The 262368-nt window shown below is 41.4% G+C and overlaps 5 protein-coding genes, 4 long non-coding RNA genes and 3 pseudogenes across 10 annotated transcripts; 8 read left to right on the top strand and 4 right to left on the bottom strand.

The window, feature by feature from the left end:
• The first annotated feature begins 11649 nt into the window (after positions 1-11649).
• On the top strand, positions 11650-16191 carry LOC132486816 (protein FAM170A-like). Its single transcript, XM_060094382.1, has 4 exons — positions 11650-11734; positions 14039-14179; positions 14960-15638; positions 16182-16191. The coding sequence occupies exons 1-4, from the start codon at positions 11665-11667 to the stop codon at positions 16189-16191; spliced, it is 900 nt and encodes a 299-aa protein (XP_059950365.1). The 5' UTR covers positions 11650-11664.
• Positions 16192-24909: 8718 nt separating this feature from the next.
• On the top strand, positions 24910-25955 carry LOC132485361 (COP9 signalosome complex subunit 8). Its single transcript, XM_060091876.1, has 2 exons — positions 24910-25301; positions 25415-25955. Exons 1-2 carry the CDS (start codon positions 24973-24975, stop codon positions 25713-25715), a joined length of 630 nt encoding a protein of 209 aa, XP_059947859.1. The 5' UTR covers positions 24910-24972; the 3' UTR covers positions 25716-25955.
• Positions 25956-28372: 2417 nt separating this feature from the next.
• On the bottom strand, positions 28373-64637 carry LOC132485360 (uncharacterized). The gene is made up of 3 exons (XR_009531405.1): positions 64522-64637; positions 60158-60251; positions 28373-28525 (listed from the first exon to the last, which is right to left on the bottom strand). It is a non-coding gene; the product is annotated as an uncharacterized LOC132485360 (long non-coding RNA).
• A 16110-nt stretch (positions 64638-80747) lies between these two features.
• On the bottom strand, positions 80748-131089 carry LOC132485359 (uncharacterized). The gene is made up of 4 exons (XR_009531404.1): positions 130990-131089; positions 126955-127092; positions 97773-97900; positions 80748-81092 (listed from the first exon to the last, which is right to left on the bottom strand). It is a non-coding gene; the product is annotated as an uncharacterized LOC132485359 (long non-coding RNA).
• Positions 131090-131253: 164 nt separating this feature from the next.
• LOC132486291 (dmX-like protein 1) lies at positions 131254-190357 on the top strand. Its single transcript, XM_060093280.1, is given in 13 exon segments — positions 131254-131823; positions 153137-153262; positions 156133-156204; positions 159019-159097; positions 170205-170337; positions 175538-175604; positions 176886-177064; positions 181393-181582; positions 182878-183046; positions 186225-186249; positions 186251-186435; positions 189050-189303; positions 189656-190357. Coding segments are annotated over 13 exon segments (1767 nt in total). The 5' UTR covers positions 131254-131736; the 3' UTR covers positions 189857-190357.
• Positions 190306-196807, top strand: LOC132486815 (protein FAM170A-like). The gene is made up of 3 exons (XM_060094381.1): positions 190306-190340; positions 194343-194497; positions 195282-196807. The coding sequence occupies exons 1-3, from the start codon at positions 190306-190308 to the stop codon at positions 196079-196081; spliced, it is 990 nt and encodes a 329-aa protein (XP_059950364.1). The 3' UTR covers positions 196082-196807.
• Positions 196808-202775: 5968 nt separating this feature from the next.
• Positions 202776-208607, top strand: LOC132486293 (protein FAM170A-like; annotated as a pseudogene).
• A 5967-nt stretch (positions 208608-214574) lies between these two features.
• Positions 214575-220406, top strand: LOC132486295 (protein FAM170A-like; annotated as a pseudogene).
• A 6135-nt stretch (positions 220407-226541) lies between these two features.
• LOC132486297 (uncharacterized) lies at positions 226542-237712 on the bottom strand. 2 transcript variants are annotated; one of them, XR_009531468.1, is made up of 6 exons: positions 237425-237712; positions 234248-234344; positions 233540-233605; positions 232679-232795; positions 230981-232116; positions 226542-226750 (listed from the first exon to the last, which is right to left on the bottom strand). It is a non-coding gene; the product is annotated as an uncharacterized LOC132486297 (long non-coding RNA). The 2 variants fall into 2 exon arrangements; XR_009531467.1 differs by having other exon boundaries at positions 226542-232116.
• Positions 237713-240231: 2519 nt separating this feature from the next.
• On the top strand, positions 240232-243280 carry LOC132486813 (protein FAM170A-like; the record flags this gene model as incomplete). The annotated part of the gene is made up of 3 exons (XM_060094380.1): positions 240232-240241; positions 241593-241733; positions 242517-243280. Coding segments are annotated over exons 1-3 (915 nt in total), but the record flags the coding sequence as incomplete, so codon positions are not given.
• A 7727-nt stretch (positions 243281-251007) lies between these two features.
• Positions 251008-257685, top strand: LOC132486812 (protein FAM170A-like; annotated as a pseudogene).
• A 207-nt stretch (positions 257686-257892) lies between these two features.
• Positions 257893-260295, bottom strand: LOC132486300 (uncharacterized). Its single transcript, XR_009531473.1, has 2 exons — positions 260079-260295; positions 257893-257989 (listed from the first exon to the last, which is right to left on the bottom strand). It is a non-coding gene; the product is annotated as an uncharacterized LOC132486300 (long non-coding RNA).
• Between the last annotated feature and the right edge of the window lie 2073 nt (positions 260296-262368).

Below are 262368 nucleotides of genomic sequence, written 5' to 3'. Positions count from 1 at the left end.
GTAAAGTGAAATCTTGGATATAGCATGATGAAATACGGTAACATGATTAAGTTTTATTTATTCACCTCCTGTTCCCTATGGCACCCTCCACTCCCTTCTCTACCCCGTAAGCTACCATTCTAATTTGTTTGATGTGTTTTCTTTTGGGTGTGTTCTTGTGCAAAATGTGCACTTGTGTATATTTTCAATTTATATAAATAATATTGTGTCATAAAATTCATTCTGGTGTTTATTTCCTTCATTCAGGAGTATATTTTTAAGATTCACCCATCCGGGCTTCCCTGGTGGCACAGTGGTTGAGAGTCTGCCTGCCGATGCAGGGGACGTGGGTTCATGCCCCAGTCTGGGAAAATCCCACATGCCGTGGAGCGGCTGGGCCCGTGAGCCATGGCTGCTGAGCCTGCACGTCCGGAGCCTGTGCTCCGCAGCGGGAGAGGCCACAACAGTGAGAGGCCCACGTACCGCAGAAAAACAAACAAAACAAACAAAACATTCACCCATCCATCTAATTTGTTTCATAGAGTTCCATTTTCTGCACCCACATTTTACCTGTACTCTTCCAACTGCCATGCCAATGATAATAAAATAAACGTCTTCTTACATTTGTTTATAGACGTATCTGAGAATTTCTTTGGAGTACATACCCTAGTGAAGTTATTTCATAGCAAATGTGTATACTTTAATAATATAGCCAGATTGACTTCCTGAATGGCTACACCAGTCCAGATTACCAAAGAGTTGCACGTCAGGTTTTTGTGCAACCACTTACCTTCATTTGGACGACTCATCACCATTTTGCTAGTGTATTAAATGTATAGTAGTATCTTGTTTTAGTTAAATTTCTCTGATTTCTAATAGGTTTGATCTTTTTTTCAAATGCTTGGTAGCTTCATCTATAAATGTCTACTTAAAACTTTTGCCCCATTTTCTAATGTGGATGCTATCTTTTTCTTCCTCATTTCTATTACATATTCTGATTATTAATACCTTTTCAGTTTTACCAATTACAAGTATCCTTTCCTAATTGGGCACGTGTTTCTAAAATTTTTCTATTGTGTTCTTCATGGAATAGAAATCTTTAATTATAAGATAATAAACCAATAATTTCTTAATATCTGTGCTTCTGAAACTCCTCAGGTGAAAAAATATATTTCTACCTTTTAAAAATTAACTTTCTAGACTTATCTTTCACATGTAGGTCCTTTAAATATTTTGGAGTCTATTTATGTACATTTTATTACATGGGATCCACTTTTATTTTTCTCCAAGAGAAATTCTTAAAAATAGTGATATTCATGGCTTGAAGATTCAATATTACAAAGATATCAGTAATCCTCAAAATGATCTATAGGCTCAATCAAACCCCAATAAAAACATCAGCATTTTTCCCCTTGGAAATTGATGAGATGTTTACAAATATTATGTGGGAAAGCAAAGAGCTACAAGAAGAGCTGGGGGCTTCCCTGGTGGCGCAGTGGTTGAGAATCTGCCTGCTAATGCAGGGGACACGGGTTTGAGCCCTGGTCTGGGAAGATCCCACATGCCACGGAGCAACTAGGCCTGTGAGCCACATAGTGAGCCTGTGTGTCTGGAGCCTGTGCTCCCCAACAAGAGGCCGTGATAGTGAGGCCCACGCACCACGCTGAAGAGTGGCCCCCGCTTGCCACAACTAAAGAAAGCCCTCGCACAGAAACGAAGACCCAACACAGCAAAAATAAATAAATAAACTCCTACCCCCAACATCTAAAGAAACATAAAAATAAAAAATAAAAGAAGAGCTGGGACAATCTGAAAGAAGAATGAAAAGAAAGATATTAGTCACATTAAATCTTACTATAAATCTACAATATAAGATAGTCTGGTGTTTGCTCAAGGATAGACAAGATAATAGACATCAAAATCCATGTTGAAACAGACATTATAACAACGTGTAAAAAGAAAACACTGCAGGGAGTTCCCTGGTGGTCTAGTGGTAAGGATTTGGCGCTTTCACTGTGGTGACCCTGGTTCAATCCCTGGTCAGGGAACTGAGATCCTGCAAGCCACGCAGCACAGCCAAAAGAAAAAAGAAAGAAAAGAAAACACTGCAGCAGAGAGGGGAAAGAACTCTTGTTAATACAGTTGATCCTTGAACTAGGGTTCAAGGGGGTTAGGGGTGCCAACCCGCTGCTAAGTTGAAAATCCAAGTATAACTTATAGCCAGTCCTCTGGACGTACATGGTTTCTCCATAATCGGCAATTCTGCATCTGAGGATTGAACCAACCTTGGATCGTGTAGTAGTGCAGTATTTACTATTAAAAAAAATCCTCGGGGGCCTCCCTGGTGGCGCAAGTGGTTGAGAGTCCGCCTGCCGATGCAGGGGATACGGGTTCGTGCCCCGGTCTGGGAGGATTCCATATGCCGCGGAGAGGCTTGGCCCGTGAGCCATGGCCGCTGAGCCTGCGCGTCCGGAGGCTGTGCTCCGCAACGGGAGAGGCCACAGCAGTGAGAGTCCCGCATACCGCAAAAAAAAAAAAAAATCCTCGGGCTTCCCTGGTGGCGCAGTGGTTGAGAGTCCGCCTGCCGATGCAGGGGATACGGGTTCGTGCCCCGGTCTGGGAAGATCCCACATGCCGCGGAGAGGCTGGGCCCGTGAGCCATGGCCTCTGGGCCTGTGCGTATGGAGCCTGTGCTCCGCAATGGGGGAGGCCACAACAGTGAGAGGCCCGCATACAGCAAAAAAAAAAAAAAAAAAAAAAAAAAAAAAATCCTCGTATAAGTGCACTTGTGTAGTTTAAACCCATGTTGTCCAAGGGTCAACTATTGGTTCTCAGTCAGCTGGATATCCATATGGGAAAAATATTAATCATTACTGCATAGGATATAAAAATATAAATTCCAGAAGATCTGCAGACTTAAATTTGAAAAGTAAACAATGATGCTTTAGGAAAGAAACGTAAGATAACAGCCTTTTTGCCCTGGAGTAGGAAGAATTTCTTAAGACCAAAAAAATCACCAACTGTGAAAGAAAAAATTGAAAAATTGGACTATTTTAAAGTTAAGAAACACTGTAAATCCAAACGCAGCACTCTTGGGCCAAAAGTGAGAGATATTTTAAAAACATCTATGGAATAAAAGACTCAGATGCATCCCTCATGCCCATGCATTCTTCAAGGGTCAACTGTATCTACCAAAGTTGAACATATACCCTATAACCCTTTGGTTCCACCCATAGAAATATCCCTCAAACAAGTGCACAAGGCACATTCTAGATTGCTCACATCACCACTAACTGTGATAGCCAAGAATGGGGAAGTACCAATACCCACCAATAATGGGGTTAATAAATAGATTTTGATATGTTTACACACTGCAATAATATCCACCAATGAAAATGAATCAAAGGTATCCACTCCCAACAATATGGATAAATGTCATGGATATACTGTGGAGCAAATGAAGCCAACACAAAATAGCACCTATTACATGACTCCATTTATATAAAGTACAAAATAGGCTAAGTGAATCTACACCATTACAAATTAGTGGCTACCATATGGAAAGGAAGGTTACTGGAAAGAGCCAAAAAGGGATGCTTCTAGGGTTTGGGGTTTGTCCTGGTCCTCCAAGAACTAGACGGCAAAGTGCTGAGAAAGACTTTAATGAACAAATATTTCATTAGGGGAAACATCAGAGAGAAAATGGCAGGGAGCTCTGGAAGGCTGGCAGAACTATCAGCTCATAGTGCAAGTCTGACCCTGAGTGAAGATTTGGAAGAAAGATTTGGTAAATCATCCGAGACTGCCTTGTAATCTACGTAAAATCCTTCAAGGCTGTCAGAGTCCTTGAAAAAAGGTCACTGGACAGAGGAATCCTGGTCTCCAAGAAATGGCCTGCCTTAGGATCCCTGCTGTGCTGACTAGGAGCAATCAGGGGCAAGGCCGGCCTCCAGGCAAACGTGGTGATGGATTTAAGAGCAGCAGCTGGGACCTTTGGCCAGTTATGCTCCCTGTGGTCATAACTGTGAAACAGGAGACTCTCAACGTGGATGCTTCCTTGTGATAAGATCTGGTTGTTTATTTCTGTCAGTAATAATACTGAAGCAACGTTGCGTCCTTCTCAGGATATCATACCCCAGAGATCTAAAACGTTTGTTTGTTCTGTTATTGATAATGTTCATCTCTTGGCTAAGGTAGTGTTCACCAAATTTACACCTACTGTATTTCTTGTTGTGATTAATACTTTGTGGAGAGATATTTTGGGTTTTGTAGCATCCTGCTCCTTGTAAACTTTCAACCAGTAGTTTTATAATTCATTGATTACTCTTGCCAGAACCTATCATTACTATGATGGTTGTAAATAATGATTTTTACATTACATCATTCCTTCTATATATTTATGGTTTGGCATTCTATTATGAGAGCCCTTCCTTCCCTCCCTTCCTCTTTTTTTATTCATATTCTGTATGATAATTATTTATTTTATGGTCAAATTGCTCAGATTTACCCAGTGTGAGTCTCTTCAAGCTGGATCTTTTTACACGTCCCACCACTCTTTCCTACTTTCTGGCACAGTAAGTTTTCTCCAGGATCATTCTACACTTTCCTTGCTCCAGCCCTGAAATAGAAACATGGATATACGTGCTTATATACATCACATACACATGTGTGTGTTTGTATATCCTCACACTTCCATATCTACTTCTGTAAATACCTAGCACGTGCACTCACTCCCTCTCTCTCTCTCCAGATGGGTGGACGGATGGATGGATGGATAGACAGATCTGTATAAATAACTTATGGTCAGACTTCCATATCCGTGGTTCCTCTGTATCTGCAATTCTGCAACCATGGGTTCAACCAACCACAGATCATGTAGTAGTGTAGTAATTACTATTAAAAAAAACCCTGCATATAAGTGGGCCTGCCCAGTTCAAACCCATATTGTTCAAGGGTCAACTGTAACTTGCTAAATAAAGCCCTTTAACCAACTATATTAAAAATACCACCATTGGTCTGCATATGGAATGCCATCCAAACCTGCTTTGTCCTTACTGGTTCCACATCCAGAGGGTCCTCTGCTATTATGCTCAGTTCTCTCCTCATGTGCATCTTTTCAACAAGAGAAACTTTTTTTTTTTAAACCTCCACAATGTAGGTATATCCACTTTTGTTTCTAGCTCCAGGATTTTCCCTCTCCCTATTATGGATCTGTAGTTAAAGCACAGCATAAATAATAAAGCTTCAATTGTTGAAACTCATGAATTTTTCTGTGTACGCAAAATAATCTGAGAACTGTTTTGATTTTGAAATTGGCTTCCAGAGTTCATACCATAATTTTGATCTTATATGCCTTATGACAATATAGAACAATCATATGAGGTCTTAACTGCAAGGGGTAATTATTTAATACTTTTTCAAATTCTATTAAAATAATTTCCTGCTTTGGCAATATCCACTATTCAATGAAAAAAATATAACATGAAGTTATAAAATGGAAAAATATCACAAAATGCTCCTTGCCTAGGAAAACCACTCTGGAAGAGTATCCCTTTACACATGATCTTATGCATGTACACATACATGTGTGCACATGCACACATACACAAACACTAACAAAGATTTATGGTTGATTATACTATGAAGGCTACAATCTGTGACCTCTCAAAGCCCATATTGTGTATCTCCTGCGATTATGATATGTCATAAATTTTTAAAATAAATTTATTTATTTAATTTATTTATCTTTGGCTGCATTGGGTCTTCGTTGCTGCGTGCGGGCTTTCTCTAGTTGCAGTGAGTGTGGGCTACTCTTCGTTGCGGTGCGCGGGCTTCTCATTGCAGTGGCTTCTCTTGTTGCGGAGCACAGGCTCTAAGCACGTAGGCTTCAGTAGTTGTGGCACACAGCCTCAGTAGTTGTGGCACACGGGCGTAGTTGCTCCACGGCATGTGGGATCTTCCTGGACCAGGGCTCAAACCCGTGTCCCCTGCATTGGCAGGCGAATTCTTAGCCACTGTACCACCAGGGAAGTCCCTGTCATCATTTTACCAGCTTCAGATTAATAGAGGAATCTATCAAAACTCAAATTCTTACAGCTGTACACTAATTTCCATTAAAAAATTTAGTGACATCATTGATGTGGTGTTCATCTTTTTGGTATTTTAATCTCATACTCAATAACTTCCAATTATATGATTTCTAAATCAAAGAGATCTAATATATTCTGATATATATACTCCTTTCCTGAAACCATGCTTCACTGCAACCAATAGGGAAAAGCACATAAGTGTCAGTCTTGTCTCAATAATACATTGGATAATTTTATCAAATTCCTACAAGTTTTCTGGGTATTTGCCTCATGGATGTGGGGGGAGAATATGGCATAGCCCCTACCTGAGAAGTTTAGAAGAAATGCTACAATAATTAGAAGGCAAACATTTCAAAGTCTGGATGAAAATGCAGAGAATTAGAAATCAGTAAGTTCAAGGTCAACTAAAAATTTTTTTTTCTAGGGACAAACAATTTTTGTGACACTTTCAAAGTGTTACAGTAAACCCTGCCTTAATATTGACAGACAAAAAAATCAATTGTATACTATGCAGTTACTGTTGTTGCAAAGTTAATCATGTTTTTTCACTCTGTACCATCAGAAAAAAAAAATCACAAGATAGTTCAATTTCTACTGAACACAGTCCTTGGAAAACTAGACGGGGTCTCAAATAACCACCCAACTTGAGAACAGAGGATGCGGGAGGCAAGGAGCCAGTTGCGATAGGCTAATAGCATATTAATATTGAAGATTGGGGGGGCTTCCCTTCCCTGGTGGCGTAGTGGTTAAGAATCTGCCTGCCAATGCAGGGGACACGGGTTTGAGCCCTGGTCCAGGAAGATCCCACATGCTGCACAGCAACTCAGCCGCGTGCCACAACTACTGAAGCCTGCACACCTAGAGCCCGTGCTCCACAAAGAGAAGCCACTGCAATGAGAAGCCCACACACTGCAATGAAGAGTAGCCCCCACTCACTGCAACTAGAGAAAGCCTGCGTGCAGCAATAAAGACCCAACGCAGCCAAAAATAAATTTAAAAAATATATATTGCAGATTGGTTTTCTGCAGTGGTTTTCAGTATTTCAACAAAAGTTCATGTCCTGAATTAATTTTATTTTGCAGGTTTCCCCATCTGGATACAACTTTCATATATTATACATTTCCCCCTTTTGGTTTATTTAAAACACACGTACTGAGCACACCTAAAAGCACTAGTCAATGATAAGGTTGTGTAGATTCAGCAGCCAAGTCCCTGCCCTCATGGAGCGCACATTCTCATGGACATCAATTTTGACTAGCTCATCCTTACACTTTTGTTAAAGCCCAGACCAAACTCTTTTCCTTTCTAAGTGCTATCTCCTAAGTGACATCTGATAAATGTCAAAGTTCTGAATGCAGCCCTTACTGCACCACTCAGAAGGGATCTCTGCTGTGTGGTCTGCTGAACACTAGGATCTGTTTAGCTACTGCTTCAACACCAACTAATTTAAAATACTTTCTCTCCTATGAGACCTGACGCTTGCAAGAATGCACGTTGCACGTGAGTTTTTTGAAAACATCATTTTGTAGAACTTCTTTCCTCTGACAGTTCCTTGATGTTCTTACCACAGTCGCTGCTTTCATAAAATGTATCCCCAGTATGCATTTTGTGATGACTTATAAGATTGGAGCGTCAACTGAAGCTTTCACCACACGTCTCACACTGGTAAGGTTTCTCCCCTGTATGAACTCGCCTGTGATACTGAAGCTCTGAAGACCAACTAAAGACTTTACCACACACATCACATCTGTACGGCTTCTCGCCAGTGTGGATGCTCTGATGAAGCTGAAGACTTGAGGCCTGACTGAAGTGCTTCCCACACTCCCCACACTTGTATGGTTTCTCTCCTGTGTGGACCTACTGATGCATGTCGAGGTTCAGGCTCCACTGGAAGCCCTTCCCAGTGTCTTGGCCACTGTATTTATTTCTACTTGTCTACACTTATCTGTCACTTGGGGGTTATAATTGTACCTGGTCCATGGATACGTTGTACAAAAGATCTGTAAAGTAGTTACAAGGAACTGACACAGAGTAAGCACTCCACAGACATTGGCTATTAGCTATTGGACATATTTCTCCATGAAACAGATTACTTTATCAGTGGATGACTCGGTGGGAGACAGTGAATCACAGCATCACAGCATGTTGAAAGTGACCTAGTTCACACTCTTATGTGAAAAAAAGAAAAGTGTGCATGCGTAGAAAATGTCTGAAAGTTTACATAACGAATAGTTCATCATGTTAACTTTGAGGATTAGAATAAATCAGGAAAGGAGGAAAGAAAAACTTGAGTGTCATTCAATTTCTACATCATTTGTGTTTCTATACTGAGACTCTGAATACACTGGAAGTGCCATTTTTTTGAATGTGGCGGGATAAAGGTTTTCAAGTTCTCCTGATACATCCGTATTATTATTTCAGAATTGCCGGCATTTCTTGCCATCTTCGGATCTACACCCATTTGAGTCAGGGGGCCATTCTGGACGGAGGAGATAATACAGCAGAAGTGAAGTGAGAGAAAAGGAGAGAAAAGATTTTCTCTTTTCTCTTCAAAGAGAAAAGGTCTTTGGAATGGGAACAACTCACAACCAAACTTTGGGAAAAGGATGTGATGGAAAACGAGACAAACATCCTACCCCTGTGATGAGAAGGATTCCCTGGGCTGGATGGAGCGAGGTCACAGGTGGCTGGACAAGGAAACCAACTACGGAGAAACACACACAAGTGCAGAGCAAACACCCCGAGGCCACTCAGCCTGACCCCATGCAAACATGTGTCCAGCAGCCAGCCCTTCACCTGTGGCTCCCCAGCAAGACAGGTACCTCGGGGGTGCCAACTCATTCTGAGTCCATTATGCCTGGCCATTCATAAACCGCTGTCTAACTTGTGAGGAATAAACTCTAACTGTTTATGAGGAAGTTGGGGAAGGAGATTGAAAGGTTACTTAAATGGAAAAAAAAGAAGTTCAGGAACGCACAATGGTAGAGCGACAAGAAAAGGACCTTAAAAGATGGAAAGGATTTGCCAAAGAAGAGAAAGAAAAAGAAATGATTCCAAATGGGTTAACCTGCACCTAGGAAGTTAAGGAAGATTACTGATGTGTGAAGACTATGGAATAAAGAGAATAAAATTTATCAGAAGTTGCTGAGAATATGGTAAGCAGCATGATTATCAAATTATGAATTGGCTGCAATGGCATTCTAGGGGGACACTAGGAAGGGGAAGCAAATGTTCATGAGATGACAGTGGCAGGTGGAAAGTTGTTTCAGGGGAACATCAGTCTTGCAGAGTGTGTATCAGAGGAGGGCAAGTGTGAGCAAGCAAGGAAATACTAAGTGTATACGGTTCCTTCACTGAGTGCACCCAGCCCCGTGGTCAGCCTTGAGAACAAGCAGGACTTCAGGTACTGGAGCTACATTTCATTCATCAAGACTTGAGAAGACACCCTTAACTCAGGTCTTCTCTTCAAACTCCATCTTTCCTTCTTGACCTTCATTTGGCCTCTTCCCTTACCCTCAAGCTGTGGACTGAGGCCACAGAGCAAGATGGGTCACTAGTGTCCTCCATCCCCTGGCGACTGTGGTTCACATCAGTGGAGCACCAAAGGCAATAACCAAGTAACAGACACAAGAGTGTAGGAAGAGGAAGAGATTCTGATAAGGCTTTCTGTGACAGTGTGGGCCAAGTCGGCTCTATATGGCTGGTACCACCTGAATTATGAGCAGCCTTAGGGGAGAAGTTCTCAGAAGGCAGAGCCTGGCTCTCTAGAGGCTCTGTGTCCTCACAGCCCACTCCAAGACCTCAGTTACAGCTTCGGCCCCCAAACTCTCTCCCTCTGCCTACTCAGGGTTTTTGAAGTCTTCTTTCCTCCACATTTCTCTTGAGAGGTGGAGGAGGAAGATGAGCTTCAGGCCAGCTCATATTCCCCTGGGATCCCAGCAGGATGCCTATCATGAACCTCCCACCTTCTAGGAATCTCCTAACATCTCCACATTTGGGGAATTTTCATTTCAGGTATGCTTCAATTGCTGGCTGGAGATGGCCTGTTGGAAGGTGGCTAAAGGCAAGTAGGAATCCTTCGGGCAGCCTGGCCCTTCTCGACTGTCAGACATCTTCAGGGATATTCTAGGAAACGTTGTTTGTTCTAGAGAAGGGAGGGAAACACTCCAATTGTCCAATAATGCTTGAATGGAAAATAAATGATGCTATACGCATGTGATGAAATAATATCAAACAGTCAAAAATCAAAGACCTAGATCTATATGGACTGATGTGGATAAATCTTGAAAAGATAATATTGATTGAAAGAAAATAAGATAAAGAATTTTAGATTATGATAACAGGTGTGTAAGTATTTAAATATTTAAATAAATTCAACATATTGCTTCTATATATATAGATGCAAGAAAATAAACTTTATCCAAAGAACACATTATTTACATTTAATATGTTCATTTATCTAGGAAACCCAAAAGAACCCACAGATAAACTAGCAGGAACTAATAAGACGGTTCAACAAGGCACACACATACAAGATCAATACATTTTAAAAATCAATCAGGCTCCTCTACACTGGCGATAATAAATTAGAAACTGTAAAAGAAAATAAGAAAAAAAGAAGATCTAAAACTAGTCACAAGAGCCATATAAATTATTTAGAGCTAAGCATACGTAAAAGTAAATATAATTAACAAACTGAGTACGACCACTTAAACTCCGCCCAACCCAAGGATTAAAAAACGCCTCTTCTTACTTTATGAGAACAGGCCCTCTTCTTAAGTAGCAGATCAGTACGTGAGAGTGAATCAAAGAAACACAGCATTTGAAAAGTCAGCTAGGCCAAGCCTCTCGATCGCACAGACAGAAGCTATAGCCCAGACAGGTTGAGTTACTTGGTAAAGGGCCCAATGTCCTGACTCAAGGACTAGCATTTTTCACTCATTCGTAAGATACAATCAAATTCAGTACCTTGGAAAGAGATGGGAAAAAATGAAGAAATCAATTATATAGTTACTCATCTTTAAGTACAGAAATAGCCGTGACAAAATTACACGTATTGAGGGAAAATTGAAGCGCAGAGTTTAAAATGTCAATAATCCACAGGGAAACTGGAGACCATTTAAAATATTCATATTAAATCTCTATATAAGACATTAAAAGATCTCCAATCAAAATGTTCATTTTATAATAGATATGGTATGATACAATTTATAATAGATGTGGTATGAACCTTTCCCTTTCATGGGAAAGGTTCAGCTGAGAAACAGGAATTGTTCTTGAAAACGGGGCCTGTGCTATTGCAGAGACTGTGCTGTACCTAGGTCCACCGAATGCTCTGATGTCATTATTGAGGTCACAGAATTCCGCTGTGCGCCTGGCAACCTTGCAAACATAACAGCCCTGGTGAGCACTAGGCAGCACTGCTGGTTCACTAAGTGGTACAAGGTTTTCAGCCATTTAGGAGACTTGACTATTTTGATTTGTATTGAATCCTTTCAACGGATTGCCCAAGAGCCAACAAGGGCCAACCTGTAGCGAAGAGGAGGAGTTGGACATCTCTTGAGGCATCTTCTAAGGGAGACTTCTAGTTGGTACGATGAAACGGCGACAAAAGAGGAAACATCTGGAAAATGAAGAGTCCCAGGAAACTGCCGAGAAGGGAGGAGGTATGTGGGGGGCAACTTGTCTGGGGCACATGGGTTTTTGCCAAACTGAACCTTCTCTAGGAAGAGGGGGACTGAGAACGTGTCACCTGTGAAGCAGGGAGCGAGAGACCTTGTCTCACTGATGCTGCCGTATCCATCCAGAGCGTCCCTGTGGTGTGAGATGGCACAGAACGGCCAGATGCCCCCTGGGAGATGGGAGGCCAGCTCCGCTGGTCTGAGGACTCTCTCCTGGGGCTGCCGGGCCTGGAGCTTTGTCGGACTCACAGCAGGCTGCATCCTGCTTGCACAGACCTAGAGGTGCAGCTTTTCTCAGTCCCCGATTTCTCTCTTATTCTCTTGGATCTTTCGCTGGGGTCATGAGGTGGGGGATGTGAAGGATGCAAGGATGCTGAGAGAGACCCATGACTTGCTTGGCCTCTTTTACCAAAGTGGAAAGAGAAGCCCCATGAGTTGAAGACCCTGTTGAAAAATATCTTGACAAGTGGAATGCAGTTTGAAAGACGATTGTTTGCCTAGGGATGGTGTCATATTGAAAGCAAGGAGGTTTTATTCCTTCAACAGGAACAATTTCCCAAAGGTGACCAAGGGAAGGGAAGGGCTTTCCAGAGACTGAGACCGCGTGGGCAAGGGTGAGAAATGTCCTCAGGGTCCTGCGGGGAGCTCTGAGAGCCACGGGCCACGTGGTGCCTGTGTGCATTAAATGTAGGCGAGTAGCTTGCCCTGGGAGGGGGTGGTCACCCCAGAGATCCAGCTAGAGGTCTCTGCCCCAGATTAGAGCCCAGTAGCTCCTACCAGGCCCAGGGCCCTGGAGACTGTAGGATGGGCCCTGGGAATGGAGCTCTAGACAGCAGGCAGATTTTCAGGCAGTGGCTGGGACAGGCTGGGGAAGGCAATGACTGCCCCTGACCATTCAGAATATTTTTCTCTATGTTCCTGTGGGGGGGGGAGGGGGTAGTGCAGAGAAGAGCAGGATGAATGGGGGTAGAGTGCTTATCAGATATAAACTCTGCGTGGTACAGTTCTTGTCACCCTGCCTGGACCTGGCTGACACTCGGTGTACGTAAGAGTGTATACAGAACTCTTGTTAGGGGTGTTTTATGAGACAGTAACTCATACACCCATGGACACTCTAATACAGCAAAAATATCACACACCCCACATATAACTTCCTTATTAAACCACACACAGCACATGGAGGTATATACACGCATCCCTCCTGTACTACGTTCTCATACAACCCACCTGGATCACAATCCTCTCCTCCAACACCAAACGCTGGAGATGAGATATGTATATAGACACACACACTATATATATAGGACACACACACACACACACTATATATATATATGTATCTCAACTCTCGCACAAACACAGCTAACTTCAGCCATCTCTAAATACCTCTATAAGAACCAGTCACGTGTCATACACACCACACTTGTAACACATTCTTGAGTAATGCCAGACCCGCTTTGTACAAACCACAGTAAACCACAGTCTCACTAACTCATGTCAGGGTTGCCGGATAAAATATGGGCTATCCAGTTCAATTTGAATTCCAGATAAACAACAAGTAATTTTTCAGTATCAGTATGTACCAAATTTGTATGGGCCATACTTACACTAAAAATAAGTAAGACCAAATACTGCATGGGAATGCTTACACTACAAAATTATTCTGGGTTTATCTGAAACTGAAATTTAACTGGGTGCCCTGTATTTTTCTTCGCTTAGTCTGGCAACCCTTATATACTTACCACCAGCTCAGGTATTATATATTTATTGTATTTTTGTTTAGTGTGTGTCTTCCTCTACTAGAATGTGCAGCGTTACCAGAGACTACAACAATGCAAGAGGGCCGGATACACAGGAGTAGCTGCTTACTGAATCTTGGTGAATCAATGAATGAACACACACCATAAATACAAGCCATACCATGTAATGAGGAAAAGTTACATGTCCCAGAATTCCTGACTTGTGAACAGAAACCATGCACACAAAGGCCACAGACACAGATAAGACACATCTCCACCGTGCTCCCCATGCCAACCCCACACTTACCACAGACTTAACTGATACACATCACTCACTCTTCCCACATACTCACAGTCACCACCGAGGCCTACATTACCAACAAGACAGTGACAGAGTAAGTACTGATTTGAATTAAACACTGGAGTATCCACTGGGAACCACACTCTCAACTGTGTGTATTCACTGCACCTGACACGTGCCAGACACTCGGTAAGTATTTGTGGACAGAGGACTGATGAACCCACCCTGAGCCTTTCATTCCTCCCTCAGGAATCTCGAAGTCACAAGAGGATCTCCCTCAACTTGGATCCACTGTGGTGGCCAAAGGCTGCAGCCCAGGGGCAGGGGAGGTCTCCTCTGCCTCTACATACTTCTCCTGTGCTTCTTCTCCGCACAAGCTCATCTACGCTGGTAAGGGCGCGGGGCTCCTCAGGTGAGGGGGTGTTTGGCTGTGAGGCAGGAGGCACACAGATCCCAGGGAGGCTGAGAGGAAACCCAGGGTCATCAGAGGTGATGAGGGCTCTGTGGAGGAGCCTGGGCAGGATGGCTGAGCTGTCACGAGGGCGTGGATCCCAGCTGAGTCTGGGGGTGTGTGTGAATCCTGGTACTACCATGGTGGGGAAGTCAAGGAGCAGGGGCTGGAAAGGTCTGGGCTTGAGGTGGAGGGAAGAGGGACCAGATTCAGCATCTTCAGAGGAAAATGTAGGCTTTGTCTTTGCCTTTGCTTCCAGAGAAGCACAGAGTTCTGCATCATACACCTCCAGCCTGAGAGCAGGACCCTCCAGCTCAGGTCCACACAGCTCACACATACATCCGCCCTCCAGGCTCAGCCCTTCTCAGTGCACACAGAAACCCCAAGCACCACAGCCCCATTCCACAAGGAATGCACCACCGATATTCCCAAACTCACACTCCTCGTCGTACACGCATCCAGCCGCATCCCTCACATACCACAGCCCTCACCACCATACTCCACACCCCTGTATACAGACACCGCTCCAGTATCCCCCCACACGCACAAGAAAAGCCCACAGATGACACCAGATACACCGCTCCGTCCTACGGCCAACAGACACCAAGCTCACGACATAGCTACGTCATGCAAATGTCCCTCTCTCGTCTACCACACCTGCTCCCTCAGCTTCTGGCACGGCCCATGCATGTTATAATGGTTTTAATTTCCTTTTTCAGGAATCCGGAAATCATATCGAGACACTGCCCAGCCTACAGCACCCCTAGCCCAGGATCAGGAAGAAGGAGAGACCGCTCCCCCATCACACTGTGTCTCCTCCTCACCCTCTTCACCCTGTAAGAACAATCTGCACCCAGACAAAGAGGAAAGGGGCATGAAAATATACTACATGCAGGTACAAGTGAACAAGGGTGTAGCTGTCTCCTGGAAGACAAAGAAACCCTTGGAGTTGCCTGAAAAGCAGCTGACGATAGAAGAAGTGACCCTTCCTGAGGATGTGTGCACAGTAGCCACTGACCCCTCTTCTGATGTGTCCACCGAAAGCCTCCTGTCTGACAGTGAGCCCACTGGGGAGGAGAAAGAGTATGAGGAAAGGGCAGAGCCAGGCAGCCCATCAGGGTCACCTACAATCCAGGAGACACCCAGGGCCAAGACACCGGACTGGATGGTGACCATGGAGACCGGCTTCAGGTGCATGGCCTGCTGCCGGGTCTTCCCCACCTTGGAGATCCTCCAGCAGCACGTGAAGTTCGGCGTCCTGGAGGGCTTCAGCTGCCGTGTCTTTCATCTCACCATGGCCCAGTGGATGGGCAATGTGGAATCTGAGAGCACCCCTGAGGAGGAGGGCAGTGTGGAACCCAAGACCACCTCTGAGGACGAGGAGGACGAGGAGGACGAGGAGGACGAGGAGGACGAGGAGGATGGGGAGGACGAGGAAGAGAAGCTAGAAGGCCCCAGCCCGAAGAGACCCCGCAGGCAGGGTCTTTTCTCTCTTTTGAGTTCCACACAGCAACTGAGATTCATGGGACAGAAGATCCTGGAGACGGTGTGGCCTTGGAAGAGGTAAGGCTTGAGGCTGGCACTCTTCTGAGCCTATGTCACGAGGGCCCAGAGGAGTCTAAGGGAAGGGGCCGCACACATGTGCTGGTTTACCTAATGGCTCTGCAGTTGCATCAACTTGGGACACACCCAGCACTTCCAAAGGAACTGAGCTCTGCTGACTTCAACAAGAAGGTGGAGCCTTTTCCTAGGAGTTTTTTCAGGGTCTGCACGATGGACCTCAACTCTTAGAGGACGTACCACCAGCAGCTCCTTGTCGGCAGAGAGAGCCAGGAGTGGTCTGAAGAGAGGACAGGGGCCCTTGCAGGACCAGAACTTTGAATTAAGAGGTCTGAGAGCCTTTGGCCTGAGCTGAGATCTCACCTGGACCACTGTACCTAGCCTTCTGTGACAAAGGGGAATATGAAAGAGAGTCAGGTGGAAATGAGGTCCCCCGAGATATGGAAGTGTTCCAGAACCTTCGTTGCGTGGTAGTTGATCTGGAGCCAAGCTCACTGTGGTGTGTCTGGATCTGAGCATTAAGGCAACGCTGGAGGGTAACCCTGACCAGCAGAGCTTGGAGTGCTGCTTGTCTCTTCCTGTTCTACCTCAGTTGTTTTATCCCTTCCAGGGAGAAGAAAGGACCCTCGGGAGAGTAGCAGACAGAATGCCGTGGTATGAAGGAGGATGAAGGGACCGGCACTCAGTCTAACATCATATGACAATAGGAACGTCCTATGCAATAAAGGGCATTTTCCAAACCTTTCCTGGAGGTTTGAGTTAACTACATTTTTCTATCTATGCATCTATCTATCAGTCATCTACATCTGCATCTTTCAAGGTTTGTGAACAAGCTTTCACATAAGCACTAGAGACGTCCGCCAGCATTTTCCAGAAGGAGGCCTGGAAATTGCTGGGGACTTCTCACAAATAGGGAATGGCCACAACCCCTGCCACACAGACTATGCGCGTGGCCCTCCTGACTTACTCCCACTCTCTCTCTGAATTTCCCAACGTCTGAGATGAGGGTGCTGGCTGGAGGCAATGATCGCGTGCAGGCTGAATCTTCTCCAGATTCTGATTCTCTTCCTGGGCCTATCGTCCTCAAGCACAGTCTCCATGTCCCTGGTCACACTGATCTCTCTCCTTCAGTCCTTCCCTCCCTCCCTCTCCTGCCTCCCAGTGCAGAGAATTCTTTTTTACATTTGAGACGAGATTTATTTTTTGTGCACAGAATTCTCACCTGTTCTACTGTGGCCTCTGTTTTGAACATTCCAAAGCTGAGAATTTTCTTTTTTTCTCCCTCATTTCGGCTGAGTCTTTACCTTCCTAATGCAGTGAACTCAGAGTGCCTAGCTGACTGGAGGGGGAAAAAAATCCAGGGAGAAAAGAGAAATAATACAAGAATATATCAGTTAATTTTTCATAGTGTTATCCAACTACATATTTTTTAAATTTTGGAATAATATTAGGAATATTCTCAGTATAAAAAACAATTCAGTTTTTGGGCTTCCCTGGTGGTGCAGTCGTTAAGAATATGCCTGCGAATGCAGGGGACATGGGTTCGAGCCCTGTTCTGGGAAGATCCCACGTGCCACGGAGTAACTAAGCCCGCGCACCACAACTACTGAGCCTGCGCTCTAGAGCCCGTGTGTCACAACTACTGAGCCCACGTGCCACAACTACGGAAGCCTGCGTGCCTAGAGCCCGTGCTCCGCAACAAGAGAAGCCACTGCAATGAGAAGCCCATGCACCACAGCCAAGAGTAGCCCCCGCTCACTGCAACTAGAGAACGCCCGCTAGCAGCAACAAAGACCCAATGCAGCCCAAAATAAATTAATTAATTTTTAAAAATTGAATTATTTTCAAGGGGACAATGTATAAAAGTACAATAAAAGTCCCCCTTCATAACCCCCCAACCCCACTCTCAAGATGGAATAGATATGGTGTGATACAATTTATAGTCGTACTACTACTACTCCTCCCACCGCAGCCGAAATCCTCTGAGCCCGGTGCAGCAGCTTCCTTTCACAATGCTAGGACCGGCCACAAAACAGATGATAATCCCTTTGGACATTTCAAGGAGCAGCACCAAGGGAACAGTACCTGGGAAATGCCACTGACAGCTCAGAATATCCATGGCATTTCTAGAGCCTCGGCACTGCTCTTGCTCTGGGAATGAAGGTCCAAAAAGCACGTCAGAGAATGTTCGTAATTGTAAACAAGCTCCACCTTTGAAACACAATCTACATAGAACCAAATATACAAGCCTGCACAATGGATGAAGCCAACGTCTCCTCCATGATTGCCCTTCTGACAACTTTATTGTCTCCTCAACCATAAAAGGTGAACTTGAAACTCACGACCTTGCCTTGTCACCAGAAACATCCAAGCTTGGATCAGTCTTTCTAAGACCAGATATTTGCTCTGTGAACTATTAGAGACTTGTCACATACACAGAAGTAGAACAGGATTATTTCTATCTACCTGGCGACCTGGAGTCTTTCACATTGCTCCTGTTAAAACTCTCAGAACACCAAAACTTCACCTACAAAGGGTTCAAGCTATGACACTCCCAATTCTCACAAACCTCCTCATCTCTTGTGAGTCACATGCAGCCAATTCCAGGAATTGGAAACATGGTTGTGAGGATGAAACTGACTTTGGGGCTCCCCTTGGATATGGTCTTCCAGACTTACCAAAAGGCCATTAAGAGGACGGTTTACCCCACCTCAGGGAAACCTAAGGCAGTATTTGCAGTCAAGGGCTGGCCATGGCTTCTGAGCTACATCCAAAAAGAATTTCATACTGTACCTGGATCTGCTGAAGCCATTTCTGACTGTCCGAGAGCCAGCATGTACCGCTCCTGAACTGCCTCCATTGTGGATCATCAGTAGGGCTGTCAGATTTACTAAACAAAAATACAGGATACCCAGTTAAACTTGAACTTCACATGAATAATAAGTCATCACTTTTAGTATAAGTAGATCCTATGTACTATTTGGGGCATACTTATCTTCAAAATGTACTCGTTGTTTTTCTGACATTCATATTTAACTGAACAGCCTATATTTTATCTGTCAACCCTACTCAGCAGAAATGATGGAGGCTTATAGAGATCCAAGAGATGCCTCAGAGCATCCTCAGCTTTTATTTCTATGTCCTGGACAGTGAGCCCGAACCTCCCACTCCCATTAATTGGCTATAATGGAGTATATTCTCCATTTTAGAGCTTTTGCTACTTGTCATTGTTATTATCTTCCTCTCACAGCAGTGAGAGGCCCGCATATTGCAAAACAAACTAACAAAAAGGAATAAGCTTGAATAATTCCTCCAAATCTCGGTGGTTTACAACAACAAAGGTTCATTTCCTGCTCCTTGTACATGCCCATCATGGGCTGCCTAGGAGTTCTGCTCTTCATTTTCCTTATTCTTGCCCCCAGCTTGACAAAGCCACCTCTCTCAGTCATCTTTGTAGAGAGAAAGAATTCTGGAGCCTCACACTGGCAGTGTGAGTTCTGGCCCAAAAGTAACACACATCACTTCCACCCAAAATTGTTGACCACAATCTTATTTTTAGGGAAACCACTGCCCAAAACTGCCTGCCCTGACCAGGCCCGATAGTAACCACTTGCACGAGTCATCTTAAAACAGGAGGTCCTGGTAAGGAACGCGGAACTAACCAACTACCACCAACCGGAAGAATACGGGAAAGGTCAAAAGGAGAGAGGAGACTCCTGTCCATATGTCCTACCAACCTCCCAGAATCCTTCTCGCTGGAACCTATCTTAGCTGAGCAATGTGTGCACCACCAGAAAGGGTCCTGAGTCAGAATGACTGGCCGGAGACAACCCAGAAACGAACCCCATCACCATAACACCTGAGCCTGCGAGCCACGTGGCAGGGCAGTTCTCCTGGCTTCCCTTCCCCTGCTGCTCTGCACCCGGACACCCCTTCCCAACAAAGTCTGATGCTTTGTCAGCACGTGTGTCTCCTCAGACAATTCTTTTCTGAGTGGTAGACAAGAGCCCACCCTTGGGCCCTGGACGAGGTCCCTCTTCCTGCAACATTATCATGTGTCTCTCCATTTTCTAAACTCCTTAGGCAAAAGTAATTGTGAACACTACTGCTGAATAGTACAGAAACCATACAGGAAAATTCGAATCCCTCCCTGTTAAATAGGAGACTTGACAAAACCACCAAGCTATGCATTCACAAAACTGGGTCTAGAACTCACATCTCTTAGGTCATGATTCAGAACCTTTTCCCACTATGCTATATGTTAGGATTTTTACACCAAGACAATGTAGTTGGGTTAATAATGCCTTTCCTTCATTTTTTGTTTTTGTTTTTTTTTTTCATAAATTGATTCAGGAGGGAGGCTTTGGAAGCCCCTAAAACACTTGCCTTAAACTGAAAAGCAACTGGAAAATAATCCCACTGCCTTTTGAAATGTTTGACCTAGTAAAGATTAGATGTCTGGGAGGCTTTTATGTTCTGAATAGAAGGAATAAAAAGGAATCAATCTTCCTAAGACTTTAGGAAACAGGTGGAAAAACTCTTGACTCCCACTTTGCTATTTTGATTAGCTCGTTGACACTTCAGTTCTTTGACTAATAGCAGTGGCAACAGCTGGAGTTTAGCCAAGATAAAAGTATATATAATAGGGTGGCGGGCCCTGCAGAACCACATACCACTGTAAATGCTTTAGCTCAATCCTATTTGCTCATAGGTCTGTGCAAAGTAACAAATGGTTCTGAAACATTTATTCCAAATAGCTTTCTTATTACTTTAAAGATAACTTGGCTGCCAAATACTTGCTCCCTGGTGAAAAAGAATGCATATATGGGAGGAGGATTTATGTACCAAGATATGCTGCTTATTTCCCTCTTGCTGATACAATGCACATCTAATGAATTAGAGATAATCTTTCTCTCTTCCCCAAATTGTAGATAAATGAGTATGTTGTTTCTCCCTCCCTTCAATTCATCCTGGTCATAGTTATTTTCTTTAAGAATATTATTCCCCTGCTTAAATCTTAAATGGCTTCCCAATGCGAGAAGAAGAAAACCGAAAATAGTCAACCGAACGTTCAAAGCCCCGTAGGGTTGAAGGCCCTGCCGAGTTTTCCAGACTAAGCGTAACACTCACCTTCCCGCCTCCACTCAACTAGGCCAGACTTCCCTCCCTCCATCAGAGGACAGGCACTTGCTCAACTCATCTCTTTCAAGAGTATAATTTTTCAAAGTACAAATTGTTTTTAAGTTCAATTAAAATCCCACTTTCTACAGGAAGCCCTTCCAGATATCCCAGTGAGAATGGACCACACATTTTCCCAGCATGTTAGTTGTACCTCTGTGATAACTCTTTTCACATCCTTCAATCGGGCAGACTCTTAATCAATGTGTCTGATTTCCCCTACAACATAGAGTAGGAGCCCTTGGAAAGTAGAGGCCATGATTCCTTATCTCTGGATTTTCCACATCTCCTTGCACTGAGTATGATCCCTAGCAGGACCCTGTGGGCTCCTGGGCACAAAGCCTGTATCGGTGTCCCCCATTTCTTGATTACAGGAAATAGGCTTCATTCAGCCTCCATGACCTTCCCTGAGTTCCAAGGAGCAGGTTCAAACAGTTGCTAATTAGAGAAGGGAGGAGATGCGAGACAAGGGAGGAATAGTCAAAAGAAACACTAGTGCAGCCTTGGGGCAGGGTCTTGGTTCCCCCTTAAGGGATACACATAACAATATCTTTGAGCTGTTTTGCAGATACTGAAACCCCCACTAGGTGGGAGAAGTTAATGGTGTGCTACCTACAAACACGCAGACCCCAGAACCAGTTGGAACCGTAAGGTTGATGATGCTGACACCCACTTACCTCACCACCAACCAATCAGAGAAATGTCCATGAGCTGATCATGCTCTCCTCTTTGAACGATTACTATAAAACTCCTCACTACCCTCTCCAGGTCAGGGACACAGAGTTTTGAGGGCAATCACCTGCTCTAGCCCCCTTTGCCTGGCAAAGCAATAAAGCTATTCTTTTCTACTTCACCCACAACTCTGTCTTGAGATTTAATTCAGTGTCAGGGTACGGAGGCCGGATTCGGCTTCAAGTATGAGCTCCCCTACTTGCTCCTCTATCCCGCAAAAAAAAAACAAAAGCTTAAATAAATCACCAAAGTACTGGATCTTCTTCCTCCCTAGGCAAAACAATGTCCTGACCAGTGGCCTCTCTTCCTTTTCCCCATACCAGCACAGGAATGCCATCTCTGCATTTATGCTTGCCTGTCACCATGTTCATGTAACTGAACAAAAGTGACAGCCCTCGGGCTTCCCTGGTGGCGCAGTGGTTGGGAGTCCGCCTGCCGATGCAGGGGACACGGGTTCGTGCCCCGGTCCGGGAGCATCCCACATGCCGCGGAGCCGCTGGGCCCGTGAGCCATGGCCGCTGGGCCTGCACGTCCGGAGCCTGTGCTCTGCAACGGGAGAGGCCACAACAGTGAGAGGCCCGCGTACCGCAAAAAAAAAAAAAAAAAAAAAAAGTGACAGCCCTGGGCCTCCCTGGAGGCGCAGTGGTTAAGAGTCTGCCTGCCGATGCTGGGGATACGGGTTCGTGCCCCGGTCTGGGAGGATCCCATATGCCGCGGAGCGGCTGGGCCCGTGAGCCATGGCCGCTGGGCCTGCGCATCCGGAGCCTGTGCTCCGCAACGGGAGAGGCCACAACAGTGAGAGGCCCGCATACCGCAAAAAGGAAAAAAAAAAAAAAAAAAAAGTGACAGCCCTGTTCATCCCATGTCCTGTGTAATCCACCCAACTCCCTTCGTCTCCATCTAAAACTATTTTTTACACTGCCTAAAATTTAACCATAGAGAATCAGGACTTTGAATGTTTACCCTTCCAAGATTTTTATTAAAATACAAGTAACCTCATGAGAAGTGGTGCCTTAACTTAAACCATCATCAGCCACTGTTTTAGCAAGGACTAGGGGAAAACAGGCTGAGAATTGGGCCATTTTTTAATGGCATTGGAAATCTAGAGACAGGAAGAAGAAGAAATGGTATCTGATCAGGAGGCAGATGTTGGGGAGGTGGTGAAAAAGTACCAAAAATAAATATTCAACTTCCTCATAAATTTGCAACAGACAAAATCCTCCTGAGCTGGTGCCCCTGTGTGAAGCAATGTATTAAGGACATAAGACATAGAGATCCACTGCAAATTAATCATGTTAATAAACTGAGCTGAGACTCACAGAGTTCAAATAACTAGGGTTGAGAAGAATATTCGAAGTTTATTTTTAAAGGAGCCCAGAGATTGAGGTAAAACCCACAACTGTAAAGAACACCTTTGCATCAAGGACTTAGCTTCTATGTATGAATCGTAAGTAAGGGAAGCAGCCTTAGAAAGCAGAATCAGATGATTACTGGTGCCTAGGAAAACCTCTGGCCTAAAGAAGTCATCTGAAGTTAGCCCCATCTTCCTCTAAACCCATTCGGTAGGGTTTTGAAAATCTCCTCCATGAACATAATACACTTGACATGAATTCATGGAAGTAAATGAGGTTAACAGGATCTGACCAACACCTTAGTGTCTCTCCCAAAGGATGGGCAGTGTATCCATAATGAGGAAAGGGATATGAAATGCTCACAAATCCCATGATGAAAATGCCTCTTGGTCTATAAATCATGTTTCCCTGCTGTTCATAGCTCTGAAAAGGATTAGAGAGAAACCTACTCCTGGGTGTGACAACTGGGGTCACTGAAGATTAGATGTTGCCATGAGCCCACAGAGTCTGCCCTGCAGAAAGCAGTAAAATGATCAAACCCCCACTCCTTCTGCTGGAATATTTACTGTTGACACAAGAGTTCAGCTGTAGACTATGAGCAAAAACCTTCTGTCAATCACTTTCAGCCCTTAATTGGATAAAAAGAGCTAGAGATCTTTCAAAACAGTTGAAGATTGCTACCTGACAGGGAGCTGGGAGTGGTGCAACTGGCATATGGGTAATTTTTAAGGCTACTTTTAAGTGTGAAGCCCTTTGACTGGTTCTCTGTCTCATGGGTGTCCCAAAATTTCCATCTCACTGAAATTTGGAAAAGAATTCAGGTTCTGTCTTTCCCCAGAGAGGGGAGGCAGCCACAAGCTTTACAAACCTAGAGTTTGTACATACAGCGAAGTTAGATTCGCTTACTATTGGAGCCTGACAATACTTGATACCTGATAAAAATCACTGTCAAATAACATTTATAAGAACCCAATTGCATGAGATGGGGTACGATGTTGAGGATCACAAGCAGTTACAGCAAAGGCCTCCAGGTGCCCAGAGTTTAGGGCAAGCAAATGAGTATATAGGAAAGGCAAAATTTAAAAATGGCAGACCAAATTTGAATGGACCAAGTAACTGCTTTGCCATTGTACATTCTTCCTATTCCCCGTCACCCATCCATCTATCCATCCCCCCAAAACATACCCCAACCCTAGTGACAAAGGTGGAGGCAAAGCCTGGAAGGACAGTCCACAGGTACTGAGATGCTCAGGGTTGGGAAGGACTTTGATGCTTGTGAAATCCAATCCATGGTACCTTTGAATTTCCTCTGCCATGGCTCCACCAAGTAATTACTTGGCACATATCCTAGGACCTTCAGGGACTGGGAATCCACCACTTTCTAAAACAACAACAACAAAAAACTCAACATATTTAGGCAGATAGAACAAAAAATTCTTCCGTGTAAGGACAAATCCACTTCCCCAGAGCCTGTGGCTTCTGGTTGCATCTTTTAGGGCCACAGAGAAAAAAAAATCAACATTCCTCTTCCACAAGACAATCCTTCTAATATTTGAAGACTGTTATCTCAGCCCTTCAAGTCTTTTCTGCAGCTGCACAGCCCTATTTCCCTAAACGTCCAGATTTCATTTCCACATTGTGATCCAAACTTTCTCCTGAATGTGTGTCCTAGTTGCTTTATATTTATCTTAGTCTACAGTCCCCAGAACTTAACACAGTATTCCAACTAAGGTCTGACCAAGGCAAAGCAGAGTGGGGTTCTTACCTCCCCCACCAGAGATACTTCTCTTAAGACTGGCTTTTTGGTAGCCACATCAAACTGCTAACTCCTAATCGCGGGCGCGATGCCCCGAGGGACAGTCTGAGGTCCGGCTCGGCGGGGAGGTTCAGTGGCGGGACCGGCCGGGAAAATGCCAGTGGCGGTGATGGCGGAAAGTTCCTTTAGTTTCAGAAAGTTGCTGGATCAGTGCGAGAACCAGGAGCTCGAGGCTCCAGGAGGAATTGCTACACCCCCAGTGTATGGTCAGCTTCTAGCTTTATATCTACTTTATAATGACATGAATAATGCAAGATATCTTTGGAAAAGAATACCACCTGCTATAAAATCTGCAAATTCTGAACTTGGGGGAATTTGGTCGGTAGGACAAAGAATCTGGCAGAGAGATTTCCCCGGGATCTATACCACCATCAGCGCTCACCCGTGGTCTGAGACGGTCCAGCCAATCATGGAGGCACTTAGAGATTTTTTGACCGAAGAGGAAGTATAAGAAATGCATGTGTTTATTCAGCAATATTGGAGCCCCTCTTACATGTTAGGCGCCTCCAGCTGCACCTGGAAACGCAGAGACCTTTAGATGCCACCCGGAGGCGAGCCTTCGCCCTGGTCTCTCAGGCATATACCTCCATCATCGCCGACGATTTCGCAGCCTTTGTTGGACTTCCCGTGGAAGAGGCTGTGAAAGGTATCCTAGAACAAGGATGGCAGGCCGACTCCACCACAAGGATGGTCATGCCCAAAAAGCCAGTTGCAGGGGCCCTGGATGTTTCCTTTAACAGGTTTATTCCCTTTTCAGAGCCTGCCCCTGTTCCACCTATCCCCAATGAACAGCAGTTAGCCAGACTCACCGATTATGTGGCTTTCCTCGAAAACTGACTTATCATTCTGAGTTCAAGATCCACCTTCAGCATCCTGAATACTGACAGAAAAATGTAAAATTTTTATTTTCAACTTTATTGGGTGGATTAAGCACCTCAGCATTCCTTACTGAGTATGTGATAAAATACGTATATAATATAAAGTATATTATATATATTTTGTCCTTGAACATGCTGAATGGTTGTTGAAACAATTCTCATTTTGTAACATTGGACAGTTTGAATGGAGCCCGTCAGCGTTAGGCAGTCCGTTTATACTTCCTAGTGACTCATAAAAGACAGCTCTCCTGCCTCATGTAGAACCGTGGTTGTCAGCTGTTTCTTCTGCCCCAGCACACCGCACACTCCCATCTCTACCACAGGTTGATAGTTACAGTGATGCATCTGGGGTTTGAGGAGGACTGTCCCCAGGGGCAGTATCTGAAGTGCTGGGGACTCTAATTCACCCCCTTTGGAGAATATGCTCTTTTCCTCTCCCCTCCTGAGAATCACACATATAAAATGCTGAGATAGAGCTGAGGAACAGAGACCATCTCCCTAGTAAACCAGCTTGTTAACTTTAGGTTTTTTTCTGAGAGTGTGAGTGCATCCATTGCTGGCAGTGGAGGGCTTGCCGTGAACCTGCGACGTATTAAAGACATTCATGAGAAGTACTAAGTTGTCATATTTCCTTTCAGAAGAAGGGAAACGTGAGTGTGGGAGGCACTGTTTGGGGAAGAAGCGATTAAGTGATACACTGTGTACCACTGTCCTGCAGCCCCTTGGTTGCTCCTATTTGGCCATTGGGTCAAGTTCTGCCCTTTGGAGAAATACCGAACAAGTCTTTCATTGTTTGTGTGACAGCCCTCTGAATATTTGAAGTTGTTTCTTGTATCTCCAGGTTAAAACCACCCCCTAGTTCATTTATTCTGCATTTGTTCAATAAATATTTCATTGAATTTAAAAAAAAAAAAAAAACAAAACTGCTAACTCCTACTGAGCTGATACAGCCACTTTAAAGTAGCCAAGTCATACTTCAAAACCATTATTTCTCACCAAGTAATGGAGCTATCTGGGTTATCCAGACCTCTTCTATCCCTCACCCAAAGACCATCCATAAGCCTCACCCCACCAACATAAAAGCACAAGAAATGGGTAAAGTTTTCTGTTTTGTACATTCCTTGGAAAAAGCTGAAAATTATTTGATTCGCCCAAGACTCCTCAAAATACCCCAGGTCAGGGGCTTCCCCGGTGGCGCAGTGGTTGAGAGTACGCCTGCCGATGCAGGGGACACGGGTTCGTGCCCCGGTCCGGGAAGATCCCACATGCCGCGGAGCAGCTGGGCCCGTGAGCCATGGCCGCTGAGCCTGCGCGTCCGGAGCCTGTGCTCCGCAACGGGAGAGGCCACAACAGTGAGAGGCCCGCGTACCGCAAAAAAAAAAAAAAAAAAAAGAAAAAAAAAAAAAAAAACCCAGGTCAAAAATTGTCATCTCAAAACGTTATGCAACTCGGTGAGCTAATTTCGTGAATCTTTAAATCCCATGAAGGATACCTAATGCGTTAGACCATTAAGTGGATCCTGCCTAATTAACAGTCAATCCTAGGGGAAAGAGTGCAGGTCTGTCATTAGAGTCACCTGAGTCTGAATCTCAGCCATATGCATAAAGTGCTGTTGGCCCAGGACAACTTCTTCTGAGTCTTGCTTTCCTCCCCTAGAAATGGGGCTAATACATCCATCTTGCCATGGCCTTGTATAAAGTACTTGACACAATGCCTGGCCTGTGGCGGATGGGCAGTAAATGCTATGTTTCCCCTCCCAGCACAGGTTATTACAGCTTACACCCCATTTCCCTTAGTAGATTCCTAGCTCTTAGACAAAGGGCCCGGGACTTGCTTGTCTTCACATCCCCCAGACCCTCAACACCAGCGTTAAGTAGACACACATTCCTCTTGAATATAAATGTGAGCATTTGGCTTTAAATTCAGTTGTGTATCATATAGAAATAATTACATTTCTGCTCTGGCCTCTCAGTTTCAAAGGGGTATTTTTTAATTCCCAGGGAATAGCTAAGATTACCTATTATTAGAAAGAAAAAAGATAGACTCTACTCAAGTCTCGGGCAATCGTGTTCAAATGGTGCTCTAAGTCTCGGAGAACAGGTTGACATTGACATTTCTAATATTCTTAATGTTGACCCAATTTTAAGCTCTATTCCTCTCCTCAGGTAACCGCGTTTCAAGACACAGCCAGAAACAGGAGGGGCAAGACGAGGCTCTGACGGGGAAAGCCAACCTCTGATATATCCAATTTCTGACCTATGGCTCAGTCAGCTCAAGGAAACTTTTGTGGGTCCCCAGTGTCTTCCCAGGGCAACAGACACTCCCACACGGCCTCAACCAGGCTGAGGTAATTGTTACTGTTATGGCTTTAACGATGTGAGTGGGAGAACATGAGAATTCTGAAAGAGATTTATTTACTGCAAAGCATCCCAAATATCTCATTAATCTGCTTTTCATTTGGCAAACTCTTCCTTCGTTAAAAGTGCCACGCTCTGCTCTGCGGTTTATGACAAAGCAAAAATGTCTCTGGGAGGCAAAGCAGCAAAATGGAAAGAATGGGGGCTCTGGAACAAATCAGACGTGAGTTTGATTTCCAAGTGTGCTACTTACTTGTTCTGTGACTGTGGGCAGTTTTCCTTAGCCTGTTAGAACCCCATCTTCCTCATCTGTCAAGAGAAGATGATTGTCCTGTCCTGGTTTATGAATATTGAGATCAGCCCTAGGCCCTAGGGCACTATGTTTGTTTCTCCTTTAAGGTTCAGTGGTCACCTGCAAAAGGAAGATCATTATATTAGCAACTTCATACACTTCGTGATGAGGATTTAAATGGGTGAATGTATGTAAACTAATTAGAACAGAGTCTGGCACAGAGGAAGTTCTATACAAGTGTGTGTTATCATCATTAAGGATTAAATGACACACATAAAGGACGCTTTGAATGGTGACTTGCACCTGTTACATATGAGGTGCTCAATACATGTACGGGAAAACATCTCCCCTCCCAACTAGAGACTTCTCCTCGGGGTCTGAAGAAACTCCTTGGGTGGGAGGAGCTTTTCAAAATTATATACTCAGGGCTTCCCTGGTGGCGCAGTGGTTGAGAGTCCGCCTGCCGATGCAGGGGACACGGGTTCGTGCCCCGGTCCGGGAGGATCCCGCATGCCGCGCAGCAGCTGGGCCCGTGAGCCGTGGCTGCTGAGTCTGCGCGTCCGGAGCCTGTGCTCCATAACGGGAGAGGCCACAACAGTGAGAGGCCCGCGTACCGAAAAAAAAAAAAAAAAATTATATACTCAGAACTTTAGAGAAGGAGGAATCACGTAGATAAAAACTGTTTACAAAGAAACAGACTGACGGAGGTAGAGGGGGAGAGCAGGGATGAGAGGTAGGAGAAGGGAGCTTCCCTGGTAAGGTGGCACAGTTGTCAGAAAAGAAAATTCCAGGTCTCCTGATACCCAGATGACTACATTCTTTTCCCCGGGTCATGCTGCCTTTTAAGTGTTGTCTTGATTGAGAAACACCTTCCTACAAACAGAGTTCAAATTGTCAGGTGATCTCTGATCTTCTTTGAGGTTCTAATAAAATGAGAATAAGGAAAAGACATGGACTCAGGATGGTTTAGGAAGATACTGGGAACGTAAAGGGAGAGAACGGCTCCCCCCAAAACTCCCAATTCAGAGCAGGGACTATTTACCTCACTCTGGACAGTAAAATAGGGGCAGTGCACCCGGGTACTTGCCACCCCCAAATCCAAATCCAGGAAGCTCTGCCTCCCTTGGTTAATTTTAAACGCTGCTTTCATATCGCAGTTTAGATTTGTTTTGTTTTGTATGTACAGTATCAGTGAGCTCCAGATTCCTTATTCCTTAGCTCTAGGAATGAGAGCCCTTTCCAGCTGATTTGGTGTCACTCACCACTGAGGGAGGTAGAATATTCCTCTTCTGATTGGAAATACTCACTTTATTTCAGTGAGTCTCCTTCATTTCTTTCCCTTCAATCAGGGAGATAGATCTCACCTAGGGCGTTCTGCCTTTCAAAGCAGCTTTCACTTCAATAACTAAGATTTTTAAAATTTTTTCAAGTAACCAAAGAAACAGAAGCCAAGAGTACAAGAAAGAGAGCACAGAAAAATAGAAGGGAAAAAAAATCAGCCCCAGGGTGAACACAAATATTGATATATGGGGTCCCCTAAGCTTGAGTCTAGGCTCTATTTTGTGCTTAAATCCTGGGCTCCTCTGGCAGCTAATAGGTATTAATGTCTGCCAAAAAACACTAATAAGTATTTTCATGAGGAACCAAGAGGAGGATAAGGTGATGGTCTTAATATAGTTTTAATGTTCCCCAGCTCTGTCCATGGCCTACCTACCCTCATGGACTCAGTGCTAAAAAGAGAAGGCTGTCCATCTAAAAATAAAGAGAAGGCATACTAACAATCCTGCCCTGCTATGAGATCCATGCATATCCCAAAAGGGAGAGGACTGCATGTCCTGCTTCTGCCTGGCTCACATCAAGAACTCCAAGAAGGGCTTCCCTGGTGGCGCAGTGGTTGAGAGTCCGCCTGCCGGTGCAGGGGACACGGGTTCGTGCCCTGGTGTGGGAAGATCCCACATGCCGCGGAGTGGCTGGGCCTGTGAGCCAGGGCCCTGAACCTGCGCGTCCGGAGCCTGTGCTCCGCAACGGGAGAGGCCACAACAGTGAGAGGCCCGTGTACCGCAAAAAAAAAAAAAAAGAACTCCAAGAAAGAAATCAGAGGCAGAGGCAAGAACGGTACCAGGGAAGGCTGCCAACTGAGAGCAAAATCTGTGTCCCCTATGAGGGCAACCAGCCTACCACCACGGGGGCTGAAGTGGAGGAGGAAGGAAACGTATCCCGGAACCCACAGGAGGTGGACAGAACGGGAGCACATGTAGGAGACAACCCCTGGGACTCTGCTGGGGCTGGGTGGGGAGGACATGGAGATTTGTAATAGCCAAAGAGATAAAAAGCTAAAACTACGGGTTATTACCATTGCTGTGACCCCTTTTAAAACTCCAGGCTAGCGTGGCCTGAGAAAATGGGTTGACATTGGTAATATCACCTCCTTCTGTTATTTCTCTACAGTTTAATCTGCACACAGTGTTGTAACGAGGATCCCTAGTGGGCTGTATTCATCCAGACTAAATCTCTTCTGGTGCAGGTGTTCCCAGTAAAAGAAATACGATTCTTGATTCTTAGAATTTAATTATGTGCTGCTCTTTGTATATTAAAGTAATTCAAACTACTGTACCACTGGGGTATATAATTTGTATTACTTTTCTTGTAAGTGGAATGGGCTGGTAAAGAATCATGCATTTTCTCACGAAGGTTCCCTTGCAACTAATCACACACGTTTGAGAAATAGCAGGTCAGGACTAGAGTCACCGTGTGTGTCCATGAGACAATTTCTCTGCAAAGAAGCAATAATAATATAAAGAACAGTTAAATCAATTAAACAAGGAGACCATTAGACTGAGGCAGATCTAATACATTAGCAGCCTACGGTAAGCAAACCAAAACCTAAGCCTGTAATGCCTCAAGGTTAAGAAAGTGAAACGTAAGGACAACCAATCGCAGACAGCCAATTCAGCTTTTCCAAATAATGCAAATGCTTCAGCCAGTCAGATAATTCCCTCGCTTTGCTCTCCCTGCATCTTCTCTACAGAAGTCTTTCTCCCAGCTCCTGTATGGGGAGCATCCTAACCGTTTCCCATTCGGTGCTGCTCGATTCAAATCAATTTTTGCTGAAATAAACTCTTAAAATTTGAATATGCCTCAGTTTATCTTTTAACAGAACTAAGCAACACCAGTCCAGAAGATACACTGAAAAGCATTTTTATTAGCTAGAGCCTAGCCTTAACCTGTCTGGGTCTCAGTTTCCTCATGAGTTAAAAAAAAATTTGCAGTTAAAAAGATTGCATATGCCTCCCCTTGGAGTTCTTGTGAGGGCCAAAAGAGAGTATTTGAAACATTTTCTAACCTGTAAATTACTATAAAAATAAGGGGCCACCTAGTCCACTGGAGTAATGGAACTTTGTTTCCAGGTAAGTTAAAATACCAGCTTCAGCAAAGAAAAAGACCAAATCCCCTTCAATCACAGTATCTGGGCAGTTCTGGCTCATATTAGAAATCTCTGTATGATGTTACATTCTAACATCCGATATTAAGCTTTCTTTCAGAGAATAAAGAAAATATGTGCTAATATTAAGTTATTCTTGCCATTGTTGTCTTAAATGAATGTGGGTGTCTTCTTAAGGCACTTTATACAAATCAATATGCCACCAACCTAGTGAAATGTGGCCACACACACCAAAAGTACGACTAGAGAGAAACATCCATCCCATGAAAAAAACTAGTGACTTTTAGTGAACAGAATAAGGAAGAACTTAAATTGGAGTCTGTGGGTGGTGACAGCAGAAGAAGTGGGTCATCCTTTTAAACCTCATTTCCTCCGAAGTTTTATGTTAATAGAGGCCCAACCACCAAAAAGTGAGTTTCCATATTGCCTAGGGAAAATATTTGAATATTTTTCAAATAACTTTCCTTAATACCCTATGCAACTGAGAAATCCCACAGGCCTGTAAATCTTAACAAAGCCATTGTTTCCAGGTCTAAACCCTGCCTTTGGGTTTGGCTTTCTCCCCTTCTTTATGGACGAATAACATTTTCAATCAAGTTGTTTTTCTTCTTACTCTGGGAACCAAGCTCATTTTGCATAAACATAATCCTCTCTGGCATAAAGCCAGAGATTTTCAGGCTCTCTGGCTTTACCTTCCCTTTCTCATCACTACTAGAACATGAAAGTCACACTCCAGGAATCTCAGGGGGTGCAGGAGAGATGCTGTGCAGTGGGATGCAAGTTGCTTCTGAAATCTTAAGAGCAGGGTCACCTCAGAGAAGATGCTTCACACCCAAGTCAGGTTCTCAATTGTAAACCATGTATAATAGTGACACTGGTAAGAATCAGATAAGACTTCACTCAATGACTGCTCTTCTATGAATGCTCTCCTGTCCACTTTCCCCCTCCCTTAATGAGAATGGGCCACTCGCCACCTTTGCCTCCACAACTAAGGTATATACAAGCTTCTATGACACAACGTTTCCGTCATTTACTTGCTTTTTGGGGGGCCGTGCGCCTTGTGGGGATCAGTTCCCCGACCAGGGATGGAACCTGGGCCCCCTGAAGTGGAAGCACAGAGTCCTAACCACTGGACCAGCAGGGAATTCTCTCATTTACTTGTCTATATTTCTGTCTACCCTCACCAGACTGAAGACTTTTACAGGGCAGTACCTTTGTCTTATTTATTTCAGAAATCCCCAAACCACGCTTGCCAATGTTTGTTATGTAATAGGCTCTAAAGAAATGTCTGTTGAAGGATTAATTTGTTAATTGACTGACTAGTTGATTGATTGAATGAATGCCACAGATGAAAGCACCTTAGAAACCTCCTATCGCTAGACAAATGTAAGTCATTATTATGTGGAATTCCATAAATTAGCTTTGAACGTGAGGTAATTAGGCAATTGTTCAAAGTCAAGAGGTAATGGACCTTTTAAATGTTCTTATTTCATATCATCCTTTGTTTTTGTTTATTTATTTAATCCAGACAGCTGCCAAGAATTTACACATCTTAAGGTAATAACACACTAAAAAAAAAACAAAAAACACCCCCTGCCACAGAAATACTGAGAAATATTCTGCTGGCTAAATTAGAACTGACTCTTAGAGACACAATGATGAAATTACAGACTTTAAGTTCTTCCTCGAGTACAAACTGGTGTCCTGGGGAGACCATTAATGCTAATGCCAACACAGAACAATGAGGGGACTGTCCTCAGATGCCCATTTTGTTTTTACCAGTTGCTCTCGGTATGAGAGTACTTACAGGAAGTAGCTGGGTGTTTGGGTTTTTTTTTTTCACTATTCACTTCATAAATATTGGACACTAGCTGTGTGTTGGCTAAATATAAGAGATGCAAACAAGGATTTCAAGGTGGCACGCAGGTTGCATGAAAGGTTCTTGACAAGATTACATATACCATAACCAAGGCAGAATGAAATGCCATAAGACAAACAGAAATACAAAACTCCCCAGTGCAGTAACAGGCCCCTGGAGAAGATCAGAAAAGACTCCATGGAGGAGGTGATAACTGTGATGAAAGTTAGGCTTTGGACAATACGTCAATCCACATAGACAAGGAGAACAGCATGGTGGGACTGGGGAAGAGTGGGGATTCCAAGGAGGAATGATGCTATACAGAAATTACAGAAGGGAGTGCCAGCTCCCATGGCTGTTTTTAGTCTTCATTTCCAGAAGTTTCCATTCCATCTGCTCCTGGTATGCTAATTTGACTCTGGTAATAACCAATTTGACATTAGTGTATTTAATGTAAAATAACACTGATATCATTACTATAAATCTCTCTCTTTTCACAGCAGCAATAAATAGTATCTTGAAGCAATAGATCAAATACTACATTTATATAATATCCCTAGAGAAATTATTCAAAATTGAAGCACATTTTGAGCATATTGTAATTATATTTTCTTTAATTTTCCTTGGAATTCAAAACAAATACTTCTCAGCATTTTCTGAAAATGATCTGTGCTTAACATGGAAAAACCTTTTAATTACTATAGCATAACATCTTGCCAACTTCTACATCATTTAATCCTTGCCAGATTCTGATTCTAGCATTAGAATTAGCTTCTCTGGAATATTTTTACGAGCTGGGAATGGACATGTTTAACTGTATAACATTTCTTAACTTCATCAAATTCTAGAACAGCCCCTTCAATCTGTGATAGAAATAAAGAATCAGTTTAATGGTATATCTCTCAAACTAATGTTCTGAAGGATATTAACAGGTGTTTCATTAAAAAATGAGAAATGTTAATGGAACAAAGTAAATATTTCCACACTTATGTGTGGAATCTAAAACATTCAACAAACTAGTGAATAAAACAAAAAGCAGGCAGACTAGCAGATATAGAGAATGGACTGGTGGTTGCCAGTGAGGAGAGGGAGGGGGGAGGGGCATTATAGGGGGAGGGGATTAAATATGGGGTTCTTATCAGATTATATGAAATCATGTGTATGAAACTTTTGAAAATTGTAAAGCATTGTAGAATTTAAAGAATCTTTCATTCAATAAAACTAACAGTTAAAATTTTTTTAATTTTAAAAAATATTCACTTAGATTTGAATAGGGAAGATTACCTGAATATATATTTGGACTGCTCATAGAGTAGGTGATTCAATACCTGACAAAATAAAGGGTACACCTTTTCCAACTAGACGCCTCAGGAGTCTATAACTTTACTCCAACAATATCGCCTTTATTCAAAATATTTCTGAACACCTCTTTTAAATTTTCTTTTAGTTTATGACATAGACTCAGTGGTGACAACTTTTCATCATTTATGGGTAGATTTGATTTGGAGAACAGACAAAGACATTCAGTGCCAGATCTGGAAAATAAGGTAAATGGCCTTTGGATCACCTGGAATCTTCCTATGAAGTAATGACACCAACTTTCTTGTGTAACTTATGAAGTGGTTACAAAACCAGTAAGATAGGAAGAATTCCAAAGTGTTTTAAATAATGGTAGCATCATTAGAAAAGATATCTTTCTCCAAAAAGAATGTGACAAATTAAACTTTTTGTATGAACATTTAGATATGGTTGTTCAAAATAGTTCTCAATCCTTTTTTTCTCATTTTGTTCAAAAGTAACTTGTCAACTTAAGGCAAATTCCTAAAGATACCTACCTACCTACCAAATGGGTTATTTCCCTTTCAAGGATTGTTTGAAAGGAGAAGTGAGACTTACTCTGTCAGTTCTGGCTCCCTCCCCTTTACAGGGTAGAAAAAAACCTGAGAGGAGAAAAAGACAAGACAAGATTGGGGGTGGGGATATGGGAGGTAGTCAGCAGATATTATTAATGGCCTGGAAGTCAATCAAATTCACAAGGCAAAAGGATTGTTTCAGAATCTCCCAATACCTCTCAAAGCAACTAGGCAAACCTCTGATGGTTTCCAGTCCTAATAGGTACATTACATGGATTTTAAATAACCTCAAAGCGATGGTCCTTTTGGCACTGAGCAATACAGCAATGGGCATTTAAGACACCTGGCTTCCAACATCCATCCTGCCCCTGCTGGTGGGGCCTTAGCACCTGAGGTAGAGAACTCTGTTTTGTTCATTAATGAATCCCAAGCATTTACAATATATACTCGTAGGTGCTCAATAAACACTTCAAGTAAGAAGGCTTACTCTCACTAGGCCTCAATTTCCTTATGTGTTAAAGAAGGATATTAGCTTAGACCAAGAGATTCCTATCATAATCATGAACTTACTAATGGAGACTCATCATTTTTTCTTTCCTCTGCTTTCCAGTGGCACAAACCTTTCCCCAAACTATACCAAAGAGCCAATGGTCAGCTGTCTCTTCCTCATGCCTGACTACCATCTATATTATCAACAGACATTTTGCTTTCATCAACTCAAGATTTTCCAGAAATGAGGAGGTGTAGCTAAGATGATGGAGTAGGAAGAGGTGAGCTCACCCTGAGCTCACCTCCTCCCATGGGCACACCAATACTACAACTATTTACAGAGCCACGATTGATGAGAATGATCTGAAGACTAGCAGAAAAGATTTCCCAACTAAAAATATAAAGAAGCACAGTGAAGACTTCCCTGGTGGCGCAGTAGTTAAGAATCCGCCTGCCAATGTAGGGGACACGGGTTCGATCCCTGCTCTGGGCAGATCCCACATGCGGCAGAGCAACTAAGCCCATGAGCCACAGCTACTGAGACTGCGCTCTAGAGCCTGTGAGCCACCAACTACTGAAGCCCACGTGCCACAACTACTGATGCCTGCGTGCCTAGAGCCTGTGCTCTGCAACAAGAGAAGCCACCACAGTGAGAAGCCCGTGCACCACAACAAAGAGTAGCCTCCGCTCACCGCAGCTAGAGAAAGCCCGCACGCAGCAATGAAGACCCAACACAGCCAAAAATAAATAAGTTAAAAAAAAAAAAGAATCACAATGAGATGGGTAGGAGGAGTGGATATGTAGTAAACTCAGGAGCCACACCCCTGGGGTAGGTGACCCACAACTGGAAGGATAACCACAACTACAGAGGTTCTCTCCAAGGAGCAAGAGCTCCAAACCCCACATTGGGCTCCCCAGCCAGGGGGTCCTGCACTGGGAAGATGAGGCCCCAGAACAACTGGCTTTGCAGGCCAGCAGAACTTGTATATGGGAGAGCCAGAGGGCTCTGGGAAATAGCTTAAAGGGCACATGCAAAATTTCACATACTCCAAATCCCTGTGCAGAAGCAGTAATTTGAAAGGAATTTGGGTCAGACCCACTTGCTGATCTTGGAGAGCCTCCCAAAGAGGCAAGAGGCTAATGGGACTCCCCCTGGGGACATAAACACTGGTGCCAGCCATTTTGGGGAGCTCGTTCTACCATGAGGACACTGGAACTGGTAAGCACCACTTTGGAGTCCATCTGCTAGCTTATTAGTGCCAGGGGCTTACCGGCCCACCCAGTGCCAGCCCCGAGCCTCCCCAGCCCCACAGCCAGCCTAGTAGGGACCCAGCCCTGACCATCAGAGAGCCAACACTGGCCCCAGGACCCACAAGGCCACACAGCCAGCCATGCTGAGACTTATCCCCACCCACCAGCAGGTCAGCATCCACTTCACAAGGTAAGCCTGGCAGCCAACCTGGCTGGGAGGTGTGGCAGTCAAACCCTGTCTACTAGCACACCCACAATAGTCAGCCCCACCATAAAGAAGGGCCCACACAGCCCACATAAGAGTACTCCTAAAGCATATATCTCTGAAGACCAGAGGGGAACGTGCTGCTAGGCCCCATAGTATGTCTCTAATATGGCCACTTCTCCAAGATTGGGAAGCATAACCAATCTACTGAATACATAGAAATAAACAGAGAATTAGGCAAAATGAGGAGACAGAGAAATATATGCCAAATGAATAAACAAGGCAAACATCAGAAAAAGAACTAAATGAAGTGGAGATAAGCAGTCTACCCAATAAAAAGTTCGAGGTAATGATCATAAAGATGCTTAATGAACTCAGGTGAAGAATAGAGAAACATAGTGATAAATTTAACAAAAAGTTAGAAAATATGAAGAAAAACCAAAGAGAGCTAAAGAATACAATAACTGAAATAAAAATACACTAGAAGGAATCAACAGTAGATCAGATGATACAGAGGAACAGCTCAGTGAATTGGAGGACAGAGTAGTGGAAATCACTGAAGGTGAACAGAAAAAAAAATTTTTTTTAAATGAGGATAGTTTAAGACACCTCTGGGACAACATCAAGAGTACGAACATTCACATTATAAGCGTCCTAGAAGTAGGAGAGAGAAAGGAACAGAGACTTTATCTGAAGAAATAATAGCTGAAAACTTTCCTAACCTGAGTGAAGGAAACAGACATCCAGTTCCAAGAAGCACAGGGAGTCCCAAACAGGATTAACCCAAAGAGGTCCACACCAAGATACACTGTAATTTAAATGGCAAAAATTAAAGATAAAGAGAGAGTCTTAAAAGCAGCAAGAGGAAAGCAGCTAGTTACACACAAGGGAACTCCCATATGACTATCAGCTGACTTTTCAGCAGAAATTTTGCAGGCCAGAAGGGAGTAGCATGATATATTCAAAGTGATGATAGGAGGGAGTTCCTTGGCAGTCCAGTGGCTGGGACTCCATGCTCTTGCTGCCGAGAGACTGGGTTCAATCCCTGGTCGGGGAACTAAGACCCCACAAACCACATGTCACAGCCAAAAAAAAAAAAAAGTGATGAAGGAAAAAACACAACCAAGAATACTCTACCTGTCAAAGTTGTCATTTGGATATAAAGGAAAGATAAAGAGTTTTACAGACAAACAGAAGCTAAAAGAGCTCAGCACCACTAAACTCACCTTACAAGAAATGTCAAAGGGACTTCTCTAAGCAGAAAAGACCAGAATTAGAAATATAAAAATTATAAAAGGAAAAATTCCATTGGTAAAGGCAAACAGACAGTAAAGGTAGGAGATCAATTACTTATTAAGCTAGTAGGAAGGTTGAAGACAAAAGTAGTAAAAATCATCTTTATCCACAATAAGTAATTAAGGGATACATAAAAAGATGTAAAATATGATGTCAAGAACATTAAGCATGCACAGGGCAACAGAGGGTGAGTAAAAATGCAGGGTTGTAAGAATGCATTCAACCTTAAAAGATCATAAACTTAAAATAAACATATATATATATATATATATATATATATATATATATGGTCACCACAAACAAAAACCCATAACAGATACAAAAATAGAGAAAAAGGAGTCCAAACACAGTATAAAGGTAGCCATGAAATCACAAGAGAAGGCAGCAAAAGAAGAAAGGAAAAAAAAGAACTACAAAAACCACCCCAAAACAATTAAGAAAATGGCAAAAAGTACATACCTATCAATTCTTACTTAAAATATAAATGGACTAGATGTTCTAGTCAAAAGACATAAGGTACCTGAATGGATTAGACAAAACAAGACCCATATATATGCTGCCTACAAGGAACTCACTTCAGATCTAATGACACACAGAATAAATGTGTGGGGATGGAAAAAGGTATTACACGTAAATGGAAATTGAAAGAAAGCCAAAATACAATACTTAAATCTGACAAAATAGACTTTAAAATAAAGACTGTTAAAAATCCACAAACAATAAATGCTGAACAGGGTGTGGAGAGAAGGGAACCTGTTGGTGGGAATGTAAATTGGTGCAGCCACTATGGAGAACAGTTTGAAGGTTCCTTAAGAAACTAAAAAGAGACCTAGCATGTGATTCTGCAATCCTACTCCTGGGAATATACCTGGAGAAAAACATGGTTCAAAAGGATACAATGTTCATTGCAGTGCTGTTTACAATAGTCAAGACATGGAAGCAACCTAAATGTCCACCGACAGAAGAATGGATAAAAAAGACGTGGTACATATATACAATGGAATATTACTCAGCCATTAAAAAGAATAAAATAATGCCACTTGCAGCAACATGGACGGACCTAGAGATCAACATACTGAGTGAAGTAAGTCAGACAGAGAAAGAGAAATATCGTATGATATTGCTTATATGCGAAATCTTAAAAAATGATACAAATGAACTTATTTACAAAACAGAAACAGATTCACAAACTTAGAGAATGAATTTATGGTTACCAGGGGAGAAGGGTGGCAGGAGGGATATTAGAGAGTTTGGGATTGACATGTACACACTGCTATATTTAAAATGGATAACCAACAAGGACCTACTGTATAGCACAAGGAACTCTGCTTAATATTCTATAACAATCTAATTGCGAAAAGAATTTGAAAAAGAATAGATACATGTATATGTATAACTGAATCACTTTGCTGTACACCTGAAAGTAACACAACATTGTTAATCAACTATACTCCAATATAAAATAAAAAGTTAAAAAATAAAATAAAGACTGTTACAAGAGACAAAGAAGGACACTACAAAATGATCATCAATCAATCCAAGAAGAAGATATAACAATTGTAAATATATATGCACCCAAAATAGGAGCGCCTCAATATATAAGGCGAATATTAACAGACATAAAGGGAGAAATCAACAATAACACAATAATAGTAGGGGACTTTAACACCCCACATACATCAATGGACAGATCATCCAGACAGAAAAATCAATAAACACTCGCCTTAAATCACACATTAGACCTCATGGACTTAATAGATATCTATAGAACACTTCATGCAAAAGCAGGAGAATACACAATCTTTTCAAGTTCACGTGGAACATTCTCCAGGATAGATCACATGCTAGGCATAGAACAAGTCTCAACAAGTTTACAAATACTGAAATCATATCAAGCATTTTTTCTGACCACAATGCTATGAGACTAGAAATCAACTACAAGAAAAAAACTACAAAAAAACACAAACATGTGGAGGCTAAGCAATAGGCTACTAAACAACCAATGGGTCACTGAAGAAATCAAAGAGGCAATCAAAAAATACCTAGAGGCAAATGAAAATGGAAACAATGATCCAAAATCTATGGGACACAGCAAAAGCAGTTCAAAGAGGGAAGTTTATAGCAATACAAGCCTACCTCAGTAAACAAGAAAAATCTCAAGTAAACAACCTAACTTTACCTAAAGGAACTAAAAAAGGATAAAACAAAGCCAAAATTAATAGAAGGAAAAAAATCATAAAGCTCAGAGCAGAAATAAATGAAATATAGAGACTAAAAAACCAAAAGATCAATGAAACTAAGAGCTGGTCTTTGACAAGATGAACAAAGTTGATAAACCTTTAGCTAGATTAACCAAGAAAAAAAGATAGGGCCCAAGTGACTAAAATCAGAAAGGAAAGAAAAGTTACAACAAACATCACCAAAATAAAAAGGATCATAAGAGATTACTATAAACAATTATATGCTAAAAATATGGACAACCTAGAAGAAATGGATAAATTCCTAGAAACACACAATCCTCCAAGACTGAATCAGGAAGAAATAAAAAATATGAGCAGACCAATTACCAGGAATAAAATTGAATCAGTAATAAACAAACAAACAAACAAAACTCCAAACAAAGAACAGTCCAGGAACAGATGGCTTCACAGGAGAATTCTACCAAACATTTAGAGAAGAGTTAACACTTATCCTTCTCAAACTATTCCCTAAAACTGCAGAGGAAGGTACTCATTGTGAGGCCAGCATTACCCTGATACCAAAACCAGGTACCAAAGACACCACAAAAAAACAAAACTGCAAGCCAATATCACTGATGAATATAGAAGCAAAAATCCTCAACAAAATATTAGCAAACCAAATTCAACAATACATTAAAAGGATCATCCACCATGATCAAGTGGGATTTATTCCAGGGTTTCAAGGATGGATCCATATCCACAAATCAATAAGGTGAACACCACACTAACAAACTGAAGAACAAAAACTATATAATTATCTCAATAGATGTAGAAAAGGCTTTTGATAAAACTCAACATCCACTTAGGGTAAAAACTCTCCAGAAAGTAGGTAGAGAGGGAATATCCTCAATATAATAAAGTCCAAATATCACAAGCCTACAGCCAACACCATACTCAACAGTGAAAAGCTAAAACCATTTCCTCTATCAGGAACAAGACCAGGATGCCCACTCTCACCACTTTTATTCAACATAGTATTGGAAACACTAGCTACAGAAATCAGACAAGAAAAAGAAATAAAAGGAATCCAAAATGGAAAGAAAGAAGTAAAACTATCACTGTTTGCAGATGACATAATACTATATATAGAAGATCGTAAAGATGCCACCAAAAAAAATCAGAACTAATAAATAAATTCAGTAAAGTTGCAGGATACAAAATTAATATACAGAAATCTGTTGTGCTTCTATACACTAACAATGAACTATCAAAAAGAGAAATTAAGAAAACAATCCCATCTACAATTGCATCAAAAGAATAAATACCCAGGAATAAATCTAACCAAAGAGGTAAAAGACTTGTACTTGGAAAACTGTAAAACCTTGATGAAAGAAACTGAAGACAACACGAACAAATGGAACAATATACTATGCTTATAGATTGGAAGAATGAATATTATTAAATTGACCATACTCCCCAAGGCAATCTACAGATTCAATGCAATATCTATCAAAATACCAGTGGCATTTTTCACAGAACTAGCACAAATAATTCTAAAATTTGTATGAAAGCACAAAAGACCCTAAATAGCCAGAACAATCTTGAGAAAGAAGAACAAAACCGGAGGTATCATGCTCCCTTATTCCAAGCCATACTACAAAACTATAGTAATGGAAACAGTCTAGTACTGCCACAAAAACAGACACATACATCAGTGGAACTGAATGGAGAGCCCAGAAATGAACCTACATGTATATGAACAATTATTCTACAATAAAGGAGGCAAGAAAAGATGATGGGAAACGATAGCCTCTTAAATAAATGGTGCCGGGAAAGCTGGACAACTGCATGCAACAAGAATTAAACTGGACTACTTTCTCACACCATATACAAAAATAACCTCAAAATGGATTCATGCCTTAAATGGAAGACCTGAAACCATAAAACTCCTAAAACCATGAAAACATAGACAATATGCTCTTCGACACTGATCTTATCAATAATTTTTTGGTTATGCCTCCAAAGGCAAGGGAAACAAAGACAAAAATAAATAAAAAACAAATGGGACTACATCAAACTAGAAAGCTTTTGCACAGCAAAGAAAACTATCAACAAAACAAAAATGCAGCCTACTGAATAGGAAAATATATTTGCAAACAATATATCTGACAAGGGGTTAATATCCAAAATATACAGAGAACTCATGCAACTCAACATCAAAAAAACAAAGAACCCAATTTAAAAAATGGGCAGAGCACCTGAATAGACATTTTCCCAAAGGAGAGAAACAGATGGCCAACAGACACATGAAAAGATGCTCAACACCACTTATCATCAGGGAAATGCAAATCAAAACCACAACCCAATACCACCTCATACCTGTCAGAATGGCTATCATCAAAAAGATAACAAATAACATGTAACGGCAAGGATATAGAAAGGGAATCCTCACGCCTCATTGGTGGGACTGTAAATTGGTGTAGCCACTATGGAAAACAGTATGGAGGTTCCTAAAGAAATTAAAAATAGAACTACCATACAATCCAGCAATTGCACTTCTGGGTATTTATCCAAAGAAAACAAAAACACTGATTTGAAAAGATATATGCACTCCAATGTTTATTGCAGCATTATTTAAAATAGCCAAGGTATGGAAGCAACCTAAGATAGACATAGACAACTGTATAAAGAAGATGTGGAATATTACAAAATTATAATGGAATATTCCTCAGCCATAAAAAATTAAATCTTGTCATTTGCAACAGCATGGATGGACCTAGAAGGTATTATATTAAGTGAAATAAGTGAGAAAGAGAAAGACAAAAACCACCTGATCTCACTTATATGTGGAATCTAAAAAACAAAAACAAACAAAACAAAATGAAAACAGAATCATACACACAGAGAACAAACAGGTGGTTGCCAGAAGGAGGGGTGGGGAGGTGAAGCAGGTGTAGAAGATAAGAGGTACAAACCTCCAGTTATATAATATATAAGCCACAGGAATATAATATACAGCATAAGGAATATGGTAAGTAATATTGTAAAAAGTTTGTACATGGAAAGATGGTTACTAGAGTTATGGTGATCATTTTATAATGTATGCAAATGTCAAATTATTATGTAGTAACCTGAAACTAACATAATAGCATACATCAACTATGTTTCAATTTTAAAAAAACGTTTTCCAGAAATGAAAATAAAGTGGGGCAAAAACTACTTGTTGCCTACAAAATACCTATTCTTTTCTTCTTTCTCAGTAGCAGAATTCAATTTTGTTGGGACTGTGATATGTTCAGCTAAAACAAAAAACATTTCCCCACCTCCCTTGTGGTTGCTATAGTTATACGACACAGTTCTGGCCTAAGAAATGAAAGCGGTAAAATTTCCTAACAGAAGAACAGAATCAGTTGGTAGTGCTGCATTCTGCTGAAGCATGGGCACAGTGCTGAGATGCTGGAGGTGGGAGCACCATTCTACAACCTCAAGTAAATAGAAGGTAAGGGCCATTTGCAACAACATGGATGGATTTGGATCCATGTTATGCTAAGTGAAATAAGTCAGACAGAGAAAGACAATACTGTATGATATCACTTATATGTGGAGGAACCTAAAAAATACAACGAACTAGTGAATATAACAAAAAAGCAACAGATTCACAAATACAGAGAACAAACTAGTGGTTACCACTGGGGAAAGGGAAGGGGGAGGGGCAATATAGGGGTAGGGGACAAAGGGGTACAAACTGTTATGTATAAAATAAGCTACAAGGACCTAGATATAATCATACTAAGTGAAGTAAGTCAGACAGAGGAAGACAAATATCATATGATATCACTTATATGTGGAATCTAAAAAAAATGATACAAATGAACTTATTTACAAAACAGAAACAGACTCATAGACTTTGAAAACAAACTTATGGTTACCAAAGGGGAAAGGACGGGGAGGGATAAATTAGGAGGTTGAGGTTAACATATATACACTACTGTATATAAAATAATCAACAAGGACCTACTGTATCTGGAACTCTACTCAATATTCTGCAATAACCTAAATGGGAAAAGAATCTGAAAAAGAATAGATACATGTAGACATATAACTGAATCACTCTGCTGTACACCTGAAACTAACACAAAATTGTAAATCAACTATACTCCAATATAAATTTTTTTTTTAATTTTTGGACTTCCCTGGTGGCGCAGTGGTTAGGAATCCGCCTGCCAGTGCAGGGGACACGGGTTTGAGCCCTGGCACAGGAAGATCCCACATGCTGTGGAGCAACAAAACCCGTGCACCACAACTACTGAGCCTGCATTCTAGAGCCTACGAGCCACAACTACTGAGCCCGTGTGCCACAACTACTGAAGCCTGTGTGCCTAGAGCCCGTGCTCTGCAACAAGAGAAGCCACCGCAATGAGAAGTCCGTGCACCACAGCAAGGAGTAGCCCCCGCTCACTGCAACTAGAGAAAGCCCGTGCACAGCAACAAAGACCCAATGCAGCCAAAAATTAAATAAATTTATTTAAAAAAATTTTTAATGAAAAAATAAAATAAGCTACAAGGATACAACATAGGGAATATAGCCAATATATCATAATAACTATAAATGGAGTATGACCCTTAAAAATTGTGAACCACTATATTGTACAGCTGTAACTTATATAATGTTATACATCAGCTATATTTAATTTAAAAAAATAGTAGGGAAGGGCCAAGAGAAGCGCTGTCAGGACCTCCAGGAAGCAGACACTGAATCAGAGTTAGGAGTGCAACTCTGGCATTATTGGGAGGGTAAAGACCAAAAGTGGTATTGGAGGAGGGTAGGGGATTGGGCCACAAAGGCCTTCAGATTTTCTGACTTGAAAATCTGACCACGCTTTTGAGAGGAAAGGGGCAAGAAGGCAGTTTTGAACAAGAGGAGCCTTGAATTAAGATGCAAATCTCACAAAATTTCAGCAAAGCCAACAGGAGCCTCCAGAGCAGAGACTGTCCATTTGATGAATCCTATATCAGAGAGAATGGCCATGCCCAAGTGTCTTCTGGTATGCTCAGTCATTACTTGGGGGCTGCCTGGGAAAAGTGTGGCCCTCCATCAAAAGCTGAGGCAGATCCTGAAAGCGTTGCATTTGGAGTCTCTCAAGACGGCAAAGTCTTCCTTGAAGAAAGATCTAAGCAGTAGACCTGCACGGCCACCACCACAGTGAAGGTCTCAGCCCCGACATCGTTAAGCTGGGATTACTGCCGGCACCTCCCCATTTCTGGCTTCTCATTGTGTCAGGGAAATGAAACCACTAATTTATTTAGTCCTGTGTTTGGGGGTTTCGGTTCTCTGTGTTTCTATAAATTATCAACTCAGATTCCACTGGGCGAGTCTCTAGTTAACAGTAAATTAGGTGCCTGGGGAGATACATTCACCACCATTCCAGGCTATGAGAGCTCTAGTCAATGAAACAACAGCCTGGGTGCAATGCTGTTCACCAGGCAAATATGAGCACCAGTTTCCCGGGAGAATTTTAGTGACAACAACTTGAATAATTGTTTGCAAAAAACAGAAATAATAGGCTTAATGAGTGTCTGCTTGGGGGGCTGATGTTTGGGCATTAGTGTAAGAATTTTCAGATAGATACTCACATCAAAGAAATTACTGTTTTCTTACTTCTGGATTCTTAACCGCATTGTCAGTGCTTGAAATGCTAGAAGTTTGACTTCCAGATAGCCTTAGGAAGCACACTTTTATCTCTCTGGACTTCAAATTCCTCTTTACAAAATGAGGAGGTTGATTATGTACCACTGCAAGTATTTAAAACAGAGGGGATTGAAGGCACGGAATGGGTAACACAGGTGATGGAGAAGCTGAGAGTTGAACAGGTGATGATGTCATAACCCAGATATTAGCAACAACAGGAAGCCAATACCACCTTTAGGGTGGAGAACAAAGAGAAGAGGTGGTACTGCTGGAACTCAGGACGGTCCATAAGCCAACAAAGCCTGAAGCATGGAGAGCCTGTACAGTGGGAGCTGGAGCCACGTGATAAATTCACCTGCTGCCAGAGCATCAGCCCAAGGCCGAGGGAGGAGGGAAAACACCCTGGCTTCTCCCAACCTCCCTTGGGGCTCTCACCAGTGCCTCCGCTGGCTAAAGTCAGTGAGAAGCTAGCAAACACAAGACTTTGGTAAACCACAGCCTTCGTGGGTCAGCCCCTCCGTGATAGAGAACACAGCAGCAGAAGCACAAAAAAAAAAGGAACTCAGGCAGAGCAGGTCCAAGACCATCATAGTCTAGATCAAAGGCATCTACATTGTTTTCAGAAGTAGGTCACAAGAAAATAACATAATTGGGAAGACTGTTTGAACTGTTGATAATGGTAGCTAGAGAAGATCAATGATTATCATATAAACATGGACTTTACTCAGAAATAAGGCAAATGTATACCAAGGCATTATTCATACTCATGATCTCTTTTTTTTTTTTTTTTTTTTTTTTTTTTGCGGTACGCGGACCTCTCACTGTTGTGGCCTCTCCCTCTGCGGAGTACAGGCGCCGGATGCGCAGGCTCAGCAGCCATGGCTCACGGGCCTAGCCGCGCCGCGGCATGTGGGATCTTCCCAGACCAGGGCACGAACCCGTGTCCCCTGCATCGGCAGGCGGACTCTCAACCACTGCACCACCAGGGAAGCCCCCATACTCATGATCTCTTGATTCATCAGATGGGTCTGGTGTAACTAGCTGAATTCAGATAGTTCAAAATTATATAATTAATAAAACTCATTTCCATCATATCTGCTAACATGATTCCTGTTAGCTGCCACCCATTCAGCATGAGCTAATTTGTGTGTGTGATTTTGTTTCATCATTTTTTTGTGTGTGTGTGTGGTACGCGGGCCTCTCACTGTTGTGGCCTCTCCCGTTGCGGAGCACAGGCTCCGGACGTGCAGGCTCAGCGGCCATGGCTCACGGGCCTAGCTGCTCTGCGGCACGTGGGATCTTCCCAGACCAGGGCATGAACCCATGTCCCCTGCATCGGCAGGCGGACTCTCAACCACTGTGCCACCAGGGAAGCCCCTGGTCATTTATTTTAAGTTAACCAAAAGCTCCAGGTAGCCAGGACCCAGAGCGGGGGTAGCTGCACTGCTCTGAGGACCTCTTACTGGATGCTGGGCCAAGACACCTCAATTCCTCCTAATTTAATAGTCCCTATTTCTCCAGGGTAAGAGCACCTTCCACTGAGGAAAGGCTCCCAAAAGCTTTAAGGAGGTGGTGCATCTGTCACATGGTCATGCCAACATTGTCAGCCTCCACCAGGCCCAGGGGTACTGACTCTTGCCTAGGAACTTCTTTAAGCCTAGTTCTTACAGTCACACAAATGATTCATAAGGGAGCTCAGAACCGCTGAGAACTTCCTGGAGCCATAAACACTTATCCATCTCTAGACCTTTGGGGCACCAAACTTCTAAAATGAAATCTTTGGATGTCAAATAAAGCTAAGCCAAAAGTGAAACTCCTCAACCCCATCATCCTGGTTTGTCCTCTAGAATAGGGGTCCCCAACTGGTCCACGCCCTGTTCGGAAATGAGCCGCACAGCAGGAGGTGAGCGCTGGGCCAGCGAGCAAAGCTTCATCTGTCGCTCCCCATCGCTCGCGTTACCGCCTGAACCATTCCTGCCCACCCCCCGCCACCGGTCCGTAGAAAAATTGTCTTCCACGAAACTGGTCCCTGGTGCCAAAATGGTTGGGACCGCTGCTCTAGAAGCCTGCTGGGCACTGCATGTCAGCCAGCTATGCTGAAGGCACACAGTTGAAGCCTAGCACTTCTGTGTTTCATGAGCAGCACTTTAATGTCCCCCCAAAAAGGATATGAGTTAAAAATGACCAACATAAACACGAGCTTGTGCTTTTCTCTATTCTCTTAAGGAAAGGGTATAATTCCATAACTACAAAGCCCCTGTTACCATCCTTCAGATTCTCCTCCTCTGAATCCAGAGTTCCAGCCAAGGGTGACGTAGTAACTTTGGTTCCAGGAGGGCAATGAGATGGCTGAGTGGAGAGCATCGCATTTCAGCCTTAGCTCAATAAAGCCGACCCAGCAAAAACAGAAGCACTTATCAGTGAGGTAACAGACAAACAAAATTTTCTTTGTGGCTTAAAAACTATACTCCCATGCACCCCATTTTAAGAATTTAGGAAAGAGTGAAGCAACCTAAATGTCCATAGACAGATGAATGGATAAAGAAATGTGGTACATATATACAATGTACAATGGAATATTACTCAGCCATAAAGAAGAATGAAATAATGCCATCTGCAGCCACATGAATGGACCTAGAGATTATCATACTAAGTGAAGCAAGCCAGAGAGGGAAAGACAAATATCATATGATTTATATGTGCCATCTAAAAAAAAAAGATACAAATCAACTTATTTATAAAATAGAAATAGACCCACAGACATAGAAAGCAAACTTATGGTTACCAAAGGGGATGGGGGGGATAAATTAGGAGTCTGGGATTAACATGTACACACTACTATATATAAAATAGATAGCGGCTTCCCTGGTGGCACAGTGGTTAGGAATCCGCCTGCCAATGCAGGGGACACGGGTTTGAGCATTGGTACGGGAAGATCCCACAAGCTGAGGAGCAACAAAACCCGTGCGCCACAACTACTGAGCCTGCACTCTAGAGCCTGCGAGCCACAACTACTGACACTGCATGCCACAACTACTGAAGTCCGCGTACCTACAGCCCGTGCTCTGCAACAAGAGAAGCCACTGCAACGAGAAGCCCATGCACCGCAACGAAGAGTAGCCCCCGCTCGCCGCAACTAGAGAAAGACTGGGTGCAGCAACGAAGACCCAATGCAGCCAAAAATATAGAAATTTAGTTTTAAAAATAAACAAAATTTTAAAAAATAGATAACCAACAAGGACCTACTGTACAGCACAGGGAGCTATACTCAATATTTTGTAATAACCTATAAGGGAAAAGAATCTGAAAAAATAGAGAGCTGAATCACTGTGCTGTACATCTGAAACTAACACAACATTGTAAATCAACTATACTTCAATTTAAAAAAAAAGAATTTAGGGAGGAGTAAATATGGCCAACTGTCAGGTTAAGGAAAGAAATCCATGAAACTAGGTGGGAAAATTTATCTGAGAGGAAATTTTTTAAAGGAAGGTATTTAAGGCAATATAAAGGTTTATCTTGTTTAAATTTAACATTTAATGGTTGGAAGGTTAAAGTTTGGGAACAAGAATTGCTGCTATTCGCCGAGAAGCAAATGATTATATTTTAAAGAACTTTACCCTCTCAAAGGTCTTTGAGGAGACCTGTCATAATGTCAAGCCCTGATCTTTTTCTTGAAAGGAGGCAAGAGACATAAGAATTAACTCTATAGAATGGCACTGAGTCACAGTGCTCTCAGGGCAGCTAAAAAGAAGGAAAGAGCAGACAGCAAGTCTGAAAAGGACAGAGGGGAAGGGGCCTCTCAGATTTCAAGATAAGTTCACTTGACAGAAAAACAGGATGTTGACTCTGTGATGAGGGGACTTCAGGTCATTACCTCTATTACAGGCTGGGGTCCTGCAGTTGATTTCTCTCCCTCTCCCTCTCTCTCTCTCTGTCTCTCTGTCTCTCTGTCTCTCTGTCTCTCTCTCTCTCTCTCTGTCTCTGTCTCTCTGTCTCTCTGTCTGTCTCTCTCTCTCTCCCCTTATGCCCTTCCTCCACCCAACCTCATTTTTCTCTGCAGGAAGGAGATAATTAACAAGCGCCCCTAAATGGAGGCCCCTGTAATCATTCCTTAATGCATTTTCCAACGAAGTTACCAAGAATCTGGGACTTTCTAAACCAGTTCAACATATGGGCCCAAAAAAGAAAATTTACACTTACGGCTACTGTCAATGGCCTTTCCACAGTTAAATGTGTTTTCTTCAATCTTGTGCTACTATTTAAAAGAGCCAGTTCTACAGAAAACTGTCCCTCTGGAGAAAGTGCTGTGATTTCCAGTGTGAGAGGGCAACAGCGCACTTTAAGGCAATTGATCTCAAAGGGAGCAAAACACACCAACACCCAAGAGGAAGAGCGGCCACAGGAGAGGCAGCCACCTGCCTTCCACAAAGATGTTCTGGGTGGACACAGGGGAGAGCTTAGCTGAAAGAAAACATGGGGAGGAAAAGGAGTTCAGCATCAAAAAGCACCTAAGCACCGACTTGATACCAAATAGGAAGTTAATATCATCATTTCCAAGATGAAAGGAAGAGTTTTAAGTTGTCAGACCCAACTTTCTTAACTTTAATTTTTTTTCTACAGTAGACTCTCTCAGCTCTGGGGGCACATTGGAATCACCTGGGGAGTTTTAAGCTTTAAATCTGAGGTCTGCTCCCATGTCGAACCAATTAAAGAAGACTAAATGAGGGAAAGGCACAAGCACAGGGAGCTTTAAACAACTCCCCAGGTGATTCTAATGTGACAGGAGGGTCGAGATCCACGAGACTCCACCATCCTCGCCTTGATCAAGCAGCCACACTTGGAACATCTCCACTGACAAGGAATTCACTACCCTCCATGGAAACCCATTCCATGTTAAGACCATTCTGATTTTTCAAAGTTTTTCCTACGTTGAAGTTAAACCTGCATTTTGTACCATCCCTCAATTTGTCCTTGTTCTGCCCAGAAGCACCATGGAAATCTACCCAATCCGTATATCAAATTCTGGAATGATACAAACCCGGAGAGCTTCTTTGATAGCACAGTTGACAGGCTGAGGGCAAACTGAACAAAATGAAATCCAACAGGTATCCACAACCTTTTTTCCTTGGGGCTAAGAAAGTATAGCACAAGGAGAGGATGGGAGAGAAAGGGCGTTAGCAGCAGGAGTTACATGATGGATTTCTGGGGTAGGGATGGAGGGCTGGGGGGCAATAACTCCACCTGAGTCATCAGGGTGATGTGGCTGCCGAAACCCCTCGTGCTCTCCCAGGCTGCATCCATAGACATGAGATCTCCAGAAGAGGGTTAATGAGGAGACACACCGGTAGGAGAGAATAGGTGACCACGCTTCAAAAGCGATAGAGAAATACAGAGAGAAATGAACCCAACAGTGAAAGATTTTTGAAGGTTCAAATAAAGAACTGGTAGGGGGAAGGCCGATGAAAAAGAAAGCATTAAAGTGAGGAAGAGGAAACTAGCATTTGAGTATATACTCTGTGCCAGCTGCCCTACATACATCGCTTCAGATAATCATCAAGACAGCCTCTGATACATATAACTGATTCACTTTGTTATACAGCAGAAACTAACACAACATTGTAAAGCAATTAAACTCCAATAAAGATGTTAAAAAAAAAAAAAAGACAGCCTCTGAAGTTACCTAATTAATGAGAAGATATTTACAGAGCCTCAAGGGATAAAACTAGAAAGAAGGGGTGGGTTTGGAGCTCTAAAAAAGACAGGTATCTTCAATTTTTTTGCTTTCCTTTTCTTTTTGGGGCTCCTTCAAAGACTGAGATGATTACACGCCTCAGTTGGTGGGACTCAGTTTATTGGTCCACACAGACTCCTCTCTTATTTATTCATTAACTCCTTTGTCTCTTCACATGTATATTTGTAAATCCCCATGGCCCACCAGCATTTCTCTGCCTCTTCGTAAACAATGTATATTCTTTTATTTGCATATGTTCTTGTAAAATTTTGTATGTATTCTGTAAATTTTCTCTTCCCATACTTCACCATTTTCCACTAGAGTTTGTACCTCTTTCTTGTTAATTTGCCATAGTTTTCAGATATCAGTCCCTTGTTGGCATTAGCACTTTATTTATAATGTCTGTTAACATTCTAATCTTTGTATCAACAATAACATTGCCCAGGTGGAATCGAAAACAACTTTTTTTTTTAAAGATTTCACATTTGAGGATTTAGTTAATAAATCCTTCCCCACCTTAAGATCACAAAGAAATTGTACATTTTCTTCTAATAACTGTATAGTTTAAACTTTCACATTTAGGTCTTTCATTCTTCTGGAATCTGCCTTTGTATATGGTGTTACAACAAGGTCAATCTTATTCTGTTCTGTATAATATGCCGGTTCATCCAGTAGTATACTACACAATCCTTCCTTTCCCCATTGACTTGTGGTGCCACCTTTACGATATATTAATTTCCAATCAATATACAAATCACACTGAGCTCTCTATTCTGTTCCATTGCTCAATTTGTCTGTCCTTGTACCAATATCACACTGTTTTCCTTACTATGGCTTTGTAGCATGTCTTAATATCTGCCAGGGAATGTTATTCCGTTTACTTTTCTTTTGCAAGATTGGCTTACAATGAAAAAGTGCGGGAGATCGGCTGTACGACATTCTGCTTATAGTTAGCAATACTGCACCGTACATTTGTTAGGAGCATAGATCTCATGTGTTTACAATTTTTAAAAAGATATTGGTTTACTATTTGTGGACTTTCATTATTCTGTATAAATGTTCAAGTAAAGGCTATCAAATTCATCAAAAAATCCAAATAGAATTTTTATCAGGATTGAATTGAAATTATAGATAATTTAGGGAAAATTGCCATCTTCATTATATTATTAGTCATTTCATCCAAGAGCATGAAATGTTTCTCCATTTATTCAGATCATCTTCTATGCCTTTTCTTTACATTTTAATTTTTTCCCCACAGAGCATGTGCATAGTCTTGGATAAATTAACTCCTAGATACAGTCTGTCTTGCAGAAATTCCTACATATGCACCGATAGACAAATGATATCAGTATAACAGAGAAGCCTCTGGCTAATATGGGATTTTCCCAACACCGTTCATATCCTATGCTATCCAGCCACAGCAGCTGTATGCTAAACAGCTAACCCAGCTGCCTTTGGCTCCTCCAGTCAAGACCCTTCACTATCTTGGTCTGTCCTTCATCTGCTTCAGGTCCCCAGTGTGTGGTAGCCAGTACCTCCCTAGACCTCAGTCTTTAACCCTAGCACCACAGATAGGTCAGAAGACCCTGTTTCTTCCCAGCCAGTTGTTTACCTTCCCAGTTGAGCGGTTCAAGCAGGTCCTGTTCTCAGGGAGTGCCCCAGGGAAGCAGATTTCAACTCAGACCAAGGAAGGGCTTTCTCACCCAACTGCCCTAGGAGGGAGCGGTACAGTCCCTTCTCTCTGCCTCAGTTTCCTCTAACCGGGAGGTCCTGGTATGGCATTGAGTCTCCACATACCAGCCGAGGTCTCCAATCCTGAGTACACAGAGCTCTCGTCTGCTGGGGAGGTTGAGGAAGAAGGGAGCGGGAAGAACCTGGCACCTTGGTGACACACCTTTGGACTCAGTAGGCAAAGGCCAGGCTCCAATGTCTGCCCACTGCTGAGGGAGCCGCCCCTCCTGGCAGAGGGTGCGCTCATAGACACACTGTGAAGCTTAGTTCTTAACTCTGGATCCATAAAATGAGTCAGGCAGTTTTTATTCTCTTCCATTGTCTGGAATATCCAGTGTAGGTTAGAAAACAACTGTTTCTTGAAAGTTTCTTAGAATTTACCTGTAAAACAATCTAAGCTTGGGGTTCCAGGGAGGGGAAGTTGTTAAATGCCATTGCAATTTATTTCATATGTATGATTCTATTTCAGTTTTCTATATTTGTGCTAGTTGTGACATTTTATATTTTTCAAGGAATGTATCCATTTCATCTACATTTTGAGTTCACTCACATACAGTCATTCACAGTAGAGAAAAAGCCACAATTGGATAAGTAGAATGCAAACGTTAGAAATCAGCCATGTAAATGAAGAGGTGTTTAATTGTGAGACTAAACGAAATGTCCAGGACGAGCTTCTATAACCATGGACGGAGAGTTGCAGAGTTGCACAGTTCAAATTCATCCTGGCTAGCTGCATTGTGATGCCATCTAGTGGTAATTGTCCACTAGGGCTTCATTATAGATGGTAACAATGCTAGGACTCAGGCTAGCCAAAACTTCCAGGTCACTGGCAGAAATGCTAGGAATTTCCCAGTTCGCTGGTTGCCCATTGTTGCAGATTTGGCCGAATGGGACTTCTCCCTTTGAGGCCCCTTCAAAGATTGCTGTTGCCCCCCAACCCTACCCTCACACCCCCAACATGGTCCTCCCAGAAAAGATAAAACCTTAAGCCCACAGCCATTTGAGAACATGGGCAGGATACATCATCAATACTGATATATCAAGCTCATACTATTGTGAGATGTTTCTGTAATCTTTTATTACTATTTTTTAATATTCCTGTTGTATCTGTATTTATCTGACCATTCTCTTTCTGTATCATATTTAATTTTATCAACCTTCTTTTTCCTCGACACTTTTGTTAGAGTTTGTCAATCTCATTTATCTAGTCAAAGAAACAGCCTTTGATTTTGTTAATTTTTCTATTGCTTTATTGAGCTATAAAGGGTTTTTTAATTAGTATATAATTCTTATACCAACAAACTCATCCTTTTTAAAGTGTACAATTCACTGGTCTTTTAGTATATTTACAAGAATGTGCAACTATTATCACTATTTAATTTCAGAACATTTTTGTTACCCCAAGAGAGCACCCATACACATTAGTCAGCAGTTTCCATTTCCTTCTTTTGCTCACTGATCTGCTTTATGTCTCCATAAATTTCCTATCCTGGATCAATCACATAAATGGAATCATGCAATATGTAGTCTTTTATGGCTGGCTTCTTTCACTCAGCGTAATGTTATAAAGGTTCACCCATGTTGTAGCAGATATCAGTGCCTCTTCCTTTTTATGGTGGACTATTATTCCATTGCATGCATATAGCATATTTTGTTCATCCATTCATTAGTTGATGGACATTTGAGTTTCTGCTTTTGGGCTATTATGAATTATACTGCTACAAACATTCATGTACAAGTTTTTGTGTGGACATAGGTTCTCAGTTCTTCTGAGTATATAACTAGGAGTCAAATGGTTGGGTCATGTGATAAATCTATGTTTAACTATTTGAGGAACTGCCTAACTTTTCCACAGTGGCAAAACCATTTTACATCCCCATCAGCAAAATGAATAAGGGTTTCAATTTCTCCACATCCTAGTGGCTATGAAGAGGTATCTCATTATGGTTTTGATTTGAATTTCCCTAATGACAAATGATGTTGAGCATCTTTTCACATGCTTATTGGCATTTGTATATCTTCTTTGGATAATGGTCTATTCAAATTCTTTGCCCGTTTTTATTTGGGTTATTTGTCTCTTTATTGTTGATTTGTAAGAGTTACTTATATATTCTGGATACTGGACTTTTATCCACTTCCTTTGAACAATTTCTTTGGCCAAGATTTTATGAGTAAACTCAGGGAATAGCAGCATTTAGAGGAGGCAGTAAATGAGGAATAGTGCCAGTCAGCTTACGTATGTTTTTATCAACTGTTTACCCCATCAGGGCTCTGGCATTGCCTGGATTTTACCATCCCAGCACCGAAGATTTGGGTCTTCGATAAGATTTCTGCAATAAACCCCTATTTTTAGTCCATGATCTTGAGGATATTCCTGATCCATCCGTACTTCATCCGTAAAATGGAGATATTATCCTTGATGCTTCTTTTGAGGACTATATGATATAATGCACTCGGCTTATAGTTGAAATAATAGATCCTCCTCCTCTCATTTTAATGTTTATTCCCACATTCTGCCTTCCAAATTCTTAATCTCACATATTCTCACTGTTTAAATATAATGAAGGTTTTCTTCCCATACTGACTTTGTTTGGCCTGCCATGGGAAGAAGTACTTTTGCCTAGTTAGATATGTATGTTGGATATATAAATATTATGTATGTATGTAGTTATCTATCACCAGCCTTCTAGCATGACTTTATGTCCCACAAAGTTAAAAACCAGCCCTAAGTTAAAAGCTAGCCTTCTTTTCTGATTGCATTTCTGAATATGGCCTGTGGCTTATCATTTATTTCCCAGACATTGCTGAATGAACTTTTATCCTGAAGCTTCATTTGTTTAAAAGAATATTAACATAAAAGAATCCTCACTAGAGCTCTGAGGAAGATATATTACTCCATTTTTTTCTAGACATCTAGTAGCAGAAAGCACATATTTTATTAAAAAGATTCAAAAGACTATTGTTTACAAAAATGACTCACGAGGGCTTCCCTGGTGGCGCAGTGGTTGAGAGTCCGCCTGCCGATGCAGGTGACACAGGTTCATGCCCCGGTCCAGGAAGATCCCACATGCCGCAGAGCGGCTGGGCCCGTGAGCCATGGCCGCTGAGCCTGCGCGTCCGGAGCCTGTGCTCCGCGGCGGGAGAGGCCACAACAGTGAGAGGCCCGTGTACTGCAAAAAAAAAAAAAAAAAAAAAAAGACTCACAGAAACCTGATTCAAAATTGATTTCTAAAACATTATAGTGGGAAGAATAAGTCATAGAGTGGACATATGAGGAACTGGGGAATCCTTTTTTAGTCAGTGTCTGATATACCCAATCTTCTAAAAATCAATTTCAGTCTTGACCATTCTGGGATAGTTTGATAGGGAAGCTATTCAGCCAAAAAGGATGCTCAATAAGGAATCGTTAGCTCAGCATATAATATCCACACAAGGGAAGGGGTAATTTTCGAAAATTAAGAGCCCCGTATCTCAAAGGTAAGGCATTCCTAAGGTGATATTTTTAGTTTTGTATATGGTTTCTCTTTTATGCATATAAGGCTTCTCATTTTCAAAAGCCTTGGTTTGGCTTGAGGTAAAATTCGGTTACTTTTAATTTTGTATCTTTTCCATAGCGGTGTAACTCTGTGGTCAAAAAATCTTATTCACCCTTCATATGAATGTGGCTGACTCTTTTTTTTTTTTTTTTGAATTTTTGAATTTTATTTTACTTATTTTTTATACAGCTTTTTCTTATTAGTTATCTATTTTATACATATTAGTGTATATATATCAATCCCAATCTCCCAATTCATCCCACCACCACCACCCCCGAATGTGGCTGACTCTTCCTAACATTGTTTGGAGGAGGGCTGAGAACACTATTACTATTCTGTCCACATGGTAGCCACCTAAATTCTGGTTACACTGATGAAAGAAAATATTCATAAAATTCCATATTCCAAGGAATTCCTTATACTATCAAATGAATTGACCTTAACGTGAAGAACATGTTACACATATAATGATTTGCTAGAGGGCCTTCATATCTACTCTTTATACCATTTGATTCTCATCACAAACATGCTATATAACTGATCCAAGGCTAAAAATGACTAAAACTCCCATGACTCTTCCTGCTGATGGTTTCTCTGAGCTGGTACAGAGTTAAAAATGTAATTTCTACAAATGAAAAATTGCCTTTACTGAAATTCAACAATTTCATGGTAATTATCCATCCATATTTCCTTGTTATTTGCTTTCATTTGGATAAAATTTCATTTAGTATCATCAAATAAGTTTTCTTTGGGGCACAGTGATTTTCACATTGTCAACCAATAACCAGTCAGGTGTGTGTCTTGGTGTTTCCCAGAATCACCCTTTTTTCCTTTTCCTTTTCAAGTCAGTACTTTCCTTCTTAGCTTCAGGAATATTTTATACTGAAGAGGCAAAATATCTCCAAGAGTTTTAGAAAAAGAAATTTTGTTCTTAAATCTGTGGCCAACTTTAGCTGCCAAAACTCAACCTCCTATTTACTCATTCACTACAGGAGAGCTTACAAACCAAGCTCTAATCTCACCAATTTACAAAGAGTTCTGGAAATCCCACATACCTGTGGGTGGGACCCACTGAAAGGAGGTAGACAGGTGGCTCTCCTACTTAAGCAGGCATCAGAATCACCTGGTAACTTGTTAAAACAAACTGCTGATTCAGTAGGTCTGATCTGGGCCCAAGAATTTGCATTTCTAGCAATTTCCTGGATGATGCTGATGCTGCTGATTCCATGACCATGATCTGAAAACCGCTGCATAAATCCCTGTGCATTAACCTCCAATCTGGAAAGATACTGACTTTTCTCAACACACACCAACTTTAAGGTTAAAAAGATTAGAAAAACAGCGAAAACCCTCAAGAATTCGTTTGCAGCCCTCACCTACTCTAGAGATCCTGGATTCCATAATCACTTGCTAAAGTCACTGCTACTGATTCTATGGCCTTCTGGATTCTGGATCCTTTTCCCTTGCCAAGATTTTCAGAATTTTTCACATTCCCTCTGCTTCATTACTAGACCACTGTTGCCCTTGTCTCAGTATCACATTACTGTTACTGATCTTCTGATTCGGATAAAAGCCCAGTGAAGGAAAAACTTAGCTCCTTTTCTGAAGGCAGATGCAAACTGCTCACCAGGTCATGATTTCTCTAAAGCACTTTTAAGAGTTCAACACTTATTAGCAAGTCAGTAAGTCCCTCTTCATTTTAAAATCTCTCCATACTCAGAGGGAGGGGGCAATCTGGTATTAGCCTCTCTGGTTGCAAACACTTTAATAGCTTGTGAACAATTCTGAGAGGTAAAAACACATCCTCAGTAGACTAACGACTGCAATAGAGACAGCATAAGGGCAGGAAAGGTGGGAATGTGGCTGGACTCACATCCCCTTACAGTCATCTTAATTTATTCCTCTGCACTCCAAGCCATTTACAATACACTTAAAACATAGCTTAGGGGCCTCCCTGGTGGCGCAAGTGGTTGAGAGTCCGCCTGCCGATGCAGGGGATACGGGTTCGTGCCCCGGTCTGGGAGGATCCCATATGCCGCGGAGCGGCTGGGCCCGTGAGCCATGGCCGCTGAGTCTGCGCGTCCAGAGCCTGTGCTCCGCAACGGGGGAGGCCACAACAGTGAGAGGCCCGCATACCGCAAAAAAAAAAAAAAAAAAAACATAGCTTAGGCTCTATTAGAGTCCCTGGCACAAAGCAGGTTTGCACAAAGCACTGTTTTTTTGGTCATGGAGCAAAATCATGTACTCATTACCTTATGTCTAATACTGTATGTGAGATAGTTCAGGGAGCAGTCATGAGTAATCGTTATCAAAGCAAAAAAACAAAAAACAAACCCTTTCTGAATGATCTTCTCACAGCTAACACAATGATTTAAGACAATGACAAAGCATATTAACAACTACAATTAATTTATGGTAAAAAGCAAGGATTTAAAAGCACCTTGTTAATACAAGGTAAAAACACACTGTGTTAGATATCAGAGATCACCTGTTTCACTTGTGCAGCCCAGTCTCCATGTAACAGAGTCCGCGAGGAAAACGCAGTTGTTACAATATCCAAAACGATGTGGCCATCCTAGCGCCTAAGGAGACGGAGAACACGTGTCAGCCATGCTTGCTATTGTCTGGTTTTAGCTCCCTAATTTACACTTGCCATCTCTGAACCTCTAAGGCCTCTTCCCCTGTCACATTTGGAAAAAAGAAAACCTCATCCTGTAGAGCAATGAAATTGATTTCCATTGGCCAAATATAACAGGAAGCCTTCTTGCTTCAAAAGCTCACCTCGGGGTTTCCCTCAGGGTCTTCCCTACCTCAGGCACCAGAGGCCACAGAAGCAAGAAAGGCCTTTGTCAGTCCACACACAGACCAGAATGAGTCAGGAGCGGCCTCTTCCGCTTTCCTCACCACCTTCTTCCCCTCTCGTTAGGAAAAGCTCTCATTTCAACACTTAACACTTGTTGACTGATGAGACCTCAGGGTAAATGAATGCCAATGCTTCATCTCAACCAGGTGTTTACTTTTATATAGCTTATCATGGGTTAGAGATTGAAATGCTTTCTCGCCTTACGGGGATTTTAGCCATCAGCAAGTAGATGGAGTTTGTAGGGAGCACCTAAGAACCACTTTCTGGAAATGGAGGGGAATGTGATGGGTAGGAGGCAAGAGCCACAGGACAGCAGTGCCCCAGAAACACAGCCTCAGGGACTGGAGCCCTTCTTTCCCCAGCACGAATATCTCGTGCAGTCTCAGCCTGAGTGCAGAGGGTTTCCTTTCCTTTCCCACCCTTTGACCCCACCCAGCCCTGCACCAAGTACTCAGATGCCAGCCTCCTAGGCTCATTTGGACACATGGGGGTGTTTCTGGTTGTCACAAGGACTGCGGAGTAACCCTAGCATTTTCTAGACTTCCTTGCTCATCTTTCCAAACTGGGCAGAGGGGGTCGGGATCACTCTATGTGTGCGGATCAAAGGCGGTAGCTTTGCATTATGGCGTGCATGTGTATGAGGGGGCTAATTTTATTTTCCTTCCAATGTTATTGAGATATAATTGACATATAGCACTATCTAAGTTTAAGGTGTACAGCGTAAAGATCTGCCTCTTCTACATCATGAAATTATTACCACAATAAGTTTAGTGACAACCATCGCCTCATATAGATAGAAAATAAAAGAAACATTTTTTTCCCTGTGATGAGAACTCTTAGGGTTTACTTTAACAACTTTCATATATAACATACAGCAGTGTTAATCATATGTATCATGTTGAACATTACATCCCTAGCACTTATTTATTTTATAACTGGAAGTTGGTACCTTGTTACCACCTTCAGATGCCCCCTCTCCCTACCCCCGCCTCTGGTAACCACAAATCTGATCTCTTGTTCTATGAGCTTGTTTGGGTTTGAAGTATTATTGACCTACGACACTATGTTAGTTCCCATTACACAACATAGTGATTCAATATTTCTATACGTTCAAAATGATCACCACAATAAGTCTAGTTGCCATCTGTCACCATACAAAGATATTACATTGCTACTGACTATATTCCCCACATTGAACATTTCATACTTGTGACTCATTTATTTTGTAACTGGAAGTTCATACTTCTTAATCTCCTTCTTTCTCTCATCCCCCTTCTTCCTTCCTCTCTGGCAACCACCCATTTGTTCTCTGTATCTATGATTCTGTTCCTGTTTTGCTATGTTTGTTCATTTGTTTTGTTTTTTAGGTTTCACATAAAGGGAAATCATACAGTATTTGTCTTTCTCTGTCGGACTTTTTTCACTTAGCATAATACCCTCTAGGTCCATCCATGTTGTCACAAATAGCAAGATTTCATTCTTTTTTATGGCTGAGTAATATTCCATTGTGTGTGTGTGTGTGTGTCTGTGTGTGTGTGTGTGTGTGTGTGTATATCACATATTCTTTATCCATTCATCTATTCATGGGCACTTAGGTTGCTTCCATAACTTGGCTATTGTATATAATGCTACAATGAACAGTGAAGTACATACATCTTTTTGAACTAATTTTTCATTTTCTTTGAATAACTACCTAGAAGTGGAAATGCTGGATCATACAGTATTTTTATTTTTATTTTTCTGAGGAAACTCCATACTCTTTTCCATAGTGGCTGCACCGATTTCCATCCCCACCAACAGTGCACAAGGATTCACTTTGCTCCACATCCTCGCCAACAGTTTTTATTTGTTGTTTTTTTGATAGCCATTCTGGCAGGTGTGAGGTGGTGGTATCTCATTGTGGCTTTGATTTACATTTCCTTGGTGATTAGTGACGTTGAGCATCTTTTCATGTGTCTGTTGGCCATCTATTTGTCTTCTTTGGAAAAATTTCTGTTCAGGTCCTCGCCCCTTTTTTAATTGGGTGGTTTGTTTTTTAGATATTGAATTGTATGAATTCTTTGTATATTTTGGATATTAACCCCTTATTGGATCTATCGTTTGCAAATATCTTCTCCCATTCAATAGGCAGTCTTTTCATTTTATTGATAGTTTCCTTCACTGTACAAAAGCTTTTTAGTTTGATGTAGTCCCGTTTGTTTATTTCTGCTTTTGTTTCCCTGGCCTGAGGAGACATATCCAAAGAAATATTGCTAAGACCAATGTCAAAGAACATATACCTAAGTTTTCTTCTAGGAGCTCTATTGTTTTAGGTCTTACGTTTAAGTTTTTAATCCATTTTGAGTTTATTTTTGTATAAGGTGTGAGAAAGTAGTCCAGTTTTCCCAACACCATTTATTGAAGAGGCTGTCTTTTTCCCCTTTCTATCTTCTTGCCTCTTTTGTCATAGATTAATTGCCCATATAAGTGTGAGTTCATTTCTGGGTTCTCCATTCTGTTCCATTCATCTATGTGCCTGTGTTTGTGCCAGCGCAGTACTGTTTTCATAACTAAAGCTTTGTAGTTTAGCTTGAACTCAGGGAGCATGATACCTCTTGTTTTGTTCTTTTTTTCTTAAGATTGTTTTGGCTATTCAGGGTCTTTTGTGTTTCTATACAAAATTTAGAATTATTTATTCCAGTCATGTGAAAAATGCCAGTGGTGTTTTAATAGGGATTTCATCAAATCTGTAGATTACCTTGGATAGTATGGTCATTTTAACAATATTAATTCCTCCAATCCATGAGCTTTTTATCATGAAAATGTTCAAATATGCACAAAAGAATAGTATAATCAACTAGCATATCACTTCAGTCCTACATGATTCAGTGTGCATTTCTATAACGTAAGAACATTTTCTTACATAAGCACAACACCACTGCTACCCTTGATAAAATTCCTTGATATCATCTAACATCCAGTCCATATTCAATCCTGAACTGGAGAGAAATATTTTTATTTTGTATGGATAGCAGGAAAACTAATGATATAGGAAAAATGATTATAGTAATATGATTATAGATACTGAACAACTATCAAAGGGAAATGAAACTTAAAAACATTTGGTTTGTTTAGCTGTATTAAAACAATACTAATTAAGGCAATTTATTCAACTGCTTGATATTTATCCCCAGTGACAACAGATCATCATAACAATTATGCATGTCATTAAATGTGCCCAGGATTACAGCTGGAATCAAATGGAATGCACACAAGTAGTACAGGAATCTGCTTGCAACTTGAAAGATGTTTACTTCGAAAGAAATAGAATTGACCTGGATAATCTGCGTTCAGACCCAGGGAAGTGTAGTTGATACCAAGAGTACAAAAAAAATTTTGAACTTCATCAAACTCCTGACAACCTTCTCTCATTACCTTTGCAATGATACATTATACTCTTAGCTAGGCGAGAAAAACGCTGATATGAAACTACAGCACCAGTACGAAAATGCAATTGTTCTGGGACCTCTGAGGAAGAACTCTTTTCATATGAAAATCTTGGAGCCTGGAGGACCAGTTTCGCACACTGTAGTTGTTTAATAACTCCTCTTCCTTCTCCTTCTCCCTATGCCCACCTCAGTTTGCAGGACTGCACAGGTGAGGGTTTAGAAAACCGACCTGGAGCAAATTCCTTCTCATGACACAGTCTGTCATTTGGAAAACACTGACGGTTACATCAAAAGGCTTTCTGCAATGTTACTGCACTACCTTCACAGCAAATTTGCACAGTCCTTTCTAAATTTAGATTTAAAAAGCATGTACTTATTTCAAAGGAAAAAGGATTAAACAGAAGGTGAGGGGGAGCTCCAGGCACTTAAGTCTCCTTCCCCTCTGGCAGTGAGTGTTTGCCATTAAGGCAGCCTCAGACTCTTGTTCTCATCCTCTCCAGGCCTTGTGTCCACTTGGTTCTTTGGACACAGAATCTAGTGAACTCAGGGACGCCAACTTACCCCAGTGGTCAACCAAGACTGTCTTAGAATCCTTCTGGCAAAAGTAACCTCGGAAATGTTGACCTCAACTCATTACTGAGGTTGTAAGCATAACTGAGCAGCTGTTGTTAAGTTCACATTAGCCACAGCCTTCTGCAAAAAGGGGAAGAAAGAAAGAAGGAGTGAGGGAGGGAGGAAAGGAGAGAGGGAAGGGAGGGCTGAGCTTGGAAATGGACTCTCTGAAACCAAAATACTGGTGAACTTGTTAAAGACTTTTAAGTCTGACAGGCCAGCTTTCCCAAACCATGGCAGCTGTAAAGGGAATATAATTATACTTAGCAGAAGCCACCAGAATTTTGAGGTTACCCTAAATTTAAAGCTTCTGGGAGACTTAATTAAATTTAATGAAAACCATAGCTGCTAAACAAAGATGTTGTAGCTCCCACTTAGTTATTCCTGAGAAAATTAAGTAGCAATCATGAAGACATACCTCAGCTTTCACATTTAAGCCACTAGGTAGTAATGCCCAAAGTCTATAAATAAGGTAATGCTCTCTTCTTTTCATTAGCTAGTAGTCAAACTACTCATCTGTTCCTGTAAGAAAGAACATCAGAACTAGAACAGAAGGAAAAAATAAGAGGAGAGAAAAAGGAAGTACAGGGAAGTTATCCTGAGTGTGATATAGGGTGATATCCTAGCCGACTTCAAACACTTGAGCTCCTCCACCATCCCCACCACTCCCTCCTGTGGCATTTCTTTTGTTTTTTAAAAAATTGTATGTTGTCTGCCATTGCAGAATTAGTACCCAGTTAGTTCAGGTCAGGATGGATATCTGTAAATCACAGCACCAGAATATGTGGCTCGTTATGCTCCCATGGTAATCTTACTTAACCTGGACTATTTATATGTAGAAATAATCATGATGCTTTTGATGGATTTGAGCAACAGGATGGTAGAGATAGAGTGAAACCTGACCCCAGGCAGAAATTCTACTCTCGGACTAGTACAGGGAGGAGGGGGAGATGAAGTGGCCTAATCTGCCTTCACGGAGGCCAACCAGACAGTCCAGGACGGGGTGAGCAAACAGTAATGTGCATCAGAATCCCCTGGAGGGAGATTGCGAGACCCTATCCTGAGAGTTTCCGATACAGTAGGTCTGAAGTTGGGCCCCAAAACTTGCCTCTCTAACAAATTCCCAGGAGACACTAATACTGCTGGTCCAGAGACCATATTTTGTTTTTATTTTTTTTACTTTTAGTTTTTTTGTTTGTTTTTTTGTTTGTTTTTAATTGGGGTATAGTTGTTTTACAATGTTGTGTTAGTTTCTACTGTACAACGAAGTGGAGTTCCCTGTGCTATACAGCAGGTTCTCATTAGTTACCTATTTCATACATATTTGTGTATATATGTCAATCCCAATCTCCCAATTCATCCCACCACCCCCATTTCCCCCTTGGGGTCCATACATTTGTTCTCTACATCTGTGTCTTTATTTCTGCCTTGCAAACCAGTTCATCTGTACCATTTTTCTAGATTCCACATATATACGTCAATATACGATATTTGTTTTTCTCTTTCTGACTTACTTCACTCTGTATGACAGTCTCTAGGTCCATCCACATCTCTACAAATGACCCAATTTTGTTCCTTTTTATGGCTGAGTAATATTCCATTGTATATATGTACCACATCTTTATCCATTTGTCTGTCAATGGGCATTTAGGTTGCTTCCATGACCTGGCTATTGTAAACAGAGCTGCAATGAACATTGTGGTACATGACTCTTTTTGAATTATGGTTTTCTCAGGGTATATGCCCAGTAATGGGGTTGCTGGGTCACATGGTAATTCTATTTTTAGTTTTTTGAGGAAGCTCCATACTGTTCTCCATAGTGGATGTATCAATTTACATTCCCACCAACAGTGCAAAAGGGTTCCCTTTTCTCCACACCCTCTCCAGGATTTGTTGTTTCTAGATTTTCTGATGATGCTCATTCTAACTGGTGTGAGGTGATACCTCATTGTAGTTTTGATTTGCATTTCTCTAATGATTAGTGATGTTGAGCATCTTTTCATGCATTTGTTGGCCATCTGTATGTCTTCTTTGGAGAAATGTCTATTTAGGTCTTCTGCCCATTTTTGGATTGGGTTGTTTGTTTTTTTGATATTGAGCTGCATGAGCTGTTTGTATATTTTGGAGATTAATCCCTTGTCGGTTGCTTAGTTAGCAAATATTTTCTCCCATTCTGAGGGCTGTCTTGTTTATGGTTTCCTTTGCTGTGCAAAAGCTTTTACATTTCATTAAGTCGCATTTGTTCATTTTTGTTTTTATTTCCATTACTCTAGGAGGTGGGTCAAAAACATCTTGCTGTGATTTATGTCAAAGAGTGTTCTTCCTGTTTTCCTCTAAGAGTTTTATAGTATCCGGTTTTACATTTAGGTCTTTAATGCATTTTGAGTTTATTTTTGTGTACGGTGTTAGGGAGTGTTCTAATTTCATTCTTTTACATGTAGCTGTCCAGTTTTCCCAGCACCACTTATTGAAGAGCCTGCAGAGACCATATTTTGAAAACCACAGGTCTAAGACATACTGTCTCAGAAGTTTAGAAAACAGAGGCATGTTTGGGAAATGGTTGGTATTAGGTGAATCCAACCCGAAACATAGAAGATACAGTTGAGACAACTAAGCTAGCAATGATAGAAAGCGGATGGGTAATGGGTGAGTCCCAGAAATCTGCCCCATAAGGGCAGGCCCTTCACCATCAGATGAGGAGTAAAGTCTCACCCTAGGAAAAGTGAACAGAGCCGGGTAGGGTCCCATAGCCATGATAAACCTGCTGAAATCAGATCAGGACCTCAGCCCTCAAGGGAACCAGCCAATATGTTGTAGGAGGTCCCCAGGGGCTGATGGAATGAATCTGGGACAGAGAGCTTCAGGGAAGGGAAGCTGGGAGCATCTCCTACCCGAAAGAAAGATCTGACCCGTCTGCAGGTAGACTGGAACACATGCTCCCTTTCCTGGCATCAGATCTTTGATAACCAGGACCCACCCCACACCCCACACAGACAAACTCTTGCCTGCAAGTGCTCCAGGCCCTGACAACCCCTGTATAAGTAAGCAAAGCGCCTGCATCACTGAACTCTACACTCATCTGACTACATTTAGAGCATTGTCTCTCCCAATTTAATGACTCATAAAGCACAGAACTATAAAGTGGTCTTATTAAAACATATTTCACAGTTAGCTAGTGGGAAGCAGCAGCATAGCATAGGGAGATCAGCTTGGTACATTGCCATGACCTAGAGGGGTGGGATAGGGAGGGTGGGAGGGAGGCTCAAGAGGAAGGGGATATGGGAACATATGTATGCATATGGCTGATTCATTTTGGTGTACAACAGAAACTAACACAGTATTGTGAAGCAATTATACTCCAATAAAGATCTATTTTAAAAAACGTATTTCATACTCATTTTCATCTAACTCTTAAAACAACCCCAAGAGATGCACCAAGGAAACGGTCAAGAGGAGGGATGCTCAGGAATCACAGGACTGGCTCTCAGACCCACCATTGTGTGAAATTGGGATTGGCCTCCTGACCCCAAGGCTAACATTGTTCCCCTTAGTTCATGTTCCCTCCCTTTTGAAAGGATTTGTTTGTGGGGGGTTTTTGGGGGGAGGTGGCTTGATTTTATGTATTTATGTATGTATTTTTATTAGTTCTTGTGAAATTTTTTTTTAATTTTTACATTTTTATACAATTTTTAAAGGTTACTTTCTATTTACAGTTACTACAAAATACTGGTTATATTCTCTGTGTTGTACAATGTATCTTTTTTTTTCAATTGAAATATAGTTAATTTACAATGTTGTATTGGTTTCAGGTGTACAGCACAGTGATTCAGTTACACATACATATATATCTATTTTTTTTTCAGATTCTTTTTCCCTTATAAGTTATTACAAAATATTGAGTATAGTTCCCTGTGCTATACAGTAGGTCCTTGTTGGTTATCTATTTTATATATAGTGGGGTGTATATGTTCATCCCAACCTCCTAATTTATGCCTCTCCCCCACACCCCTTTCCCGTTCAGTAACCATAAGTTTGTTGAAAACAATTTGAACCAACTCTACAGGAGAAATTTAATCTCTCCTGCTTCATTAAGCAAAAACAAAAATCAACAGATTATACCAGAAAACATATTTCATCATTACACTCAATTATGTGACACTTAGCACAGCCTGTTTTCCTAAGGAAGTCCCTCCCTGCCTTAGGAAAAACAGAGTTCTCTATCACTAGAGGTAACCTAGAAAAGGCCGCACAAACACCCGCCAGGTACATCAAAGAAGGAATTCAAGCATCCAGTGGGATGGATATTGACTGATGTTTCGTTTTATTGATTTTAAATTCTCTTCATTTCTCTATTAAGCTCGTTTTTAAAAACAGACTCAACATCCCTACTACCATTTCCATAATTTTTATGTGTAAAATGTTTCTGTGGGCACAGTCATTTTAAAAGACAATGAAAATTCAGTATTTTCACTGCAATGTTTAACATAAATGACTGCATATCTTCATACTTGCCAGTTCGCTTATTTTTGACAAGTTGAAGTACCCGGTAAAATGTTTCTTACCAGAATCCATGGGTTTGGAATTCCAAAATTAGAACAATACCCATACCTGACAATCCTAAGTGTGTGTATTTCTTGCCCAATGGTATTTTTACTATCTGAAAGTCTTTTCTTTAATCTTCTTTGATGCACTTTCTCCTATTCTTTCTATTGCTCACACTGTAACCTTGAAAATAAATGTCCTTAGGCATCAACTCTGTGATGTTTACTATAAAACCTGGCAAAATTTTAATGGGATCATTATAAATTCTCCTTGTCAAACCCAAGGAAAAGTATAGGTATATCAATATTTTAAATGGAAAGCCCATCAAGGCAACATGCCACACAGACTTAGGAGATTAGTGACGTGAGCTGGGTTTGATTCCTGGCGCCACTAAATCCTAACTCTGTGACTTTGGGAAAGTTTACTCTTTGGAAAAAATGATGAAAAGTGCACATAACTCACAGGAATAGAATGCAATCATGTACGTGGGGCACCAGCAAAATGGATAAGGCAGCAGCGTTTCATAGTGATTTACAAAGGTTGCCTGTATCCAAATCCCAGATCTGCCACTTAGCTATATACTGTTGAGCAAGTTATTGAACCTCCCCAAACCTGTCTCCTTGTCTTTATAATAGGGATGATGATATTATCTACTTCGTAGGCTTGTCATGATGATTAGCTGGGATAATACTTGTAAAACCCTTGGCACTGGGTCCTGCAGCTGGTGGGCAACTCAGAGGTGTTAGTTCCCTTTCCCAGCATCCTCTTCCCAAGCTGCCTCCAAGTTTCCCTACTCACTTCTCCCTAACTTGCCATCCTACTTTGCCCCAAAGGAAAAAATACTTGTAAGGGAGAGGCAGAATTCCTTTTAGAGAAAGAATTATCTTTGTTTAGGCATATACGCTGAAATCCTCCCTAGCTGTGAAAAGAGCTCCAATGGCCTGGTTGAGAAACAAAGCTAAACTGCTAGGTATATTTGCTTTATTAAGCATGGAGATGTGGGAGGTAAGGAAGGCAGATGTGAGAGGAGTCAGCCTATTTGGGGCTTTTCAACAGTGGGAGTGGCAAAGGCACTACTAAGAACCAGAGCGTCTAGTATATTCCACAAGTAGCCTACTGGGCTAAGCTGTGAGGTAAACCCTCTGTGTTAATTCTAATGCTTCAGTCCTGGTCTAGTACACATAACTACCTTGTGTAAATGGTTTGGGATAAAATATGAGCAAAAATGAATGCTGTTCCGCATTTAGATTCAATGCAATGATAAAAGAAGGGAATAACTGAATAAGGAGAGATGAGAGACTGCTAATTCAATGGAGTCAGAAAATTATATCAAAAGATGACTAGAAAAACTGTTAACCACTGCTCCCCTCCCCAAGAATACTTGGACATGTTGGTAGGGGCATGGGAGTTCGCATTGTAAGCAGGATGGAGACTCTTTGAATTAAATATTAAATGAAAGGTGACCAAAGAGGCTGAAAAACCTGGGCCCCCACCACTTTTTTTCCACCAAGGCTGCTGACATTTTGACTAGGCCAATTCTCTTTTTTCATCACTGGTTTTCATTGGACATCTATATACAGTATTATTCCTACTTGATATAGTGAAATAACTGGTTTCAAAGGAAGATTGGAACTTTAATGTTTATAGACTCCTAAAATCTTGAAACCAGAAGACCTTCTGGTGACGACCTAGTTCAAGCTCTTAACAACTAGGAAACCAGCCTAGAGAAAGCTTGCCCGGTTTTCATGCAAGTTACCAGCAGCAAATGAACTTGAGTTTTCAGCCAAGGGCAACTACTCCCTTTCTTATCATTGGCTGTTTCAAGTCAGAAAGGGAATAAAATTAAGCCTAGGTATGTAAGGGGGCTCATAAAACTAGGGAGCTATTACTAGTTGCCTGCATATATTCCTGAGTTGTGATGTTAGTTAACCCATTTTAGCAACAGATAATCTCTTTATTTCAACTACACCAATCAATGCATTATTACATCAGATAACTTTCTAACGTTCTCCTTAGAATAAAGTATCATGATGAAACTCAATCTTTGACATATAAAAGTGAAATTGAGTATGAAAGCAGACCCATTTGATTATCATAATTTCTGAAGTTTTTCATAGAGAACAGACTTGTGGTAGCCAAGGGGAAGGTGGGGCGGGGAGGGATGGATTGGGAGTTTGGGATTAGTAGATGCAAGCTAGTATATATGGGATGGATAAACAACAAGGTCCTACTGTATAGCACAGGGAAGGATATTCAGTACCCTGTGATAAACCATAATGGGAAAGAATATGAAAAAGAACGTATATATATGAATAACTGAATCACTTTGCTATACAGCAGAAATTAACACAACATTGTAAATCAACTATACTTCAATAAAGTAAATTTTTAAAAACTTCTGAAGTTTTCATTTGCTTTCCTATGTCCCGAACTGATTTTCAGGTGAGTTAAAGTGAACACAATTTACAAAATTCAATGCCTTTACAAAGAATATGAAATTTCAATATTTTCTGTTGTAGTCTAATTATTGAATAAGCAATTAAGCTAATTTTCACTGAATTTATGAAATGAAAATCAACTAAACACTTTAATTAACTTAATTTTGGAGATTTGTAACTTGGGATTTTTTTTTAAATGGCTGTGTGATAAAGTCATAGTTCTACAGCAATTCAGTATGTTTACAATAGTAATAATTTTACTTTTAAGATATACAAAGAAGATAAAGATGAGCTACTGTATAGAAATTGGAGTTAACAGACCATGTCTTAGGCCTCTAAGTATTATTCTTTTATAATAGTTATAGATGTAAGCCTAATTAATTCAAGAAAGAACTTGATTTTGTCAACTACAAGATTTTATCAGAAAAATACAAAGAATATTGGTTTGGATATTGGAGGAGGGGTGGAGGTCCAGAAGAGATGAGTCTCTAAGGTTCTGTAAAAAGGCACTTAGGGAATGAAACTTTAATACACAAAGAAAGGAGGTATAAGTGAGAAGCATATTTTCAACTCTGCAAGAATTAGAAATAAAAAATGCCAAAGATTGGCCTCTCTGGTCCAATTAATTATACAATACCCAGCCTTCTCTTATGTCACCCTTAGTTAGAGAATTTTCTATAATTCCAAAGTTACAGAGCAAAGTACTGCTAGCTTTATAGACACAGCACTTCTCAGAGCCCCAATCTCCTTAATTAAGGAGTCTATTTTAAGACAAATCATATTACCTTAAAAGATAGGATGGAAAGATATGTTTAGAGATACTGCTTGGAATGCATAGTAGAACAAACACAAACTAGGAGATGGTGAGTTTGTTTCTTGGTCTGACTCTTACATCTGTCCCAGTATGACCTGGGACAACTCATCAACTTCTCGGAGTTTCACTGCCATCTGTCAAATGTATTTTTTTTTTTTTTTCGATTGTCAACTCTAAATAATAGAAACTGACAATTCACACGTGGAGAAATACACACTCCTTAAACAACTGATGGGAAAATGTTCATTCTCTAATTAATTTAAAAACACAATTTAAATCAAACCAGAGAAACCACTGAACATCTGCTAAAGAGTAAGAATTCCTTTTAATAATAATCCTTAAGAAGTAACGATAAAATTGGATTCACTCATGCAATGAGCTGCTTAAGATCAGATATTCTCTCTTCCTTATTCCCATCTAAATCTTTAATGCCCGGTGCACACTAGGAGTTCAATAAACAGTCATTAACTGACTATCCATTGGTGGGCTTGAAAATTGTTATTTGGGAATCAGTACGGTTACATGTAGCAAAAACCATGTACCTGGAATAGCTCACACATTAGGCTGAAAGGTGAAGAGTGAGGGGAAATGGTTTATTCCAATCTGTCTTAACTCACCTCCACAGGCCAATAAACTTCAGTACTCTTTACCAGGCAGAGGAAAAAGAAGACAGGTCTATTTTTGCAGGGGACAGTGGGCCAGAAGGTAGTGTTACCAAAAGCCCCTCTCTCTAATCTCCCAATCGGAAATCTAAGGTGAAATACTATTACTGCCCAGGTGTCCTCCCTTGGGACATGGGCCAAAGTGATGGCTCACTCTGGACTGAGGCTTGGTTGCCACGGAACCCCAATTTCAGTTGATTATTCAGAAAGGCAAAAGAGTCAGATCGTTGAAACACACAGTACTACCCACCTTCTTGTGATACAGTCTGTGAACAGGACTGTATCTTCGGATGATGACGGGTTCCCAATCAGACGCAGGGGCCTGCTTCTCCTGGTCCAGCACCTGCACACAGCAGTACGCACTTCCTGCCTACTTTACTTCCACAGACACCTCATTTGAATCAGAGGTCTAAGTCATATTGCTTCAATTGCTTTCTCTTGCTAGGCGATACGAGATTTAGTCACATTGGGAACTGAGGGACTGTTGCAGTCCGCAGGCATTGACTTGTATAAGGCTTTTTGTATAAGACTTTTGTTTTTTATGACAGAACTCGCCATTCATAAATGTGCTGACGTGTTTGCTCTCCTCTCCTCACCTCCCAAAGTGGGATAAGCACAAATGAAACTTCTTGGCTGTATAGGACTGTCACAAGCTGCTCTCACCCTCTGACCCAATAATCCTACCCCTAAAAGCTTTGTCTAAGAAAACAGTTCAGAAGAATTGAAATGTCTAAAACAGTAATGTTTAAATAGAGGGTAGCGGTTCGTGAATGTTGATGGAGGTGAAAAGGGAAGATCAAGGGGATACTGGAGCTGCTGGTTTGGAAAACTGAGTGGATGTTGGTGCCACTCGCCAACACAGGGAATGCATCATGTGGCTGGTAGGGGCACAGCCAGTGCATGTGCTGTGTGGTTCTACCTGCCTGGGTGTGGGAGTGGGAGAGGGCCTTTCACACTTTCATAATTCATATGAATTCCTATTTTCATAACTGTTCAAAGCAAATAAAGGTGACAGTTCAATATTTCGTTTTCTAAACTGGCACTCTCAGCACCTATGCCTGAAGGCCATATCCACCGCCCCCGCCCCCTGCAACCCTGGCCTGTTTTTGGACAGGTTTTTACATTTTTTTTACAAAGCTGTTTTAAGAAAAAGAAGATGCTACAGAGACCATATGTGGCCTACAAAGCCTAGAATACTACTCTCTAGCCCTTTACAGCAAATGTTTGCTGACAGCTGCTTTAACCCATCATTGTTCTTTACTGACATGCTTGTAACTTCAAAAGAGACTAAGGAAGACAGAGCTGTTCAATCTCCCTTCACATAAAACTCACTTGAAGTGATTATGTCTTCTTTCATGCTGCCTTCAAAAACTTCCCCTGGGGCTTCCCTGGTGGCGCAGTGGTTGAGAGTCCGCCTGCCGATGCAGGGGACGCGGGTTTGTGCCCCAGTCTGGGAGGATCCCACATGCTGCAGAGCAGCTGGGCCCGTGAGCCATGGCCGCTGAGCCTGCGCGTCTGGTGTGCTCCGCAACGGAGAGGCCACAACAGTGAGAGGCCCGCGTACCACAAAAACAAAAACAAAAGCAAACAAACAAACAAACAGCACTTTCCCTGCCCAACACTGCCCCAACTCGCGGTGCTTTCTACTTCTCTGTTTTCTGACTCTTAATCAGCTGTGGACTCAAAAGTTACGCAACCAAACGGTCTAAAAGACGGGGATTCTGGATGAGGCCATCAACAGCTCTCCCATGAGCAAATTTTGAATTTAGTGCCTCAACATTTTACCTCCTCAGATATCTTTTTATTTTTTTAAGCTAAGATAACCCTGATAGCTGGATGTCACTTACTAGGCAACTTCAGCCAATATACTGCAGACACATGTAATATACATCTAGGTTTTTAGTCGACACTTGCAGTTTTTCCATTTTGCCTATTTATGGGGTTTTAAATGGGTTATTGTCTTTCCTCTCCCCTCTTAAACAGCTTAGTCCACACTGACCTAAAACCTTCTGCTCTTCAGAAAATCACTTTCCTTAACTTTGAGCAGAATTTCTTCATGGCATTGGATTATCGTTTAGTTTTGCTGCAATAGTTGTTGACTTAAAGGATAAAGTTAATGTTGGAGTAGTATTCTTATTAAATAGATTATTACTCAAATCTATTTCTCTCCAACATAGAATTCAGCTTTCTCATTTGGTTTGCTTTAAAATACACACACAGAGCCCTGTGAGGAGCAAACAGAGGCTGTTCTACCAGTGTGGGTTACGAAGAGCTTCGCACAGGGAACACACTGGGGAGGCTTAAGGATACGGAGGACTTTGCCAGGTGATGCGGTGAAAAGGCAAAGAAACCTTAGGGTAGACTGTTGAGATTTGGCTCTCCATACTCTAAATTTCCTCTGGTATCATACCTGATTCACCCTCAGGCCTTGTGGTCTGGCTGGGGCTGATCCTATCAGTGCAGAAGAGTTACCATGTCAGGCCTGAGACTGCTGTCCTTAGAAAGGTTCGCCTGCAAGGCTGGCCCTTCGCTGACATGTGGGAACTTAAAATTTTGAGAAGTTTCCCAATGTTCCCTCACTGAGAAGAGTGGTTCCCGGTGCACAAACTGCACAAACAATGTGGTTGATGCTAAATACCCTCTTTCCTTTTAGAAGTCTGGAATTTTGGTATGCACTCTGGCAGGAAGACACCTATGTGACCAGCCTCCTGATGAAAACCTCAGACACTGAGTCTTGGTAGACATTTCACATGCCGTCATGATTTGATGCTGGGAAAATTAGGCATGTCCTGCATGACTCCACAGGGAAAGAACTCTTGGAAGCTTTTACCTGATTTCCTCTGGACTTATTCATGCACGCTTTTGCCTTTTCTGATTTTGCTTTGTATATTTTGATATAATAAATCAAAGTCATAAGTCGTAAGTATGACTATATGGTGAGTTCTGTGGTCCTCCTGACAAATCACCAAATCCGGGGAAAGCCTTGGGGGTCCCCAACACACTATCCTTTGCTACATGTACAGACCCTGATAGATGCAGGCCACTCAGCACACCCACAATCTCTAGCTACAGTGATGAGTTCAGGGAGTGGCTTATAATCAATAACAGCTAGTGAGACCAGATAAGGTCTTCACTGGGGCTTTTGGGAGAACCCAGTGGTCTCTCTTCTGCTGGTTGATTTGAGATGCGACTATGCGGCTGTACCTCTTGGCTGCCATCTTGTGACCACAATGAGAATAACTTGGAGCTGCCAGGGTTGTTACCACATGGAGCCTGTGGATAAAGCGGGCAGAGAGATGGCCTGGATAACACTGACTCTTTCAATGATTCCCCTTCAAAGCCAGTCCTACCCATCTAGATTTTTTTCCGTTATATGAAAAAGTTTTATGCCAAATTGGTTTTATTACTTGCCACTGAAAGAATCCCAAATGATGCAAACTTGAACCATGCTAAACAGTCTGACAGTAAGATGACCAAGTAGGAATCATCGCAGGTTTCTAAGTTGGGAAGTCACATGTTCAGATGTGTTAACCTCTGGAGGCTGCAGGGAAGTGGGTGGCAAGGGGGTGGTAATGAAAGACTGGAAAGCAGTTGGAAAGCCATTAAAATGAGCTATCAGGTATGAGGTACTAGGGTACAAGTACTTGGGTAGGAGTGGCATAGAGTAAAATCCTTAAATATTCAGGAAATAGAAGTGATAAGAGTTGGTGAAGGACTGGATATGGGGTGTGAGGAAGAGAAAAGTCAAGGATAACTCTGGTTTCTTAGTTTAACTCAGCAAAAGGTGATGTTCTTAACTAAGACAAAATAAGAAAAATGCACATTTAGGAGTGGAGAGGAAGATCACATGTTTATTTTAAACATGTATCTGCAGTAACTACACTTGACCCTTGAACAATGGGAATAAGGGGGTTAAGGGCACCAACCCTCCATGCATTCAAAAATTCGTATATAACTTTACAGTGGGCCCTCAGCCCTCCATATCTGTGGTTCCATATCTGTGGGTTCAACTAACTATACAAATGGTATAGTACTGTAGTATGCATTTATTGAAAAAAAACCCAAGTATGGGTGGAGCCATGCAGTTCAAACCCACATTGTTCAAGGGTCAACTATATATGACAACAGTCTAGTAATCGTTTGGCACTGTGCATGGAACTATGGAATTATGGCAAGATCAGAGTTGAAGATAATAGACTCACAGTTATGAATACTCAGGTGATGGTTGAAGATAAGGCAGTAAATGAAATCACCCAGTAAGAAAACACCTACCAAAAAGTGGAGAGGGCTGAAACCTCAATCAAAAATTCTGTAAAGACAGGTAGACAGAGGAAATTACCAAAGAGACAAGCAGAAGTCAGGGAGATTAACTCATAGGTTCATTTAAGAAGGTAAAATATTTCTCACTGGAGAATAAAAGGGAAATAAAGAATTAAAAAGGATGGAGCAGGCTTCCCTGGTGGCAGAGTGGTTGAGGGTCCACCTGCTGATGCAGGGGACACGGGTTCGTGCCCCGGTCCGGGAAGATCCCACATGTCGCGGAGTGGCTGGGCCCGTGAGCCGTGGCCGCTGAGCCTGCGCGTCTGGAGCCTGTGCTCCACAACGGGAGAGGCCACAACAGTGAGAGGCCCGCGTACCACACACACACAAAAAAGATGGTGTACTCAACATGATGGTACACAACATGGTGTAATATTAAATATTACAGAAAGGTTAAGGAGCATGAGGACTAACAGGAAGCTATTAAATCTGGACACCAGTAGCTCTCTGACCATTAAGATTGACAGAGATGGGTTAGTAAGGTAATTAAAAGGTCACTTTCTTAATATGCTTTAAGCATCTAGGGTATATATTCAACAACTTCATTCATTAATATGTAGTGGCATTTGATTAACTTTACTATGCTATTTCTATTTGGAAGGACACTAAGCTGTTCCAAGCACAATTATAAAAGACAAACATTAAAAGACTGCCATTTGTTTTTTTTTAAATTCAACTGGCATAACAATGAATCACCCTAAATTAAATTTATGCGATGCAGTAAAAGTAGTTCTTAAAGGGACATTCATAGAAATAAATGCCCATCTTAAGAAACAAGAAAAGTCTCAAACAACATAATTTCACACCTTGAGGAACTAGAAAAGGAAGAACAAATGAAGTCCAAAGTTAGTAGAAGAGAGAAAATAGCAAGTGTTAGAGCAAATGTAATTTCACACCTCGAGGAACTAGAAAAAGAAGAACAAATGAAGTCTAAAGTTAGTAGAAGAGAGAAAATAGCAAATGTTAGAGCAGAGATAAAGGAAACAGAGACTAAAAAATCTACAGAAAAGATCAATGAAACTAAGAGCTGGTTCTTTAAAAAACCTTTACCTAGATTGACCAAGAAAAAAAGAGAGAAAACACAAACAAATAAAATCTGAAATGAAAGAGGAAATGTTACAATTGATATCACAGAAATTAAAAGGATCACAAGAGACTACTATGAATACCACCAATAAATAGGATAACCTAGAAGAAATGAATAAATTCCTAGAAATGCACAATGTCCCAAGACTGAATAATGAAGAAATAGAAAACCTGAAGAGACCAATTACTGGTAAGGAGACTGAATTAGTAATATCCCAACAAACAAAAGTCCAGGACCAGACAGCTTCACAGGTGAATTCTACCAAACATTCAAAGAAGAATTAATACCAATCCTTCTCAAACTCTTCCAAAATCAGAAGAGGAGGAAACTTTTCCAAACTCATTTTACAAGGCCGATATTACCCTGATACCAAAACCAGACAAGAATGGCACAGGAAAATTACAGGCCAATATCACTGATGAACATAGATGTAAAAATTCTCAACAAGGGCCTCCCTGGTGGCGCAAGTGGTTAAGAGTCCACCTGCCGATGCAGGGGATACGGGTTCGTGCCCCGGTCTGGGAGGATCCCATATGCCACGGAGCGGCTGGGCCCGTGAGCCATGGCTGCTGGGCCTGCGCATCCGGAGCCTGTGCTCCGCAACGGGAGAGGCCACAACAGTGAGAGGCCCACATACCGCAAAAAGAAAAAAAAAAAAAAAATTCTCAACAAAATATTAGCAAACCAAATGTAACGATACATAAAAGGATTATAACCATGATTGAGTGGCATTTATCCCAGGGATTCAAGGATGGTTCAACATCTGCAAATCAGTCAATGTGACACACCAAACGTTAACAAAATGTATGGATAAAAATCATATGATCATTTCAATAGATGCAGAAAAGCATTCGACAAAATTCAACATCCATTTATGATAAAAACTCCATTTATGATAAAAGCAAAAATAAAAAAACGGGACCTAATCAAACTTACATGCTTTTGCACAGCAAAGGAAACCATAAACAAAATGAAAAGACAACCTACAGACTGTGAGAAAATATTTGCAAATGATGTGACGGACAAGGGCTTAATTTCCGAAATATACAAACAGCTCTTACGGCTCAACAACACAAAAACAAACAACCCAATCGAAAAATGGGCAGAAGACCTAAAGAGACAGCTCTCCAAAGAAGAAATACAGATGGCTAATAAGCACACGAAAAGATGCTCAACATCACTAGTTATTAGAGAAATGCAAGTTAAAACTACAATGAGGTATCACTTCACACCAGTCAGAATGGCCATCATCAAAAAGTCTACAAACAATAAATGCTGGAGAGGGTGTGGAGAAAAGGGAACCCTTGTAAACGGATGGTTAGAATGTAAATTGGTGCAGCCACTATGGAAAACAGTATGGAGGTTCCTTATAAAACCAAAACTAGAGTTACCATATGATCCAGCAATCCCATTCCTGGGCATATATCCAGAAAAGATGAAAACTCTAACTGGAAAAGATACATGCACCCTAATGTTCACAGCAGCACTATTCACAATAGCCAAGACATGGAAACAACCTAAATGTCCGTCGACAGATCAACGGACAAAGAAGATGTGAATATATATACAATGAAATACTACTCAGCCATAAAAAGGAATGAAATATTGCCATTTGCAGCAACATGGATGGACCTAGCAATTATCATACCAAGAGAAGTAAGTCAGACAGAGAAAGACAATATTATACAATATCACTTATACGCAGAATCTAAAAAAATAATACAAATCAACTTATTTATAAAACAGAAACAGACTCACAGACATAGAAAATAAACTTATGGTTACCAAAGGGGAAAGGGGAGAGAGAGGGATAAATTAGGAGCACAGGGTTAACATATACATATCACTATATATGAAACAGATAAACAACAAGGATTTACTGTATAGCACAGGGAACTACATTCAATATCTTGTAATAACCTGTAAGGGAAAAGAATCTGAAGCTGTATGCCTGAAACTAACATAATATTGTAAATCAACTACAGTTAAATTTTTAAGAAAAGAAAGTTATATATTTGGTAGATTTCCAAGCATTATATGAAAGTAAAGAATTTCCAGCAAAAGGGCAGGGAGAAGAAAGAAAACTATTTGAAAACACAAAGACCTTTATCTTGCCTTAAAGCAGAACACTATCTCTCATAGCAAAGTATGAAAATGAATAAATAGATGAAAATTCATGTTAAAATTGGGATATCAATAAAGAGAAGAGAAAATAACAAAACAAACTGTAAAAGGCATCAAAGTGGCCTCTACTCATTTCATTTTCCTTACAATTTATAAATGCCATCACAATTCTAAAGAGATTGGACTTGAGTGAAACTTTTTTATTGTGAAGACATAGGTCTAAGAACAGAAGGATAATCATGTGCCAGCTTACAGTTCCTTGTAAAAGTAATAACATGAAAAATTAGTAGAAAATGAACATCTAAAAAGTTATCTGTAATCTGAAAATGTTAAGCAATTTCCCCTGTATCTTAATTTTGACCATTTTTGCTGAATCACTTCTGCATATTTAGTTGAAGAGAGTATTTAATTTTTCTATTGTAATTAATAACATAGTATATCCTTCAGAGCTTGGCATATTCTTTAAGAATCATCTGAAGCTTCTGGCTCAACATGATGTTCCCTCTGGCCTTCAGTCTGCCACTAAAGAATGCCTGGAAAGGAGAAAGGGAAAGACAGAACCAACCTTTACCATGTCACATTGTATTTCTTTTTTAAAAAGATCATTGCTTAGACTGAATACAATTGAGTTAATAACTCTGGACAACAAAGGCAACTTTTATCTAGCAATGATAGTTTAATGATTATAGATAACACCCATATTTTTAGATATCTAAGAAAAAATAAAGACTCCTTGTGTATTTTAGAAAACCATAGAATAATTTATCTGAATTGAAAGATCTGGGAATTCTGCTTCAACTTTTGCTTCTGGCTTTAGCCTATATTCTTTTTTTTTTTTTTTTTTTTTTTGCAGATTACTGTAATTTCCCATTATTAGGGAATTATTATCAATAAATATTGTGATAATTGGTACAAGACAGTAAACCATATAATTTTCTTCTGTGTTAAGCTTTTTTTTTTTTTTATTTTACAAATTTTATCAGTTATACATATACATATGTTCCCATATCCCCTCCCTTTTGCATCTCCCTCCCACCCTCCCTATCCCACCCCTCCAGGCGGTCACAAAGAACCGAGCTGATCTCCCTGTGCTATGCAGCTGCTTCCCACTAGCTATCTACCTTACGTTTGGTAGTGTATATATGTCCATGCCGCTCTTCCACTTTGTCACAGCTTACCCTTCCCCCTCCCCATATCCTCAAGTCCATGCTCTAGTAGGTCTGTGTCTTTATTCCTGTCTTACCCCTATGTTCTTGATGACATTTTTTTCTTAAATTCCATATATATGTGTCAGCATACAGTATTTGTCTTTCTCTTTCTGACTTACTTCACTCTGTATGACAGACTCTAGGTCCATCCACCTCATTACAAATAGCTCAATTTCATTTCTTTTTATGGCTGAGTAATATTCCATTGTATATATGTGCCACATCTTCTTTATCCATTCATCCGATGATGGACACTTAGGTTGTTTCCATCTCCGGGCTATTGTAAATAGGGCTGCTATGAACATTTTGGTACATGTCTCTTTTTGAATTATGGTTTTCTCAGGGTATATGCCCAGTAGTGGGATTGCTGGGTCATATGGTAGTTCTATTTGTAGTTTTTTAATGAACCTCCATACCGTTCTCCATAGCGGCTGTACCAATTCACATTCCCACCAGCAGTGCAAGAGTGTTCCCTTTTTTCCACACCCTCTCCAGCATTTATTGTTTCTAGATTTTTTGATGATGGCCATTCTGACTGGTGTGACATGATATCTCATTGTAGTTTTTTTTTTTTTTTTTTTTTTTTTTTTTTTTGCTGTACGCGGGCCTCTCACTGCTGTGGCCTCTCCCGTTGCGGAGCACAGGCTCCGGACACACAGGCTCCGCGGCCATGGCTCGCGGGCCCAGCCGCTCCGCGGCATGTGGGATCTTCCGGGATCGGGGCACGAACCCGTGTCCCCTGCATCGGCAGGCGGACTCTCAACCACTGCGCCACCATGGAAGCCCTCATTGTAGTTTTGATTTGCATTTCTCTAATGAGTAAAGATGTTGAGCATCCTTTCATGTGTTTGTTGGCTGTCTGTATATCTTTTGTGGAGAAATGTCTATTTAGGTCTTCTGCCCATTTTTGGATTGGGTTGTTTGTTTTTTTGCTATTGAGCTGCATGAGCTGCTTATAAATTTTGGAGATTAATCCTTTGTCAGTTGCTTCATTTGCAAATATTTTCTCCCATTCTGAGGGTTGTCTTTTCCTCTTGTTTATGGTTTCCTTTGCTGTGCAAAAGCTTTGAAGTTTCATTAGGTCCCATGTGTTTATTTTTGTCTTTATTTCCATTTCTCTAGGAGGTGGGTAAAAAAGGATCTTGCTGTGATTTATGTCATAGAGTGTTCTGCCTATGTTTTCCTCTAGGAGTTTGATAGTGTCTGGCCTTACATTTAGGTCTTTAATCCTTTTTTTTTTTTTTTTTGCCTTTTTTTTTTTTTTTTTTTTTTTACAAATTTAATCAGTTATACATATACATATGTTCCCATATCCCCTCCCTTTTGCGTCTCCCTCCCACCCTCCCTATCCCACCCCTCCAGGCGGTCACAAAGAACCGAGCTGATCTCCCTGTGCTATGCGGCTGCTTCCCACTAGCTATCTACCTTACATTTGGTAGTGTATATATGTCCATGCCGCTCTTTCACTTTGTCACAGCTTACCCTTCCCCCTCCCCATATCCTCAAGTCCATGCTCTAGTAGGTCTGTGTCTTTATTCCTGTCTTACCCCTATGTTCTTGATGACATTTTTTTCTTAAATTCCATATATATGTGTCAGCATACAGTATTTGTCTTTCTCTTTCTGACTTACTTCACTCTGTATGACAGACTCTAGGTCCATCCACCTCATTACAAATAGCTCAATTTCATTTCTTTTTATGGCTGAGTAATATTCCATTGTATATATGTGCCACATCTTCTTTATCCATTCATCCGATGATGGACACTTAGGTTGTTTCCATCTCCGGGCTATTGTAAATAGGGCTGCTATGAACATTTTGGTACATGTCTCTTTTTGAATTATGGTTTTCTCAGGGTATATGCCCAGTAGTGGGATTGCTGGGTCATATGGTAGTTCTATTTGTAGTTTTTTAAGGAACCTCCATACTGTTCTCCATAGTGGCTGTACCAATTCACATTCCCACCAGCAGTGCAAGAGTGTTCCCTTTTTTCCACACCCTCTCCAGCATTTATTGTTTCTAGATTTTTTGATGATGGCCATTCTGACTGGTGTGAGATGATATCTCATTGTAGTTTTGATTTGCATTTCTCTAATGAGTAAAGATGTTGAGCATCCTTTCATGTGTTTGTTGGCTGTCTGTATATCTTCTGTGGAGAAATGTCTATTTAGGTCTTCTGCCCATTTTTGGATTGGGTTGTTTGTTTTTTTGCTATTGAGCTGCATGAGCTGCTTATAAATTTTGGAGATTAATCCTTTGTCAGTTGCTTCATTTGCAAATATTTTCTCCCATTCTGAGGGTTGTCTTTTGGTCTTGTTTATGCTTTCCTTTGCTGTGCAAAAGCTTTGAAGTTTCATTAGGTCCTATGTGTTTATTTTTGTCTTTATTTCCATTTCTCTAGGAGGTGGGTCAAAAAGGATCTTGCTGTGATTTATGTCATAGAGTGTTCTGCCTATGTTTTCCTCTAGGAGTTTGATAGTGTCTGGCCTTACATTTAGGTCTTTAATCCATTTTGAGCTTATTTTTGTGTATGGTGTTAGGGAGTGATCTAATCTCATACTTTTACATGTCCCTGTCCAGTTTTCCCAGCACCACTTATTGAAGAGACTGTCCTTTCTCCACTGTACATTCCTGCCTCCTTTATCAAAGATAAGGTGACCATATGTCCGTGGGTTTATCTCTGGGCTTTCTATCCTGTTCCATTGATCTATCTTTCTGTTTTTGTGCCAGTACCATACTGTCTTGATTACTGTAGCTTTGTAGTATAGTCTGAAGTCAGGGAGCCTGATTCCTCCAGCTCCATTTTTCATTCTCAAGATTGCTTTGGCTATTCGGGGTCTTTTGTGTTTCCATACAAATTGTGAAATTTTTTGTTCTAGTTCTGTGAAAAATGCCAGTGGTAGTTTGATAGGGATTGCATTGAATCTGTAGATTGCTTTGGGTAGTAGAGTCATTTTCACAATGTTGATTCTTCCAATCCAAGAACATGGTACATCTCTCCATCTATTTGTATCATCTTTAATTTCTTTCATCAGTGTCTTATAATTTTCTGCATACAGGTCTTTTGTCTCCTTAGGTAGGTTTATTCCTAGATATTTTATTCTTTTTGTTGCAATGGTAAATGGGAGTGTTTCCTTGATTTCACTTTCAGATTTTTCATCATTAGTATATAGGAATGCCAGAGATTTCTGTGCGTTAATTTTGTATCCTGCAACTTTACCAAATTCATTGATTAGCTCTAGTAGTTTTCTGGTAGCATCTTTAGGATTCTCTATGTATAGTATCATGTCATCTGCAAACAGTGACAGCTTTACTTCTTCTTTTCCCATTTGGATTCCTTTTATTTCCTTTTCTTCTCTGATTGCTGTGGCTAAAACTTCCAAAACTAGGTTGAATAAGAGTGGTGAGAGTGGGCAACCTTGTCTTGTTCCTGATCTTAGTGGAAATGGTTTCAGTTTTTCACCATTGAGGACGATGCTGGCTGTGGGTTTGTCATATATGGCCTTTATTATGTTGAGGAAAGTTCCCTCTATGCCTACTTTCTGCAGGGTTTTTATCATAAATGGGTGTTGAATTTTGTCAAAAGCTTTCTCTGCATCTATTGAGATGATCATATGGTTTTTCTCCTTCAGTTTGTTAATATGGTGTATCACATTGATTGATTTGCGTATATTGAAGAATCCTTGCATTCCTGGAATAAACCCCACTTGATCATGGTGTATGATCCTTTTAATGTGCTGTTGGATTCTGTTTGCTAGTATTTTGTTGAGGATTTTTGCATCTATGTTCATCAGTGATATTGGCCTGTAGTTTTCTTTCTTTGTGACATCCTTGTCTGGTTTTGGTATCAAGGTGATGGTGGCCTCGTAGAATGAGTTTGGGAGTGTTCCTCCCTCTGCTATATTTTGGAAGAGTTTCAGAAGGATAGGTGTTAGCTCTTCTCTAAATGCTTGATAGAATTCGCCTGTGAAGCCATCTGGTCCTGGGCTTTTGTTTGTTGGAAGATTTTTAATCACAGTTTCAATTTCAGTGCTTGTGATTGGTCTGTTCATATTTTCTATTTCTTCCTGATTCAGTCTTGGCAGGTTGTGCATTTCTAAGAATTTGTCCATTTCTTCCAGGTTGTCCATTTTATTGGCATAGAGTTGCTTATAGTAATCTCTCATGATCTTTTGTATTTCTGCAGTGTCAGTTGTTACTTCTCCTTTTTCATTTCTAATTCTATTGATTTGAGTCTTCTCCCTTTTTTTCTTGATGAGTCTGGCTAATGGTTTATCAATTTTGTTTATCTTCTCAAAGAACCAGCTTTTACTTTTATTGATCTTTGCTATCGTTTCCTTCATTTCTTTTTCATTTATTTCTGATCTGATTTTTATGATTTCTTTCCTTCTGCTAACTTTGGGATGTTTTTGTTCTTCTTTCTCTAATTGCTTTAGGTGCAAGGTTAGGTTGTTTATTCGAGATATTTCCTGTTTCTTAAGGTGGGATTGTATTGCCATAAACTTCCCTCTTAGAACTGCTTTTGCTGCATCCCATAGGTTTTGGGTCGTCGTGTCTCCATTGTCATTTGTTTCTAGCTATTTTTTAATTTCCTCTTTGATTTCTTCAGTGATCACTTCGTTATTAAGTAGTGTATTGTTTAGCCTCCATGTGTTTGTATGTTTTACAGCTCTTTTCCTGTAATTGATATCTAGTCTCATAGCATTGTGGTCGGAAAAGATACTTGATACAATTTCAATTTTCTTAAATTTACCAAGGCTTGATCTGTGACCCAAGATAGGATCTATCCTGGAGAATGTTCCATGAGCACTTGAGAAAAATGTGTATTCTGTTGTTTTTGGATGGAATGTCCTATAAATATCAATTAAGTCCATCTTGTTTAATGTATCATTTAAAGCTTGTGTTTCCTTATTTATTTTCATTTTGGATGACCTGTCCATTGGTGAAAGTGGGGTGTTAAAGTCCCCTACTATGATTGTGTTACTGTCGATTTCTCCTTTTATGGCTGTTAATATTTCCCTTATGTATTGAGGTGCTCCTATGTTGGGTGCATAAATATTTACAATTGTTATATCTTCTTCTTGGATTGATCCCTTGATCATTATGTAGTGTCCTTCTTTGTCTCTTCTAGTAGTCTTTATTTTAAAGTCTATTTTGTCTGATATGAGAATTGCTACTCCAGCTTTCTTTTGGTTTCCATTTGCATGGAATATCTTTTTCCATCCCCTTACTTTCAGTCTGTATGTATCTCTAGGTCTGAAGTGGGTCTCTTGTAGACAGCATATATATGGGTCTTGTTTTTGTATCCATTCAGCCAGTCTGTATCTTTTGGTGGGAGCATTTAGTCCATTTACATTTAAGGTAATTATTGATATGTATGTTCCTATTCCCATTTTCTTAATTGTTTTGGGTTCGTTATTGTAGTTCTTTTCCTTCTGTTGTGTTTCTTGCCTAGAGAAGTTCCTTTAGCATTTGTTGTAAAGCTGGTTTGGTGGTGCTGAACTCTCTCAGCTTTTGCTTGTCTGTAAAGGTTTTAATTTCTCCATCAAATCTGAATGAGATCCTTGCTGGGTAGAGTAATCTTGGTTGCAGGTTTTTCTCCTTCATCACTTTAAGTATGTCCTGCCACTCCCTTCTGGCTTGTAGAGTTTCTGCTGAGAGATCAGCTGTTATCCTGATGGGGATTCCCTTGTGTGTTATTTGTTGTTTTTGCCTTGCTGCTTTTAATATGATTTCTTTGTGTTTAATTTTTGACAGTTTGATTAATATGTGTCTTGGTGTATTTCTCCTTGGATTTATTCTGTATGGGACTCTCTGTGCCTCCTGGACTTGATTAACTATTTCCTTTCCCATACTAGGGAAGTTTTCAACTATAATCTCTTCAAATATTTTCTCAGTCCCTTTCTTTTTCTCTTCTTCTTCTGGAACCCCTATAATTCGAATGTTGGTGCGTTTAATGTTGTCCCAGAGGTCTCGGAGACTGTCCTCTGTTCTTTTCATTCTTTTTTCTTTATTTTGCTGTGCAGCAGTTATTTCCACTATTTTATCTTCCACCTCACTTATCCGTTCTTCTGCCTCAGTTATTCTGCTATTGATCCCATCTAGAGTATTTTTTATTTCATTTATTGTGTTTTTAATCGATGCTTGATTCGTCTTTAGTTCTTCTAGGTCCTTGTTAACTGTTTCTTGCATTTTGTCTATTCTATTTCCAAGATTTTGGATCATCTTTACCATCATTATTCTGAATTCTTTTTCAGATAGACTGCCTATTACCTCTTCATTTGTTAGGTCTGGTGGGTTTTTATCTTGCTCCTTCTCCTGCTGTGTGTTTTTCTGTCTTCTCATTTTGCTTATGTTACTGTGTTTGGGGTCTCCTCTTTGCAGGCTGCAGGTTCGTAGTTCCCGTTGTTTTTGGTGTCTGTCCCCAGTGGCTAAGGTTGGTTTAGTGGGTTGTGTAGGCTTCTTGGTGGAGGGGACTACTGCCTGTGTTCTGGTGGATGAGGCTGGATCTTGTCTTTCTGGTGGGCAGGTCCACGTCTGGTGGTGTGTTTTGGGGTGTTTGCGGACTTTTTATGATTTGAGGCAGCCTCTCTGCTAATGGGTGGCGTTGTGTTCCTGTCTTGCTAGTTGTTTGGCATAGGGTGTCCAGCACTGTAGCTTGCTGGTCGTTGAGTGAAGCTGGGTGCTGGTGTTGAGATGGAGATCTCTGGAAGATTTTCGCCGTTTGATATTATGTGGAGCTGGGAGGTCTCTTGTGGACCAGTGTCCTGAAGTTCGCTCTCCCCCCTCAGAGGCACAGCACTGACTCCTGGTTCCTCAATTTGGGATGATTTGTTGTCTATTCATGTATTCCACAGATGCAGGGTACATCAAGTTGATTGTGGAGCTTTAATCCGCTGCTTCTGAGGCTGCTGGGAGAGGTTTCCCTTTCTCTTCTTTGTTCTCACAGCTCCTGGGTCTCAGCTTTGGATTTGGCCCCGCCTCTGCGTGTAGGTCGCCGGAGGGCATCTGTTCTTCACTCAGACAGGACAGGGTTAAAGGAGCAGCCTCTTCGGGGACTCTGGCTCACTCAGGCCGGGCGGGAGGGAGGGGCACGGAGTGCGGGGCGAGCCTGCAGCGGCAGAGGTCGGCGTGATGTTGCACCAGCCCGAGGCGCGCCGTGCGTTCTCCCAGGGAAGCCGCCCCTGGATCCCGGGACCCCAGCAGTGGCAGGCTGCACAGGCTCCCGGAAGGGCGGTGTGGACAGTGACCTGCGCTCGCACACAGGCTTCTTGGCGGCGGCAGCAGCAGCCCCAGCGTCCCACGCCTGTCTCTGGGCTCCGCGCTTTCAGCCGCGACTCGCGCCTGTCTCTGGAGCTCCTTTACGCTGCGCTCTTAATCCCCTCTCCTCGCGCACCAGGAAACCAAGAGGGAAGAAAAAGTCTCCTGCCTCTTCGGCAGCTCCAGAGTTTTCCTGGACTCCCTCCCGGCTAGCTGTGGCACATTAGCCCCCTTCAGGCTGAGTTCTCGCTGCCAGCCCCAGTCCTCTCCCTGCGCTCTGACCGAAGCCCGAGCCTCAGCTCCAGCGCCGCCCGCCCCGGCGGGGGAGCAGACAAGCCTCTCGGGCTGGTGAGTGCCGCTCGGCACCGCTCCTCTGTGCGGGAATCTCTCTGCTTTGCCCTACCCAGGTATGTGGGGAGTTTCTTGCCTTTTGGGAGGTCTGGGGTCTTCTGCCAGCGTTCAGTAGGTGTTCTGTAGGAGTTGTTCCACGTGTAGCTGTATTTCTGGTGTATCTGTGGGGAGGAAGGTGATCTCCGCGTCTTACTCTTCCGACATCTTACCCGGAAGTCCAGCTTTGTTATGTCTAGCCTATATTCTTAAATGTGAATTTGAGACCATATGAATACAAGGCTTTACTGTATTACTAACAATAAAAACACTGAGTTCAGAACTTTCAAAAGTAGATTTAAAATATTTATTATATCTTCATGAAACAGAAGGCCATATAATGGCAAAATAAGATAGTGTAACAAAGTAGTGAATAGATCCTGGGCTGTAGCATCAGAATGCCTGGGTTAAAATCTAGGCTCTGCCACTAAATAAATGCAAGGTGAGCTTGGACAAACTACTTAACCTCTCTGAGCTCTGGCCTCCTTATCTATAAAGGGCATGACAACAGCACCTAAATAGCAGCTTTGTTGTATGAGTTAAATGAAACAGTGTGAAAAGTGCTTAGCTTAGCATTTAACATGTGGAAGGAGCTATTAAGCTCATTATTACCAAGCAAAAGACTATAATGTCAAAACACTAAGAGCTCCTGTACCACTTTTTTTCTGACCCGACAATAGAAACTTGTGCAAGTTCTCCCCCCGTGTCAAGTTCCCTATCAGTAAAATAAAAATGATAAAACACAATATAGCTTACTGAGAAAATAACATACGGAATATGAAGTGAAAAAGAAGTCTCTAGATTGTTAGCTAGATTGAAAAAATAGTAATATCTATGTACATGTAACATTACAAAGCAGCCTCACAAATAAAATATCACTTGAGAAGCACAGACATCAACCTGAAGTGGGCATATCAGCAAAAAAGAAATTCAAAAGCTTAAAAACCTACTCAAGGCCACAGAGCCAACAAAAAGTGGGCCAGGACTAAACACGGGTGTTCTCTGCTTAATAATGTCTCCTGCTTATTAACTAGCAGCAACTTAATTTCAGAAGTGAATCCTTACCAACTGGAGGAAAAGCAAAAACTGCTTAAACTTTTTATCCCAAAAATAATGCAGGAGAATTTCATTCAATCAGGTTCAAGTGCTAAGCATTCAAACTAGAGACTGGAATTTTAAAACTAAGACAGTTTTCACTGTGCAGTTACAGAAATGATGGTCTGCGACTCCTGCAGAGTCAGTTCTTAGACGGGCTTGCCAGGTGCTACAGTCTGAGAGGGACTTACAACCTAAAATAAAAACACCAACTTCCTTGAAGTAAATATACCAATATTTGATGGTTGTTATTTGAGTGGAAGAATTGTGTACATAAATCTTTGTTCCTATCTAACTGTTTTCTTAGGATAGATTCCTAGAAGAAGAATTACTAAATCATGGCATTTCTTAAATAAGTTTCTTGACCATGCTTCCATATCACCACAGTTTTCAAACTGTGCACCTCAGTGCACTGGGGCACCACACCAAACTCCAACAGACACGACAGAATATTTAAAACTTTTGAAGGAAACACAGTGACATTGGTCAAACACAACATGAAAACTACTCTTGTTTGGATATATCTACTTAATAAACTGAACCATTAGGTATTTCTTTTGGCCTAGGAGTGCCACTCAAAAAGTGCTGAGACAGTAAGTGGCCATAAAGGAAGAAAGTCAGTGAAACTCTGCCATAGTACTTTCCAGAAAGACTGTTAAATTAATATTCCTTCTAGCTACGTGTGAATCCTCTTATCCCAACCTTAATAATACTGTTTTCTTAATCTTTGAAAATCTGAGGCAAAAATGACATGCTTTAACTTGCATGTTTTAGATACTGGGAAAAATTAATAGTTTTTCTCATGTATGTTAGTCATACCTATTTCTTTCATTAATTACTGGTTCATGTTGTTTGCCCATTTTTTATATTGAGGTCTTCGTGTTGTCCAGAATTTTTATAGGTTATTAACACCAATATACTATGTATCATTATTTTATTTTTCCCCAGGTTTATGGAATATCTTATGGAGTCTGACATGCAGAAGTTTTTAATTTCTACATAGCCTAAACTACTGCTATTGAGCTTATGTTCCTTATTTCTATCCTTGCTTTAATCTACTCAAGTATTAATTGAGCATCTACAGTACACTAGGCAATATTCTATGCTAGGAAAGAGACATCCCTCCCTGTTCTCATGGAGCTAACATTACAGTAGGGGAGTCAAAAAGTAAAATGTAAACAAGTAATTAAAGCCTGTTATAAATGCTATGAAGGAGGCTACTTAGATAATATAATAGGAGGGAACTACTTTGGATGAAACAAAGCCAGCCATGCAAAAAGATGGGAATAGAAATTCCAGAAAAGGCAAATAAATAGACATTGAAGTGGTAAAAATTGATGGGAAGGGACTAAGAGGAGAGGCAACATAAATTGAATTAGCATTGTAAGTGATGAGGCAAGCAGTGCAGGATGAAGCTGGGAAGATAAGCAAGGGAAACTTCACATACAATATAATAATATGTAGTTTGGATTTTACCCAAGTGTAAAAGTAAATCTTGGAGGTTTTTATCAGGTGGAATGACCTATAATCTGATTCACATTTTTAAAAGATTACCCCAGCTCCTGTATGGAGAACAGATTGGTGGAAAAGCAAGACTAAAAGCACTAAGACCAGTCAGGAAGCCAGGTGAGAGATGATGGAGGCTTGGATCAGGATGATAACCCTAGTGACGAAGAGAAGAAAATGAACTCAAGATACGTTCTGGAGAAAGAACAAGCAGGATTAAGGATAGAAAGGATACAGAGGTGAAGAAAGAAGCCAAGACAATTCTTACATTACTCAGCATACTAATTTGGGTAGATAGACCATGGTGCCATTTCCTGGAAACAAAAAGAATGGGGAAAAAAAACTAAATCACAAGTTGTAAGTTGGACATAGTAAGATGTGCCATCAGAGACACAAGTGAAGAGCTGGTTATACCACTATGGAACTCAGAGAAGATGCTGAGTGAGACATTTGAATCTGCAAGTTGTCAACATGTAGACGGCTCTAAATACCACAGGATGGATGGACTCATTTAAGAAGAGTGTTAGTTAGAGAAGAGCCCTGAAATGAGCCCTGAGAAACGCCAAAACTCAACAAAGAGGAAGACACCAAAGGAGATTAGGAAGAGCCAAAGGTGGAGAAAGCAAAACAGGAGAATAAGGTATCATGAAAGCCAAGGGATAAGATTATTTCAAGAAGTTGGTGGTTAACTGAGTTGAATGCTACTGAAAGGCTGAGAAAGATGTAGATAGAGAAATATTTACTGGATTTAGCAATATAGGTCATCACAAGAACTTCACAAAAACATTATCAGTGGAGTAACAGATGTGGAAGTCAGATAAGAGAAGGCAGATGAGCAGTCAAGACAGAACGTTTAAACCTTTGCTGCCCACTAAAGTGGCCACTAGCCCATGCGGCTACTGAGTACTTGAAATATGATTAGCCCTGGCTGAGATGTATTGTAAGTATAAAATACACACTGGATTTTAAAGATTTTTTAAAAGTAGGATATAAAATATCCCATTAATATTTAATATTGATTACATGTTAAAATATTTGAATGTATTGGGTTAAATAAAATACAGTAAAATTAATTTTACCTGTTTCTTTTTAAGCTTTTTAAATTTATTTTGATTTTTTAATTAAAGTATAGTTGATTTACAGTGTTGTGTTAATTTCTGCTGTACAGCAAAGTGATTCAGTTATACATATATATACATTCTTTTTTTTATATATTCTTTTCCATTATGGTTTATCATAGGATATTGAATACAGTTCTCTATGCTATATAGTAGGACCTTGTTATTTATACATTCTATATATAATAGCTTACATCTGCTCACCCCAACCTCCCACTCCATCCCTCCCCCAACCCCCTCCCCCTTGGCAACCACCAGTCTGTTCTCTATGTCCGTGATTCTGTTTCTATTTCATAGGTAGGTTCATTTGTGTCATATTTTAGATTCCACATATAAGTGACATCATATGGTATTTTTCTTTCTCTTTCTGACTTACTTCACTTAGTATGACAATCTCTAGTTGCATCCATGTTGCTGCAAATGCATTATTTCATTCTTTTTTATGGCTGAGTAGTATTGCATTGTATACACCACATCTTCTTTATCCATTCATTTGTCAATGGACATTTAGGCTGCTTCCATGTCTTGGCTATTGTAAATAGTGCTGCTATGAACATAAGGGTGCATGAATCTTTTTGAATTATAGTTTTGTCAGAATATATGCCCAGGAGCACGATTGCTGGATCATATGGTAATTCTATTTTTAGTTTTATAAGGAACTTCCATACTGTTTTCCACAGTGGCTGCACCAACTAACATTCCCACCAACAGTGTAGGAGGGTTCTGTTTTCTCCACACCCTCTCCAGCATTTGTTATTTATAGACTTTTTAATGACGGCCATTCTGACTGGTGTGAGGTGATATCTCACTGTAGCTTTGATTTACATTTCCCTAATAGTTCGCAATATGTGGAGCACCTTTTCATGTGTCTGTTGGACATCTGTATTTCTTCTTTGAAGAGCTGTCTATTTAGGTCTCTGCCCATTTTTCCATTGGGTTGTTTGTTTTTTGTTGTTGAGTTGTATGAGCTGTTTGCATATTTTGGAAATTAAGTCCTTGTCTTTTGCATCATTTGCAAATATTTTCTCCCATTCTGTAGGTTGTCTTTTTGTTTTGTTTATGGTTTCCTTTGCTGTGCAAAAGCTTGTAAGTTTGATTAGGTCCCATTTGTTTATTTTTGTTTTTATTTCTATTGTCTTGGGAGACTGACCTAAGAAAACATTGGAACAATTTATGTCCGAGAATGTTTTGCCCATGATCTCTCCTAGGAGTTTTATGGTGTCACGGCTTATGTTCAAGTCTTTAAGCCATTTTGAGTTTATTCTTAACCTTTTTTTAATGTGGCAACTAGAAAGTTTTTAATTACTTATGTGACTCACATTATATGTCTATTCAACAGTGCTGGTTTAGACAATTCTTTTGTGAAAAGGAACACAGAAATGATATGGCATGCTGGATGGGGATCTGGTATCAACAGAGTGTTTGCTTTAAAATCAAGATGTTAGCTTGCCTCTATGCTGTGGGACAATTATGTAGTAGAATGGGAGAGAATGGTGCAGAAAAAAGTGGAAAGGAGAAGAAGCAATGACTTTGAGTAGATAGATACCTGGATGAGAAGTGAAGAAGTCTTTGACAGGAAGAGGGAGACTTCCTTCAATGTAATGTATAGGAAGAAAAGAAGACAGGTGCAGATGCTGACAAAATAGATCTGGTGATGGGAAAGTGAATATTTTCATTTGAAAGTCTTTTTTTTCTCCCAAAGAACATGAGAAAGATCATCAGCTGAAAATGAAAGAGAGGTAGGCATGGGGGAGTTTTGAGAAGACAGGTATGAAATACTCATCTCAGACAACAGGAATGGAGGCTTAGTGGAAAATCACAGTAAGATTGCTAGACAGTGTGTAGAGACTATTTGAGACCTGTAATCAAAATTTTAAAGGGAAGCCAATTTGTCTAGTTGTATGGCTTTTCTCCTGGCGTCTTCATCTATTCAGGTACAGAGGCAAAGATGGCAGAGAGTAGGGTTAAAATAGAGTGGAGTTTTCCAGGCAAATAAGATGAGAGAGGTACAAGGGAGATGAGGGTATTTTCAAGGGAGATACTCCGATGGACCATGGACTCTAAGCTGAACAAGAAGAGAAGACAGAGGGGAGCTGGTGGATAGAAAGTGGTGTTGTCAACAAACCGGAGGTCTCTGTGAAGCTCAACAGCAGTAGCAGGAATAACAAAACAAGTTAATGAAACTGTAGGTGATGGTGTTGGAAAATGGTGATGTTTTGTAACAGATACTAGAAGTTGTACATATTATGCTCCCAATAAAGACAAAAGCTGATGTAGAATAGAGTAAAAGATAATTAGAAATAATATCAATAAACTAAGAGTCATCTGTTAGAGAAGTCACTTTTACAAATCCTGAAGGAAGCCATCAAGGTTGACAAGAGTTGATGCAGACAGAGAGACAGAGAGACAGAGAGAGACAGAGAGAGAGAGAGACTGTACACTGGGATATAAGGTCTTTGATAACTGAAGAATAGTGATGACAGAAAGCACTGAGGGGAGGCAGAACGTAATTGAGCCAAATGAGTTTAGAAAACCCCTAATATTAAATTAGAACTTCTCTAAGGACTGTCCCTAAGAATAATAAACACCTAGGTTTTCATCAAGTTTTGCTTCTGCTTTAATTTTTTTACATTTAATTCCATCCTGTATGGTACTGATTAAGGTATATGGAATGACATAAAGCACTACCATTTCCTATGCAACTGCCCAGTACCATTCACTGAATAATCCAGTCCCCCCCAAAGGTCTGATATTCCTAGCAATTATATAAATGTTTCTGTAAATCCTACATTTAATCTTTATGTATAAGCACCTCAAATATATCTCAAAAAAGAACTCTTAATTAGCCACTCAGCAGCCACAATGACCTTTAAAAATCAGATGTCACTCCACAGCTCAGTAGCTTCCTATCACACAAGATCTAAACTGTCTTGCCAACATCTACAAGGTCCTGTGTGATCTACGCCATGCCTACCTCTCCCTATTCGCCTCCTGCCTCTCTCCCCACTGGCCTCCTCACAGTTATAGTATCAAGCTGAGCGACCAGTGCCTCCCACCTTGGTGCTAGTTGTTTCTTTAGCCTTATGGCTCCTTCCCTCACTTTGTTCAGGTCTCTATCAAGCCTTTTTGGACAATCGGTCTCAAATAGTTCTTCTATCCTGTCACACTCTAATCCAGGGGCTGGCAAACTACAGCCTACGGGCCAAAACCAGTCTGCTGCCTGTTTTTGTAAACAAAGTTTTACTGGAACTTGGCCACGTCCATTTGTTTACATAGTATCCATGGCTACTTTAACTCTACAATGGCAGAACTGAGTAGGTGCAACAGAGACCATGTGACCTGCAAAGCTTAGAATATATTTACTAGGGGACCCTGTACAGAAAAAGTTTGCCAACCACTGCTATAACCCATTACTCTTATTTTTCTTCACACCTGAAATTATACTTCTTTTCCATTTCCCTCTAGAATTAAGCTCTACCCAGAAGGGGCACTGTCTTGTTCAGCCACACCTAGCACCTGAATAAAAGGAGGTACTAAATAAATTCCTGGGAAGGAATTAACTGAGGGCTCACTCAGTACCACGCATTATTCTAAGCTCCTCATGTATATTATTGGATTTAGTTATCATAACAATCCTTTGGGATTATCACAATTCATTTTACAATGAGAAAATTAAGGCTTAGAGAGTAGGTGGCAGAGCTAAGATTCAAACTTAGATTTATCTGATGCCAAAGAACGTATTTTTAACCACTATACTACTTTACAATTCTTTAAAATTAGTCTTTTTATCCAGGAAAATTGAACATTTTCTCCCGTATTCAAATTGCTCCGTTCCTTGTAAAGTTGTATAGTTTTCTGCAAATAAGCCCTGTGCTTTTTCTTGTTAGGGTAGTCGCTGGTACTTTGTAGTTTGGGTAGTGATTACAAACAAATTTTTAAAATTATATCCTCTAGTTGGTTTTGCTGCTATGTGAAAGCTATTTTTAAATAATTATTGTGCATTCAATCACTTGTTTGAACTCTTCTGGTCTAAGAATCAATCAGTTGATTCTCGTGGGATTTCTAGCTACATAATCATTCAAATTTTCTACTCCATTCTAATTGCTACATCTAATTTTGTGTGTTTGTGGACTAGCCATAGGTTTCAGAACAATATTACCTCATAATGGACAGCAAAGGCACTCTTGTTTCAATCATGATTTTCCACTGAAATGTCTCTAAATGTTTTACCTTCAGTAAGACACTGGCTAGTATGTTCCATCCTTCTATTTCCAGTTTTCAGTGATGATTAAGACAAGTTCTTAATTTTATATATCAGGAAAGAATGTCTAATTTTATGAAATATCATATGGTTTTTCAATTCTGAACTGACAATATATTAAAAGGTCTAGATGTGGGTTTTACATTGTCTATCTGCTAAAGAATTCCACCCAAAAATTTAGTTTTAAAAAGTATCAGTTGAAAAACTCCATTCGAAAGATATATGATCTATCAATTTGAATACTGCTATCAACTCTGTCTTTCCTCAGAGTTGCAAGATATCTGTCTTATAAATCAGAATTTTGGAGTCAGCCAAAAAACTGCAATTGTCAAATAGGAAGCAATAATGACAAATAAATGAACATTTTAAGAACTTTACCTTCTGAGGATCAAGCTTGCCCAAGACTACTTCCATGAAATCTTCATCTGAAAGCGTGATGGTTACATCAGCAGAATCTTTTGCAGGGCCTTGATACGCTTTTCCAGAACCATTTTTTAGGTCAATGGCTGGGAAAAATAGGAAGAAACAAATGTCTGTCATATTTTTCTTCACAATATGAGAATAAAATAAACCAAATAAATGCAGAGATTTTTATAGTTTCCAAGTTACTGTGGTACTTATTCTATTGGGTTGGCCAAAAACTTGTTTGGGTTTTTCTGTAAGATATGGAAGACCCGAACAAACTTCTTGGCCAACCCAATACATTCTATATTACCTATCACTTAGAAAAAAATTCTAAACCCTTGATTTTTTGAGATGTCCTCTTTATAAAGAATATGATCTTCAAAATTGTCAAATCCATAGTAGTTTTTCTTCATTGAAGAAGTTTACACAACAGAGATATTTGAAATGTGAATCAATGTAGAGTAATATAAGGAAGTTAAGTGGTTGGAAGTTATAGGGTTAAGGCCTTTAGATTCAAATAAAGACTCTGTAGTCAACAAAGGAAGAAAACTGAATTTTAAAACAACTGCATATTGGTTGGCGTGGGGGAAGGGAATGCACACTCTAACTACCTTTCAAAAACCTGAATTCATCAAAGGTTCTGTCATATGAATTAAACGACAGTCAAATTAAATTTTAAAAAGTATTCTAATTAGTTTGCTATAATTTATTTATAAAATGTTTATTGCCCTAATTGTTGTGAAGAAACGTTAAAATTAAAATCTTTTCCCTTCAATGTTTTTGACAGAAGGATTAAGTCTCCCAGAAACAGGCTGGGTAACTGGAAAAACTATTAAAAATTTGCCTTCATTGCTCTCTATACAACACTTACAGAGCTTTATGTGAAAGTTACATTTTAGAAAGTTTTAATTGTCTCATATATGACTGAGACCAGTCATCCAGGAAGGTAATTCCCCTCATCCAGCTTCAGCCTCTTGAATGTGCTTTCTCTGCTACTGCGAAGGAGCGATGATTGCATCACTCTCCCTAAGAGTGTCAGGAAACTCCCAATTTAGGATCAAGGAAAAGCTACACACACGTAAGCAAAACCATGCATTCTGCTTAGCCAAGCCCTACTCCAAAGAGAAAACTAAGTCACTCCCACTGTCCACAGAAGAGAATCTTGCCAACTAAACTAAAAAATAATAACATGACTATGACGGTTACCTGGGAAGGAGTAAGAGTGACAAGGAGACCTTTTTGCTTTTTATGCTTCATTCACTCACTTCATTGTTAAGTTTCTTCTGTGGGTGTCAGACAATGTACAAGGTACTAAAAGTAAGGCATGAAGAACAAAGGCTCTGTTCTTATTGGTACACACATATTACAAATGTGTTTTATGTATTATTTGTATAGCTAAAAAGAAAGGTAGAAAAAGAGAGGGACGAAGGCAGGCAGGGAGGGAGCAGGGAGAGAATAAGGGGCGGGGGTCAGAGGGCAGAAAGGAAAGACTAAAGAAAAGCAAACCTCTGGTATTCAACAGACATGATTTTAATTCTTCACAAGTAAGCGTAAGGACCACTGTATGTACTAGTCTTGCTCAGGAATAAAACTGGACTCACGCGTCTTAATACTTCAGTGTGGAATAAGTCTGTTAGCTAATGAAGGCCCTTCTAACGAAGGGCTGTCTAGCTGCCCTCTCACTCACTTGGTTTTACATGCTGCTTCACAGCCATGACGTTTATGAAACAATAAAACATTATTATTATTTTTTTTTTTTGCGGTACACGGGCCTCTCACTGTTGTGGCCTCTCCCATTGCGGAGCACAGGCTCCGGACGCGCAGGCTCAGCGGCCACGGCTCACGGGCACAGCCGCTCCGCGGCATGTGGGATCTTCCCGGACCGGGGCACGAACCCGTGTCCCCTGCATCGGCAGGCGGACTCTCAACCACTGCGCCACCAGGGAAGCCCACTAAAACATTTTTTCTGTGGAAAGCTAATAACTAGTGCTGGTAAAAGAAAAGAAGGCTAAAAAGGGGGAAGTTCTTAGCAAGAATACTGAAATTTGGGGTAAAGGAGTGAAACTCCCCATTCCACAGTGGCTCAAGTCATGGTCTACAAATGGCTCCTGCAGGAGGATCGTCATCCACCACCATCACTTTAGGTTTACAGACACCTGTTACGTCATGGGTAATCTAAATGAAATGAAGAAACAAGCTATATGTATTTTCTTTTTGTGGCAGAATGTATTTTTAAAGCTTTATGAATTATTTTAGCTCAGTACTTATATAATCATTAATGCACTGAAAAAGTCCAAAAAATTTCAGTTATACTTTACAGAATTTAATGGGGGAGGGAAAGGTGTTAGATGAGAACATATATTTGGACTTAGAGATATTTGAAGGTTTTAGAATATATACCTTACAAATTACAACACTCTTACCAAAGTGGGTATACAAGGAACATACCTCAACTTAATAAAAGCTATTTATGACAAACCCACAGCCAACATAATATTCAATGGTGAAAAGCTGAAAGCCTTCCTGCTAAAATCTGGAACAAGACAAGGATGACCACTCCTATTCAACATAGTACTGGAAGTCTATTCGGCATTCAGACAAGAAAAAGAAATAAAAGGTATCCACATTAGAAGGAAAGAGGTAAAATTGTCATTATATGCAGATGACATGATACTAAATATAGAAAACCCTAAAAATTCCACACAAAGACTACTAGAACTGATAAATTCAGCAAGGTAGCAGAATACAAGATTAACATATAGTTGCATTTCTTTACACTAACAATGAAATATCAGAAAGGCAAAGTAAAAAAAAAAAAATCCTTTTTAAAATCATATCAAAAAAATAAAAAACTTAGGAATAAACCTGACCAAGGAGGTGAAAGGTTCATATGCTGAGAACTGTAAAACACTGATAAAGGAAATGGAAGATGATTTAAAGAAATGGAAAGATATCCCATGCTCTTGGATTGGAAGAATTAATATTGTTCAAATGGCCATACTACCCAAAGCAATTTACAGATTTAATACAATCCCTATCAAATTACCCATGACATTTTTCACAGAACTAGAACAAATAATTCTAAAATTTATATGGAACCATAAAAGACCGAGAATTGCCAAAGCAATCCTGAGGAAAAAGAACAAAGCAGGAGGCATAACCCTCCCAGACTTCAGACAATACTATAAAGCTACAGTAATCAAAATGGCATGGTACTGGTACAAAAACAGATATTGGATCAGTGGAACAGAAGAGAGCCCAGAAATAAACCCACACATCTACGGTCAATTAATCTTTGACAAAGGAGGTAAAAATATACAATGGAGAAAAGACAGTCTCTTCAGCAAGTGGTGCTGGGAAAGCTGGACAGCTGCATGTAAATTAATGAAGTTAGAACACACCCTCACACCGTACACAAAAATCAACTCAAAATAGTTTACAGACTTAAGTATAAGACATGACACCAGAAAACTCTTAGAAGAGAGCATAGGCAAAACATTCTCTAACATAAATTGTACCAATGTTTTCTTAGGTCAGTTTCCCAAGGCAAAAGAAATAAAAGGAAAAATAAATAAACGGAACCTAATCAAACTTACAAGCTTTTGCACAGTAAAGAAAACCATAAACAAAATGAAAAGATAACCTCCACACTGGGAGAAAATATTTGCAAACAATGCGACAGACAGGGCTTAATTTCCAAAATATACAAACAGCTCATATAATTCAATATCAAAAAAAAATTTTTTTAAATGGGCATAAGACCTAAATAGACATTTCTCCAAAGAAGACATACAGATGGCCAATAAGCACATGAAAAGTTGCTCAACACTGCTAGTTATTAGAGAAATGCAAATTAAAACTACAGTGAGGTATCACCTCACACCAGTCAGAATGGCAATCATCAAAAAGTCTACAAATAATAAATGCTGGAGAGGGTGTGGAGGAAAAGGAACCCTTCTATATCGTTGGTGGGAATGTAAAATGGTGCAGCCACTATGGAGCACAGTATGGAGGCTCCTTAAAAAACCAAAAATAGGGCTTCCCTGGTGGTGCAGTGGTTGAGAGTCCACCTGCTGATGCAGGGGACATGGGTTCGTGCCCCGGTCCGGGAAGATCCCACATGCCGCAGAGCAGCTAGGCCTGTGAGCCGTGGCCGCTGAGCCTGCACGTCCGGAGCCTGTGCTCCACAACGGGAGAGGCCACAACAGTGAGAGGCCCGCTTACCGCAAAAAAAACAAACAAAACAAAACAAAACAAAAAAACAAAAATAGAGTTACCATATGATCCAGCAATCCCACTCCTGGGCATAATTCTGGAGAAAATTCTAACTGGAAAAGATACATGCACCCCAATATTCATAGCAGCACTATTTACAATAGCCAAGAGATGGAAGCAATCTAAATGTCCATCAACAGATGAATGGATAAAGAAGATGTGGTGTGTGTATATACACACATACACACACACACACACACACACACAACAGACTACTACTCAGCCATAAGAATAAAATAATGGGGACTTCCCTGGTGGTCCAATGGTTAAGACTCTGTGCTCCCAATGCATGGGGGCCGGGTTCGATCCCTGGTCAGGGAGCTAGATCCCACGTGCCGCAATTAAAGATCCCTCATACTGCAGCTAAGACCCTGTGCAGCCAAAATAAATAAATAAATATTAAAAAAAAAAAGAATGAAATAATGACATTTGCAGCAACATAGATGGACCTAGAGAATGTCATACTAATTGAATTAAGTCAAACAGAGAAGGACAAATATTATATGATATCATTTATATGTGGAATCCAAAATATGAACTTATTTACAAAACAGAAACAGACTCACAGACAGAAAACAAACTTATAGTTACCAAAGGGGGAAGAGGAGAGGGGATAAATTAGGAGCTTGGGATTACCAGATACAAACTAATATATATAAAATAGGTAAACAACAAGTCCTACTCTTTTGCACAGGGAACTGTATTATGTATCTTGTAATAAGCTATAATGAAAAAGAATATGAAAAGAATATATATATGTGTATATACATATGTATATGTGTAAATATATATATATATAACTGAATCACTTTGCTGTACACCAGAAACTAACACAACATTGTAAATTAACTGTACGTCAATTAAAAAAAAAAGTATAGATCCAGTAAACAAACTAACCTAGGGAGACTTCCGGGTAAGATGGCGGAAGAGTAAGACGCGGAGATCACCTTCCTCCCCACAGATACACCAGAAATACAGCTACACGTGCAACAACTCCTACAGAACAACTACTGAACGCTGGCAGAAGACCCCAGACCTCCCAAAAGGCAAGAAACTCCCCACATACCTGGGTAGGGCAAAGCAGAGAGATTCCCGCAGAGAGGAGCGGTGCCGAGCGGCACTCACCAGCCCGAGAGGCTTGTCTGCTCCCCCGCCAGGGCGGGCGGCGCTGGAGCTGAGGCTCGGGCTTCGGTCAGAGCGCAGGGAGAGGACTGGGACTGGCGGCGAGAACTCAGCCTGAAGGGGGCTAATGTGCCACAGCTAGCCGGGAGGGAGTCCGGGAAAACTCTGGAGCTGCCGAAGAGGCAGGAGACTTTTTCTTCCCTCTTGGTTTCCTGGTGCGCGAGGAGAGGGGATTAAGAGCGCCGCGTAAAGGAGCTCCAGAGACGGGCGCGAGTCGCGGCTGAAAGCGCGGAGCCCAGAGACGGGCGTGGGACGCTGGGGCTGCTGCTGCCGCCGCCAAGAAGCCTGTGTGCGAGCGCAAGACACTGTCCACACCGCCCTTCCGGGAGCCTGTGCAGCCTGCCACTGCCGGGGTCCCGGGATCCAGGGGCGGCTTCCCTGGGAGAACGCACGGCGCGCCCCGGGCTGGTGCAACATCACGCCGACCTCTGCCGCTGCAGGCACGCCCCGCACTCCGTGCCCCTCCCTCCCGCCCGGCCTGAGTGAGCCAGAGTCCCCGAAGAGGCTGCTCCTTTAACCCTGTCCTGTCTGAGCGAAGAACAGACGCCCTCCGGCGACCTACACGCAGAGGCGGGGCCAAATCCAAAGCTGAGACCCAGGAGCTGTGAGAACAAAGAAGAGAAAGGGAAACCTCTCCCAGCAGCCTCAGAAGCAGCAGATTAAAGCTCCACAATCAACTTCATGTACCCTGCATCTGTGGAATACATGAATAGACAACAAATCATCCCAAATTGAGGAGCCAGGAGTCAGTGCTGTGCCTCTGAGGTGGGAGAGCCAACTTCAGGACACTGGTCCACAAGAGACCTCCCAGCTCCACATAATATCAAACGGCGAAAATCTTCCAGAGATCTCCATCTCAACACCAGCACCCAGCTTCACTCAACGACCAGCAAGCTACAGTGCTGGACACCCTATGCCAAACAACTAGCAAGACAGGAACACAACACCACCCATTAGCAGAGAGGCTGCCTCAAATCATAAAAAGTCCGCAAACACCCCAAAACACACCACCAGACGAGGACCTGCCCACCAGAAAGGCAAGATCCAGCCTCATCCACCAGAACACAGGCAGTAGTCCCCTCCACCAAGAAGCCTACACAACCCACTAAACCAACCTTAGCCACTTAGACACCAAAAACAACGGGAACTACGAACCTGCAGCCTGCAAAGAGGAGACCCCAAACACAGTAACATAAGCAAAATGAGAAGACAGAAAAACACACAGCAGGAGAAGGAGCAAGATAAAAACCCACCAGACCTAACAAATGAAGAGGTAATAGGCAGTCTATCTGAAAAAGAATTCAGAATAATGATGGTAAAGATGATCCAAAATCTTGGAAATAGAATAGACAAAATGCAAGAAACAGTTAACAAGGACCTAGAAGAACTAAAGACGAATCAAGCATCGATTAAAAACACAATAAATGAAATAAAAAATACTCTAGATGGGATCAATAGCAGAATAACTGAGGCAGAAGAACGGATAAGTGAGGTGGAAGATAAAATAGTGGAAATAACTGCTGCACAGCAAAATAAAGAAAAAAGAATGAAAAGAACAGAGGACACTCTCAGGGACCTCTGGGACAACATTAAACGCACCAACATTCGAATTATAGGGGTTCCAGAAGAAGAAGAGAAAAAGAAAGGGACTGAGAAAATATTTGAAGAGATTATAGTTGAAAACTTCCCTAATATGGGAAAGGAAATAGTTAATCAAGTCCAGGAGGCACAGAGAGTCCCATACAGAATAAATCCAAGGAGAAATACACCAAGACACATATTAATCAAACTGTCAAAAATTAAACACAAAGAAATCATATTAAAAGCAGCAAGGCAAAAACAACAAATAACACACAAGGGAATCCCCATCAGGATAACAGCTGATCTCTCAGCAGAAACTCTACAAGCCAGAAGGGAGTGGCAGGACATACTTAAAGTGATGAAGGAGAAAAACCTGCAACCAAGATTACTCTACCCAGCAAGGATCTCATTCAGATTTGATGGAGAAATTAAAACCTTTACAGACAAGCAAAAGCTGAGAGAGTTCAGCACCACCAAACCAGCTTTACAACAAATGCTAAAGGAACTTCTCTAGGCAAGAAACACAACAGAAGGAAAAGAACTACAATAACGAACCCAAAACAATTAAGAAAATGGGAATAGGAACATACATATCAATAATTACCTTAAATGTAAATGGACTAAATGCTCCCACCAAAAGACACAGAGTGGCTGAATGGATACAAAAACAAGACCCATATATATGCTGTCTACAAGAGACCCACTTCAGACCTAGAGATACATACAGACTGAAAGTAAGGGGATGGAAAAAGATATTCCATGCAAATGGAAACCAAAAGAAAGCTGGAGTAGCAATTCTCATATCAGACAAAATAGACTTTAAAATAAAGACTACTAGAAGAGACAAAGAAGGACACTACATAATGATCAAGGGATCAATCCAAGAAGAAGATATAACAATTGTAAATATTTATGCACCAAACATAGGAGCACCTCAATACATAAGGGAAATATTAACAGCCATAAAAGGAGAAATCGACAGTAACACAATCATAGTAGGGGACTTTAACACCCCACTTTCACCAATGGACAGGTCATCCAAAATGAAAATAAATAAGGAAACACAAGCTTTAAATGATACATTAAACAAGATGGACTTAATTGATATTTATAGGACATTCCATCCAAAAACAACAGAATACACATTTTTCTCAAGTGCTCATGGAACATTCTCCAGGATAGATCCTATCTTGGGTCACAAATCAAGCCTTGGTAAATTTAAGAAAATTGAAATTGTATCAAGTATCTTTTCCGACCACAATGCTATGAGACTAGATATCAATTACAGGAAAAGAGCTGTAAAACATACAAACACATGGAGGCTAAACAATACACTACTTAATAACGAACTGATCACTGAAGAAATCAAAGAGGAAATTAAAAAATACCTAGAAACAAATGACAATGGAGACACGACGACCCAAAACCTATGGGATGCAGCAAAAGCAGTTCTAAGAGGGAAGTTTATGGCAATACAATCCCACCTTAAGAAACAGGAAATATCTCGAATAAACAACCTAACCTTGCACCTAAAGCAATTAGAGAAAGAAGAACAAAAACATCCCAAAGTTAGCAGAAGGAAAGAAATCATAAAAATCAGATCAGAAATAAATGAAAAAGAAATGAAGGAAACGATAGCAAAGATCAATAAGACTAAAAGCTGGTTCTTTGAGAAGATAAACAAAATTGATAAACCATTAGCCAGACTCATCAAGAAAAAAAGGGAGAAGACTCAAATCAATAGAATTAGAAATGAAAAAGGAGAAGTAACAACTGACACTGCAGAAATACAAAAGATCATGAGAGATTACTATAAGCAACTCTATGCCAATAAAATGGACAACCTGGAAGAAATGGACAACTTCTTAGAAATGCACAACCTGCCAAGACTGACTCAGGAAGAAATAGAAAATATGAATAGACCAATCACAAGGACAGAAATTGAAACTGTGATTAAAAATCTTCCAACAAACAAAAGCCCAGGACCAGATGGCTTCACAGGCGAATTCTATCAAGCATTTAGAGAAGAGCTAACACCTATCCTTCTGAAACTCTTCCAAAATATAGCAGAGGGAGGAACACTCCCAAACTCATTCTACGAGGCCACCATCACCTTGATACCAAAACCAGACAAGGATGTCACAAAGAAAGAAAACTACAGGCCAATATCACTGATGAACATAGATGCAAAAATCCTCAACAAAATACTAGCAAACAGAATCCAACAGCACATTAAAAGGATCATACACCATGATCAAGTGGGGTTTATTCCAGGAATGCAAGGATTCTTCAATATACGCAAATCAATCAACGTGATACACCATATTAACAAACTGAAGGAGAAAAACCATATGATCATCTCAATAGATGCAGAGAAAGCTTTTGACAAAATTCAACACCCATTTATGATAAAAACCCTGCAGAAAGTAGGCATAGAGGGAACTTTCCTCAACATAATAAAGGCCATATATGACAAACCCACAGCCAGCATCGTCCTCAATGGTGAAAAACTGAAACCATTTCCACTAAGATCAGGAACAAGACAAGGTTGCCCACTCTCACCACTCTTATTCAACATAGTTTTGGAAGTTTTAGCCACAGCAATCAGAGAAGAAAAGGAAATAAAAGGAATCCAAATGGGAAAAGAAGAAGTAAAGCTGTCACTGTTTGCAGATGACATGATACTATACATAGAGAATCCTAAAGATGCTACCAGAAAACTACTAGAGCTAATCAATGAATTTGGTAAAGTTGCAGGATACAAAATTAATGCACAGAAATCTCTGGCATTCCTATATACTAATGATGAAAAATCTGAAAGTGAAATCAAGGAAACACTCCCATTTACCATTGCAACAAAAAGAATAAAATATCTAGGAATAAACCTACCTAAGGAGACAAAAGACCTGTATGCAGAAAATTATAAGACACTGATGAAAGAAATTAAAGATGATACAAATAGATGGAGAGATGTACCATGTTCTTGGATTGGAAGAATCAACATTGTGAAAATAACTCTACTACCCAAAGCAATCTACAGATTCAATGCAATCCCTATCAAACTACCACTGGCATTTTTCACAGAACTAGAACAAAAAATTTCAAGATTTGTTTGGAAAAACAAAAGACCCCGAATAGCCAAAGCAATCTTGAGAACGAAAAATGGAGCTGGAGGAATCAGGCTCCCTGACTTCAGACTATACTACAAGGCTACAGTAATCAAGACAGTATGGTACTGGCACAAAAACAGAAAGATAGATCAATGGAACAGGATAGAAAGCCCAGAGATAAACCCACGGACATATGGTCACCTTATCTTTGATAAAGGAGGCAGGAATGTACAGTGGAGAAAGGACAGTCTCTTCAATAAGTGGTGCTGGGAAAACTGGACAGGGACATGTAAAAGTATGAGATTAGATCACTCCCTAACACCATACACAAAAATTAGCTCAAAATGGATTAAAGACCTAAATGTAAGGCCAGACACTATCAAACTCCTAGAGGAAAACATAGGCAGAACACTCTATGACATAAATCACAGCAAGATCCTTTTTGACCCATCTCCTAGAGAAATGGAAATAAAGACAAAAATAAACACATGGGACCTAATGAAACTTCAAAGCTTTTGCACAGCAAAGGAAACCATAAACAAGACCAAAAGACAACCCTCAGAATGGGAGAAAATATTTGCAAATGAAGCAACTGACAAAGGATTAATCTCCAAAATTTATAAGCAGCTCATGCAGCTCAATAGCAAAAAAACAAACAACCCAATCCAAAAATGGGCAGAAGACCTAAATAGACATTTCTCCACAGAAGATATACAGACAGCCAACAAACACATGAAAGGATGCTCAACATCTTTACTCATTAGAGAAATGCAAATCAAAACTACAATGAGATATCATCTCACCCCAGTCAGAATGGCCATCATCAAAAAATCTAGAAACAATAAATGCTGGAGAGGGTGTGGAAAAAAGGGAACACTCTTGCACTGCTGGTGGGAATGTGAATTGGTACAGCCACTATGGAGAACAGTATGGAGGTTCCTTAAAAAACTACAAATAGAACTACCATATGACCCAGCAATCCCACTACTGGGCATATACCCTGAGAAAACCATAATTCAAAAAGAGTCATGTACCAAAATGTTCATAGCAGCCCTATTTACAATAGCCCGGAGATGGAAACAACCTAAGTGTCCATCATCGGATGAATGGATAAAGAAGATGTGGCACATATATACAATGGAATATTACTCAGCCATAAAAAGAAATGAAATTGAGCTATTTGTAATGAGGTGGATGGACCTAGAGTCTGTCATACAGAGTGAAGTAAGTCAGAAAGAGAAAGACAAATACTGTATGCTGACACATATATATGGAATTTAAGAAAAAAATGTCATCAAGAACATAGGGGTAAGACAGGAATAAAGACACAGACCTACTAGAGCATGGACTTGAGGATATGGGGAGGGGGAAGGGTAAGCTGTGACAAAGTGAAAGAGCGGCATGGACATATATACACTACCAAACGTAAGGTAGATAGCTAGTGGGAAGCAGCCGCATAGCACAGGGAGATCAGCTCGGTTCTTTGTGACCGCCTGGAGGGGTGGGATAGGGAGGGTGGGAGGGAGACGCAAAGGGGAGGGGATATGGGAACATATGTATATGTATAACTGATTAAATTTGTAAAATAAAAAAAAAAAAAAAAAAAAAACAAACTAACCTAGGGATGTCATGTATTAAATAAATAAATAAATAGATAAACAGATAAGCTATATATCTATTGTATACATTGTACAACACAGGAAATATATTTTATAATAACTATAAATGAAATATAACCTTTAAAAATTGTGAATCACTATGTGGTACACCTGAAATTTATACAATATTGTACATCAACTATACCTCAATAAAAAATATTTATTTTATAATAAATAATAGATAGTGTTACAGATTTTACTCAACAGGATGACCTTGCTACAATGTTCTGATTTCAGCTCCCAAAACAGCTGAAGAAGTCTACAATGTTTCTCTTTCTGATTCTTTTTTATTTCATTAATATTTCGCACATCAGTATGGATAAGAAGGTGCAAGTGAGCATTCCAAGATCTGGGCTTCCTTCCCAAAAGCACCTCACTTTTTTTTTTTTTTTTTGCGGTACACAGGCCTCTCACTGTTGTGGCCTCTCCCATTGCGGAGCACAGGCTCCGGACGCGCAGGCTCAGCGGCCACGGCTCACGGACCCGGCCGCTCCGCGGTATGCGGGATCCTCCCAGACCAGGGCACGAACCCGCGTCCCCTGCATCGGCAGGCGGACGCTCAACCACCGGGCCACCAGGGGAGCCCTCAAATTGTTTCTGTATGTCTAAATCTACAATGAGAAGTCCCACTTCTGAACACATTTAAATTTGTGATAATCATGGTTAAAACTAGGAATATCAGAAGGGGCTTATATGCATTATTATTTTACTTAAAACAGCAATAACCACCACGAACATTATAAATCACATATTAAGTATTTACTGTTTGTCAAAACTATGCTAATCACTTTACTTTCATTTTCTCATCTAAACCTCACAACAACTCTGTGAAGAAGGTACTATTTTTAACCATTTTACAGATGGGAAAATCAAGGTAACTGACACCCAGTAAGTGTCATGACTGACTTAAAAGCCCACACACATCCTCTGTGCTATATTAACTTGGAATTTTAGCAATGAGGAGAAAAGAACTGGTGTTATTTATGTCACTACGAAGTGATTCACATCGGTATCTTGATGGCAACTGCTCATATAAATTATTTCAATTTAAGCCAACTTCATCCTCTAATTTTACCTTTTAGGTGAACAACATTCCAGTTAGGCATACAGTTTTGGCTGTAAAACTAATTTGCCAATGTTAATAGAGCCTTTAGTATGGTCCAGGTGCTGGTCTGAGGTAGGTGTTAGTTTTGTCAACCCTACTAAAGCCCTAAGGGGTTTAGTTTATACTGCTAGTGAGCATGAGAGCTGGGATTCAAACACAGGCAGTCTGACTCAAAGGCTCCATGTTACTGCTCTATACAGCCCTACAATTAAAACAGGCTAATGAGGGGCTTCCCTGGTGGCGCAGTGGTTGAGAGTCCGCCTGCTGATGCAGGGGACACGGGTTCGTGCCCTGGTCCGGAAAGATCCCACGTGCCACGGAGCAGCTGGGCCCGTGAGCCATGGCCGCTGAGCCTGTGGGTCTGGAGCCTGTGCTCTGCAACGGGAGAGGCCACAACAGTGAGAGGCCCGCGTACCGCAAAAAAACAAAAACCAAACAAACAAAAAAACAGGCCAATGAGCCAATAATGATAATCTTATGCCTTGAGATGTGAGGGTCAGAGCAGAGTGCCTTGGGGGCCCAGGAGTTCCATCGTTTTACAGCATAACATTTCCTCCTTTGGAGCTAAATATTATGTCAGAATTAGGCATCGGAGAGGAGAGGAATGGCCATAGCTATTCAAGTGGCCTAGGGGCCCACAGTATCAGCTCCCACTTAGTGCCACACACTTCCTAAAAGAGCAGCTGGTAAGGTTCACTGAGGGCTTGTTATTTACAGTTTGGGAATAAACATGAAAATCTTCAGAAAAGATAAATTTCTGATTGCCGGTCATTTACAGAATATCTGCTCCTCCTGTCTTACTGAGTCCATAACCTTAGGTAGGTTCAATGCTCTATGCTTGCTCATCTTTGCAATGTCTTATTAATGCCTGAGTGGAAGGCACACTACTAATACCAAATATTAATTATACTTATCTTCAGGATTATAAACATAACTACAGATTTTAATGAGGTGGCATAAATTATTAACATTTATTTAGGGCTTTAACTTTTCACAATCTTATTTAGAAGGCACAATTTGTAATGTCATTTCCATGTCTTAGTTGCAGAAACAAAGTAACACTTTGGCAAAGTGACTTGCTTAAAGTTATGCAGCATACTGATAGTGGATATTCCTAGCCTGGATAGCTCTTTGACCAAAAGTTCTTATGCCATTGGTGATATAATAACAGTAGCAAAAATGTAACAAGCACTTAACATGTACCAGATGCTGTGCTGAGCACTCTAAGCACATAATCCAATTCTTACAACAACCCCATGATGAGGTTATTATTATTCCTATTTTACAGATGAGGAAATGGAGTCTCAGAGAGGTCAAATCATTTACCCAAGATTGCACGCTCATTAAGGGGCAAAGAATCAGGATCCAAACTCTAGTCTCTCTGACTCCTAAGACTTCCCTCTAAACCCTGCAGAATAAGAGTACATGTGTAAAATATTTCCCTTACCTAAAATTTTTTAAAAAGTGAGAGGATGGGAGGAAGGGTTGCACATCTGTGCCATGAACAAGGAAGTATGGTTATTAGCTTAACCCTCGAAACCTAAGGTTCAAAAAAAAGAAAACAGAACAAAGGTATGACATGTTCCTGTGTCTATCATTAGATTTTACTCTGCTTATGTTCTAAATAAAAACCTACTGGGTTAAGGGCATTGAACTGTAGTTCAGCTGATTTAACTGTAATACTTCTCTCCATGTACAATGTTTACTAACAATGCTACATAGCAATAATAATTAGGAAACCATTAAGTGACAGCATGTAATGTTGGTTTTAGGTTGTAAAAGGATACTACAAAAATAGGAAATGATACTTGTGGGTACACGTATACAGATATATGCACATACACAGACACACAAAGGTAAATTTGTTATTCAGGTATTTTGACACCAAATGTCAAATGGTGGCCAAGTCTAAAAGTTGCTTTGTGCACTTGAATATCAGAATATGACTGCTTTTCAAATTGAATAACATCTGGTTAAAAGTAGGTACATTTGCACAAATTTATGCTTGTCCAGAATGAGGTTTCAAAAATCTGCAGCAACTAGATTGTGGTAGGGGAAGGTATATTTTGAACATGTGGCGTAATTCTTTTCTTAAAGCTAAGTCTTAGGGCAGTTAAAAATATAAGTAAGACTATTTATCAGGGTCAAGATATATTTGTAATAGTAAAAACAGAAACTTTCAGGTAAAACACCCAAGTTATTAATCAAGAACTATGCTTTTACCAAATTGCTTCCTTTCCTTTAAATTGCTTTATTCGAGGCAGGGATCAGGGTACCCACATTTCCCACGATAAACTCATCTCTTATTTCGGTCAGCCAATTTTTCTAGCCACCCAAAATGCAAGTCCTTGTGTAACAGGGAAGAGCCAAATCTGACTACATGTTGGATCTGTTTCTCTTACTTTAACTTTCGCTTCCTGTTACTTTTGATCACTACAAGGATACTGTCTATATACACCATGGTCTGCCTCAGGGAACCCTGCCCCTCTGCCTGAATGTTAAACCAGAGTGCCTTTGTTCAGGGAACATCCTGACCCTGTCCACCTGTGGATGGCTGCAAGAAAGAAGAAATTAACACATTCCCTCTCCTAGGCTGGCCATTCCAGGGGATATTTGCAAATCTTATGGCCTTTTTACTTTACTTCCTCATCTCCTCCCCTTCTCTGTTTTATAAAAGAAACTGGCATCCAAACCCCGATAAGATGGTTTTTCGGAGACACTAGTCTACCATCTTCTCGGTCTGCCAGCTTTCCGAATAAAGTGGCACTCCTTGCCTCAACACCTCGTCTCCGATTTACTGGCCTGTCATGCGGCGAGCAGAGCGAGCTTGGACTCGGTAACAGAAGGAATGTAGCAGGATTTAAAGTATATATTATAACAATCATCAGAAATATGTAACAAAAAATGTAATAGGATTTCACAGGAGGTAAGTTTACTTACGAAGAACTGTGGTGTGTTTTCAGTGAGAATCAAAGATTTTACAGTATGGAGGAACATCGGATTTAAAGGGGGTCCCCCTAATAACGTGTCGATGTTTCTACTAGATTAGTTGCTGTGACTACTGTCGTTAGACAAAGCACAGTGGGAAGCTGATTATAAATCACAAAAGGCCCGTTCATGTTTAGGTTTCAAAAGAAGAGGTTTCCTTACCAAAGACTTCGTTCATAAAGCTGCTTTTAACAGACGCTATTCAAAGACGTCATTATTTCAGAAGAGTTGGGAATCCACTTTCTGAAAAAGTCAGTGCCATCTAGGATTCTTCGTAACTGTCTTTGTTACTGGCCTGGCAAAGCTTTGAACAGCCTATAGTCTGTCAGAAAGAAAGGGTTTATCTCCTCCGGATATATTATGTCCTAGCTAAAGAACTTTGATAAAATTATAAATTCTCTTTGGGAAACTTACAGCGTTTCTGAGCTAAAACAGTAAGTAGAGAGAATCAGTCTTGGGACTTAGATCATCTTTAGAAGACAACAAAAGGTCATCCACATTTTGGTTACATGTAGAATCACTGAGAAATTTATAGTCTATGAGGTCGTGGTTGTGGAATTGTGAAAAGCAAGAGTGTACCTCTGAAATTCTAAGCATAACTGTCCAGGATAATTACTGATTTTCCCAGGAAAAGGTAAACAAGCATCAACTATTTGATCTAGAGGAAAATGTCAAATGGTGGAATTTCCTGGGAGAATCATCAACTCATCAATAGAAGGTATCGAACAACAGTTTACATCCCAAGACTTGCCCCCAAAGCCTCACCTTGCTGTGTCCACTAATTCTAAACTATAACATCCATGTAATTCATATAGTGATCCATGTGCAATCCTAATCAACACTCCTCTCCGCCTAAAGTTAAAAGACCTGCCTTGAACCAAACTTCAAAATCTCAATAAATATCCCAACTTTGTCCTCTCTCTGAGACACCATTAAGACACTTTTGTGGTAGTGTTCTTTCTTACTGCAGTAAACAATAAACTCAGCTTTGTCGTATCCACAGACTGTTTAGCTGATGTGGGGGAACGAGCATTTGACTGTCCCTGGAGATTAAGGATTATGTCTTATTTATTTTTGTTTTTTACAATACCTAATGAAACTTAAGATACCCAGTAAACACTTTAAAATGTTGCAACTTAATATTTGCTGAATAAATGAATGATTGCAATATTTCTGAATTCTTGAATGTTAGACAAGTTGGCAAGGCTCTTTCTAAGAGGAGGTAGTTCTCATGAATGGTGGTACCACCCCTCTAGGGAGACTTTGGATTAGGATTGCCAGATTAAGCATTTAAAAATACAGGGAGGGGTTCCCTGGTGGCGCAGTGATTAAGAATCCGCCTGCCAATGCAGGGTTTGAGCCCTGGTCCGGGATGATCCCCCATGCCGTGGAACAGCTAAGCCCGAGCGCCACAGCTACTGAGCCTGTGCTCTAGAGCCCAAGAGCCACAACTACTGAGCCCACGAGCCACAACTACTGAAGCCCGCGCACCTAGAGCCCATGCTCCACAGCAAAGAGAAGCCACGTCAATGAGAAGCCCGAGCACTGCAATGAAGAGTAGCCCCCGCTCACAGCAACAAGAGAAAGCCTGCAAGCAGCAACGAAGACCCAACACAGCCAAAAATAAAGTAAATAAATTTTTAAAAATAAATAAATAAATAAAAATTAAAAAAATAAAAATACAGGGAGCTGGAGCACAGAGGATTTTTATGGCAATGAAACTACTCTGTAAGATGTACGTACTACTCAATACATGTCATCATACATTTGTCCAAACCCATAAAATGTACAACACCAAGAGTGAATGGTAATGTAAACTATGGTCTTGAGGTGATAATGATGTGTCAGTGGAGGTGCATCAGTTGTAGGAAATGTAACTTTCTAGTAGGAGACGTTGATAATGGGGGAGGCTATGTATGTGCAGGGGACAGGTGTATATGGGAAATCTCTGTACTTTCCTCTTAATTTTGCTGTGTACCTAAAATTGCTCTACAAGAAAAAAATCTATTAAAAAAATACAGGAAGCCCAGTTAAGTTTCAATTTCAGACAAACAATAAAGTATTTTTAGTATACGTGTATCCCATATAATATTTGGAACATACTTACATAAAAATTATTCTGAAATGATATGAAATCCAAATGTTATCTGACAATCCTATTTAGGATATGTACAGGGTATATTTGGTTGACATGTTGTGAGATGGGGGGCAGTGGGGTGTGTGAGCCCTGTTGGCAGAGGCCAGGAACACTTAATGTCCTGAAATTATGGGACAGTTCCATGCAACAAAAAACTGTCCCACCAAAAATGCCAATAGCACCATTTGTGAAAACTGGCAGACTTGCTGGGTAGGAAAAAAACTTTTCCTCTACCCTCTTCCGTATACTAATTGGGGGCATGCAAATTAAAGTGACAAAAGACAGATTAACAGGAGAAAAACAGTATATTTGTATGCATAATGGAACTAACAAAAGAAGTAGCTAGCTCATTAACTCCTTGAAGTTAGAGGCTTATATACCTGACTCAGTAAGAGAAAAGGAGAGAGGAGAAAAGACTTCTTTGGGAAGAATTATAAGTTTATTTAAGAGAGACAAATGGGTTTTAGGAGAACAAAGGAGAGATAGAAGTCTGTGATAATGTTTTTCTAAGCAGGTACCCTGTGGTCTTTCCTCTTAAAGGTTATAAATCTCACCAGAGAGGGGATTTATAATAGATTTACTCTTGGCTTCCTTCCTGGGAGTAAAAGCTGCGCCAGAAGAGGGAATTTATGGCAACCTCATTACCCAAAAGTTTCTGCTTTTAATAAAAGAAGCTCCAAGGCAGCTTCTTTCTTTATCTGTTGAATCTCAAATGTCTTTAGTTTAAAATAATCTTTAGGGCCTCCCTGGTGGCGCAGTGGTTGAGAGTCCGCCTGCCGATGCAGGGGATACGGGTTCGTGCCCCGGTCTGGGAGGATCCCATATGCCGCGGAGCAGCTGGGCCCGTGAGCCATGGCCGCTGAGCCTGCGCGTCCGGAGCCTGCGCGTCCGGAGCCTGTGCTCCGCAATGGGAGAGGCCACAACAGCGAGAGGCCCGCATACCGCAAAAAAAAAAAAAAAAAAAAAAAGCGTTTAAAATAATCTTTATACCACCTCTGGGGTTCTGAGTGGATCCCCATAGACTCTTTTGTTTGGGCCGTGCCGTGAGGCATGTGGGGCTCAGTTCCCTGACCAGGGATGGAACCCGCCCCCTGCAGTAGAAGCTTGGAGTCCCAACCACTGGACCGCAAGGAAAGTCCCTTCCATAGGCTCTTATTTGTGAATTTTCTTTCTTCTTTAATGTCTTTTGTGTACAATCTTTGGAAAGAATATTCTTAATTATAAGCAGAATCTGGTAATAACTTTTCCTACTTATCTTTAGAGGAAGTCAGCTGTGATACACTGGAAAAGACAGAAATTGAAGCCTACGGTTTGAATGTGTCTAAATAACTTCTTTTCTGTACTATAGACTCTCATAATAGTGCATAGGGTACTCTTTTTAATCAGTCCTGTATTTCCTTTTTTAAAAGTAAAAATCCAAGGGTCAATGTACTCAAAGTTAGAATTATGAACAATTTCTTCATTCATTAATAACATTGAAAAACCAGTGTGGTTCTTTTTCTCAATTTATATAATAAAAAGGTACTGTCAACTGAAAAATATTGCACAACCTAAAAGTTTTTGCCCCCCACCCCCCAAAAAAGGTAGTTGGAACACGAAGAGATTACTGCTAATTAAAGAAAATCAGACATGTCAAATTAATGAATTTAGCACTTTTCTATATATGGGAAGATGCAAGAGTCTGGGCTTATTGAAATTGTTCCTTTGATATGCACCTTAACTATCTAGGGCCAGTATCCTGCTTTTCTCCATCCTGAATCCCCTCAGGGTGCACAGTCGGGGACAGCTGCAGTGGCTGATGGCTAGATGGCCTCAACATCTTTGTTTACTGATATGGCAGGCCCTCAGCCACAGTACAATGAATATTCTTTGAGTTGGGAAGTTACTAATTAGTAGTACTCCTTCACAACATATGACATGGTCACAGTCTGAACGAAAAACAGTTGTTCTGTTTTTCTAAGTTTTTGAGTTTTGCAGGGATCCAAGGTCTGAAAAATTAGGTTACACTTTCCCAAATATCAGCACTTTTTTAGTGTTTTACTTAAAACCTCATTGAGAAGTATAGAGATGCTTAATGTGACCCAATTCAAAACTGAATGAAAAGAAAAACAAATATCATAATTAGGAATAGTTGTTAGAAACACTTTCAGCTAACTTATTTGGGATAGAAACATCCATGCCTTTCGTTCCCTTAGGTATATATCTGGGGGTCATACAGGAGAATTCCAGGAAAAGTTAGCGGCTACTACAAGAAATCTGTAGTTCTCCCAAACTGACTGGAATCCAAAACACAAAGCTACCTTAAACAGTTTTATTTTCATAAAATATTTTCATATGCTCATGTTTTGGTTTTTGAAGTTCTGTTTGCTATTCAAGTCTGAGATTTTTCTTGTCTTAGTCCTCAGTTTTTGAGTTTTATCTCAGTTTAAATGAAATCTGCTCATATTGGAAGTTCCTCAAGCAAATATTTTCTGGTTGTATTATACTTTTTCCCAGTGAATAATGTAGCAGACCGTTTGGTAGCCTACCTAAAAGCCATTTCCAGTCCCCTCCTTTCTTGTACTTCTTTATCTAAGGCTAAAAAGCCAGTTATTCATTCACTTCCCAGCCTCCCTTGAAGCTAGGTGTTAGCAATGTGACCCAATTTTGGCCATGGAAATACAATAGGAAGTTTGCTTGGTAACTTCCCAGAAAGATTTTCCTCACTGGTAAAAGAAAAGTAGAAAGTGAGGACAATGCCTCTTTCCTTTCCCATCCTTCCTGCTTTGTTTTCTGGTGAGGAAAAATCTGGAGCTGCTATAGTCAACGTGTGCCCATCAGGAGAAATCCCACATTTTGTTGCTGTACCATCCTGGAACTATTTTTATTGTATGACACACTTATATGTCTTTATTATTTAAGCCACCACTGGCTGCCTAGTCTGTTAAGTACAGCCTAAAACAGACTATATAAATATTATTTATGTATTAGAGTATTTACTATATCTGTCATGTTTACATTTGTTGATAAGGAAACATATGGTTATGTTCCATTTGTTCCTCCCCTGGAATGACTGCCAGAAAGTTGAAAAGGTTCTGTGGAAACCTTTGGAGCAATCTAATATTTCAATAAGAAAGGAAGAGGGGAACATATAGACAATTGCAGTCGCTCTATATAGAAACATCATTAAAGGGATCCCTAACTAGGAACTGCCATATTAATATGAATATGACTTCTAAAACTCAATAAGTTTCTAATCCTATCCCATCTCTTACATGTACTCCTTTTTTAAATAGCTTTATTGAGACACAATTCATATATTATAAAATTCATACTGCCTCTTTGGAAAGGATTAGCATCCCACTTTGCAGAAAAGGTGAAAACTATCAGGTTGAACATTTCTTGCCCCACCTCTATCCTCTCTAACCAAAGGTCTCTATTTCTACACTTACCATTGACCATTCCAACCCCTCCACCCTGGATTCCTTATATCCTTGGTTTTTAAACTCCATCAAGAACGTTTAATATCTTTACATTTATGTAAGGAGGTAGCTCTTAGATGGGCCTTTCCAAAGGAGCCATAAGCAATAGGGCGTGACCCAAATGGGGTTAGCTAAGCAGTGTGGTCAGACAGCAAGAGGCCTGGGCAGGGCAAGATTGCTGACTAGACTGACCGCAGCAGGGCTTGGCAAGTTTAGGAGACTCAACAGGCTTTAAGGCTTCTTCAAAAGGTAGCAATCAAGGTCAGAGAAGCAAACTAATTAGACCCTTCAGGACAGTGCTCCAGAGCCAGTGCTACAAAGAACTTGTTCTCTGACTGAAGCCTAGGAAACCATTGCCCTTTTGTCAGTTGTAGTCTAAGTATTCTCCAGTCACCATCTTTCCCTGTCAGAGCTTTCTAGATATTGGGGAAAACTAAAACAAACATTAAAACAAAAAGATTTTAAAAAGAAGTATGGGGGAAAGGAAAGAAGGAAGGAAAGAAAAAAGAAAAAGGAAGGAAGGCAAGGAAAAAAAAGAAGATACTGTCTTCATCTATTCAAGAGCTCTCAGTGTCCAAGTCAGATTCAAGGCTTGGCTGAAGGACTGAGTCCCTCATGGTGGGCTAATTCTTCCAAGCCCTTATAATTTTCTTCATAGTTTTCCTTTCAGTTTCTGCCTTGAGAAGAGGACAATAAGTACAAAGGCAAAGACAATTTATAGATATTGCTGCCAGTTGATGCCTCCTTATGTCCTTTTTATGCATTTAGAAGGTCACCAGTGATCTAAAATCCTAAATCCAATACCAATGCTCTCTTCTTAGACTAATTATTTTCACAATCTGAGAAGCATACTGTTTTTCAAGCAACATGCTTCTTAAAGTCCCTGCTATGTTTCCTTGATGCCTCTCCCATCCGCCTGACTACATTAGAGGAGCTGACCCCTGATTACTACTATTGGGTAGTCACTAAGCTTTAGTTTTTGGTTCTTCATTCCTTGCTTTCTTCACCCTCTCTCCTTAGAAACTACCTTTCTTCCTGAGGGTCAACTCCTGATACTTTTAATGTCTCTTTCTTGGTTTTATATTACTAGCTCTGTAATCATTCCTTAGCTCCAATCCCATTTCTCCAACTATCTTCCACCATGGATGTCCCACGATTACTTCAAACACTGAAATTAGTCTTAGTCTTGCCTACCCAAAATGGCTTGTCCTGCTATAGTCTCCTTATTTTTCACACATTAGTAAAACACCAGTCATCTAATGCTGTCAATGAGCAGCCTGTCTCCATTCCTACTCTTCTATGAGAAAAGTTCAAAATCTTATCTCCCTTCTTTTCCAAGATAACAACTTTCTAGGAAGAATAGTAAGCAAACAAATGTACCATGTTCGACACCATACATCATTATCAACGAGAGAAATTTAGAAACAGGTAAAAAATAACATCCTATATATTTTTAAATTTTTTTGAAAATCACAAACTTGAGGATTTTTTTTTCAGAAATAAATACTGTTAAAGTGACCTTTTCATGTATAGCAAAAGGGCATTTCTTTTATCTACCTCTGGCTCTTAAGATTTAGAAGGAAAAAAGTCCTATTTACTAAAAATCCATTATTGGTTCAGACAGATGTGCTTTAACTGAAGCACTGTTTACAACCTGGAACTCTCTCTGTGGATGCTTTTGATCCAGAAACTATAATCAAAAGCCTCTGCACTGAGCATATGGCAATGTACTTCCAGAACACAGGAAAATTGTGGCCATCTGAATTCCTGGCAATTTCAGCTACAGAAAAGTGTTTTTTTAAGAAAGCTGCTTACTGAATTTCCCTCTTAAAAAGGTTCTCTTTTTCTTTCCTCTGTTGTATGGAAAGGAAAAATCAGCAGGTAAAGTCAGAATAAGTAATTTATTCATTTTTCAACTCTGTTTTCTTTTACTTGCTCAGAGCTCTATTATACATTTTCTGTGGAATTAATTTTCTACCTGGTGTCTATACTTTTATTTTTTAAAATCCTACAGGCAAGAATTGAACCAAGTTATGTTGAATTATGTAAAAAGCACTTTTCAGGAATGGTATTCTTACCTTTCTCCCATAGTTAATGCTGTTCCCTCTGCTACTTCACATGTTAATATTTCCCAAAGATTCAGGAAAATTGGAACTCTCGTGCTGGTTGGACTGTAAGTTACCATGTATTAGCCTTGTGATCCAAAGTGACAGAAACAGAATTAAAACTCAAACTAATTTAAGGGTTGGGGGAAGCAGGTGGGGAAGATTTTGGTCTTACATAATTGGGTAAGATGGGCACTACACAGGACTGGACCAAGGGTTCAAGTGAGATTGTCATGACATCCTCTTATTCCCAATCAAAAATGAACATTAGGGCTTCCCTGGTGGCGCAGTGGTTGAGAGTCCGCCTGCCGATGCAGGGGACACGGGTTTGTGCCCTGGTCCGGGAAGATCCCACATGCCGCGGAGCGGCTGGGCCCGTGAGCCATGGCCGCCGAGCCTGCACGTCCGGAGCCTGTGCTCCGCGACGGGAGAGGCCACAACAGTGAGAGGCCCGCGTACCGCAAAAAAAAAAAAAAAAAGAACTTTTGCTTTTCTGTCTTTCTTCTTTCCTAAAACACTCAGACATCATTCTATGTTCAGAGATGGTGGTCCTTTCTTTCAAAAATGTAACCGGGGCCTCCGGGGGCCTCCCTGGTGGCGCAGTGGTTAAGAGTCCGCCTGCCGATGCAGGGGATACGGGTTCGTGCCCCGGTCTGGGAGGATCCCATATGCCGCGGAGCGGCTGGGCCCGTGAGCCATGGCCGCTGGGCCTGCGCATCCGGAGCCTGTGCTTGGCAACGGGAGAGGCCACAACAGTGAGAGGCCCACATACGGCAAAAAGAAAAAAAAAAAAAAAAAAAAAAAATGTAACCGTTCCCTGCCAGCTACAGCAGAGAAATCCCAGAGAAGGGTTCTGATTGACCCAGGGGTCCATCCCTGAGTCAATCACTGTGGCCAGGGAACCTAAAATGAGCAGTATAGCCTAGAGGTTAATAGCATGTACTCTGATGGAATTTTGTAGATTTATGTAATCTCCTTTTAGTGTACTCTCTGATACTTGCCAGGCTCATAATCCCATTTTCATGGGAAGTCCCACTGCCATTTCCCCAGTTCAGTGTAGGGCCCTGGAGCCTAAGCGTTGACCAGTGAGAGGCAGCCCAGGCTCTGGCTGTTCATTGCTCTTTTCATCCATCCCTATATAACAGCTATTTCCACTTCCCTAGGTAGAAGAGGAAAAAAATAAGGATATACTCTCAGTCCACTTCTCTCTAAATTTGGGATTATTTGTGAGAATTCTAATGATTTGATTTTAGCTTTCAAGGATTGCTTCTGGTAAATACAAGTAGAGCCACACTAAGCTTCAGCAAAATCTTCCACTTGTATATTGGTTGTAACTTTTTCTGGTTTATCTCTGTGCCTTTCCTAACGTAGCTGTTACTAAAAAAATTTTGCTGGTAAAAGATAATAATAATAATTTATATTGGGACTTCCCTGGCGGTGCAGTGGTTAGGAATCCGCCTGCCAATGAAGGGGACATGGGTTCAAGCCCTGATCCAGGAAGATCCCACATGCCCTGGAGCAACTAAGACTGTGCGCCACAACTGCTGAGCCTGCGCTCTAGAGCCTGAGAGCCACAACTATTGAGCCCACGTGCCACAACTACTGAAGCCCGTGCTCCTAGAGCCCATGCTCTGCAACGGGAGAAGCCACCGCAATGAGAAGCCCATGCACTGCAACGAAGAGTAGCTCCCGCTCGCCACAACTAGAGAATGCCCATGTGCAGCAATGAAGACCCAACGCAGCCAAAAATAAATAAATAAATTATATATATATATATATATATATATATATATATATACTTTTATTTATATATACTTATTTATATATAATTTATATATATAAATAAATAAATATGTATGATTTATATAGAGAGTGTTACTTAATTAGATATTGGTGGACAGAGTGTATGACTCAACCTCACTCCCCCATCTTCATGCAGAATTAGCCTCGGCTTATATTGCACAATTAAAGGAGCCACTCAAGTGACTCTCACCTAGACATAGATTGCTTCAAGGGTACTTGCTATGTTGTCCTAGGCAGAAAAGAGGCTGGCAGTTTCTTTTATGGGAAAATTTTGTGTCCTGCCTCATCAGTTATTCTATAATACATACATGAGTGAGTGCAAGCATAGATCTGATAAGCTTTTTTTTTTTCTTTTTTTTTTTTTTTTTTTCTTTTTTTTTGCGGTATGCGGGCCTCTCACTGCCGTGGCCTCTCCCGTTGCGGAGCACAGGCTCCGGACGCGCAGGCCCAGCGGCCATGGCTCACGGGCCCAGCCGCTCCGCGGCATATGGGATCCTCCCAGACCGGGGCACGAACCCGTATCCCCTGCATCGGCAGGCGGACTCTTAACCACTGCGCCACCAGGGAGGCCCTGATAAGCTTTTTTAATAATCTAATTGGGTAAAAAACCTTTTTCCCCGTGCACACATCTTCTGTTTTCTTTGCTTTCAGAATATATGTCTTTTGTAATTATTCCTTCCCATGTTTGAGAAACATTCCCCAAATGTCTGTTCATTCATTTACCTCCCTATCTTGTCTTACTGTTTCAGCTAGGAGGAAGTGGTAGGCTCTGATCATTTACCGAATCATAGTACCCCCTCTTTTTTTCTTCAGACAATTTTTTTTAGAGAAGTTTTAGCTTCACAACAAAATTAAGAGGCAGAAGCAGAGATTTCCCAAATAGCCCTGCCCTCACACATGCACAGCCTCCTCATTATCAACATCCCTAACCAGAGCGCTACATTTGTTACAACTGATGAACCTACACTGACACAGCATAATCACCAAAATCCATGGTTTGGACAAATGTAGAATGACATGTACCCATTTTGACAGTACAGAGTATTTTCAACACGCTTTTAAAAAGCCTCCGTGTTCCATCTAGTCATCCCTTACCGCCAACCCCTGGCAATGACCGACCTCTTTACTGCCTGCATAGTTTTGTTTCTTTCAGAACATCGTATAGTTGGAAATCATACAGTGTGTAGCCTTTTCAGGCTGACTTCTTTCACTTAATAATATGCATTTAAGGTTCCTCCATGACTCATCATGGTTTAACAGCTCACTTCTTTTCAGCACTGAATGATATTCCACATTCCTGATGTACCACAGTTTATTTACCTGTTAACCTACTGAAAGACAGAGTGTTTACCTCTAAGTTTTGGCAAGTGTAAACAAAGCTGTTATAAACATTTGTGTGCATGTTTTTGTATGGAAATAGTTTTTAACTATTTTGGGTAAATTCTGAGGGGCATGATTGCTGGATCGCATGGTAAGAGTACATTTAGTTTTGTAAGAAACTGCCAAACTATCTTCCAATGTGACCGTACAATTTTGCGTTCTCAGCAGCAATGCATGAGAGTTCCTGTTGCTCCACATCCTCTACAGAATTTGGTGTTGCCAGTGTTCCAGATTTTGGCCATTCTAATAGACATGTAGTAGTATCTCATTGTTGTTTTATTCTGCATTCCCTCATGACATATGATGTGAAGCATTTTTCATATGCTTATTTGACATCTATATATCTTCTTTGGTGAGGTGTCTTTTAAGGGCTTTGGCCCATTTTTCAATCAGGCTGTTTGTTTTCTTATTGTTGAGTTTTAAGAGTTCTTTATTTGTGATAACAATCGTTTATTAGAAGTATCTTTTGCAAATATTTTTTTCCCAGTCTGTGATTTGTCTTCTCATTCTTCTGACATTGTCTTTCACAGACCAGAAGTTTTTTATTTTACTGAAATTCAGCTTATCCATCGGTTCTTTCATGGATCATGCCTTTGGTATTGTATCTAAGAAGTCGTCTTCAATCCAAAGGTCATCTAGGTTTCTCCTGTGTTACCTGTTATGAGTTTTATAGTTTTGTATTTTAATTTTGGGTCTGTGATCCTTTTTTTTTTTTTTTTTTGCTGTACGCGGGCCTCTCACTGTTGTGGCCTCTCCCGTTGCGGAGCACAGGCTCCGGACGCGCAGGCCCAGCGGCCATGGCTCACGGGCCCAGCCGCTCCGCGGCATATGGGATCCTCCCAGACCGGGGCACGAACCCGTGTCCCCTGCATCGGCAGGCGGACCCTCAACCACTGCGCCACCAGGGAAGCCCTGTGATCCATTTTGAGTTAGATTTTGTGAAAGGTGTAAGGTCTGTGTCTAGACTAATTTTTTTGCACATAGTTGTCCAGTTTTTCCAGCACCATCTTTGGTCCATTGTATTGCCTTTGCTCCTCTGTCAAAGATCAGTGGACTATAGATCACGGTCTATTTCTGCATTCTCTGTTCTGTTCCAGTGATCTATTTGTCTTTTCTTTCCCCCAAACCACACTGTCTTTATTACTGTAGCTGTACAGTAAGTCTTGAAATCAGATAGCATCAGTCCTTCAGCTTTGTTTTTCTCCTTCAATATTGTTTTGGCTATTCTGGGTATTTTGCCTCCCATAAAAATTTAGAGTCAATTTGTCAATGTCCACAGAATAACTTGCCGGGATTTTGATTAGAATAATCCCTCCACTTCATTACTGTCCCAGAGCCCAATGCTCTCAAGTTGCTCCCGGCTAAACAAAACTGCCTGCTGCTGTCTTCCACATGGCCTCTCCTTTGCCTTTCAAAATTACATCTCTTGACTTCTGCTTCCCCCTTAATGAAAATTCCAGTAGGTGTTAGAAGACCCATAATCTGATGCATGTGACTTATTGGTAGTTCCAAAACATTCCAAGAAGTATTTGCCTTTAACCAAGTGAACACCTATAATTGTCTGTGTATCAGGGAGTTTTCTGGTTGGAGATGTTTATTTTACCATTTGGTAAAACCTGCCCTTTATAGTCTGGGCGTGGGTCAAGGTAAGGAGGTGAGCTTTCCTTCCATCTTGAGGAAGGAGGAGAAAATTGTTTTGGGAAGATGGTTCTTTTTACCAGCTGATCACTGAAGACTCAACTTAAAGAAGTCCTGTCTCTTCTTATCTTGCCAGCTAGGGAGTAAATAGTAGGCCCTGACTGAATTCGCTTTGGGATTCAGAGGGCTTTGGAGAACACTTAAAGGGCCTTTGCAGCCCAAGAGATCTGAGTTCAAATCTTTGGGTGGCAATATGACCTTGGGCAAGTTATTTAATTTCTTTGAGTTTAGGTTTCTTCATTTGTAAAACAGAGATATTACCCTTAGAGTGTTGTTGAGATTTAAATGAGATAAATAAAATACCTATTACAGTGCAGAGCGGGTGTTTAATAAACACTAGCTTTTATTAAAAATTGCCCTTTAATTGTTTATGGGTGGAAAACCCTCCAGTTGAGCAAGTGAGGGTGAGCCAATAGTATTTAATGGCCAATAGTATTTAATCTTCAAATATTAGAGGTATGGGAATTAATTTTTCTATAGTAACAGTATTATAAATAATGGCTAGGGTCCTATACCATTGCTCAAATATCTATTTAACCTATAACATTCTTGATGGAGTTTGCTATAGTAAGGTTGCTGTTGGCAATACAGGCAGGCTTCTGGGGCAGTCAATATCTTAGATGCTCAGAGATCCTCATTATTTTTGTGAGATAACGAGTTCAGAACACTTACATGAAATTCCAGCAACACAGTCCCCCTGATTCAGCCTTTGTTATAGGATTAGGAACTCTTTTCTTCTGACCTCCCTCATCTGTTGGGTGTTGGCTGTGGGGATGGAAGCCCCTCTTGGTGGGTCCCTTGGCACAGGCCCTAGGAGGAAAGGGATTTATATTAATGAGTTTAGGATGGCAGGGAGGAGGGTAATGACAGGGATGTCAGTAAATAAGCTAGTGAGAAAGAGGCATGATTACTTCTCCATCTGAGCTGACTTCCTATATGCTCCTCCCCCACCCAAAAAAATCTCAGAGTTTAGCCTGTTTGCTTTTCCTTACACTGTAACCACCCCTCAAGTCTGATAAAAGTCCCCTTTCCCTTTAAGACCAGCACTGAAGAGAGCATATCCCTTTGTCCTGCCAGTCCCCAAAACCACAGTACTTTGGCTTTCTAAGAGATTTTGTTGCTAGCAATAAGGCAAAATAAGGCAAAATTTTATTTAAAAAAAGACTTCCTTTTTCAGACCCATCCTTCCTCTTTTATTTCTTAGAAATAAAGCTGAAGAATAAAACTAAAGAAACTACAGGGAAAAAAAGAATGAAAGAAACTAAAGGGAAAAACCACAAAGGCACATAGCCTTTGAGCATCCAAAGAACAGAATAACAAAATTCAATTACAGTTCAGGGAATAGTTAGATTCAAGAATTCCCCTGGACTTTTTGTGTTAGGAGGTGGACTTGTGGCCTTTGGGCAGAGGGGACGGGGAAGGGAGGATGAAAGACATAATTTACCTCCATCTCTTCCATTTCCTTATCTTACTAATTTTGCTACAAGATCAGAGTTATGCTCAAGTTGCATAAGAAGTCAGGACTGGATTTAGGATTGAATAGAACCTTGTTAAGCGGGAGGTGAGTGACATTACAGGGTGATCTATGAAGAGCAGCAGTTTGAAAGTAAAGGGATTGTCTATGGCCACTTCTCCAAGGTAGTTCTTCAGGGACTCTTTTTATATATATGTAAGTCAGGTCCTGTCTATATTCAGGGTTCAACTATTAGTGAGGATCTACTCTGTGCTATGATAAATATTGGGGAATCAGGGATACAATACATGTATTTAAAGATGCTTGTGTAATCATCAACATGAAATGTTTTACTAATTAAGCTGAGTGGTCATGCAGTACAACAACCAGTCTGCACAGCAAAAACGATTTCATAGATCATAGAGCAGTAGAGGATCCTTCCTATACATCAGGGGTCGGCAAACTTTTTCTCTAATGGGCCAAACAGTAAATATTTTGCTTTGCAGGATATATAGTCTCTGTTGAAACTACTCAGCTCTGCAGTTGTAGTGTGAAAGCAGCCATAGACAATATCTAAATGCCTATGCATTGTTATGTTCCAATGAGTTTTACTAATGGACATGGGAATTTCATATAATTTTCATGTATCATGAGATATTTTTCTTCTATTGATTTTTTTCAACCATTTAAAAATGTAAAAAACATTCTCAGCTAAAGGACTATATAAAACCAGACAGCAGGCCGTAGTTGTAGTGGAATAAATCGATATAGTAAAAGGATTTAGTTGTTTCATTGAAACAGTTCATCTGCTAAACATCAAAGATAGGTTGTTGAATGGGCATTTTTTTCTGAATAAGAGTAAAAGGAATGTCCTCACTTTTCATTAGTTGTTGTACTGTAGTCCCATAGTTTTGGATACAGACTGGGACGGCCTCAGAACATTTGTGGCGTCTCAAACATCACTGGAAAATTTGATTTGGACTGAGGTTTGACACTATATGGAAAACTTTAGAAGGAATAAGTATATGTCAAAAGGTTAGATTTAATTTAATAATAATAATAATGAGTAGCTAACATCTATTGAATTCTGACTATGTGCTAAACACTGTGCTCATTTAATCTTCATGATAATTGTATGAAGAAAGTCTATTACTATCCCCACTTTATAGATAAGGAAAGTAAAGCACGAAGAGATTAAGCAACTTGTCTAAATGACTGATTAGGCCAGGAGTCAAACTCTTGTTTATTTCAAGGATGAAGGAATTTAATAAACACTAACAGATGTTTGTATGGAAATATGTTAATATAAATGTTTCAGACATTACATGAAATTTCTAAAAATCTTATATGTTCTGGTATAAGTCATAATTCTAGTTATTACTTTAAAATGTATATCTCAGATAACTAAATTTCCTTGTAAATTGCATTATTATGAACTTTCATCAAATCTTTAACCATGGTCATTTTAAAGTCTTTTGTCATTTACAGACAGTTCTGGGTGTACTCTGATGCTTTTGCAAAAATGTTCCTATAAAAGGGTTTCATCTTCAAGGAATTCATGGAAAAGACTCTGACAAGTACAGGTTTCTGGTAACTGACTATACTGCTGAACTGAATGAATAAGCATTTTCAGAACTCTAATGGAAAACTGATGAATTCATTAAAGTGCTAACAAAAGATCAAGATGAAAAAAAATTAATTACATGGGACTGAGTGAATTGATGAGGATGATTATAATTTTTGTGGCTTTGTTTGAATAAAAAAAAAAAACTAACAGATGTTTATCAGGAATAAAAATGCCAAGCAAAATGTGTTGATAATCAGGTTAAACTTGTTAATTTTACAGATGAAGAAAACAAAGTTTACGAGACATTTTCCATGGTCACACAGCAAACGACAGATCAGGAGTAGATCTCAGATTTTCTAACTACTAGGTCCCTTAGTTTCTTTTATTCTGCTAAACAGTATGCCCTTCAAAACCAAAAGATAGGCAGAATAGAATGAGTAAACATGTTAAACTTTGGGCTATACACAGAATTTATGTGGAATATAGAAAAATCTTGATTTAAGATCTAAAATATAAAATTAAGTTAAAGTCATTTAAAATAAAATCTGAATTAATAATTAAAACACAAATTAAACTGTAAGTATATTAGACGTCAATAAAATAGGTTTTTTTTTTTAAGACAAGTTAAGTTTTAAATCCCTCATTTTTATGAGGAGGCTGGGATAAATAATGCAATTCATTTACATCTTTCAAATTAAAAAAAGGGAGGTGGCTCTTAAATTTATTTTTTAAAAAGTTTTTATTAGAGTTGGTTTACAATATTGCATTAGTTTCTGCTGTACAGCAAGGTATATCTGTTATACATATATCCACTAATTTTTAGATTCTTTTCTTAAACTTATTTTTTAAGTAACTTTTTTTTATTGCTAAACGAAGTATATGTACACTGCAAAAAACTTAGGGAAAGCAAAAGGAAATAAAATTACCAGTACTCCTCCTATCCAAGTAATAGTGTGAACTTTTTGGGGGGTTGTTTGTGTTGCTTTCTGTTTTTTGTTTTTTTTACCACAAGAAAAGGGTATAAAAATCAAAATCAGTTCAGCAATTTTTTTTTAAAAAACTACTTTTATTTTTGGTGGGTAGTTCCCATTTACATTCACTCATTTAACATTTTCTGAACACCTAGGTTGGAAAGGGCACTGCGCTAGACACTTGGGATACAGGACAGTTTGTCCCTAAGAGGGTACCTGGGAGGAGACATAAACAGACGTTTATCAATAATAATACAAAACTTGTGTTAAAATACAACTAGAGTTGAATCTCACAGTTGAGACTGTGACACTAAACATTCTGGAATTGTTAGGTTTTTCCAAAACAGCTCAACGCAGGGCGGGTGCAGTACTGTTATCAGCACTACTTCAAAACGAATGTTAAGTTAAACATTGGTGAAAACCCTTCATTTTAGTACCTGTCAAATGTTTAAACCTTTCAAAATTTTCCTTTTTAGCGAACTGGGAAGGCGCGTCCGGCCGGGGTAACCATTGCGCGGGGACAGAGACACTGCAGGGTTCACATTCACTTGGAGTATTCGCGGGACTCCTAGGGGAGCGGTGCTTGTTGGGGCTTGTAGTCTTTACCAGGACCGAAGACACCGCAACTGCATTTATAACGCACTTCTCCCTTTTAAGCTTTCTGGCCCAACAGTCAGATTAAGCCCTAACCTAAAGCATAAGTTGACAACACTTACCACTTCCAAGGCTCTTTAGGTTTTTACTAGGTTCCTTACGTTCAACATTCAAACGCACACCGTCTCTCACAAGCCTCAAAGAGATTGGTCTGTCCTCGGCAGTGGGCGGAGCCTTAGGTGGACTGGATCTCTGGATTGGCCAACATCTCACTCGAAGAGGCGTTTTCCACTTGCCTTTCTGTAGACTGTGGTAAAAAAGTCAACCCTTTCCCGCAGTGTTCCTTTTCGCCGCGAGAATCTCGCGATATTTCCGCCAAAGGGACCTAGCGACGCGTAGAGAGCCGCGGAGGCCAGTGGGGGTGGCCGGCTCCGGAGCAGGGGAGAGTCAGGTCAGGGGGGCGAGGACGAGCGGGTGCTGCTTGCGCCACTTGGGTTCGGTCCGGGCCAGCCACCCAAAACCCAGAGGAAGTGTTGTGGACGGCGTGTCCCTCCTGGCCGGTGAGTCGGCCCGGGGTCGCGGCCGCTGGGTCGACCCCGAGTTTCACCTGGGCCCGCGCGGGTTGTGACAGGTGCGCGGACGAGCGCGGCGCTCCGCCCGCTCGCCGGTCCGCCCCCTCCGGGCCTCGCCCGCGGGGGCTCGGGATGAGCTGCGGGCCGCAGCTGAGCGGCTCCCGCTCCTGGCGCCTGGCGCTGCCGTCGTCTCCTCCCAAGAGCGGCCGCCGCCCGTGAGGGAAAGAGGGAGGGAAGCGGCCGTTGACCCCGGGCATGAGCCGGACGCGACATCCGTTGCTGGATTAAGGCGCCGACATGAACCTGCACCAGGTGCTGACCGGGGCTGTGAACCCCGGCGACCACTGCTTCTCCGTGGGCAGCGTCGGCGACCAGCGCTTCACGGTGAGTGAGGGAGGCTCCCGCGTCGCCCGTTGCGAGTCCGCGCCCCTGAGTCAGCCGGGCTCGGCCCAGAGTGACGGGCAGAGGCCGAGAAAGCCTCGTCGCCCTCGCGGGGTGTCCCCTACGGAGGTCCCAGCTCCTTAGGGCCGGCGGAACTGGCCTTTGAGAACGAAGGAGGCAATAACGCTTCGGTCATTGAGTTACTTAATGTACAGAGGCTAAACTCGGAAGTTAAAATGTTTTGTAGGATTTTTAAAGTTTTTAATCTGACGTCGTTGGGCTGGGGAGGTTTACTAAAATCGTTTATCCGAGAATCGTTGGTGTGTAATGTGTGTGTGGGCTTTTTATTGCCCCACTCCATAGGCTCTAATTGTCAAGTTGAGGAATAGTTGGGATTGGATTCATTTCTTCCTCTAAGTTTAGGTCAAGTGTCTTTGTAGTTTAAAAGAGTGGGTGTCTTAAAAACAGGTGGGTGTCTTAAAAACAGGCAGCTGTCAACAACTAGCGCTGAGTGAAAACAGTGCTTTTCACTTATTTTTCTTTAAATTCACTGGGAATAACTTTGGAAAGAAAAAACTGTTTTTCGTAAATGGTTCACTCCTGCCATCGTTTGAATTCCATATGTAACAGTTCAGTAGTCCTGGGAGGCTTATATTTATTTTAGATTGTTCACATTAATTACTAAAAGTTGCATTACTGTTTCTCAGTAAAATTCCTCTTTGGTGTGTAGTGGTAATTCCAGGTTAAAGTTTAAATGAAAGTGTCTTGTTTTTCATTTGTTTTCCCCAGATAGTGAAAGGAAGAGGGCCCCAAACTTTTGCTACTTACCAGCATATTGACATTTTCTGCCTTAACTATAGCGTTTTTTTAAAAGAATTAAGTATAGTTTTTATAATAATTTCAAGCTATAAGTCAGTATTGCACATGATAGCCTATATCTGAATATATGTATAGCGCTCATGATTTTTGCTACAACTTGAATAGCTATCTCTTAGTTGTGATTAAAACTTAATTTTGCATAAAAAAGTGAAACAAAATAAACACCTTAATAGATGCCCCAGGTTTTCTTCTCAAACGATTTTGACTTTTTTTGGTCATCTTTATCAGTCGGAATAAATAATAGGAAAAAAATAGTAGTCATTATTTAACATGGCGTAGGCATTTAATACCTGAATTGTGCTTTTAGATCTGTGCCAACCAAGTACTTTGCTTTCGAATAGAGTCTGTACCTCCACTGTAGAGTGACTCATACACACCTTAACTTGCACTTGACACTAGCAGTTTTAGAGATTCTAATTCTAAATGTTGACCTCGCCTCAATGCTCAAGAGGAGAGTGAACTCTGAGGGTCTCAGTGGGCAACCGTAGTTTCCCTGCAGTTGAACATTGCTCACTGCTCTTTCTTTATTTAGAAAATAAAGATCATCCTAAGAAGATTTTGCTAGTGGGAGATTATAGGATGGTAACATTACATTCTCTGCCATCTCCTAAAATTATATGCGTGCTTCCTCAAATGTAAGTTCTAACAGCTTTTTCTGAGAAGGCATTCAGAATCTGTGTAAGCCGTGGTATGAACTTCAAAGCATATACAATATGATGGCCTATTGATACATCTAGATGATCCTTCTAAGTGTATATAAAATCTTGGTGAATGCTTCTGTTATTTTCAAGGAGAGATGAGTTAATGTACCAAAGATAAGGCTACCCTACACCATCATGTAGCTTGTTGCACAGTTCTACTGAATTTTAGAGTCTGTTTCGATAGACCAGGCTTTAATCATCTCCCACCAAGCCTACTGTAGATTTCTTCCAGATCTCAGGAAATAAGGTAAAAATAAACATTTTGTTGTTATTTAATATAAAGAGATCCCAGGTCTCTATAATTTTGGTGATAGTTTATTAACAATCACCTTTTTTCCTTTGCAGCTAATCCATCCCTGACTCTCTAACATTAAATTGATATTCCGCTATAAACCAAGTTTCTTGCCCTCAGTCTACTGGACACTATATACATCTTAAATTTATCTCTCTGGAAATTACTGTCTTTGCTAAAATGTAGAATCTGTTGTTTACTCCTTGAATTTTGTTTTTAACCTCTTTTGATTTTGGCTTCTTTTTCTTTTCATAGAAAGAGAGCAAACATTAATGGTAGATGGTATGTGCAGACTAAAAAACTCTCTCCAAATTCCAGTTTTACTTGAGCTAGGGACGTGAAATCTTCCTCTTGCAGGCCCACTTGAAGAATTACTTTGTTTGTCCTGTTACATTATGCCTTCTCTAAAGACAGACTTTACATTCGTAATTCATCTCTTTGCATGTTTGCAGATAACTTATTTGTTCTTGTTTTGAAAGATTACAAGAGATGAGATCCTGTTTTCTGAATACAGTCTGATAGGTTTTAAATTGAAATGAAGTTGAGTGCCATTTCTCATGGATTCTTGATTTTAAAATATGAAATTACTAATATAGTTAGTATATGTAAGTATTAGATATTTTTTTACTACTTAAACTGGCATCAAACAATTTTGACTTTTCTCTTAATAAGAAAGCTTCTAGTAGGCAGTGACCTTTTCTCTTATACTTTCAAAGCACTTTATTTGCACTTTCATTACATTAGTGACCTGTCTTGCCTTGTGTATGTCTTCCACAGTTTCATTGTGAGTGCCTGGAACAGTGATTGAAGTACTGGTGTCACCTAATAGTAGAGTCATTACCTGAGTTTGATGTCCAACTTAGTCCTTATAGTTAGTTATGTATCCGTGGGCAAGTTCTTTTACATTCTTTGAATTTCTTTTTTTCTTATCCGTAAAGTGGGGCTAAAGAACTTATTCATAGGGTTGTTACATGAGAAAGTGCTAAGTTCATTGCTTAGTACCTGTAAAACCCTTAAAAATGTCAGTTATTATAAAGGCTAAACTCATTATAATGCATAGCACATAAAAAGTGCTTGATAAATACTGGTTGAATTGATGACTGATAGATAAAGAAGCCTTATTGCTATATAATTAAAAATTGTGTTTTTTAAAAAATGTTTTTAATAATTTAGATTTGAGTCCAAATAAAGTACTTCAATTAAAGTTTAAAATTTTTTTTCCCAAGTCATTTATTACGCATTTTGCCATAAATATCAGGTGAGTAACCAGGAGAGATTTCAGATATCTAAAGCAAAAATTCTTTGGTTTTTCTTTATTTACATGAATTTTTCTCTCACTCCTTTTCCCTTGTTAATCTCATACTGTCTTTAGAGCGAAAGTATATGAGCAACCTGGTCCTGATCTGTTGACAACTTTTGTTTTTAGAATAAAAATTTTATTTGTAAAAGACAAATAATAAGTTAAAAACAGGCATAGTTAGTTAGAATCTGGATTTTCTAATGTTTCTGTGCATGCTAGTGACATGTGCTTTAATATACAATAGATTATCCATAATTGGTGTTGAAATTGTGTTTTTACTGAAATGGAAAGGGAGGTAATTTCCAAGAGGCAGATTGTGTTAATATTTAGGACTTGTTGTCTCTAGTTTGGAATTCAAATGCCTTTGTTATACGAGGGATAACAAACATGTAATAACTCCGGACTCCCTTTTGTATTAGACAACTCTGTGTTCCCAGCCAAGGGGACCCAGATTAGAAGTCAAAAGACTGACTGCAGCTATCTGGGTGTTGGTAGAGAAATGGAGGCTGAGTTAGCATTCTCCTTCTTTCTGTAATAGTAAGCATCCTTTAGTTTAACTTTTTGTTTTGTTCACTGTAGGGAAACCTTTATAGGAGGTTCTTTTTTTGGAGAAGCACGTTAATGTTTGTGGATGGAGAGATACAGGAGGGGAAAGTTTGATACTGTTTGTATCTGGAGAAAGAGAATGATTTTTGTGGTGCTCATATGCTATTACGAGTACAAATTGGACTTCTTTTTAAATATTTAGCCTATTTTAAAATTTTATGTTTTTCTTTTTTTTTTTTTTTTTTTTTTTTTTTTTCTTTTTGCGGTATGCGGGCCTCTCACTGTTGTGGCCTCTCCCGTTGCGGAGCACAGGCTCCGGATGCGCAGGCCCAGCGGCCATGGCTCACGGGCCCAGCCGCTCCGCGGCATATGGGATCCTCCCAGACCGGGGCACGAACCCGTATCCCCTGCATCGGCAGGCGGACTCTTAACCACTGCGCCACCAGGGAGGCCCAAAATTTTATGTTTTAAATAGTATTAACGTACCTTTAAAATTATTGAAGTAATACGAATTCTTAATGTTGTGTTTAAAAAAATGAGAATAACGTTAATTACAACATGCCAAACATAACTCATTTAACCAGGAAGTATACCAGGAAGAAATTCTTTGGGATATTTACCTGGTGTGGTTGGTTAAAACAAAACAGTGAAAACAGGAAATCTAAGTGTTGTACAGAAATCACAGGATTTCCAAATTAGAATGCTGACTGTTGCAGCCTTGGGTAATTTTTGAATATTGGAGAAGGTTGTCTGTCAAATTTAAAGTTAAGAATCATGTTTCAGTTGTATGCTTGAAAGCACACATATGAACTCAGTTCTTTCTTTGCACCTTGTTTGGTCTCAAAGTTAGTAAACCCAATATTATATATGCCTAGTAAAAGGATTTTCATTTCTCAATTTAATTTTCGTTGCTTAGTAATAGGTTATTCTGATTACAGATCTTTTGACAGAAGCAGCTAGTGTACCAATTACAATATATACATATTAATTTTGAAGCTTAGGTAGTGTGGCAATTTATTTGATAAACCAGTGCTGTTCTTATTGTTTTGATAGTAATAGGGCACCTTGAAATGAATTTTTCAGAACAATTTATTTTGGAAAAAATCTATAAAACTAGTTTTAGTTTCTGGTTTAGAAAGTTATGTATAGTATTACATCTTAGGTTTTTATTTAAAACCAGGTAGATGGGTTATTTTTATTTACGAATTTAGTAAAGATGGATTATTTTAAAATCACACACAGCCCATTTTGTTTATTTTTCTTCTTTATTTTGTTTATGTGTGACTTACATTGATTGACTTTTAAAATTGAAGTACAGTTGATTCATAATACTGTGTTGGGTTCAGGTGTCCAGCAAAGTGATTTGGAGATATGTGTGTGCGTGTGTGTGTGTGTGTGTGTATACACACACAAACATATATATGAATATGTTCTATTATAGGTTATTACAAGAATATTGGTCCCTGTATTATAGTAAATCCTTTTGCTTATCTGTTTTATGTATAGTAGTTTGTATCTGTTAATTCCATACTCCTAATTTATCACTTGCCCCCCTCCCTTTTCCCTTTGGTAACCATAAGCTTGTTTTCTATGTCTGTGAGTCTGTTTCTGTTTTATATATGGATTCATTTGTATTATTTTTTAGATTACACATATAAGTAATATCATACAATATTTGTCTTTCTCTCTATGACTTCACTTAGTATGATATTCTCTAGGTCCATTCATGTCACTGCAAATGGCAATATTTCATTCTTTTTTATGTCTGAGTAATATTCCATTGTATATATATACCACATCTTTATCCATTCATCTGTTGTTTTTTTTTTTAATTTTATTTTACAAATTTAATCAGTTATACATATACATATGTTCCCATATCCCCTCCCTTTTGCGTCTCCCTCCCACCCTCCCTATCCCACCCCTCCAGGCGGTCACAAAGAACCGAGCTGATCTCCCTGTGCTATGCGGCTGCTTCCCACTAGCAATCTACCTTACGTTTGGTAGTGTATATATGTCCATGCCGCTCTTCCACTTTGTCACAGCTTACCCTTCCCCCTCCCCATATCCTCAAGTCCATGCTCTAGTAGGTCTGTGTCTTTATTCCTGTCTTACCCCTATGTTCTTGATGACATTTTTTTCTTAAATTCCATATATATGTGTCAGCATACAGTATTTGTCTTTCTCTTTCTGACTTCACTCTGTATGACAGACTCTAGGTCCATCCACCTCATTACAAATAGCTCAATTTCATTTCTTTTTATGGCTGAGTAATATTCCATTGTATATATGTGCCACATCTTCTTTACCCATTCATCCGATGATGGACACTTAGGTTGTTTCCATCTCCGGGCTATTGTAAATAGGGCTGCTATGAACATTTTGGTACATGTCTCTTTTTGAATTACGGTTTTCTCAGGGTATATGCCCAGTAGTGGGATTGCTGGGTCATATGGTAGTTCTATTTGTAGTTTTTTAAGGAACCTCCATACCGTTCTCCATAGTGGCTGTACCAATTCACATTCCCACCAGCAGTGCAAGAGTGTTCCCTTTTTTCCACACCCTCTCCAGCATTTATTGTTTCTAGATTTTTTGATGATGGCCATTCTGACTGGTGTGAGATGATATCTCATTGTAGTTTTGATTTGCATTTCTCTAATGAGTAAAGATGTTGAGCATCCTTTCATGTGTTTGTTGGCAGTCTGTATATCTTCTGTGGAGAAATGTCTATTTAGGTCTTCTGCCCATTTTTGGATTGGGTTGTTTGTTTTTTTGCTATTGAGCTGCATGAGCTGCTTATAAATTTTGGAGATTAATCCTCTGTCAGTTGCTTCATTTGCAAATATTTTCTCCCATTCTGAGGGTTGTCTTTTCGTCTTGTTTATGGTTTCCTTTGCTGTGCAAAAGCTTTGAAGTTTCATTAGGTCCCATGTGTTTATTTTTGTCTTTATTTCCATTTCTCTAGGAGGTGGGTCAAAAAAGATCTTGCTGTGATTTATGTCATAGAGTGTTCTGCCTATGTTTTCCTCTAGGAGTTTGATAGTGTCTGGCCTTACATTTAGGTCTTTAATCCATTTTGAGCTAATTTTTGTGTATGGTGTTAGGGAGTGATCTAATCTCATACTTTTACATGTCCCTGTCCAGTTTTCCCAGCACCACTTATTGAAGAGACTGTCCTTTCTCCACTGTACATTCCTGCCTCCTTTATCAAAGATAAGGTGACCATATGTCCGTGGGTTTATCTCTGGGCTTTCTATCCTGTTCCATTGATCTATCTTTCTGTTTTTGTGCCAGTACCATACTGTCTTGATTACTGTAGCCTTGTAGTATAGTCTGAAGTCAGGGAGCCTGATTCCTCCAGCTCCATTTTTCGTTCTCAAGATTGCTTTGGCTATTCGGGGTCTTTTGTTTTTCCAAACAAATCTTGAAATTTTTTGTTCTAGTTCTGTGAAAAATGCCAGTGGTAGTTTGATAGGGATTGCATTGAATCTGTAGATTGCTTTGGGTAGTAGAGTCATTTTCACAATGTTGAGTCTTCCAATCCAAGAACATGGTACATCTCTCCATCTATTAGTATCATCTTTAATTTCTTTCATCAGTGTCTTATAATTTTCTGCATACAGGTCTTTTGTCTCCTTAGGTAGGTTTATTCCTAGATATTTTATTCTTTTTGTTGCAATGGTAAATGGGAGTGTTTCCTTGATTTCACTTTCAGATTTTTCATCATTAGTATATAGGAATGCCAGAGATTTCTGTGCATTAATTTTGTATCCTGCAACTTTACCAAATTCATTGATTAGCTCTAGTAGTTTTCTGGTAGCATCTTTAGGATTCTCTATGTATAGTATCATGTCATCTGCAAACAGTGACAGCTTTACTTCTTCTTTTCCCATTTGGATTCCTTTTATTTCCTTTTCTTCTCTGATTGCTGTGGCTAAAACTTCCAAAACTAGGTTGAATAAGAGTGGTGAGAGTGGGCAACCTTGTCTTGTTCCTGATCTTAGTGGAAATGGTTTCAGTTTTTCACCATTGAGGACGATGCTGGCTGTGGGTTTGTCATATATGGCCTTTATTATGTTGAGGAAAGTTCCCTCTATGCCTACTTTCTGCAGGGTTTTTATCATAAATGGGTGTTGAATTTTGTCAAAAGCTTTCTCTGCATCTATTGAGATGATCATATGGTTTTTCTCCTTCAGTTTGTTAATATGGTGTATCACGTTGATTGATTTGCGTATATTGAAGAATCCTTGCATTCCTGGAATAAACCCCACTTGATCATGGTGTATGATCCTTTTAATGTGCTGTTGGATTCTGTTTGCTAGTATTTTGTTGAGGATTTTTGCATCTATGTTCATCAGTGATATTGGCCTGTAGTTTTCTTTCTTTGTGACATCCTTGTCTGGTTTTGGTATCAAGGTGATGGTGGCCTCGTAGAATGAGTTTGGGAGTGTTCCTCCCTCTGCTATATTTTGGAAGAGTCTGAGAAGGATAGGTGTTAGCTCTTCTCTAAATGCTTGATAGAATTCGCCTGTGAAGCCATCTGGTCCTGGGCTTTTGTTTGTTGGAAGATTTTTTATCACAGTTTCAATTTCAGTGCTTGTGATTGGTCTGTTCATATTTTCTATTTCTTCCTGATTCCGTCTTGGCAGGTTGTGCATTTCTAAGAATTTGTCCATTTCTTCCAGGTTGTCCATTTTATTGGCATAGAGTTGCTTATAGTAATCTCTCATGATCTTTTGTATTTCTGCAGTGTCAGTTGTTACTTCTCCTTTTTCATTTCTAATTCTATTGATTTGAGTCTTCTCCCTTTTTTTCTTGATGAGTCTGGCTAATGGTTTATCAATTTTGTTTATCTTCTCAAAGAACCAGCTTTTAGTTTTATTGATCTTTGCTATCGTTTCCTTCATTTCTTTTTCATTTATTTCTGATCTGATTTTTATGATTTCTTTCCTTTTGCTAACTTTGGGATGTTTTTGTTCTTCTTTCTCTAATTGCTTTAGGTGCAAGGTTAGGTTGTTTATTCGAGATGTTTCCTGTTTCTTAAGGTGGGATTGTATTGCCATAAACTTCCCTCTTAGAACTGCTTTTGCTGCATCCCATAGGTTTTGGGTCGTCGTGTCTCCATTGTCATTTGTTTCTAGGTATTTTTTAATTTCCTCTTTGATTTCTTCAGTGATCACTTCGTTATTAAGTAGTGTATTGTTTAGCCTCCATGTGTTTGTATGTTTTACAGCTCTTTTCCTGTAATTGATATCTAGTCTCATAGCATTGTGGTCGGAAAAGATACTTGATACAATTTCAATTTTCTTAAATTTACCAAGGCTTGATTTGTGACCCAAGATATGATCTATCCTGGAGAATGTTCCATGAGCACTTGAGAAAAATGTGTATTCTGTTGTTTTTGGATGAAATGTCCTATAAATATCAATTAAGTCCATCTTGTTTAATGTTTCATTTAAAGCTTGTGTTTCCTTATTTATTTTCATTTTGGATGACCTGTCCATTGGTGAAAGTGGGGTGTTAAAGTCCCCTACTATGATTGTGTTACTGTCGATTTCTCCTTTTATGGCTGTTAGTATTTGCCTTATGTATTGAGGTGCTCCTATGTTGGGTGCATAAATATTTACAATTGTTATATCTTCTTCTTGGATTGATCCCTTGATCATTATGTAGTGTCCTTCTTTGTCTCTTCTAGTAGTCTTTATTTTAAAGTCTATTTTGTCTGATATGAGAATTGCTACTCCAGCTTTCTTTTGGTTTCCATTTGCATGGAATATCTTTTTCCATCCCCTTACTTTCAGTCTGTATGTGTCTCTAGGTCTGAAGTGGGTCTCTTGTAGACAGCATATATATGGGTCTTGTTTTTGTATCCATTCAGCCAGTCTGTGTCTTTTGGTGGGAGCATTTAGTCCATTTACATTTAAGGTAATTATTGATATGTATGTTCCTATTCCCATTTTCTTAATTGTTTTGGGTTCGTTATTGTAGGTCTTTTCCTTCTGTTGTGTTTCTTGCCTAGAGAAGTTCCTTTAGCATTTGTTGTAAAGCTGGTTTGGTGGTGCTGAACTCTCTCAGCTTTTGCTTGTCTGTAAACGTTTTAATTTCTCCATCAAATCTGAATGAGATCCTTGCTGGGTAGAGTAATCTTGGTTGCAGGTTTTTCTCCTTCATCACTTTAATTATGTCCTGCCACTCCCTTCTGGCTTGTAGAGTTTCTGCTGAGAGATCAGCTGTTATCCTGATGGGGATTCCCTTGTGTGTTATTTGTTGTTTTTGCCTTGCTGCTTTTAATATGATTTCTTTGTGTTTAATTTTTGACAGTTTGATTAATATGTGTCTTGGCGTATTTCTCCTTGGATTTATTCTGTATGGGACTCTCTGTGCCTCCTGGACTTGATTAACTATTTCCTTTCCCATATTAGGGAAGTTTTCAACTATAATCTCTTCAAATATTTTCTCAGTCCCTTTCTTTTTCTCTTCTTCTTCTGGAACCCCTATAATTCGAATGTTGGTGCGTTTAATGTTGTCCCAGAGGTCTCTGAGACTGTCCTCTGTTCTTTTCATTCTTTTTTCTTTATTTTGCTGTGCAGCAGTTATTTCCACTATTTTATCTTCCACCTCACTTATCCGTTCTTCTGCCTCAGTTATTCTGCTATTGATCCCATCTAGAGTATTTTTTATTTCATGTATTGTGTTTTTAATCGATGCTTGATTCATCTTTAGTTCTTCTAGGTCCTTGTTAACTTTTTCTTGCATTTTGTCTATTCTATTTCCAAGATTTTGGATCATCTTTACCATCATTATTCTGAATTCTTTTTCAGGTAGACTGCCTATTACCTCTTCATTTGTTAGGTCTTGTGGGTTTTTATCTTGCTCCTTCTCCTGCTGTGTGTTTTTCTGTCTTCTCATTTTGCTTATGTTACTGTGTTTGGGGTCTCCTTTTTGCAGGCTGCAGGTTCGTAGTTCCCGTTGTTTTTGGTGTCTGTCCCCAGTGGCTAAGGTTGGTTTAGTGGGTTGTGTAGGCTTCTTGGTGGAGGGGACTACTGCCTGTGTTCTGGTGGATGAGGCTGGATCTTGTCTTTCTGGTGGGCAGGTCCACGTCTGGTGGTGTGTTTTGGGGTGTCTGCGGACTTTTTATGATTTTAGGCCACCTCTCTGCTAATGGGTGGCGTTGTGTTCCTGTCTTGCTAGTTGTTTGGCATAGGGTGTCCAGCACTATAGCTTGCTGGTCGTTGAGTGAAGCTGGGTGCTGCTGTTGAGATGGAGATCTCTGGAAGATTTTCGCCGTTTGATATTGTGTGGAGCTGGGAGGTCTCTTGTGGACCAGTGTCCTGAAGTTGGCTCTCCCACCTCAGAGGCACAGCACTGACTCCTGGCTCCTCAATTTGGGATGATTTGTTGTCTATTCATGTATTCCACAGATGCAGGGTACATCAAGTTGATTGTGGAGCTTTAATCCGCTGCTTCTGAGGCTGCTGGGAGAGGTTTCCCTTTCTCTTCTTTGTTCTCACAGCTCCTCGGTCTCAGCTTTGGATTTGGCCCCGCCTCTGCGTGTAGGTCGCCGGAGGGCGTCTGTTCTTCGCTCAGACAGGACAGGGTTAAAGGAGCAGCCTCTTCGGGGGCTCTGGCTCACTCAGGCCGGGCGGGAGGGAGGGGCACGGAGTGCGGGGCGAGCCTGCAGCGGCAGAGGTCGGCGTGACGTTGCAGCAGCCCGAGGCGCGTCGTGCGTTCTCCCAGGGAAGCCGCCCCTGGATCCCGGGACCCCGGCAGTGGCGGGCTGCACAGGCTCCCGGAAGGGCGGTGTGGACAGTGACCTGCGCTCGCACACAGGCTTCTTGGCGGCGGCAGCAGCAGCCCCAGCGTCCCACGCCCGTCTCTGGGCTCCGCGCTTTCAGCCGCGACTCGCGCCCGTCTCTGGAGCTCCTTTACGTGGCGCTCTTAATCCCCTCTCCTCGCGCACCAGGAAACCAAGAGGGAAGAAAAAGTCTCCTGCCTCTTCGGCAGCTCCAGAGTTTTCCCGGATTCCCTCCCGGCTAGCTGTGGCACATTAGCCCCCTTCAGGCTGAGTTCTCGCCGCCAGCCCCAGTCCTCTCCCTGCGCTCTGACCGAAGCCCGAGCCTCAGCTCCAGCGCCGCCCGCCCCGGCGGGGGAGTAGACAATCCTCTCGGGCTGGTGAGTGCCGCTCGGCACCGCTCCTCTGTGCGGGAATCTCTCCGCTTTGCCCTACCCAGGTATGTGGGGAGTTTCTTGCCTTTTGGGAGGTCTGGGGTCTTCTGCTAGGGTTCAGTAGGTGTTCTGTAGGAGTTGTTCCATGTGTAGCTGTATTTCTGGTGTATCCGTGGGGAGGAAGGTGATCTCCGCGTCTTACTCTTCCGCCATCTTACCCGGAAGTCTTGAGATGACTCCAGCCCTGGCCGGTACCTTGATTGTAGCTTTATAAGGGATGGTAAGTCAGAGGCACCCTGCTAAGCCACACTACTCAGATTCCCAATCCACAGGAGCTCTTTCAGCTTCTGGAGGCTCCAGGTGTCCTTGGCTGGGACTGCATCACTCCAGTCTCTTCTTGTCTTCACCTGGCTGCCTTCTCTTCTCTGTTTCCTCCATTCATCTGTTGATGGACACTTAGGTTGCTTCCATGTCTTGGCTGTTGTAAATAGTGCTGCTATGAACTTTGGGTGCAGAGCCCATTTTGAATTAAAGTTTGTTTTCCTGGTTTCGTTTGGTGTATTTCCATGCTTATTAACTCATCATGTTGTATAAACTCTAGAGATTGAATTAATTTTAATAATCTATTAAAAATATCCATAAGAAGATATGTTTATTTCAAGTGATTTTTGCATGATATCCAGTTTGAATTTTCTGTACAGATTCATCTCTCTATTTTTTTCCCCCAAGCTTTATTGACATACAGTTTACATGAACATTGTGTAAGTTTAAGGTGTGCAATGTGATGATTTGATACACATATATAGTGTGAAATCTTTACCACAATAAGGTTAGTTAACATATCCTTTAACTCACATAATTACCATTTTGTTGTTGTTATGATGAGAAATTAAAGCTTTATTCTAATAGCAACTTGCAACTGTACAATACAATATTGTTAACTATAGTCACCATGCCGTACATTAGATCCCTGGAACTTATTCATCTTATAACTGAAAGTTTGTATCCTTTGACCAACATCTCGCATTTTCCCCATCCATAGCCCCTGGCAACCACCATTCTATTCTGTTAGTACAATGTTTCTATTAGTACAATGTTTTTATATTCCACATATAAGTGGAATACATATGTACATTATTTGTCTTTCTCTGTCTGACTTAGCCTAATGCCCGCAAGTTTGTCACAAGTGGCAGAATTTTCTTCTTCTTTTTTTTTTTTTTTTTTTTTTTGTGGTACGCGGGCCTCTCACTGCTGTGGCCTCTCCCGTTGTGGAGCACAGGCTCCGGACTCACAGGCTAAGCCGCCATGGCTCATGGGCCCAGTCGCTCCGCGGCATGTGGGATCCTCCCGCACCGGGGCACGAACCCGTGTCCTCTGCATTGGCAGGCGGACTCTCAACCACTGCGCCACCAGGGAAGCCCAGAATTTTCTTCTTTTTTATGACTGAATAGTATTCTTTTGTGTTTGTGTGTGTGTGTGTGTGTGTGTGTAAAACATATTTTCTTTATCCATTCATTCACTGATGGACACTTAGGTTGTTTCCATATCTTGGCTGTTGTGAACAATGCTGAAATGAATATGGGAGTGCAGATATCTCTTACAGTGATTTCATCATCTTTGGATATAATCCTAGAAGTTGGATTGGTGGAATATACGGTAGTTCTGCTTTTAATTTTTTCAGGACTCTTCCATACTGTTTTTTTACAGTGGCTGTGCCAATCTACATTCACACCAAGAGTGCACAAAGATTCCCTTTCTTCACATCTTCACCAACACTTATCTATTATCTTTTTGTTGATAGCATCCTAATGGGTATGAAGTGATATCTCATCCAGTTTTGATTGGCATTTCCCTGATGAGCAGTGATGTTGAACATCTTTTCATGTACCTGTTGGCCATTTGTACGTCTTCTTTGAAAAAATATCTGAGTCTTCTGCCCATTTTTAATTGGATTGTTCATTTCTGGTATTGAGTTATATGAGTTCCTTATATATTTTAGATATTAACTTTTTTTTTTTTTTTTTTTTTTTTTTTTTGCGGTATGCGGGCCTCTCACTGTTGTGGCCTCTCCCGTTGCAGAGCACAGGCTCCAGACGTGCAGGCTCAGCGGCCATGGCTCACGGGCCTAGCCGCTCCACAGCATGTGGGATCTTCCCGGACCCAGGCACGAATCCGTGTCCCCTGCATCAGCAGGCGGACTCTCAACCACTGTGCCACCAGGGAAGCCCTAGATATTAACTTTTTATCAGATAAGGTTTGCAAATATTTTCTCCCATTTTTAGGTTGCCTTTTCATTTTGTTGGTGGTTTCTTTTGCTGTGCAGAAGCTTTTCATTTTAATGTAGTCTTACTTATTTATTACTGCTTTTGTTGCTTGTGCTTTTGGTGTCCAAAAAGTCATCACTAATTGTCAAGGGCCTTTTTCCCTATGTTTTCTTCTAGGAGTTTTGTGGTTTCAGGTTTTAGGTTTAAGTTTTTAATCCATTTTTGAGTTGATTTCTGTGTGTGATGTAAGACAAGGGTCCAATTTTATTCTTTTGTATGTGGATATACAGTTTTCCCAGCATCAATTTATTGAAGAAACTATCATTTCTCTGTTGTATATTCTTGGCACCTTTGTCAAAGATTAGTTGACCATAGATGTGTGGGTTATGTCTGGGCTCATGATTCTGTTCCTTTGGCCTATGTGTCTGTTTTTTATGCCAATACCATACTGTTTTGATTTTTTTTTTTTTTTTTTTTTTTTCTTTTTGCGGTATGCGGGCCTCTCACTGTTGTGGCCTCTCCCGTTGCGGAGCACAGGCTCCGGACGCGCAGGCTCAGCGGCCATGGCTCACGGGCCCAGCCGCTCCGCGGCATATGGGATCCTCCCAGACCGGGGCACGAACCCGTGTCCCCTGCATCGGCAGGCGGACTCTCAACCACTGCGCCACCAGGGAGGCCCTGTTTTGATTTTTATAGCTTTGCAACATAGTTTGAAATAAGGAAATGTGATGTTTCCAGCTTAGTTTTCTTTAAGATTGCTTTGGCTATTTGGGGTCTTCTGTGGTTCCATGTGAATTTTAGAATTTTTTTTTCCCTATGTGAGAAATGCCACTGGAATTTTGATAGAGATTACATTGAATCTATAGACGTTTTTGTGTAGTATGGACATTTCAACAATATTAATTCTTCCAGTCCAAGAACAGAAGATGTCTTTTCATTTATTTGTGTTGTCAGTTTCTTTAATCAATGTCTTATAGTTTTCTGTGTATAAGACTTTTCACCTTGGTTACATTTATTCTTAAGTATTTTATTCTTTTTGATGCTATTATACATTGGATTTTCTTAATTTCTTTTTCGAATAGTTTATTGTTAGCATATAGAAATGCAGTTGATTTTTGTATGTTGATTTTGTATTCTGCAATTTTGCTGAGTTCATTTATTAGTGCTAACAGTTTTTTGGTGGAGTCTTTAGGGTTTCTATATGTAATATCTTGTCTTCTGCAAACAGACAATTTTACATCTTCCTTTCTGATTCGAATGCCTTTTATTTCTTTTTCTTGCCTAATTGCTCTGGTAGGACTTACAATATTATGTTGAATAGAATCGGTGGGAGTGTGTGCGTCCTTGTCTTTTTCCTGATCTTAGAGGAAAGCTTTTAGCTTTTTATCATTGAGCATATTAGCTATAAGCTTGTCATATATGGCCTTTATGGAACCATCCTTGCATCCCAGGGGTAAATCCCACTTGATTATGGTATCAGATCTTTTTAATGTGCTCTTGAAATCAGTTTGCTAGTATTTTGTTGAAGATTTTTGCATCTATATTCATCAGGGAAATTGGCCTATAATTTTCTTTTCTTATAGTGCCTCATGTAGCTTTGGTATAACGGTAATGTTGACCTTGTTAAATGGCCTCTTCAGTTTTTTGGAAGGGTTTGAGAAGGATTGGTGTTAATTATTCTTTAAATGTTTGGTAGAATTCACTGGTAAAGCCAACTGGTCCTGGGCTTTTATTTGTTGGGAAGTTTTGATTACCTTATCAATTAGTGTATTATATTTTCTCAGTTTTGTAAAAGAGTAAATATTGATAGTGATAACGCACACAAACTAAAGCTCTTGGGGAGGGGGAAGCTAGGGTGGTTATCCTCAGTATTTTCTTAAGTGTGCAAAGGATTACTGAAACCAGAGAGCTTGAGAACCATTGCTTTATAGTATTCCATTGTATGATTATACTGCAGTATTTTTTTTAACTTTTTATTTTACATTGGAGTACAGTTGATTAACAATGTTGTGTTAGTTTCAGGTGTACAACAAAGTGATTCAGTTATAAGTATCTATTCTTTTTCACATTGTTCTCCCAATTAGGTTGTTACAGAATATTGAGCAGAGTTCCCTTACTATACAGTAGGTCCTTGATGGCTATCCATTTAAAATATATATACTACAGTTTATTTATGCATTCTATTATATGTTTGAGTTTGTTCTGCTTCGGAGCTTTTATGAATAGCTATGACTGTTCTTGTACATGTCTCTTAGTGTACATATAGACACATTTCTGTTGGGTATAAACATAGAGGTAGAATTGCTGGATCATTGAGTGTGCCTGTGTTTAGCTTTCCAAAGTAGTGGTACCATTTTATTTTACATTTGTATCAGCAGTTATGGGAATTCTGGTTGCTTTACATCCAAAGAAGTCATTTTTAATTATAGGAAGAAATTAGGGAACAGTTATTAAATTCACATCATGTTTATTTACAAGGCATTGTATGGCAGCATAGCAGAAGGAGTAAGAGTATGATCTTTCCCATTAGTTATAACTTGCTTTCAGTCTCATTTGTGCCTGATACTAGCTCTGAGACTTGAGCCAATTACTCAATCTAAGTTCGAGTTTCCTTATCCGTAAAATGGATTGATTATAGTAAATATCTCACAGGATTTGTTGTGAGGATTAAATGGGATACCAGTGAAAAGCACTTCGCATTTGGCCCTGCCAAAAAGAAAAAATAGGCTCAGATGACTACAGTGAATGAAAGATAGAGGAAAGCACAAGAAAGTGCCCCCCTCCCCGCCCCCATCTCTTTTTCTGGCTGTTTATCTGTATCCTTTATCACACTGGTAAACATAAGTGTTTCCCTGAGTTCTCTGCACTGTTTTAGCAAATAAATGCAAGGGGGAAGAGGTCATGGGAACCTTTGACTGGGACGGAAGTTGTGGGTAATCTGAGGACCTACTACTTGTGATTAGCATCTGAAGTGGAGGGCAGTCTCAGTTAAGGCTGAGCCCTTAACTTGTGGGATCTGATGCTATCTCCAGGTAGATAGTGTCAGGACTGAGTTAAATTGTAGGATACTCAGTTGGTGTCACAGAATTGCTTGCTTGGTGTGATTAAAACCCCCACACATCTGGTGTCAGAAGTGTTGTGAGGGCTTCCCTGGTGGCGCAGTGGTTGAGAGTCCGCCTGCCGATGCAGGGGACACGGGTTCGTGCCCCGATCCTGGAGGATCCCACATGCCGCGGAGCGGCTGGGCCCGCGAGCCATGGCCGCGGAGCCTGTGTGTCCGGAGCCTGTGCTCCGCAACGGGAGAGGCCACAGCAGTGAGAGGCCCGCGTACAGCAAAAAAAAAAAAAAAAGAAGTGTTGTGAATGTGGTAATAATGTGAGAGCAAAGGAGAAACACGGGAGGAAGACTAGTTTTCTCCTTCTCGCTCTCCAAGGCTGCAAACATATAGTCAAATTCTGTGTTCATAAGTTACTTAGTTCCTTTCTGCCTTCTTTCTTTCAGTGTAGATATAGTATTTGTTTGAAATGTACTTAGTTCCTTTGTTTCACCTCCCCCCCCATTCTGATTGATTTAAATCAATTTTTTGAATATGTATGACGTTAACATGTTTCAAAAGTCATAACTAGTGTCCACTGGTAGATGAATGGATAAAGGTGTGTGTGTGTGTATACATGTATACACACACAGTAGAATATTACTCAGCCATAAAAAAAGAGTGTAATCTTGCCATTTGTGATAATATGTGTGGACCTGGAGGGTATTATGCTAAGTGAAGTAAGTCAGACAAAGACAAATACCGTCTGATTTCACTTATATGTGGAATCTAAGAAAACAAAACAAGTGAACAAACAGCAGAACAGTAACAGACTCATAGATACAGAGGACAAACTTGGTTGCCAGAGGGGAGGGAAGGGGGAGGTGGGAGGGATAAGTGAAATAGGTAAGGGAGATTAAGAAATAGAAACTTCCATTTACAAAATAAATGAGTCATGGGGATTAAATGTACAGCATGGGGAATATAGGCAATAATACTGTAATACCTTTGTATGGTGACACATGCTAACTAGACTTAATGATGATCACTTCATAATGTATGGAAATGTAGAATCACGGTGTTGTGCACCTGGAACTAACAGAGTGCTGTAGGTCAGTTATACTTCAATTTTAAAAAGAAGTCGTAAGTATATAAAAAGTTATACTCAGAAGTGTTATTCTTTGCTTCCACTCCATCTTCTCCCCCTTTGTAGGTATGCAACTTCATTTTTCCCTAGTTTTATTCTCCCTTTGTTCCTTTTTGTAGCAAGCCAAGTACATGTATTTTATTTTCCTTGTTCCTTACACACAAAAAAATTGCCATATGTGCTCTTTTCTACTTTTTTTTTTTCACTTTATAATATCCCCTAGAAATCACTCCAAGTCAGTTCATAGATTTCTTCCTCATTCTTTTTATAGCTGTTTAATACTCCATCGTGGCTATGTACCACAGTTTATTCAACCAGTATTCTGTGCACAGCAGGATTTTTAAGGAGATGTTTATACACTCTTGAAAATGATTAAGAAATGGAACAAAACACAAATATAGTTTGAGTCTTTAATGCATTTTATATTTAATTAATTATACAGTCAAATAAACTATAAAAATTAAAATTCTGTAGTCAAGAAAACCAGGAGGTTTTTTTATTGTAAGCCCCAAGGATAATAGTCAACTGATGAAGTGTGAACTGCAGTTGGTTATATTCTTTTTTTTTTCCCCACTTACCAGTTTATTGCCATCCATTAGTTATAACTCTGAAAGAAGAAAGTGAGGACTGAATGACAGAAATATTCCAGATGAAGATCAATAATTTTTATTCAATTTAAAGTTTACCAAAACTAGGGATAGATAGCTTTGCACCTTCTAGTACCGTCACTAAGGAAAAATTAACTGACAGGCAGTGGTAGTATAATAGCAGCAGCAAAAGAACAAGGGTAATCCAGAACTGGATAAGTCTTTGAATGATCAAGGTTTATTTGTATTATAAGTTGGCATCTTTCTATAGGGATAGATGTTTATTTCTGAGGTAACTTTGCATTTATCAAGTTTATAAATGTTTAATACTTGTTGAATTAAACAGTAATTTTGTGAGGTACTTCAGGATTCATGTAGACTTAATTCAGGAAAACTTAGAGTCCTGATTGACAAAAATAGGTGCAACACAATATCTGTAAGTAGATAGATAATTGCAGGTAAACAAAAAGAAGGCAAAGTTATGAACACATTTTAAAATATATATATATATTCTAGTTAATGGAAACTGAAGAAATTTTGTTTAGTGATGAGGAAATCTACATTGTAAACATTCCAAATTTAATACAGTATTTTGGTAAACAGTGGCAGTCAGTATTTTATCAAAATTTAATATTCAGGAGAAAATCAGTTTCTAAAATATTAAGGTATTTTAGAGTATTGTTAATGACATTTTTCATAAATTAGTTTTTGGAATTTATTCTGGCTGTTAGTCTCCTGACAAGCCTTATGATCCTATTGTGGATATTTACACCTAGGTGAGCAGACCATCATGAGGTTTTTTGTTTGTTTACTGAGCCAGTTTTTTCCACTGTGTGACACTAGTAGAAACAGACTTGATTTCCCCTAATTCCTTTTAGGAAAATTCCAGACAAGCATGCTTAATTAGGGAAGTTCCTGTTCTGCCATCAAAATAGCACTAGATCAAAAATCAAGAGATCAGAGTTCTCAAGCCCACTCTGCCACTATAAGAAGTTGTCAGCCGATTTAGGCCTCATTTTCTTGTTGGTAATGTGAGCAGATTTATTTGTATGTTCTTTCAAGTCCCTTTTCTAATGTTTTTTGGTAGCTTGTACAGAACCATTTTGGCTTTGGTAGGAATTACGGTCATGAAGTATAAAGTATAATATTTTTTACATTAAGTAAGGTGTATGTATATGTGCAAAAGTGATGAGAAAGTAAAGAATTACTAAAATTTTAAGAACTTAGGATGGAAAACAGTTTGTGATAGATATTTTATTTTCAGAATTATGCTGCATGCATGTAATTTCTAGGACGACAGCCACATACTCTTAAATGGAAGAAACTCCTGTGATCTAAGAGCAGAGAACAAGATAAACCTGAACCCTACCTTTTCATCTTGGACCTTAACCTGTAGTAATGGAAATGGATAACAAGCAAGATATTTACAAATCGTGGTATATGCTATGAAGAAGAAAAAGTAGTGTGATGGAAAGTAATTAGGGGAGGGGGGAAGAATATTGATCAATATGAGTATATTCAGGAACTGAGACATGAATGTTGAAAAGAAGCTAGTTAGGGCTTCCCTGGTGGCGCAGTGGTTGAGAGTCCGCCTGCCGATGCAGGGGACACGGGTTCGTGCCCCGATCCCGGAAGATCCCACATGCCGCGGAGCGGCTGGGCCCGCGAGCCATGGCCGCGGAGCCTGTGTGTCCGGAGCCTGTGCTCCGCAACGGGAGAGGCCACAGCAGTGAGAGGCCCGCGTACAGCAAAAAAAAAAAAAAAAAAAAAAAAAAAAAAAAAAGAAAAGAAGCTAGTTAGACAAAGACCAGGCAGATAGAAGGAAGGTAAACCACTTTGAGGTGGAAAAAGATTGTTAAATGCCCAAGAAACAGAAAGAAGGGCAATGTAGGGGCAGGAGCCAATTGAGGGAATGAAAGAGTAGCTTGAGATGGATTTGGGGAACTAGGACAATCATTTAGGGCATTGACATTGGTAAGAAGTTGAGATTTTATTCCAAGTGCAGTGAGGAAACTATTGAAGGGAAAATTACTTGGTGTAATAAACATTTTTGAAAGATCATTCTTGTCTGTGTGTGGAAAGGAATTAGAGGGAAGCAAGAATGGAAGCAGTCAGAGTATAAACAATAATGCAGGAGAGAGATTATGGTAGTTTAGATAAGGGCAGTAGCATTCAGTGGAGATGGAAAAAGTGAAAGGAATTGGTATATATTTTGCAGAGAGGACTGACTGATGGGACTATATATGGGACTATTATTCTCAAATAATAAAGATTTTAAAAAATATTTAAAATTAGTCTGTTAAAACATAATATTTAACGCCAGTGTTCTACATGATAAATATTTTCTTGACAATTTTATCATTTTTATTTTACTTTGTTCTTTTTTTTGTTTGTTTTTAGGCTTATGCATCTGGATGTGACATTGTTATACTGGGAAGTGATTTTGAAAGACTGCAAATAATCCCAGGAGCTAAACATGGAAATATTCAAGTAGGATGTGTAGATTGTTCAATGCAACAAGGCAAGGTTTGTAATCTTGTGGTGATATGAGATTTGTTTTGAATATGGTTTTTGTAAATATAGTCTCTGAAGTATCTATTTCCTATTGAATTAGAGACTTGCTGTGTTTCCAAGACAATGAAGCTACAGATTTCTTTGGCTCTCTAAGATGCACTCTAGAGAACAAAATTCCTGACTCAGATGTATCTTAGAGATTGTCAGGAATTCTGTTCTCATAGAATCTTGAAATATAGCATAGTTTTCTCCATGAATTGACAAACAAATATAATATTTATTACCTGTAGAATAGGTGTAAAGCTTACTTATTTAAAAATTGATTGGATTGAGGGAAAGGACTGACAATAAACTTCAGTCTATTTAGAAATAAACCCTGAAAAGAAATTATTGTTAGAGTCCTTTTTTGTCTGTAAACAGGTAGTTATCTCCTTGTAACTTCTAGATAAACTTTGTACAAAAATCAACATAAATTGTATAATTTTTTAAATAATTTACTCCCAAGTCTATAAGAAAAATGAAAAATTTAATTTGAACTTCTGTTTACACATGGAAAGTATAAAGTTACCTTGAAAGTAAAAAAGCAACAAAAACAAAAGAAACAGGGCGTATGATTTAACATCAGGTTAAATACGGTTCTATATAGTACCAGAGTTGGGAGAGTTATAACTTATAGGCAGTATAGCATATAGCTTAATATAGCACCATATAGGCATAGATGACCAGGCCTAGGTACAGTTGCAGCTAGACTAGGCTGAAGTATGCAAATTTAATTTTTCTGCTAGATACTTAATTAATGTGTATTGTTTGATGCTATGATTCTACCAGAACATTTTGTGTGAGAAATCAAAATGGGCCCAACCTTATTTTTTTTAATGTAATCATTCCTAATAAGCCTGCCATTCTGAAAAGTTACTTCTTGGGACCTAGTTTAAAGATACTCGTAACAAAGGAGTTTCAGCTCTTGTAGTCTTTGCCTACTTTTTGGACTACTGTTCTTTTTGTTATTCCTATGTTCCTTCCTTTCAGTAGAGTTACAGGTATTTCATCTGTCTCTCTTTTGTTCATGCCTTTCATTCTCACTGTACTACAAAAGTGATTTTTATTATGGAATGCTAAAAATCCTTTAGAGTTTTTTCCCTTTCTCTTCATGTTTGATCTCCTAGCTCTGTAGTTCTGTAATCTTGATTGTATATAAAAACTTACTTATACCATTTAGATTCACATAGGGCTTGTTAATGTTGGAAATCTAATTTTAGTAATTTTCAATATGAGTTATCTTTTAATAAGCTATATTACATGAAATCCAGGTTAGAATGAAGAGGTCATTTGGTTTTATAATTATTCTAATAAAGGGTAAATTTCCTTTGTTTCACAGATAACAGTATACTCAAATGATTCCTTAAGGTATCAAGACGAAAATTTGTAGATTTTGGTACTTGGGATTTCTGTTTACCTTTTAGAAGGAAATGCTTCTTGATACCATAGGCATCAATATTTTATCATTACTGTTTTTTTATTTGTAGTACTGCCAGATTAATTTTCCTAAGAAAATTCATCTGCATTTGACTTGTTATTCATTTGCTTAAAACCATTCTTTGTTTCCCATGAACTTAGAAAAGTTCAAATTGTTCACCTTGGTTTGAGACCTTATTTAACCCACTCACACTTGCCTTTTTGGCCTCATGTCCATTATTTCTCTCTTCTACCTGGGCTGATGGTCAGTCACCTCCCAACATACTTTACCTCTTATAATATTTACACTTGTGGGGACTTCCCTGGTAGTCCAGTGGTTAAGATTCCACACACCCAATGCAGGGGCCCCAGGTGCAATCCCTGGTCAGGGAACTAGATCCTGCACGTGGCAACGAAGATTTCACGTGCCGCAACTATGACCCGGAGCAGCCAAATAAAAAAATATTAAAAAAAAAAATATTTACACTTTTGTTCATACTATGCCCTATTTCCAGAATTGAACACTCAACTGCAGTTTGAAATCCTATCCACATTTAAAGGCGCAAACTAAATACTCCCAGGTGAAGTCACTGCAGATGATTTCTACCTTCTAAGATCTCCTCAGAACACCTTAAAATATCCATTGAAAGTTTTTTTTTTCATATGTATGTTACATGCTCATTTCTTACTCTGTCTTCACTAGATTATGTGTTCTTATTTTTATCCCTGATCAATTCATTCTATCTATATATCTATCTGATTTCTGATGTTTTAATATTCTTCATTTATGACTCACTCAAGCTATAGTAGTAGCTACCTTATAAAACAGAGCCAGCAAGGGTATGCTTCATTGATATAAGAGTAAATATTTGAAAGGTACTCAAATAAAATAGAATATTGAAAAAATATACTCCTTAGAGAGTTTACAAAGGAATAGATCTAAGTTTTACTTGTAAAAAGTTAAATATACACTGACAGAATTCTGAACTTTGAAGACAGATAACCTAAAAACTTGATTTTTAAGTCATGTCAAATTCTGCACTTGACAAGGAATACATCAATACATTTTCTTCTGTGAGGAAGGGAATTAACATTTACTATGCATCTTATATAGATAATTCTTTACCAGATGCTTTACAAATGTTATTTCAACCCTCAAAACAATCCTATTAGGAAGATCATATTATACATACTGTAAATATAGATAGAAACTAAGGTTCAGAGAGCTTAACTTGCTGGTACACAGTGACAGCACTGGGATTGTGATCCAGATATGGTAGTCCCCAAAATTGACATTCTCAAGTATTGGTGAAAGAAATTTTGTGTTGGGTATTTTTTAAGTTATACTATTAATTTCTTTTGTTCTTTTGATTCATAAGTAAGTTAACATATCCGTAAGTTTTCTTTCTTTTTTTCTTTTTTAAAAGATTGCAGCATCCTATGGAAATGTTATATCTGTTTTTGAACCAGTTAGCCTACCGAAGCAAAAGAAAAATTTGGTCAGTAATTCATCTTTTTCTTTTAGAAATGAAAATGTGTTGTGTATTAAAAGATACCATTTTTAAGAGTACAAAATTAGAGTGATCACATAAATCAGTATAAATTATACACTGTAATTAAAGACATGTTAAATGCCACTTCCTTATTAAAGACGTATGTTTCATTGAAGTAGAATTAAACTAAATTGTGCTTATGAATTATCTTGAAATGCTCTTCTTTTTTTCCGTCTATCATTTTTTTCTTTTATTAAGTATTTGAAGAGTTAACAACTTGAAACTTGTCAGTTACTTTATTGCTAGTGGCAAACATCATTGTCCAGTCATATGTGGCACTTGTTCTTTGTTTCTGTGATCTACTTTTATGTAGTTTTTCTGCTTTATATATTTTGTTCTTAAAGTGACATGTTTTAATTGCAAAGTCTTAACCTACCCCCTGAACTTACTTTCTTGCACTTACTATATCATGTAATAATTGTTAGCGGGTCAGTGAATGTTTTTTTTAATAAAGAAACTATATTCAGAAATAGTTCCTGAAAGTTGGTTAAAACTTTATAATTTATAAATATTGAGGTTATGTAGTAGATTTCTTGGGTGTTTAGATGCTCTTAAAGATAACAGACAGAACAGGCTATTTTATCCATCTCTACTGAAGGTTAAACTAGTGATTTGCACCATGTGGAAGAAGATCAGCATGGTGTGGTCTAAAGAGCATTGTAGTAGGAGTCATAGGACTGGCTTATTTCTTTGCTGCTCTGTAGCTATTGAAACTAAGCAGGTCAACCTTAAGAGGCTCTTTGCTCAATTCCAAAATTGGTTAATGTTTGTTTATTTTTGATGTCAAAGACTGTGGAAATGTGTTAAATGTAAAGAATTAAACAGTGTGTCAACAATAGATTGACCTTATATATCTTTTAATAGCTTTCATTTCATTTTTCCTTAGCTCATTAGTATCTTACAAATTCCCTCTGACTTAGTTGGGCAGCTGTTATTTCTTTTTTATAAATAAGGCAGCAGAGACCCAGAAATAAGTGACTTGAGCAATGAAACAGCTATTGAGCCCCAGAACTAAGAGAGAAACTAGTTGTCTTGATTCCTGGGTGTGAGCATTCTTCTTCCCTACCTTGTGTTAATGAAAAATATTTTCTCTGGGTTAATTGATATCCATTTAAAAATTTCATGGAAGGAGAGTCCACAATTCTCTCCTCATTTCTATTTGTGTTTATATATTACCTAATGAATCCAATGTTAGAGGCTCTCACACCATTATGAGTTAGTAACTGATAGCACTAAAAACAGATTTTAAAGGTGGTTGCTCCATCCAAAACACTGTATTTCAAATAATACTCAATAAGTATTTGTTGAATGAAATAGCTGACTTTAAAAAAAATCAGTTTGTTATGTTAAAATGCCTTTATTGATGAGGGTAGAATTGAGAAGTTCAGGTTTTGCCCATTTTCTCTTGTACTAATTATAATTGTTTAATATAATAGTGTAAAAAATTCAATAAGAAGAGGCTTGTTTATTGGTAGGCAGCACTGACTTCACAGAGAGGGTGAAAAAAAAGCCTGATGAATAAAGGGAAAACTGGATCAAATGGAAAAATCATAAACTTGGAAGACGCACAAAATCTTGAATTCCAGGATATAGTCTCAGAGAATCCTTAGAGCCTCATAAAAAATATTATATTCTTTTATTTGTACATTCTGGAATATTCTTTTAAGATGGTGATTCTTCACAAGAGGTACACTTCAGAATCACTAGTTGATACGTGTGTCCAGATCCTGCCCTGGGGAATTCTAAATGTGTAGGTGTGGGATTGTGCCTATGTACTTGTACATCTAGATCTAGAGGGAGTTCAGATGTGTGCTGTGATTGAGAGCCATTCCTGCAGGATAGTGTTTCATAAAAGCATATTCTGCAGGCCACCTGTATCAAAATCACCTGGAGATGTTGGTTTAAAGTACAGATTTCCTATGCCCAGTTCTGGACCTTTTGAATCTGAACCTTTGGGCATGGGTCTTGAGCATTTGAATTTTTAATAAACATCTTAGGCTGTTTTCATACAAAAGTATGGGAACGACTACATTAAGATAGTGTTTATGGATCTCAATGTATTAGAGGTTAGAGAAGTCAACTTAGTAGGCCACAACCTGAATTTAAAAGAAAATGAAATATAATAGAAAATGTTGAGTGCATGACATGTAGTAAGGGTGAACTTAGATTGCATTTATGTGGGTATGTGTGTGTGTGTTCTGGGTTATAGTGCAACATGTATTTCTTACTGGTTTTCAGGTTTTAAAAGTTTGAAAAATATTGCTTTAAGGAATGAAAAGCCCTTAAATTATGTAATGTAAGGGAAGTGTTAACATCTCTTATTCTGAATTTTCACACATACTATACGCACTCAGGTGAAGATGAAACTTTATAGAAGAGGAATCCTCAAATAGCAGACACAGACACATTTAAAATTAAACCTTTGTAACTATAATAATAATAACGTAATAATTATAACTTTAAAAGTCTGAGGTTAATATATATGTTGTCCTAGTTGGCAGATACTTATTGGTTGTTTAAATATACTAAAGACAGACTTTTGGACTTGTAGGAATGGATGTTCTCTCACTGATCTCCTCCATCACATATTTCTTATTTTTCTTGACTAGCTGAACATTTTATTCTCTTTAAGTATGACTACATGGTCAATTATACCTAAAAAAAATGAGTACATGTATTGTTAAAAATAATTAGTGTCAGTATATACATTTGACAGAAAAGATGCCAATAATTATTGACTAAATGACTTTTTAATTTTAGGAATTATATAGTCAGTGGCAGAAAAGTGGCCAATTTTTTCTGGACTCAATAGCACACAATATAACTTGGGATCCTGCAGGTAAGAATACAAGAAGAATTAACTGAAGTGAAATAACACTTGTCTAGGCTATTGCTTTTTTTTCTTACTTACATGTATTTCAGTTCTGCTTTGTGTAAAATGGTGGGGAACACAAAAGTAAGTAAAACAGGTTGTGCTATTTTAGAGCTTATACTGAAATAAGGAAAATATGCACGATAATAGTGTCCAGCTATTGTAGGAATACCTGTTGTTTTGGGAAGGAGACACTAATTCTTTGTGGGGAATCAAAGTTCCATTGAAGAGGAGCCTTTTGCCATGAGAGTAGATAGATTTTGACAATGAAGGTAGGGATAGGTTGAGGAAGGAAAAAAGAAGTGAATTCTAAGAAGAGATAATGTGTATATGTATCAGTTATCTATTTCTGCATTAAAAAATCATCCTAAAGTCATTTTTACCAATTTACCAGAGTGAGCAAAGGAACAAAGAAAGAAAGCATAAGATATATTCTAGTAATGGTTAGTACTTCATTGAGGCTGGAGTGAGTCTGGTGATGAGATAAGAATACAGCATATATGGAAAGCCTTTACAGTCATGTGAAGAATTAAAGAATTTTAATTTAATTCTTTTTAATTGTATAAAATGTATAGGTTTTTGAAGATGGCTAGTGACAGGCTAAGATTTATGGTTTTGCGAGATTTTTCTGGTAGCAGTAACTTAGAATGATCAGAGACAAGAGGAACAGGAAGATAAATACTGTATTATCTATAATTACCTTTGGAAAGTATGCATTCGCAGTAGTCTGAATGAGAAATAAGAACTTGTTTCAGTGCCTTTATCATAGTAGCTGCTCAATTAATATGGAGTGACTAATGAAAGGAATACATGGATATGAAATGCATTTAGGCAGTCGAATTGACATTACTTGACAACTGGATTTCAGATTACTTTTGAGAGTATCTGTGATCACAAGAAGAGTGATATGTAGGAGTTAGAGATAGTGGAACCTAAGTTTTATTTGGATGTATGGAATTTGAGATGCTTGTGTATCCTATAGCAGTATTCATTAGATCGTTAGAAATTTGAATCTAAGTGTATGAGAGAAGTTATCTTTGGAACATAGAACTAGAAGTCATCAGTTAAGATAGGTAAGATAAATTTTAATATAGTAGATAAAATGGCTGAGAAAAAATGTTAATTTAGAATATGAAGTTCAGAACCTTGGGAAATTATTTTAGAAGGTAAAAGAGATTATCTTAGATTAAATAAAAATCACATAATGTTTTAAGATGTTTTTTCTCATGAGATTGATGCTTACTAGCTGGTAGCCTACAGGTATATTTTATGCATACAGTGAAAAGAGTGAAAATTTGACCGGGGTTCAAATTTGGCATGTAGTACAGCACTTTGAATATAACTCTAGTCTGGATAGGGTCGCTGATGTCCAGTTTATGCCTGTTTCCTCATAAGATTATTAGCAGTGTCACCTTTACTTTCACAAGTGTTCCTATTTGGATGATAAATTATATGGTTACTCTATGATAGCACTACAATTTATTGTAATTATTTGTTTACCTTTTTTTTTTATTAGGCAAGGGCTTAGATTCTATTTTATTCAGTATTTTATTTATCTTTAGGGGTCCATGATATATTAAGCTCTCAATAAATGTTTACATATATGACTACAAGTTTTGTGATCATGAGCAGATTACTTAACATACCAAGAATGGTTAACTCACTTTAAATTAAGGTAATATCTATTTCACAAGATAGTTTTTTAATGATAAGATATTGTAGTATATATGAAAGTACTTGGTACTTTCTGTAAAAAAGTATTTATATAGGTACTTACCCATAAAAATATTGTTAGCAAGTGAACTGGCTACTTGAAGTCTCATGAATAACTGTAATAAAAACATTTATTATTTGAATTGAGTGATATTTCTTTAGTAATGACATAGTAGTTGCCTGGAATTTTTGTACCTGCAGTCTGTAAGTACTAATTTTTCAGAAGGTAGTATTGATACTGTTATTGATATTGACAGTATTTTAGTTCTTCTAAAATCATCATTACAGAGTAGTATTAGAAGATAACTACACAAGACGGGGAGATCACCTTCCTCCCCACAGATACACCAGAAATACAGCTACACGTGGAACAACTCCTACAGAACACCTACTGAACGCTGGCAGAAGACCCCAGACCTCCCAAAAGGCAAGAAACTCCCCACATACCTGGGTAGGGCAAAGCAGAGAGATTCCCGCACAGAGGAGCGGTGCCGAGCGGCACTCACCAGCCCGAGAGGCTTGTCTGCTCCCCCGCCGGGGCGGGCGGCGCTGGAAGCTGAGGCTCGGGCTTCGGTCAGAGCGCAGGGAGAGGACTGGGGCTGGCAGCAAGAACTCAGCCTGAAGGGGGCTAATGAGCCACAGCTAGCCGGGAGGGAGTCCAGGAAAACTCTGGAGCTGCCGAAGAGGCAGGAGACTTTTTCTTCCCTCTTGGTTTCCTGGTGCGCGAGGAGAGGGGATTAAGAGCGCCGCGTAAAGGAGCTCCAGAGAAGGGCGCGAGTCGCGGCTGAAAGCGCGGAGCCCAGAGACGGGCGTGGGACGCTGGGGCTGCTGCCGCCGCCGCCAAGAAGCCTGTGTGCGAGCGCAGGTCACTGTCCACACCGCCCTTCCGGGAGCCTGTGCAGCCTGCCACTGCCGGGGTCCCGGGCGCCAGGGGCGGCTTCCCTGGGAGAACGCACGGCGCGCCTCGGGCTGGTGCAACGTCACGCCGACCTCTGCCGCTGCAGGCTCGCCCCGCACTCCGTGCCCCTCCCTCCCGCCCGGCCTGAGTGAGCCAGAGTCCCCGAAGAGGCTGCTCCTTTAACCCTGTCCTGTCTGAGCGTAGAACAGACGCCCTCCGGCGACCTACACGCAGAGGCGGGGCCAAATCCAAAGCTGAGACCCAGGAGCTGTGAGAACAAAGAAGAGAAAGGGAAACCTCTCCCAGCAGCCTCAGAAGCAGCGGATTAAAGCTCCACAATCAACTTGATGTACCCTGCATCTGTGGAATACAGGAATAGACAACAAATCATCCCAAATTGAGGAGCCAGGAGTCAGTGCTGTGCCTCTGAGGGGGGAGAGCGAACTTCAGGACACTGGTCCACAAGAGACCTCCCAGCTCCACATAATATCAAACGGCGAAAATCTTCCAGAGATCTCCATCTCAACACCAGCACCCAGCTTCACTCAACGACCAGCAAGCTACAGTGCTGGACACCCTATGCCAAACAACTAGCAAGACAGGAACACAACGCCACCCATTAGCAGAGAGGCTACCTCAAATCATAAAAAGTCCGCAAACACCCCAAAACACACCACCAGACGTGGACCTGCCCACCAGAAAGACAAGATCCAGCCTCATCCACCAGAACACAGGCAGTAGTCCCCTCCACCAAGAAGCCTACACAACCCACTAAACCAACCTTAGCCACTGGGGACAGACACCAAAAACAACGGGAACTACGAACCTGCAGCCTGCAAAAAGGAGACCCCAAACACAGTAACATAAGCAAAATGAGAAGACAGAAAAACACACAGCAGGAGAAGGAGCAAGATAAAAACCCACCAGACCTAACAAATGAAGAGGTAATAGGCAGTCTACCTGAAAAAGAATTCAGAATAATGATGGTAAAGATGATCCAAAATCTTGGAAATAGAATAGACAAAATGCAAGAAAAAGTTAACAAGGACCTAGAAGAACTAAAGACGAATCAAGCATCGATTAAAAACACAATACATGAAATAAAAAATACTCTAGATGGGATCAATAGCAGAATAACTGAGGCAGAAGAACGGATAAGTGAGGTGGAAGATAAAATAGTGGAAATAACTGCTGCAGAGCAAAATAAAGAAAAAAGAATGAAAAGAACAGAGGACAGTCTCAGAGACCTCTGGGACAACATTAAACGCACCAACATTCAAATTATAGGGGTTCCAGAAGAAGAAGAGAAAAAGAAAGGGACTGAGAAAATATTTGAAGAGATTATAGTTGAAAACTTCCCTAATATGGGAAAGGAAATAGTTAATCAAGTCCAGGAGGCACAGAGAGTCCCATACAGAATAAATCCAAGGAGAAATACACCAAGACACATATTAATCAAACTGTCAAAAATTAAACACAAAGAAATCATATTAAAAGCAGCAAGGCAAAAACAACAAATAACACACAAGGGAATCCCCATCAGGATAACAGCTGATCTCTCAGCAGAAACTCTACAAGCCAGAAGGGAGTGGCAGGACATACTTAAAGTGATGAAGGAGAAAAACCTGCAACCAAGATTACTCTACCCAGCAAGGATCTCATTCAGATTTGATGGAGAAATTAAAACCTTTAAAGACAAGCAAAAGCTGAGAGAGTTCAGCACCACCAAACCAGCTTTACGACAAATGCTAAAGGAACTTCTCTAGGCAAGAAACACAACAGAAGGAAAAGACCTACAATAACGAACCCAAAACAATTAAGAAAATGGGAATAGGAACATACATATCAATAATTACCTTAAATGTAAATGGACTAAATGCTCCCACCAAAAGACACAGACTGGCTGAATGGATACAAAAACAAGACCCATATATATGCTGTCTACAAGAGACCCACTTCAGACCTAGAGACACATACAGACTGAAAGTAAGGGGATGGAAAAAGATATTCCATGCAAATGGAAACCAAAAGAAAGCTGGAGTAGCAATTCTCATATCAGACAAAATAGACTTTAAAATAAAGACTACTAGAAGAGACAAAGAAGGACACTACATAATGATCAAGGGATCAATCCAAGAAGATATAACAATTGTAAATGTTTATGCACCAAACATAGGAGCACCTCAATACATAAGGGAAATATTAACAGCCATAAAAGGAGAAATCGACAGTAACACAATCATAGTAGGGGACTTTAACACCCCACTTTCACCAATGGACAGGTCATCCAAAATGAAAATAAATAAGGAAACACAAGCTTTAAATGATACATTAAACAAGATGGACTTAATTGATATTTATAGGACATTCCATCCAAAAACAACAGAATACACATTTTTCTCAAGTGCTCATGGAACATTCTCCAGGATAGATCCTATCTTGGGTCACAAATCAAGCCTTGGTAAATTTAAGAAAATTGAAATTGTATCAAGTATCTTTTCCGACCACAATGCTATGAGACTAGATATCAATTACAGGAAAAGAGCTGTAAAACATACAAACACATGGAGGCTAAACAATACACTACTTAATAACGAAGTGATCACTGAAGAAATCAAAGAGGAAATTAAAAAATAGCTAGAAACAAATGACAATGGAGACACGACGACCCAAAACCTATGGGATGCAGCAAAAGCAGTTCTAAGAGGGAAGTTTATGGCAATACAATCCCACCTTAAGAAACAGGAAATATCTCGAATAAACAACCTAACCTTGCACCTAAAGCAATTAGAGAAAGAAGAACAAAAACATCCCAAAGTTAGCAGAAGGAAAGAAATCATAAAAACCAGATCAGAAATAAATGAAAAAGAAATGAAGGAAACGATAGCAAAGATCAATAAAACTAAAAGCTGGTTCTTTGAGAAGATAAACAAAATTGATAAACCATTAGCCAGACTCATCAAGAAAAAAAGGGAGAAGACTCAAATCAATAGAATTAGAAATGAAAAAGGAGAAGTAACAACTGAAACTGCAGAAATACAAAAGATCATGAGAGATTACTATAAGCAACTCTATGCCAATAAAATGGACAACCTGGAAGAAATGGACAAATTCTTAGAAATGCACAACCTGCCAAGACTGAATCAGGAAGAAATAGAAAATATGAACAGACCAATCACAAGCAGTGAAATTGAAACTGTGATTAAAAATCTTCCAGCAAACAAAAGCCCAGGACCAGATGGCTTCACAGGCGAATTCTATCAAGCATTTAGAGAAGAGCTAACACCTATCCTTCTCAAACTCTTCCAAAATATAGCAGAGGGAGGAACACTCCCAAACTCATTCTACGAGGCCACCATCACCTTGATACCAAAACCAGACAAGGATGTCACAAAGAAAGAAAACTACAGGCCAATATCACTGATGAACATAGATGCAAAAATCCTCAACAAAATACTAGCAAACAGAATCCAACAGCACATTAAAAGGATCATACACCATGATCAAGTGGGGTTTATTCCAGGAATGCAGGGATTCTTCAATGTACGCAAATCAATCAATGTGATACACCGTATTAACAAACTGAAGGAGAAAAACCATATGATCATCTCAATAGATGCAGAGAAAGCTTTTGACACAATTCAACACCCATTTATGATAAAAACCCTGCAGAAAGTAGGCATAGAGGGAACTTTCCTCAACATAATAAAGGCCATATATGACAAACCCACAGCCAGCATCGTCCTCAATGGTGAAAAACTGAAACCATTTCCACTAAGATCAGGAACAAGACAAGGTTGCCCACTCTCACCACTCTTATTCAACCTAGTTTTGGAAGTTTTAGCCACAGCAATCAGAGAAGAAAAGGAAATAAAAGGAATCCAAATGGGAAAAGAAGAAGTAAAGCTGTCACTGTTTGCAGATGACATGATACTATACATAGAGAATCCTAAAGATGCTACCAGAAAACTACTAGAGCTAATCAATGAATTTGGTAAAGTTGCAGGATACAAAATTAATGCACAGAAATCTCTGGCATTCCTATATACTAATGATGAAAAATCTGAAAGTGAAATCAAGGAAACACTCCCATTTACCATTGCAACAAAAAGAATAAAATATCTAGGAATAAACCTACCTAAGGAGACAAAAGACCTGTATGCAGAAAATTACAAGACACTGATGAAAGAAATTAAAGATGATACAAATAGATGGAGAGATGTACCATGTTCTTGGATTGGAAGAATCAACATTGTGAAAATGACTCTACTACCCAAAGCAATCTACAGATTCAATGCAATACCTATCAAACTACCAATGGCATTTTTCACAGAACTAGAACAAAAAATTTCACAATTTGTATGGAAACACAAAAGACCCCGAATAGCCAAAGCAATCTTGAGAACGAAAAACGGAGCTGGAGGAATCAGGCTCCCTGACTTCAGACTATACTACAAAGCTACAGTAATCAAGACAGTATGGTACTGGCACAAAAACAGAAAGATAGATCAATGGAACAGGATAGAAAGCCCAGAGATAAACCCACGGACATATGGTCACCTTATCTTTGATAAAGGAGGCAGGAATGTACAGTGGAGAAAGGACAGTCTCTTCAATAAGTGGTGCTGGGAAAACTGGACAGGGACATGTAAAAGTATGAGATTAGATCACTCCCTAACACCATACACAAAAATTAGCTCAAAATGGATTAAAGACCTAAATGTAAGGCCAGACACTATCAAACTCCTAGAGGAAAACATAGGCAGAACACTCTATGACATAAATCACAGCAAGATCTTTTTTGACCCACCTCCTAGAGAAATGGAAATAAAGACAAAAATAAACACATGGGACCTAATGAAACTTCAAAGCTTTTGCACAGCAAAGGAAACCATAAACAAGACGAAAAGACAACCCTCAGAATGGGAGAAAATATTTGCAAATGAAGCAACTGACAGAGGATTAATCTCCAAAATTTATAAGCAGCTCATGCAGCTCAATAGCAAAAAAACAAACAACCCAATCCAAAAATGGGCAGAAGACCTAAATAGACATTTCTCCACAGAAGATATACAGACTGCCAACAAACACATGAAAGGATGCTCAACATCTTTACTCATTAGAGAAATGCAAATCAAAACTACAATGAGATATCATCTCACACCAGTCAGAATGGCCATCATCAAAAAATCTAGAAACAATAAATGCTGGAGAGGGTGTGGAAAAAAGGGAACACTCTTGCACTGCTGGTGGGAATGTGAATTGGTACAGCCACTATGGAGAACGGTATGGAGGTTCCTTAAAAAACTACAAATAGAACTACCATATGACCCAGCAATCCCACTACTGGGCATATACCCTGAGAAAACCGTAATTCAAAAAGAGACATGTACCAAAATGTTCATAGCAGCCCTATTTACAATAGCCCAGAGATGGAAACAACCTAAGTGTCCATCATCGGATGAATGGGTAAAGAAGATGTGGCACATATATACAATGGAATATTACTCAGCCATAAAAAGAAATGAAATTGAGCTATTTGTAATGAGGTGGATGGACCTAGAGTCTGTCATACAGAGTGAAGTAAGTCAGAAAGAGAAAGACAAATACTGTATGCTGACACATATATATGGAATTTAAGAAAAAAATGTCATCAAGAACATAGGGGTAAGACAGGAATAAAGACACAGACCTACTAGAGCATGGACTTGAGGATATGGGGAGGGGGAAGGGTAAGCTGGGACAAAGTGAAAGAGCGGCATGGACATATATACACTACCAAACGTAAGGTAGATAGCTAGTGGGAAGCAGCCGCATAGCACAGGGAGATCAGCTCGGTTCTTTGTGACCGCCTGGAGGGGTGGGAAAGGGAGGGTGGGAGGGAGACGCAAAAGGGAGGGGATATGGGAACATATGTATATGTATAACTGATTAAATTTGTAAAATAAAAAAAAATAAATAAACTCAACGTGGATTAAAGGAAAAAAAAAAAAGAAGATAACTACTTATTTTCTTAACATATCTAGTAGTGACTTGCCAATATTTCATGACCATTATCTTTTAAATCATGATTTATTTAAAATTCACATAAAAGTTTATCATTTTTCTTTTTATAATCAAAAAGTTTAAAATGTAAGTGGTTTGGTTGAGAAATGGGTTATTACTGTAATATATATTGGGGAGCTATTATTACTTTTGTAAATGAACTTTGTAATTATTTATATAAACAGATTTAGAATATATTAAGTGAAATACAGTATTTTGGTTTTGATGAATATTTACTTATTAGTATATGCCAGATATTGGGATATAAAGAATATTTTTCAGATGGTGCTAGTAAACTGACTATAGTGCCTTTGTGTTGTCTCCAAACCCACTCTTGCATTTTGCTTAAATCATAAGACTTACTATTTTAGACTTAATGCTTTTTTTTCCTACTTTGATATCTATACTTCTGCCTTTCTGTTCAAATCAATGTATTATGCCATACCTTACCTACTTTTGTTTCATTCCATAACTGGGATGAATTATTTTGTATTCTATATTAATTTCTTAATCCTTCATGGGTTACCTTAGTTTCACCTTTAGTTTATGTTAAAGGAAAGAAAACTTGTCAAAACTGAACTCATAGATACAGAGAACAGATTGGTGGTTGTCAGAGGCAGTGGGCTGGAGTAGGGTGGGGTGGGATTGGGGAGAGTAGATAAAATAGGTGAAGGTACAAACTTCCAGTTACGAAATAAATAAATCCTGGGATGTAATGTATGACATGGTGACTGTGGTTAATAATTCTGTATTGTGTATTTGAAAGTTGCTAAGAGAAAGTAGATCTTAAAGTTCTCATCACAAGAAAAAAAACTGTAACCACGTGTGGTGATGAATGTTAAGGAGACTTATTGTGGTGGTCATTTCACGCTGTATACAAATATTGAATCATTATGTTGTAACCTGAAACTAATACAATGATACATGTCAGTTACATCTCAGTAAAAAAAAAAGAAAACATGTACGTTGCTAAGCTAAACAATGGAATGATAACCATATTTAAATGGAATATCTCATTAGTATCAATACTTTCTGGGCTGTTTTTATCTGTCTATAGGACTTTCCACCTACTTGCTACTATTTATTGAGCTTCTGCTAAGTGCCTAGCCTGTGCTAAATATGTAATACATATTATAGCTAATTCTTACAACCGCTCTACACAAATTTCTAATTTTATAGGTGAGAAAATTGAGGCTCAGAGGTTGCCCAACTCGATCAAGTTCACATAGCTAATTGAGTAACTTATTTGGGATTTAGACACAAGGATTTCTGATCTAAAGTCAGTGTTTTGCCACAGACTCACTTTTTAAATACAGTGATCTTTCCAGAGAGATAGAATGCCTTATTTATTGTCAGCTTTTTGGCCAAAATTGTACCCCCTTTATTTTCTTTGATAGCACAATCTTCTACTCAATTCCCCAAGTCGTAAAGTTGTAATCTGTCCTTGAAACCTCTTGTATCTCTCTGTTTTTTACTTGGTGTCATGCCATGAAAATTCTGTTCTTTTTTTTGAAATGGCTTTTAAATCCATGCTTATTACTTTAATATTTGATTCAGAGCCTCATGATTTCCCATCTGTATTTATTATTGTCATTTAACCAGATTTCCCAGCGTCTTACGTTTTTCCTCATCTTGCCTATCTCTAGAGTTATAAAGAATCGTAATTTACCCTTCTTTGTTTACTGGAGTTTTTTTAAGTACGATGAAAATTATGGATTATCTCTCTAGAAAAATACGCAAAGTATACCTATAACTTTCGCATATATGTCATTGGAAGGAGGTTTATGGGCATCTTCATGTCCATCTGTTGACAGCCCCTCCCAGTTGAGACCCCTTGTTCTAAAATACAGATCCACTTATGTAAATTACACCCCCCTAAATAAAACCTTTAACTTCCATCTACCTATAACAAACTCTGAACCCTTTATGAACCTCAAAAATGCTTCACAGTATGATCCCTTTTTTCCAAACTTATTTCTTTTTCTAGGTCTACTATGTACCTTATCCCTTAACCATAATGAGATTATGAGGCATTCTCTGGAATATATTTGAACTTGCATGTTTTCATGCTTCTGTTCATAATATTTCTCTACTGGACTGTGAACCGATCATGAAAAAGGACAGTCTTTCATTTCTTATTGTATTGCCAGTACCTAGCACAGTGCCTGTTACAAAGAAGATGCTCATTAAATGTTTGTTGGGTGAGAGATGATACGATCTGTTCCCTTTTTTGTCTAAGCTTCTTCAACAAAGTTAAAATATAGCTTTACTCCCCCATACCCCAAATCTCTTTTTGTTATTTGACTTTTTAAAAAAGTTGTATTATCTTTATAGTATTAAATAAAACTCTTGATCATGTACTTAACTCACTAATTAAATACCTAAATAATAATTGGTGAATGATATATATATTTTTAGGCAATCGTCTTTTAACTGGTTCTAGCTGTTTGCAACTGTGGTCCAGTGCTAACTTGGAGAAATCAGCTGAAGATGAAAATCCAGATAAAACAGATCTTAACTTTGGGGATTGGAGATGCATTTGGCATTGCAAGTAAGCAATTAATTAGGGGATTAAACCAATAAACCTGTTCCATGTGGTCTTATAAATGCATTTTAGTTGGTGTAAAACCATACTAACATAAAAAGTATTGATTTTGACATGCCTTTTCTTATATACAGAGGATTCACCATTTCCCATGTTCTGCAGACCCTTTTTTACTTTTTTTAAATTGTTGAATAAACGACTAGGAAGAAACATAGAAATGTGTTAGGCCTATATGAAGATAGTTAAATAAGAACTTGCTAAATTATACAAAAGGAGACAGAGACACCTGTCATGCTTCTGAATGGAAGTTTTCCTATTGTGAAGAAGTATATTTTTCCCAGACTAATCTGTATGTTGAACATCATCCTTATCAAAATCTCATTGGAATTTCTACTTTTGAGCATAGTTCAAAATTTTATTTACAAGGACAAATATGGGAAAATCAGGAAAATCCTGAAAGAAGAAAAGAATGAAGATATACAGTATAGTAAAATGAATTCTAAAGCTACCACTGGTCAAGCAGTTTGTTGCTGATACAGGAACAGATAGATTAGGGTCCAGGGTTAGACCCAATTATACATGGAGATTCAGTATATAAGGTGGAATTTTACATCAGTGGGGCAACTTGCTAGCTCTGTGGAGGAGAAAACGACGTTAGAATCTCTTTCATACTTGGCACCAAAATAAATTTCAAAGGAAGAAGAAGCAATATCTATACAATGAAAAAATTGTAGAAGAAAATATCGGTGAATTGTCATAGTTTAATACTACCATGTCCAGTATGATAGCCGCATTTCACTTGAACCCTTGAAATATGGCTAGACTTAATTGAGATGTCCTAAAAGTATAAAATGAACACTAGATTTCAAAAACTTTGCACAAAGAAAAAAATGTAAAACTCTTATTAAATTTTAATTGGTTACACATTAAAATGATAATATTTTTGATATATTGGATTAAATAAAATATACTTAATTTCACCTGTTTCTTTTTACTTTTTTAAATGTCACTACTAGGAAATTAAAAATTACATATTGGGCTAACATTTATCATTTGTGTTCTATCACTGTTGGATGAGAAGCGCCGTTTTAGAGTTATGGAAAAAATTTCTAAGTATGAAACCAAAACTGGAAACTGAAAGGAAAGAAAAGGAAAAAATTAATAGTTTTGTGTATGAATAAAAAATTTCTGTAAAGCAAAAAGACCATAAGGAAAAGAACCAAAAACTTGTTGGGAAATATGTACAATTTTGGGTTAATGCCTTTTTTAAAAGCAGGTCTTAAAAATTAACTAGAAAATAACAGATATCTCAAAAGTAAACAAAAATGGACAATGAAGAGAAAATTTTTTTGAGAAAATTTTTAAACTGTAGTACATATGAGTAATGAGCATATTAATAGTTGATTGGCCTCACTCAAAATCAAGAAATGTGAAATATCCATAAAGAAGAGAATGAATAATACCCATTACGAGTGAGTGGAGAAAAGGTATTCTAATATACTGTTAATAAGGACATACAATTGATGTCACCTTTATAGAGATCAATTTGGAAGTATGAATCAACAGCCTTAATTTTTCTTATGCCCTTTAGATAGCAAGTCCAAGTTTCTTTCATTCATTCAACAAATATTTGTTGAGTGCTTATCATGTTCCAGACAGTGGTAAAAGTGCTTAGAATATAGCTGTGAACACACAGGGGGAGACAGACAATACACCAGTAAATCAGTATGACAGGATGTTAGGAATGGCGTTCTCCCTGAGTTAGTTTTACATATTTTTTAAAAATTTATTTTTTAAAATTTTGGCTGTGTTGGGTCTTTGTTGCTGCGTGCGGGCTTTCTCTAGTTACGGTGAGCAGGGGCTACTCTTCGTTGCGGTGCGTGGGCTTCTCATTGTGGTGGCTTCTCTTGTTGCGGAGCACGGGCTCTAGGCGCGCGGGCTTCAGTAGTTGTGGCTCGCAGGCTCTAGAGCGCAGGCTCAGCAGTTGTGGTGCACGGGCTTAGTTGTATGTGGAATCCTCCCAGACCAGGGCTTGAACCCGTGTCCCCTGCACTGGCAGGCAGATTCTTAACTACTGCGCCACCAGGGAAGTCCCCTGAGTCAGTTTCATATGAAGCAGTAATAAGGTATATAAATCAGATACCAAAGTCAGAGTAAGGCAGACCTCCTATATATATAGAATATACAAAGGAGATTTCAAAGGAGCTGGTTCCATGTTTTTTTTGCACACCCCCCCCCCCAGCCAGATCATGGGTGTTAAAAAGGGTTTACATGTAGAGAGGAAATAAGATTTTGCAAAGATAGTCTTTAGAAAGAGCTAATGGGGGAGAGAAGAACAAAGAAGTGCTATAGTGCCTTCACTGCAGATCTAGTAAGGGGATTCCTTGGGTTGAACTGAAAATTTGAAATGTATTTCTTGCATTTGGGAGAGGGGAAGGATCTTAAGTTAAATCATAATCAGAGTTATACAGTGGTAAATTGGACTAGACATACTAATTGTTTATTTGAGGTGGTTTGTTATTTAAGTAAGCAATAAAGCCTTGGAATAGAAACTATGCCAGTTTTATTATAGGATCAACTGAAGATTACCCTAACTGGAATACATTTCAAAGTTGGGTTTGATCATACATTTGTGGTGCATTTAGAACACTGCTTATACCTGTTAGATGAGGACCAGTAGGTACGATAGAGAATAATTAAATAGGGTAGGGGGAAGAAGAGTAGAGGTGACGTTTGAGTATAGACCTGAAGGAAGTGAGTGAGTAAGCTATGTGTGTGTATCTTCTGGTGAAGAACGTTGTAGGAGGAGGGAACTAGTGCAAGGCTCTGAGGTAAAAGTGTATGTTACCTTGTGGCTGGAGTAAAGTGAACAAAGTGAGGAGTAATAGGGGAAATGGTCAGAGTCAGAAGTCAGCTTATAGGTTATTGTGAGGCTTTTGCCTTTTATTTATTTATTTATTTATTTATTTATTGCGGTATGTGGGCCTCTCACTGTTGTGGCCTCTCCCGTTGCGGAGCACAGGCTCCGGACGCACAGGCCCAGCGGCCATGGCTCACGGGCCCAGCCGCTCCGCGGCATGTGGGCTCTTCCCAGACCGGGGCACGAACCCATTTCCCCTGCATCGGCAGGCGGACTCTCAACCGCTGCGCCACCAGGGAAGCCCTTGCCTTTTATTTTGAGTGAGTTGGGAAGGCCTTGGGGGTTTTAAGCAGAGGGTGTGTGGAGATCTGTTGGGTTGGCCAAAAAGTTCGTTCGGTTAGTGAATACGTTCAATAAAGTTCTTCGTGAAAATGAAAAATGTCTCTTATTTTTACTTAAAACCAAACGAATTTTTTGGCCAACCCAGTAATTCCCTTTTAAAAGAACTGCTTTAGCTACTGTTTTAAGAAAAGACTGTAGGGGCAACAAGGTCACAATCATGGAGACCAGGCTTTTTTTTTTTTTTTTTGCGGTACACGGGCCCCTCACTGCTGTGGCCTCTCCCATTGCGGAGCACAGGCTCCGGACGCGCAGGCTCAGTGCCATGGCTCACGGGCCTAGCCGCTCCGCGGCATGTGGGATCTTCCCGGACCGGGGCACGAACCCGTGTCCCCTGCATCGGCAGGCGGACTCTCAACCACTGTGCCACCAGGGAAGCCCCAGACTTTTAATTATTTGTTTTAAAGATGTTCTTAGGATTAACCAGATGCATAAACATGTGTGTGCAAAAATGTTCACTGTACTACTTAATGTTCATGACGTATTTTAAAATAAATATTACAAAGCAAATTGTAGATATGGCATCAGTTTCCATCTCCTTTCCCACACCCTTCCACAGAAGGTAGATGGAGAGGGAGAGTGGAAGAGGTCTGGAAGTCAGTGTATTAAAATGTTAACCGTGATTTTGCATGGGAATGAGTGTTGTGGTATTGGTGAAGCTATGGATGATTTTATTTTCTTCCTTTCACCCATTTGTATCAATATTTTCTGTTATGTATTTGTAACATTTAAAATCAGGGGAGGGACTTCCCTGGTGGTCAGTGGTTAAGACTCTGCGCTCCCAATGCAGGGCACCTGGGTTCGATCCCTGGTCAGGGAACTAGATCCCGCATGCCGCTCTTAGGAGCCCTCATGCCGCAACTAAAAGATTCCGAGTGCCACAACTAAAGATCCTGCATGCAGCAACGAAGATCCTGCGTGCCGCAAGTAAGACCTGGCGCAGCCAAACAAACAAATAAGCAAACAAACAAATATTTTTTAGAAATCAGGGGAAAAAAGTTATTTTTATTTGGAATGAAATGTGACAGAATACCTCTTTGGCCTGCTTTACAAATAAATTTAGGATGAATCTGTCTAAGCATGAACTTGGGTAAAGAAAAGGAAAGCAATCATAGTGAGAAGTGTCTTGAGATCAGTATATACAGGTAGCCAGAAGGGAAGGTGAGAAAGGGAAATGAGCCAAAGCTCCTTGGAGAAGAAAAGACAACTATGTACCAAGTATGTTGGTGAACTTGGAAGGCCTAATCCATGATAGTTGCAAGTCTCCCATTAACCCATATGTAATCTTTAATTATGCAAATGCTGCCTTAAGGCAGAATTCGTTTTAAAATACTGATTTACTGGGCTTCCCTGGTGGCGCAGTGGTGGAGAGTCCGCCTGCCGATGCAGGGGACGCGAGTTCGTGCCCCGGTCCGGGAAGATCCCACATGCCGCGGAGCGGCTGGGCCCGTGAGCCATGGCCGCTTGGCCTGCGTGTCGGGAGCCTGTGCTCCGCAACGGGAGAGGCCACAGCAGTGAGAGGCCCGCGTACCGCAAAAAAAAAAAAAAATACTGATTTACTGTCCTTGTAAATGTATGTTGGAATATAAGTATCTATGGCTCTGGAAATTAGATTTCCAGATTAAAAAATGAAACCTTTCTTTCTCACATCCTAAGGGAATGAGACCTATGGCTCTTTTGTCTTAAGCTTTAAAGACTGACAAGTCATTCCTTACATGATTCTTATGCATGGATATTTTTACATAAAAAATAATTTTTATATTTAATATTAAGTTTTCTATTTTTTAATTTATTTTATATTTATGAGATATACTTAAAAGTGTGAAACTTGTGTTATCACAAAATTTTCTATTTGAAGCAAATTGCTGAATATAGTTTAGAGAAGTAATGTTGCATTCTCTTATTTAATTTTCCTTGAAAATTATTTCTTTTCTGTTTAATTTACAGAACTGCTTCCCAAGTTCATTTAATGAAGTTTTCACCAGATGGCAAATTTTTTGCCACTGCTGGGAAGGTAATTTGTAAAAATACTATTGTCAAGTTGTGTTTATGGTATATTTTGAAATGTCAGAAAAAATTAGCTGGCTTCATTAAGTTGAAAACATTTTCTGTTAAAAATGTTAAATAGCAAAAATTGGCTAAATATTGTGTTAAAGGCAGTATGGTATAATTGAAACAACATAGATCAAAGGTAGATCTGGGTATAAATTTGCCATTTACCAACTGTTTGATCTTGGGCAAGTAGTACTCTCTTTGAGCCTTGGTTTTCTCATGTATAAACTGAGGATGATAGTACCTACCTCATAGGTCATTGATCATCAGATTAGTTTAGACAGTGTATGTAAAGTGCCTGGCACAGAGTCATGGATGAAGTCTACTGTCAGTAATCAACTATAACTACTATTTATGTTATCTTTTAGCTGACAGCTGTATTAGGCTGTATTTACAGTAAAAGAATTTACAGACTTTCTAGAAGGACATTTGTAACTTTTCTTCGTTATTACCTGTTTATTTCAGAATAATGCATTCCCTTGAAATTATTTTTATTTTTAATCATTGGTTCACAGAGCACTTTACATACAACGAATAGTCGGAAGTTATTGTTCCCATGGCTCAAAACCTGCAGACTAAGAATATGAGATACACCTTAAATCCTCAGTGAGGTTTTTTTAGGATAAAAGTAGAGCTGTTTAATCTAATTGACTTTACAGTCGACTAGCTTTGGCAATGCAATTAATAGCTTAAGAACAGAACCTGGTACATGCTAGTCTCTCTTGTTCTTGCTTTCCTTCTCAAATTAGGAGATGCAATTTTGATTGTGCTTAGGATATTTTACATAGTAGTAGTGGCTAACTACTTATCATCAACATTTTCTTTGAACAGTCACATGGTAATTTATAAAAACTGTGTTTTCAAAAATCAGCAGTCTTTCGAAGTCTGCTAATGGTAATGCTTTCTTATTTGGTATTTGGCTAAGTGGGCACGTGAAGCCTTAACTTCATCTTTAGGTCTTTCCTAAATGACTTTATTTTCCATACCAAATGGTAACTAGCATTTTCCTTAAACCAACCCTTGCAAAATACACACATTCACACACATTAATTCTTAAAGAACAGTTAAGGAATGCTATAAGAAAAGTTATCAGAATCAGAGATTTTCTTCCTAATTTCTCCATGCCCAACTCCTCTTCACATCCCTAAGTTCCTTTAATTGGGGAGAAAAATCTTACTTTTGGTATTTGACTTAACCTTTAATTTAATGATCTGGATGTTTTTTGTTTTTTTTTTCCCCTTAGGATGACTGTCTTTTAAAGGTATGGTATAATGTAGAAAACTGGCGGACATCTGTTACCTCTCCAGATAAAAGTTCAGAAAAACAATCCCAAGGAGAAATGGACTTTTCTTTTGTATATCTGGCCCATCCTCGAGCTGTAAATGGATTTTCCTGGCGTAAAACAAGCAAATATATGCCTAGGTCAGTGGATTAGTCATTTGTCCCATGTATTAAGAGAACGTCATCTTTGTGACTTTGACTGCTTTTCTCACTTTGAGAATCATTGCTTTAGGATTTTTGCCTATGAAGATTCAAGTAATACTAGATAGTTCTTGGACTGCAGACCTCTGGCCACCGGTCAACTATGGTTGACGCTTAAGAGGAGAGCCATATGAAAGGATAATTTACCTCTAGGTCAGATATCTTTGAGTGACAGAGTTGTGCATCCTTTTCTTCTCTATGTTATGTATCCAATTCTTTCATCTCTTAATCATTCTCCAAATTGCCATTTGCATCAACTTTTTCACATTTTACTCCCTTATCTTGTCCCTTCTGTATCTCCTCTGTTTTCCCTTTTTTTTTAATTAAAAAAAAAGGCTTTATTGAGAACATATACCATAAGGCCTCAAATATTTCTTTTACTGCACCCAGCATCTTTGAGGAGAAGTGCATGGGTTAATACATTATGATGCCCTAAACTAGGTATTAGTTTAACCTACACATGCATGCACAAACACACCTGTTAGTACTTCTTTTCTTTCCTGTAGTCCTTGCAAGACTTGATAATCCTGTTGAATTTTTGCCTATATTTAGTAAGTTACAGAGCTATTGTATTACTTAAGTATAGGTAGAAATCCTTTTTGTTCCACATGGCCATTTTCAATTTGGCCACACTATGGATCAGTACAGGTTTTCCCTTATCTTTTTGTCATCTGAGATGTCTTAAGCTGATCCATGGTAGCATACCTAGATCATTTGTTGACTTCAGTTTTGCTCTTCTGAGCCAGCAGAGTATACCTAAATTTTTTAAAAATTATTTTAGACATTTTTTAGAGCAGTTTAAGGTTCACAGCAAAGCTGAAGGGAAGGAACAGAGATTTCTCACATAATCCTGTCCCCCACATATGCACAGCCTCCCCCATTATCAACATCCTCCACCAGAGTGGTACATTTGTTACAGTTGATGCTTATTTCAACACATTATTTTCACTTAAAGTTCATAGTTCACTTTGTGGTTCACTCTTGGTGTTGTGCATTCTATGGGTTTGGATAAGTGTATAATGGCATGTATCCATCATTGTTATACCTAGACTTTGTTGAGCTAGTTTGGAGTGCAGTAGTTACCATTCTTCCTACCTCAGTCCTACAGTCTAACAAAGCATAGGAGTAGGACACTGTAGGTACAGTGATGGTTCTTTTGTTAGAAGTATGTTTCACAGTTTTTGGGCTAAGGGAGAGTGGTGTGGGCAATCTGTATTGTTTGCAAAAGCACCTTCACTGCAGCTTCACTTTGAGGACTGTTGCTCTAGTACCTCTGAGACCATTGCCCACACGTATGAAAACATGTTTAGAATAGAATGAGCTATGACAAATGTAAAGTGAAAAAAGCTGTCATCACAAACCGTTAACCTTTTAGAACTATCAGAAGATTACATTATTTCGGAGGCTGATTTCTTCTATTCCAGGTATTTTCATATGCAGCCAGTTAGACCACCAGAATACTAAAAAAGAGGCTTGTGAAATATTGTATCTTTTGAGAGAGGACAGTCACATCTGCTCCTGACCTAGTTCACTTAGTGTTGGCGAAAGTGATCACGGTGGACGCAGAGGCAATACCTTAAACTGGGGCATTACGAATGCCCAATGACAGCAAAAAGGCATATTAGGGTTTTTTTTTTTTGCCCTGCTTATTTTATCTCTTATCAACTAAATTCTACAGCATAGGGAACTGATACAGAACTAGACTTTTCTGTTAGTTATGGCATCTTTTCAAGGTTTCCAGAATTTCACTTTTGGATCCATTTCATTAAAGAACCAGCTAATCTCCCTTAGTTCTTTTAGTTTTCATTTTTTGTTTCACCAGCTGCCTGCAGATATATAGTGGGAAGGCTGACCCTTTCTCATGAGGATGAAAGAGATCCCATCAAAGACCATTATCCTTTCTGATATGGAATCTTAAAATTAAGATGCTTAACCAAATGGTAATACTTTATACAAAGGGCCTGCTGGCTTGAGAGAGAAGAATGGGGAAATGTTTGTAATGAGCATGTACTTCTTTACAAGTTAAAAATTGATGTATGGGGCCTCCCTGGTGGCGCAGTGGTTGGGAGTCCGCCTGCCGATGCAGGGGATACGGGTTCGTGCCCCGGTCTGGGAGGATCCCATATGCCGCGGAGCGGCTGGGCCCGTGAGCCATGGCCGCTGGGCCTGCGCGTCCGGAGCCTGTGCTCCGCAACGGGAGAGGCCACAGCAGTGAGAGGCCCGCGTACCGCAAAAAGAAAAAAAAGAAAAAAAAATTGATGTATGTAGGACAGGTTAGGAGGTCTGGTTATATCCCCCTAAAACGTCCAAAAGTTGGTTCTACATAACTAGTTTCAAAAGCATCTCAGCCTGTTGTTTCGTCAACATAGGGCAGCTAAATAAAATAAAATTTACAAAAAAAGGACAGCTGTTGCAGACACTTACCCATCACATGGTTGCCCCATATAAGGTCATTCATTTATATATATATATTTATTTATATATATATATATATATTTTTTTTTTTTTTTTTTGGTTGGAGAGGAGAGTGCTATACCTGAATATGATATGCTTATTGGAGAGAGAATAAGATACCTTGATGAAGAAGTGAGGAAGGGGGAGGTATTGCCTGAGCAGTGCCTCAAATACATCAGGATATTTCTTCTGTGCCATGCTTATATTACCTGCCAGCTGTTTGTAAGGCGTGGCATTATTTGTAAGGCGTGGTATCCTGAAGAGAGTCATCTGGGGTCGAAGCCCTGTCCATGCTTCTGAGTTGTGCAACTTTTTAGCTTGCTTTGTTGGTCTTGCCTAAGTTCTGTACCTCTCCTGATTGCTGTCTGTTCAGGCCTTTAGTCTCCTATCTTCTGCTCTTTCTTTATAAGCCTTCCCATTCTGCCGTTTACTGATTGGCACTGTGAACCTTGAACTTCCATATTGCCTTTTTGTATTTTCTTCTGTTTCTGTTTATTTTTAATCTCATTGCTACTGCTTGTGTGTATGTAAATGTACTAGAGAGAAACTAAGAGAGGGAAGGAGGGGAGGAAAAGGTCAGAGGGAGATAGAGGGAAAAAGGGAGAAAAATGAAGGAGGAAGAGGAGGGAGAGGCACAAGGCCAGGGAAAGGAAGGAGAAACAGAGGGTTTGGAAAGGTAAGAAGAAGGAGGGGCCCTAGGAGGGGGGTAGCGGTGAGAGGTAGGAGAGGTGGAAAGGGAGGGTGGGTTGGAGGAGCTGAGAAGCAGAGAATTATAGGAGAAAGCAGAGGGAGAGAAGCCCAGAGAGTAGATGGAAAGGGGAGAAAAGTAGGGGAGTATACACAGAGGGGGAGGGGAAGGGAGGGAGGTGTTAAAACAGAGGAGGGAATCTGAAGGAGAGAGCTACCAAGACAAAGCAAGCTGTTCTCCCTTTTCTTCCCCTTTGCTATTGTTCTTAAATCAAGTAGATACGTTTGTTTTAAAAAGTGACTACTATGGAATATTTTAATTTTTTTCTTTAACTTACTGGGTTACTTGATAGAAACCTTCTACTGATTGTTCTCTTTTAATCAGATATGTTTGAATAAGTGTCTATTATAGGATATTGCAACTTTTTTTTTTTTTAATTTGCTGGGTTATCCAGTAGAAACGTAGTCTTTGTTAATAGGGTTTCAGCCTTTGAGCTCTTGATGCTTATGGGGTTTATTAACATATGTGTAATTGTTTTGTTGTTATTTTGTGGGGTGGCAAGACAGGAAATGCACTGAAAGTCAAAAATGACTAATGAAGGAGGTGGCTAAAAAATCATGAATTTTTCTATTGCACTTGACTGCTTTTGTCATATGTTAGGCAAGGAAAGAGTAAGTGTACTAGTTACTTTAGCTTATTAGTGACAAGTGCTTGTACCTTTACAGAAAGTAAAAATGAAGCATTGCGAAATAATTCAAATAAACATCCACTGAATAAATCAGAAAATTTTAATAGAAGAAGTCACATTTTTTCCTTGTTTATTAACTGAGCAAGTATGGTATGATTTCAGTTTTTGTTCTTTAGATGTAAGAAGAATCTTAGACTACTGAAACGGGAACTACTGAGTTCCAGGCAGAAAAGAAGAGGTTAGCAAGCATTTGCTGTGATGAAATCAAATACCCAACTCAGTTGTAATGGCTTTGGCTAAATACATTACATAAATGTATATTGACATTTTCTTCATTGATACCTTAGTTGGGTGCATTTAAATAATTATAGAAACATTGTAGAATGTGATACTGTGGGAAATTTATACTTTTGCCTCTAAAATCTTTTTATTCCTTAGGGCTTCTGTATGTAATGTACTGTTGACTTGCTGCAAAGATAACATATGTCGTCTTTGGGTAGAGACATTTTTACCAAATGATTGTTTGCTCTATGGAGGTGACTGCAACCATTGGACTGAACCAGTTAATTTAACAAATAACTTCAAGAGAAATGCTTCCAGTAAAGAACGAGTTCAAAATGCTTTAGATGTGAGTGTTTTTGTTAGATGTTATTTCCTACAAGTCTTAAAATCTTTAGTACGTGGCCTTTTTTGTAACATTCATCTTAATTAATATTCAAAGTCATGGATAGTTATGAAAAAACATCTATGTCTTAGGAAAACAGTTCTGAGAAGATTTTTGGGTGTTTTTGGGCTCAACAAGTATTCTTAAGGGTTTTGTCTAGCATAAAACTGCCTATAATTACAAAGTTAAGCTTAGGTTAACTGATGATAACAAAAGGATGATTATACTTGACTTAGCTAAAATAATTTAAATTAAGATCTGAGAATGCAAAGATTTGACTGTAAAAATAATTTATTATTTTTCTTTCTGTATAGCTTGAGGTGTTCGTCCTGTCATAATTACAGGAATGATTAGTTTATCAGATTCTGTTCTACATTTGTTATCTTCCAAATCTCCAAGAACTTGAATTATTTACCTTGCTAATTGCTATAGTATGGGAAGTAAAAGTCAGTTTTTGGTGTTGGGGCTAATTCAACATAGACTAGTTAACAGATTCTTCTTCTTATTTTCTTAATATTGAAAATAAGAAAGTGACCTAAAAATGATGTATCTTTGAATGTTTTGTGTGAATATGGAACCACTATTTCTCAAATTTAGATAGTATTCTAGTGACACAGAATATAAATAAGTATATATTGTGTAGAGACGCAACCACTGATAGAATGGTTATGTGTAATAATAGTTGAAAGAAGTCCTTGACTAGGAATCTGAAGACCTTTGTTCCACTTTTAGATGACCTTGTGTTCTCTATAAACTATTTTATCATATGAAAGATGAGGATAACGATATTTGCATTGTCTGCTTTATGGGTCAAATGAGATGATCTCTGTGAAAGTGCTTTGCAAACTATGAAATATCATCCTAATGTATGATGGTAGTTTTATTCAGTGCTTTGTGGTCATAGGAAGTAAACTGAGGACACAAAGAGAACAGTATACATAAGGACATCATTTTCCACAGACACATTGTAAACTTTTTTTAAGTTTAGGAAATTAATTCTCAGAAAATATTAAATAAAAATTTAAAGTATTGTGTGATGGTTAAAAGAAGAGTCAAGCAGTTTACGTTCCAGGCTTATTCCAGGTTTCACTTTTGCTGTACAAAAATACTGCAAGATACTTGTACATATAAACTTATCTGAAATAGGATATATGTACTATCTAATAATCATTATGTAACCTATACATATATGCTTATGACAATATAGGCATTAGTTTTACTTTGTTTTGCATTGTTTGACTTTGTTTTTATTCTCACAGGTAAATCTGAAACATTTTCGTAGAGGTCGGAGGAGATCACTTGCACTTGTAGCACATACTGGATACCTGCCACATCAGCAAGATCCTCATCACGTTCACAGGAACACTCCACTGCATGCCAATGCACTTTGCCACTTTCATATTGCAGCCAGCATCAACCCAGCCACGGGTAATAAAGCACTGTTCAGAAAATGTTTTTCAAATTGAGTAGATGGATTTTTATCACCAATAAGTTATACTTTTACTTTTTTAGTAAGTAAAAAATTGTAGGTGACTTTCTTAGCTAACTTTTCATTATAGCCGTTCACTGATTATAGAAAAAGAAGTTTTTATTTACTTGTTTGCTTCTTAAGTCTGTGATTTGGTCTGTAATTTTAGATCTTGATAAGTCATTGAGATTCTGTATTAGTTTATTCAAAAGTTGAGATTTGAGCTAATACATAACAAAGAGGTTAACACCTCAGAGTAGTATTTTATAATTATTGTATAGTTGTTCAAACGAAACCAATGTGTTTCGTACTTGATCTTTGGAGCCATTTCAGAAATAGGGCAGAAATATGTAGAAGTTATAACTGGAAGAATTAAGAAACTTATCTCTGTAGTCAAGTAGGTACTGTGAAACAGATTGAAAGATCTAGAATACCTGGGTTTATCTATGAAATTGAAGACTGAGGTGTTTATCATTTTAGTAAATATTTTCTGAGAGTTTAAAAACCAAGTGGTCACAGTTGGGGCATTTAAAGTGGAACCTTAGACTGTTACTGGGAAAAAAGTTAATATTTGCACACGATAAATGCCATCTGTACAGGAAGTGTAAAGTAAAATCCTCCTTTTGCCTCTATTCCACCCTAGTCTTCCTTCCCAGAAGATGACCACTGTTGATGAGTTTTTATGTATTTTGAGATATTCTTAAAACATGAATTAAGCATAACCTATTTCCATATAACACACTGGATTTGTAGTATTGCGTTCTTCAAGAAACATAGCAATAAATACAGTCCATTAGTTACTTGAATCAAAGTGAGAAGTACTTTGATAAGTTAAAAAGTGCTGAGATACCTGTGGTAGGAATAAAGAGTATTTGCTGATTTTTAAAATTTTATATGGTTAACAAGAGTCCCAGCTCTAAAAGAATCCAAAATCCATGAGCCATGAAAATGTAAATGGGAGAATATTGAATTATTTTTATTAAAATATTGTTTTATTACCTTATCAAAAAACGTACATTGTCAGCGCTTATAATATACAGAGGCAACTCTAGGTCAGTGGAATAATTTTGAAAGTCTTTGCTGAGTAAAGGACAATATTTTGAGAATAAAGAAAGCTTGGATTCTCACTTTAATGGAAAAGGCTGAGGTATTATGAAAAAAAGAAACCCTGAGTTCCTGTGTAACATCTCTCTGACTACCTTGCAATAAGGAAAACTCTAAAACCTTTCTTTAGGTTGTAGGTCCCTAAGAAAAATTCATACATGTAGGGCAAATCAAAGCAAAATAATAATAAGAGCTATATTAGATCTTGTGAAAACTCCTTTCCCTAAATTAGGTCTGTTAGAATGACTTTCCTGCAAGGCCCAACTCAGATATGGCTTCACTTATTTGTCCATCAATGGAAAATGATACAGGAGAGGAGTTCTTAATAGCATGTTCTCTTAGCTCTAGTTCTTATACTCTTTCCATGAAGATGTCTCATAAAAAATGACTTTATCAGATTCTTTGAGTGAGGTCAGGAGGCAAAGGAAATGTGAGTATCTTTTCAGCCAGAATGCTTCTGCTAAAAGTCAGCATAAGCCCCTAGTTTTGTGTACTTAACAGCTAGGCCTGTGATCTACTTTAGGCACTGCTTATCTCTTCTGAGTTGATTGTAAGTTGAAAATCAGAAAATCCTACCCATTTAGTTTTCTTGGGGACACTCTTTCAAACCCTAACACTATTGTGTATCTACCTACGAACAGTGGGATTGGCAGTTCAGCCCCTCAAGGGTTTTATTGGGTGTTTAGTCTGTGCCAGTATAGGAACTGGAGATAGTGGTAGGAACTGGAGATACAGTAGTGATCAAAACAGTGTGGTCCTTGCTCTTACGAAGCATATAACTAGGTAGGAGATAGATAAATATTAATCAAATAATTATACTAATGAATATATAGTAATAAACAGAGCTCTTGGATTAGATAATATCCATCAACTCTTAGAACCCAACGCCAATAAGAAGGGACAGAAAAACGATTCTTTTTTTTTAACATCTTTATTGGAGTATAATTGCTTTACAATGGTGTGTTAGTTTCTGCTTTATAACAAAATGAATCAGCTATACATATACATATGTCCCCGTATCTCCTCCCTCTTGCGTCTCCCTCCCTCCCACCAGGAAAAAGATTCTTCTGTCCTTTCTTTTACCATTCATCCCCTATAATACTGTTCCTATTGGTGTCCAGCAATAGACGGTATTTGAACAAATACTTAAAATTGTTTATATTTCCTTTTTAAAAAAATCAGTAGATTTGCTCTGGAGAAAATTATTTACCTTCCCTGAATCCATTTCAGCCTATAATGTTCAGCAGACACCAGCATGATCTAGATTTGGATTTTATTTAATAATGATAGACAAAGTTTCCTTTACCTCTGTTAAGTTAGGATTGTCATTTTTCACAATGTACTCTGAATTTGTACTTCAGTATACTTAGCAGTGATTTCAAAAGTAATACCAAGGAACAATTTTTTTTAGCTGAGTTGGCTTGTCTTGAATGCTTTTCTTGAATATAAGGGAACCTCAGTTTCATACTTTCTAACTTCCATCTTGATGCTAATAAATAAGCAGTACCTATCTTAGAATTAGGTATGTCGTGAAAAAAGTTAATATGAGAGTCTTAAGTAAAAGAAAGTTGTTGCTGTTGAGATAAACATATCACTGGTTCCTTTGACAACTTAATGATGGCATTTTTAATGGTAGATCAGGTTAAAATATATTTCTAACCAAAGTTTCTATACAAATTAAGAAGACTACCCTATTAACATGTCTGCAAATTATAGACATATTTCTTAATGAGAATATTTTTTAAAATTATAGAAAAAAATGTATATGTATGTATATATAAATAAGTTACGGTATATAACGTAGAATGTATAATTTTATTTTCTTTACAGTAAGTGTATTAAATTTACCATTTAAGTCTGTTTTCATTAATAATAATTGTGTGAGCCATTATATTGTGAGTCTTATTTATAGGTTAAATAAAATGTATGGCAGAGGTTTAAAGATAAATGTAACAGTAAATAATAAAAATAAGAGACATGGATGTTTTGTATGCTAGCATGATAGAAATTTTAATATTTTGTTGTTCTTTATAGACATCCCACTTCTTCCTTCTATTACGTCTGAGTCTAAGTGAAAATGAAGAGAAGAGTGGACCTTTTGTGGTACACTGGCTAAACAATAAAGAATTGCATTTTTCTTTGTCCATGGAAGTCTTTTTACAACAACTTAGAAAAAGTTTTGAGCAACCATCTTCTGAGATGAGTGTAGAAGACTCTAATCAGGCAGATGTAAAACCTGATGAAGGTAAAGCTTTAAGAAGGATAAAAATTATAAAGTTTTATTTAAAATAGCAAAGATTTTTATATTATGGTAACACCAGCTACTGTTAGAAATAACTTTCAAATTGCAGGGGCTTAATACAAATTTGGACTAGCTCATTTAATAATCCAATGTAGATGCTCCTGTTCCAGGTGGCTTCTTTCCTGATGATGATATAGGGACTTAGACCTCTCCGTACTTACGCTTCTGTCAGCCACTAGGGTCTTGCTACTTAGAGGACTATCTGCAGACTAGCAGCATTGTCATTATTAGGAATGTACAATCTCAGGCTCCACCTGGAGCTACAAGAATCTGTAATTTAATGAAATTCCCAGATGAGTTATATGTATATTAAAGTTTGAGAAGCAGTAAACTAGGGCCTTCAGGTTTGCATTCAGCGTCAAGTAGAGAGAGAGAAATCAAAAATGTTTTTGTTCTTTGTTTTAATTACAAGATTGCACGTTCCCCTTTAAAAAAAAATGAAAAAACAATACAGGCGTGTATAAGGTTTCCATATTGTTAAGTTTGATGAGTGTCCTTCCAGATTTATTCTTTTCTGTGCTCGCACAAATATATGCATAAAGGTAGTTTTTTTAAAAAGTTGTACTATGGGAGTTCATTTTTCAATGAAAATAGTGTGCTGCAGCTTACTTTTTAAATTCAGTAATGGGCACTTTTCTTTCTCATTATTTTTAACAGCTCCTGAGTCAAGAGACTCAAGAGAAAACTTAAGCATTTTTTCGGATAGCCATTTAAATTGATTTAAATTGTTTTTCACTATATACTGATAATGGTATAGTAACACATCTCTTCGTCTTTGTGTGAATTTTTCTGTAAGGTAGATTCCTAGATGGGGAATTAGCGTGGTGTATAAGCATTTTTTTTTTTTTTTTTTTTTTTTTTTGCTGTACGCGGGCCTCTCACTGCTGTGGCCTCTCCCGCTGCGGAGCACAGGCTCCGGACGCACAGGCTCCGCGGCCATGGCTCGCGGGCCCAGCCGCTCCGCGGCATGTGGGATCCTCCGGGACCAGGGCACGACCCCGTGTCCCCTGCATCGGCAGGCGGACTCTCAACCACTGCGCCACCAGGGAAGCCCAAGCATTTTTAAATTTCAATAACTTCTGTCAGATTACCCTCTAGTAATGTTTTACCAGTATATGTTCCCTCTACGTATATTCAGATATCCTTTTTTCACATCCTTGCCAACACTGGATCTATCTGTTATTTTTTGGCCGTTGATATGGACAAAATGGTGTCTTGTTTTACTTTGAATTTTCTTGAGTTAAATTGAGCAGAATTATGTTAACCCTTCTGTGGTTTGCCTCTTCGTGCCTTTTGCCTAATTTTCTGTTATTTTTCTTAATGATTTTATGTCTTGACTAATTTTTTTTCTTTTTTTTATTAGTTTCTGTTTTATAACAAAGTGAATCAGTTATACATATACATCTGTTCCCATATCCCTTCCCTCTTGCGTCTCCCTCCCTCCCACCCTTCCTATCCCAACCCTCCAGGCGGTCACAAAGCATCAATCTGATCTCCCTGTGCTATGCGGCTGCTTCCCACTATCTATCTACCTTACGTTTGGTAGTGTATATATGTCCATGCCTCCCTCTCGCTTTGTCACAGCTTACCCTTCCCCCTCCCCATATCCTCAAGTCCATTCTCAAGTAGGTCTGTGTCTTTATTCCTGTTTTACCCCTAGGTTCTTTATGACATTTTTTTTCCTTAAATTCCATATATATGTGTTAGCGTACGGTATTTGTCTTTCTCTTTCTGACTTACTTCACTCTGTATGACAGACTCTAGGTCTATCCACCTCATTACATATAGCTCAATTTCCTTTCTTCTTATGGCTGAGTAATATTCCATTGTATATATGTGCCACATCTTTATCCATTCATCCGATGATGTTGACAAATTTTTAAAATCTGGTAAACAAGCTAACATTTTTTGAGAGTCTCTTAAGAAAGGTTTTGTATTCCTAACCAGGAATAGGGGCTGGGATGTAGAGGTCAGAATATACATATTTATTTGTATTAATAAGTTGGCATGTGTTGAAGGAAATCTGGAAATTAGGCACTATAAAATGTATTTCTTTAAAATAGTTTCTTTAAGGTGTCATATCAGTTATAAATGCTTACACCTAGAGGATGGCTAGTGTGGTTGACTTAGGTTTTATGAATCTGACATCATGAAGAAAGTACAAATTACATTCCAATAATATATTTTAAAAATTCAGCCTAATTTCAGCTCCCTCATGTTAACATGAGCAAAACTAGGGTCCAGGGAAGTACTGTGTCTTACTTCTAAGTAGTTAATTGTGGTACATCTGGGTTTAGAAACCAGTTTACCTATTTTCCAGTCTAGTATTAGTCCTTCTACTAATAATCCACTGAATCAGCCTTATAGGCCTTCTGAGTACTGAGTTAACTCCGTGGCCTTATATTCCTGGAGCAAAGTTATTTTTTAAAGGGAACCCCATTTCTTGTTTATATGAAAACTTGTGTTTTTCATTTGGAATGCATTTGTAAAGGTATTTCTTACTTTTTAGTAGTAGCTTGATTGTATTTACTTGGTTCATGAACCCTTTTGATTATAGAGATTGATGACGGTGTTGATGATCTGAAAATAAATCTTGAAAAGAAGGAATTGGGCAGTGATAAATTGGTACCAAATTCAAGTTCTGTACCATTACCATCAGCTGCCATTGATCATCAGATTGAAGTACTTCTGTCTGAATGGAGTAAAAATGCAGACATGCTATTCAGTATTCATCCCATGGATGGTTCTTTGCTAGTTTGGCACGTGGATTGGCTGGATGAATACCAGCCTGGTATGTTTCGTCAAGTACAGGTATTATTTTTATGATCTCTGGAGAGCTACTTCTTGTTAAATGTGGGTACTGTTTTGTAAAACCTCTTTATATAATTTCATGAATTCTTTTTTTTTTTTTTTTTTTTTATTTTTTTATTTTTTTCTGTACGCGGGCCTCTCACTGCTGTGGCCTCTCCCGTTGCGGAGCACAGGCTCCGGACACACAGGCTCCGCGGCCATGGCTCGCGGGCCCAGCCGCTCCGCGGCATGTGGGATCTTCCGGGATCGGGGCACGAACCCGTGTCCCCTGCATCGGCAGGCGGACTCTCAACCACTGCGCCACCAGGGAAGCCCAATTTCATGAATTCTAATGCTACTTTCTTAATTCTAGGTGTCCTTTGTTTCCAGAATTCCTGTAGCTTTCCCCACAGGTGATGCAAACTCTCTCTGTAAAAGCATAGTGATGTATGCCTGTACCAAGAATGTTGACTTGGCTATTCAGCAAGGGAAACAAAAAACTTCCAGCCTGACATGTTCCACGTCAATGCTTATATCTTCTGGTCACAGTAAATCAACTAATAGTTTAAAATGAAGCATTTTTACCCCTAATGTTATGATGATTTCAAAGCATGCTGATGGCTCCCTGAATCAACGGCTTGTCAGTTTTGCCGAGGAATCTGCCTTTTCTACAGTTCTCAGTATTTCCCACAAATCCAGATATTGTGGTCATCGCTTTCATCTTAATGATTTAGCTTGTCACTCAGTATTACCATTATTGCTGACAACGTCACACCATAACGCATTAAGGACACCAGATGTTGATAACCAAAAGGAACCTTATGGTGCTGTGAATATTGAAGAATGTTCTTTGGCACAACAGAATAAAAGCACTATTGACATGGCCTTTCAGGATCCCAATGCAGTTTACAGTGAGCTTATTCTTTGGAGAGTTGATCCAGTTGGGCCATTGTCTTTTTCTGGAGGTGTTTCTGAGCTTGCTCGGATTAATTCTCTTCATGTTTCTGCATTTTCCAATGTGGCATGGCTGCCCGCTCTTATACCCAGTTATTGTCTAGGTAAGGATTCTGATTTTTATTTAAGAACTTGAGATTTTCTGACATTATTGCTTAAGGGTGAAATTTCAAATGTTTTTAAAATACATCTAGGTGCATACTGCAGCTCTCCTAGTGCATGCTTTGTAGCAAGTGATGGACAATATCTGAGATTATATGAAGCAGCTATTGATGCCAAGAAACTTCTATATGAGCTTTCCAATCCTGAAATTTCTGTAAGTAAATGGCTTTTGAAGCTAAGAATATGATATGTTTTTAGATACTTAATTTATACTTATTGGGCATGTTCTAGAATTGTGACATATAATTTGTAATAAAATGTGTATATTTTTTAGTAATTTTTTTCACAATTGCATTGTACTCTTACAGTGATTCTAACCTCCTTTAAAAAGAAACTGTATCTTTCATTCATTCCAAAAGTAGAGTCTAGCGTCCTACAATATGTGTTTCTGTTGTACTTCTTTGCTCAGGGATAAATGGGGACTACTGACAGTATAATGTGGAATTATGTTGGTTCATCTGCAGGTTTTTTTCTAGGCAAGGGAAGCTGCAATAACAGGAGTGGAATTTTAATCTTAACCAAGAGGAAAGAGCTTTCAGCTTGGTTACACTACAGGCAGGAGTTTTTTCAACACCATTGCAAACCTTTGTCTTATGACAGAGGGCACTTGTTCCTGTGCCCAACTAATAGCAACCCACCATCTGCGTTGTCTCAGCACCTCCAACAAGCCAGTATTTCCATTCTTTTGGTTTTTGTGTTTTTAAATATGCCCTGAGGTAACTTTCAGCCATACTGAGCTTCCTGTTTAGGAGAGTCAAACTGTCCTCTCAACCATCAATTAATGTCTTTGTTAATGCTCTGGTTACAGAATTGCATAGATGTCAGTGGTCTGCTCCAATCTTGTTTTTTCCCTGTTATTTTTATTGCATGGTTTTACAGAACACAAAGTTTTTCAAAACATATATAGTGTTATAGTAGAAACGTATATTTCTTGAGGGCCTTCTATTTTTCAGGAATTGTTTTAAGTGCTGGAAATTTAGATGTGAGCAAAACAGACAAAAATCTAAGCTTATCTTCTAGTGAAAGAATATAGAAAAAAGGTGAAAATATATTAATACTTTGGAGAGAAACAATGTTGCAAAAGTAGTATGGAGTGCCAAGTAAAGTGCTGGTCAGGGAAAATCTCACAGAAGTGGTACCATTTGAGTAAAGACCTGAAGGAGATAAAGGAGCTACCTATATCAATATGTAGAGGGAAAAGATAGAGACCCTGAGGCCAGAGCATGTTTGGTATGTAAGGAACATCAAGGAGGCCATTGTGGCTGGTGCAGAATAAGTGAGGTGGAAAGTAGTCAAAAATAAAGACATAAAGTGAGCCTGGCCAGATTGTATTGAGAGTAACAAAAGCTTTTTCTGCATCTATTGAGATGATCATATTGTTTTATACTCCTTCAATTTGTTAATATGGTTTATCACATTGATTGATTTGCATATATTGAAGAATCCTTGCATCCCGGGATAAACCCCACTTGATCGTGGTGTATGATCCTTTTAATGTGCTGCTGGATTCTGTTTGCTAGTATTTTGTTGAGGATTTTTTCATCTCTGTTCATCAATGATATTGGCCTGTAGTTTTCTATCAATGTGACATATTTGTCTGGTTTTGGTATCAGGGTGATGGTGGCCTTGTAGAATGAGTTTGGGAGTGTTGCTCCTTCTGCTACATTTTGGAAGAGTTTGAGAAGGAGACGTGTTAGCTCTTCTCTAAATGTTTGATAGAAGTTGCCTGTGAAGCCATCTGGTCCTGGGCTTTTGTTTCTTGGAAGATTTTTAATCACAGTCTCAATTTCAGCACTTGTGATTGCTCTGTTTATATTTTCTATTCCTTCCTGGTTCGGTCTCGGAAGGTTATGCTTTTCTAATAATTTGTCCATTTCTTCCAGGTTGTCCATTTTATTGGCATAAAGTTGCTTGGAGTCATCTCTCATGATCCTTTGTATTTCTGCAGTGTCAGTTGTTACTTCTCCTTCTTCATTTCTAACTGTTGATTTGCATCTTCTCCCTTTTTTTCCTGATGAGTCTGACTAATGGTTTATCAATTTGGCTTCTCTTCTCAAAGAACCAGCTTTTAGTTTTATTGATCTTTGCTACTGTTTCCTTCATTTCTTTTTTGTTTATTTCTGATGTGATCTTAATGATTTCTTTCCTTTTGCTAACTTTGGGTCTTTTTTGTTTTTCTTTCTCTAATTGCTTTAGGTGTAAGGTTAGGTTGTTTATTTGAGATTTTTCCTGTTTCTGGAGGTAGGATTGTATTGCTATAAACTTCCCTCTTAGAACTGCAGTTGCTGCATCCCATAGGTTTTGGGTCATCATGTTTTCATTTCACATAACTGATGTGTCTTAGATGCTTAACATGAAAACAAATATTCTCAAATCAGCAGTGTCCTTTTGCTTTTTGTATCACTTCTATGTTATATCATTATTTAAACAATACTGTAGCCAATTAATGTACATAGGGAAAAATGAAGCGACCATAAAGAAAGCTTAAGTTTTTCTATTATTTAATATCTTTTCATAGAAGGCAACTTGACAACTGTTTTTTCTCAAGAAAATGACTTCCTATGGGTTCTCCCAGAATCAAACCCAGTCATAAACATTCCAGTTCAAATAGTTAATATGAGAAATGGAAGAAACTCCAATAGGAAAGTGAGATAGGGAAGAGAAGGCAAGCATTAAATACTGTGTTATAGCCAGGTAATAGTGTGGAAAAGTGGAGGTAATCCACAGAGAAACTCTGGGAAACACAAGCTTCCAACTTGAAGGGCCAGGGAGCTGGGGCATTTAGATACCCGCTCCCATCAGTCCTTGGTTGAGGACTGCTGCTGGGAAGCTATTAATTCCCCTCACTTCCTTCCTGCCATCTACACAGGCAGAGCAGACTTCAACAGCTTCAGAAGTTCCTGGGCTGGAAAATGCCAAATAATGGCAATTGAAAGTTTGCCACATGCACAAAATGGTAGGGTCTAAGAAATATAGGAGGGACATTGAACAAATTGCCAATAGCAGGCAACTGGCAAATGCAAATTCAGAGGGCTTCACAAGTCATCTTAGCAATTAGAATAGATAATAAGAAACCTCTCTCAACAAGAGCCTGAGATGCACTATTCTTATCATTTGAATAATGAGTGCTGGTTTCCATTTATTAAACAGTTCTTATGTGCCAGGTACTGTACCAATGGCCCAACGTCCATGATCTCATTTAAAGCCCACAACAATCTTATTAGTACATCACCAGTTTATAGAGGAGGAAGCTGGACTCAGAGGCATTAAGTAATTTACTGAAGTAACAGACACCAGCCCAGGTCTCTCAGTTGCCAAAATATTTTCTCTTTCTGCCTCCCACTGTTTTCAGTGTCCCTAGATGGACAGATATATTTTCTTTCGCTTGAGTATGTCATTAGCTCTGGAAATTCTATCTAAAAAACGCCACAGTCCGCCCCTTTCAGAGACAGACCTGTGTCTTCATATCTTGGAAATTCCAGCCTGTGTACCAAACATGGAGAGACTTCCCACCTGGTGCCCCTGCCATCTCTGCCGCGTGGACTTTTATGAGAGGCTCTCATTTGGTGCACTGCACCTGCCCCATGGTGGGTAGCACTTTCAAAGAGCTGCAGGCTCCAGGAATCACAAAACCATCTCTGCTTCTATGTCCTTTCCCACCATGCACACAAAGGCCACAGACAAGACACATCTCCACCGTGCTCCCCATGCCAACCCCACACTTACCACAGACTTCACTGATACACATCACTCACTCTTCCCACATACTCACAGTCACCACTGAGGCCTACATTACCAACAAGACAGTGACAGAGTAAGTACTGATTTGAATTAAATACTGGAGTATCCACTGGGAACCACACTCTCAACTGTGTGTATTCACTGCACCTGACACTCGGTAAGTATTTGTGGACAGAGGACTGATGAACCCACCCTGAGCCTTTCATTCCTCCCTCAGGAATCTCGAAGTCACAGGAGGATCTCCCTCAGCTTGGATCCACTGTGGTGGCCAAGGGCTGCAGCCCAGGGGCAGGGGAGATCACCTCTGCCTCTACATACTTCTCCTGTGCTGCTTCTCCGCGCAAGCTCATCTACGCTGGTAAGGGCGCGGGGCTCCTCAGGTGAGGGGGTGCTTGGCTGTGAGGCAGGAGGCACACAGATCCCAGGGAGGCTGAGAGGAAACCCAGGGTCATCAGAGGTGATGAGGGCTCTGTGGAGGAGCCTGGGCAGGATGGCTGAGCTGTTACGAGGGCGTGGAGCCCAGCTGAGTCTGGGGCGGGGGTGTGTGAATCCTGGTACTATCATGGTGGCAAAGTCAAGGAGCAGGGGCCGGAAAGGTCTGGGCTTGAGGTGGAGGGAAGAGGGACCAGATTAAGCATCTTCGGAGGAAAATGTAGGCTTTGTCTTTGCCTTTGCTTCCAGAGAAGCACAGAGTTCTGCATCATAGACCTCCAGCCTGAGAGCAGGACCCTCCAGCTCAGGTCCACACAGCTCACACATACATCCGCCCTCCAGGCACAGCCCTTCTCAGTGCACACAGAAACACCAAGCACCACAGCCCCATTCCACAAGGAATGCACCACCGATGTTCCCAAACTCACACTCCTCGTCGTACACGCATCCACCCGCGTCGCTCACATACCACAGCCCTCACCCACCATACTCCACACCCCTGTATACAGACACTGCTCCAGTATCCCCCCACAAGCACAAGAAAAGCCCACAGATGACACCAGATACACCGCTCCGTCCTACGGCCAACAGACACCAAGCTCACGACATAGCTACGTCATGCAAATGTCCCTCTCTCGTCTACCACACCTGCTCCCTCAGCTTCTGGCACGGCCCATGCATGTTATTATGTTTTTAATTTCCTTTTTCAGGAATCCGGAGATCACATCGAGACACTGCCCAGCCTAAAGCACCCCTAGCCCAGGTTCAGGAAAAAGGGGAGACTGCTCCCCCATCACACTGTGTCTCCTCCTCACCCTCTCCACCCTGTAAGCACTATCTGCACCCAGACAAAGAGGAAAGGGGCATGAAAATATACTACATGCAGGTACAAGTGAACAAGGGTGTAGCTGTCTCCTGGAAGACAAAGAAACCCTTGGAGTTGCCTGAAAAGCAGCTGACGATAGAAGAAGTGACCCTTCCTGAGGATGCGTGCACAGTAGGCACTTACCCCTCTGATGTGTTCACCGAAAGCCTCCTGTCTGACAGTGAGCCCACTGGGGAGGAGAAAGAGTATGAGGAAAGGGCAGAGCCAGGCAGCCCATCAGGGTCACCTGCAGTCCAGGAGACACCCAGGGCCAAGACACCGGCCTGGATGGCGACCATGGAGACCGGCTTCAGGTGCATGGCCTGCTGCCGGGTCTTCCACACCTTGGAGATCCTCCAGCAGCACGTGAAGGGCGGCGTCCTGGAGGGCTTCGGCTGCCATTTCTTTCATCTCAACATCGCCCAGTGGATGGGCAATGTGGAATTCGAGAGCACCCCTGAGGAGGAGGGCAGTGTGGAACCCGAGACCACCTCTGAGGACGAGGAGGACGACGAGGAGAAGCTAGAAGGCCCCAGCCCAAAGAGACCCTGCAGGCAGGGTATTTTCTCTCTTTTGAGTTCCACACAGCAACTGAGATTCATGGGACAGAAGATCCTGGAGACGGTGTGGCCTTGGAAGAGGTAAGGCTTGAGGCTGGCACTCTTCTGAGCCTATGTCACGAGGGCCCAGAGGAGTCTAAGGGAAGGGGCCGCACACATGTGCTGGTTTACCTAATGGCTCTGCACTTGCATCAACTTGGGACACACCCAGCACTTCCAAAGGAATTGAGCTCTGCTGACTTCAACAAGAAGGTGGAGCCTTTTCCTAGGAGTTTTCTCAGGGTCTGCACGATGGACCTCAACTCTTAGAGGACGTACCACCAGCAGCTCCTTGTCGGCAGAGAGAGCCAGGAGTGGTCTGAAGAGAGGACAGGGGCCCTTGCAGGACCAGAACTTTGAGGTCTGAGAGCCTTTGGCCTGAGCTGAGATCTCACCCGGACCACTGTACCTAGCCTTCTGTGACAAAGGGGAATATGAAAGAGAGTCACGTGGAAATGAGGTCCCCTGAGATATGGAAGTGTTCCAGAACCTTCGTTGCGTGGTAGTTGATCTGGAGCCAAGCTCACTGTGGTGTGTCTGGCTCTGAGCATTAAGGCAACGCTGGAGGGTGACCCTGACCAGCAGAGCTTGGAGTGCTGCTTGTCTCTTCCTGTTCTACCTCAGTTGTTTGATCCCTTCCAGGGAGAAGAAAGGACCCTCGGGAGAGTAGCAGACAGAATGCCGTGGTCTGAAGGAGGATGAAGGGACCGGCACTCAGTTTCACATCATATGACAATAGGAACGTCCTATGCAATAAAGGGCATTTTCCAAACCTTTCCTGGAGGTTTGAGTTAATTACATTTTTCTATCTATGCATCTATCTGTCATCTACATCTGTATCTTTCAAGGTTTGTGAACAAGCTTTCACATAAGCACTACAGACGTCCGCCAGCATTTTCCAGAAGGAGGCCTGGAAATTGCTGGGGACTTCTCACAAATAGGGAATGGCCACAACCCCTGCCACATAGACTATGCGCGTGGCCCTCCTGACGTACTCCCACTCTCTCTCTGAATTTCCCAACGTCTGAGATGAGGGTGCTGGCTGGAGGCAATGATCGCGTGCAGGCTGAATCTTCTCCAGATTCTGATTCTCTTCCTGGGCCTATCGTCCTCAAGCACAGTCTCCATGTCCCTGGTCACACTGATCTCTCTCCTTCAGTCCTTCCCTCCCTCCCTCTCCTGCCTCCCAGTGCAGAGAATTCTTTTTTACATTTGAGACGAGATTTATTTTTTGTGCACAGAATTCTCACCTGTTCTACTGTGGCCTCTGTTTTGAACATTCCAAAGCTGAGAATTTTCTTTTTTTCTCCCTCATTTCGGCTGAGTCTTTACCTTCCTAATGCAGTGAACTCACAGTGCCTAGCTGACTGGAGGGGGAAAAAAAATCCAGGGAGCAAAGAGAAATAATAAAAAAAAGTATCAGTTAATTTTTCATAGTGTTATCCAACTATATATTTTTAAAATTTTGGAATAATATTAGGAATATTCTCTTTATAAAAAACTGAATTATTGGGCTTCCCTGGTGGAGCAGTGGTTAAGAATATGCCTGCGAATGCAGGGGACATGGGTTCGAGCCCTGTTCTGGGAAGATCCCACGTGCCACGGAGTAACTAAGCCCGCGCGCCACAACTACTGAGCCTGCGCCCTAGAGCCCGTGTGTCACAACTACTGAGCCCACGTGCCACAACTACGGAAGCCTGCGTGCCTAGAGCCCGTGCTCCGCAACAAGAGAAGCCACTGCAATGAGAAGCCCGTGCACCACAGCCAAGAGTAGCCCCCGCTCACTGCAACTAGAGAACGCCCGCTAGCAGCAACAAAGACCCAATGCAGCCCAAAATAAATTAATTAATTTTTAAAAACTGAATTATTTTCAAGGGGACAATGTATAAAAGTACAATAAAAGTCCCCCTTCATAACCCCCCAACCCCACTCTCAAGATGGAATAGATATGGTGTGATACAATTTATAGTCGTACTACTACTACTCCTCCCACCGCAGCCGAAATCCTCTGAGCCCGGTGCAGCAGCTTCCTTTCACAATGCTAGGACCGGCCACAAAACAGATGATAATCCCTTTGGACATTTCAAGGAGCAGCACCAAGGGAACAGTACCTGGGAAATGCCACTGACAGCTCAGAATATCCATGGCATTTCTAGGGCCTCGGCACTGCTCTCGCTCTGGGAATGAAGGTCCAAAAAGCACGTCAGAGAATGTTCGTAATTGTAAACAAGCTCCACCTTTGAAACACAATCTACATAGAACCAAATATACAAGCCTGCACAATGGATGAAGCCAACGTCTTCTCCATGATTGCCCTTCTGACAACTTGGTTGTCTCCTCAACCATAAAAGGTGAACTTGAAACTCCCGACCTTGCCTTGTCACCAGAAACATCCAAGCTTGGATCAGTCTTTCTAAGACCAGATATTTGCTCTGTGAACTATTAGAGACTTGTCACATACACAGAAGTAGAACAGGATTATTTCTATCTACCTGGCGACCTGGAGTCTTTCACATTGCTCCTGTTAAAACTCTCAGAACACCAAAACTTTACCTACAAAGGGTTCAAGCTATGACACTCCCAATTCTCACAAACCTCCTCACCTCTTGTGAGTCACATGCAGCCAATTCCAGGAATTGGAAACATGGTTGTGAGGATGAAACTGACTTTGGGGCTCCCCTTGGATATGGTCTTCCAGACTTACCAAAAGGCCATTAAGAGGACGGTTTACCCCACCTCAGGGAAACCTGAGGCAGTATTTGCAGTCAAGGGCTGGCCATGGCTTCTGAGCTACATCCAAAAAGAATTTCATACCGTACCTGGATCTGCTGAAGCCATTTCTGACTGTCCGAGAGCCAGCATGTACCGCTCCTGAACTGCCTCCATTGTGGATCATCAGTAGGGCTGTCAGATTTACTAAACAAAAATACAGGATACCCAGTTAAACTTGAACTTCACATGAATAGTAAGTCATCACTTTTAGTATAAGTAGATCCTATGTACTATTTGGGGCATACTTATCTTCAAAATGTACTCGTTGTTTTTGTGACATTCATATTTAACTGAACAGCCTATATTTTATCTGTCAACCCTACTCATCAGAAATGATGGAGTCTTATAGAGATCCAAGAGATGCCTCAGAGCATCCTCAGCTTTTATTTCTATGTCCTGGACAGTGAGCACGAGCTTCCCACTCACATTAATTGGCTGTAATGGAGTATATTCTCCATTTTAGAGCCTTTTGTACTTGTCATTGTTATCATCTTCCTTATTTTAAAGAGATGTTTATTTTTTTCCAAACTTAATAGCTCATCCAAAAGTATTTGGAAGTTCATTCGACAAGGGAAAAACAACATGATTCTGAAAAGTGAAGGGAACCGCCTGGTGTTTAGTAAAGCAGTATTAGGGAGATTGAAAAAGCCAAACTTAATAAGCAAATCTCTCCAAGGGTATTTTCAGAGCTTGATACCCTCCCACACCCTGAAAATATTATTACATCAAGAAGGTAGAACCTGCTAACCAAATGTAAGGCTCCCATATGATTCTATCAAACGGAGGATGCTTCTTTACTAAGCAGTGAGCACACCTGCTGCCCCAGGGACCTTGGCAGTTGCAATACAGAGCTCTTCCCTTTGGGATGGAAACAGCAAGTTGTCCTGTGGTCTACACGCTGGCCCCCAAAATACTACACTCCCAATACTTGTCAACTTTAAGTATTTTTCTACATATCTCCATTTTTCTGTTACTATTTGGACTACATCCTAGCCTTGACATTACATAAATTGCATTCAAGAAGCTATTTTTAAAAGTTGGTAGGAAATCTTAAATATATAGCTTACAGTCCCTGGCTTACTTTCATCCAGGTGCATAAGGGTTTTCAAAAGTAGTCAGGTTAGTTACCCCGTATCACAGCCCCACGCTTTTGTCAGAGATACAAAAATGGAACATGGTATTTAAGGTTTTAGTTGCCAAATCATCAAGCCTCCCAGACAGAGGCAATAGAGCAAAATGATTACAGAGGCATGGATTTTGATTTGCTCCAGTGTCTTGGGCAAGTCACTTGGCCTCTGTATTTATTTGTACTTATCTGCCCTTTTCTGTCCCTTGGGAGTTATAATTGTACCTAGTCCATGGGTATGTTGTACAAATTATCTGTAAAGTAGTTAGAAGAAACCGACACAGAGTGAAGCACTCCACAGACATTGGCTATTAGCTACTGGAAATATTTCTCCATGAAACAGATTACTTTATCAGTGGATGACTCGGTGGGAGACAGTGAATCACAGCATCACAGCATGTTGAAAGTGACCTAGTTCACACTCTTATGTGAAAAAAAGAAAAGTGTGCATGCGTAGAAAATGTCTGAAAGTTTACATAACGAATAGGTCATCATGTTAACTTTGAGGATTAGAATCAGGAAAGGAGGAAAGAAAAACTTGAGTGTCATTCAATTTCTACATCATTTGTGTTTCTATACTGAGACTCTGAATACACTGGAAGTGCCATTTTTTTGAATGTGGCGGGATAAAGGTTTTCAAGTTCTCCTGATACATCCGTATTATTATTTCAGAATTGCTGGCATTTCTTGCCATCTTCGGATCTACACCCATTTGAGTCAGTGGGCCATTCTGGACGGAGGAGATAATAGAGCAGAAGTGAAGTGAGAGAAAAGGAGAGAAAAGATTTTCTCTTTTCTCTTCAAAGAGGAAAGGTCTTTGGAATGGGAACAACTCACAACCAAACTTTGGGAAAAGGATGTGATGGAAAACGAGACAAACATCCTACCCCTGTGATGAGAAGGATTCCCTGGGCTGGATGGAGCGAGGTCACAGGTGGCTGGACAAGGAAACCAACTAGGGAGAAACACACACAAGTGCAGAGCAAACACCCCAAGGCCACTCAGCCTGACCCCATGCAAACATGTGTCCAGCAGCCAGCCCTTCACCTGTGGCTCCCCAGCAAGACAGGTACCTCGGGGGTGCCAACTCATTCTGAGTCCATTATGCCTGACCATTCATAAACCGCTGTCTAACGTGTGAGGAATAAACTCTAACTGTTTATGAGGAAATTGGGGAAGGAGATTGAAAGGTTACTTAAATGGAAAAAAAAAAAGTTCAGGAACGCACGATGGTAGAGCGACAAGAAAAGGACCTTCAAAGAGAGAAAGGATTTGCCAAAGAAGGGAAAGAAAAAGAAATGATTCCGAATGGGTTAACCTGCAGCTAGGAAGTTAAGGAAGATTATTGATGTGTGAAGACTATGGAATAAAGAGAATAAAATTTATCAGAAGTTGCTGAGACTACGGTAAGAAGCATGATTATCAAATTATGAATTGGCTGCAATGGCATTCTAGGGGGACACTAGGAAGGGGAAACAAATGTTCATGAGATGACAGTGGCAGGTGGAAAGTTGTTTCAGGGGAACATCAGTCTTGCAGAGTGTGTATCAGAGGAGGGCAAGTGTGAGCAAGCAAGGAAATACTAAGTGTATACGGTTCCTTCACTGAGTGCACCCAGCCCCGTGGTCAGCCTTGAGAACAAGCAGGACTTCAGGTACTGGAGCTACATTTCATTCATCAAGACTTGAGAAGACACCCTTAACTCAGGTCTTCTCTTCAAACTCCATCTTTCCTTCTTGACCTTCATTTGGCCTCTTCCCTTACCCTCAAGCTGTGGACTGAGGCCACAGAGCAAGATGGGTCACTAGTGTCCTCCAACCCCTATCAACTGTGGTTCACATCAGTGGAGCACCAAAGGCAATAACCAAGTAACAGACACAAGAGTGTATGAAGAAGAAGAGATTCTGATAAGGCTTTCTGTGACAGTGTGGGCCGAATCGGCTGTATATGCCTGCTATCACCTGAATGATGAGCAAGCCTTAGGGGAGAAGTGCTCAGAAGGCAGAGCCTGGCTCTCTAGAGGCTCTGCGTCCTCACAGCCCACTCCAAGACCTCAGTTGCAGCTTCGGCCCCCAATCTCTCTCCCTCTGCCTACTCACAGTTTTTGAAGTCTTCTTTCCTCCACATTTCTCTTGAGAGGTGGAGGAGGAAGATGAGCTTCAGGCCAGCTCAGACTCCCCTGGGATCCCAGCAAGATGCCTATCATCATAAACGTCCCACCTTCTAGGAAGCTCCTAAGATCTCCACACTTGGGGGAGTTTTCATTTCATCTGTGCTTCAAATTGCTGGCTGGAGATGGCCTGTTGGAAGGTGGCTAAAAGCAAGTAGGAATCTTCGGGCAGCCTGGCCCTTCTCGACTGTCAGACATCTTCAGGGATATTCTAGGAAACGTTGTTTGTGCTAGAGAAGGGAGGGAAACAATCCAATTGTCCAATAATGCTTGAATGGAAAATAAATGATGCTATACGCATGTGATGAAATAATATCCAACAGTCAAAAATCAAAGACCTAGATCTATATGGACTGATGTAGATAAATCTTGAAAAGATAATATTGATTGAAAGAAAATAAGATCAAGAATCTTATTACGATAACAGGTATGTAAGTATTTAAATATTTAAATCAATTCAACATATTGCTTCTATATATATATAGATGCAAGAAAATAAACTTTATCCAAAGAACACATTATTTACATTTAATATGTTCATTTATCTAGGAAACCCAAAAGAACCCACAGATGAACTAGCAGGAACTAATAAGACGGTTCAACAAGGCAGACACATACAAGATCAATAAATTTTAAAAATCAATCAGGCTCCTCTACACTGGCGATAATAAATTAGAAACTGTAAAAGAAAATAAGAAAAAAAGAAGATCTAAAACTAGTCACAAGAGCCATATAAATTATTTAGAGCTAAGCATACGTAAAAGTAAATATAATTAACAAACTGAGTACGACCACTTAAACTCCGCCCAACCCAAGGATTAAAAAACGCCTGTTCTTACTTTATGAGAACAGGCCCTCTTCTTAAGTAGCAGATCAGTACGTGAGAGTGAATCAAAGAAACACAGCATTTGAAAAGTCAGCTAGGCCAAGCCTCTCGATCGCACAGACAGAAGCTATAGCCCAGACAGGTTGAGTTACTTGGTAAAGGGCCCAATGTCCTGACTCAAGGACTAGCATTTTTCACTCATTCGTAAGATACAATCAAATTCAGTACCTTGGAAAGAGATGGGAAAAAATGAAGAAATCAATTATATAGTTTCTCATCTTTAAGTACAGAAATAGCCGTGACAAAATTACAGGTATTGAGGGAAAATTGAAGCGCAGAGTTTAAAATGTCAATAATCCACAGGGAAACTGGAGACCATTTAAAATATTCATATTAAATCTCTATATAAGACATTAAAAGATCTCCAGTCAAAATGTTCATTTTATAATAGATATGGTATGATACAATTTATAATAGATGTGGTATGAACCTTTCCCTTTCATGGGAAAGGTTCAGCTGGGAAACAGGAATTGTTCTTGAAAACGGGGCCTGTGCTATTGCAGAGACTGTGCTGAACCTAGGTCAACAGAATGCTCTGATGTCATCACTGAGGTCACAGAATCCTGCTGTGCGCCTGGCAACCTTGCAAACATAACAGCCCTGGTGAGCACTAGGCAGCACTGCTGGTTCACTAAGTGGTACAAGGTTTTCAGCCATTTAGGAGACTTGACTATTTTGATTTGTATTGAATCATTTCAACGGATTGCCCAAGAGCCAACAAGGGCCAACCTGTAGCGAAGAGGAGGAGTTGGACATCTCTTGAGGCATCTTCTAAGGGAGACTTCTAGTTGGTACGATGAAACGGCGACAAAAGAGGAAACATCTGGAAAATGAAGAGTCCCAGGAAACTGCCGAGAAGGGAGGAGGTATGTGGGGGGCAACTTGTCTCGGGCACATGGGTTTCTGCCAAACTGAACCTTCTCTAAGAAGGAGGGGACTGAGAACGTGTCACCTGTGAAGCAGGGAGCGAGAGACCTTGTCTCACTGATGCTGCCGTATCCATCCGGAGCGTCCCTGTGGTGTGAGACGGCACAGAACGGCCAGATGCCCCCTGGGAGATGGGAGGTCAGCTCCGCTGCTCTGAGGACTCTCTCCTGGGGCTGCCGGGCCTGGAGCTTTGTCGGACTCACAGCAGGCTGCATCCTGCTTGCACAGACCTAGAGGTGCAGCTTTTCTCAGTCCCCGATTTCTCTCTTATTCTCTTGGATCTTTCCCTGGGGTCATGAGGTGGGGGATGTGAAGGATGCAAGGATGCTGAGAGAGACCCATGACTTGCTTGGCCTCTTTTACCAAAGTGGAAAGAGAAGCCCCATGAGTTGAAGGCCCTGTTGAAAAGTATCTTGACAAGTGGAATGCAGTTCGAAAGAAGATTGTTTGTCTAGGGATGGTGTCATATTGAAAGCAAGGAGGTTTTATTCCTTCAACAGGAACAATTTCCCAAAGGAGATCAAGGGAAGGGAAGGGCTTTCCAGAGACTGAGACCACGTGGGCGGGGGTGAGAAATGTCCTCAGGGTCCTGCGAGGAGCTCTGAGTGCCACGGGCCACGTGGTGCCTGCGTGCATTAAATGTAGGCGAGTAGCTTGCCCTGGGAGGGGGTGGTCACCCCAGAGTTCCAGCTAGAGGTCTCTGCCCCAGATTAGAGCCCAGGAGCTCCTACCAGGCCCAGGACCCTGGAGACTGTAGGATGGGCCCTGGGAATGGAGCTCTAAACAGCAGGCAGATTTCCAGGCAGTGGCTGGAACAGGCTGGGGAAGGCAATGACTGCCCCTGACCATTCAGAATATTTTTCTCTATGTTCCTGTGTGTGTGTGTGTGAGCGTGTGTGCGTGTGTGTGTGTGGTAGTGCAGAGAAGAGCAGGATGAATGGGGGTAGAGTGCTTATCAGATATAAACTCTGCGTGGTACAGTTCTTGTCACCCTGCCTGGACCTGGCTGACACTCGGTGTATGTAAGAGTGTATACAGAACTCTTGGTAGGGGTGTTTTATGAGACAGTAACTCATACACCCATGGACACTCTGATACAGCAAAAATATCACACACCCCACATATAACTTCCGTATTAAACCACACACAGCACATGGAGGTATATACACGCATCCCTCCTGTACTACGTTCTCATACAACCCACCTGGATCACAATCCTCTCCTCCAACACCAAACGCTGGAGATGAGATATGTATATAGACACACACACTATATATATATAAGTATCTCCTCAACTCTCGCACAAACACAGCTAACTTCAGCCATCTCTAAATACCTCTATAAGAACCAGTCACGTGTCATACACACCACACTTGTAACACATTCTTGAGTAATGCCAGACCCGCTTTGTACAAACCACAGTGAACCACAGTCTCACTAACCCATGTCAGGGTTGCCAGATAAAATATGGGCTATCCAGTTCAATTTGAATTCCAGATAAACAACAAGTAATTTTTCAGTATCAGTATGTCCCAAGTATTGTATGGGCCATACTTACACTAAAAGTAAGTACGACCAAATAGTGCATGGGAATACTTACACTAAAAAATTATTCTGGGTTTATCTGAAACTGAAATTTAACTGGGTGCCCTGTATTTTTCTTCGTTTATTCTGGCAACCCTTATATACTTACCACCAGCTCAGGTATTATATTTTTATTGTATTTTTGTTTAGTCTGTGTCTTCCCCTACTAGAATGTGCAGCATTACCAGAGACTAGAACAATGGAAGAGTGCCAGATACACAGGAGTAGCTGCTTACTGAATCTTGGTGAATCAATGAATGAACACACACCATAAATACAAGCCACACCATGTAATGAGGAAAAGTTACATGTCCCAGAATTCCTGACTTGTGAACAGAAACCATGCACACAAAGGCCACAGACACAGATAAGACACATCTCCACCGTGCTCCCCATGCCAACCCCACACTTACCACAGACTTAACTGATACACATCACTCACTCTTCCCACATACTCACAGTCACCACCGAGGCCTACATTACCAACAAGACAGTGACAGAGTAAGTACTGATTTGAATTAAATACTGGAGTATCCACTGGGAACCACACTCTCAACTGTGTGTATTCACTGCAACTGACATGTGCCAGACACTCGGTAAATACTTCTGGACAGAGGACTGATGAACCCACCGTGAGCCTTTCATTCCTCCCTCAGGAATCTCGAAGTCACAAGAGGATCTCCCTCACCTTGGATCCACTGTCGTGGCCCAAGGCTGCAGCCCAGGGGCAGGGGAGGTCTCCTCTGCCCCTAAACACTTCTCGTGTGCTTCTTCTCAGTGCAAGCTCATCTACGCTGGTAAGGGCGTGGGGCTCCTCAGGTGAGGGGCTTCTTGGCTGTGAGGCAGGAGGCACACAGATCCCAGGGAGGCTGAGAGGAAACCCAGGGTCATCAGAGGTGATGAGGGCTCTGTGGAGGAGCCTGGGCAGGATGGCTGAGCTGTTACGAGGGTGTGGATACCAGCTGAGTCGGGGGCGGGGGGGTGCCGGGTGTGAATCCTGGTACTACCATGGTGGGGAAGTCAAGGAGCAGGGGCCGGAAAGGTCTGGGCTTGAGGTGGAGGGAAGAGGGACCAGATTAAGCATCTTCAGAGGAAAATGTAGGGTTTCTCTTTGCCTTTGCTTCCAGAGAAGGACAGAGTTCTGCATCATAGACCTCCAGCCTGAGAGCAGGACCCTCCAGCTCAGGTCCACACAGCTCACACATACATCCGCCCTCCAGGCACAGCCCTTCTCAGTGCACACAGAAACCCCAAGCACCACAGCCCCATTCCACAAGTAATGCACCACCGATGTTCCCAAACTCACACTCCTCGTCGTACACGCATCCACCCGCGTCGCTCACATACCACAGCCCTCACCCACCATACTCCACACCCCTGTATACAGACACCGCTCCAGTATCCCCCCACACGCACATGAAAAGCCCACAGATGACACCAGATACACCGCTCCATCCTTCGGCCAACAGACACCAAGCTCACGACATAGCTACGTCATGCAAATGTCCCTCTCTCGTCTACCACACCTGCTCCCTCAGCTTCCGGCATGGCCCATGCATGTTATTATGTTTTTAATTTCCTTTTTCAGGAATCCGGAGATCATATCGAGACACTGCCCAGCCTACAGCACCCCTAGCCCAGGATCAGGAAGAAGGAGAGACCGCTCCCCCATCACACTGTGTCTCCTCCTCACCCTCTTCACCCTGTAAGAACAATCTGCACCCAGACAAAGAGGAAAGGGGCATGAAAATATACTACATGCAGGTACAAGTGAACAAGGGTGTAGCTGTCTCCTGGAAGACAAAGAAACCCTTGGAGTTGCCTGAAAAGCAGCTGACGATAGAAGAAGTGACCCTTCCTGAGGATGCGTGCACAGTAGGCACTTACCCCTCTGATGTGTCCACCGAAAACCTCCTGTCTGACAGTGAGCCCACTGGGGAGGAGAAAGAGTATGAGGAAAGGGCAGAGCCAGGCAGCCCATCAGGGTCACCTGCCATCGAGGAGAGACCCAGGGCCAAGACACCGGACTGGATGGTGACCATGGAGACCGGCTTCAGGTGCATGGCCTGCTGCCGGGTCTTCCACACCTTGGAGATCCTCCAGCAGCACGTGAAGGGCGGCGTCCTGGAGGGCTTCAGCTGCCGTATCTTTCATCTCAACATGGCCCAGTGGATGGGCAATGTGGAATCCGAGATCACCCCGAGGAGGAGGACGAGGAGGACGAGGAGGACGAGGACGAGGAGGACGAGGAAGAGAAGCAAGTAGGCCCCAGCCCGAAGAGACACCGCAGGCAGGGTCTTTTCTCTCTTTTGAGTTCCACACAGCTACTGAGATTCATGGGACAGAAGATCCTGGAGACGGTGTGGCCTTGGAAGAGGTAAGGCTTGAGGCTGGCACTCTTCTGAGCCTATGTCACGAGGGCCCAGAGGAGTCTAAGGGAAGGGGCCGCACACATGTGCTGGTTTACCTAATGGCTCTGCACTTGCATCAACTTGGGACACACCCAGCACTTCCAAAGGAATTGAGCTCTGCTGACTTCAACAAGAAGGTGGAGCCTTTTCCTAGGAGTTTTCTTAGGGTCTGCACGATGGACCTCAACTCTTAGAGGACGTACCACCAGCAGCTCCTTGTCGGCAGAGAGAGCCAGGAGTGGTCTGAAGAGAGGACAGGGGCCCTTGCAGGACCAGAACTTTGAGGTCTGAGAGCCTTTGGCCTGAGCTGAGATCTCACCCGGACCACTGTACCTAGCCTTCTGTGACAAAGGGGAATATGAAAGAGAGTCACGTGGAAATGAGGTCCCCTGAGATATGGAAGTGTTCCAGAACCTTCGTTGCGTGGTAGTTGATCTGGAGCCAAGCTCACTGTGGTGTGTCTGGCTCTGAGCATTAAGGCAACGCTGGAGGGTGACCCTGACCAGCAGAGCTTGGAGTGCTGCTTGTCTCTTCCTGTTCTACCTCAGTTGTTTGATCCCTTCCAGGGAGAAGAAAGGACCCTCGGGAGAGTAGCAGACAGAATGCCGTGGTCTGAAGGAGGATGAAGGGACCGGCACTCAGTTTCACATCATATGACAATAGGAACGTCCTATGCAATAAAGGGCATTTTCCAAACCTTTCCTGGAGGTTTGAGTTAATTACATTTTTCTATCTATGCATCTATCTGTCATCTACATCTGTATCTTTCAAGGTTTGTGAACAAGCTTTCACATAAGCACTACAGACGTCCGCCAGCATTTTCCAGAAGGAGGCCTGGAAATTGCTGGGGACTTCTCACAAATAGGGAATGGCCACAACCCCTGCCACATAGACTATGCGCGTGGCCCTCCTGACGTACTCCCACTCTCTCTCTGAATTTCCCAACGTCTGAGATGAGGGTGCTGGCTGGAGGCAATGATCGCGTGCAGGCTGAATCTTCTCCAGATTCTGATTCTCTTCCTGGGCCTATCGTCCTCAAGCACAGTCTCCATGTCCCTGGTCACACTGATCTCTCTCCTTCAGTCCTTCCCTCCCTCCCTCTCCTGCCTCCCAGTGCAGAGAATTCTTTTTTACATTTGAGACGAGATTTATTTTTTGTGCACAGAATTCTCACCTGTTCTACTGTGGCCTCTGTTTTGAACATTCCAAAGCTGAGAATTTTCTTTTTTTCTCCCTCATTTCGGCTGAGTCTTTACCTTCCTAATGCAGTGAACTCACAGTGCCTAGCTGACTGGAGGGGGAAAAAAAATCCAGGGAGCAAAGAGAAATAATAAAAAAAAGTATCAGTTAATTTTTCATAGTGTTATCCAACTATATATTTTTAAAATTTTGGAATAATATTAGGAATATTCTCTTTATAAAAAACTGAATTATTGGGCTTCCCTGGTGGAGCAGTGGTTAAGAATATGCCTGCGAATGCAGGGGACATGGGTTCGAGCCCTGTTCTGGGAAGATCCCACGTGCCACGGAGTAACTAAGCCCGCGCGCCACAACTACTGAGCCTGCGCCCTAGAGCCCGTGTGTCACAACTACTGAGCCCACGTGCCACAACTACGGAAGCCTGCGTGCCTAGAGCCCGTGCTCCGCAACAAGAGAAGCCACTGCAATGAGAAGCCCGTGCACCACAGCCAAGAGTAGCCCCCGCTCACTGCAACTAGAGAACGCCCGCTAGCAGCAACAAAGACCCAATGCAGCCCAAAATAAATTAATTAATTTTTAAAAACTGAATTATTTTCAAGGGGACAATGTATAAAAGTACAATAAAAGTCCCCCTTCATAACCCCCCAACCCCACTCTCAAGATGGAATAGATATGGTGTGATACAATTTATAGTCGTACTACTACTACTCCTCCCACCGCAGCCGAAATCCTCTGAGCCCGGTGCAGCAGCTTCCTTTCACAATGCTAGGACCGGCCACAAAACAGATGATAATCCCTTTGGACATTTCAAGGAGCAGCACCAAGGGAACAGTACCTGGGAAATGCCACTGACAGCTCAGAATATCCATGGCATTTCTAGGGCCTCGGCACTGCTCTCGCTCTGGGAATGAAGGTCCAAAAAGCACGTCAGAGAATGTTCGTAATTGTAAACAAGCTCCACCTTTGAAACACAATCTACATAGAACCAAATATACAAGCCTGCACAATGGATGAAGCCAACGTCTTCTCCATGATTGCCCTTCTGACAACTTGGTTGTCTCCTCAACCATAAAAGGTGAACTTGAAACTCCCGACCTTGCCTTGTCACCAGAAACATCCAAGCTTGGATCAGTCTTTCTAAGACCAGATATTTGCTCTGTGAACTATTAGAGACTTGTCACATACACAGAAGTAGAACAGGATTATTTCTATCTACCTGGCGACCTGGAGTCTTTCACATTGCTCCTGTTAAAACTCTCAGAACACCAAAACTTTACCTACAAAGGGTTCAAGCTATGACACTCCCAATTCTCACAAACCTCCTCACCTCTTGTGAGTCACATGCAGCCAATTCCAGGAATTGGAAACATGGTTGTGAGGATGAAACTGACTTTGGGGCTCCCCTTGGATATGGTCTTCCAGACTTACCAAAAGGCCATTAAGAGGACGGTTTACCCCACCTCAGGGAAACCTGAGGCAGTATTTGCAGTCAAGGGCTGGCCATGGCTTCTGAGCTACATCCAAAAAGAATTTCATACCGTACCTGGATCTGCTGAAGCCATTTCTGACTGTCCGAGAGCCAGCATGTACCGCTCCTGAACTGCCTCCATTGTGGATCATCAGTAGGGCTGTCAGATTTACTAAACAAAAATACAGGATACCCAGTTAAACTTGAACTTCACATGAATAGTAAGTCATCACTTTTAGTATAAGTAGATCCTATGTACTATTTGGGGCATACTTATCTTCAAAATGTACTCGTTGTTTTTGTGACATTCATATTTAACTGAACAGCCTATATTTTATCTGTCAACCCTACTCATCAGAAATGATGGAGTCTTATAGAGATCCAAGAGATGCCTCAGAGCATCCTCAGCTTTTATTTCTATGTCCTGGACAGTGAGCACGAGCTTCCCACTCACATTAATTGGCTGTAATGGAGTATATTCTCCATTTTAGAGCCTTTTGTACTTGTCATTGTTATCATCTTCCTTATTTTAAAGAGATGTTTATTTTTTTCCAAACTTAATAGCTCATCCAAAAGTATTTGGAAGTTCATTCGACAAGGGAAAAACAACATGATTCTGAAAAGTGAAGGGAACCGCCTGGTGTTTAGTAAAGCAGTATTAGGGAGATTGAAAAAGCCAAACTTAATAAGCAAATCTCTCCAAGGGTATTTTCAGAGCTTGATACCCTCCCACACCCTGAAAATATTATTACATCAAGAAGGTAGAACCTGCTAACCAAATGTAAGGCTCCCATATGATTCTATCAAACGGAGGATGCTTCTTTACTAAGCAGTGAGCACACCTGCTGCCCCAGGGACCTTGGCAGTTGCAATACAGAGCTCTTCCCTTTGGGATGGAAACAGCAAGTTGTCCTGTGGTCTACACGCTGGCCCCCAAAATACTACACTCCCAATACTTGTCAACTTTAAGTATTTTTCTACATATCTCCATTTTTCTGTTACTATTTGGACTACATCCTAGCCTTGACATTACATAAATTGCATTCAAGAAGCTATTTTTAAAAGTTGGTAGGAAATCTTAAATATATAGCTTACAGTCCCTGGCTTACTTTCATCCAGGTGCATAAGGGTTTTCAAAAGTAGTCAGGTTAGTTACCCCGTATCACAGCCCCACGCTTTTGTCAGAGATACAAAAATGGAACATGGTATTTAAGGTTTTAGTTGCCAAATCATCAAGCCTCCCAGACAGAGGCAATAGAGCAAAATGATTACAGAGGCATGGATTTTGATTTGCTCCAGTGTCTTGGGCAAGTCACTTGGCCTCTGTATTTATTTGTACTTATCTGCCCTTTTCTGTCCCTTGGGAGTTATAATTGTACCTAGTCCATGGGTATGTTGTACAAATTATCTGTAAAGTAGTTAGAAGAAACCGACACAGAGTAAGCACTCCACAGACATTGGCTATTAGCTACTGGAAATATTTCTCCATGAAACAGATTACTTTATCAGTGGATGACTCGGTGGGAGACAGTGAATCACAGCATCACAGCATGTTGAAAGTGACCTAGTTCACACTCTTATGTGAAAAAAAGAAAAGTGTGCATGCGTAGAAAATGTCTGAAAGTTTACATAACGAATAGGTCATCATGTTAACTTTGAGGATTAGAATCAGGAAAGGAGGAAAGAAAAACTTGAGTGTCATTCAATTTCTACATCATTTGTGTTTCTATACTGAGACTCTGAATACACTGGAAGTGCCATTTTTTTGAATGTGGCGGGATAAAGGTTTTCAAGTTCTCCTGATACATCCGTATTATTATTTCAGAATTGCTGGCATTTCTTGCCATCTTCGGATCTACACCCATTTGAGTCAGTGGGCCATTCTGGACGGAGGAGATAATAGAGCAGAAGTGAAGTGAGAGAAAAGGAGAGAAAAGATTTTCTCTTTTCTCTTCAAAGAGGAAAGGTCTTTGGAATGGGAACAACTCACAACCAAACTTTGGGAAAAGGATGTGATGGAAAACGAGACAAACATCCTACCCCTGTGATGAGAAGGATTCCCTGGGCTGGATGGAGCGAGGTCACAGGTGGCTGGACAAGGAAACCAACTAGGGAGAAACACACACAAGTGCAGAGCAAACACCCCAAGGCCACTCAGCCTGACCCCATGCAAACATGTGTCCAGCAGCCAGCCCTTCACCTGTGGCTCCCCAGCAAGACAGGTACCTCGGGGGTGCCAACTCATTCTGAGTCCATTATGCCTGACCATTCATAAACCGCTGTCTAACGTGTGAGGAATAAACTCTAACTGTTTATGAGGAAATTGGGGAAGGAGATTGAAAGGTTACTTAAATGGAAAAAAAAAAAGTTCAGGAACGCACGATGGTAGAGCGACAAGAAAAGGACCTTCAAAGAGAGAAAGGATTTGCCAAAGAAGGGAAAGAAAAAGAAATGATTCCGAATGGGTTAACCTGCAGCTAGGAAGTTAAGGAAGATTATTGATGTGTGAAGACTATGGAATAAAGAGAATAAAATTTATCGGAAGTTGCTGAGACTACGGTAAGAAGCATGATTATCAAATTATGAATTGGCTGCAATGGCATTCTAGGGGGACACTAGGAAGGGGAAACAAATGTTCATGAGATGACAGTGGCAGGTGGAAAGTTGTTTCAGGGGAAGATCAGTCTTGCAGAGTGTGTATCAGAGGAGGGCAAGTGTGAGCAAGCAAGGAAATACTAAGTGTATACGGTTCCTTCACTGAGTGCACCCAGCCCCGTGGTCAGCCTTGAGAACAAGCAGGACTTCAGGTTCTGGAGCTACATTTCATTCATCAAGACTTGAGAAGACACCCTTAACTCAGGTCTTCTCTTCAAACTCCATCTTTCCTTCTTGACCTTCATTTGGCCTCTTCCCTTACCCTCAAGCTGTGGACTGAGGCCACAGAGCAAGATGGGTCACTAGTGTCCTCCAACCCCTATCAACTGTGGTTCACATCAGTGGAGCACCAAAGGCAATAACCAAGTAACAGACACAAGAGTGTATGAAGAAGAAGAGATTCTGATAAGGCTTTCTGTGACAGTGTGGGCCGAATCGGCTGTATATGCCTGCTATCACCTGAATGATGAGCAAGCCTTAGGGGAGAAGTGCTCAGAAGGCAGAGCCTGGCTCTCTAGAGGCTCTGCGTCCTCACAGCCCACTCCAAGACCTCAGTTGCAGCTTCGGCCCCCAATCTCTCTCCCTCTGCCTACTCACAGTTTTTGAAGTCTTCTTTCCTCCACATTTCTCTTGAGAGGTGGAGGAGGAAGATGAGCTTCAGGCCAGCTCAGACTCCCCTGGGATCCCAGCAAGATGCCTATCATCATAAACGTCCCACCTTCTAGGAAGCTCCTAAGATCTCCACACTTGGGGGAGTTTTCATTTCATCTGTGCTTCAAATTGCTGGCTGGAGATGGCCTGTTGGAAGGTGGCTAAAAGCAAGTAGGAATCTTCGGGCAGCCTGGCCCTTCTCGACTGTCAGACATCTTCAGGGATATTCTAGGAAACGTTGTTTGTGCTAGAGAAGGGAGGGAAACAATCCAATTGTCCAATAATGCTTGAATGGAAAATAAATGATGCTATACGCATGTGATGAAATAATATCCAACAGTCAAAAATCAAAGACCTAGATCTATATGGACTGATGTAGATAAATCTTGAAAAGATAATATTGATTGAAAGAAAATAAGATCAAGAATCTTATTACGATAACAGGTATGTAAGTATTTAAATATTTAAATCAATTCAACATATTGCTTCTATATATATATAGATGCAAGAAAATAAACTTTATCCAAAGAACACATTATTTACATTTAATATGTTCATTTATCTAGGAAACCCAAAAGAACCCACAGATGAACTAGCAGGAACTAATAAGACGGTTCAACAAGGCAGACACATACAAGATCAATAAATTTTAAAAATCAATCAGGCTCCTCTACACTGGCGATAATAAATTAGAAACTGTAAAAGAAAATAAGAAAAAAAGAAGATCTAAAACTAGTCACAAGAGCCATATAAATTATTTAGAGCTAAGCATACGTAAAAGTAAATATAATTAACAAACTGAGTACGACCACTTAAACTCCGCCCAACCCAAGGATTAAAAAACGCCTGTTCTTACTTTATGAGAACAGGCCCTCTTCTTAAGTAGCAGATCAGTACGTGAGAGTGAATCAAAGAAACACAGCATTTGAAAAGTCAGCTAGGCCAAGCCTCTCGATCGCACAGACAGAAGCTATAGCCCAGACAGGTTGAGTTACTTGGTAAAGGGCCCAATGTCCTGACTCAAGGACTAGCATTTTTCACTCATTCGTAAGATACAATCAAATTCAGTACCTTGGAAAGAGATGGGAAAAAATGAAGAAATCAATTATATAGTTTCTCATCTTTAAGTACAGAAATAGCCGTGACAAAATTACAGGTATTGAGGGAAAATTGAAGCGCAGAGTTTAAAATGTCAATAATCCACAGGGAAACTGGAGACCATTTAAAATATTCATATTAAATCTCTATATAAGACATTAAAAGATCTCCAGTCAAAATGTTCATTTTATAATAGATATGGTATGATACAATTTATAATAGATGTGGTATGAACCTTTCCCTTTCATGGGAAAGGTTCAGCTGGGAAACAGGAATTGTTCTTGAAAACGGGGCCTGTGCTATTGCAGAGACTGTGCTGAACCTAGGTCAACAGAATGCTCTGATGTCATCACTGAGGTCACAGAATCCTGCTGTGCGCCTGGCAACCTTGCAAACATAACAGCCCTGGTGAGCACTAGGCAGCACTGCTGGTTCACTAAGTGGTACAAGGTTTTCAGCCATTTAGGAGACTTGACTATTTTGATTTGTATTGAATCATTTCAACGGATTGCCCAAGAGCCAACAAGGGCCAACCTGTAGCGAAGAGGAGGAGTTGGACATCTCTTGAGGCATCTTCTAAGGGAGACTTCTAGTTGGTACGATGAAACGGCGACAAAAGAGGAAACATCTGGAAAATGAAGAGTCCCAGGAAACTGCCGAGAAGGGAGGAGGTATGTGGGGGGCAACTTGGCTGGGGCACATGGGTTTCTGCCAAACTGAACCTTCTCTAAGAAGGAGGGGACTGAGAACGTGTCACCTGTGAAGCAGGGAGCGAGAGACCTTGTCTCACTGATGCTGCCGTATCCATCCGGAGCGTCCCTGTGGTGTGAGACGGCACAGAACGGCCAGATGCCCCCTGGGAGATGGGAGGTCAGCTCCGCTGCTCTGAGGACTCTCTCCTGGGGCTGCCGGGCCTGGAGCTTTGTCGGACTCACAGCAGGCTGCATCCTGCTTGCACAGACCTAGAGGTGCAGCTTTTCTCAGTCCCCGATTTCTCTCTTATTCTCTTGGATCTTTCCCTGGGGTCATGAGGTGGGGGATGTGAAGGATGCAAGGATGCTGAGAGAGACCCATGACTTGCTTGGCCTCTTTTACCAAAGTGGAAAGAGAAGCCCCATGAGTTGAAGGCCCTGTTGAAAAGTATCTTGACAAGTGGAATGCAGTTCGAAAGAAGATTGTTTGTCTAGGGATGGTGTCATATTGAAAGCAAGGAGGTTTTATTCCTTCAACAGGAACAATTTCCCAAAGGAGATCAAGGGAAGGGAAGGGCTTTCCAGAGACTGAGACCACGTGGGCGGGGGTGAGAAATGTCCTCAGGGTCCTGCGAGGAGCTCTGAGTGCCACGGGCCACGTGGTGCCTGCGTGCATTAAATGTAGGCGAGTAGCTTGCCCTGGGAGGGGGTGGTCACCCCAGAGTTCCAGCTAGAGGTCTCTGCCCCAGATTAGAGCCCAGGAGCTCCTACCAGGCCCAGGACCCTGGAGACTGTAGGATGGGCCCTGGGAATGGAGCTCTAAACAGCAGGCAGATTTCCAGGCAGTGGCTGGAACAGGCTGGGGAAGGCAATGACTGCCCCTGACCATTCAGAATATTTTTCTCTATGTTCCTGTGTGTGTGTGTGTGAGCGTGTGTGCGTGTGTGTGTGTGGTAGTGCAGAGAAGAGCAGGATGAATGGGGGTAGAGTGCTTATCAGATATAAACTCTGCGTGGTACAGTTCTTGTCACCCTGCCTGGACCTGGCTGACACTCGGTGTATGTAAGAGTGTATACAGAACTCTTGGTAGGGGTGTTTTATGAGACAGTAACTCATACACCCATGGACACTCTGATACAGCAAAAATATCACACACCCCACATATAACTTCCGTATTAAACCACACACAGCACATGGAGGTATATACACGCATCCCTCCTGTACTACGTTCTCATACAACCCACCTGGATCACAATCCTCTCCTCCAACACCAAACGCTGGAGATGAGATATGTATATAGACACACACACTATATATATATAAGTATCTCCTCAACTCTCGCACAAACACAGCTAACTTCAGCCATCTCTAAATACCTCTATAAGAACCAGTCACGTGTCATACACACCACACTTGTAACACATTCTTGAGTAATGCCAGACCCGCTTTGTACAAACCACAGTGAACCACAGTCTCACTAACCCATGTCAGGGTTGCCAGATAAAATATGGGCTATCCAGTTCAATTTGAATTCCAGATAAACAACAAGTAATTTTTCAGTATCAGTATGTCCCAAATATTGTATGGGCCATACTTACACTAAAAGTAAGTACGACCAAATAGTGCATGGGAATACTTACACTAAAAAATTATTCTGGGTTTATCTGAAACTGAAATTTAACTGGGTGCCCTGTATTTTTCTTCGCTTATTCTGGCAACCCTTATATACTTACCACCAGCTCAGGTATTATATTTTTATTGTATTTTTGTTTAGTCTGTGTCTTCCCCTACTAGAATGTGCAGCATTACCAGAGACTAGAACAATGGAAGAGTGCCAGATACACAGGAGTAGCTGCTTACTGAATCTTGGTGAATCAATGAATGAACACACACCATAAATACAAGCCACACCATGTAATGAGGAAAAGTTACATGTCCCAGAATTCCTGACTTGTGAACAGAAACCATGCACACAAAGGCCACAGACACAGATAAGACACATCTCCACCGTGCTCCCCATGCCAACCCCACACTTACCACAGACTTAACTGATACACATCACTCACTCTTCCCACATACTCACAGTCACCACCGAGGCCTACATTACCAACAAGACAGTGACAGAGTAAGTACTGATTTGAATTAAATACTGGAGTATCCACTGGGAACCACACTCTCAACTGTGTGTATTCACTGCAACTGACATGTGCCAGACACTCGGTAAATACTTCTGGACAGAGGACTGATGAACCCACCGTGAGCCTTTCATTCCTCCCTCAGGAATCTCGAAGTCACAAGAGGATCTCCCTCACCTTGGATCCACTGTCGTGGCCCAAGGCTGCAGCCCAGGGGCAGGGGAGGTCTCCTCTGCCCCTAAACACTTCTCGTGTGCTTCTTCTCAGTGCAAGCTCATCTACGCTGGTAAGGGCGTGGGGCTCCTCAGGTGAGGGGCTTCTTGGCTGTGAGGCAGGAGGCACACAGATCCCAGGGAGGCTGAGAGGAAACCCAGGGTCATCAGAGGTGATGAGGGCTCTGTGGAGGAGCCTGGGCAGGATGGCTGAGCTGTTACGAGGGTGTGGATACCAGCTGAGTCGGGGGCGGGGGGGTGCCGGGTGTGAATCCTGGTACTACCATGGTGGGGAAGTCAAGGAGCAGGGGCCGGAAAGGTCTGGGCTTGAGGTGGAGGGAAGAGGGACCAGATTAAGCATCTTCAGAGGAAAATGTAGGGTTTCTCTTTGCCTTTGCTTCCAGAGAAGGACAGAGTTCTGCATCATAGACCTCCAGCCTGAGAGCAGGACCCTCCAGCTCAGGTCCACACAGCTCACACATACATCCGCCCTCCAGGCACAGCCCTTCTCAGTGCACACAGAAACCCCAAGCACCACAGCCCCATTCCACAAGTAATGCACCACCGATGTTCCCAAACTCACACTCCTCGTCGTACACGCATCCACCCGCGTCGCTCACATACCACAGCCCTCACCCACCATACTCCACACCCCTGTATACAGACACCGCTCCAGTATCCCCCCACACGCACATGAAAAGCCCACAGATGACACCAGATACACCGCTCCATCCTTCGGCCAACAGACACCAAGCTCACGACATAGCTACGTCATGCAAATGTCCCTCTCTCGTCTACCACACCTGCTCCCTCAGCTTCCGGCATGGCCCATGCATGTTATTATGTTTTTAATTTCCTTTTTCAGGAATCCGGAGATCATATCGAGACACTGCCCAGCCTACAGCACCCCTAGCCCAGGATCAGGAAGAAGGAGAGACCGCTCCCCCATCACACTGTGTCTCCTCCTCACCCTCTTCACCCTGTAAGAACAATCTGCACCCAGACAAAGAGGAAAGGGGCATGAAAATATACTACATGCAGGTACAAGTGAACAAGGGTGTAGCTGTCTCCTGGAAGACAAAGAAACCCTTGGAGTTGCCTGAAAAGCAGCTGACGATAGAAGAAGTGACCCTTCCTGAGGATGCGTGCACAGTAGGCACTTACCCCTCTGATGTGTCCACCGAAAACCTCCTGTCTGACAGTGAGCCCACTGGGGAGGAGAAAGAGTATGAGGAAAGGGCAGAGCCAGGCAGCCCATCAGGGTCACCTGCCATCGAGGAGAGACCCAGGGCCAAGACACCGGACTGGATGGTGACCATGGAGACCGGCTTCAGGTGCATGGCCTGCTGCCGGGTCTTCCACACCTTGGAGATCCTCCAGCAGCACGTGAAGGGCGGCGTCCTGGAGGGCTTCAGCTGCCGTATCTTTCATCTCAACATGGCCCAGTGGATGGGCAATGTGGAATCCGAGATCACCCCGAGGAGGAGGACGAGGAGGACGAGGAGGACGAGGACGAGGAGGACGAGGAAGAGAAGCAAGTAGGCCCCAGCCCGAAGAGACACCGCAGGCAGGGTCTTTTCTCTCTTTTGAGTTCCACACAGCTACTGAGATTCATGGGACAGAAGATCCTGGAGACGGTGTGGCCTTGGAAGAGGTAAGGCTTGAGGCTGGCACTCTTCTGAGCCTATGTCACGAGGGCCCAGAGGAGTCTAAGGGAAGGGGCCGCACACATGTGCTGGTTTACCTAATGGCTCTGCACTTGCATCAACTTGGGACACACCCAGCACTTCCAAAGGAATTGAGCTCTGCTGACTTCAACAAGAAGGTGGAGCCTTTTCCTAGGAGTTTTCTTAGGGTCTGCACGATGGACCTCAACTCTTAGAGGACGTACCACCAGCAGCTCCTTGTCGGCAGAGAGAGCCAGGAGTGGTCTGAAGAGAGGACAGGGGCCCTTGCAGGACCAGAACTTTGAGGTCTGAGAGCCTTTGGCCTGAGCTGAGATCTCACCCGGACCACTGTACCTAGCCTTCTGTGACAAAGGGGAATATGAAAGAGAGTCACGTGGAAATGAGGTCCCCTGAGATATGGAAGTGTTCCAGAACCTTCGTTGCGTGGTAGTTGATCTGGAGCCAAGCTCACTGTGGTGTGTCTGGCTCTGAGCATTAAGGCAACGCTGGAGGGTGACCCTGACCAGCAGAGCTTGGAGTGCTGCTTGTCTCTTCCTGTTCTACCTCAGTTGTTTGATCCCTTCCAGGGAGAAGAAAGGACCCTCGGGAGAGTAGCAGACAGAATGCCGTGGTCTGAAGGAGGATGAAGGGACCGGCACTCAGTTTCACATCATATGACAATAGGAACGTCCTATGCAATAAAGGGCATTTTCCAAACCTTTCCTGGAGGTTTGAGTTAATTACATTTTTCTATCTATGCATCTATCTGTCATCTACATCTGTATCTTTCAAGGTTTGTGAACAAGCTTTCACATAAGCACTACAGACGTCCGCCAGCATTTTCCAGAAGGAGGCCTGGAAATTGCTGGGGACTTCTCACAAATAGGGAATGGCCACAACCCCTGCCACATAGACTATGCGCGTGGCCCTCCTGACGTACTCCCACTCTCTCTCTGAATTTCCCAACGTCTGAGATGAGGGTGCTGGCTGGAGGCAATGATCGCGTGCAGGCTGAATCTTCTCCAGATTCTGATTCTCTTCCTGGGCCTATCGTCCTCAAGCACAGTCTCCATGTCCCTGGTCACACTGATCTCTCTCCTTCAGTCCTTCCCTCCCTCCCTCTCCTGCCTCCCAGTGCAGAGAATTCTTTTTTACATTTGAGACGAGATTTATTTTTTGTGCACAGAATTCTCACCTGTTCTACTGTGGCCTCTGTTTTGAACATTCCAAAGCTGAGAATTTTCTTTTTTTCTCCCTCATTTCGGCTGAGTCTTTACCTTCCTAATGCAGTGAACTCACAGTGCCTAGCTGACTGGAGGGGGAAAAAAAATCCAGGGAGCAAAGAGAAATAATAAAAAAAAGTATCAGTTAATTTTTCATAGTGTTATCCAACTATATATTTTTAAAATTTTGGAATAATATTAGGAATATTCTCTTTATAAAAAACTGAATTATTGGGCTTCCCTGGTGGAGCAGTGGTTAAGAATATGCCTGCGAATGCAGGGGACATGGGTTCGAGCCCTGTTCTGGGAAGATCCCACGTGCCACGGAGTAACTAAGCCCGCGCGCCACAACTACTGAGCCTGCGCCCTAGAGCCCGTGTGTCACAACTACTGAGCCCACGTGCCACAACTACGGAAGCCTGCGTGCCTAGAGCCCGTGCTCCGCAACAAGAGAAGCCACTGCAATGAGAAGCCCGTGCACCACAGCCAAGAGTAGCCCCCGCTCACTGCAACTAGAGAACGCCCGCTAGCAGCAACAAAGACCCAATGCAGCCCAAAATAAATTAATTAATTTTTAAAAACTGAATTATTTTCAAGGGGACAATGTATAAAAGTACAATAAAAGTCCCCCTTCATAACCCCCCAACCCCACTCTCAAGATGGAATAGATATGGTGTGATACAATTTATAGTCGTACTACTACTACTCCTCCCACCGCAGCCGAAATCCTCTGAGCCCGGTGCAGCAGCTTCCTTTCACAATGCTAGGACCGGCCACAAAACAGATGATAATCCCTTTGGACATTTCAAGGAGCAGCACCAAGGGAACAGTACCTGGGAAATGCCACTGACAGCTCAGAATATCCATGGCATTTCTAGGGCCTCGGCACTGCTCTCGCTCTGGGAATGAAGGTCCAAAAAGCACGTCAGAGAATGTTCGTAATTGTAAACAAGCTCCACCTTTGAAACACAATCTACATAGAACCAAATATACAAGCCTGCACAATGGATGAAGCCAACGTCTTCTCCATGATTGCCCTTCTGACAACTTGGTTGTCTCCTCAACCATAAAAGGTGAACTTGAAACTCCCGACCTTGCCTTGTCACCAGAAACATCCAAGCTTGGATCAGTCTTTCTAAGACCAGATATTTGCTCTGTGAACTATTAGAGACTTGTCACATACACAGAAGTAGAACAGGATTATTTCTATCTACCTGGCGACCTGGAATCTTTCACATTGCTCCTGTTAAAACTCTCAGAACACCAAAACTTTACCTACAAAGGGTTCAAGCTATGACACTCCCAATTCTCACAAACCTCCTCACCTCTTGTGAGTCACATGCAGCCAATTCCAGGAATTGGAAACATGGTTGTGAGGATGAAACTGACTTTGGGGCTCCCCTTGGATATGGTCTTCCAGACTTACCAAAAGGCCATTAAGAGGACGGTTTACCCCACCTCAGGGAAACCTGAGGCAGTATTTGCAGTCAAGGGCTGGCCATGGCTTCTGAGCTACATCCAAAAAGAATTTCATACCGTACCTGGATCTGCTGAAGCCATTTCTGACTGTCCGAGAGCCAGCATGTACCGCTCCTGAACTGCCTCCATTGTGGATCATCAGTAGGGCTGTCAGATTTACTAAACAAAAATACAGGATACCCAGTTAAACTTGAACTTCACATGAATAGTAAGTCATCACTTTTAGTATAAGTAGATCCTATGTACTATTTGGGGCATACTTATCTTCAAAATGTACTCGTTGTTTTTGTGACATTCATATTTAACTGAACAGCCTATATTTTATCTGTCAACCCTACTCATCAGAAATGATGGAGTCTTATAGAGATCCAAGAGATGCCTCAGAGCATCCTCAGCTTTTATTTCTATGTCCTGGACAGTGAGCACGAGCTTCCCACTCACATTAATTGGCTGTAATGGAGTATATTCTCCATTTTAGAGCCTTTTGTACTTGTCATTGTTATCATCTTCCTTATTTTAAAGAGATGTTTATTTTTTTCCAAACTTAATAGCTCATCCAAAAGTATTTGGAAGTTCATTCGACAAGGGAAAAACAACATGATTCTGAAAAGTGAAGGGAACCGCCTGGTGTTTAGTAAAGCAGTATTAGGGAGATTGAAAAAGCCAAACTTAATAAGCAAATCTCTCCAAGGGTATTTTCAGAGCTTGATACCCTCCCACACCCTGAAAATATTATTACATCAAGAAGGTAGAACCTGCTAACCAAATGTAAGGCTCCCATATGATTCTATCAAACGGAGGATGCTTCTTTACTAAGCAGTGAGCACACCTGCTGCCCCAGGGACCTTGGCAGTTGCAATACAGAGCTCTTCCCTTTGGGATGGAAACAGCAAGTTGTCCTGTGGTCTACACGCTGGCCCCCAAAATACTACACTCCCAATACTTGTCAACTTTAAGTATTTTTCTACATATCTCCATTTTTCTGTTACTATTTGGACTACATCCTAGCCTTGACATTACATAAATTGCATTCAAGAAGCTATTTTTAAAAGTTGGTAGGAAATCTTAAATATATAGCTTACAGTCCCTGGCTTACTTTCATCCAGGTGCATAAGGGTTTTCAAAAGTAGTCAGGTTAGTTACCCCGTATCACAGCCCCACGCTTTTGTCAGAGATACAAAAATGGAACATGGTATTTAAGGTTTTAGTTGCCAAATCATCAAGCCTCCCAGACAGAGGCAATAGAGCAAAATGATTACAGAGGCATGGATTTTGATTTGCTCCAGTGTCTTGGGCAAGTCACTTGGCCTCTGTATTTATTTGTACTTATCTGCCCTTTTCTGTCCCTTGGGAGTTATAATTGTACCTAGTCCATGGGTATGTTGTACAAATTATCTGTAAAGTAGTTAGAAGAAACCGACACAGAGTAAGCACTCCACAGACATTGGCTATTAGCTACTGGAAATATTTCTCCATGAAACAGATTACTTTATCAGTGGATGACTCGGTGGGAGACAGTGAATCACAGCATCACAGCATGTTGAAAGTGACCTAGTTCACACTCTTATGTGAAAAAAAGAAAAGTGTGCATGCGTAGAAAATGTCTGAAAGTTTACATAACGAATAGGTCATCATGTTAACTTTGAGGATTAGAATCAGGAAAGGAGGAAAGAAAAACTTGAGTGTCATTCAATTTCTACATCATTTGTGTTTCTATACTGAGACTCTGAATACACTGGAAGTGCCATTTTTTTGAATGTGGCGGGATAAAGGTTTTCAAGTTCTCCTGATACATCCGTATTATTATTTCAGAATTGCTGGCATTTCTTGCCATCTTCGGATCTACACCCATTTGAGTCAGTGGGCCATTCTGGACGGAGGAGATAATAGAGCAGAAGTGAAGTGAGAGAAAAGGAGAGAAAAGATTTTCTCTTTTCTCTTCAAAGAGGAAAGGTCTTTGGAATGGGAACAACTCACAACCAAACTTTGGGAAAAGGATGTGATGGAAAACGAGACAAACATCCTACCCCTGTGATGAGAAGGATTCCCTGGGCTGGATGGAGCGAGGTCACAGGTGGCTGGACAAGGAAACCAACTAGGGAGAAACACACACAAGTGCAGAGCAAACACCCCAAGGCCACTCAGCCTGACCCCATGCAAACATGTGTCCAGCAGCCAGCCCTTCACCTGTGGCTCCCCAGCAAGACAGGTACCTCGGGGGTGCCAACTCATTCTGAGTCCATTATGCCTGACCATTCATAAACCGCTGTCTAACGTGTGAGGAATAAACTCTAACTGTTTATGAGGAAATTGGGGAAGGAGATTGAAAGGTTACTTAAATGGAAAAAAAAAAAGTTCAGGAACGCACGATGGTAGAGCGACAAGAAAAGGACCTTCAAAGAGAGAAAGGATTTGCCAAAGAAGGGAAAGAAAAAGAAATGATTCCGAATGGGTTAACCTGCAGCTAGGAAGTTAAGGAAGATTATTGATGTGTGAAGACTATGGAATAAAGAGAATAAAATTTATCGGAAGTTGCTGAGACTACGGTAAGAAGCATGATTATCAAATTATGAATTGGCTGCAATGGCATTCTAGGGGGACACTAGGAAGGGGAAACAAATGTTCATGAGATGACAGTGGCAGGTGGAAAGTTGTTTCAGGGGAACATCAGTCTTGCAGAGTGTGTATCAGAGGAGGGCAAGTGTGAGCAAGCAAGGAAATACTAAGTGTATACGGTTCCTTCACTGAGTGCACCCAGCCCCGTGGTCAGCCTTGAGAACAAGCAGGACTTCAGGTTCTGGAGCTACATTTCATTCATCAAGACTTGAGAAGACACCCTTAACTCAGGTCTTCTCTTCAAACTCCATCTTTCCTTCTTGACCTTCATTTGGCCTCTTCCCTTACCCTCAAGCTGTGGACTGAGGCCACAGAGCAAGATGGGTCACTAGTGTCCTCCAACCCCTATCAACTGTGGTTCACATCAGTGGAGCACCAAAGGCAATAACCAAGTAACAGACACAAGAGTGTATGAAGAAGAAGAGATTCTGATAAGGCTTTCTGTGACAGTGTGGGCCGAATCGGCTGTATATGCCTGCTATCACCTGAATGATGAGCAAGCCTTAGGGGAGAAGTGCTCAGAAGGCAGAGCCTGGCTCTCTAGAGGCTCTGCGTCCTCACAGCCCACTCCAAGACCTCAGTTGCAGCTTCGGCCCCCAATCTCTCTCCCTCTGCCTACTCACAGTTTTTGAAGTCTTCTTTCCTCCACATTTCTCTTGAGAGGTGGAGGAGGAAGATGAGCTTCAGGCCAGCTCAGACTCCCCTGGGATCCCAGCAAGATGCCTATCATCATAAACGTCCCACCTTCTAGGAAGCTCCTAAGATCTCCACACTTGGGGGAGTTTTCATTTCATCTGTGCTTCAAATTGCTGGCTGGAGATGGCCTGTTGGAAGGTGGCTAAAAGCAAGTAGGAATCTTCGGGCAGCCTGGCCCTTCTCGACTGTCAGACATCTTCAGGGATATTCTAGGAAACGTTTGTGCTAGAGAAGGGAGGGAAACAATCCAATTGTCCAATAATGCTTGAATGGAAAATAAATGATGCTATACGCATGTGATGAAATAATATCCAACAGTCAAAAATCAAAGACCTAGATCTATATGGACTGATGTAGATAAATCTTGAAAAGATAATATTGATTGAAAGAAAATAAGATCAAGAATCTTATTACGATAACAGGTATGTAAGTATTTAAATATTTAAATCAATTCAACATATTGCTTCTATATATATAGATGCAAGAAAATAAACTTTATCCAAAGAACACATTATTTACATTTAATATGTTCATTTATCTAGGAAACCCAAAAGAACCCACAGATGAACTAGCAGGAACTAATAAGACGGTTCAACAAGGCAGACACATACAAGATCAATAAATTTTAAAAATCAATCAGGCTCCTCTACACTGGCGATAATAAATTAGAAACTGTAAAAGAAAATAAGAAAAAAAGAAGATCTAAAACTAGTCACAAGAGCCATATAAATTATTTAGAGCTAAGCATACGTAAAAGTAAATATAATTAACAAACTGAGTACGACCACTTAAACTCCGCCCAACCCAAGGATTAAAAAACGCCTGTTCTTACTTTATGAGAACAGGCCCTCTTCTTAAGTAGCAGATCAGTACGTGAGAGTGAATCAAAGAAACACAGCATTTGAAAAGTCAGCTAGGCCAAGCCTCTCGATCGCACAGACAGAAGCTATAGCCCAGACAGGTTGAGTTACTTGGTAAAGGGCCCAATGTCCTGACTCAAGGACTAGCATTTTTCACTCATTCGTAAGATACAATCAAATTCAGTACCTTGGAAAGAGATGGGAAAAAATGAAGAAATCAATTATATAGTTTCTCATCTTTAAGTACAGAAATAGCCGTGACAAAATTACAGGTATTGAGGGAAAATTGAAGCGCAGAGTTTAAAATGTCAATAATCCACAGGGAAACTGGAGACCATTTAAAATATTCATATTAAATCTCTATATAAGACATTAAAAGATCTCCAGTCAAAATGTTCATTTTATAATAGATATGGTATGATACAATTTATAATAGATGTGGTATGAACCTTTCCCTTTCATGGGAAAGGTTCAGCTGGGAAACAGGAATTGTTCTTGAAAACGGGGCCTGTGCTATTGCAGAGACTGTGCTGAACCTAGGTCAACAGAATGCTCTGATGTCATCACTGAGGTCACAGAATCCTGCTGTGCGCCTGGCAACCTTGCAAACATAACAGCCCTGGTGAGCACTAGGCAGCACTGCTGGTTCACTAAGTGGTACAAGGTTTTCAGCCATTTAGGAGACTTGACTATTTTGATTTGTATTGAATCATTTCAACGGATTGCCCAAGAGCCAACAAGGGCCAACCTGTAGCGAAGAGGAGGAGTTGGACATCTCTTGAGGCATCTTCTAAGGGAGACTTCTAGTTGGTACGATGAAACGGCGACAAAAGAGGAAACATCTGGAAAATGAAGAGTCCCAGGAAACTGCCGAGAAGGGAGGAGGTATGTGGGGGGCAACTTGGCTGGGGCACATGGGTTTCTGCCAAACTGAACCTTCTCTAAGAAGGAGGGGACTGAGAACGTGTCACCTGTGAAGCAGGGAGCGAGAGACCTTGTCTCACTGATGCTGCCGTATCCATCCGGAGCGTCCCTGTGGTGTGAGACGGCACAGAACGGCCAGATGCCCCCTGGGAGATGGGAGGTCAGCTCCGCTGCTCTGAGGACTCTCTCCTGGGGCTGCCGGGCCTGGAGCTTTGTCGGACTCACAGCAGGCTGCATCCTGCTTGCACAGACCTAGAGGTGCAGCTTTTCTCAGTCCCCGATTTCTCTCTTATTCTCTTGGATCTTTCCCTGGGGTCATGAGGTGGGGGATGTGAAGGATGCAAGGATGCTGAGAGAGACCCATGACTTGCTTGGCCTCTTTTACCAAAGTGGAAAGAGAAGCCCCATGAGTTGAAGGCCCTGTTGAAAAGTATCTTGACAAGTGGAATGCAGTTCGAAAGAAGATTGTTTGTCTAGGGATGGTGTCATATTGAAAGCAAGGAGGTTTTATTCCTTCAACAGGAACAATTTCCCAAAGGAGATCAAGGGAAGGGAAGGGCTTTCCAGAGACTGAGACCACGTGGGCGGGGGTGAGAAATGTCCTCAGGGTCCTGCGAGGAGCTCTGAGTGCCACGGGCCACGTGGTGCCTGCGTGCATTAAATGTAGGCGAGTAGCTTGCCCTGGGAGGGGGTGGTCACCCCAGAGTTCCAGCTAGAGGTCTCTGCCCCAGATTAGAGCCCAGGAGCTCCTACCAGGCCCAGGACCCTGGAGACTGTAGGATGGGCCCTGGGAATGGAGCTCTAAACAGCAGGCAGATTTCCAGGCAGTGGCTGGAACAGGCTGGGGAAGGCAATGACTGCCCCTGACCATTCAGAATATTTTTCTCTATGTTCCTGTGTGTGTGTGTGTGAGCGTGTGTGCGTGTGTGTGTGTGGTAGTGCAGAGAAGAGCAGGATGAATGGGGGTAGAGTGCTTATCAGATATAAACTCTGCGTGGTACAGTTCTTGTCACCCTGCCTGGACCTGGCTGACACTCGGTGTATGTAAGAGTGTATACAGAACTCTTGGTAGGGGTGTTTTATGAGACAGTAACTCATACACCCATGGACACTCTGATACAGCAAAAATATCACACACCCCACATATAACTTCCGTATTAAACCACACACAGCACATGGAGGTATATACACGCATCCCTCCTGTACTACGTTCTCATACAACCCACCTGGATCACAATCCTCTCCTCCAACACCAAACGCTGGAGATGAGATATGTATATAGACACACACACTATATATATATAAGTATCTCCTCAACTCTCGCACAAACACAGCTAACTTCAGCCATCTCTAAATACCTCTATAAGAACCAGTCACGTGTCATACACACCACACTTGTAACACATTCTTGAGTAATGCCAGACCCGCTTTGTACAAACCACAGTGAACCACAGTCTCACTAACCCATGTCAGGGTTGCCAGATAAAATATGGGCTATCCAGTTCAATTTGAATTCCAGATAAACAACAAGTAATTTTTCAGTATCAGTATGTCCCAAATATTGTATGGGCCATACTTACACTAAAAGTAAGTACGACCAAATAGTGCATGGGAATACTTACACTAAAAAATTATTCTGGGTTTATCTGAAACTGAAATTTAACTGGGTGCCCTGTATTTTTCTTCGCTTATTCTGGCAACCCTTATATACTTACCACCAGCTCAGGTATTATATTTTTATTGTATTTTTGTTTAGTCTGTGTCTTCCCCTACTAGAATGTGCAGCATTACCAGAGACTAGAACAATGGAAGAGTGCCAGATACACAGGAGTAGCTGCTTACTGAATCTTGGTGAATCAATGAATGAACACACACCATAAATACAAGCCACACCATGTAATGAGGAAAAGTTACATGTCCCAGAATTCCTGACTTGTGAACAGAAACCATGCACACAAAGGCCACAGACACAGATAAGACACATCTCCACCGTGCTCCCCATGCCAACCCCACACTTACCACAGACTTAACTGATACACATCACTCACTCTTCCCACATACTCACAGTCACCACCGAGGCCTACATTACCAACAAGACAGTGACAGAGTAAGTACTGATTTGAATTAAATACTGGAGTATCCACTGGGAACCACACTCTCAACTGTGTGTATTCACTGCAACTGACATGTGCCAGACACTCGGTAAATACTTCTGGACAGAGGACTGATGAACCCACCGTGAGCCTTTCATTCCTCCCTCAGGAATCTCGAAGTCACAAGAGGATCTCCCTCACCTTGGATCCACTGTCGTGGCCCAAGGCTGCAGCCCAGGGGCAGGGGAGGTCTCCTCTGCCCCTAAACACTTCTCGTGTGCTTCTTCTCAGTGCAAGCTCATCTACGCTGGTAAGGGCGTGGGGCTCCTCAGGTGAGGGGCTTCTTGGCTGTGAGGCAGGAGGCACACAGATCCCAGGGAGGCTGAGAGGAAACCCAGGGTCATCAGAGGTGATGAGGGCTCTGTGGAGGAGCCTGGGCAGGATGGCTGAGCTGTTACGAGGGTGTGGATACCAGCTGAGTCGGGGGCGGGGGGGTGCCGGGTGTGAATCCTGGTACTACCATGGTGGGGAAGTCAAGGAGCAGGGGCCGGAAAGGTCTGGGCTTGAGGTGGAGGGAAGAGGGACCAGATTAAGCATCTTCAGAGGAAAATGTAGGGTTTCTCTTTGCCTTTGCTTCCAGAGAAGGACAGAGTTCTGCATCATAGACCTCCAGCCTGAGAGCAGGACCCTCCAGCTCAGGTCCACACAGCTCACACATACATCCGCCCTCCAGGCACAGCCCTTCTCAGTGCACACAGAAACCCCAAGCACCACAGCCCCATTCCACAAGTAATGCACCACCGATGTTCCCAAACTCACACTCCTCGTCGTACACGCATCCACCCGCGTCGCTCACATACCACAGCCCTCACCCACCATACTCCACACCCCTGTATACAGACACCGCTCCAGTATCCCCCCACACGCACATGAAAAGCCCACAGATGACACCAGATACACCGCTCCATCCTTCGGCCAACAGACACCAAGCTCACGACATAGCTACGTCATGCAAATGTCCCTCTCTCGTCTACCACACCTGCTCCCTCAGCTTCCGGCATGGCCCATGCATGTTATTATGTTTTTAATTTCCTTTTTCAGGAATCCGGAGATCATATCGAGACACTGCCCAGCCTACAGCACCCCTAGCCCAGGATCAGGAAGAAGGAGAGACCGCTCCCCCATCACACTGTGTCTCCTCCTCACCCTCTTCACCCTGTAAGAACAATCTGCACCCAGACAAAGAGGAAAGGGGCATGAAAATATACTACATGCAGGTACAAGTGAACAAGGGTGTAGCTGTCTCCTGGAAGACAAAGAAACCCTTGGAGTTGCCTGAAAAGCAGCTGACGATAGAAGAAGTGACCCTTCCTGAGGATGCGTGCACAGTAGGCACTTACCCCTCTGATGTGTCCACCGAAAACCTCCTGTCTGACAGTGAGCCCACTGGGGAGGAGAAAGAGTATGAGGAAAGGGCAGAGCCAGGCAGCCCATCAGGGTCACCTGCCATCGAGGAGAGACCCAGGGCCAAGACACCGGACTGGATGGTGACCATGGAGACCGGCTTCAGGTGCATGGCCTGCTGCCGGGTCTTCCACACCTTGGAGATCCTCCAGCAGCACGTGAAGGGCGGCGTCCTGGAGGGCTTCAGCTGCCGTATCTTTCATCTCAACATGGCCCAGTGGATGGGCAATGTGGAATCCGAGATCACCCCGAGGAGGAGGACGAGGAGGACGAGGAGGACGAGGACGAGGAGGACGAGGAAGAGAAGCAAGTAGGCCCCAGCCCGAAGAGACACCGCAGGCAGGGTCTTTTCTCTCTTTTGAGTTCCACACAGCTACTGAGATTCATGGGACAGAAGATCCTGGAGACGGTGTGGCCTTGGAAGAGGTAAGGCTTGAGGCTGGCACTCTTCTGAGCCTATGTCACGAGGGCCCAGAGGAGTCTAAGGGAAGGGGCCGCACACATGTGCTGGTTTACCTAATGGCTCTGCACTTGCATCAACTTGGGACACACCCAGCACTTCCAAAGGAATTGAGCTCTGCTGACTTCAACAAGAAGGTGGAGCCTTTTCCTAGGAGTTTTCTCAGGGTCTGCACGATGGACCTCAACTCTTAGAGGACGTACCACCAGCAGCTCCTTGTCGGCAGAGAGAGCCAGGAGTGGTCTGAAGAGAGGACAGGGGCCCTTGCAGGACCAGAACTTTGAGGTCTGAGAGCCTTTGGCCTGAGCTGAGATCTCACCCGGACCACTGTACCTAGCCTTCTGTGACAAAGGGGAATATGAAAGAGAGTCACGTGGAAATGAGGTCCCCTGAGATATGGAAGTGTTCCAGAACCTTCGTTGCGTGGTAGTTGATCTGGAGCCAAGCTCACTGTGGTGTGTCTGGCTCTGAGCATTAAGGCAACGCTGGAGGGTGACCCTGACCAGCAGAGCTTGGAGTGCTGCTTGTCTCTTCCTGTTCTACCTCAGTTGTTTGATCCCTTCCAGGGAGAAGAAAGGACCCTCGGGAGAGTAGCAGACAGAATGCCGTGGTCTGAAGGAGGATGAAGGGACCGGCACTCAGTTTCACATCATATGACAATAGGAACGTCCTATGCAATAAAGGGCATTTTCCAAACCTTTCCTGGAGGTTTGAGTTAATTACATTTTTCTATCTATGCATCTATCTGTCATCTACATCTGTATCTTTCAAGGTTTGTGAACAAGCTTTCACATAAGCACTACAGACGTCCGCCAGCATTTTCCAGAAGGAGGCCTGGAAATTGCTGGGGACTTCTCACAAATAGGGAATGGCCACAACCCCTGCCACATAGACTATGCGCGTGGCCCTCCTGACGTACTCCCACTCTCTCTCTGAATTTCCCAACGTCTGAGATGAGGGTGCTGGCTGGAGGCAATGATCGCGTGCAGGCTGAATCTTCTCCAGATTCTGATTCTCTTCCTGGGCCTATCGTCCTCAAGCACAGTCTCCATGTCCCTGGTCACACTGATCTCTCTCCTTCAGTCCTTCCCTCCCTCCCTCTCCTGCCTCCCAGTGCAGAGAATTCTTTTTTACATTTGAGACGAGATTTATTTTTTGTGCACAGAATTCTCACCTGTTCTACTGTGGCCTCTGTTTTGAACATTCCAAAGCTGAGAATTTTCTTTTTTTCTCCCTCATTTCGGCTGAGTCTTTACCTTCCTAATGCAGTGAACTCACAGTGCCTAGCTGACTGGAGGGGGAAAAAAAATCCAGGGAGCAAAGAGAAATAATAAAAAAAAGTATCAGTTAATTTTTCATAGTGTTATCCAACTATATATTTTTAAAATTTTGGAATAATATTAGGAATATTCTCTTTATAAAAAACTGAATTATTGGGCTTCCCTGGTGGAGCAGTGGTTAAGAATATACCTGCGAATGCAGGGGACATGGGTTCGAGCCCTGTTCTGGGAAGATCCCACGTGCCACGGAGTAACTAAGCCCGCGCGCCACAACTACTGAGCCTGCGCCCTAGAGCCCGTGTGTCACAACTACTGAGCCCACGTGCCACAACTACGGAAGCCTGCGTGCCTAGAGCCCGTGCTCCGCAACAAGAGAAGCCACTGCAATGAGAAGCCCGTGCACCACAGCCAAGAGTAGCCCCCGCTCACTGCAACTAGAGAACGCCCGCTAGCAGCAACAAAGACCCAATGCAGCCCAAAATAAATTAATTAATTTTTAAAAACTGAATTATTTTCAAGGGGACAATGTATAAAAGTACAATAAAAGTCCCCCTTCATAACCCCCCAACCCCACTCTCAAGATGGAATAGATATGGTGTGATACAATTTATAGTCGTACTACTACTACTCCTCCCACCGCAGCCGAAATCCTCTGAGCCTGGTGCAGCAGCTTCCTTTCACAATGCTAGGACCGGCCACAAAACAGATGATAATCCCTTTGGACATTTCAAGGAGCAGCACCAAGGGAACAGTACCTGGGAAATGCCACTGACAGCTCAGAATATCCATGGCATTTCTAGGGCCTCGGCACTGCTCTCGCTCTGGGAATGAAGGTCCAAAAAGCACGTCAGAGAATGTTCGTAATTGTAAACAAGCTCCACCTTTGAAACACAATCTACATAGAACCAAATATACAAGCCTGCACAATGGATGAAGCCAACGTCTTCTCCATGATTGCCCTTCTGACAACTTGGTTGTCTCCTCAACCATAAAAGGTGAACTTGAAACTCCCGACCTTGCCTTGTCACCAGAAACATCCAAGCTTGGATCAGTCTTTCTAAGACCAGATATTTGCTCTGTGAACTATTAGAGACTTGTCACATACACAGAAGTAGAACAGGATTATTTCTATCTACCTGGCGACCTGGAGTCTTTCACATTGCTCCTGTTAAAACTCTCAGAACACCAAAACTTTACCTACAAAGGGTTCAAGCTATGACACTCCCAATTCTCACAAACCTCCTCACCTCTTGTGAGTCACATGCAGCCAATTCCAGGAATTGGAAACATGGTTGTGAGGATGAAACTGACTTTGGGGCTCCCCTTGGATATGGTCTTCCAGACTTACCAAAAGGCCATTAAGAGGACGGTTTACCCCACCTCAGGGAAACCTGAGGCAGTATTTGCAGTCAAGGGCTGGCCATGGCTTCTGAGCTACATCCAAAAAGAATTTCATACCGTACCTGGATCTGCTGAAGCCATTTCTGACTGTCCGAGAGCCAGCATGTACCGCTCCTGAACTGCCTCCATTGTGGATCATCAGTAGGGCTGTCAGATTTACTAAACAAAAATACAGGATACCCAGTTAAACTTGAACTTCACATGAATAGTAAGTCATCACTTTTAGTATAAGTAGATCCTATGTACTATTTGGGGCATACTTATCTTCAAAATGTACTCGTTGTTTTTGTGACATTCATATTTAACTGAACAGCCTATATTTTATCTGTCAACCCTACTCATCAGAAATGATGGAGTCTTATAGAGATCCAAGAGATGCCTCAGAGCATCCTCAGCTTTTATTTCTATGTCCTGGACAGTGAGCACGAGCTTCCCACTCACATTAATTGGCTGTAATGGAGTATATTCTCCATTTTAGAGCCTTTTGTACTTGTCATTGTTATCATCTTCCTTATTTTAAAGAGATGTTTATTTTTTTCCAAACTTAATAGCTCATCCAAAAGTATTTGGAAGTTCATTCGACAAGGGAAAAACAACATGATTCTGAAAAGTGAAGGGAACCGCCTGGTGTTTAGTAAAGCAGTATTAGGGAGATTGAAAAAGCCAAACTTAATAAGCAAATCTCTCCAAGGGTATTTTCAGAGCTTGATACCCTCCCACACCCTGAAAATATTATTACATCAAGAAGGTAGAACCTGCTAACCAAATGTAAGGCTCCCATATGATTCTATCAAACGGAGGATGCTTCTTTACTAAGCAGTGAGCACACCTGCTGCCCCAGGGACCTTGGCAGTTGCAATACAGAGCTCTTCCCTTTGGGATGGAAACAGCAAGTTGTCCTGTGGTCTACACGCTGGCCCCCAAAATACTACACTCCCAATACTTGTCAACTTTAAGTATTTTTCTACATATCTCCATTTTTCTGTTACTATTTGGACTACATCCTAGCCTTGACATTACATAAATTGCATTCAAGAAGCTATTTTTAAAAGTTGGTAGGAAATCTTAAATATATAGCTTACAGTCCCTGGCTTACTTTCATCCAGGTGCATAAGGGTTTTCAAAAGTAGTCAGGTTAGTTACCCCGTATCACAGCCCCACGCTTTTGTCAGAGATACAAAAATGGAACATGGTATTTAAGGTTTTAGTTGCCAAATCATCAAGCCTCCCAGACAGAGGCAATAGAGCAAAATGATTACAGAGGCATGGATTTTGATTTGCTCCAGTGTCTTGGGCAAGTCACTTGGCCTCTGTATTTATTTGTACTTATCTGCCCTTTTCTGTCCCTTGGGAGTTATAATTGTACCTAGTCCATGGGTATGTTGTACAAATTATCTGTAAAGTAGTTAGAAGAAACCGACACAGAGTAAGCACTCCACAGACATTGGCTATTAGCTACTGGAAATATTTCTCCATGAAACAGATTACTTTATCAGTGGATGACTCGGTGGGAGACAGTGAATCACAGCATCACAGCATGTTGAAAGTGACCTAGTTCACACTCTTATGTGAAAAAAAGAAAAGTGTGCATGCGTAGAAAATGTCTGAAAGTTTACATAACGAATAGGTCATCATGTTAACTTTGAGGATTAGAATCAGGAAAGGAGGAAAGAAAAACTTGAGTGTCATTCAATTTCTACATCATTTGTGTTTCTATACTGAGACTCTGAATACACTGGAAGTGCCATTTTTTTGAATGTGGCGGGATAAAGGTTTTCAAGTTCTCCTGATACATCCGTATTATTATTTCAGAATTGCTGGCATTTCTTGCCATCTTCGGATCTACACCCATTTGAGTCAGTGGGCCATTCTGGACGGAGGAGATAATAGAGCAGAAGTGAAGTGAGAGAAAAGGAGAGAAAAGATTTTCTCTTTTCTCTTCAAAGAGGAAAGGTCTTTGGAATGGGAACAACTCACAACCAAACTTTGGGAAAAGGATGTGATGGAAAACGAGACAAACATCCTACCCCTGTGATGAGAAGGATTCCCTGGGCTGGATGGAGCGAGGTCACAGGTGGCTGGACAAGGAAACCAACTAGGGAGAAACACACACAAGTGCAGAGCAAACACCCCAAGGCCACTCAGCCTGACCCCATGCAAACATGTGTCCAGCAGCCAGCCCTTCACCTGTGGCTCCCCAGCAAGACAGGTACCTCGGGGGTGCCAACTCATTCTGAGTCCATTATGCCTGACCATTCATAAACCGCTGTCTAACGTGTGAGGAATAAACTCTAACTGTTTATGAGGAAATTGGGGAAGGAGATTGAAAGGTTACTTAAATGGAAAAAAAAAAAGTTCAGGAACGCACGATGGTAGAGCGACAAGAAAAGGACCTTCAAAGAGAGAAAGGATTTGCCAAAGAAGGGAAAGAAAAAGAAATGATTCCGAATGGGTTAACCTGCAGCTAGGAAGTTAAGGAAGATTATTGATGTGTGAAGACTATGGAATAAAGAGAATAAAATTTATCGGAAGTTGCTGAGACTACGGTAAGAAGCATGATTATCAAATTATGAATTGGCTGCAATGGCATTCTAGGGGGACACTAGGAAGGGGAAACAAATGTTCATGAGATGACAGTGGCAGGTGGAAAGTTGTTTCAGGGGAACATCAGTCTTGCAGAGTGTGTATCAGAGGAGGGCAAGTGTGAGCAAGCAAGGAAATACTAAGTGTATACGGTTCCTTCACTGAGTGCACCCAGCCCCGTGGTCAGCCTTGAGAACAAGCAGGACTTCAGGTTCTGGAGCTACATTTCATTCATCAAGACTTGAGAAGACACCCTTAACTCAGGTCTTCTCTTCAAACTCCATCTTTCCTTCTTGACCTTCATTTGGCCTCTTCCCTTACCCTCAAGCTGTGGACTGAGGCCACAGAGCAAGATGGGTCACTAGTGTCCTCCAACCCCTATCAACTGTGGTTCACATCAGTGGAGCACCAAAGGCAATAACCAAGTAACAGACACAAGAGTGTATGAAGAAGAAGAGATTCTGATAAGGCTTTCTGTGACAGTGTGGGCCGAATCGGCTGTATATGCCTGCTATCACCTGAATGATGAGCAAGCCTTAGGGGAGAAGTGCTCAGAAGGCAGAGCCTGGCTCTCTAGAGGCTCTGCGTCCTCACAGCCCACTCCAAGACCTCAGTTGCAGCTTCGGCCCCCAATCTCTCTCCCTCTGCCTACTCACAGTTTTTGAAGTCTTCTTTCCTCCACATTTCTCTTGAGAGGTGGAGGAGGAAGATGAGCTTCAGGCCAGCTCAGACTCCCCTGGGATCCCAGCAAGATGCCTATCATCATAAACGTCCCACCTTCTAGGAAGCTCCTAAGATCTCCACACTTGGGGGAGTTTTCATTTCATCTGTGCTTCAAATTGCTGGCTGGAGATGGCCTGTTGGAAGGTGGCTAAAAGCAAGTAGGAATCTTCGGGCAGCCTGGCCCTTCTCGACTGTCAGACATCTTCAGGGATATTCTAGGAAACGTTTGTGCTAGAGAAGGGAGGGAAACAATCCAATTGTCCAATAATGCTTGAATGGAAAATAAATGATGCTATACGCATGTGATGAAATAATATCCAACAGTCAAAAATCAAAGACCTAGATCTATATGGACTGATGTAGATAAATCTTGAAAAGATAATATTGATTGAAAGAAAATAAGATCAAGAATCTTATTACGATAACAGGTATGTAAGTATTTAAATATTTAAATCAATTCAACATATTGCTTCTATATATATAGATGCAAGAAAATAAACTTTATCCAAAGAACACATTATTTACATTTAATATGTTCATTTATCTAGGAAACCCAAAAGAACCCACAGATGAACTAGCAGGAACTAATAAGACGGTTCAACAAGGCAGACACATACAAGATCAATAAATTTTAAAAATCAATCAGGCTCCTCTACACTGGCGATAATAAATTAGAAACTGTAAAAGAAAATAAGAAAAAAAGATCTAAAAATAGTCACAAGAGCCATATAAATTATTTAGAGCTAAGCATACGTAAAAGTAAATATAACTAACAAACTGAGTACGACCACTTAAACTCCGCCCAACCCAAGGATTAAAACACGCCTGTTCTTACTTTATGAGAACAGGCCCTCTTCTTAAGTAGCAGATCAGTACGTGAGAGTGAATCAAAGAAACACAGCATCTGAAAAGTCAGCTAGGCCAAGCCTCTCGATCGCACAGACAGAAGCTGAAGCCCAGACAGGTTGAGTTACTTGGTAAAGGGCCCAATGTCCTGACTCAAGGACTAGCATTTTTCACTCATTCGTAAGATACAATCAAATTCAGTACCTTGGAAAGAGATGGGAAAAAATGAAGAAATCAATTATATAGTTCCTCATCTTTAAGTACAGAAATAGCCGTGACAAAATTACAGGTATTGAGGGAAAATTGAAGCGCAGAGTTTAAAATGTCAATAATCCACAGGGAAACTGGAGACCATTTGAAATATTCATATTAAATCTCTATATAAGACATTAAAAGATCTCCAATCAAAATGTTCAGTTTATAATAGATATGGTATGATACAATTTATAATAGATGTGGTATGAACCTTTCCCTTTCATGGGAAAGGTTCAGCTGGGAAACAGGAATTGTTCTTGAAAACGGGGCCTGTGCTATTGCAGAGACTGTGCTGTACCTAGGTCAACAGAATGCTCCGATGTCATCATTGAGGTCACAGAATCCTGCTGTGCGCCTGGCAACCTTGCAAACATAACAGCCCTGGTGAGCACTAGGCAGCACTGCTGGTTCACTAAGTGGTACAAGGTTTTCAGCCATTTAGGAGACTTGACTATTTTGATTTGTATTGAATCCTTTCAACGGATTGCCCAAGAGCCAACAAGGGCCAACCTGTAGCGAAGAGGAGGAGTTGGACATCTCTTGAGGCATCTTCTAAGGGAGACTTCTAGTTGGTACGATGAAACGGCGACAAAAGAGGAAACATCTGGAAAATGAAGAGTCCCAGGAAACTGCCGAGAAGGGAGGAGGTATGTGGGGGGCAACTTGGCTGGGGCACATGGGTTTCTGCCAAACTGAACCTTCTCTAAGAAGGAGGGGACTGAGAACGTGTCACCTGTGAAGCAGGGAGCGAGAGACCTTGTCTCACTGATGCTGCCGTATCCATCCGGAGCGTCCCTGTGGTGTGAGACGGCACAGAACGGCCAGATGCCCCCTGGGAGATGGGAGGTCAGCTCCGCTGCTCTGAGGACTCTCTCCTGGGGCTGCCGGGCCTGGAGCTTTGTCGGACTCACAGCAGGCTGCATCCTGCTTGCACAGACCTAGAGGTGCAGCTTTTCTCAGTCCCCGATTTCTCTCTTATTCTCTTGGATCTTTCGCTGGGGTCATGAGGTAGGGCATGTGAAGGATGCAAGGATGCTGAGAGAGACCCATGACTTGCTTGGCCTCTTTTACCAAAGTGGAAAGAGAAGCCCCATGAGTTGAAGGCCCTGTTGAAAAGTATCTTGACAAGTGGAATGCAGTTCGAAAGAAGATTGTTTGTCTAGGGATGGTGTCATATTGAAAGCAAGGAGGTTTTATTCCTTCAACAGGAACAATTTCCCAAAGGAGATCAAGGGAAGGGAAGGGCTTTCCAGAGACTGAGACCACGTGGGCGGGGGTGAGAAATGTCCTCAGGGTCCTGCGAGGAGCTCTGAGTGCCACTGGCCACGTGGTGCCTGCGTGCATTAAATGTAGGCGAGTAGCTTGCCCTGGGAGGGGGTGGTCACCCCAGAGATCCAGCTAGAGGTCTCTGCCCCAGATTAGAGCCCAGTAGCTCCTACCAGGCCCAGGGCCCTGGAGACTGTAGGATGGGCCCTGGGAATGGAGCTCTAGACAGCAGGCAGATTTTCAGGCAGTGGCTGGGACAGGCTGGGGAAGGCAATGACTGCCCCTGACCATTCAGAATATTTTTCGCTATGTTCCTTTGTGTCTGTGTGCGAGGGGGGGGGGGGGCGGAGGGGGTAGTGCAGAGAAGAGCAGGATGAATGGGGGTAGAGTGCTTATCAGATATAAACTCTGCGTGGTACAGTTCTTGTCACCCTGCCTGGACCTGGCTGACACTCGGTGTACGTAAGAGTGTATACAGAACTCTTGTTAGGGGTGTTTTATGAGACAGTAACTCATACACCCATGGACACTCTGATACAGCAAAAGTATCACACACCCCACATATAACTTCCGTATTAAACCACACACAGCACATGGAGGTATATACACGCATCCGTCCTGTACTACGTTCTCATACAACCCACCTGTATCACAATCCTCTCCTGCAACACCAAACGCTGGAGATGAGATATGTATATAGACACACACACTATATATATAGGACACACACACACACACTCACACACACTATATATATATATATATATATATATATATGTATCTCCTCAACTCTCGCAGAAACTCAGCTAACTTCAGCCATCTCTAAATACCTCTATAAGAACCAGTCACGTGTCATACACACCACACTTGTAACACATTCTTGAGTAATGCCAGACCCGCTTTGTACAAACCACAGTAAACCACAGTCTCACTAACCCATGTCAGGGTTCCCAGATAAAATATGGGCTATCCAGTTCAGTTTGAATTCCAGATAAACAACAAGTAATTTTTCAGTATCAGTATGTCCCAAATATTGTATGGGCCATACTTACACTAAAAATAAGTAAGACCAAATACTGCATGGGAATGCTTACACTAAAAAATTATTCTGGGTTTACCTGAAACTGAAATTTAACTGGGTGCCCTGTATTTTTCTTCACTTAGTCTGGCAACCCTTATATACTTACCACCAGCTCAGGTATTATATATTTATTGTATTTTTGTTTAGTGTGTGTCTTCCTCTACTAGAATGTGCAGCGTTACCAGAGACTACAACAAAGCAAGAGCGCCGGATACACAGGAGTAGCTGCTTACTGAATCTTGGTGAATCAATGAATGAACACACACCATAAATACAAGCCACACCATGTAATGAGGAAAAGTTACATGTCCCAGAATTCCTGACTTGTGAACAGAAACCATGCACACAAAGGCCACAGACACAGATAAGACACATCTCCACCGTGCTCCCCATGCCAACCCCACACTTACCACAGACTTAACTGATACACATCACTCACTCTTCCCACATACTCACAGTCACCACCGAGGCCTGCATTACCAACAAGACAGTGACAGAGTAAGTACTGATTTGAATTAAATACTGGAGTATTCACTGGGAAACACACTCTCAACTGTGTGTATTCACTGCACCTGACACGTGCCAGACACTCGGTAAGTATTTGTGGACAGAGGACTGATGAACCCACCCTGAGCCTTTCATTCCTCCCTCAGGAATCTCGAAGTCACAAGAGGATCTCCCTCAGCTTGGATCCACTGTGGTGGCCAAAGGCTGCAGCCCAGGGGCAGGGGAGGTCTCCTCTGCCTCTACATACTTCTCCTGTGCTTCTTCTCCGCGCAAGCTCATCTACGCTGGTAAGGGCGCGGGGCTCCTCATGTGAGGGGGTGTTTGGCTGTGAGGCAGGAGGCACACAGATCCCAGGGAGGCTGAGAGGAAACCCAGGGTCATCAGAGGTGATGAGGACTCTGTGGAGGAGCCTGGGCAGGATGGCTGAGCTGTTACGAGGGCGTGGAGCCCAGCTGAGTCTGGGGCGGGGGTGTGTGAATCCTGGTACTACCATGGTGGCGAAGTCAAGGAGCAGGGACCGGAAAGGTCTGGGCTTGAGGTGGAGGGAAGAGGGACCAGATTAAGCATCTTCAGCGGAAAATGTAGGGTTTCTCTTTGCCTTTGCTTCCAGAGAAGCACAGAGTTCTGCATCATAGACCTCCAGCCTTAGAGCAGCACCATCCAGCTCAGGTCCACACAGCTCACACATACATCCGCCCTCCAGGCACAGCCCTTCTCAGTGCACACAGAAACCCCAAGCACCACAGCCCCATTCCACAAGGAATGCACCACCGATGTTCCCAAACTCACACTCCTCGTCGTACACGCATCCAGCCGCATCCCTCACATACCACAGCCCTCACCACCATACTCCACACCCCTGTATACAGGCACCGCTCCAGTATCCCCCCACACGCACATGAAAAGCCCACAGATGACACAAGACACACCGCTCCGTCCTACGGCCAACAGACACCAAGCTCACGACATAGCTACGTCATGCAAATGTCCCTCTCTCGTCTACCACACCTGCTCCCTCAGCTTCTGGCACGGCCCATGCATGTTATTATGTTTTTAATTTCCTTTTTGAGGAACCCGGAGATCACATCGAGACACTGCCCAGCCTAAAGCACCCCTAGCCCAGGTTCAGGAAAAAGGGGAGACTGCTCCCCCATCACACTGTGTCTCCTCCTCACCCTCTCCACCCTGTAAGCACTATCTGCACCCAGACAAAGAGGAAAGGGGCACGAAAATATACTACATGCAGGTACAAGTGAACAAGGGTGTAGCTGTCTCCTGGAAGACAAAGAAACCCTTGGAGTTGCCTGAAAAGCAGCTGACAATAGAAGAAGTGACCCTTCCTGAGGATGCGTGCACAGTAGGCACTTACCCCTCTGATGTGTTCACCGAAAGCCTCCTGTCTGACAGTGAGCCCACTGGGGAGGAGAAAGAGTATGAGGAAAGGGCAGAGCCAGGCAGCCCATCAGGGTCACCTGCAGTCCAGGAGACACCCAGGGCCAAGACACCGGCCTGGATGGCGACCATGGAGACCGGCTTCAGGTGCATGGCCTGCTGCCGGGTCTTCCACACCTTGGAGATCCTCCAGCAGCACGTGAAGGGCGGCGTCCTGGAGGGCTTCGGCTGCCGTTTCTTTCATCTCAACATCGCCCAGTGGATGGGCAATGTGGAATTCGAGAGCTCCCCTGAGGAGGAGGGCAGTGTGGAACCCGAGACCACCTCAGAGGACGAGGAGGACGACGAGGAGAAGCTAGAAGGCCCCAGCCCGAAGAGACCCCGCAGGCAGGGTCTTTTCTCTCTTTTGAGTTCCACACGGCAACTGAGATTCATGGGACAGAAGATCCTGGAGACGGTGTGGCCTTGGAAGAGGTAAGGCTTGAGGCTGGCACTCTTCTGAGCCTATGTCACAAGGGCCCAGAGGAGTCTAAGGGAAGGGGCCGCACACATGTGCTGGTTTACCTAATGGCTCTGCACTTGCATCAACTTGGGACACACCCAACACTTCCAAAGGAACTGAGCTCTGCTGACTTCAACAAGAAGGTGGAGCCTTTTCCTAGGAGTTTTCTCAGGGTCTGCACGATGGACCTCAACTCTTAGAGGACGTACCACCAGCAGCTCCTTGTCGGCACAGAGAGCCAGGAGTGGTCTGAAGAGAGGACAGGGGCCCTTGCAGGACCGGAACTTTGAGGTCTGAGAGCCTTTGGCCTGAGCTAAGATCTCACCCGGACCACTGTACCTAGCCTTCTGTGACAAAGGGGAATATGAAAGAGAGTCACGTGGAAATGAGGTCCCCCGAGATATGGAAGTGTTCCAGAACCTTCGTTGCGTGGTAGTTGATCTGGAGCCAAGCTCACTGTGGTGTGTCTGGCTCTGAGCATTAAGGCAACGCTGGAGGGTGACCCTGACCAGCAGAGCTTGGAGTGCTGCTTGTCTCTTCCTGTTCTACCTCAGTTGTTTGATCCCTTCCAGGGAGAAGAAAGGACCCTCGGGAGAGTAGCAGACAGAATGCCGTGGTCTGAAGGAGGATGAAGGGACCGACACTCAGTCTAACATCATATGACAATAGGAACGTCCTATGCAATAAAGGGCATTTTCCAAACCTTTCCTGGAGGTTTGAGTTAACTACATTTTTCTATCTATGCATCTATCTATCAGTCATCTACATCTGCATCTTTCAAGGTTTGTGAACAAGCTTTCACATAAGCACTAGAGACGTCCGCCAGCATTTTCCAGAAGGAGGCCTGGAAATTGCTGGGGACTTCTCACAAATAGGGAATGGCCACAACGCCTGCCACACAGACTATGCGCGTGGCCCTCCTGACGTACTCCCACTCTCTCTCTGAATTTCCCAACGTCTGAGATGAGGGTGCTGGCTGCAGGCAATGATCGCGTGCAGGCTGAATCTTCTCCAGATTCTGATTCTCTTCCTGGGCCTATTGTCCTCAAGCACAGTCTCCATGTCCCTGGTCACACTGATCTCTCTCCTTCAGTCCTTCCCTCCCTCCCTCTCCTGCCTCCCAGTGCAGAGAATTCTTTTTTACATTTGAGACGAGATTTATTTTTTGTGCACAGAATTCTCACCTGTTCTACTGTGGCCTCTGTTTTGAACATTCCAAAGCTGAGAATTTTCTTTTTTTCTCCCTCATTTCTGCTGAGTCTTTACCTTCCTAATGCAGTGAACTCAGAGTGCCTAGCTGACTGGAGGGGGAAAAAAATCCAGGGAGCAAAGAGAAATAATAAAAAAAAGTATCAGTTAATTTTTCATAGTGTTATCCAACTATATATTTTTAAAATTTTGGAATAATATTAGGAATATTCTCTTTATAAAAAACTGAATTATTGGGCTTCCCTGGTGGAGCAGTGGTTAAGAATATGCCTGCGAATGCAGGGGACATGGGTTCGAGCCCTGTTCTGGGAAGATCCCACGTGCCACGGAGTAACTAAGCCCGCGCGCCACAACTACTGAGCCTGCGCCCTAGAGCCCGTGTGTCACAACTACTGAGCCCACGTGCCACAACTACGGAAGCCTGCGTGCCTAGAGCCCGTGCTCCGCAACAAGAGAAGCCACTGCAATGAGAAGCCCGTGCACCACAGCCAAGAGTAGCCCCCGCTCACTGCAACTAGAGAACGCCCGCTAGCAGCAACAAAGACCCAATGCAGCCCAAAATAAATTAATTAATTTTTAAAAATTGAATTATTTTCAAGGGGACAATGTATAAAAGTACAATAAAAGTCCCCCTTCATAACCCCCCAACCCCACTCTCAAGATGGAATAGATATGGTGTGATACAATTTATAGTCGTACTACTACTACTCCTCCCACCGCAGCCGAAATCCTCTGAGCCCGGTGCAGCAGCTTCCTTTCACAATGCTAGGACCGGCCACAAAACAGATGATAATCCCTTTGGACATTTCAAGGAGCAGCACCAAGGGAACAGTACCTGGGAAATGCCACTGACAGCTCAGAATATCCATGGCATTTCTAGGGCCTCGGCACTGCTCTCGCTCTGGGAATGAAGGTCCAAAAAGCACGTCAGAGAATGTTCGTAATTGTAAACAAGCTCCACCTTTGAAACACAATCTACATAGAACCAAATATACAAGCCTGCACAATGGATGAAGCCAACGTCTTCTCCATGATTGCCCTTCTGACAACTTGGTTGTCTCCTCAACCATAAAAGGTGAACTTGAAACTCACGACCTTGCCTTGTCACCAGAAACATCCAAGCTTGGATCAGTCTTTCTAAGACCAGATATTTGCTCTGTGAACTATTAGAGACTTGTCACATACACAGAAGTAGAACAGGATTATTTCTATCTACCTGGCGACCTGGAGTCTTTCACATTGCTCCTGTTAAAACTCTCAGAACACCAAAACTTTACCTACAAAGGGTTCAAGCTATGACACTCCCAATTCTCACAAACCTCCTCACCTCTTGTGAGTCACATGCAGCCAATTCCAGGAATTGGAAACATGGTTGTGAGGATGAAACTGACTTTGGGGCTCCCCTTGGATATGGTCTTCCAGACTTACCAAAAGGCCATTAAGAGGACGGTTTACCCCACCTCAGGGAAACCTGAGGCAGTATTTGCAGTCAAGGGCTGGCCATGGCTTCTGAGCTACATCCAAAAAGAATTTCATACCGTACCTGGATCTGCTGAAGCCATTTCTGACTGTCCGAGAGCCAGCATGTACCGCTCCTGAACTGCCTCCATTGTGGATCATCAGTGGGGCTGTCAGATTTACTAAATAAAAATACAGGATACCCAGTTAAACTTGAACTTCACATGAATAGTAAGTCATCACTTTTAGTATAAGTAGATCCTATGTACTATTTGGGGCATACTTATCTTCAAAATATACTCGTTGTTTTTCTGACATTCATATTTAACTGAACAGCCTATATTTTATCTGTCAACCCTACTCATCAGAAATGATGGAGTCTTATAGAGATCCAAGAGATGCCTCAGAGCATCCTCAGCTTTTATTTCTATGTCCTGGACAGTGAGCACGAGCTTCCCACTCACATTAATTGGCTATAATGGAGTATATTCTCCATTTTAGAGCCTTTTGTACTTGTCATTGTTATCATCTTCCTTATTTTAAAGAGATGTTTATTTTTTTCCAAACTTAATAGCTCATCCAAAAGTATTTGGAAGTTCATTCGACAAGGGAAAAACAACATGATTCTGAAAAGTGAAGGGAACCGCCTGGTGTTTAGTAAAGCAGTATTAGGGAGATTGAAAAAGCCAAACTTAATAAGCAAATCTCTCCAAGGGTATTTTCAGAGCTTGATACCCTCCCACACCCTGAAAATATTATTACATCAAGAAGGTAGAACCTGCTAACCAAATGTAAGGCTCCCATATGATTCTATCAAACGGAGGATGCTTCTTTACTAAGCAGTGAGCACACTTGCTGCCCCAGGGACCTTGGCAGTTGCAATACAGAGCTCTTCCCTTTGGGATGGAAACAGCAAGTTGTCCTGTGGTCTACACGCTGGCCCCAAAAATACTACACTCCCAATACTTGTCAACTTTAAGTATTTTTCTACATATCTCCATTTTTCTGTTACTATTTGGACTACATCCTAGCCTTGACATTACATAAATTGCATTCAAGAAGCTATTTTTAAAAGTTGGTAGGAAATCTTAAATATATAGCTTACAGCCCCTGGCTTACTTTCATCCAGGTGCATAAGGGTTTTCAAAAGTAGTCAGGTTAGTTACCCCGTATCACAGCCCCACGCTTTTGTCAGAGATACAAAAATGGAACATGGTATTTAAGGTTTTAGTTGCCAAATCATCAAGCCTCCCAGACAGAGGCAATAGAGCAAAATGATTACAGAGGCATGGATTTTGATTTGCTCCAGTGTCTTGGGCAAGTCACTTGGCCTCTGTATTTATTTGTACTTATCTGCCCTTTTCTGTCCCTTGGGAGTTATAATTGTACCTAGTCCATGGGTATGTTGTACAAATTATCTGTAAAGTAGTTAGAAGAAACCGACACAGAGTAAGCACTCCACAGACATTGGCTATTAGCTACTGGAAATATTTCTCCATGAAACAGATTACTTTATCAGTGGATGACTCGGTGGGAGACAGTGAATCACAGCATCACAGCATGTTGAAAGTGACCTAGTTCACACTCTTATGTGAAAAAAAGAAAAGTGTGCATGCGTAGAAAATGTCTGAAAGTTTACATAACGAATAGTTCATCATGTTAACTTTGAGGATTAGAATAAATCAGGAAAGGAGGAAAGAAAAACTTGAGTGTCATTCAATTTCTACATCATTTGTGTTTCTACACTGAGACTCTGAATACACTGGAAGTGCCATTTTTTTGAATGTGGCGGGATAAAGGTTTTCAAGTTCTCCTGATACATCCGTATTATTATTTCAGGATTGCTGGCATTTCTTGCCATCTTCGGATCTACACCCATTTGAGTCAGGGGGCCATTCTGGACGGAGGAGATAATAGAGCAGAAGTGAAGTGAGAGAAAAGGAGAGAAAAGATTTTCTCTTTTCTCTTCAAAGAGGAAAGGTCTTTGGAATGGGAACAACTCACAACCAAACTTTGGGAAAAGGATGTGATGGAAAACGAGACAAACATCCTACCCCTGTGATGAGAAGGATTCCCTGGGCTGGATGGAGCGAGGTCACAGGTGGCTGGACAAGGAAACCAACTAGGGAGAAACACACACAAGTGCAGAGCAAACACCCCAAGGCCACTCAGCCTGACCCCATGCAAACATGTGTCCAGCAGCCAGCCCTTCACCTGTGGCTCCCCAGCAAGACAGGTACCTCGGGGGTGCCAACTCATTCTGAGTCCATTATGCCTGACCATTCATAAACCGCTGTCTAACGTGTGAGGAATAAACTCTAACTGTTTATGAGGAAATTGGGGAAGGAGATTGAAAGGTTACTTAAATGGAAAAAAAAAAAGTTCAGGAACGCACGATGGTAGAGCGACAAGAAAAGGACCTTAAAAGATGGAAAGGATTTGCCAAAGAAGAGAAAGAAAAAGAAATGATTCCGAATGGGTTAACCTGCAGCTAGGAAGTTAAGGAAGATTATTGATCTGTGAAGACTATGGAATAAAGAGAATAAAATTTATCGGAAGTTGCTGAGACTACGGTAAGAAGCATGATTATCAAATTATGAATTGGCTGCAATGGCATTCTAGGGGGACACTAGGAAGGGGAAGCAAATGTTCATGAGATGACAGTGGCAGGTGGAAAGTTGTTTCAGGGGAAGATCAGTCTTGCAGAGTGTGTATCAGAGGAGGGCAAGTGTGAGCAAGCAAGGAAATACTAAGTGTATACGGTTCCTTCACTGAGTGCACCCAGCCCCGTGGTCAGCCTTGAGAACAAGCAGGACTTCAGGTACTGGAGCTACATTTCATTCATCAAGACTTGAGAAGACACCCTTAACTCAGGTCTTCTCTTCAAACTCCATCTTTCCTTCTTGACCTTCATTTGGCCTCTTCCCTTACCCTCAAGCTGTGGACTGAGGCCACAGAGCAAGATGGGTCACTAGTGTCCTCCATCCCCTGGCGACTGTGTTTCACATCAGTGGAGCACCAAAGGCAATAACCAAGTAACAGACACAAGAGTGTATGAAGAAGAAGACATTCTGATAAGGCTTTCTGTGACAGTGTGGGCCAAGTCGGCTCTATATGGCTGGTACCACCTGAATTATGAGCAGCCTTAGGGGAGAAGTTCTCAGAAGGAAGACCCTGGCTCTCTAGAGGCTCTGTGTCCTCACAGCCCACTTGAAGACCTCAGTTGCAGCTTCGGCCCCCAATCTCTCTCCCTCTGCCTACTCAGAGTTTTTGAAGTCTTCTTTCCTCCACATTTCTCTTGAGAGGTGGAGGAGGAAGATGAGCTTCAGGCCAGCTCAGACTCCCCTGGGATCCCAGCAGGATGCCTATCATGAACCTCCCACCTTCTAGGAAGCTCCTAAGATCTCCACACTTGGGGGAGTTTTCATTTCATCTGTGCTTCAAATTGCTGGCTGGAGAGGGCCTGTTGGAAGGTGGCTAAAAGCAAGTAGGAATCTTCGGGCAGCCTGGCCCTTCTCGACTGTCAGACATCTTCAGGGATATTCTAGGAAACGTTGTTTGTTCTAGAGAAGGGAGGGAAACAATCCAATTGTCCAATAATGCTTGAATGGAAAATAAATGATGCTATACGCATGTGATGAAATAATATCAAACAGTCAAAAATCAAAGACCTAGATCTATATGGACTGATGTGGATAAATCTTGAAAAGATAATATTGATTGAAAGAAAACAAGATCAAGAATCTTAGATTATGATAACAGGTTTGTAAGTACTTAAATATTTAAATCAATTCAACATATTGCTTCTATATATATAGATGCGAGAAAATAAACTTTATCCAAAGAACACATTATTTACATTTAATATGCTCATTTATCTAGGAAACCCAAAGGAACCCACAGATAAACTAGCAGGAACTAATAAGACGGTTCAACAAGGCAGACACATACAAGATCAATACATTTTAAAAATCAATCAGGCTCCTCTACACAGGCGATAATAAATTAGAAACTGTAAAAGAAAATAAGAAAAAAAGAAGATCTAAAAATAGTCACAAGAGCCATATAAATTATTTAGAGCTAAGCATACGTAAAAGTAAATATAACTAACAAACTGAGTACGACCACTTAAACTCCGCCCAACCCAAGGATTAAAACACGCCTGTTCTTACTTTATGAGAACAGGCCCTCTTCTTAAGTAGCAGATCAGTACGTGAGAGTGAATCAAAGAAACACAGCATCTGAAAAGTCAGCTAGGCCAAGCCTCTCGATCGCACAGACAGAAGCTGAAGCCCAGACAGGTTGAGTTACTTGGTAAAGGGCCCAATGTCCTGACTCAAGGACTAGCATTTTTCACTCATTCGTAAGATACAATCAAATTCAGTACCTTGGAAAGAGATGGGAAAAAATGAAGAAATCAATTATATAGTTCCTCATCTTTAAGTACAGAAATAGCCGTGACAAAATTACAGGTATTGAGGGAAAATTGAAGCGCAGAGTTTAAAATGTCAATAATCCACAGGGAAACTGCAGACCATTTAAAATATTCATATTAAATCTCTATATAAGACATTAAAAGATCTCCAATCAAAATGTTCATTTTATAATAGATATGGTATGATACAATTTATAATAGATGTGGTATGAACCTTTCCCTTTCATGGGAAAGGTTCAGCTGGGAAACAGGAATTGTTCTTGAAAACGGGGCCTGTGCTATTGCAGACACTGTGCTCAACCTAGGTCCACCGAATGCTCCGATGTCATCATTGAGGTCACAGAATTCCACTGTGTGCCTGGCAACCTTGCAAACATAACAGCCCTGGTGAGCACTAGGCAGCACTGCTGGTTCACTAAGTGGTACAAGGTTTTCAGCCATTTAGGAGACTTGACTATTTTGATTTGTATTGAATCATTTCAACGGATTGCCCAAGAGCCAACAAGGGCCAACCTGTAGCGAAGAGGAGGAGTTGGACATCTCTTGAGGCATCTTCTAAGGGAGACTTCTAGTTGGTACGATGGAACGGCGACAAAAGAGGAAACATCTGGAAAATGAAGAGTCCCAGGAAACTGCCGAGAAGGGAGGAGGTATGTGGGGGGCAACTTGGCTGGGGCACATGGGTTTCTGCCAAACTGAACCTTCTCTAAGAAGGAGGGGACTGAGAACGTGTCACCTGTGAAGCAGGGAGCGAGAGACCTTGTCTCACTGATGCTGCCGTATCCATCCGGAGCGTCCCTGTGGTGTGAGACGGCACAGAACGGCCAGATATCCCTGGGAGATGGGAGGTCAGCTCCGCTGCTCTGAGGACTCTCTCCTGGGGCTGCCGGGCCTGGAGCTTTGTCGGACTCACAGCAGGCTGCATCCTGCTTGCACAGACCTAGAGGTGCAGCTTTTCTCAGTCCCCGATTTCTCTCTTATTCTCTTGGATCTTTCCCTGGGGTCATGAGGTGGGGGATGTGAAGGATGCAAGGATGCTGAGAGAGACCCATGACTTGCTTGGCCTCTTTTACCAAAGTGGAAAGAGAAGCCCCATGAGCTGAAGGCCCTGTTGAAAAGTATCTTGACAAGTGGAATGCAGTTCGAAAGAAGATTGTTTGTCTAGGGATGGTGTCATATTGAAAGCAAGGAGGTTTTATTCCTTCAACAGGAACAATTTCCCAAAGGAGATCAAGGGAAGGGAAGGGCTTTCCAGAGACTGAGACCACGTGGGCGGGGGTGAGAAATGTCCTCAGGGTCCTGCGAGGAGCTCTGAGTGCCACGGGCCACGTGGTGCCTGCGTGCATTAAATGTAGGCGAGTAGCTTGCCCTGGGAGGGGGTGGTCACCCCAGAGTTCCAGCTAGAGGTCTCTGCCCCAGATTAGAGCCCAGGAGCTCCTACCAGGCCCAGGACCCTGGAGACTGTAGGATGGGCCCTGGGAATGGAGCTCTAAACAGCAGGCAGATTTCCAGGCAGTGGCTGGAACAGGCTGGGGAAGGCAATGACTGCCCCTGACCATTCAGAATATTTTTCTCTATGTTCCTGTGTGTGTGTGTGTGAGCGTGTGTGCGTGTGTGTGTGTGGTAGTGCAGAGAAGAGCAGGATGAATGGGGGTAGAGTGCTTATCAGATATAAACTCTGCGTGGTACGGTTCTTGTCACCCTGCCTGGACCTGGCTGACACTCGGTGTATGTAAGAGTGTATACAGAACTCTTGGTAGGGGTGTTTTATGAGACAGTAACTCATACACCCATGGACACTCTGATACAGCAAAAATATCACACACCCCACATATAACTTCCGTATTAAACCACACACAGCACATGGAGGTATATACACGCATCCCTCCTGTACTACGTTCTCATACAACCCACCTGGATCACAATCCTCTCCTCCAACACCAAACGCTGGAGATGAGATATGTATATAGACACACACACTATATATATATAAGTATCTCCTCAACTCTCGCACAAACACAGCTAACTTCAGCCATCTCTAAATACCTCTATAAGAACCAGTCACGTGTCATACACACCACACTTGTAACACATTCTTGAGTAATGCCAGACCCGCTTTGTACAAACCACAGTGAACCACAGTCTCACTAACCCATGTCAGGGTTGCCAGATAAAATATGGGCTATCCAGTTCAATTTGAATTCCAGATAAACAACAAGTAATTTTTCAGTATCAGTATGTCCCAAATATTGTATGGGCCATACTTACACTAAAAGTAAGTACGACCAAATACTGCATGGGAATACTTACACTAAAAAATTATTCTGGGTTTATCTGAAACTGAAATTTAACTGGGTGCCCTGTATTTTTCTTCGCTTATTCTGGCAACCCTTATATACTTACCACCAGCTCAGGTATTATATATTTATTGTATTTTTGTTTAGTCTGTGTCTTCCCCTACTAGAATGTGCAGCATTACCAGAGACTAGAACAATGGAAGAGTGCCAGATACACAGGAGTAGCTGCTTACTGAATCTTGGTGAATCAATGAATGAACACACACCATAAATACAAGCCACACCATGTAATGAGGGAAAGTTACATGTCCCAGAATTCCTGACTTGTGAACAGAAACCATGCACACAAAGGCCACAGACACAGATAAGACACATCTCCACCGTGCTCCCCATGCCAACCCCACACTTACCACAGACTTAACTGATACACATCACTCACTCTTCCCACATACTCACAGTCACCACCGAGGCCTACATTACCAACAAGACAGTGACAGAGTAAGTACTGATTTGAATTAAATACTGGAGTATCCACTGGGAACCACACTCTCAACTGTGTGTATTCACTGCAACTGACATGTGCCAGACACTCGGTAAATACTTCTGGACAGAGGACTGATGAACCCACCGTGAGCCTTTCATTCCTCCCTCAGGAATCTCGAAGTCACAAGAGGATCTCCCTCACCTTGGATCCACTGTCGTGGCCCAAGGCTGCAGCCCAGGGGCAGGGGAGGTCTCCTCTGCCCCTAAACACTTCTCGTGTGCTTCTTCTCAGTGCAAGCTCATCTACGCTGGTAAGGGCGTGGGGCTCCTCAGGTGAGGGGCTTCTTGGCTGTGAGGCAGGAGGCACACAGATCCCAGGGAGGCTGAGAGGAAACCCAGGGTCATCAGAGGTGATGAGGGCTCTGTGGAGGAGCCTGGGCAGGATGGCTGAGCTGTTACGAGGGTGTGGATACCAGCTGAGTCGGGGGCGGGGGGGTGCCGGGTGTGAATCCTGGTACTACCATGGTGGGGAAGTCAAGGAGCAGGGGCCGGAAAGGTCTGGGCTTGAGGTGGAGGGAAGAGGGACCAGATTAAGCATCTTCAGAGGAAAATGTAGGGTTTCTCTTTGCCTTTGCTTCCAGAGAAGGACAGAGTTCTGCATCATAGACCTCCAGCCTGAGAGCAGGACCCTCCAGCTCAGGTCCACACAGCTCACACATACATCCGCCCTCCAGGCACAGCCCTTCTCAGTGCACACAGAAACCCCAAGCACCACAGCCCCATTCCACAAGTAATGCACCACCGATGTTCCCAAACTCACACTCCTCGTCGTACACGCATCCACCCGCGTCGCTCACATACCACAGCCCTCACCCACCATACTCCACACCCCTGTATACAGACACCGCTCCAGTATCCCCCCACACGCACATGAAAAGCCCACAGATGACACCAGATACACCGCTCCATCCTTCGGCCAACAGACACCAAGCTCACGACATAGCTACGTCATGCAAATGTCCCTCTCTCGTCTACCACACCTGCTCCCTCAGCTTCCGGCATGGCCCATGCATGTTATTATGTTTTTAATTTCCTTTTTCAGGAATCCGGAGATCATATCGAGACACTGCCCAGCCTACAGCACCCCTAGCCCAGGATCAGGAAGAAGGAGAGACCGCTCCCCCATCACACTGTGTCTCCTCCTCACCCTCTTCACCCTGTAAGAACAATCTGCACCCAGACAAAGAGGAAAGGGGCATGAAAATATACTACATGCAGGTACAAGTGAACAAGGGTGTAGCTGTCTCCTGGAAGACAAAGAAACCCTTGGAGTTGCCTGAAAAGCAGCTGACGATAGAAGAAGTGACCCTTCCTGAGGATGCGTGCACAGTAGGCACTTACCCCTCTGATGTGTCCACCGAAAACCTCCTGTCTGACAGTGAGCCCACTGGGGAGGAGAAAGAGTATGAGGAAAGGGCAGAGCCAGGCAGCCCATCAGGGTCACCTGCCATCGAGGAGAGACCCAGGGCCAAGACACCGGACTGGATGGTGACCATGGAGACCGGCTTCAGGTGCATGGCCTGCTGCCGGGTCTTCCACACCTTGGAGATCCTCCAGCAGCACGTGAAGGGCGGCGTCCTGGAGGGCTTCAGCTGCCGTATCTTTCATCTCAACATGGCCCAGTGGATGGGCAATGTGGAATCCGAGATCACCCCAAGGAGGAGGACGAGGAGGACGAGGAGGACGAGGACGAGGAGGACGAGGAAGAGAAGCAAGTAGGCCCCAGCCCGAAGAGACCCCGCAGGCAGGGTCTTTTCTCTCTTTTGATTTCCACACAGCTACTGAGATTCATGGGACAGAAGATCCTGGAGACGGTGTGGCCTTGGAAGAGGTAAGGCTTGAGGCTGGCACTCTTCTGAGCCTATGTCACGAGGGCCCAGAGGAGTCTAAGGGAAGGGGCCGCACACATGTGCTGGTTTACCTAATGGCTCTGCACTTGCATCAACTTGGGACACACCCAGCACTTCCAAAGGAATTGAGCTCTGCTGACTTCAACAAGAAGGTGGAGCCTTTTCCTAGGAGTTTTCTCAGGGTCTGCACGATGGGCCTCAACTCTTAGAGGACGTACCACCAGCAGCTCCTTGTCGGCAGAGAGAGCCAGGAGTGGTCTGAAGAGAGGACAGGGGCCCTTGCAGGACCGGAACTTTGAGGTCTGAGAGCCTTTGGCCTGAGCTGAGATCTCACCCGGACCACTGTACCTAGCCTTCTGTGACAAAGGGGAATATGAAAGAGAGTCACGTGGAAATGAGGTCCCCCGAGATATGGAAATGTTCCAGAACCTTCGTTGCATGGTAGTTGATCTGGAGCCAAGCTCACTGTGGTGTGTCTGGATCTGAGCATTAAGGCAACGCTGGAGGGTGACCCCGAGCAGCAGAGCTTGGAGTGCTGCTTGTCTCTTCCTGTTCTACCTCAGTTGTTTGATCCCTTCCAGGGAGAAGAAAGGACCCTCGGGAGAGTAGCAGACAGAAAGCCGTGGTCTGAAGGAGGATGAAGGGACTGGCACTCAGTCTAAAATCATATGACAATAGGAACATCATATGCAATAAAGGGCATTTTCCAAACCTTTCCTGGAGGTTTGAGTTAATTACATTTTTCTATCTATGCATCTATCTATCCATCATCTACATCTGTATCTTTCAAGGTTTGTGAACTAGCTTTCACATAAGCACTAGAGACGTCCGCCAGCATTTTCCAGAAGAGGCCTGGAAATTGCTGGGGACTTCTCACAAATAGGGAATGGCCACAACCCCTGCCACACAGACTATGCGCGTGGCCCTCCTGACTTACTCCCACTCTCTCTCTGAATTTCCCAACGTCTGAGATGAGGGTGCTGGCTGGAGGCAATGATCGCGTGCAGGCTGAATCTTCTCCAGATTCTGATTCTCTTCCTGGGCCTATCGTCCTCAAGCACAGTCTCCATGTCCCTGGTCACACTGATCTCTCTCCTTCAGTCCTTCCCTCCCTCCCTCTCCTGCCTCCCAGTGCAGAGAATTCTTTTTTACATTTGAGACGAGATTTATTTTTTGTGCACAGAATTCTCACCTGTTCTACTGTGGCCTCTGTTTTGAACATTCCAAAGCTGAGAATTTTCTTTTTTTCTCCCTCATTTCGGCTGAGTCTTTACCTTCCTAATGCAGTGAACTCACAGTGCCTAGTTGACTGGAGGGGGAAAAAAATCCAGGGAGCAAAGAGAAATAATAAAAAAAAGTATCAGTTAATTTTTCATAGTGTTATCCAACTATATATTTTTAAAATTTTGGAATAATATTAGGAATATTCTCTTTATAAAAAACTGAATTATTGGGCTTCCCTGGTGGTGCAGTGGTTAAGAATATGCCTGCGAATGCAGGGGACATGGGTTCGAGCCCTGTTCTGGGAAGATCCCACGTGCCACGGAGTAACTAAGCCCGCGCGCCACAACTACTGAGCCTGCGCCCTAGAGCCCGTGTGTCACAACTACTGAGCCCACGTGCCACAACTACGGAAGCCTGCGTGCCTAGAGCCCGTGCTCCGCAACAAGAGAAGCCACTGCAATGAGAAGCCCGTGCACCACAGCCAAGAGTAGCCCCCGCTCACTGCAACTAGAGAACGCCCGCTAGCAGCAACAAAGACCCAATGCAGCCCAAAATAAATTAATTAATTTTTAAAAATTGAATTATTTTCAAGGGGACAATGTATAAAAGTACAATAAAAGTCCCCCTTCATAACCCCCCAACCCCACTCTCAAGATGGAATAGATATGGTGTGATACAATTTATAGTCGTACTACTACTACTCCTCCCACCGCAGCCGAAATCCTCTGAGCCCGGTGCAGCAGCTTCCTTTCACAATGCTAGGACCGGCCACAAAACAGATGATAATCCCTTTGGACATTTCAAGGAGCAGCACCAAGGGAACAGTACCTGGGAAATGCCACTGACAGCTCAGAATATCCATGGCATTTCTAGGGCCTCGGCACTGCTCTCGCTCTGGGAATGAAGGTCCAAAAAGCACGTCAGAGAATGTTCGTAATTGTAAACAAGCTCCACCTTTGAAACACAATCTACATAGAACCAAATATACAAGCCTGCACAATGGATGAAGCCAACGTCTTCTCCATGATTGCCCTTCTGACAACTTGGTTGTCTCCTCAACCATAAAAGGTGAACTTGAAACTCCCGACCTTGCCTTGTCACCAGAAACATCCAAGCTTGGATCAGTCTTTCTAAGACCAGATATTTGCTCTGTGAACTATTAGAGACTTGTCACATACACAGAAGTAGAACAGGATTATTTCTATCTACCTGGCGACCTGGAGTCTTTCACATTGCTCCTGTTAAAACTCTCAGAACACCAAAACTTTACCTACAAAGGGTTCAAGCTATGACACTCCCAATTCTCACAAACCTCCTCACCTCTTGTGAGTCACATGCAGCCAATTCCAGGAATTGGAAACATGGTTGTGAGGATGAAACTGACTTTGGGGCTCCCCTTGGATATGGTCTTCCAGACTTACCAAAAGGCCATTAAGAGGACGGTTTACCCCACCTCAGGGAAACCTGAGGCAGTATTTGCAGTCAAGGGCTGGCCATGGCTTCTGAGCTACATCCAAAAAGAATTTCATACCGTACCTGGATCTGCTGAAGCCATTTCTGACTGTCCGAGAGCCAGCATGTACCGCTCCTGAACTGCCTCCATTGTGGATCATCAGTAGGGCTGTCAGATTTACTAAACAAAAATACAGGATACCCAGTTAAACTTGAACTTCACATGAATAGTAAGTCATCACTTTTAGTATAAGTAGATCCTATGTACTATTTGGGGCATACTTATCTTCAAAATGTACTCGTTGTTTTTGTGACATTCATATTTAACTGAACAGCCTATATTTTATCTGTCAACCCTACTCATCAGAAATGATGGAGTCTTATAGAGATCCAAGAGATGCCTCAGAGCATCCTCAGCTTTTATTTCTATGTCCTGGACAGTGAGCACGAGCTTCCCACTCACATTAATTGGCTGTAATGGAGTATATTCTCCATTTTAGAGCCTTTTGTACTTGTCATTGTTATCATCTTCCTTATTTTAAAGAGATGTTTATTTTTTTCCAAACTTAATAGCTCATCCAAAAGTATTTGGAAGTTCATTCGACAAGGGAAAAACAACATGATTCTGAAAAGTGAAGGGAACCGCCTGGTGTTTAGTAAAGCAGTATTAGGGAGATTGAAAAAGCCAAACTTAATAAGCAAATCTCTCCAAGGGTATTTTCAGAGCTTGATACCCTCCCACACCCTGAAAATATTATTACATCAAGAAGGTAGAACCTGCTAACCAAATGTAAGGCTCCCATATGATTCTATCAAACGGAGGATGCTTCTTTACTAAGCAGTGAGCACACCTGCTGCCCCAGGGACCTTGGCAGTTGCAATACAGAGCTCTTCCCTTTGGGATGGAAACAGCAAGTTGTCCTGTGGTCTACACGCTGGCCCCCAAAATACTACACTCCCAATACTTGTCAACTTTAAGTATTTTTCTACATATCTCCATTTTTCTGTTACTATTTGGACTACATCCTAGCCTTGACATTACATAAATTGCATTCAAGAAGCTATTTTTAAAAGTTGGTAGGAAATCTTAAATATATAGCTTACAGTCCCTGGCTTACTTTCATCCAGGTGCATAAGGGTTTTCAAAAGTAGTCAGGTTAGTTACCCCGTATCACAGCCCCACGCTTTTGTCAGAGATACAAAAATGGAACATGGTATTTAAGGTTTTAGTTGCCAAATCATCAAGCCTCCCAGACAGAGGCAATAGAGCAAAATGATTACAGAGGCATGGATTTTGATTTGCTCCAGTGTCTTGGGCAAGTCACTTGGCCTCTGTATTTATTTGTACTTATCTGCCCTTTTCTGTCCCTTGGGAGTTATAATTGTACCTAGTCCATGGGTATGTTGTACAAATTATCTGTAAAGTAGTTAGAAGAAACCGACACAGAGTAAGCACTCCACAGACATTGGCTATTAGCTACTGGAAATATTTCTCCATGAAACAGATTACTTTATCAGTGGATGACTCGGTGGGAGACAGTGAATCACAGCATCACAGCATGTTGAAAGTGACCTAGTTCACACTCTTATGTGAAAAAAAGAAAAGTGTGCATGCGTAGAAAATGTCTGAAAGTTTACATAACGAATAGTTCATCATGTTAACTTTGAGGATTAGAATAAATCAGGAAAGGAGGAAAGAAAAACTTGAGTGTCATTCAATTTCTACATCATTTGTGTTTCTACACTGAGACTCTGAATACACTGGAAGTGCCATTTTTTTGAATGTGGCGGGGTAAAGGTTTTCAAGTTCTCCTGATACATCCGTATTATTATTTCAGAATTGCTGGCATTTCTTGCCATCTTCGGATCTACACCCATTTGAGTCAGGGGGCCATTCTGGACGGAGGAGATAATAGAGCAGAAGTGAAGTGAGAGAAAAGATTTTCTCTTTTCTCTTCAAAGAGGAAAGGTCGGGCCTCCCTGGTGGCGCAGTGGTTAAGAGTCCGCCTGCCGATGCAGGGGATACGGGTTCGTGCCCCGGTCTGGGAGGATCCCATATGCCGCGGAGCGGCTGGGCCCGTGAGCCGTGGCCGCTGGGCCTGCGCATCCGGAGCCTGTGCTCCGCAACGGGAGAGGCCACAACAGTGAGAGGCCCGCATACAGCAAAAAGAAAAAAAAAAAAAAAAAAGAGGAAAGGTCTTTGGAATGGGAACAACTCACAACCAAACTTTGGGGAAAGGATGTGATGGAAAACGAGACAAACATCCTACCCCTGTGATGAGAAGGATTCCCTGGGCTGGATGGAGCGAGGTCACAGGTGGCTGGACAAGGAAACCAACTAGGGAGAAACACACACAAGTGCAGAGCAAACACCCTGAGGCCACTCAGCCTGACTCCATGCAAACATGTGTCCAGCAGCCAGCCCTTCACCTGTGGCTCCCCAGCAAGACAGGTACCTCGGGGGTGCCAACTCATTCTGAGTCCATTATGCCTGACATTCATAAACCGCTGTCTAACTTGTGAGGAATAAACTCTAACTGTTTATGAGGAAGTTGGGGAAGGAGATTGAAAGGTTACTTAAATGGAAAAAAAAAAAGTTCAGGAACGCACGATGGTAGAGCGACAAGAAAAGGACCTTAAAAGATGGAAAGGATTTGCCAAAGAAGAGAAAGAAAAAGAAATGATTCCGAATGGGTTAACCTGCACCTAGGAAGCTAAGGAAGATTATTGATGTGTGAACACTATGGAATAAAGTGAATAAAATTTATCAGAAGTTGCTGAGACTACGGTAAGAAGCATGATTATCAAATTATGAATTGGCTGCAATGGCATTCTAGGGGGACACTAGGAAGGGGAAGCAAATGTTCATGAGATGACAGTGGCAGGTGGAAAGTTGTTTCAGGGGAAGATCAGTCTTGCAGAGTGTGTATCAGAGGAGGGCAAGTGTGAGCAAGCAAGGAAATACTAAGTGTGTACGGTTCCTTCACTGAGTGCACCCAGCCCCGTGGTCAGCCTTGAGAACAAGCAGGACTTCAGGTACTGGAGCTACATTTCATTCATCAAGACTTGAGAAGACACCCTTAACTCAGGTCTTCTCTTCAAACTCCATCTTTCCTTCTTGACCTTCATTTGGCCTCTTCCCTTACCCTCAAGCTGTGGACTGAGGCCACAGAGCAAGATGGGTCACTAGTGTCCTCCATCCCCTGGCGACTGTGTTTCACATCAGTGGAGCACCAAAGGCAATAACCAAGTAACAGACACAAGAGTGTATGAAGAAGAAGACATTCTGATAAGGCTTTCTGTGACAGTGTGGGCCAAGTCGGCTCTATATGGCTGGTACCACCTGAATTATGAGCAGCCTTAGGGGAGAAGTTCTCAGAAGGAAGACCCTGGCTCTCTAGAGGCTCTGTGTCCTCACAGCCCACTTGAAGACCTCAGTTGCAGCTTCGGCCCCCAATCTCTCTCCCTCTGCCTACTCAGAGTTTTTGAAGTCTTCTTTCCTCCACATTTCTCTTGAGAGGTGGAGGAGGAAGATGAGCTTCAGGCCAGCTCAGACTCCCCTGGGATCCCAGCAGGATGCCTATCATGAACCTCCCACCTTCTAGGAAGCTCCTAAGATCTCCACACTTGGGGGAGTTTTCATTTCATCTGTGCTTCAAATTGCTGGCTGGAGATGGCCTGTTGGAAGGTGGCTAAAAGCAAGTAGGAATCTTCGGGCAGCCTGGCCCTTCTCGACTGTCAGACATCTTCAGGGATATTCTAGGAAACGTTGTTTGTTCTAGAGAAGGGAGGGAAACAATCCAATTGTCCAATAATGCTTGAATGGAAAATAAATGATGCTATACGCATGTGATGAAATAATATCAAACAGTCAAAAATCAAAGACCTAGATCTATATGGACTGATGTGGATAAATCTTGAAAAGATAATATTGATTGAAAGAAAATAAGATCAAGAATCTTATTACGATAACAGGTATGTAAGTATTTAAATATTTAAATCAATTCAACATATTGCTTCTATATATATAGATGCAAGAAAATAAACTTTATCCAAAGAACACATTATTTACATTTAATATGCTCATTTATCTAGGAAACCCAAAGGAACCCACAGATAAACTAGCAGGAACTAATAAGACGGTTCAACAAGGCACACACATACAAGATCAATACATTTTAAAAATCAATCAGGCTCCTCTACACTGGCGATAATAAATTAGAAACTGTAAAAGAAAATAAGAAAAAAAGAAGATCTAAAAATAGTCACAAGAGCCATATAAATTATTTAGAGCTAAGCATACGTAAAAGTAAATATCACTAACAAACTGAGTACGACCACTTAAACTCCGCCCAACCCAAGGATTAAAACACGCCTGTTCTTACTTTACGAGAACAGGCCCTCTTCTTAAGTAGCAGATCAGTACGTGAGAGTGAATCAAAGGAACACAGCATTTGAAAAGTCAGCTAGGCCAAGCCTCTCGATCGCACAGACAGAAGCTGAAGCCCAGACAGGTTGAGTTACTTGGTAAAGGGCCCAATGTCCTGACTCAAGGACTAG

Source organism: Mesoplodon densirostris, chromosome 3 (assembly GCF_025265405.1).
Source record: "Mesoplodon densirostris isolate mMesDen1 chromosome 3, mMesDen1 primary haplotype, whole genome shotgun sequence".
Lineage (NCBI taxonomy): Eukaryota > Metazoa > Chordata > Mammalia > Artiodactyla > Ziphiidae > Mesoplodon > Mesoplodon densirostris.
The sequence above is the reverse complement of the archived record's forward strand: the minus strand, read 5'-3'. Positions and strand labels throughout refer to the sequence as shown.

Excerpts from the sequence above, each read along its gene's own strand:
- LOC132485361 (XM_060091876.1), top strand. The coding sequence starts at position 24,973 with ATGCCAGTGGCGGTGATGGCGGAAAGTTCCTTTAGTTTCAGAAAGTTG. Across the intron at positions 25,302-25,414 it reads CCAATCATGGAGGCACTTAG|AGATGCCACCCGGAGGCGAG; the intron begins AGATTTTTTGAC and ends GCAGAGACCTTT.
- LOC132486816 (XM_060094382.1), top strand. The coding sequence starts at position 11,665 with ATGAAACGGCGACAAAAGAGGAAACATCTGGAAAATGAAGAGTCCCAG. Across the intron at positions 11,735-14,038 it reads AACTGCCGAGAAGGGAGGAG|GAATCTCGAAGTCACAAGAG; the intron begins GTATGTGGGGGG and ends TTCCTCCCTCAG. Across the intron at positions 14,180-14,959 it reads GCACAAGCTCATCTACGCTG|GAATCCGGAAATCATATCGA; the intron begins GTAAGGGCGCGG and ends TTCCTTTTTCAG.
- LOC132486815 (XM_060094381.1), top strand. The coding sequence starts at position 190,306 with ATGGCTGCCCGCTCTTATACCCAGTTATTGTCTAG. Across the intron at positions 190,341-194,342 it reads TATACCCAGTTATTGTCTAG|CATTCCTCCCTCAGGAATCT; the intron begins GTAAGGATTCTG and ends CCCTGAGCCTTT. Across the intron at positions 194,498-195,281 it reads GCGCAAGCTCATCTACGCTG|GAATCCGGAGATCACATCGA; the intron begins GTAAGGGCGCGG and ends TTCCTTTTTCAG.